This window comes from Euleptes europaea, chromosome 8, assembly GCF_029931775.1.
Source record: "Euleptes europaea isolate rEulEur1 chromosome 8, rEulEur1.hap1, whole genome shotgun sequence".
NCBI classification, from domain to species: Eukaryota; Metazoa; Chordata; class Lepidosauria; order Squamata; family Sphaerodactylidae; genus Euleptes; species Euleptes europaea.
In genome coordinates this window covers 10,478,250-10,705,075 of record NC_079319.1, presented here as the reverse complement: position 1 = coordinate 10,705,075, position 226,826 = coordinate 10,478,250, and the positions used below count along the sequence as shown (strand labels likewise).

The window sequence follows — 226,826 nt, the reverse complement described above, 5'->3', positions numbered from 1 at the left end:
GGTGGGGCAGGGAGGGAACGGCTCTGGTGGTTCAGCAGCCTCAACCAAGCCCATAGTTTCTGAGAGAGGCACATGGGAAGAGGCCATAGGTTTGCCAGTTGGGAAATTCCTGGAGATTTTGGGGGTGGAGGCATGGGAGTGCAGGGTTAAGAGAGGGGAAGGAGCTCAGTGCGGTAAAATGCATAGAGTCTGTCCTTAGAAGCATCCATTTTCCCCAGGGGAACTGATCCATGGAGAGTTCCACGTTCCACCTCTAGTGATGTCCAGGAGATCTCCAGGCCCCACCTCTAGTGATGTCCAGGAGATCTCCAGGCCCCACCTCCAGGCATCCCTAGAGGAGGGAGATGAGGCTTAACACCTCTTGACATTGTTTTACATGCAGGTGAGAATAAACAAAGCTGGCAGTAAGGCTGGCTGAGTTTGGAGCCAGGGTAGTTTGGCCAAAAACACTGATAGCCATTGTAGACTGCTTGTTAGCACCAATTTTCACTAATTCAGGGGTGTGTGTTTAATTTATGCAAATCAGATATTAATAAAGTAGTTAGCCTGCCTACTAGTATCTTGTGTCCTTATTTGGGGGTACTGGTACACTTGTGTTTCAAGGATTGTGTGTACCGAAGCTGTACATGCATGGTAAATATACATGTTGCTCCTGTTCACACAACATGGTGTCCACATATCAGGAGGACTGTGGGTACTGCATGCTCCTGTCTCATGTAGTTGGAGAGCCTCCGATACGCATGGCTGCAATCTCTGAACAGGTCTACTATCTTGTAATATGTAATAACTGTAACATTTTATCCCACTTGTTTACAAAGCAGCTAATGGGTAATTAAAACATATAACAACCTAGTAAAATAGATTAATAATACTATCTTTGTATTGCAAGCCAAAGTATACCTAACTGAATCTGTGAGATTTATCCCTGAGATTTCCTGATGTGTAGGACAGTGTCACACCTCCACCAAGACCAAATTATTCAACCTCTCTCAAATTCTGTTTCCCAATTCCCATTCTTACATTTGTACCTCCAATGCAAGACCCATTTCCTGCCAAGTAGGCAGCTTCCCACATTCCCCGCCTCGATGGAGGACTTAAATACGCACACAGGAAGAGCCTGAGAAAAGGCAGGAACCATGGCACAGGAGATATTGTTGCACTCACTAAAGAAAGTTGAATGCTGCCACCACCCCTGTCGCCTGTGAAAACTGAATGGGGAATGCTGAATACCGCCTGCACATGGCACAGATGGGAAGTGCTGAAAGAACACATCCGATCGTTGAAATGAGCTTTCTGGTCATATCCTAAGGCTTCAATCCTCCCAAAGATTGGCCGTACTCAATGGGGTGTACTTCTGAGTAAATATTCTTAGGAGCTCACGTTGCATGTACTTAGAGCAGCAGCCCAACACGGCAATCCCACACGTATGTGCAACGTGATCCCATGCATGCTTACTCAGAAGGAGGTCTCACTGCATTTGATGAGACTTACTCCTGGGTAAACAGGCTTAAGACTGAGGCCTCACCCCATTGTTTTCCCTGGTAATTGTTTCCACTATGCTGGAGATGAGGGAGCCAGCCAAATGTCTATCCTTCTCGATCTCTTCCCTTCCAACCTAAAACACAGGCAAGAGAACTTACCTTCAGGCATATACCTCGAAAGCAGAGGCAGAGGATGATAAAACAGGCTTTAAGACGGTTTGGGCTTTGTGATTTATACTCACTTGGCTGTCCTCCCCCTTCTTTGTCCATGTGATTTTTTTCCCCCTTCCTCAACCCCCATCTCAACTTTTCTCAATCAGCCCTTTCATTAAAATTTCAGCAGGGCACAGTGCCCCCTCCGTGGGGGTTTAACATTATAGATCATTTATATACCTGGAGCTATATTAAACAGGCCTTTTTCTCCTGGGGACTGGAAGTGAGCATAATAACATGGGCCCTGTTGTAATTAAACAAACAATTGTCCCTCTGTTACCCATCTCCTCTGCAGTCATGTGACTCATGCATTAAGAACTTAATCAGAGGCAATGTTCCGTGTTGAGAGATGTCTGGCAATCCAGACCACGGAACAGGGCCCGGCTCTGTCAGGCGTTGAAAAGATACCTGGTGCTGGAAAGCTTCAAAGGGTTGGGCAGCAGGACTTCGATTTAGAAGTCCTTGTGGCACGAGGGCGCTAATCATACAGCAACCCTGCTTGCAACTACAGAGAGCCCAGAATGCTGTACATTTGGATGCTCTGAAATTACACGACACACGGCCGAAAGTGGACATATGGAACGGCCTTTTTCTCATACAGAGAATCGTAGAATGGAATCATAGAATCATAGAATTGGAAGGGCCACGAGGATCATCTAGTAGTCCAACTTCCTGCACAATGCAGGAATTTCACAACTACCTCCCCCTAGGGTTGCCAGGTCCCTCCTGTAGTGCCTATAAACTTCATTTATGGGAAAATATATATTCTTTCACATGTATGAATACTCACATGTTTATAAGGTGCTATGCTCAGGTATAAGAGCATAGCATCAGGCACATATATATATATTCTGCACACATATGTAAAGGCACTGCCCTATGTAAAAGGGGTGAAAAATTAATCTTTGGTTCAGATTCACTAGTGTGTGATCACTGGGTTAGCATAAGCTGGCAGCCATTGCTAATCAGGTGCCAGTGAGATCATCCTTGCTCGGCTGGTACAGCTAGCCGCCTTAACAAGGCCCAGACCAGTCATTTAAGACACCAGGGGTGTCAGGTAGAAATGTTAAGTTTCGTTTCTTCATTAGAGATCATATAGCCACCTAAGTAAATGCCTCAAGACCACGCTAATAGGATATGCTAATGGTTGTATACACACACACACACACACACACACACACACGAATCTAATGTGCATTGGCTCTGATGTTATACGTAACTCTGATTACTGCCCTCCATCCTAAAGTCTATAAAGCACAATGTCTTTCTTTGTTCTGGGTGGGAATGCTTTGACGCTTTTAAGGGCATCTCCACACGCGCTTCTCTTTTATTGGTCCAATAAAAGAATCGTTTCATCCTGATAACCTCTCCTGAATTACTTTATTGGGCAATTAAAGGTAATTGAGGTATATCACTCTTCTCAACTGGTGGGAGGTTTTGGGGCGGAGCCTGACAAAGGCAGGGTTTGGGGAAGGGAGGGACTTCAATGCCATTGAGTTCAATTGCCAAAGTGGCCATTTTCTCCAGGGAAGCTAATCTCTATCGGCTGGAGATCAGTTGTAATAGCAGCAGATCTCCAGCTAGTACCAGGAGGTTGGCAACCCTACCTCCCCCCACACCCCCAGTGACCCCCTACTTCATGCCCAGAAGATGGCCAAGATGCCCTCCCTCATCATTCATATATTTATCCTCCTTTAGCTTCAAGGAGCTGAGGGCAGCATACACCGTTCTCTCCTCCTCCAGTTTCCCTTTGCAAGAGCACTGCCACACAGGCTATGCAAAGAGAAAGTGACTGGTCAAAGACCACACAGGAACCGTCATGGCGGAGTATGGATTGGAACACAGGACTCCCATTAAGTCTAATCCATTCACCTCTCGGTCCCGCTGGCTGTCCTTCTGGCCGTCTTTCAGCCAGACAACTATCTGCCTTAGCAACTGTTGCTCGTTGAATGTCAAGGACAGAACATGGGACCTTTCCAAGCAAACCCATAATCCTAGCAGTAAGAGTAAAAGATATTTTCCTAGCCTTTCCCAAGCTATGGAGTGTGCTGCTAGCCATATACATGGGGCAGAGTGGACAGTTTGTCAGACCAGAACTCCAAGGACTTGGGTTCAAATTACAGTTTCTAACCTTCAGTTGAGGTCTGGAGATCTCCCAGCATTAAAACTGATCTCCAGATGACAGAGATCAGATCCCCTGGAGAAAATGGCTGCTTTGGAGGGTGGTCCATAAGGCATTATACCCCTCTGACGTCCCTCCCCTCCCCAAACCCGACCCTCCCCAGGCTCCATGCCCTAGGGTTGCCAACCTCCAGGTACTAGCTGGAGATCTCCTGCTATTACAACTGATCTCCAGCCAATAGAGATCAGTTCATCTGGAGAAAATTTGGCAATTGGTCTCTATGGCATCGAAGTCCCTCCCCAAACCCCACCTTCCTCAGGCTCCACCCCAAAAACCTCCCACCCATGGCAAAAAGGGACCTGGCAACCCTAAGCCAGCTGGGTGACCCTGGGCTAGTCATAGCTCTCTTAGAGCTCTCTCAGCCTCACCTACCTCACAGGGTATCTATTATGGGGAGGGGAAGGGAAGGTGATTGTAAGCCAGTTTGATTCTTCCTTAGGTGGTAGAGAAAGTCGACATATAAAAACCAACTCCTACTCCTACTCCTCCTTCTCTCCAAACCCCATCCTCTTCAGGCTCCACCCCCCAAATCTCCTAGTATTCCCCAACCCAGAGCTGGCAACCCTATTAACTACTATGAAGTTCCTCAGCCCAATTTACCTCAGGGGGTTGTTGTGAGGACAAAACAAAAAATGGAGAGTTACCCACAAATCCCTGAACCCCCTGGAGAAAGGGCAAGATAAAAATATACCAGATAGAAACACATCTATACCAGATTTATATCTGCATAAAGTGACTAATGATGCATAAACAGCTTTGGAGAATGTGCACATTTTCTGGGGGAATTTTGTGTAACCAGAAAATGCTGAGGAACTAAATAATCACAGTTATGAGTTGCGCAAGGAAGAAGTAAACTCAAAATGGGGACTTTTGAATCGACACAACAGGTATGGGTAGTGAACAATATTCCCTACCCGTGAACTTTGAACGGGTAGGGTCCACACTGAAACTTTCTTCATTGTAGAATCAACAGAGACCTGGCCCCGAAGATGGAGGCAAATTTTATTCCCTTGATGATGACAGCAGGCCTCCCTGCCATCTAGTGACTCTTCGGCAAATGCAGCTAATATCATTACTAGGTCATTTCCATAGGGGTGTTTTGGTCCCACTTAGCTCTCAACGGCCATCAGGGAGTTTCCTGAGCTTCCACGTGATATCATGGTGTATTCATTCATCTTCTAAATTTCCCCCCTGGTTCCATAGCTATAAGAAAGATGATCTTAGATCTTCCTATTTGGTTAACCTCACGTCTCAGAACCTTAGGGTGGCTTTTACCTCCCTAAGATTTCAGACCATGCCTTCAGCCTTTCTGATAGGACGGTATAATAAAATCCAAAAGGAAGTGCGCACGTGTATCTGTGGATCTTTATCACCGGAGGGCATTTTTCATTATGTGTTATCATGTCCATTGTACAGTGAGCCTAGAGCCAAATTCTTGGATGGAATATTGAAGGGAGTAATTTTTTGTTCTGATATCGATAAATTGTTTTTTTTTTAACTCTCTGACTCTGATTTGCATGTTATCTTCAGAATGTCTCAATTTGCTATTGCGGCCAGGAAGATCAGAGCTCTTGAAGCTATTAAGAAAAATTCTGTACAGGAAAGCAAATGAGCGTGATCTTTGTTTTAATAGAGATTTTGTATGAAATTGTTTTTATCCAAGCAATATTTATTGATGCAACTTTATCCCTTTTAGATACCATTTTTGGCTTTTTGTACATATGTAAGGATATTTTGTAAAGGCCTATGGCTAAACAAATAAATGAATTCATTCATTCATCTTCCAGCTTTCTCCTGGCTTAGCTGCAATCCTTCCTAAACCGACTTTGCCATGTTGATTTTAGAAAGATTGCTGTCAAAGCAGGGTGGATGCCACACAGATGAGGGAGCATAGATCTTTCCCAGTCCTGACCACATTGGCCCCATTCTCCATACCCCACTCTACTGTAGCCGCAGCCCCATGTCACCTGGAGGCTTTTTTCAGGGATTTTTCTCCCCTTAATTGGTAATTGACGTATCTGAAATGATGGCATGGTATAGCCCGATCTCGTCAGGTCTCAGAAGCTAAGCAGGGTCGCTACTTGGATGGGAGACCATCAAGGATGGCTCTGCAGAGGAAGACAATGGCAAACCACCTCTTCTTCTCCATTGTCTTGAAAGGCCCTTGATGGGATCGCCATAAATCAGTTGTGACTTGATTTACATTATTGATGTAATTGACACATCATTGTAGCAACTAGGGCAGGGAACATCTGGAAAAACCTGTCATGCAGATGCTCCGCTCGTGAGAGCCTTGTCCCCCTGAGGAAGCTGCCCTTGCCCGACAGTGTCTTCAGCCTGCCTGTACTTCATCAATATCTGCAAGTCATCACTCGATTCTTCCACCATTGAGTGATTAAATATGTGTGTGTGAACAGTCTGGAGTAGGAAATCAACTGGAATATCTTTCGGATTAATCCAGTTACAGATATAACATGCATTTTAAACAAACAAAAAATCTAAGATGCTTTTGTAATATTATTTTGACACTTATTTTTATTCGGATCGATCCATTGCTGTTTTGAACACAATTGACAATCCACAGCTTGTATGCATTAACAATACTAATGTGAATACATCTCAGAAAGTACCATTTATATATAAAACTGAAATTATTTCATTACAGTTAATTGGCTTGTGGGATGTTCTATTATTACTCTGTTTAACCAGGGCTTGGGAAGCGAAAACATTCTACCCTACTCCAATAGACCTCTCCACCTTCCTTTCTTCTAACAAAGAGGCAGCGAGGATTTCTTGCGACAGATAACTGGATGATCTATCTTTTTACCAGTCTTCTTGCGAACGACGATTCGCCTTGGAGATTTAAATGGATTTGCAAATGCTTGTGAGGCATTTTTGCTTTAATGCTGGAAGAACAAGGGGGGAATTGTCTTAAGAATTTATCACTTAGATGGTTAATAAATATAAGTGATGGCTCATAGTCTTCCCCCAAATGGAAGTTTGCTGGTTTCCCCCATAAACACACACCTTTTAGCTGTAGCCATCCCTCTCTTCCACCCTATTCACCTCTGAGAGTAGGGTTGCCAACCTCCAGGTGGCTTCTGGAGATCTCCCATAATTACAGCTGACCTCCAGACTACAATGATCAGTTCTCCTGGAGACAATGGCAGTTTCAGAAAGCTGACACTGTGACATACCAGAGATTCCATATGAAACTTCTCCCCAAATCCCCCCTTCGGCAGGCACTTCCCCAAATCTCCAGGAATTTCCCAGGATGGAGTTGGCAACCCTACCTGAGGGTCTTTGAGCATATGCTGAATGCAGCATTTCTGACAGCCAGGGACAGCTAGCCAGAACCAATCACCTGCGAAAGTTGAGGAAGAGGCAAGTGGGCCCATTTACCCAGATCCTGGGGCCCATAAAGTTGGGAAGGAGAAGACAGGACATGGGGTGTTGTGATAGAACTTATAAAGTCAAGGTATTCCCTTACGTTAGTCTAGTGTGTTAATTTGAAGACCTTCCCTACGGTCACATGTTCACATAGCAGTTGAGTTAGATGAGAGTGCTTGCATGGACCTGTTTGTGGTTGCTCCTTAAAGTAAACCTGTTTGAACTACTCGTTCTTTTGGACTCTTATTTTGGAACCCAGAAACATTACATGGGGGGCTGGCTGGAGGAAGATGATCCCTTCGGGCTGGTGGCACTGGTCTCTCCTGCTCCTTGGGAAGGCAGTGGCATGGGAAAGAGAATGGATCATGGGGGGAGGGAGTAGGTAGGTAGAAGTTGTGGATGTCAGGTCTACAGCAATGATAGGGATGAAGGGGGAAATGCAGGGATCCACTTTCAGCTGGGTTACCAACTGGGCAACTGGGATGAACAACTGGGCTGTCGCTAGTGCATGCCTAGTACAGTCCTTCTCAGAAGCTAGGTCTGCTATGGAGGTCAACCAAGACACTTGGGGGGAGGGGAGGGAGGAAGATCTTTCTGGCGGCCTACCAGTGTGGGCAGCAGGTGAGTTCTATCTGGGCTAAGTCTGTCTTCCTCTTCTTGCAGGTACTTAAAGCCTGGACAGAGCCAGAGGCACAGGTGCTTGGGTGTGAGCCCAACGGGCTGTTGGCTTACAGTTTAGGGCATGTGTTAAGTAGCATCATCCAATAGGTCTAGCCTTGGATCTGTCTGCCTATTTTGTTTCCCTGTATTCTTTACATTTGTTTGTTTGCAGTTTGGGATCTCTCTGTGATCCACTTTGGGGCCCTTTGGGTAGCAAAACTCCACACAAATGCAATCAATCTACGGTTTGTTTCAGACACTCCACCCTTAACCCATTCTGGTCTGGTTTGCCCACTTATGTAGACAAGATGAGAATTTGTCCCGTTATATTGGCAGATAAAAGACTGAAAAGTACCAGCATCTACTTACTGCTTGAATAGTACATCCGTTTGACTTTTTCACAGACATATGCTGCATTTTTCAAGAACCAGGAATAGTTTTCAATGCAGTATCTAGAGATTTAATCAGAATCAGCAAATCAATAGATTTTATTTCCTTTTTTAAAAAGATATTGTATTAACATTTTCAATAAAAAAAGACACACAAATTACATATACACACATTCACACAGTTTGTACTCCTTCGGGGAGTCTATCTCTTCATTTGAAATACCCTATACATTATTCTTATAATCTACGTTTAAAAAAATAAATGCCTTCTATCCTATATAATAGGTTTTATAAACTAATCTTTATCTAAAAGATAGATTTTATTTCCATTCATCCATATTATAACTTACCAGCATCACATGCACAATGATGTCACTTCTGGGGAATACCTGGAAGCAACAGCGGTAGCTCTAGGAATCTCTAGAAACTCTATGGTAAAACTGTCGCTTTCAGTTATTCCTCAGAAGTGATGTCATTGTGCATTCAGCACCGGTTATTTTTTTAATTAATATTTTATTTACTTTCATTTTTAAGATGACAGCCCTACTGGTAGTCAAGGGATCCTTAGCTCTGGTCCTGCTCTTCATTCCCACTGATTTGGAATATCAAGAGCTCTCACCTTGTTGGGATTCAGCCCCTTGCATTATTGTGAAGTTTTCTGCTTTGATCAGAAATACTGTGGTATTTCCCTGCTCATACCCAGATAGTCTTCTTCTGGACTTGTCCTTCATGAAGCTCAAAACTTTCACTATACATTTAGCAGTGGGAACGGTTTTGGGAACACAAGAAGCTGCATTACACCAATTTAGACTCTAGCAGTACAATCCTCAGGAGAGTTACTCCAGTCTAAGCCCATTCATTTCAATGAGCTTAGAGTGGAGCAACTCTCTTTGGGATTGCACTGTTGGCCTATCAACATCCGTGTTGTCTTCTCTGACTGGCTGCTGCTCCCCAGATCTCAGGCTGAGGTCTTTCACATAACTTACTACCCTCATCCTTTTAACTGGAGATGCTGGGGATTGAACCAGAGAGCTTTTGCATGCTAAGCAGATGCTCTACCACTGAGCCACGCCCCCTCCCCTTGATTACTACTTGTAAATTACGAAGGGCTCTCAAAAGATGAGGTTTGCAGGGGATAAGCAGTGGATGAGAGGGGGATGACCCCTTACCGATCCCATCACCAGAACTAACAAGGGCCACCACAGGTCCCCAAGCAAAGGTTGACCACACTTTCATTCAAAGCAACCAAAGAGGATTCCTTGGAAGAAGAGATGGATCTTGTCAGAACAATGTGTATCTGAATTTTGCCAAGTGAACCCCAGAAATGTGTTTTAGCATCTACACCAGGGGTGTCAAACATAAGGCCTGTGGGCCGGATCCCACCCCTTAAGAGCTCTTATCTGGTCCGCAAGCCAGCTAAAGATATCACCCCCTCCTCTCGTTCTAGACTGGCGAGGCATGATCCGGCCCAGCCAAGTGTCATTTATATCATATCTTGCCCTCATAACAACTGAGTTTGACCCCCCTGATCTACACCCTGACTCCCCCCCTCATTATTCAGGTTCCTGAATGAAAACGAAGGTGGTTCTACCTGTTACCTCATGGATTCTTCCCTGGAGTATCTTCTTTGCCTCATGCAGAGGCACTGCTGAAAAAATTTGCACAGCTCCATGACGCAAGGGTTCATCTTAGGAGCCACAGCAGTAGCAGCAGGCAGGGGCATAGCGGTCTCTCTCTTGGGGGCCTTTGGACATCCTAGGGAAAAAAATATAATCCCAAACTAGTGTTTGGTAGTAGCCTATACGTTTGACATATCAAATCCACAAGAATGAGACACGCGCAGACACATTGAATGGTTTATTAATGAAGAAGAAACATATTCCGTTATAGGGAAGAAGGGTATCTCGTAGGTCCTTCAACATTGATAGTAGAATAGTACCAGTGGATTCTGGGAGCTTATTCCTTCAGCCTAACATTGCCACTTCTATAGATAACTGTGCAGAGCTTGGCTGAAAGGACTCGATCATGAATCCCTTTGGGCGACACCCGCTTTAGGTTTGTTGATGACCCCAAACTCGGTACTCTATGGGCAACAAAACAGATTAGTGTTGCAAGGCAAAACCAAAAAAAGTGGTAGAATTTTAAAAGGGCAAGGCTGTTCCAGAAACACTTTCACTGCGTTCCTTTCGTGTAGGTTTCCTGACTACCATCAAGCTATGGGACGGGCATAGAAATCGGCAAGTTTCAAATAAAAACTGGTTATGCACAGTGGTGATTGGCTAGCACTTGTACCGTCACCAACCCAGTCCTGGAGAGATTGATACTTCAAAGCACCACTGTTTTCGTTGAGAAGGTGATAAATGGAGAAACATCAGAATTTTCATATGGCATTGTTAAAAGGAAAAATGACAGCTGAATTGCAGCATGATGGGGTAGGGCGTCTGGTTAGGGTTGCCAGCTCCAGGTTGGAAAATACCTGGAGATTTTGGGAGTGGAGTCAGAGGAGGGTGGGGTTTGGGGAGGGGAGGGACTTCAATGCCATGGAATCCAATTGCCAAAGCTGCCATTTTCTCCAGGGGAACTGATCTCTGTCGCCTGGAGATCAGTTGTAATGGCGGGAGATCTCCAGACACCACCTAGAGGCTAGGCAACCCTACATCTGGTGGTTGAGCCAGCATTCATCTGGGGGATATGTACAGTTGTCCTTAAGTTGCAAATCTGGGAGGAAGCCTGGTTAACCCTGACAATAAGGGGCCTGCTGAGAGACCTTTTCTAATTATCAAAAAGGACTGCTTTCCCTGGTTACGATCACTTCCCTACTTGGGATCATTTTCAGACAACCAAAACAAGGCTTGCTGGCTTAAAAACCATCCCAGTTCCATGTCTTTGTCACAATAGGGTGCTCCTTCACAGGACGGGCCCTTGCAGTCGTTAGAGCCACACCAGCTATTAGGGTTGCCAGCTCCTGGGTAGGAAACACCTGGAGATTTTGGGGGAGGACCCTGAGGAGGGCAGACTTTGGGGAGGGGAGGGACTTCAATGCCACAGAATCCATTTGCCAAAGCAGCCATTTTCTCCAGGCGAACTGATCTCTATTGGCTGGAGATCAGTTGTAATAGCAGATCTCCAGCTAGTACCTGGAGGTTGGCAACCCAGCATGGTGTAGTGGTTAAGGTGGTTTGGGGTGGTGGACTCTGATCTGGAGAACCGGGTTTGATTCCCCACTTCCTCCACATGAAGCCAGCTGGGTGACTTTGGGCTAGTCACAGTTCTCTTAGAGCTCTCTCAGCCACACCTACCTCACAGGGCGTTGGTTGTGGGGAGGGGAAGGGAAGGTGATTGTAATCTGGTTTGAGTCTTCCTTAAGTGGTAGAGAAAGTCGGCATATAAAAACCAATTCTTCTTCTTCTTCTACCTGCTATGAATTTCAAACTAAGACTTGACTGTATGATTTGCAAGGTCTCTCTTCTCTAATCTCTTTGGATAAGGTAATTGGAGTGGGGGGAGGTGCGTGATTCACATTCTTTATGGATTTGGTTATGTTACATGATAGGAGAGGTCACGGAGGTGACACTTACAGTAATGAAGCGCTGTTGAAATACACTTGAGCTGTCAGAGGCTGACGTGAATTTAATATAAAAAGGCATCCACTGATGGCAGAGAAATAAAGATGCTGTCATCTTCAAAGGGGATGGGGACAAAGCTACTCCAAGAGACGGGAAAGGGAGGTCTTGCTACCCTCCAAGCCACACATTTTGCTGGCCAAATACAAAAGGCAGTGCGGTGGCTGCTGGTTTTGAACTGAGGAGATTCGAATTCAAATTGCTACTCAGCCATGAAGACCAATGGGTAACCTCAGACCGGTCAGGGTCTGTTAACCTAACCTACCTTGCAAGGTGGTGGCAAGGATAAAGCAACAAAAGGGAACCCACGTATGCTGCCCTAAACTCTTTTGAAGGAAAAAATTAAAAACAACTATGAGAATAAAGATAGAGAATAGCCACTAAGAAGAAGAGTTTGTTTTTACATGCCAACTTTCTCTACCACCTAAGGAAGAATCAAACTAGCTTACAATCACCTTCTCAGGACCATGGACCTATGCACAGGACCAGGTTTCAATTTGGGATCGAGGCAGACATTAAACTCAGGGTAAAACCGCATCCACAAAATGCGGGGAAACTGCGAGGGTACAGCGAGGCAACTTCTAAAGGTCAGAAAATACATGCATAATGGCAACAAAGCCCTGAAGTTCTTGGGGCCAGAACAAGCTGTGCATAAAAGGCCTCGGTCTAATCTGTTTCATCTACAAGTTGCACAAAATCTGGTACCTCTCCAAGCTCTTACCATGACCTTAATCAAAGGAAGGATTATTTGAAATAATGACAGGGTGGTTGATTTCATTCGTTTTAATATTAAAGGAACTAAACGCTATAAATACAATCTTATTACCTTCCCTTGTAAAACAAAAGCCTCTCTTGGGTTGAAGTCTTAGAAGATGGGGGTCATGTTCAGTCATAGCATCCAAGTGACTTGGGGAGCCTTGTCTTGGAACTGATTTCTCAGAACACTTAGGAGCGGTACCCAACTTACAATTTCATTGCTCAGGAAGCTGGATGCCTGGTGACTTCCCTGACTCAGCATTACACTCCTGTAGAGCAGCCAGTGATAAATTGGCCATTTCAAAAGCTGGAGGGGGAGTGGAATGATGTTCTCAGAGGACGAGAATGATAACATACACTTGTTTCTTCTCCCGAGGACAACAGCTTCATTCTTCTCAGATCCTCCATTTCTTGTTGCCTGAAATATACATTTGTGAGCATCGTATATGTATTTAAGCAAGGTCAAAAAAGCCAAGTGGAAGAAGAAAGAAGTAGGGCGGGAAAGAAACCTTACCTGCTACAGTTTTGAGGGAAAGATACATCTGAAATCCATGACTTTGTCTCTGGGGCGTTATACCCAGTCTTCTGGAGGTCAAAGTCTCGGAGGCAATGTCCATTTTAGTATTTCAAAAGTGTGAGGTGGGAACTCCCTCCGGCGTGCTTGTGTGTCGTTCATTATTTTCCCCGTCGTCCGCCATTTTGTTTTGTGCAGACGAAGGCTGGTTTCAATACCTCTTTCTTCAGATTTAAGATCTGAAGCTCATTTGGAAGCTCAAGCCATGTGTTGTAAAACGAATCGCCTGTCCTAACCACCTTTTTTGGCAAGGGTACCGCAAGCACCTCCTCACTCTGCATGGACCGGTGTGCCAACTGGACCCCTCGTAGCGATTTCTCCCCTCGGTTTCCCTTCTTCGTGTGGAGGATTCTGCCTATCTCCATTCCTAAGCTTGATTTTCCCCAGTCATTGCCTCTGTGTTGCGGAATGGATTACCAGAGACAATCTGGAAAGCTCCAACCTCGGTGGCCTTTCGTGAGGCCTGAAAAGACTGCTCCTTTTCAGCAGGCTCGCTTGAGCTGAAGCTCAAGTAAATTAATTCTTTCTGGCAAGCAACTGACCTGGTGCTGTTTCTCTGTGGGAGCTTTGTTAAACTTGTTCATATTGTAATTTTACACGGTGTCAACTGTGTTGTTTGGCCTGTGCTCGTGTTGGTCAGCTGCCTTTGGCTACATAGGAAAGGTGAGATATCAAGGAAAGGTGAGATATGCTAAAGTTCCTGAAGGTTGTACATGGTTCTGCCTCTAGTCCAGTGTACCTCAACCTTGTTATCCCCTGGTCCCTTTTGGAACTGTGAGAACAGCCAGAGGGGGACACCACAAAATGGCGGTCATGGGAGGGGGCAGTCAACTAAACTGGCTGCCAAGGGGGCTGGGGCCAATCACAAAACCATTGGAGGTTCCAAGCCTCATCATGGAGGTAGATGTTTCGGAGCAGTTGCTCTCTGAAGACACAAAAGGGATACCTACCGAGTTCTTCTGAAGCACCTTCTGCTCCAATGAGACGGAGGAAAGACAGGATTGGCTGTTTGCTTTGGGGAAGGGATTCTTTGTGGACAAAGCAAGTGGACGTCAGGAAAACATGGGTTCCATAATGAGAATCGCTGCTCTAGTCTATTCGGAAGAGCAGTGTGGGACAGGTAAGCGGGACTCCACAGTGTGACCCATCTGGTAGTGGTCCCTGCAGGCTTCTATTTGACGATGCTACTAACTTCAGCTTCCTATGCCAATCTTTACTTTAATGATTCTGCTCAAATGACCCATAGGTCTTAAGCAGGACCGCACTAAAGCACAATGGCCAAAATATTTAATATCTAATATATTCCCCTTATCCTTTAAAATAGACAGCCCATCTATCTATCTATCTATCTATCTATCTATCTATCTATCTATCTATCTATCTATCTATCTATCTATCTATCTTGAAATATTTACCATCTTTATTAAAAATCTTTATTAAAAAATTTCAGGAAAGGTGAGTACCTTCTTTCCATTATCACATGACTCAACCAGTCTCGGTCTATCAACCTCGAATAATGGGCAGTGAAAAAACAAATGACTTATTGTGCCTATACTGCCAGGTCCACAAGGGCAGATCCTATTAGAAAATGGAATTTTACTAAATCTGCCCTTCCACTCAGGTGAGGGCAGAGCATTAAATCAGGCCACCATATAGCTCTCCTACACCTGGGAAAGGTTAACAGATTTAAGCCCCCTGGCACTCTCCATGCTCTATTGTGCACACTATTGCCATCTAATAAAATCAAGCTTTTAAAAAATCTGAGTCACTGCCCTCCTTTCCCCAAATTGTTTTGTAGTATCTATCAAGAATCCTTGCTAATTAGCCTTTTTTATTTACCGTTTGTTTCCACGGTGACTTATAATTATCATTCCCAAGGAATTACACAAGAAGTTGGGGCTTGTATTTATCACCAACCTTACCCAACACTTAAAAGTTGAATTCCAGGCTCTCCTTTTGAGATAATTAATTGCCAACAGCTTGTATTGCTATATTGGAAACACATTTGGCTAAATCTGTGACCTGTCTAAAGAATTTTTACAGAAGAGTTTCAATAGAATCATTTATTCCATTAATCCAGACTGAGACCCCATATAGTAGCTGAGGGACCACCTTAGCCTCAAATATTTTTAATAGCTGCTGGTATGAACTGCCCTCCTCGTCCGAAATAAAACTTCACAATTGCATTAATTACCCCATAAACTTTACAGTTAGCCATTTTAATATGGTAGTTCCAGTAAACAAAATGCCCAAATAGACAAAGTTGTCCAGCTCTTCAATCCCTTGGCCCTTCACCTTCCAAGGCAGCTTCTGATATCTTTTCTTCTGGTGTAGTGGTTAAGAGCAGTGGTTTGGAGCGGTGGACCCTGATCTGCAGAACTGTGTTTGATTCCCCACTCCTCCACATGAGCAGCGGAGGCTAATCTGGTGAACTGGATTTGTTTCCCCACTCCTACACACGAAGCCAGCTAGGTGACCTTGGGATAGTCACAGCTCTGTTAGAGCTCTCTCAGCCCCACCTACCTCACAGGGTGTCTGTTGTGGGGAGGGGAAGGGAAGGTGATTGTAAGCCGGTTTGAGTCTCCCTTAAGTGGTAGAGAAAGTTAGCATATCAAAAACCAACTCTTTTTCTTCTACTACTACCGTAGTCTTCTGGGCATTTGTGATCAAATACTCATTTTCGCAGTATTCCTCTAAACTAGAGATTAATTTGTGCAACCCACTTGCTGACCGAGACAAAAGTGCCATTTCATAACTCTGGCTGTAGGTAGGGTTGCCAGGTCCCTCTTTGCCACCTGCGGGAGGTTTTTTGGGTGGAGCCTGAGGAGGGTGGGGTTTGGGGAGGGGGAACTTCATTGCCATAGAGTCCAACTGCCAAACTGGCCATTTTCTCCAAGTGAACTCATCTCTATCGGCTGGAGATCAGTTGTAATGGCAGGAGATCTACAGCTAGTACCAGGAGGTTGGCAACCCTAGCTGTAGGCCAGGGGTGGGGAACGTCAGGCCCGGGGGCCGTATAAGGCCCGCGAAAGCGTTTGGTCTGGCTCTTCGTGGATCCTGGCAGATCTCTAGCTCAGAAGGATCTAAGACTGGTGCTCTGCCCCCTCCCGCAGACAGGAATAGCCTCTATTCAAGGCGGATGTGTTTGTTTTGCTGAGAAAAGGAACCTTTTTTCTGCCTTGAAGAAGAGTAATTAGCTATGGAGCTGCTAGGACTGCCCAAGAGTATAGCAGGCTAATTTTAAGTTGATAATTTTGTATGGCCCGCAAATGATATTATAAATATCTAAATGGCCCTTGGCAGAAAAAAGGTTCCCCACCCCTGCTGTAGGCCATAAATACAGCTTAATTATCAGCCACAGTAGGTGACGTTCAATAGATGTTTAAGATAAAATTTTCCCAAAAACGCAGGCGGGAGACCATATTAAAAGCCCCTTGCAGATCGCTAAAGGTGACAAACTGCCATGATTTCCTGAAGCATATTTATATATTAAATGTGAGTGTATTAGGCACCAGTCAATAGTTGAATGGCCCTTAAGAAAACCAGCCTGAACCTATGCCAATCGTGGAAAGTTTTCCACAAAACCACCCATGACCTAAGAGCTGCAAATAATGGCTCATCTCCTGTCGCCTGTTTCCAATGCCAATGAACTACTTCCATCTTTGGAGGACTGGCAAATCCAGCTAATTTCACTTTCTCACTATACTTGGCCCCTATGCTATTAATGAGGATTCACTGACTGGGTATGTTTAGCCTGAAGAGGAGAAGACTGAGAGGGGACATGATAACCATCTTCAAGTACTTGAAGGGCTGTCATATAGAGGAGGGTGCCGAGTTGTTTTCTGTTGCCCCAGAAGGTCGGACCAGAACCAACGGGTTGAAATTAAATCAAAAGAGTTTCCATCTAGACATTAGGAAGAATTTTCTAACAGTAAGAGTGGTTCCTCAGTGGAACAGGCTTCCTCGGGAGGTGGTAAACTCTCCTTTCCTAGAGGTTTTTAAGCAGATGCTAGATGGCCATCTGTCAGCAATGCTGATTCTATGACCTTAGGCAGTTCATGAGAGGGAGGGCATCTTGGCCATCTTTTGGTCACTGGGGGTGTGAGGGGAAAGGTAGTTGTGAATTTCCTGTATTGTGCAGGGGGTTGGACTAGATGACCCTGGTGGTCCCTTCCAACTCTATGATTCTATGACCTTCAGCACCAACATGGGGTAGGGTCAACAGAGAGCCCAATTGCCAAAGCGGCCATTTCCCCCGGTTAACTGATCTCTGTTGGCTGGAGATCAGCTGTAATAGCAGGAGATCGCCAGTTAATACCTGGAGGTTGGCAACTTTACTTATTTAGCATCTGCTTCCTGTACACTTTCTCCTCCCTGGATGGATCCTAAATAGGGTTTCCAACCTCCAGGTGGGGGTTGGAGATCTCCCGCTATTACAACTGATCTCCAGCCAACAGAGATCAGTTCCCCTGGAAAAATGGCCGCTTTGGCAATTGGACTCCGTGGCATTGAAGTCCCTCCCTTTGCAAACCCCGCTCTCCTCAGGCTCCACTCCCAAAATCTCCAGATATTTCCCAACCCGGAGCTGGCAACCCTAATCCTAAAGTCAAGCATATCAGCCTACGAGGCTAACATAAATTTATCTGCAGTGCATTCCTGTTAGCCGTTTTGGACGTTGACGTGGTAAACACTGTCTGAAGGGCTTTATCTGTTGGAGAGGTCCCTCTGCCAACTGCTTAGTTAGCCTTTCTCACAGAAGGTTCCTTTTTCTGAGCCTTGAAATCCATACCTCCCTCTTTTGAGGAGAGGCTCACAGAGGCCTTTCTGTCTACCCTGTTGCGATATATGGTCATCTGGACAGCCTGCTCAGCTTCTCCTAAGAGGCAGCGTTTGCTTGAGCAGAGGGGAACAGGCTGGCAACATTTTAATTAATAACATTTTGGTCGATTAAAATGGTCTTCTAATCAGTAGAGGCAGCAATGTTTCGTGGGGGGATTCATTCCATCGGCTGCACAGCTGATGGAAATCTGCAGTGCTGACAAGAAGAGTCTGCCAGAAAACACTGTTGTACATCCAACCTTCACTGCAGAGGCCAGGAATGCGCAAGCTCTGTGCATGCTGTTTCCATGTATCACCCATGACCGATGGGCACAAATCCAACAGGTGCAACTTCCTCCTGCTGGAAGTGGTGTCACCTGATGGATTTCTGCTTCTCAAGCAGCTGTTAAAGATGAAAGAGCCCTGCCAGGTAAGGACAAGAAGACAACCGTAGTTAGAAGATCGAGTTAAAGTTCACCCAACCGCTTGGAAGAGGATCGGCCACATTACGGACTGGGGTTAACGAGCAATACTGGGTCTCTTTGTGCCTGAAAGATGGCAGGTAAGGGAAGATGTTACCAACCGACTGGCTTTACAGGGGACACCTTGTAGATCCATACCTAGTCAAATGAAAGGCCCGGCAATGCACGAAGGCAGTTGGCAAAATATCTGTTCAACGTTCTCCTCTGTAGCCCACCGAGTTAATTGTCATGAGAGTCTACCGCCCAGTTAGTCATGTTTTCACCCTTTCCTCCCAGCCTTCCTGGAATGATCTTGCTAGTGTGATTATGGTATTTCAACAGACTACGGGAAAGTATAGCCTAAAAATAGCTTTCGATTGTTCACCTACAGAGACAAAGCAATGCCATTCAAGTAGGGTTGATAGATACCAGGTAATAATTATTGGGCTGCTCGGCACTCCTCAGCTGGCCGGTTGGCAGACCTTGGCGAAAGAGAGGGTGATGCCCGAACAGCATGGTCTGCCAATTCAAACAGAATTGTCTGCTTGGAAACAGGATTAGAATCAGAGAGACTAAAAGAAACAGTCAAGATTCTCCTGTAAATAGCAACATAAAATAGCAACAAACTTCAGCATGGTATAGTGGTTAAGAGCGGTGGTTTGGAGCGGTGGACTCTGATCTGGAGAACCGAGTTTGATTCCCTATGCCTCCACATGAGCGGTGGACGCTAATATGGTGAACCGGGTTGGTTTGCCCACCCCTACACATGAAGCCAGCTGAGTGTCCTTGGGCTAGTCACAGCTCCCTCAGCCCCACCTACCTCACAGGGTGTCTGTTGTGGGGAGGGGAAGGGTAGGTGATTGTAAGCCAGTTTGATTCTGCCTTAACTGGTAGAGAAACTCAGCATATAAAAACCAACTCTTCTTCTTCTGTTGAAAGATGAAATCATGAAACCTTGTAACTAGGACTGTTGATTCGGTAAAAACCGAACCAGAAAAATACCGAATAAATGCAAATTCGGTAAAATTCGGGTTCAGGTTTAATGAGTCCGCAAAATCCGGGAGGTTGGCAAAGCCAGATTTGTGTGTGTGTGTGTGTTAAGTGCCATCAAGTCACTTCTGACTCATGGCGACCCTATGAATGAAAGTCCTCCAAAGCCAGATTTGCCATTCCTAGCTGCGAAAAGCCGCAAAAAGGGTTTAATGCATTTAAATGGCTGGATTTTTCAGGAATCCTGAATTTAAAGCCGAATTCCCACCTTTACCGGTATAGGGGAATTCAGCATTCGGGTTTCCCCCCCAAAAGAGGCCAATAAACCCAAACCCAAATCTTCCTGAATTATTTTTCCCAACAGCACTACTTGTAACGTAGAGTTTGCATTATTTGCACATGAGTATTGTGAATGTTATAAGTCTATATGTGGAATTATAAATCACCTTTTTGAAATTATATAATTTATCACATTCAGTTGCATAGTGGTATATTTTCTGTATACATGAGCCAGTAGGCAGAAGCAGGCTAGCTGAAGGAGGAGCCATTAATGTAATTCCCAGGGTAAACCTCTTCCCATGCCTCGCTGTCCAGACCGGGAGTAGGGGGCTGTTTCAGTTGGTGATCCCACAGCTGGCTCACCAGCCAAAATCAAGAGGGGGTGGCTGTCTCAGTTGGTAAACTGGCAGTGGGCTTGCCAGTCCAGATCAGGACTGGGGGGCGGGGGCTGCCTTGGCAGGCTTGCAGGCCAGATAAAAGTTCTCAAGGGGTCGAATTCGACCCCCAGGCTGTATGATTGACACCCGTGCTCTAGATCAAAGTTCCTTAAACTGTGGGTCACGACCCCATATGGGATCCATAACTGAATGTAGGGGTCACGAAAAATTTGGCAACAATATGCAAATTTGCTTTCATCTTTAATAAATAGTAAAATTATATGTATACCAAAGAATTTTTTTAAAAATAAATTTCTTTATGATTTATTATCAGAAAATATTTGTTTTGCATACCTATTTTATATACCTATATACCCGGGGTCATGTAAAAATTTCTCAGGCAAAAAGAAGTCACAAGTGGGAAAGGTTTAAGAAGCCCTGTTCTAGATTGCTTCCCCATGATCTTAAAACAGTCATCTGTAGAAAATAGAAATCAAACCCAAACTTAAGGAGTTGGCCAGTAGCCACCAAGCAAGAATCTCGTTAATGGTTATATCTGAAATTTGTGCATCGTCTACATATTTCATAATTATATCCATATAAATAAAGTTGCCTTCCTCTAGAACTCTGTTTTGATGCCCTGATTTTTTTTAACATACAGTTTGGAGCACGTTCAATGATAATGTTGTATATTTTGTGAGCCTGTTACAGGCTTTGACATATTAGAGCACATGAACTATGGAATTAGTGTTGTACATATGCAGAAATATTCAATATAAAACCAAACTATGCATATGAGCTACAAACTATACAGCAGAGGCTTAAATTTCCTTTGAAAAGGAAAGAAAGCCTGGATATTCCTTGCCAGAGGCTTATGTTTCTGAATTACTCTGTCAAAGATTTCAGTGTTAATGCAGATTTGCTTGCCGCACATTCTGCCTTTTTCTAGGACCTTTCCCAGCCTTCTCAATGGCTAGAGAGCAAAGCCTTTGCAGCACTCCTACATTTTTTTAGGCTACAGAACAGAGTGTTAGCTGCACTTCCTGCCTTCTCAGTGACTTCAAGTGCAGAAATGCTCCCTACCCACTATACACCAAGGGTATGCTGACTAATGATGTAATGTAAACAATATATTGTATTTTAAGATTTAAACATGAAGACATGATGCTAGAAATTAATGAATAGGTTCAATCTCAACGTATTTTTCTGGAGATGAGAATGATGGTAAAATTGAATATATAGAGAGAAACAAGACTCAAAACTGACTGTTTAAGGTTTAGCAAAATTGCCTGGAGGAAGGGGAAGTCCTTATTTGGTAGTATAAAGGAAAGCCACAGAGCATGTGCAGTATAACTGTATCCTGGTTGAGCTCAAGGTTCAAGCCCATTGAAGGTGACTGTATCCTGCTCGAGCTCAAGGTTCAAGCTCACTGAAGGTGACTTAAACAGTATAAATACAGGCAGAGAGAGGGCTAGAACTTCAGACCTCTAAGGGAGGCTCAGAAGATGGTATTGGTATGTATGGCTTTACAAATATATTATTCTAGAGTGTGAATTAGATACTTTGAACTAAATCAGACTTCTTTAACTGTTATATTTTAAGTGTTGGATTTTAAAACTGAATAGTATGTAGAACATGCTTGCTTTATAGTATACATTGTTACTGAGTTTTAAGACTTTATAATACTTACATATACATATATATATATACACACACACACACACACACACACACATATATATATATATATATATACACACACACACACACATAATATTGGAGCACATCAATAAAAAGACTTACTTTTTAAGTGATTAAAGTAGTTGAGTCCTGCTTAGTAGGTGACTAACTGAATAAAATAACATACCACTTCTCAGGAAGGGGTTGATTCTAAGAGCATAGTCACTCGAAAGGCACTGACCCGCTTCAAGCCGAGGTGGTTTGCCATCACCTGCTTCCACATGGGCTGAAAGAGTTTGGAGAGAACTGTGACTGGCCCAAGGTCACCCAGCAGGCTTCATGTGAAGGAGTGAGGAACTGAACCCAGTTCTCCAGGTTAGGGGCCGCCGCTCTTAACCGCTACACCAGGTTTTGCTCTAGTCACACTTGTCTGGCCGACAGTTTTATCAAATGCTTTCAATTATCTGTTATCATTGTCTTTTAAAGCTTATGTTTTTATTGTCTGATACCTGCCCAGCTGAGGCTTCATAAGCGTGGTATGAAGCTTCTAAAATCTACATTTCACTACTGCCAGCAAATCTATGAATAACCTGCTTGTAATATTGCCTGGCCCTGACCTGGACAGCCTAGGCTAGTCCAATCTCATAAGATCTCAGAAGCCAAGGAGGGTCAGCCCTGGTTAATACTTGGATGGAGACCCCCAAGGAAGTTCAGGGTTGCTATGCAGAGGCAGGCAATGGCAAAGCACCGATGTTCGTCTCTTGCCTTGAAAACCCTACTGGGATGCCATAAGTAGGCTATGACTTGATGGCACTTTACACACACACACACACACGCACGCACAATATTGCCCAGCCCTGACCTGAATTTGCCCCAGGCTAGCCCAATCTCATCAGATCTCAGAAGCCAAGCAGGGTCAGCGCTGATTAGTATTTGGATGGGAGACCACCAAGGAATACCAGGGTTGCTACTCAGAGGTAGGCTGGCTTGGCAGTGTGGATCATAACAAAGTGCTCCCCGCCACCTTCCCCACACCAAATTTTTTTGCATTTTTCTGGTTTGGGTTTATTGAACTTGAAATTTTTCAGAAAATCCGGGGTTTCTGGATTTTTTTCTAAAAAATTCAGGTTCAATAAATTTGAACCCAAAAAATGCCAGAAAAAGAAAATCAGTGCACACCCCTGGTCGGCAATGGCAAACCAACTCTGGATGTCTCTTGCCATGAAAACCCTACGGGGTTGCCCTAAGTTGGTTGCAACTTGATGGCAAGAAAAATAGTTTCCCAAAACACATTTAGAAAAACAATGTTGATTCTGATTGATTGTAAATAGATGTTCACAACCTACTTCCTTCTGAGGTCTGGTGCCCTAACAATGAGGCAAGTTTCCCCTCTCCTCTCTATGCAGTGGAGGTAGGGTTGCCAGGTCCCTCTTCACCACCAGCAGGAGTATTTTGGGGTGGAACCTGAGGAGGATGAGGTTTGGGCAGGGACTTCAATGCCAATTGCCAAAATTTTCTCCAGGTGAACTGATCTCTATCGGCTGGAGATCAGTTGTAATAGCAGGAGATCTCCTGCTTGTACCTGGAGGTGGGCAACCCTAAGTGGAGGGGGTTCTGTTGCAGCATGGAGGATCTGCCTGGTCTAATTTCTCTGTAAATCCACTGGGGAATGAAAGGTAGGCTGGAGTTCCATGGCAAAATGCTGTCATTTCTCTTCCACAGTCAGGAAGGGCCTTGGCACAGTGGCAGAACATCTTCTTGCCATACAGAAGGTCACAGGTTCAATCCCCAGCATCTCTAGTTATGTGCACCTGGATTCAGGTGATGTGAAAGGCCTCTACAAGAGACCCAGAAGAGCAGTTTCCAGTCAGAGTAGACAGTACTGACCTTGATGGACCAACAGTCTGATTCAGTATAAGGAAGCTTCTGGTGTATGTGTATGTATGTGTAAGACTTCATTTTAAACAAACATAATGTTGTACCCTAAGGCAATTTCATTGGCATACCTGAATGAGCCTCAGGGCTAAAAACTTACTGTTATTTAACTATTCCAATAGGGAATGCATACCTGAAAATGAAGCATTCAGAGTTTTAGATATACGTTGAGATGATGTGCAAACTATGTTGACTCTATGTTGCTTCATGAACGTGTAAAAAATGTTTCCTTTCCTACACATCCACAGAGCAGTGAACAAACAGGATTCAGCAGCAGCCCCCCCTAATACGGAGGGAAAATATAAAACGTGAGGCTATGTTGTGTAGCAACCTTTGCTGTTCAAGAGACAGGTACTTACTGGAATGCACCTTCGGTGATACGCCAGTCTTTTGTGGAGATGTCGACAGCGTGAGCAAAGCCGAATTCCCTGCCAACAAAAGAAGGAAAAGAGCGTAGCAGCATAAGTAAAACTGGGTTATCACTTATGCTAACTACACTTGAGAGCAGGGTACCTAAACCGGGCCCTGATCTGAATGGCCCAATCTCATCAGATTTCGGAAACTAAGCATGGAAAATAAGAGTTTAGCCAGAACTACATTAAGCTAAAGAATCACACAAACAGGCCTTCCAGCATGGTGTAGTGGTTAAGAGCTGCAGACTCTCATCTGATGAACTAGATTGGTTTCCCTGCTCCTACACATGAAGCCTGCTGGGTGATCTTGGGCCAGTCACAGATCTCTCAGAACTCTCTCAACCCCACCTACCTCACACCGTGTCTGTTGTGAGGGAAGGGAAGGTGATTGCAAGCCCCTTTTGAAACTCCTTAAAGTTAGGTCTTTTATGCATGGCTGTTTCACTCGCCGTTACCCCTCCAATGACTTCAGGTCTTTGTGTTGATTATGCATGCCGTCTCCGACCATCAGAGGTCGCCTCACTCCCCCCCTGACATTCCCTGCATTTTGCCCACGTTTTCAAATTCAAGATAAAACAGGCCTCTGAAAAGACGGGCAAACTGCGGGGAAATGCAGGGGGAGAGCGAGACGACCTCTGATGGTCAGAAACGGCATGCATAATCAACACAAAGACTCAAAGTCATCGGCGGGGTGACGACGCGTGAAACAGCCATGCATAAAAGACCGGAGAGAAAAGCGATGTATAAAAACCAATTCTTCTTCTTCTTCCATCAATAAGGGATTCACAGTCTTGACATAAGAATAGAATGCTACAGGAGTTTGTTTCAGTAGGAATGGAGCTCACCTGTCTGCATTGGTAGAGACGCTCTAGTTGTTTTTGGAGAAGTTGGCTGTGCCACAGTCACGGATGCTTCAGCTGTGGGAACAAAACCAGAAGCACATCAACATCCCTAGAAGAAGAAGAGTTGGTTTTTATATGCCAACTTTCTCTACCACTTAAGGGAGAATAAAACCGGCTTACAATCACCTTCCCCTCCCCACAACAGACACCCTGTGAGGTAGGTGGGGCTGAGAGAGCTCTAAGAGAGCTGGGGCTAGCCCAGGGTCACCCAGCTGGCTTCATGTGGAGGAGTGGGGAAACCAACCTTGTTCTCTGGGTCAGAGTCCACAGCTCCAAACCACCATTCTTAACCACTACACCACGCTGGTTATTATTTCTCAAATACTCTAGGAGGCAATCACAAATCCCCTCAGGCTGTCCCAATTCTGGGCTTGCAGGCCACTTCCTTAGTATAGAAAACATTAGCTTTTGACAGTCAGTCCCAGACTGAACTTAGCTCCTGCTTTCTGTCTTGCTTAAGAATTCAACCCTGCCTGCTTCAGATGACATTTCTCATCTTGGAAACTTGTACTTCAGAATTTTTTTGGTTTTGACATCGAGTTGCAGCCGACTTACGGCAACCCTTTAGGATTTTTCAAGGCAAGAGACAAACAGAGGTGGTTTGCCATTGTCTGCCTCTGCATAGCGACCATGGACTTCCTTTGTGGTGTCCCATCCAAGTAGTAACCAGGGCTATCCCTGCTTAGCTTCTGAGATCTGACGAGATCAGGCTAGCCTAAGCTATACAGGTGCATGGTGCACTTGATCAATGGTAACTTGGACCGTTGCCCTGATCTTCACCCTGCCTCTTGCCCAGCGCCTCGATTGGTACCCAAGATCCTAACACAATGGCAGATAACACAAATGCACAAAGGTGTCCACAAGACAGTTTCCATAAAGAGATAAACCATTTGATCCACATGGAAAGGAAAGGGAATATGGATGGCTTCTGTTAAAACATGAGCTTGGTACTGAGATGTGTGGGACACGCACTCTTAAAAGATGAGAAGATAGGGGTTCACCATTCCATGAGGGATAAGACTCCCTAACTCTGGATTGGGTAAGGAACTTCTAGCCAGCTAGGGTGGGAAGAGCCAGTGTGGTGTCATGGTTAAGAGTGGAAGACTCTAATATGGAGAACCCAGTTTGATTCCCTACTCCTCCATATGAAGCCTGCTGGGTGACCTTGGGCCAGTCACAGTTCTCTCAGAACTCTCTCCGCCCATATATGGAGGCAGGCAATGGGAAGCCATTGGCCAGACTAACACACGCACTCTCCTTCTGGAATCTTACCAGCAAATAATTTGGGTGTTATACCAAACAAGCAATCTATACTCACTTGTCTTCAATAAATCCTGCCCTTGTTCTGTAGAAGGAGAAACCAACGGCAAAGGAACTCCTGTTGCTGAAAAGATTGGGGAGGGGGAATTAAAAGTTTTTTAAAAAAACCAGCATTTAAACATTGCACAATTTGCATCCATGGGAACAAAAGGAGGACTAAATAGGATTTGGAGGTCTTAAACTGAAAAGTTCAAAAAGTATACAGAAATTAAATTCCCTCTCCCCTCCTGAAAAAAAGTAATACATATTCCAAATTTTCTTTACGTATACGTAAGTGGAATTCTATTGGTGAACAAATTATCAGCAGAAATTTGTTATTCTGCATTAGTTAACCAAGAATAAAAAGTAACAATCTTGTGTATGGGGTAGATGAAGACTTAAGAAGATTTCTTTCCTGAAGATCCACACTTAACCATTTTCATTGTATACCTATGACGTTCTTCCTGCCACAACCCTGCTTTTCACATAATGGGTCAGCTAGGTTTGCCAGCTCTGAGTTGGGAAATTCCTGGAGATTTTGTGGGTAGAACCTGGAGAAGGTGGGGTTTGGGGAGGGGAGGGACTTCAGCAGGATGTAATGTCATAGAGACCTACTTTCAAAGCAGCCATTTTCTCCAGGAGAACTGATCTCTGACATCTGGAGACCAGCTGTAATTCTTGGAGATCTCCAGCCAACACGTGGAGGATAAAGTTATCAAAAAAGAAAAACCTCATGCTAAATATGGGAAGATAGCAAAAAACCATAGCACTGTGGCTAACCATGTGGAGGATGGCAACCCTAGGGCCCACTCATACATGCTTATTTTGAATCATTGAATCACAGACTTGGAAGGGACCTGTGAGAGTTCCCACCTCTTGTGCTAACTGCTTTTATGAGTTCAAAGAGATAGGCAAAGAACAAAGAAGGGAAGGGGGAATCCAAGACACAAGACCCTCACAGGACCACCAGGGTCATCTAGCCCAACCCCCTGCACAATGCAGGAAATTCACAACTACCTCCCCCCTCCACACCCCTAGTGACCAGAAGATGGCCAAGATGCCCTCCCTCTCATCATCTGCCTAGGATCATAGAATCAGTATTGCTGACAGATGGCCATCTAGCCTCTTCTTAAAAACCTCCAGGGAAGGAGAGCTTACCACCTCCCGAGGTAGCCTGTTCCACTGAGGAACCGCTCTTACTGTTAGAAAATTCTTCTTAAATTGCTCAGTTTCTCATACCCCGGCGATCAGCCATGGCAGAATTTTTGAACTGACGCCACCAAAAATGCTAAGTTCTAGTTGTTGTATGGATAGGGCTGCCAGGTGGGTGGTTTCGGCGGGTAATTGCCCACCAATCCACTGGGCTGCTGGGGAGCGGGGATCACATGCGTGCACAGTGCTATCACGTCACTTCTGGGTTTACCCCTGGAAGAGCTGCTTCACTGCAGCCACTTTAGCACTCAACCCCCACAAACACTGGCATTTGGGGAGTTTGAGTGCTAAAGCAGCCGCGGTGATGCGGCTCTTCTGGGGGTAAACCCAGAAGTGATGTGACCATGTTGCATGCAGCCGCGCATGCATGTGATTGCCCCAACCATACCCCAAAAACCCTCCTGCAATGGAGAGGAGGGACCTGGCAATCCAAGGTATGGCTAAGTAGCAAATGTGTGAATGTACCATTTCTTGACTTGAATGTGGGAATGTACCACTTCTTGCTGCATTGGTTATTAGGTGAAGAAGTTATATGTGTGATCTGGGCCAAAAGCCCAACACATTCATGAAACCTTCCTCTGCCTTCCTCCACTCAAGATGAGCTGAAAAGGACTCACTCTTTTTAAGGAAGATTTTTGCACTGTTTTTAATGGTCTCTGTCCTGACCAGGATGGCCGAGGCTAGCCCGATCTTGCCAGATATTGGAAGCTATGCAGGGTAGGCTCTGGTAAGTACTTTAATGGGAGGCCACTAAGGAAGTCCAGGGTTGCTAAACAGAGGCAGGAAATAACAAACCACCTCAGTTCATCTCTGGCCTTAAAAACCCTACAAGGTCCCCATAAGTCAGCTGAGACCACCACCAGGGGAGGTCCTTCCTCACCACCGGTGGGAGGTTTCTGGGGCAGAGCCTGGGGAAGGTGGGGTTTGGGGAGGGGAGGAACTTCAATGCCATAGAGTCCAATGGCCAAAGCGGCCATTTTTCTCCAGATGAACTGATCTGTATCAGCTGGAGATCAGTTGTAATAGCAGGAGATTCATCTAGTACCTACACCCTACAGGAAAGCGAGGCGATAAGAAGTATTATCTCCACTGACCATTTATGCAGGGTCAATTACGATGCTCACTCAAACTCCTTTTTTAAATCTGACCTTTAAAATGACTATTCACGGTCCCAATGCAAGAGGAGAAAGTCAAACAAATTCCACCCGCACTCTCCTTCTCCTTCATTTGCATAGCCATTAGCAATCCTCATTTGCATAGCTAAGCCGCAGCTGTGATTCTTCATGCTTCCTTCAGTGAATGCTTCAAGGTGAGGGTGGAGCAAATACAAAAGGTCGCGTTAAAGGGGCTCTTAAGAAATGCGAAGCGGGTGTGACCCGGCTTCCCAGTGACTTCTGGAATGATGGTTCAGTGTGAAGAAATAAAAAAAATATTTCGGGGCACTTCAGCCTGGAACGCGCTGCTAATTACCAAGCATAAATGGCCCTCGATGGGGGTAGAAATCAGGCATTCAGTAGGTGGTTGGGACATAGGCAGCAGGCTGGCAATGGGTGGGATGGGAGGTTGCTCTCCCACCCCACAAACATCTGCCATCTTCCAGAGCAGTGGCTCCCTTTGACCTGAAGTAGCCAAAACCTGGTCTAAACTCCCACAAAAAGGACTGGCAATACAATAGCAGCATAAGGCTACATTTTTTTCCACATTATCAAAAAGCCTCTATTCTTGCTTTGGCTGTTCATGCCTGTGTACTCACTGGGAACTGGCTGTGTTCCAGGTGGAATATCATAGCTCGTCACAGGTGCAGGTGAAAGCACCTCTTTTGTTGATGAAACCTCCCATTCTTTTGAAGCACCTGCCTGCAGCCATGATGACACCTGGAAAGAGGATGGTTCTGAGCCCTTCGAGCCCATGGTCTTTCGCCATGTGGTGAATTTGGACGGGATGGTCTCATCACCTTTGGGGGCAATCGTCTGAGGATGGATGGACATCTTTGGAGCTGAAAAATCATATGAACATAAGAAAGACCATGCTGGATCAGACCAAGGGGAAGGCACATGCTGACATCATGCCAGAGTGCTGGGGTCGACGCTATAAGATCTGTAAAAACTCTATAGTTCTCCCCCCCCCAATGCTGGCAACCCCCAGGAACAATTAGGGGAGGGAACAATAATGTTTTTGCAAATCCTAAAGCATCCTGTTACCAAACAGGTCGCTTAACTCCCGGACTGGTCATGGCAACCCCAAGCAGCATACGTGTGCGCCCTGTTCCAGCCACGCGCCTGCCCTAAATGCTACAGGGAAGGCTCTCGCGTGCACCAGTGAAACTGACACGATCGCTCCTGTGTATCCCGAGCCACCGGCAGCTGAGCAACCGAGGCCAGGTCAACCTCTCCAGCGAGCCAGAGAGACTCCATGTTCCTGTGCATCTCTGTTCCAACAGAAGCCATGTCAGAGAAAGCGCAAAGACTCGTAGGCTGCATCTACACACACACCCTTGCAACATCGGACTGGTTAAGCAAAGCCATTCAGAGACATTAACATAACGATGATTCGTTCTTCCAGCTATGCGAAGCAACGATCCCCGGACGTTGGCAGAGATCGCGTCTATTGTTTCAGCCCATTAAACTCATCACCGAGAATCTCCCGGTTCCTCCCGGGTTGCACAAGCCACCGGAATCAGAACAGATTTCCAAATTCTCACAACCCCACCCCGGCAGCTGACCATTAATTCTTTTTATCACCTTTTGTCACCTGGGAACCAAGGAGGGGTAATCCAATCACCCCGCCCCTGGAAAAATAGTATATCTGGGGTCGCCCACACCCATAATGTTACCTTAGGTCTTTCTCTGGCATACTTGCCGTTACTCTGGTGGTTTGGGTTTGCGCAGCCTGGCCACGATCCCTCCCGCCTCGCTGGTCGAGTTCACGGGAACCCCTATTCCTCGCCCCTCTCTATATTTCTCTGTATCTTAGTCTATTGGAACTCAGGACAACTCCTCTACAGGAAAGGTATCGTATAACCCATCATCGAACTCCTGCCACGTTGGCGACTGTGGCTTTCCCTCCTCCCTTTTGAATTCCTAGATTCTCTGTATGTTTGTGTTGCATCATTGAACATCTGAAAACATAAACTCTCTTAATTTGGAATCCATTTGCCTCTGTCGTTATTCTAAGGTCACAGTTACAGGCTCTGGTATAGTTGGTTGCACCCCGCTTTATAAATATTATAGTTGTCGATTGCTCAGCTAATTTCCCCATTTAAAGGAGCATTTCAGGTAACAATCCCATGACATTACTTCTGGTTTTTACCAGAATTTGCATTGGTGTGCCGGCACATCAGTGGTGCACCAGTCCCCGCCCCCTAATTGTTCCCAGCGGTTACCGACTGTAGCTTTGCCACCCAAGTCTCAGTGAGAAAGGTGGATGATTAATCAAGCAAATAAATTTTAACATACATGAGAGAGAAACGGGGAAGCCTCTTTGATCCGCTCTTAGAGTGGTTCCTCAGTGGAACAGGCTTCCTTGGGAGGTGATAAGCTCTCCTTCCCTGGAGGTTTTTAAGCAGAGGCTAGATGGCCATCTGTCAGCAATGCTGATTCTATGACCTTACGCAGATGATGAGAGGGAGGGCATCTTGGCCATCTTCTGGGCATGGAGTAGGGGACACTGGGGGTGTGGGAGGGAAGGTAGTTGTGAATTTCCTGCATTGTGCAGGGGGTTGGACTAGATGACCCTGGTGGTCCCTTCCAACTCCATGATTCTATGATCCCACCCTGCAAGGGTCTCAGGGCAACAATCATAGTTCTTCCCCCCTCCTTCATGTTTACAACAATCCTGTGAGGTAGGTTAGGTTAGCAACGTAAGAACATAAGAAAAGCCATACTAGATCAGACCAAGGCCCATCAAGTCCAGCAGTCTGTTCACACAGTGGCCAACCAGGTGTCTCTAGGAAGCCCACAAACAAGACAACTGCAGCAGCATTATCCTGCCTGTGTTCCACAGCACCTAATATAATTTTTTTTAATTTGCATAGCAATTCAAATCTCAAATGGCCAATCACAACCCCCACTAGGTCTCACCCACTTTCTAAAGTTAGTTGGGGAGCACCAGGAAAGGTATTGGCAGGTGTAATGGTGCCCAGACCACCAGCAGTGGTTCTCCAGGATCTCAGGCAGAGGTCTTCCATTTCATCCACTATCTGATCCCTTTAACTGGAGATGCCGGGGATTGAACCTGGGACCTTGGGCATGCCAAGCAGATGCTCTACTGCTGAGCCACAGGCCTATCCGACATGGGATAAGCAATTCCCAGAGTGATCAAACATTGATTGGAATTCCGTCATATTCACAGCTGGCGTTCAAGCGTACCCTTTGAACCAGCAAGACTCACTTGGCACTACTGGTACTCCTGGTGAGACATCACGGCCTTCTACTGAGGTAGGGGGAGGAGGAGGCCCCACTGAAGCTGTTTTAGTTGATGAAACCTCAGGCCCCTTCCAGACATCAGACTGCAGCCACAAGGGAGCATGGACATACGGACCTTTTGAACTCACAGTCTTCAGCCTTGTGGGACGTTGTGTCAGAAGCAACTCTCCTCCTTTCGAGGATACGGTCTGGGACCTCATCGGCATCTTTGTAGCTGAAAAGAGGAACAGGAGAAAAGCAAACATCATCTACCATGTGCTTCAATTTGTGTCTCTGACACATTAAGGCTGAAAACTACCTGCCTGAGATCCTGGGACCTTAAGCATGAAAAGCATGTGCTCCATTGATGAGTTACAGCCCCCAACCTGATCCACAAGAGAGGGCAGTAGCATGATGCTGGGAAGCCCCAGCGCATAGACAGAGAAATAACAGAACAGTGAGTTAAGCATCCATACCACCTGTATGCAGTGGTGCAAAGTGCCCTCAAGTCATAGCCAACTTATGGTGACCCTGTAGGGGTTTCAAGACAAGAGATGGTTTCCCATTGCCTGCCTCTGGACTTCCTTGATGGTCTCCAAACCAAGTGCTTAAAGTGACCCCCATAGGGTTTTCAAGGCATGAGGCTAACAGGGGGTTTTCCACTGCCTTTGCATAGCGATCCTGGACAAATTCCTTGGTGGTCTCTAGAGGTGTACATTTGGCTAAAGCCGAACCGGGGAAAACAACTTGGAAAGATACCGTTGGCAGCAATAAAAAGGAGCCAAAAAGTGGATCCCCGAATAATGCCAAATACATTTTCCGGATTTTTCGAAAATGTTCAGGTTTAATAAACCCAAACACGAAAAATACTGGGGGGAAATCGGTGCACAGCCCTAGTGGTCTCCCATCCAAGGACTAACCAGGGTCACCCCTGCTCAGCTTACGAGATCTGATGAGATTTGGCTAGCCTGGCCCATCCAGGTCAGGGCAAGCCACTTTTATAAGAGGGTCTTAATTTTTCAACAACCTCCATTAAAAAGCTAGATTAATCAGCTGAAAAATCTCCCCTGATCAATTTCCCTGGTAAGAAGACAAAGCATTTATCGCTGAAGATAACTTCTTTACTTTTCAACGTCCACGCCCCTTGCGCCGTATAATTTAGGACCTTCTCAGCCTCTTCTCGCCAAGGAATCAGATTGGGGAGGATGGAGTCTAAATCTTTAGAGAGAGAGAAAACCAAAATGTCAGAAAATGCAGCTGCTTTCTATTATGTAAAACCAGAGCACTGATTACCTAGTGAGAACAGGGGAGCAAATTCCATAAGCTAACTGTACCTTATGGATGCCAGCCTCCAGGTGGGACCTGGCGATCCCCTGGAATTGCAGCTAATCTTCAGACTGCAGAATTCAGTTCCCCTGGAGAAAATGGATGCTTTGGGGGGTGGGCTCTATGACACTGTACCTCACTGAGGTCCCTGTCCTCCCCAGGCTCCATCCCCAAATCTCCAGGAGTTCCCCAACCTGGATCTGGCAACCCTTCCAACCTCCCCCCCCCCCACCGTGGCCAGAGGGGACCTGGCAGCCCTTCTGTAGCTTGTATCATGAAGTACATCATTTGGTTACTCCTGAACTTAATGCTAAACAGGTTTGTGGTGGGACAGTCCCCTGCCCATGTTTTTATTCTTATGAGAGAGGAAGAGGGGAATCTTCCTCTGCGGGTAATTTTAGCCAGAAGTGCCAACTGGCCCCAGAGTCTGCACTATGCCATTAAAAAAAATCAATAATCTCTTTTAATGTCTGCTTGGAAAACATTCCCACATATTCCTCTAGTATTTGTTATTGATGGCAACATCTCAACTTCAAGCCTGGCTTAAACAAGGTTTCCACCTTTTAAACTGCTCCCTCTGGCTGTCCCGTTACCATCTGCAAGGCCTATCAGGTGATGTTATTTAGCTCTAGGCCCCAAAGAACTTCATCTGCCCATACCCTCATATTAAACCTCCATTCAAGGAGCAGGAGTTATTTTCCCCCCTGGCCAATTGAGGTTTCAGGGGGTTTCACTGTCATCTCTGATGCTGTCCCAGGGCATTCCCACACAACCTGAAGATGCACCCCAGGGGATTCTGGATGACACTCTCCATTTGGTAGCCAAGTAGCTGGCAGCAGGAGGGGGGGGGGAAACAGATTTGTATGCTTACTGGAAGTTCTTACCAAAAGTGGCAAAGGGTATTTCTAGGAATTGCCACAAACTCTATGGTAAACCATAGAGTTTCTGGCAATTCCTAGAGCTACCCTTTATCACTTCTGGTAAGAACTTCCGTTAAGTACATAAGACTGCATTATTTTTTTAAAATTCTCCTGCGATACTGTCCCCCTCCGACCCTTCCACCAGTTGCCAGTCTCCCTGACACCCTAGCCAAACCCAACAATCTCCATGCTTGGGAAGCAGCAATCACCACCCTAATATGATTACAATCAGCTAAAGAGATTTCAGTTTATGCAACTCAGCTTTTGTTTTCACCACTCAATAGCTTGATCGCGCTCATTAATATATTCAGGATATACTCACCCAGTAAATCTGACATGTTCCCAGAAAATGTGTAATTAATAACAGGGGACTTCTCGACTGCTTCCCACAAATCTGATAGATTTCTGCCTAAAAGGAAAAAACCAAAATAAACATTCAGGAGGAACAGGTTTGCTAGCTTCCTAAAAACACTTGACGGGAACCAGGAAAGGTGTTGGTGGATTCCATGATGCCCATTTGCACCACTCTGGGGACCCTTGGGATATGTCATGACACAGTTTTGATTTTGGTGTTTGACTCCAAGCTACAGGTTTAGGAAAGGAGATGTTTCACGTTTACCTGTGCGGCCTGACATGACGCAGATATAGACGCAATCTGTGTCGTTACTCTGGCTCACTGCAAGAGAAACAGATGGTCGGTTAGCGTCATTCAAATTCATTCCGAGTGGAACAGAAACTAAAATGCAGAAATTGGTTTTATACTTCATACAGATCAGCAGGCTGATGTGTCAGCCTGGAAAAAGGAATTCACAAGTTGTAGATCCAATAACTGCTAGGATGGAATTTTGATAATGATCTGGGATAATGCCAAAGCCACAGAGACCGGTTTTGTGTTATTTTTTCAAGTGTGCCAGCTGTCTAAATCTAATGCCAAAGATATTTTCATAGCACCTAAATGGGAATGTGTTGTTGGAGAAGAGTTTTACAGATACCGTGGACTGCCAAAATGACAAATTAGTAGGTTCTAGATCAAATCAAGCCTGAACTCTCCAACTGAACTGAGGCTATCATACTTTGTTCACATTATGAGAAGACAATAGTCCCTGGAAAAGACAATCATGCTAGGAAAAGTTGAAGGCAGCAGGAAAAGAGGAAGACCCAACATGAGATGGATCGAGTCAAGCTTTTTTAAAAAGGAAAATGTTGATCTTCATTTGCATCCCGCCTTTTCCCCAAGAGACTCAGATCAGCATACCATGGCCCTCTTGTTTCGCCCTCACAGCAACTCTAAGGTTGCCAACCTCCAGGTACTAGCTGGAGATCTCCTGCTATTACAACTGATCTCCAGCCAATAGAGATCAGTTCGCCTGGAGAAAATGGCCACTTTGGCAATTGAACTCAATGGCATTGAAGTCCCTCCCTTTCCCAAACCCTGCCTTTGTCAGGCTCCGCCCCAAAACCTCCCACCAGTTGAGAAGAGGGACCTGGCAACCCTACACAACCCTGTGAGACAGATTAAGCTGAGAGTATGGTATATTTATTTGAGTCCACTAGCACCTTAGAGACTGTCAAGATAGCAAGTCATTGCATATCAGGAACTGTGAGGTTGGGAACACATTGCACTGTGGAAACTGGGTTCAGCTGGAGACAGCAGGTGTTGCTCATGAGCTGATGCAAGAAGGTGCAATGACTAAGCTAAATGAGTCAGCTGGGTGCTGATTGGTTCCTGTAGACCTGAAATGTATAAATGTACTGTGAAATGTACCAACAGCACGGGAGATAGTTGGTGGAGTGTCGAGAGTGTGTAAGTTGGATTTTATGCACTGTAAATAAACGATCACTGGCTTTTGTAGCTTGGCTGCATCTGGATTCTATTCTAAGGACTCTTTAACTAATCCGCCAAGCTCCTCAGGACAGAGACCAACAAGATTTGAGGGGGCATACGCTTTTGAGAATCAAAGCTCGTTTCGTCAGCTTTGACTCTTGAAAGCTTATACCCCCAAAATTGTGTTGGTCTCTAAGGTTCTCCTGGAGTTGAATCTAGCTCTTCTACTGCAGATCGACACATCTACCTTCTGAAATTGTCTTCATGGATGGTAGATCACGATATGTAGCCATGTTAGTCTGTCTGTAGTGGTAGAAAAGAGCAAGAGTCCGGTAGCACCTTAAAGACTAACAAACTTTCTCGCAAGGTACGAGAACTTGCAGGCCCAAAAGGTAGAAGGGAAAACCAAGGGAAGGTGAAAACAGGCAGGAAAAAAGGGGTAGGAAAGAAGAAGAGTAAAGTCAAGGACACTGCTGACAACAACCAACCTTACCTGAGAGAATGGAAGTAGACTTGAAAATTTCTGTTAGGGAGCTGGTGTAGTTTCCAATGATATCAACCAGCAAAGCTGTAAAATCTAGACATAGAAAAACAGGTGTTTTCCACACGGGGACAGGCTTGTGTGATTTTCCCATTGATGCTGCAACCCAGGGGCAATGGTTCTTCAACATGGTTGCCTTCCCCACATTTGCCCTGCCCCAGACCCCCATCAATGGCTGTTCTACCTACCACACCATGAGGGCTTTTCAGATATTTTTTTTTAACCTGGCAATTGAATATCATTTTAACAATCTATGACAGATTCTAAATATTCAACTTTCTTTCTTTTTTAAAGCAAATACTACATGTGAGTAAAGGTGGAACAGGCCCTATCCTTCATCTCTCACGACACCTGTCTCCCTGGCAACAGCTATCAAGTGTGTTTGTCCACTCACCTGTTAAATCATTTGTCCTGTTGTTTAAGCAATAGCAGTATCTGGTGGGGAATTTAGTGGGGTCGATATTTTTCAGGTTGGAAACTGTGAAGAAAGTAAGGGAAATGCCGCGTTAAGCTGGCTCCGAGAAACATGAACAGACTTTGCCCACTCCCAAGAAGTCAGAAGAACTACCCATTTATTTATTCTACTTTTTAAAACATATTATATATTTTTTTAAAATCATAACCCTGCTTTATTACAAAATTAAACAACCACAACACATAAAAAGTATTCTTAAACCCTAATTTGCTAATGTTTGGCATTCACCGTTCCAAGCATTGGGATCCCCTACAAAAATCCTGAAAGGTGGGGCAGACAGCAAATAAGAGTTGGGAGATTGAGGTCCATTTCATATGGGAACCTTATCCTGATTGTTATCCATTTCTGCCCCATCTGTTTTAATTGAGACGGGAATGTTTCCTTCCAGACCACAATGAAATCCATTTGCAAAACACCCTTAAAGCAATCTATCTGAGAAAAATTAATAGAATATGCAATTATGGCAAAAATGACCAACATGATAAATACAAGCAATGACATGAAACCAGCAGTTTCATGAAAAATGGAAATTATTCTACAAATATGTTGAGGCCCAATGTTAACAAAAACAAAATAAGAGTGTAGATATTTAATTCAATTTCATATTTAGGTAAGTATTTTGACTGCAGTGATATTAAATATGTTTGATAGACGTGATAAGGCAATCATTTTTTGACCATATTATATGATTAGCAACACTTAAATATTTATTTTACTACTTGGGTAGCTAGTTGATAGTACTATGGCACTGAATAGCATGGCAGTGCAATCTGTTTGACTTATTTCTATATCTTTGTCCTTTCAATTGCACTGTGGATACCCCTATTTTCCCCCCTTTTTCATTTTGTATCCCTCCTTTTATAAAATAAAAAAGCAATCTATCTGTAACACACAATAGAAAAGAGCAAGAATCCAGTAGCACCTTAAAGACTAACAACATTTCTGTCAGGATATGAACTTTCATGAGTCACAGCTCGCTTCTTCAGGCATCTGAAGAAGCGAGCTGTGACTCACGAAAGCTCACGCCGTGCCAGAAATGTTGTTAGTCTTTAAGGTGCTACTGGATTCTTGCTCTTTTCTACTGCTACAGTCAGACTAACACTGCTACCCATCGTGATGTAACACACAATGTAACACTCAGATCAAAACAGGTTTTGAAAAATATGGACTAAGGATCAATTTAACAGCAGGAGGATGGTGATTTAGTGTTCAGGTGTATGAACCCACACGAAAACACATCTGCCAGCTTCAGAAGCCAAAGCCAGTATGAAAGAGCCCTGAGAGAGAGATTGAGAGAGAGAGATGCCTAAGTAAGTCCACCAAGTAGCTTTGGGCAAAAATGCATGGTCACTTTAGCCTCCTTTATTCCTACTTCAGCCAGGATTCAGTTAGGATCAAACATGCATTCGATCCTGGCTGAAACAGGGAATAAAGGAAGCTGAAGCGACCATGCATTTTCGCCCTCTGTGTCAGAGTCATCCCAGGGTCATCCCAGGTCACAGTACATTCTCTTTGCCACTTACACTGCACCAGCTCACAATAAGAGTGACCCCCTACCAAAAAAAAAAAACCCACTACCCACTAAACTAGGAGCAGGAGTGGCAAATAAATGAGATATTAAAAGCACAAGGCAGGCCCTGCCTTTCAGTCACTGGCTACCTAGCTTCTGAAGGTCTCAAGACAGAAAGAAGGCCTCTGAAGATGATTTCTGCAAATGTGTAGCTTCACACTTACTGTTGTAGACAACGATGGAGACCTTGTGGAAGGCATATGAACTATAAGAGGTGATGCTCAACAACGAGAAGAGCTTTTTGGTACCTGTGGACATACAGGTATAAGTTATCAGCACTCTAGACAATACGTGGATTAATAAAAAGACAGATAGCTAGTTTCCTGCAGAGCACCAAATTCACATGCGGCTCTTCATCTGAAGAAGCTTTTCTCTAGTGCCTTCTAAATGAGAGATTGCAGGAACTGAAATGAGGATCCTTCTGCATATAAAACTAGGGTTGCCAGCTCTGGGTTGGGAAATACATGGTGATTTTGGGAGTGGAGCCTGAAGAGGATGGGGTTTGGGAGGTTGGCAACCCTAGGCTGAACCTGTGACCTTCTGCATGAAATACATGTGCTCGTCCACAGAGCTATGAGCCTGCTCAAACCTTCTAAACATTCAACGCTGCCTTAGACCAAATCTATTGGGATCGATATTTTTAGGAATGATTGACAGTGGCTTTTCATGATCTCCGGCAGAGGGACATCTTTCCCAATGCCTATCTCAGATACTTTAACTGGAGATGTTGGAGGTTAAACCAAGGACCTTCTGGATACAAAGCAGGTGCTCTACCACTGTTCCATTCCTGTCATGGTTGCAGTGCTGGTATATAGTTCCAGCTAAGCAAGTTTCAGCCAGGTGAGTGCCTGGATTGGAGACCCCTCGAGGTCCAACCGCATAAATTGCTCACGAAGTAGTTCAATAAAATGAAATGGCAGAAATAGCAGGAGGTGAAGCAATTACCTTTGAGAGCAGAATTTAACATTCCATTTACCAGCTCGGTCAGGTTAATGGCTGCCAGATCAACCAATTTTGCAGGCAGCTCTGGAAAAGAAGAAGATATTTCTGATTCAGTGTTATGGTGACACCGAAGTTGGTAACTAATGTCTCAGAAAGCAGACTTCATTGAGTAGTGATCTTCGGTTCAGGTATGGAAATGCAATCGTGCTTCTTGAAGCCCTGTCTTAAGAACATAAAAACATAAGAGAAGCCACGCTGGATCAGACGAAGGCCCATCAAGTCCAGCAGTCTGTTCACACAGTGGCCAGCCAGATGCCTCTAGGAAGCCCACAAGCAAGATGACTGCAGCAGCATTATCCTGCCTGCGTTCCAATACACCTGATATAATAGGCATGCTCCTCTGATCCTGGAGAGAATAGGCATGCATCATGACTAGTATCCATTTTGATTAGCAGCCATGGATAGCCCTCTCCTCCATGAACGTGTCCACTCCCCTCTTCAATCCTTCCAAGTTGGAAGCCATCACCACATCCTGGGGCAGGGAGTTCCACAATTTAACTGTCCATTTGGGACACTTCCCATGCTGCCAGTTTGGCACACTGATGCAGAACTTGCAAAACTGGAAAGAGGGAATCGTATTTGCATGCAAAATGCATTATTCAGAAGAATCCTCCATGTGGTTGAATCCATGCATACCCTACTGTACTCCTGATCTGGACAAGCAGGGTTTGGCAAATATGCAGTGTGGATGGCGGGAAACCGGCACAGTAATTGCATCAATGTGCTGTGTGCAGACTTAACCCAATACCATGGCGAGAAACAAAATTTCACCCCATCAACCACAACCAATACTCTGATCTATTCAGGGTAGTCTCTATGGGGCCAGTGATATTTGGAAAACCCTACAAGCTCCACACATTTTTGCACTCAACTCTCCATCTACCATTTTGTCAGGCCCCATTCATGGCAAGTCTAGGTATCATAGGTTAGAATCCATGAATAGATTCCCTGCTGTTACTTCAATGGTTAAAACTTAGGCAGGGTCACTCTAGGAAATTAATATGGCCCAGAAACAAGCAAAGCTCTTGAGCCTGCCACTCTAGTGAGCCAGCGTGGTGTAGTGGTAAAGAGCTGTGGACTCTAATCTGGAGAGCCGGGTTCGATTCCCCACTCCTCCACATGAGCAGCAGATTCTGATCTGGTGAACCAGGTTGGTTTCCCCATCTGCTACATGAAGCCTGATGGGTAGGGTTGCCAACATCCAGGTAGTAGCTGGAGAGCTCCTGCTTATTACAACTGATCTCCAGCGATCAGTTCACCTGGAGAAAATGGCTGCTGTGGCAATTGGACTCTACGGCATTGAAGTCCCTCCCCTCTCCAAACCCCACCCTCCTCAGGCTCCACCCCCAAAATCTCCAGATATTTCCCAACCTGGCAACCCTACTGATGGGTGACCTTGGCTAGTCACAGTTCTCTTCGAGCTCTCTCAGCCTCACCTACCTCACAAAGTATCTGTTGTGGGGAGAGGAAGGGAAGGAGATTGTAAGCCAGTTTGATTCTCCTTACAAGGCAGAGAAAATTGGCATATAAAAACCAACTCTTCTTCTTCTACTGCAAGAGTGGTTCCGCCTGACCAACAGTGGGGGGTGGGGGGTAGGGTTGCTAGATCCAGGTTAGGAAACTCCTGGAGATTTGGAGATAGAGCCTGGGGAAGGCAGGGACCTCAGAGGGGTACAATGCCATAAAGTCCTCCAAAACATCCATTTTCTCCAAGGGAACTAATCTCTGTGGTCTAGAAATAAGCTGCAATTCTGGGGGGAGATGCTCAGGTCCCACCTGGAGGTTGGCATCCCTACCTTCAGGTTATAATATGCACTGAGTCAAGGTTCAGACACCCCTCTGTGTCCACCCTCATGAAGAAAGGCCACTTCAAAATACCCTTCATTGCTCAACTATGGTTGTCACCATGACAAAGTCCTGATGTTTTAGTGCCCCCTAGTGGTGAGTGCACTTATACTAACATTTGTCACGAGGAAGAGCATTGAAGAATATTAAGAAGATGCAGCTAGTGCAGAATGCAGCAGCTAATACGCTGTTCAGGGCCAGCTACCAGGAGCATATGTCCCCAACACTATAGCAATCACAGTGGCTACCAATCCGCTCCCGGGCCCAATTCAAGGTATTGGTTTTATTCTTTAAAGCCCCACATGGCTGGGGAGCGGGGTATCTGGAGGATCGTCTTCTCCCATACATTTGTGCCTGGGAAATTAAGATCACAAGGAGGCCCTCCTGAGTGTCCCACCAATCAAAGAAGCTCATGTAGTGGGCACACGAGAAAGGGTCTTTTCAGTGGCAGCCCCATGATTATGGAACAATCTCCCCAGGGAGGTGTGCCTGGTCACCTTGCTGTTGATCTTCACATGAACTCATGAAGCTGCCTTCTACTGAATCAGACCCTGGGTCCATCAAAGTCAGTATTGTCTACTCAGACAGGCAGCAGCTCTCCAGGGTCTCAGGCAGAGGTCTTTCACATCACCTATTTGCCTAGTCCCTTTAACTGGAGATGCCGGGGATTGAACCTGGGACCTTCTGCATGACAAAGAGATGCTCTACCACGGAGCCACGGCCCCTCCCCAAAATATATGAACACATGAAGCTGCCTTATACTGAATCAGATTTTGGTCCATCAAAGTCAGTATTGTCTACTCAGACTGCCAGCGGCTCTCCAGGGTCTCAGGCAGAGGTCTTTCACATCCCCTACTTGCCGTGTCCCTTTAACTGGAGATGCCGGGGATGGAACCTGCGACCTTCTGCATACCAAGCAGATGCTCTATCACTGAGCCATGGCCAGTTTTCTTTAGGACAGCATTTGATTGATTTGTTTTTTATTTATTGGCTGTCATAATTGGAGTAGTGTTTTTTTTTATTGTGACCTTTTATGTGTTTTTATAATGGTTGTCTTATTCATATTGTTTTATCATGGTTTTATGATCATTTTATTTATATTGTAAGCCACTTTAAGTTCCACAAGGGAGAAAGATGGCTAATAAATGTTCTAAACAAACAAAGAAATAAATAAAGATGACATCCAGTTGTCACGTGGAAAAGAATTACAGTTAACAGTAGCATCAGAAGTAAGTAGCAAAAAGGTGCAGGATATGTTAACACAGGGCCTCAAATCCTACTGTGCATTTTTTAAAATTTTGTTTCTTGCTGGCCCATTTTGTCACCAGAAGTAAAAAAGAACACGAGTTCAGTAGCCCCTTAAAGACTAGCAACATTTCTGGCAGGGTATGAGCTTTCATGAAAGCAGGACATTGAAGAAAGCTGATAGGAAGAAAGTAGATTCCTTTGAAATGTGGTGTTGGAGGAGTGTTATGGATACCCTGGACTGCCAAAAAAACAAATCAGTGGGTTCTAGATCAAATCAAGCCTGAACTGACCCTAGAAACTAAAACGACTAAGCTGAGGCTGTCGTACCTTGGTCACATTATGAGAAGACAAGAGTCACTGGAAAAGACACATGAACACATGAAGCTGCCTTCTACTGAATCAGCCCCTTGGTCCATCAAAGTCAGTTTTGTCTACTCAGACCGGCAGCGGCTCTCAGGCAGGGGTCTTTCACATCACCTACTTGCCTAGTCCCTTTAACTGGAGATGCTGGGGATTGAACCTTGGACCCTTCTGCATGCCAAGCAGATGCTCTACCACTGAGCCACAGCCCCTCCCCTGCTAGGAAATGTTGAGGGCAGCAGGAAAAGAGGAAGGCCCAACAAGAGACGGATTGACTCTATAAAGGAAGCCATGGCCCCCAGTTTGCAAGACCTGAGCAAGGCTGCCAAAGATATGACGTTTTGGAGGACATTGACTCATAGGGTCGCCATGAGTCGGCAGCGACTTGACGGCACTTAACACACAAACACATGAGCTTTCATGAGTCACATTTCACTTCTTCAGAGAGCTCACACCCTACCAGAAGTATTGTTAGTCATTAAGGTGCTACTGGACTCTTGTTCTTTTCTACTGCTATAGACAGACTAACACGGCTATCCATCATGATTTGTCACCAGAAAATTGGGTTTCCAGTCCCCTGGGGAGATCTCGAGGGAGGGGACAATCTTCTCAGTGTTGCACTGGCTCTGTGTTTAAACCATAAAGTTTGTGGTGAATCCTAGACTGTCTCCCCAGTGCCATGACATCACTGCTGGGTTTTCTCTGGAATTGACATCACACACTGGTGTGACACCAAGAAGTCTTCTGAATTCTTCCCCCACGGGCCTGTTAAGTGGTGGTGGGGAACCAGGGAGGGGCAGTCAAGAGGTCTCCTGCTACAGTGGAACACCTGCCCCCCCCCACTAGAAAATCATGTTTCATTTCCCAAAAACAGAGGAATGGTGGAGGGAAATCTATTTTTTCAAGGCAATATGTGCCATTCTCACACATTCTCCTCTCTCTTCACCATTGTACCATTTCTAATTGCAATGAATTCAGGCAAACCATGGGAGGAGGAGGAAAAGGAGGAGGAGGAGGAGGAGGAGGAAGAGAAGGAGAAGGAGAAGGAGAAGGAGAAGGAGAAGGAGAAGAAGAGGAGGAGGAGGAGGAGGAAGAAGAAGAAGAAGAAGAGGAGGAGGAAGAAGAAGAGGAGGAGGAGGAAGAGGAAGAGGAAGAAGAAGAAGAAAGATCAAAGGAACAACCAGTCTTCTAAGAAGCCAGTGTAGAGTAGTGATCAGAGTGACAGACCAGGATTGGAGAAGAAGAAGAGTTGGTTTTTATACCCCACTTTTCTCTACCCTTAAAGAGTCTCAAAGCAGCTTACAATCACTTTTCCTTCCCCTCCCCACAACAGACACCTTGTGAGGTAGTTGGGGCTGAGAGAGCTCAAATAGAACTGTGACTAGCCCAAGGTCACCCAGCTGGCTTCATTTGTAGGAATGGGGAATCAAACCCGGTTTTCCAGATTAGAGTCCACTGCTCTTAACCACTACACCACAGTGGCTCTCTGGTAGCTGACTCTGAGTTCCCAACGCAGTGGTTCACCTGCTGTAGCCAGGACTGCCACCCGCTCGTCCTTCTTGATTTCCCCTTTCGTGCTTGCAGCTGAAAGAGACATGAGAAAAGGGCTTTCTTACATCTATGCACAAACTTTAAAAGAAAATTGAAAAAAGAACCTTGTTTTAAAACGAGCATGATAAAGGTGTTCTTGGGGATCAGCTTTGCATACTTTTTAGTCTGCGGCTCATAGTCAATGTAGCCAGATCTTAAAATGCCCCACAAGGGCTGTGCATGTCTGCTAAGTGTGCTTTCTCCTTTCTCTTGAGCATGTCTTCAACTGTGCGCACATATGTGAGCATCATAGTCCACCGAAACTCTACCCTTTCCAGGTGCCACCCCGAACTCTCTCAGCGCAGGGCTGGAAACCCCAATTGGTGATTCATAAGCTAACTTGCCAATTGCAAGCAGTTAGATCCCTGAATGTCAATACATTGACAGCTAAGATAATACAAATGGAAATTGATTTCTTTACTGCAAGATTAGCTGCTAAGGTCAGCTTTTTATATGAATAGAAGCGTGTTGCCGTGTCTTATATTGGACACCATCCAACAGGCTTTCCTACATTTCTGTCTAATTGTAAAGAGATCATTCATGTTAATTAAAATGGGTTTCTTTGTTTCACGCTGGGTTGCCAAGGGGATTTTCATCCTAATGTTTTGTGGTGTTTAGGGGTCTGCATTTTTTCAAACTTCATACAACTTCAACAAAAGAGAAGGGAGGGAGCCAGGGTGGCATAGTGATTACAATATCAGAGTAGGGTCTGAGAGAACCGAGCTTGAATCCCCATTATGGGTGACCATGGGCCAGTCACTATCTCAGCCTAGACTACCTTGCAGGCATGTCCCTGTGAGGATAAAATAGAGGAGGAAGAAGAGTTGGTTTTTATACCCTGATTTTCCCTACCTTTTAAGGAGACTCAAACCAGCTTACAATTATCTTCCCTTCCTTTGACTACAATTAGGGTGCCAACCTCCAGGTACTAGCTGGAGATCTCCTGCTATTACAACTGATCTCCAGCCGATAGAGATCAGGTCACCTGGAGAAAATGGCCGCTTTGGCAATTGGACTCTATGGCATTGAAGTACCTCCCCTCCCCAAACCCCTCCCTCCTCAGGCTCCACCCCAAAAACCTCCCACCGGTGCAAAGAGGGACCTGGCAACCCTACTCCCCTCCCAAACCTCACTGTGCTAAGCCTCCACCCCTAAATTCTCCGGGAATTTCCCAACTCAGAGTTAGCAACCCTACTAGGGTTGCCAGGTCCCTCTTCACCACTGATGGAAGGTTTTGGGGGCGGAGCCTGATGAGGGCAGGGTTTGGGGAGGGGAGGGACTTCAATGCCATAGAGTCCAATTACTATAGCGGCCATTTTTCTCCAGGTGAACTGATCGCTATCGGCTGGAGATCAGTTGTATTAGCAGGAGATCTCCAGCTAGTCCCTGGCAGTTTAGAAAACCTATGCTGTAACTAGTGAGAACTATATGAGAAGGCAGCACGTGGCTCAAAATTAAAAAATTACAACATAAACTACCAATGGAGAATTGTAAGCATATATTATAAAGTCAAACACTAACAAAACAACAACAAAACCAAATGTTCTAGAGGCCTCGCAGGGCTTAAGTCTAATTAGCTTACAATTACAACTCAAATGTAGCCAGCCAGCTTAAAGGTAACATATAATCACAACTCAAATGTAGCCAACCGTCTTGAAATGTTTCTGAGCCTCGCAGGGCTTAAGGCTGAGCTAATTAGCTTCTATTCAATTCAACTTATAGCCAACAGGCTTAATAATGATCACAAAGAGTAGCGAAATAGTAATAATGAGAGAGGTCCATAATAGGGTCTGTCGCAAAGATAGGGTCTGTTGCAAGGAATAATATCTGCTCTTAAGTATTCAGATAAGTTTACCGCATGGGCTTCACCACTGACGGGAGGTTTTGGGGGTGGAGCCTGATGAGGGCAGGGTTTGGGGAGGGGAGGTACTTCAATGCCATAGAGTCCAATTGCCAAAGCGGCCATTTTCTCCAGGTGACCTGATCTCTATTGGCTGGAGATCAGTTGTAATAGCAGGAGATCTCCAGCTAACCCTAAACTCTACGGACCTTTATGCTGTGGCTACTGAATCTCACTGCACCTACACTGGAGGGTGTGGAATGAAACTCCCTCATGCTTTTTGTAACCACACTATTTTTATTTTTAATCTATAATTCTGGTAAGCAAGCCAGATTTCTGAAGCTATGCCCCTTTTCTTGGAAAATTCCAGTCTTTGGTTTCTAAATCTGAATACCAGATTTCAATCTCGTCACTCATGTCTAGCACCCAAAGGCAAAAATGTGCGGCTTCTAACTTCCAACTGAAACAGGAGCTGAAAATTCACAAATCATCAAAAAACACTGAGTTCAAATTTGGTTGAATCAAAATAATTTTATAAATCCTCTTCAGCTCTGAAAATATTCAAACTAACAATTAAAAGACAGGGTTTAAAAAAATCACATTGATCTTAGAAATAGGGTTGCCATGTCCCTCTTCGCCACGGGTGGGAGGTTTTGGGGGTGGAGCCTGGGGAGGGCAAGGTTTGGGGAGAGGAGGGACTTCAATGCCATCGAGTCCACTAGCCTAAGCAGCCATTTTCTCCAGGTGGACTGATCTCTATCGGCTGGAAATCAGTTATAATAGCAGGAGATCTCCAGCTAGTGCCTGGAGGTTGGCAACCCTACTTAGAAACCATCCATTGAGGAAGTAAAGATTTACCTATGCTGTTACTTACCCAGGTTTGAAACAAAGAGGAGGCATAAAACCCCCAGAGATAAATTAACAGCTCCATGCAGAGGGAAGCATCGCATTTTGCAACCAGACTTCCTTTTAAAGAAACTGCCTGGAGAAAAAGATGAAAATATAAGAACTCCAGCACATTTCCTGGCAGCAGTATTATTGAGCAGGAGCTGCAAGGTGAAGCCAGTGCGATGTAGAGATGAAGAGTGTCGGACTAGTATCTGGGAGACCCAGGTTCGAATCCCCACTTGTGCTATGGAAGTTTGCTGGGTGACCTTGGGCGAGTCACACACTCTCAGCCTAACCTACCTCACAGGGTCGTTGTGAGGATAAAATGGAGGAGAGGCAAACGATGTAAGTTGCTTTGGGTCCCAGCCTGGAGCCGGCAGCACTACTGGGGATGGTAGTGGAGAGGTTCTCTCTTCACACCAGAACACTGAACGCTTTGGGCTTCTGTCCCTGAGCAATGATGGATTGGCATGGGCCGTGAATTAAATATGAGAAGTCAAACAGCATATTAGGGTTGCCTAGTCTGGCTTGGGAAATTCCTGGAGTTCTGGGGGCAGTGTTAGGGGACAGTGGAGTTTAGGGCGGGTGGGAGCTGAGCAGAGCTGTGATGTCAAAGAGTTCACCCTCCCTTTCTTCATCTCTACTCAGGAGATCAGTGTTAATCCCAGGAGAACTTCAGGCCCCACCGAAAAGCCTTATTCACTTTGGGCATTAAATTCTAAACTTTGCACCAGGAAGAAAACTGCTAGTGTGCCCACACAGGAGGCTGCCAGCTACATCTCGGCCTTTAATTAATATTTTGATTTCAATCGATTTTACTTCTATCATGCAGCTCAAGTTCCCAAAAGGTCCTCCATTCAGACACTGGCTAGACCCAGAAAACTACCCAGCTTCTTGTTATGCATGGCTAGGGTTGCCCTGGTGAATTAGCAACCTGAATATGGGTAATTTCATTTAAAGAGCTTTGTTATAAATGATTAACAAGTTATACTCCCAGACAGAAGGTACTACCGTACTTGACAGAGGTTTGTTTATTGGACATCTTAGTACCTTCATTCCCCTTTATGATTATTGGTACCTAGAGGTTAGCAACCTTAATCGGCACATTGCAGTTAGTAATCTTTTACCTCCTGGATTGGTTTGCCTTTTGTTTTTTTTGCCATCAAGTCCGTTTTCAAGGCAAGAGATATTCAGAGGTAGTTTGCTTTTGCCTGCCCCTGCGTCACAACTCTGGTATTCCTTGGAGGTCTCCCATCCAAATGCTAACCAGGGCTGACTCTGCTTAGCCCCTGAGATCTGATGAGATAAAGCTAGCCTGAGACTACAAAACTATTTATGAATGATTACAATGATGAAATGCTAGCACCATATCAAGAAGTGCGCAAATGCATCTTTACAGGGGGTTTGGCATATTTGTGGAGGATGCATCTGAGATGACTGAAAGGAAACTCCACGTCCAGAGGCAGTAAACCTCTGCATGTCAATGCTAGGAGGCAACATCCCAGGAAAATCTTGGCATCTGTGACCTGTTCATTGGCTTTCCAGGGCAACTGGTTGGCCACTGTGTGAAACAGCTAGATTCAGGTCCAGTAGCATGCTGGAGATCAACAAGATTTTCAGGGTATAAGCCTTCTAGTCAAGCAGATTAGAGCAAAGGAGAAATGCTACATCAGACAAACAATGCTGATTCTATGACCTTAGGCAGATCATGAAGGGAGGAGGAGGAGAAGAAAAAGAGTTGGTTTTTATATGCCGACTTTCTCTACCACTTAAGGGAGACTCAAACGGGCTTACAATCACCTTCCCCTCCCCTCCCCAAAACAGACACCCTGTGAGGTAGGTGGGGCTGAGAGAGCTCTAACCTGCCCTGACCTGGATGGCCCAGGCTAGCCTGATCTCGTCAGATCTCAGAAGCTAAGCAGGGTCAGCCCTGGTTAGTATTTGGATGGGAGACCACCAAGGAAGACCAGGGTTGCTGTGCAGAGGAAGGCACTGGCAAACCACCTCTGTTAGTCTCTTGCCATGAAAACCCCAAAGGGGTCACCATAAGTCGGCTGCGACTTGATGGCACTTCACACACGCACGCACACACACACACACACACACACACAAAACTTGCCCAAGGTCCCCCAGCTGGCTTCGTGTGTAGGAAATCCAGTTCACCAGATTAGCCTCTGCCGGTCATGGGGAGGAGTGGGGAATCAAACCCGGTTCTCCAGATCAGAGTCCACCACTCCAAACCACCACTTTTAACCATTACAACACGCTAGCTCTTGGCCATCTTCAGGGCATGGAGTAGGGGTCACTGGGTGTGTGTGTGGGAGGTAGTTGTGAATTTCCTGCATTGTGCAGGGGGTTGGACTAGATGACCCTGGTGACCCTTCCAACTCTATGATTCTAGGTCAGTCCCTATGCCAAAGAATAAATGGACATAAATCTGACTTGAATAAATAAATAATTAAAATATTTCAACAAATCTGGGGGGGGGGGAACATACCAGCCAATGGAATAACATGCCCTGTAAAATGCATTTATAAAAAGTTGTGACAAAATGACTTCTCTGTTGGTTTTTTATAAAGCTTTTAAAAACTTTTAAAAATAATAATTTGGAAAGACAAAAATTATTCTTTAAAACGTCAAGAATTTTTTTTTAATAATTGATCTCTATCAAGTAGACCCTGGGGGGTTATAAATCAGCTGACAGCATTGACATTAGATGCGACTTTTAAAGAGCTGATGTTTGTAATCCAAATATTTTACATATCGAGAAACATAGTTACTTTTGTGCTGGTCTTTGATCGTTATGAATAATTCAGTTCAATTCGATCCCAAATATTGGTGCCAGCCAATTTAGCAGGAACAGTATTGAAAGGGAAAAAGCAGCCCCCTGTGCAAGCCGAATAGATACTGGTTGATTTGATTTTTTTTTAAAAAAAGTTTTATTTAAATTACATTTTACAGTTGAATGGCAGTGGGAGGGTGTGTTTGCAATGATGATCTACAAGCAGCACCCTCCCTCTATCTTTTATCATTCAGTTTTAAAGCAGATTTATTAAAAATATACCTTAAGAACAGGAAAGATAGATAGATAGATAGATAGATAGATAGATAGATAGATAGATAGATAGATAGATAGATAGATAGATAGATAGATAGATAGATAGATAGATAGATAGATAGATAGGCTGGATTTCATGAATTTTTGACCCCAAATTTGAATCCAACAAAATGCATTAGATCAGGGCTAATGCATTTAAAGGTCAGGACATCAGTCCCATTCACTTCAGCAGGCACAAATCAGCTTCGATGCCTAATAGATAAACCGAGTTAACCTTTTGGATTACAGCAATGTGACTGTAACATTCGGTCAGGATTAAATTCCACCATGCTTTTGTAACTCAGCAGATACATTTGATTTTAAAAGGCATCAACCGGCTCGTGCCGCCGGATGCAACGAATAACTTAAAATATTCTCCCTCTGTCTGCATCAGCGCAGATAACAAGTGCCCCCCTTATCTTCACACCCGGATAAAGAGGGGTTCCTCTGAATTTGAAACATGCAGGGAGATCCCCTTGGATATTTACTTGCCTGTGTCAGTTCAGATTTAAACTGCAAAAGGCCACCGTCTCAGGTTTTCAGCATATTTATAAAAACTGGTTTGGAAGGAACAGGAAAGGGGAGAGGTTCTTTTCCAGACCCCAAGGATATATATTCGATGCCTGTTTTTGTTTTTTCCTGCCCAGGTATTCCTTGAATTTTCAACGACCCTATTTAAAAACCATACCCCTTTCCCACTTATAATTTAGTCTGGTCTCTTGGAAGGGGAGATAACTTGGGGGGACGTTTCCCCAAAAGAGTTGCCTTTTATTTTTGGAAGCCATGCCAGTTGCTGTCTCCCAATGCCCACTTATCTATGTATCTTTTAGTATCAGCTTACCTGGCTTTCGCGGATGGGGTTGATATACCCTTCAGCAAGCGTCCGTCGGCCAAGACGGTTATCACACGCTTTTTGGCGAGAGCTCGATAACCTCAGAGATGTTCGTTTAAGGGGGAGAAAAACCCTCAAAGCCGGTTGCAAAACCGAAAGCGTCAATCCCAAAGGGACGCAGGGTGAGCGCGAGGTATTTGTGCGAAAGCGAAACGCTTGTGGCACAACCTGGAGGGATCTCCTTTGTGGGATGACTGAGCAGGATGGGATGGGAAACGGCATTTGGCAGCAATGACTTTCCCCGAAAAAATAGAATTGTTTGGATTCTCCCCCCCGCCCAGAGCCTTTTAAAGAGACAGGTTCTGTCAGTGTCATTAGAGAAATGTCACTTCTGACAGTGGGAGCCGACCTTGGAAAATCTCTGTGCCACTGCTAATGTTTCGTTGTGCTCTGAGTCACCTACGGGGCCTCCCGCCAGCCACTTGTTACGGCTTGCCTGATACTTGATCCCTCAGGCCTGTAGAAAGCACCTTTGCAGTACCATTCTAAGCAGATTAACACCCTTCTAAATCCAGGGATATCAACTTTGGGGGCAGGCCGTGGTACAGCATCTGGCTGGTCTGCAGAAGGTACCAGGGGCAATCCCTGGCATCTCCATTGAAAAGGGTCAAGTAATGGGAAAGACCTCCACCTGAGTCCCCGGACAGCTGCTGCCTGTCTAAGTATACAATACCAACTTTGATAGACCAAGGGTCTGATTCAGTATACGGCAGTTTCATGTGTTCGCGTGAGGAGGGCGTAACACGGCTTAGAGTGGCCCCATTTTAAAAGCCTGACATGCATTGAGGGTTGTCATGTCCAACAAATATTGCAGACTTGCATTTGAGTTGGAAGGAAGGAGGATTCTTGAGGTCTACATTTATAACAAAGCTTCTTCGTGAGATGTGAGGGCTGTGTGTGTGTGTGTGTGTGTGTGTGTGTGTGTGTGTGTGCCGTCAAGTCACAGCTGACTTATGGCAACCCTGTTTGAAGGTGGTTTGCCATTGCCTGCCTCCACATCACGACCCTGGTATTCCTTGGAGGTAGCCCATCCAAATACTAACCAGGGCCAACCATGCTTAGCTTCTGAGGTCTGACCAGATCAGGCTAGCCTTGAGTTACCCAGGTCAGGGTGAGGGCCATAACCAGGTAAAAAATGGTTAGGATAATATTTGCATAGGCATCAAACAACATTCAAGGCCAACTGGAGGGAAATTCTACTCTAGTTGGTCTTGAATATTGTTTGATGCTTATACAAATATTATCCTATCCGCTTTGACCTGCTTATGTGCCTCACATCTCATATATAATAGTAGAACTTCAAAGAAGAATGTAGACTTTAGGAATTCTCCTTACTCCCAATATATTTAGGGTTACCAGCTTCCACTTGGAAAATTCCTGGTGATTTGGGGGGTATGCCTGTGAAGGGCAATAAAGTTGTCAGGTCCCTCTTTGCAACCACCAGGAGGTGGGGCAGAGCCTGAGGAGGGTGGGGTTTGGGGAGGGGAGAGACTTCAATGCCATTTTCTGCAGCGGCCATTTTCTGCAGGGGAGCTGATCTCTATCCTCTGGAGATCAGTTGTAATAGCAGGAGATCTCCAGCTTGTACCTGGAAGTTGGTCCCCCTGGAGGCTGGCATCCCTAACCCAGGGATTAGACAGTTTCATGGAGGAGTGGCTCATCAGTGGCTACTAGTCATGGTGACTAAAGAGAACCTCCACGTTCAGAGGCAGTCAACCTATGAATCCCAGGCCCAGGAGGCAGCGTCAGGAGAAGGCCTTGGCTTCTATGCCCTGTTGTTGGACCTCCAGAGGAACTGGTGGGCCACTGTGTGAGACAGGATGTTGGACTAGATGGACCACTGGTCTGATCCAGAAGGGCTCTTCTTATGTTCTTATGTAATGGGTAAATCTTTTGACAATGTACATATTCGGTATGTTTTTGTTCCTTTTCTGTATCTTTGGTGGTCTTAATTTGATAAAGTTTAATTTTTTTAGAAAGGCCATGAAGTCAGATCTAATGGGTTCTTTGTTGTGCCCAAATGGAAGCTCCATCGGTCATGAAGTCCATTTCCCCTGATTTACCTTCCTCCTTCCGGATGTCAGGTTCCATTCCTCATCTCCTTGACAATGAGAACTACTCAAATGACCTTTTCCACAGCCGGTTATCTGCCGGACAGGATGAAGAAGAAAAAAAGATTCTCTAATTCAGGCAGATTTTTATGAATTGTGCCTTTGGAGCAGCATCTTTTGCTGAGAGGTCTAATCGTACCCCCTTGGAGTTTTTTGTTCCCATCGGCCCTTGCTTAATATTTCATCAATGGGGCATCCAGGATAATGATCTATCACAAGCCTCTCCATCTGAGGAATAAAGGTGTTCCCCAGGATCCTGTCCAAACTGTTTGATGTCCAGATACGAAGGCAATTTGACTTTCAGCAGGACGTACATAACACATTTCAGGCTTGGCACTGCACCAAAGCGATTTTTCTGCTAAATTGTCAGATTGTTTGGCTCCAACTAGAATACGAGAAACTTTATAAGGGGCAATGCCTTTTTTTCCCAGTGGAAACAAGGCTCAGATGAATCCGGGGAGGCATTTTCTCAGGGGTATAGCCTTTTGGCTTTTCTGTGTCCTGGATCAGGAATGTTTCCCTCAGAATTGAACTGCCAGAGGGAAAATGAAGAACAGAGCAACATGGAACCTCCATGTTCAGGGTCTCACTATTCATTATTCAGGGCCTCATTATTCTCTCCAGGATCAGAGGAGCATGCCGAATATATTAGGTGCCATGGAACACAGGCAGGAGAATGCAGCTGCAGTTGTCTTGTTTGTGGGCTTCCTGGTTGGCCACTGTGTGAACAGACTGCTGGACTTGATGGACCTTGGTCTGATCCAGCAGGGCCTTTCTTATGATCTTATGTTCTTATTATTTGATTGGTGTACTGCTTCTCTTGTAGGGTTGCCCCTCTGGGCTGGGCAATACCTGGAGATTTTGGGGGCGGAGCCTGAGAAAGGTGGGGTTCGGGGAGGGGAGGGACTTAAATTCCATAGAGTCCAAGTGCCAAAGCGGCCATTTTCTCCAGGGGAACTGATCTCTATCGGCTGGAGATCAGTTGTAATAGCAGGATATCTCCAGCCACCACCTGGAGATTGGCAACCGTATTCTCTTGCAAAAAAATTGAGGGAAGTGTGAAGGATGCTAATAAAGCAAATGATTCAGGACTGAAGCCAAGTGTACACCCCTAATGCAGTGATACTCAGTGGCTCTTTGACCGGTCACCTGTGACTCTTCGGAGAACTGTTGCCCAGTGCGGCACCTGACCCATGTTTCAGAAAAGGGGGCAAGGCCCTTGCCCAATGGGGCTTTAGGTTGGCAGTTGACTTCCTCCTTGAAACAGACACTGCTGGAGGAATGCATAAGCTGTGAGCTTCCCTGAGGTGTAGGCCTCCTGCCAGGGATGAAAATAAATGTGGTTCATTTGGTTGGTGGTAATTGTGAATGTGGCTCTCTGTGAAGAAGAAGAAGAAGAAGAGTTGGTTTTTATATGCCAACTTTCTCTACCACTTAAGGAAGAATCAAACCGGCTTACAATCACCTTTTCTTCCCCTCCCCAAAACAGACACCCTTGGAGGTAGGTGGGGCTGAGAGAGCTCTAGGATAGCTGTGACTAGCCCAAGGTCACCCAGCTGGCTTCATGTGTAGGAGTGTGGAAACCAAAACGGTTCACCAGATTAGCGTCCGCTGCTCATGTGGAAGAGTGGGGCATCAAACCATCTTCTGGTCACTAGGGGTGTGGCGGGGAGGTAGTTGTGTATTTCCTGCATTGTGCAGGGGGTAGGACTTGATGACGCTGGTGGTCCCTTCCAACTCTATGATTCTATGAAATAGAGCCCGCCGCTCCAAACTACCGCTCTTAACCACCACACCATGCTAGCTCTCACTTTGAAATCACTTTGGGGAGGGGTTGTGGCTTAGTGGAGGAGCATCTGTTTTGCATCCAGACGGTCCAGGTTCCAGCATCACCTGTTGAAATAAGTACCAGTTCTGCTCATCTCTTGCCTTGAAAACCCTTTGTTCTCTCCATAAGTTAGTTGCAACATGATGACATTTACAGCACAATCCTGAAAGGGGGGTTGAATGGTGGTAAGAGACGGCGTGACCCTTGAGCTGGCTGCAAAGAAGATGAGAAAACATGTGCATTGCAAAACAGTAAAGTGCCAACATTTGCCACAAATAGGCTGCGTGAGAAAGTAGGCGTTGAACAGGAAAACAGCAGATTGATGATGTAATTTCAAACCACCGTTACAACTTCATGTACAAATGATGTTAAAATCACTCCTAGACGGTTTCTATATGTGCATCGAAGTGTCCCCAATGTTTCTTTCCAAGAGATGCGGAATTAGATGCTGCTTTGGAGAGTCCCCTTGGGGCATGAAGTACTAGTGTGAGAAATAGGGTTGCCAAACTCCAGGTACTAAGTAAAAAACAACACACAGCTCAATTGATGTCAAAATTTGTAATAGGTGTGTAGGAACAAAACAAGCACGTGCAAGCAAGTGCAACAACATCCCAACAGACAGGAAACAAGCAAATACATAGAGTAGGAAAAATAGGAACTCCAAAAAATCTCGTTCCAATAATATTAAACCAAGTCTAAATAGACCTCCGCAAAGTTGCTCATAGAAGGGGGACTTTGCAAACCCCAGAGTTCAAGCAATTGCGAGATGATGATAATGGGTTGTAAACAGAAATAATGAGATGGAAAACGCCTTGCGGAATTACAACGTTTTTCACAATAATTTTGCTTCTTCAGCCTAAAAAATGACAAATATGAGTCTATTGTCTCTCTATGCGCTCAAAATGCTGCATCTTCTCTCCAAAAAGTACATTGCTGTGTGCTGTTTTTTACTTGGCAATTTCCTTACAGTACAGGTGATTTTTGTGACTTTGTAATATGAAACTCCAGGTACTAGCTGGAGATCTCCTGCCATTACAACTGATCTCCAGCCTATAGACATCAGTTCCCCTGGAGAAAATGGCTGCTTTGGCAATTGGACTCTAAGGCATTGAAGTCCCTCCCCTTCCCAAACCTCGCCCTTCTCAGGCTCTGCCCCAAAAACCTCCTGCTGGTGGAAAAGAGGGACCTGGCAACCCTAGTGAGAAGAGCTTCCTAAAAACCCCTTATCAGAGTCTACCACTGTTATCTTTCCATATCATTGAGTTGACTGTGATAAGACTCATTTTAAAATGAAATTCACTACACTGGGCGTAATTGAAATTTCTATTTTATTTATTAATAAGTGGTGCAGGATTTTTTTTAAAGACAGAACTTAAAAAAACAGGTAAGAAGTATTATTTGCATAATATATATATATTGAAATAAACATATTAAAATTGTTCAAATGTTAGACAGTGCTGGAATATAAATTACACATACCGTTTAAAAATTACAATAAATAATATTAGAAAGAGCACTAAAGGCCACTTGTATAAAAATTGTGTTCCCTTGTCAGCCGGAATCTGAAAAGCATCTTGGTAGCATGGAGAATTTACTTGAGTGAGCAAGGCACGAACAAGTTATAAAGAACGATAGGCTGTAAGCTAGAAAACGAAACACCGTTGATCATCAGACGTGAAGACTTGGCTTGTTCAAAAGAAATGGGTTGCACTTAGCTGAAAGACGGTGGGGCTATCAACGATAACTTACTCTGGTAAAGTGATTCAATTTCAGCAGGGGTTATTATACTTTATATTTAGCAGGGGCTGAAGGGTTAACCATACTGGCTCTACCCACTGAATAACATCCACTGCCACAAAGGGGTCTTTAACCCCCTCCACCCCAGTGTGAACAGCAGTTGATTTAGAATGTAAGCTTGCTGGAAGGGCCCGCCATATGTTTAGTTTTTCTACTTTGCCATCACGGTTTTAGGTGCTTTTTAAATCAGCTATGTCAAAATATAATGTCATGATACCCAACTCTGACATAACTCAGTTGGATCCTGAGTATCATAAATTATCACAAGGGAAAGAAAGAAAGAAAGAAAGAAAGAAAGAAAGAAAGAAAGAAAGAAAGAAAGAAAGAAAGAAAGAAAGAAAGAAAGAAAGAAAGAAAGAAAGAAAGAAAGAAAGAAAGAAAGAAAGAAAGAAAGAGAGGAGGGAGGGAGGGAGGGAGGACTACATTATCAAATTTCAAATAATTGCTAATTTCACTAATGCTAATTAAATTACCATTAATTAGTTAATTAGTATTTAAAAACTTTGTCATCCCTGATATAAAGAATACATTAAAATAATAAATATCCCAGACAGGGGAGCTCAGCAAAAGTCACTGTTGATGTACACATTTGGGAGGAGGAAATAAAAGATCCCTTTATTTGGGACCCGGCTCTTGTAACGGTAAGCCCAGGAAGCGTTGGTTATATATTTATTTAGAGTACTTATTAGTTGCATTCTACAAAATGCTTTGTAACAGTTTAGGAAAATTAGTAATCCTTAAGATCTGTTCAGGGCTGGTTATAGCCCCCTGGGGTATCTGTAGCCTAAAACCTCATTCCTCAATACTTATTCTTGCAAGAACATGGAACTGATACTAATGGGGTGGATCCTGCCCCTATTCTACCACTTTGTTGAGTATTGCATGATGTTGTGATGGTACTTCAAGCTCCTTAACTGGAAGTGACTTCACCACATTTTTCCATAGAGTTGCAAGGAAATCCTAGAGCATCCCATGATACAGGGACATTACTTCTGGCTATGCAACCAGAAGTAATGTTGTGGCATAATCATTTTGGTAAGTCTCTGCCCTTTAGTTTCCTGGGCATTGCCAGCTGAGGGCTAGCAACCCTAGGGTACTTTAACACATCTTTTGCGACCACTGAATACTGGACGAACCCAATTTCAAAAGGAATGTGTAAGACCCTTGTACACAGAAAACTTGATGCCAGGTAGACCTAAATTTAGAACCTCTTTCCTGACATGCTTGTTTTCTACAAGTAGAGCTATTCTTGCAGTGAGAGAGAATGTATTCAAATATGGATTCATGCTTTTTCTGTTTATAGGCGGTTGAGTCTGTTTATGTCTTAGCTAGAAACAACTGCTTCCAATCTGTGAAACCACCTGTCTTAGTATGAATGGGGTTAACCTCAGCCATACGGTGGGGACTTTAGGGGCATGGACATGGAGAGTGGTGGTGTATGCACCATGACACCACTACCAGGGAAAACCCGGAAATGATGGCTGGTAGTTCTAGGAATTGCCAGAAACTCTATGATACAACCATAGAGTTACTGATGATTCCTAAAGTTACCCTTCATCACTTCTGGATTTTTCCCAGAACTGATGCTGCAGTGCACACAATGCCAATTTTTTAAAATTCTCCTGCTGCTTGGAGTGGCAGCGGACAACAAAGGCTACTAGCGGTGGGGGGCACCTACAATAGCGGAAGATCTGGCAACCGTACACAACAGGATGGCTCTGCTGAGTAGCAGGTAAGGCCGAATCCTTTAGCGTGTCAACATTAAAAAGTTAAACACCAGATATGATAATTAAAGGAAAGCATTCCATTAATGAAAAGAGAACGGGGCGCAAACCTGGTAGATTTTCCTAAGTGTAGAAAGCTCGGACTCAGAATCTTTAATCTTAAAATGCTTACTCTAAATAGTGGCAACTCTCCACTATTTTTTTCTTTTACTGTGGTTTGATTACTGTGGCCAGACACCTTACCGATAGAGCTGCGCTTCCTTTCCGACCACATATCCACCCCCTTACAAACGAGTCTTGCCCCCTTTCACAAAGGGATGTGGAAAAGTCATCACAAAGTGCACATTTTTTCAGAAGACACACAAAAAATGTTTATGAAGTGCATGCTTTCAGCTCTGCGCTAAGTCCACACATGAATATTTCAATCACAGCGAAACAGGAGATGGTCTGTCTGTGTGGCAAAATCCCCATCTAGCTCCCGGACAACAGAAAAGGAGGCTAATTTGCTCTTTTGCTGCTCGAAAGAATGCTTCCCTTTCACGTCACGATACGGAATTAATGTTGCTCTCGCAATTGTCCCTGGTTTCTAAAGTGGCAGTGCAGTTTAGCTGATGTGTTGCTGTATTTACAAAGCTTAGCCCAAGATTTATACTATTGAAAAGCCCAGTGGTGTTGGTTCGGGGCTCTTCGAGCAAAGCCGAACTTGGTGCCGAGAGCGTCACGGAAGCCATTTTGTCTCGATAACAGCATCTACAGACAGAGGTTTCAAGCAGACTCTGTGTGAAAGCCACACCCAGTAAGCTGGCTCCCAGTCAGTGTAATGAATAGTTTTATCGTGTGTTTTTGGTCATGGTCAGAAAACAGATTGAATCAGCCTATGATCGCTGCCTCAAAAAAGAAGAACCCCCTTAAGTGGGTTGGCACAGGGGAAATATAATTGTACCCACAATTACCCACAAATATAATTTGCGCTGCTGGAATCAAGTTTTGCATGTGCCACAACTGCAATTCAAATGTAAAACTAGCATGTCTTTTTAATCCGACAATGGTTCTTTTCTGCTTTCTGTCCCGCGCAAATAATACGCGCCACTGTCAACTCCTAGACAAAAAGGGATTTTGGTGTCACTCAGTTCCTTGACCACAGACCATGTACAGATATTATAAGTTTCAATCAACAGGGGAGATAACGAGGACATCTCTCCCTTTGTCATGGTCACAAAAATCCATTTTTTCCCATTTCTAGTTTTCTTCACAAGAATATCACATTAACTCTAGTCGCATAAGGTCATGTGCTTGCATTGCTACCACAGTGAGGCATGAGAAAGGGCGGTGTCCCGAAGGTAAAAGCCAAAACACATAACATTCTTCTCCAGCCAAAATGGAGATCGCTGGCCGGGGTCATGGATCATGATGCCTGCATCCATCCACAGGAAGAGAAACTTAGAGAAATTAAATTAGCCACATTTCTAGAAGGTTGGATCCTGCCAGCTTTTTCACTCAAATCTCACCTCATTCCCCTCCATTCTATGGTCCCTCTCCCACATGCTTTTGGTTGATGCAGATCTCCCATGATCCCCAGCAAAACCTTAATGGGTGGTCAAAGGGGAACCCTCCTCTTTTTTAACCAGTGGAAAAGCTCTTTGAATCCAACCCAGGGTTTAGATTTAATGTGGTTGTTTCTTGCATCATGTAGAAGAAGAGTTGATTTTTATACCCCACTTTTCACTGGCTCTCACAGCAATGTAACATAACAATCATAATCACAAGATCCAAGAATATCCCACCCGTGCTACAGGTACTTTCTTACCGTCTCTTGTGAACAGTGTCAATATGCAAAACCATTTGCGGACAGACATTGTGGTGCTGGTAGCATAATACCAGACGACAGCACATTACCAGGATTGTTAATACCCAGAATTCTTTGCATGGCTAAACCTCATGAACAGTTTTAAGCGGCTGTGGTAAGGGTTCTGGACCACAAGAGCCCTGACTTTGACCGTGACCACTGGTGGAACAGGAGCAACAGCATCACATACACAACCAACGAATCTGCTGTGATTCCCATGCCTGTCGACAGAGATATTCTTATGGATGTGTGCTCAACCCTCCTTGACTTAGGCCCAGTTCAAACCCTCATCAGGTTGGTAAGGCAATAAGATTTTCAATAGGACAAGCACGCACCTCCCCCTTCACAAATATAAGCCCTTTAAAGATGACATCTTGTGCACTGAGATCAATGCGAGGAGACGGGAGTGGGCAAAAGCATGCTCGCCCTGTCTCACACCTATGCACAATCACTCGCTTATAAGCATGGAATTTGCGCAAATACAACAAGCTGAATCCTACCAAACATTTCTCTTGATCAAGCTCAATTCCCTTCTTCGTTTCACCCTCCATGCTGCCTGGATTTTGTCTACGAGTCCCACAAACCCCCAGCTTAACCTTTTCGGTGGTCAAAAAGGGACTAATCCTACCTTTTTTACCAGCAGCAAATCTCGTAGGAGCCAACCTGCAGTATGTACATGCAGGGCTTCGTCTATGTGATCAGGAACACGGGATTGGATCCAACCAGCTTCACCACTGGTGAAAAGGGGGGGAGGAGGGACCCCCTTTGAACGGCTGTGGATACTGTGGATCATGGGACCTGCATGCATTAAGGAGGGGAATTGGGTAAGATGGAACAAAAAAAGTTGGTTGGATCCAACCCAACGCTTTTCAAACAATTCCTAGTCATTGCAAGGGAGTCTACGAAAGCTTTAGCTAGGCATCGACTCTCTGCTCTCAAGCCAGCGATCATGTGTACCTTCTCCCCTTCTAAGCACAATGATTTACACACTTGTAACAGTTGGGCCTTATTCCTCTGCAAGCATACACATGACCCCCAGGTAAAGAATGACCAAACAGCAGTGCCGTCCCCTCACAATGGTCAGGTAAGCAAGCCCCAAAAGGTATAGGCCATGAGTATAAAAGGTGAAAGGTGGAATGCCTTTCCCTCGAGGATTTCAAAGTGCTTCACAGTCACACACTCAAATTGAGCCTCGACGGAATCCCATACAGTGAGGTATAATCAGCCCCATTTTACAGATGGGAAAACTGAGGCACGGGGAAATTAAGCCATTAGTTTCTACACACCGTCCACAAGATGCTGTAAAAACGGAATCCCGGGAGGGTCCTGGGCTGTTATTTCTTTTGCGCAACACTCTGGTCGAAATCCTGGCACCACTGAAACCCGGAACAAAACTACTGCTGATAACAGATAGGCGAGGACGCCCCCCCCCAACTTGCCGTGTTCAAGTTAATGGCAGTTTGTTTTTGTTTTTTTGTAGCAACAGGAGTAGTCGAAAGGTATGGCTCGATTGCAGTTGGCTAATGTTTTCTAGCCGTGTCCTACGGGAATAACTTTGTAAGAACTGAAATGGGAGTCTATTCGGTCTACCCCTTAAAATTCCGAAATGAAGCTTTTCCAGGAGACATCACCGTAAAGAACGGCTAAAAAATATATTATGAATTGCAGGGCACATAAAAAAGGAGGAAAATGCTGTAGACTCGGACAGAATGCCCTCCAATACATGTGTAGTTGGGACAGCAAAGAATTGTTGTTAACCACAGATGATATGCGACAGACATGCCACTGACTCATCTGTGGCCCTTGCTTTCTGCTGCAGCTGACTGAGCCCCCTGAAATGTTGTTCCCGAGGGTCAGAAGACTCTCAGGAACAACATGAAGGACAACATGGGTTTTGCAGTGGGAGAGGGGAATCGGCGGAAACCACTACCCCCTTTTCCGAAGACATAAGTGCCCTTAAGTCTTTGAAATGGTGGTTGGATGCATGCCACCATGCGCATGAAAATCCCACTGCAATCAGTAGACCTTAAGAGAACAGTTAAGTTCTCAATATCATAGAATTCCATGAGATCTCTGGCCAGTTCACATTTGTGGAGGGAAGGCATTTCTCTCACTGGAACAGGTGTCCTTATAAGCCACATGGGAAGTGTGAAGCAGAGAAACGGGAGTCAAAACATGCTGTAGGCACACGACAGGTGGTCACGTAGCCAATGGCAGCTCACTTGTGTCTCACCATGGCATGTCCTCTAGCATTTGGAGATCCCCGTCTCCCCATCAAGCTTGACACATTTCCTCCATGCCTCAAATGTGCCTGTGCCCATAAAGTTTGCATTGTGACTGCAGCCACAGGTGACATAGGACCCTTACAATCCACAGAATGTTATGTGCATAAAAATACTATGTAAATCAATGGAACTTAAATGAGAAGAAAATGCTTCAGGCCCATTGAAGTCAGTGAGATCGAAGCTCATAGGTGACAGAAGCATTGGCACAATCCAGAGAGCATTAGGCACATATAAGCTCCACTGAAATACATAAAAGTGCTGAAGTCCTGTTGAATCCAATGGGACTTCAGTGCACCTACTCTCTATGGCTTTACATATACATGTAACTTCAGGTCTCAGAAGGGTGCAAGGAACATCCAAAATATTCAAACAAATGAACGTTTAGGTGAAGAGAATTAGCACACATGATTAGAACACCAAGGGCTGAATGGATAACCAATATTTGACATTGTGGGGAACATTCTGTAAACATACATATATATTCTGCAAAGGGCATTTGCTCTGGAAACAAGTTTTTTTGATTTTGCTCTGCCTACAAAAATGTAGCATGTACCACTCATATATCTTTGTCCGGCATGGACCCAAACCATCGGTTCTGCCGAAGAATATCATTTTTAGCTATTTTCAAACCACCGAAGAAATTACCTTTACCGTTTAATAGTGTAAAGTCATGCAAAACCGTGCTCAAAACTAAGCTGCTTAGTTTTGGGCAGCATGAACAAAACCGCATTTAATCAGCCGTATGAAATGGTGCGGAATTACTACCACTAATACCAGCATGCAGTGCAGCCATTGGTGTGTTTTTTTGTTTTTGTTTTTTGAGCTAGGAAGCTTTGGACGTATAGTGAGATATACAAAGTTTATGTTTACATGATGAGAAGAAGCCAGCCAGTGACTCCCCACCCCACCCCCACCTGGAGATTTTCAAACTGGCTTGTTTGAAGGGGTCCATACCGAATCAGAAATCCCATCCCCTGTCGAAGACAGAGGCATAGAGCCACTGGGTGTGAATGGGTCAGTATCGGTGTCCGTTTCGCCCTCTGCTAAATACCTCTTCTCTTTCATCCAGCTTGAGCCACCATTTGGCCCAAACGGGAAGTCTTCTTTGTCTTGGGAGATGCTGAATCCACTTGGTGAACGCTCGAGTTCCTCGTGGTTGACAGAGAGAAGGGACAATGGGGTATCGCTGTCTCTCGTCAGGCTGTGTTTCTGCCTTGAAGAGATTCTTTCTGCGTGGGGACTCCGGGGGTCTCCCAGAGGTGACTGGTAGGAAATGTGAGGGTCAATGAAGGTAAGTATAGGCAAAACTGTCGGCCTCTCGGGGTATGAAGTTGAGAAAGGCGTTGTTGGCAACCTACCAGAGTTTTGACTAGACCAGGGCAATGAAAGGGGTCCAGTACGGCGGTCCTGGGCAGAGAAGCCAAAAGGAGGAACCTTGTTCACCGGAACTTGGTGGAAGCTTGGAGGCAATTCATGAATGGAAGGCTCAGAGTATTTGTAAATGATGGATTTCAGTTCAGAATATCTGTTATCCTCAGCTAGATCTTTAGACGGGCACACCTCTGTGACCTGGACCTGCAGCTGCTCAGCATGTTGCATATGCATGTCGACTAAAAAATCCAGTTTCTTCCCCATATCATGAACCTGAAAGAGAACAAGCATCAGACTAAAGAACAAACATTCAGTTTTTTGGCAAACAATTCAAAAATCATTGGTTCTTGTAGGTTATCCGGGCTGCGTAACCGTGGTCTTGGTATTTTCTTTCCTGACGTTTCGCCAGCAGCTGTGGCAGGCATCTTCAGAGGAGTAACAGCGTCTCTCAGTGTCAAGTGTGTAGGAAGAGTAATATATAGTCAGAAAGGGGTTGGGTTGCGCTGAATCATTGTCCTGCAAAAAGTATCAAAGGTAATGTGCTAATCATTGTCCTGTAAGTATCAAGATAATGTGCTAATGAGGGTGTGGTATGTTAATATGGAACCATTGTATCCTGAAGTGATCTGTTAACATGTGAAATCCAAATACACACTTGACACTGAGAGACACTGTCCTTCAGTGTTACTCCTCTGAAGATGCCTGCCACAGCTGCTGGCGAAACGTCAGGAAAGAAAATACCAAGACCACGGTTACACAGCCCGGATAACCTACAAGAACCAATGAACTCTGACCGTGAAAGCCTTTGACAATTCAAAAATCAATTCTCTAGCAGAATGTGAAAGGGGTGGGTTTTTTTTTCATTTTCAAGTATACATCTTCAGAGGATATTCACAATACAGGTAGAGTATCCCTTATCTGGACATCCCTTATTCAGACTGATCTGAAAACCAGAGCCTTTGAGCAGGAGGTGGGAAACCAACCCGGTTCACCAGATTAGAGTCCGCCACTCATGTGGAGGAGTGGGGAATCAAACCCAGTCCTCCAGATTAGAATCCATCGCTCCTAACCACTACACTACTGGAAGAGAAGGTGGTTGTAAGCTGCTTTGAGACTCCTTAAAGGTAGAGAAAAGCAGAGTATAAAAACCAACTCTTCTTCTTTTGTAAACCTTATCTCTCCATGAACTGGTCAAATCTGTTTTGAAGCTATCAATCCAATTGGCTCTTAATTATCTGGTATAGTGGATCACCTATGATCCAGTATACATCTGGAAAGAAGCAAAGAGTGAGGGCTGAGGGCTAAGACTTCAGAGAGGAACAGAAATGGAACTTTACATAAGTTTGGATTCGACACCCAACAGGGTCACATCCTTCTAAGTCCACCGAAGTCAATGGACTTAGAAGGATGTAACTCTGTTTAGAATTGCACTGTAAGCAGTCGATCACAATTGAAGCAGATTATCAGTACAAAAATGATACAAAACTCCAAAGGGGAGAAGAAATTAACACCAGAAGCTGAGAATTCGTACCTGTCTTTCGACTCGGACGAATTTTCCCATCATACTTTGGTCTTCGGGATCTACTGTGGATGCTTTGGCTATGTACGGGTCATTCCTAAAAGTGAAGAATGGTCCAGTTTAGGGATATGCAACACCTTCCCTATTCTTTCCATGAATATTTCCACCTCACCGATAACTGACACCGCAGATTCGAGTCACCTGTTTGTGAAAGGAGATATGTAATGCTGGTATTCGCGTGTCAGTTTGGACCCCATGGTTATTGCACTTCCTAACCCACCCAATTCAATGGTGCAGACACCTGAGGCTACTGCACTTCATGTCCAACTGGACTGCAAATAGACCAGCTACTGTCATGGCTGCATCTATTGGGCCCAACTAATATTTACCCTCTTCCCCTCTGAAAACAGACTGGTCATTGAATCAGATTTGGGAGGGGCCATACAGGCCATCTAGTCCAACCCCCTGAACAATGCAGGGTCGGCCTAGAGCACCCCTGACAAGTGTTTGTCCAGCCTCTGCTTAAAGACTGCCAATGAAGGGGAGCTCACCACCACCCTAGGCAGCCGATTCCACTGTTGAACAACTCTTACTGTAATCCCCCCACAAATATCCAGCCAGAACTTTTCTACCTGTAATTTAAAACAATTATTTCACGTCCTCTTTTCTGCTGCCAACAGGAACAGCTCCCTGCCCTCCTCTAAGTGACAGCCCTTCAAATACGTAAAGAGAGTAATTGTGTTCCCCCTCAACCTCCTCTTATCCAAATTGAACATTCCCAACTCCTTTGGTCAGCGCACTAATACCCTCATTGTATGCTAGGGCATACTTGTGTGCAGCAAAAGACTTTCCAGCATCTGGAAGGAGAGACATACTTTAAAGAAACAAAAGAATGCTGCTAATTGAAGCGTTCAATCATGTAGTGCATAATGCATGATTCACTCTTCAGGCCTCATGTCTTTCCAACCAGCCTCCAGTGGGAGTGGTGGAAAGCGATGTCAAGTCGCAACCAACTTTCAGCGACCCCATAGGGTTTTCAAGGCAAGAGACGAACAGATGTAGTCTGCCATTGCCTGCCTCTGTGTAGGTACCCTGGACTTCCTTGGTGGTCTCTCTTCGAAACACCAGTCTTACCTGACCTATTGGAAAGGCAAAGGTTTCAGGTGAAAGTACCAAATCTACTTCCAATGCTAATTCACCAAAGAAGTGAATTAAAAAAGGAGCTCGGATAGCTCAGTTGGTAGAAGATCAGACTCTTAATCTGAGGGTCCAGGGTTCAAGTCCCTGCTCAGTAGTTTTTATGGGAAAGGGCTGTGGCTTAGTGGTAGAGCATCTGCTTGGCATGTAGACGGTCCTAGGTTCAATCCCTGGCATCTCCAGTTAAAGAGACTAGGCAAGGAGGAGATGTGAAAGACCTCAGCCTGAGATCCTGGAGAGCTGCTGCTGGTCTGAGTAGACAATACTGATTTTGATGAACCGAGGCTCTGAGTCAGTATAAGGCAGCATCATGTATTCAAGTCAGATTGAACTAGACAAAACCTGGGAGACAATGGACTAGTTATCTGGGTTCTTCTCCAATCTATCTGACCCTCATCAGAATTCCACATTTAAACCACAGTCTGGCTAGCTATTGTACATTCATGTACCATAACTACCATTAATCGTAGTGCTCCACTCAATTGCTGACTGATTGGTTATTACCCATGCTGCTGGGCTACGCCTTTTACAGACCAATGCACTTCCTTTATCTGGGGAGTTGTCAGCTTATACTTCCTTTGCTATGCAAGGGTTATTAAGTTTCCAGATTCGGCTCGGCAGTGGTGCATTTTGCCCCAGCTAAGAAGCAGCAGAATCCCATAGTCAGCACCTGTTGCCTTCCTCATGTTGACACTGACTGGATGACAGGAAAAGACAGAAACGTTGACATTGGTTAGCAATGTGCTACAAGCAGGATAACTTCACCTTGGAGACTGCTGCTGCGAAGGGTAAGAGAATGTCCCTCCCTTTTGAGATTTCTTATGTTTGGGAGTAGATGGTGGTCCAGGAGCAAAAATCATATCTATTCTGAAAGGAAAGAAATTGGACCAGATGAAAGAATCATCGTTCATTTGTTCGTTCATTTGTTTGTGCATTGATCTATTTACAGGCATACCTCAGAGATATTGCGGATTTGGTTCCAGACCACTGCAATTAAGCGAATATTGCAATAAAGCGAATCACACGAATTTTTTGTTTTCCCAGTTCATATAAAAGTAATGTTTGCACTATATTTTAGTCCAGAGTTTCCCAAACTTTTTAAGTCACGGAGCATATTTCAGGAGAAAAATTAGTCACGGAGCACTAATTTTCACCTAGCACCTATATACTAAACAGAATGACTGTATTTTTCTTTCAAATCATGGACCACTAGGAGATGTTTCGCGAAGCACCAAGTGCTCCTTGAAGCACAGTTTGGGAACCTCTGCTTTAGTCTATTAAGTGTGCAATGGAATTACGCCTAAAACATTGTACATACCTTAATTTTAAAAAGACTTAGTGCTAAAAATGTGACACAGAGACACAAAGTGAGCTCATATTGCTGGGAAAATGGCACCGAGAGACATGCTTGACGCAGGGTTGCCACATACCTTCAATTTGCGAAAAACGCAATATCTGCAAAGCACCATAAAGCGAAGTGCGGTAAAACAAGGTATGCCTGTATAGCTCGCCACCACCACAAAGAATAAATGGAAGGGGAGGAGGTTGCAAGCCACTTCAGGTTCCCACTGGGTCCACCACTGGTAAAATTCGACACAAACCAACTTCACACATTTGAAAACGGTGTGCAATTTTAGTCCATGATATACAGCAAGTCTTTTACCTTGCTTGAAGGTATTTGATTCTGGAAAGCATGTCTAGGTGCCCCGCTGAATATTGCTCTATCACATCCTTTACGTCATAAGGCCTCAAGGTCTCCTTGAATCTCTTCTTATAGAGGCGGAACTGAAGTATTCTGTCAAATGAACACAACATAAGAACTTAAGAAAGGCCATGCTGGATCAGACCAAGGCCCATCAAGTCCAGCAGTCTGTTCACACAGTGGCCAACCAGGTGCCTCCAGGAAGCCCACAAACAAGACGACGGCAGCAGCGTCATCCTGCCTGTGTTCCACAGCACCTAATATGATAGGCATGCTCTTCTGATACTGTAGATGATAGGTATGCATTATGACTAGTATCTATTTTGACTAGTAGGCACGGATAGCCCTCTCCTCCATGAACATGTCCACATGTTCCTGTGGTACTGGAGAGGAGACCCTATCAATACTGGATGATCTGCAACTCAATGTGTGAACCGTGTGTACTGAAAAGTATTGGGTTGTACCTTACCATGCCCCAGAAGTAAGCGAGGAACCTTTCTCTAGCAGATGGGGCCTTCCATTATTAGGGCTGCCAGGTCCCTCTTCGCAACCGGCAGGAGGTTTTGGGGGTGGAGCCTGAGGAGAGTGGGGTTTGGGGAGAGGAGGGACTTCAATGCCATAGAGTCCAATGTCCAAAGCGGCCATTTTCTCCAGGGGAACTGATTTCTATCAGCTGGAGATCAGTTGTAATAGTGGGAGATCTCCAGCTAGTACCTGTTGTTCAGTTCTGTTGTCTCTTTGCACAGTCTTGGTATGTAGTGTGTTGTCACTTGAATATATTTGATGTAGTTTGAACTTTATTGAGTCTTTTGTTGTATGTTATATTGAAGTACCTGGAGGTTGGCAACCCTATCCATTACACTTCAGGCTAGGCAAAATTTCTGTCTCTCACATTTTGTTAAAGATATTTTTTCCACACTGGAAAGACATCATTTGCAATCATCCAGTGAGGAGCGCCTTAATGTTGACAAGCCCTAACTTATATGTTGATGCTGTTTGAAGAACGCAACCCAAAAGGACAACATACACAAAATTTACCTGACAGCTCGGATGACCACCTTCAGCGTGGGGATCATATCTTCGATGAGGAGCTCATTGCTGTATCCTCTATCTTCTGCCAAAGGATCCCCAGTTCCAGCATCTAAAAAGTGGGACAATCACCCAGAAACACAAGACAACAGAACAATGTCAGTGTCTGCCAAATGCTCGTGACGTTCATTTCATGGGAGAGTACAGTGAGCATATGGGGGGAAATTACAGCTACAGGGCATGTAGCTTCTGTCTAGAAGTTCTGAAGAATTCAGAGGTCAGGGTGGGACCCATGGATGTGATCCTGAGCCCCTCTCTAGACTAGTGTTGTCAACCTCCAGGTACTAGCTGCTATTACAAGTGATCTCCTGTTATTAAAACTGATCTCCTGCTATTACAACTGATCTCCAGCCGATAGAAATCAGTTCCCCCAGAGAAAATGGCCGCTTTGGCAATTGGACTCTATGGCATTGAAGTCCCTCCCCTCCCCAAACCCCGCCCTCCTCAGGCTCTGCACCAAAAACCTCCCTTCGGTGGCAGAGGGACTTGGCAACCCTACTCTAGGCCTTTGTTGTACATCCCGTGATGCATGATCAGAACTTTAATCATGCCTAATGGGTAGGGTTGCCAGCTCCGGGTTGGGAAATACCTGGAAATTTTGGGGATGGAGCCTGAGGAGGGCATGGTTTGGAGAGGGGAGGGAATTCAATGCCATAGAGTCCCATTGCCAAAGTGGCCATTTTCTCCAGGGGAACTGATTTGTCACCAGGAGATCAATTGTAATAGCAGGAGATCTCCAACCACCACCTGGAGGTTGGCAACCCTACTAACTGGGACATTCTTCAGTCCTAGGGTTGTCCGAGGCAGAGCCTGGCAACCGGAGGGAGAGGGCACAGCCTTGTGTACTTACTAAAAGTTCTTACCAGCAGTGACAAAGGGTAACTCTAGAAACTGCCAGAAACAATAGAGTTCTTGGCAATTCCTAGAACTACCTTTTGTCACTTCTGGTAAGAACTTCCAGTAAGTACATGAAGTTGCATTAAAAAAAAATTCCCCACCACTGCTCCAAGCAGTGAGACCCAGGGGCAGGGAATCTTCTGCCCCCGCTGGAGGTTTGGTGGCCCTATTTGGTCCACAAAGGTAGAAGTCATCCGCCCCTTAACCACATATCCCATTAAATTGTGTTTTGCATTTTCCTTCCCCCTTTGAAAACAGTGGGTTGGATACTGTCAGTTTTTTGACTGGTGGAAAAGGAAGGAGAGAGTCCCTATTGGTCAACGGAAAGGCTATGCTGGGGATCACGGGTGATGCATGGCCAAAAGCCATGAGTGACAGGGAGGGAATCTGTAATAAGAAGGGTAACTGGGTGAGACTGAGCAAAAAAGTTGGCTGTATCTAACCCAGTGTTTGGGGGTCAAGCAGATATTCCAAGGTGGAACATAGAACCATGCCTGGTGCACGTGTCCCACATTTCATTCCAGTATTTCAAAACCGTATCTGCATTACAAACAAAAGGAATGCCAAACAAGGTGACACTTCAGCCAAAGACTTTAGAAGAAGAAGCAGAAGAGTTGGTTTTTATATCCCGACTTTCTCTACCACTTAAGGAAGACTCAAACCGGCTTACAATCACCTTCCCCTCCCCTCCCCACAACAGACACCCTGTGGGGAAGGTGGGGCTGAGAGAGCTCTAACAGAGCTGTGACCACCCAAGGTCACCTAGCTGGCTTCATGTGGAGGAGTGGGTAAACAATTCCAGTTCACTAGATTAGCATCCGCCGCTCATGTGGAAGGGTGGGGAAGGGTCCAGATCAGACTCCACCGCTCCAATCCACCCCTCTTAACCACTACACCACGTTGGCTCTCACTTCTTTACTTCTTTACTGTCCCTCAAAAAACAAAATGGAAATGTGAAAATCCTAACACTCAAAATGCCAAGTGAACATATGAGAACTTTTGCGAAATTTAAAAACCATGCAATGCTTCACTTCGACTCTAGTCTGTAGGGAAACTCAAGGAAAGGAAAAGAAAAGAAAAACAAATGGAAGAGCATTTACCTTCGGAGGTTTGCCAGAATGCGTACGCTTTCATTCGGAACGCAGTGCGAAAACGCTCCCTATTATTCAAGGCAACACTCTTAGGTTCTTTAGAAGGGCTTTCTTCAATTGCATCTACATTCAGAGGGGTAAATAGCTTTCCTTTAGTATTGGTACCACGAACCCGATCCAAGAGACCCAGCTTTTGGCTAAAAAAATAAGGAAAAGGGATCATTTTCCCCCCTCATTGAATGCAGACTAGCTGTATTTCACAGTTCCTAACACTATTTTACACAAGTACAAAATATACATCAAGGATGCTACTAAGGAGGACACAACTGTTGGCAGGGTTTCTGAAGCTTCAGGTGCGGAATCACTGATCAAGGATCATTTCAGATTGTTGGGGTCCCCAATAAGATACCAGCAGCAGGCCCAATAACACCAAACTCATCCACCGAACATCCCAGCAATAGCATCATGCAGAGAAAGGTCTTTCCCAAGCCAGCTACCTGGGATCCTTTCGCTGAAGATGTAGGACTGAATCTGGGACCTTCGGCATGAAAAAAGTATAGCCTACCATGGATGCATGGCTCTTCCCCAAGAGATTCCCTTTGTTGAGGGGCAGAGGGAATTTCAGAAGGGAATGAAAGCGTCACCCGATTTAATATGTCATTGAACAAATGTGTAGCATTGATACTTTCCAGGGTGGGTTGCAGTAAGCCACTGTGTCTGGAGTAAATTACCCAACAGGATTACCCCACAACATTCGCCGATCCACTGCTGCAGCTTTGTTTCTGTTCTTCACAATGTAATTCCAACCCCCCTGGATCAACAAGTTTGGTGGCCCAGCGCCCCCTCCTGGTGGTAAGGAGTTCCTCCCACTAGAATGCTAAATGCTTGTGAGAAATACAAGGAAAAGTGCATGCTGGAACAGAACTCCAAATTGCCACATGAAACGCATGAGCACGAGGGGTCCTCTTGAATGATATCCCTACTGGACATTGTACTAGAATGTGTGGTTCTTCTAGATGGGGTGGTCTTATTCCTCCCAAATGCAACCAAAGCCATACTGGATAGGGTTGCCAGGTCCCTCTTTGCCACCAGTGGGAGATTTTGGGGCGGAGCCTGAGGAGGGTGGGGTTTGGGGAGGGGAGGGACTTCAATGGCATAGAGTTCAATTGCCAAAGCAGCCATTTTATCCAGGTGAACTGATCTCTATTGGCTGGAGATCAGTTGTAATAGCAGGAGCTAGTACATGGAGCTTGGCAACCCTAACACTGTATCACAGAGACTCCAAACCAAATGTATGGGCTCAGGCATAATTAACCCCATGATATGCCTACAGCTAGAGAAGTGATGTCCCAGGAATAAAATCAACAACAACAAAATCCTCCCAAGGACTTTTACCAATTTTTCAAAGAAAAAAATGATTTTTTAATGAGCTTTTTAAGAAAATGGTTTTGTTCAGAAAGTGCAGCACAAACATTTTTACATAAAACTACAGCCTTCGATTATGATAATTCCTATATATACTGTAGATGTAGACTATATTTTCAAGGATATCGTTCAAATGTGACTAACTTTGCCTGCAGCCAGTTATGATTTGCATGAGGCTACACAATTGAATAGTTCAGTTTTTAAAATTTTCATTCAGTCTCCAAATGTGCTGCAAGTCCTGTATGAGATTGTTTCTATCCAAGTAACGTGCTTCCTTTTGTTGATTAGAAGACTTGTGTTTCTTGTTCTCAATATTATGCACCCTCTGAAGGCAAAAACTAAGATACATGTGCTAAGGTAGCACAGGTTGCAGCAGTTCGCAGCTCTCTCCCTTTCCTTAGTATTGGGTAATTTTGATTGTGAAAAACTAAGGCATTTATACTTTTAGAATTCATAATTATGCCAAACAGTATGGTTTGAATGCTGGCAATGAGATAAATGATGCATGTTTATGTTGATAATGCAGTAAAATAGATGGAGGCTTGATAGGAAATGAAATATTTCATATAGTTTAATTTCCCTCCAGGTTTCTGGGGTCCCCCCCTTCTGAAAAATGTGTTTTCCCATGCCTTCAAAATGCCTGACCAGTGATGTCAAACTAAATTGTTACAAGGGAAAAGGCTTAAATGCAAGAGAATAAGGCACGGAGAACATTTCTTTTGGTGGCAAATGACATCCCGTGAACAGTCCTTTATTATGGTCATCAAAAATCTGATTTCAAGAGATGGTCATGGTGCGGGGAAATGAAGCCTCTACTTGGGGCAACCTTCAGTTTCAGAGCAGGTTTTCAGGGGGATGGTGATATCAGAGCCAGCCGAAGTCATGATGACCAAGGCAGATCTTGTGAAGGAGCTTGCTCATCCGGGCGGGTTAGCAGTCTTCTTAAAAACCCCGTACGTAATTGTAGAAGCTGGCATTTTTTAGTTGGGGGGTATATCCCTCTGGACAGGACTGGGTGAGCCCCATCTTTTAAAGCGCAGATCAGTCCACCACCTGGTTGGTCAGACCACGTTGGCTCCAATTACATGACCCTGGCCTCAAAAGGGCCCCAACAATGGGGCCCTAACAAAACTAGTAAAAAAAATAGAAAAATGGGAGAAAGCACATGGCCATTCCTCTGAGCAAAGCCAAACAGCCGAGCCCAAAAAAGCCAAATAATTATTCAGCTTTTTCGGGAAGCGCCTATTTGGCTTTATCCCCAGGTTTTGGCGTTCGGTAAACCTAAAACCCGAACAAAGCCGAAACGGCTAATTTCGAGTGTATTTTTGGTTCAGGTTTATCAATATGCACAACCCTACCTAGGAGTGCGTAGCAAGGCCTCAGAGCTCTCCTCAAGCATCAAAGGTGATCAGAGTCCTCACCACGTTCTCTTGCTGTTACTAGATAGCATGAGGTTTCTGGGTTAGTCAAACCTAATGTTACCACTCGTACTTAAATACTGTGATGCGCGATACAGCAGAGTTCAGTGGGAAGTGAGAGATAGGGAAGATAATTTCCGTGGAGTCCCCTCAGCATTCCAAATGTCATCCCACGAGGGCCGTGAGTTCTCTGCTTGTGCAAACTCGTGCTCGACTCGTGGAAGAAAAGAAGAAGAGTTGGTTTTTATACCCCGCTTTTCTCTACCTTGAAGGAGTCTCAGAGCGGCTTACAATCGCTTTCCTTTCCTCTCCCCACAACAGACACCTTGTGAAGTAGGTGGGGCTGAGAGAGCTCTGAGAGAACTGTGACTAGCCCAAGGTCACCTAGCAGGCTGCATGTGGAGGAGTGGGGGGGAACTCAGTTCAGCAGATTAGAGCCCACTACTCTTAATCACTACACCACACTGGCTCCAAGCTTGCACAAGATTGTTTTGGGCAGTTCTTGCTGAGTGCCCTTCCAGCTGCAGCTGCTGGGATACATCCTGTATTATCCCTGAGTGTTCCTCAGCAGGAGTTTGGGAGATGGGGCTAGAAAGCTCCAGTGGGAAGTGGTTCAAAGGACCTGAGCCTAGGAATCATTTCTTCTGCCTTTTCTCATTCAACAAAGCAGGGTTTTTTCCCTCTTCCTTCACTTTCAACTCTATGTTCAGTCCTCCCTTGTGGACCCCACAACAGGAAACACGGAGTCTAAATTGGAAAGTGCAACTGAAACTCCACCACCGCAGCTACCATGGCTTCAGCATGCCAGATCACGCCAACTTCTTGTTACGCTCCACAGGCTATATCAAGTCACCAATTCTCGGCACTGCAACACATATGATTTGTCTAACTGGATTCTGGAACATACGCAGAAGATTCAGTGGAATTGGTCCAGTTCAGTGGAAGGCCTGAGAATTCCTATCCATTTCCAGAGAGAAACCATGTTTGTTTGTTTTCTGCACAGATATTCCAAAGTAAGCCCATTCAATTTGTCATGCCAATGCTCATTCCATTTTAGGGTGGGCTTGCATAACTGTGACGGAGTGCTCATACAATGACAGCGAACTCATGAATTTGAGATATAAGTGAGATACAAACTAGTAACCCACGTTCTCCAAAGCATTAGGTGATTCTTAGGTATTTTAGGCATGGCTGTTTCCCTCACCATCAGCCCTGCGATGACTTCGGGTTTTTGTTTGGATTATGCATGCTGTTTCCAACCGTCAGAGATTGCCTCGCTCTCCCCCTGCGTTTCCCTGCATTTTGCCCGCGTTTTGAAATTTGAGATAAAACAGGTCCCTCAAAATGTGGGCAAAATGCTGGGAAACACAGGGGGAGAGCGAGGCAGCTTCTGACGGCCGGAAACAGCATGCATAACCCAAAGATCCGAAGTCATTGGAGGGGTGACAGCGAGGGAAGCAGCCATGCATAAAAGACCTCATTCTCTCTTTTGGTAGGATGCCACAAGTGTGATATAAATGAACTCCATATATAGCAGCTTCAAAAGCTGACCGATTCCTGAATTACCCAGTAACTTTCCCAATCAGGTGATCCCCTGCCCCCAGCGGGAACCTGGCAAGCCTAATCCCCATTGACCCATGGAAACTTGGTTCTAGAGTTGAGGGACCAATTCGCACAAAAAGCCAAGCTGGGGTAGGGGAGAGCTACATTGAGGAGTGAAAATCAAGCAAAATTGTGGGGCTCCATCAGTGACCCCCAGCAAAATCTTCCTGGGAGTGGGGTCAAAAGGGATTGCCGGGAGAAGGACAACATGGCGTTTGTGGACATTACCCATGGTCTACCTCAGGAGTCCCCAGTGTGGTGCGCACTGATAACTTTTCTGGTGCCCACTAAATGTTTTTAGGAAGTGGGTGGGGCCAGGTAGGCCTTTTTCCCAGCAAGGCTTCTGATTGACTATTGGAGATTTGATTGACTGTGCAGATTTTTTAAAAAATGTTGCTTTGACAGCAGCTGCCACCACAGCTGGGAGTCCAATTGCCAAAGCGGCTTTTTTCTTCAGTGGAACGGATCTCTATCGGCTGGAGATCAGTTGTAATAGCAGGAGATCTCTAGCTAGTACCTGGAGGTTGGCAACCCTACCAACCAGGGACTTCCCATCTCACATATTAGGAGCAAAAAACTGACAAGCGCAGGGATGCTGCTTAAAAAGGTGCCAACCCTCGCCAAGTTCTCATCCCTCCAGACGTAATAAAATTTAACTCATATCATCCTGCTTTTATATCTCTGCCCCCCACAGCCAATGATGTACAGAAGAAGAAGAAAAAGATATACACCACACAATGACATCAGAATATAGGTACATTTCACTACACATTACCGGAAGTGAGAGGACAAACTTAACATGGAGCTGCCATTTCCAGCAGCAACCCTGTGTTTAAGTATACCATCAATACTTAGCCATTACGTTACCCCACTTCTCACATTTCACAGCACATGGTTTTCAAGGGATATTTGTCCACGATGTATCTGAATATTATTGAGTTATCTCAGAGCAAAATACAGAGAAGGGCAGTGCAGAGACCTTCTCTTTGCCCCCAGATTGTTTGCCCAACTGAATTGGAAGAAGCTTTCTGAACTGTTCATGCAACAGCCAAATGCAATTCCATCTCAGCATGCAATCCAGACATTCTCCCCTTGGTGATCTAAGTCCAAAAACTCATAACCAAATAAGAGTTGGGTGTGGAGGAAGGGAAATGAAATAAAATGGCAGCAATAAAGCCAAATGGCAGAGCAAAGCATGCCTCCGCCCCTGATTTCTAGACCATCTTCTTTTCAGGGTGGAGGGTGTGTGTGTGGGGGAAGCGGGAACTTTTGAACAAAAAATATAGCGACCATATTCGCAGAATTCTGTTTTGCAGCCTTAAAACTGGAAACACAAGATGACCATGCTTGCTCTGATTTTTACTACATTAGCGAAATGGACATTTCAATATGGACAAGATCAGCTCCCAATGAGCTGTGCATTATTTTTAATGAGGTTGGAACGACCAAAATATATATGACGGACGAATCCAATACTCTGGGAGCCAGGACCACCTCTAAATAAATCCCAACTGGGAAACCCAGGTTCAAATCGCCATGGAAACTTTCTGGGTGACCTTGGGCCGGTCACACACTCTCAGCCCTGACTAGTATTTGGATGAGAAACCTCCAAGGAATACCAGGGGTGTGACGCGGAGGCAGGCAATGGCAAAGCACCTCCGAACTGTCTCTTGCCTTGAAAACCCTACGAGGTTGCCACAAGTCAGCTGTGACTTGATGGAAACAAGAAAGAAAGAAAGAAAGAAAGAAAGAAAGAAAGAAAGAAAGAAAGAAAGAAAGAAAGAAAGAAAGAAAGAAAGAAAGAAAGAAAGAAAGAAAGAAAGAAAGAAAGAAAGAAAGAAAGAAAGAAAGGTTTACAGTTTATACAGTCTAAACCCATTGATTTCAGCACAAGATGCATGAAAACATGAATCGCTCCTGCTTCCTCCGTTCGTGCTCACTCATGGCACATGAAGCCACTGGAACACTTACCAAAGGTCACCGACAGCTACTGCTGAACACCACAACCACTACACAGACCTCACATAAAGCAATGCCATTCGTGCACAAAACCAACATGACATCGGTACATGACCACACATGAAGCTGCCTTATACTGAATCAGACCTTGGGCCCATCAAAGTCAGTATTGTCTACTCAGACCAGCAATGGCTCCCCAGGGTCTCAGGCAGAGGTCTTTCACATCACCTACTTGCCTAGTCCCTTTAACTGGAGATGCCGGGGATTGAACCTGGGATAGAACCTCGGACCTTCTGAATGCAAAGCAGAGGCCCTTCCACTGATTCAAAGCCACATTTTCTGCAGAGGCCGGGGTCTCACACATCTTAGGTCCAGGGGGTGAATCAGCTTAGAAAGGTACCCAGTGCTTGTAAGGTGGTTGGGGAGAGATAATGTTTTGGGGGGAAATGATAGAAAAAACACTATGATTGGCAGGGTTGGGGTGGGGGAAACCCTCTATGGAGATAGGAGCCCTGACCTGGATGGTCCTGGCTAGACTGATCTTGTCAGATGTAAGAAGCTAAGCAGGGTCAGTCCTGGCTAGTACTTGGATGGGAGACCACCAAGGAATGCAGAGGTAGACAACGGCAAACCACCTCGGTTAGTTCCTTGACTTGAAAATCCTACTGGTTGACATAAGCCAGAATGGGATGGCATAGAGTCCATCCTCAGAAGCTGCCATTTCCTCCAGGGGAAGTGATCTCTGAAGTCTGGAGATCAGTCGTAATTCCGGGAGAACTTGACAGCACTTTACACACACACATGGAGATAGTAAACAAACACTTTCTCCAACGACGCGTTCGAGGCAGAACCCCTCACTTTGCCATTGGCAGAGCATTGGTCATCGGCTGACACTGGTGTTCTGGGGGAGGAAAAATACCTGCTCGCCAATCAGAATGAGGGCGATCTAACCCCGACTCCAATAAAATGGGTATAGTCAACAAAAAGAAACAGAGCTGAGCCATGCTACACTGGAGGTTCGGGGGGCATGATCCCTGTAGCCTGCCACAGTGGCCAGGCATTCCCAAAAAATGTAGGTTTCCTGCTTAGGTTGGGAAATTCCTGGAGATTTTGGGGGTGGAGCTGGAGTGTGCAGAGTTTGGGAGAAAGCTCGACAAGAATGGGATGGCATAGAGTCCATCCTGAGAAGCTGCCATTTCCTCCAGGGGAAGTGATCTCTGTAGTCTGGAGATGTCGTAATTCCGGGAGAACTCCGGCTCCTACCTGGAGGTTGGCAACCCAATATGGTGCCTCTAAATAGAGGTAATCTAAGAATACTACATTTCCTTTGGTAATTTGCTGCTTTTCTTTGCTGGCCTCAAACTAAGCCAGGAGAAGAATCCTTCTAGTCTAGTGCTAGCTGATGGTAGCCGTCTAAGGATTTGGGCTGAGAATTTTTCCACCTTATCTACCTAAGACCCTGGTCAGTGGAGGACAGGGGGGATTGAACCTGTTATACTCATACACACAAGTCAGCCATATACTGTGTCACACTAGGTGTGTGACCATCTCTCTCCCTAATTTTGTAGAACATAAACTGGAGATGTAGCGAGGCCCTGTGGGACTGTATTCAGTCGGGCCGGTCACCAGCCTGGTAAGCCTGTTCTTCATGAAAACAATTTTCTTCTACTACGTGAACCACCGCCCTCCGCGAAACCAAGGGGTGGCTGCATCTCTTTCTCAGCTCCCCACAGCGATCCCGAAATACAGGTAACGGACCTCAGTCTCCCAACATGGTACGTAGGCCATTCCAAGTGAATAAGAGGGAACTAGACATCGAATGTGGCATGAGTCTGAATGGACAGCTTTTTTACGTATCCCAAATTGATGGAATGACAAATTTGAGGCAGTCGTGGCAACACCAGTTTCTGCTCAGGAAGCAGAAGTGGCCATTAAAATCAGGTACAATCATGCTTACCAACCCCCCGCCGCCACTGGTGGCTCAGCTGGCCCATGTGGAAGAATGGTGAGAGACCAGGGGGGTGTCAGTGGCATCCTGGCTGGGGGAAGAAAGGGACGCTCTGATATCTGGGCATAACTCTATGGTTAATCACAGAGTTTTGCCCAAATGCCAGAGCACCCCCCGGCAAAGCGCTTACACCCTTCCAGGCGCACAAGGAATGACGTCACTGGTCTCCTGTCGGTTGCCAGGATGACCACATCAGGCCCTCTGTGATCTTATACTGTGGTACAGAAGATAAACCTGCCCTGGTTATGTGCTCAGCGCCTTCGAAATGGGCCCCTTCCCCAAACATGGTGTCCTACAGGTGGGGGGTGGGTCTAAAAGGCAGTCTAGTGGCTTGCAAAGACGTTTTGCTTGTAATTCTACCCTGTTGCACAGACTCAGGCAGATAGAGGAAAACACTGAGCTCTCCTTGTCCCTGATAGGTTACCATACATCACTGGCTCAATAGGTTCCAAGTTGCGTGGGCCTGACGTTGTAGCTGACATGTTAACATCCCCGTAGGGGAAGAAAAATTAAATTTCTAAGTCAACTGCCATATTTTGTGCAAGGCAATATTTTGCCTTCAGATTTTTGTTGCGGTGGTGAACTACTGTAGTAAAAATTACCAAAATGAAAAAAGGGATAGATTTGCAGGCAAAGGACAGCATGCAGCATAGAGGAGAGACTCAGCTGTTACTCAGATGCATGTACCTAAGTTTTCGGGTGACGCTTGATCCAAAGAATGCTTCCCTACTAAACATGACATTACTGTAAATTGAAAAAAAGATGTCAATGTGAGTGGTTAATGAACATTTGTGTGGAATAATCAACAGTATGGAAGCAGGACCGTTGGACAAATTCGCTCCACCTAGCTGTTCTCCAGAAACAAAATATACTAACATTTTTACAGCTATGTCATTATTTACGCTGCTATTAGTGATAAATATTAGCAACTACAACTAGTTAAACAAAATAACAACTCTAAGTAAGTCATACACATACAAAATATCTGGAAGCGATACCACATTAGAGCAGCAGATGCCAAATTGTTTTTATTAGGGCTTTTGGGAGCAACAAACTGAAATCGGAAATAAGCCTATATATTAAAGACAAACCATACAATCTCTCTATCCCTGCTCCCTTCGAAGCATCGTAACACAACAGGAAGAGGAAACTGTTCTCTGGGTCACATGACCATTGATTGAATGTCACTTGAGTTGCTCTCACTGTGTGGGGACCGGTCACATGACTATGTTGACTGGCCTTCCGGTCACAGCTCATCACGTTCCCGTTTGACCTATTTTGGGAACTCTTTCCACAATCTCGTTAGTTGCAAGTTAGAGATGGGAGGAGCAATCCCATTCAGGTCTACTTGGAGGTAAGCCCCATTTCATTCGGTGGGGCTTTTCCCCATGCTAGTGTGCACAAGACTGCAAATTATATGAATTGAGTAACAAGTATCTGAGCAAATATGAATCTGTGAAACAGAATTCCACCAATGCATTGGAGATGAACCCTACGACTAGCCCTTAGATGCCACTGAAAAAGACACTGGATGTGATACTATAATAAAATGAATAGGGACCCATGGGGACGATTCATATTATAGTTATCACATGGTAGGTGAACACAGGAATACATGAAGCTGAATCAGACCCTTGGGTCCATCAAAGTCAGTATTGTCTACTCAGACCAGCAGTGGCTCTCCAGGGTCTCAGGCAGAGGTCTTTCAGGTCACCTCCTTGCCTAGTCCCTTTAACTGGGGATGCCGGGGATTGAACCTGGGACCTTCTGCATGCCAAGCAGATGCTTTACCACTGAGCCACAGCCCTCCCCTAAGTAGTTGATGGAAATGTTTTCATCTAGCCATGGTACAAACAGAAGCAGTAACATATGGCATCCCCTTAGCATGAGGATGACTCTCACCGTTTTCACATTGGTGCCAGCCACCACCAGAAATGGGCGCAACTGGCATTGCATTTCCCCATGCCATGTGGGGTGACCCATGTGGTAAGCGCCGTCCTGTGTTACGCCTGCCACGTAAAGCCATTGTCGTATGGAAGCATTTGGTGTGGCTTCTTCTTGGAGGCCATAAACTAAGACTCAGCCTGCTGGGTTGCTCAGAAAAAGAACCTCAAGGGCAAACTCAACTGAAATGCAACTCATGCCACTTGGTCAATGTGGAACATCTAAGGTGTGGCTTGGACCTGCTCAACCAGTGACCCTCCACGATGAACTTGGGTCACCCACACACACTATATAGCCACCCAACAGGAGCTATCTAATGTTTGAGCCATTTGCTCTCCTGCCTGGGTCCAAAAAACCCTCTGAATTTGAAGTTGTCCCAAGCTGCACAGCCCTGGCCTAGATTTCCTCCAATGGCTATAAACTGTCTTGGCCGCAAATAACCATCACTTGATGCTTTACACTAGGGTTGCTAGGTCATGCCTGGCAATCAGCAGAAGCTTCAGGGGCGGAGACATGGGAGACACGGTGTCCTGTGCACCACAACATCACTTCTGGGGGAAATCCAGAAGTGACATCAGGTAGTTCTAGGAATTGCAGGAAACTCTATGGTTATCCCAAACTTTGGGGATATCAGGCAGGGATTTTTCTGTGCAAGAAGACCAACTAGACCTTTAAGAAGCTGGTTTTAGGTGGGCAGCCACGCGAGCCTGTAGTAGCCAGACAAAATCTGAGTCCAGTAACACTTTAAAGATGAACATTTCCCAGGATATGAGCTTTCATGAGCCAAAGCTCACTTTATCAGATACCGCCTGACATGAGATACTATCTGGTGAAATGAGTTTCAGCTCATGAAAACTTATACCCGGGAAAATGTTGTTGATCTTTAAGGTGTTGTTGGACTTGAATGTTGTCCTTCAAGAACCCGGTGTCAAAACACGCGGAAAAGGCTGTCTTTGACCCACAATTAGATTAGATATTTTTTTCTTTTCCTTCTTCAGTTTAGTTCTTTGTAGCAGTTCTTATGGTTTTATTGCAATGGCAGGACATACCCTCATTGCTTATAATATTGTCATAATGATTTCTGGGTCTCATCTCTGGATATATACTGTCCAAAGTCTACTGACTGTATAGTGACCTAATGACCTCAGTGGAGCAATCTTAAAGGGATTAGCTTAATCCACTCATTGCAAGGTGCTATACAGCCAGATGTTTGCTTTAAGGAGGATGACTCCAAGAGATAGACTATATCATTGTCTTCGCTATGCCTTGATCTTGTTAATCATTAATCGTGGTATGCCTTGCCTAAAATTCCATTGTCTAAAGTATTGATCAACCTTGCTATTCATTATGTGTCTTTCTTAATAAAAACCTGAGAGCTCCACTCAGATGGCAGAGCTGGTTCTCTCACCAATCAAGATACACTTGTGTGTGTTTTCCCTTCAGTTCTTGGAAGGCTCTAACCATTGGAGAACACAGATCAATACTGTTTCTTAAAGCAGCCAACAGGTACATTTCTGTAACGAAGCTATCCTGTTAGCAGAGCCGCTATCCTATTATGTTGAAAGAGGGCCGCATATTAACTTGTGCTGAATCCACATCTGGGCAAGAAGAGTGCTACGGACTAAAGTGCATTTAATCACCTGGAAAGACCACAAGAGGATGACCACACAATTTGCACACTGATGCTTTCTATTATCTAGACCGAATGCAAAAAATTGATGCTGACAGGTTGTCTTTGGGGTATGTTTAGCATTGTACGCATTTGAAGTTATAAAATTATTTACTCCTAGAATCTGTTCTTAATAGGATGGGATACATTTTATGATACGAACTCGTTTGCACTGGCGACTCCTCCATTTTGGTAACTGAAGGGCAAGCTACACTTTGCCAAAGGAAACAAAGGCTGAAGGGGAAAAGGTGATTTGTGAAATTGAAAGGTCAAACTAAGTCTATCAGTTCATGTCTAACATCAGGGTTGTGGTATAGACCTCCTTTAACAAAAACCCACTTGTCTTATCCCTTCGTGTCTAACGTCAGGGTTGTGGTATAGAGGCAGGCAATTGTAAACCCTATGGGATTACTCAGGCTAGCCCAATCTCATCAGAACTTGGAAGCTAAGCTGGGTTGGCCCTGGTTAGTACTTAGATGGAAGACCACCAAGGAAGTCCAGAGTTGCAATGCAGAGGCAGGCAATGGGAAACCGTAAGGGATGGCCCAGGTCAGCCCAATCTCATCAGATCTTGGAAGCTAAGCTGGGTTGGCCCTAGTTATCATTTGGATGGGAGACCACCAAGGAAGTCCAAGGTCACTATACAGAGGCAGGCAATGGCAAACCCTATGGGTTTTCAGCAGTGTGTGTGTGTGTGTGTGTGTGTGTGTGTGTGTATGTTAAAAATGAGTCCCGGGTCTGTAAAACTTAAAGGCCACTGATCTGGAATCCCTCAGACACAGGCAATTGTAAACCCTATGGGATGGCCCAATATCTTCAGATCTTGGAAGCTAAGCTGGGTTGGCCCTGGTTAGTACTTGGATGGGAGACCACCAAGGAAGTCCAGAGTTGCAACGCAGAGGCAGGCAATGGCAAACCCTATGGGATGGCCCAGGCTAACCCAATCTCATCAGATCTTGGAAACTAAGCTGGGTTGGCCCTAGTTATCATTTGGATGGGAGACCACCAAGGAAGTCCAAGGTCACTATACAGAGGCAAGCAATGGCAAACCCTTTGGGTTTTCAGCAGTGTGTGTGTGTGTGTGTGTGTGTGTGTGTTAAAGATGAGTCCTGGGTCTGTAAAACTTAAAGGCCACTGATCTGGAATCCCTCAGACTTCCCAGGAATAACAATAGTGATACAATGATCATTTAGGCTATTTAGTTTCTCTCTGTAAACAATGCCAAAATCAATTAGACCTTTTTTCTTTTTTTTTAGGGTAGATCCATTTAAATGTTATTAGCACCAGTTAATTCACTAAAGCCTGTGCAAAGAGTGAATTAAACCCTTTCCGATCTTGCAAAGCAGATGCATTGCTCTGTCTTTTGTGAGCCATACATCATTGGGATACTCCCAGCAACAAGCTAAATGCTAATCCGTGATTATCCCACTGAGAGAGTCTGTTTTCCCTCATCATTAGAAGAATAAACAAGACTGCAGTAGAAATGATTTGCCTCTATCTGCAAGCCATCATTTTCGGACTGTGTTTGCATGCCTCTGGTCTCACATGTAATGAATGGCATGGCATGAAGCGGTTGAGAGTGTTAATTACCTACCTGGAACCGTCCACCTGCTCTTTCCTTTTGGGAAATGGGAAGCGATAAGAGAGAAAAAAGCAAGGAGAAAGGGGGCATGTGTTAAATTCAGCCGGGTGAGGAAGCCAATTGCAGGGCAGCGTTCTAAGACTGTGTGCCACCTGGCTAAGAAAAAGCTTCCCGTTTGCTTCCCCAGAGCCCCTTACAGACCAAAATTAGAAGAGCTAGTTTTTATATGCCAACTTTCTCTATCTACCTTTTTAAGGAGACTCAAACTGGCTTACAATTGCCTTCCTTCTCCTACAACAGGCACTGTGTGAGGTAGGTGAGGCTGAGAGAGTTAGGAGAGAACTGTGGCTGGCCCAAGGTCACCCAGCAGGCTTCAGGTGGAGGAGCGGGAAATCGAACCCAGTTCTCCAGATCAGAGTCCGGCGCTCTTAACCCCTATGCCATGGTGGCTCTGGGGATAGTCTTCCCTATGTGCCATTTCCCCTATTGGAAATTCCCCATCTCCAATTCATTTTAGCCCTTGTCAGGCACAAATTCAGTACCCCATATCACACCTGGCTTTTCCCACCACCAGACTTAAATCAGCTGAGGGGGTTGACCTCCAGCCCTCCCAGCCTCTCCATCCTTCTTTGGCAAAGCTGACTCACCTCCCATCTCCTCTTTCTCACGTTCTACTTGGATAAGAGGGAGTGATTGAGCTATATGAAGCGGGGGACTTCTCCGGGCAGGAGACTTGCCTGAAATATGGGAATGATACGATTGATTCATAAAACCTCCAAGTGGCAACGAGGTCCAGCCTGTTAGGATTTGTAGCGTAGTACCTCCAGGCAGCCTAAGGGACAGAAGAGAAGTGACATGGATCAGTAGGGAAAGGGGAGGTTTGATTTTGCCAGACCTTCAAGCAAAAGCAGTGGGGTTCACTCTTATCTGTAGACTTCCATCCAAATTGCAAAAACAAAATAAAGGTGCTCAATGTGATTGGATCTAGATTGGGATGGACCAGGCTAGCCCGATCTCATCAGATCTCGGAAGCTAAGCAGGGCTGTCACTGGTTAGTAGTAGGGTTGCCAGCTCCGGGTTGGAATATACCTGGAGATTTTGGGGGTGGAGTCTGAGGAAGGCAGGTTTTGGGGAGGGGAGGGACTTCAGTGGGGTATAATGCCATAGAGTCCACCTTCCAAAGTGGCCATTTTCTCCAGGGGAACTGATCTCTGTCACCTGGAGATCAGTTGTCATCCCAGTGAGTACAGGGATGGGAGACCACCAGGGTTGCTACGTTGAGGAAGGCAATGGTGGAAACAACCCCTTTACATGAAATATCCAAGAGAAGGAATCTAGGCTAGAACTCTTCTCTCCCCCCCCCCTTTATTTACAATTTGTCCAACTGAATACAATCCAACAATAACACATTAGAATTGGCAGTAATAAAATCTGGAAAATGCAATACAATAACACATAAATAAAAGTTATAGCTTGTATGTTATTTACTGTAAAGCTCTTGGAGCAAATGAAATAGGTCAGATTTTTGCAAGAGACAAAATAAACAAATCAGCACAAAGAATATGAAAAGCACTGACTAGTGCACTGAAAAGAACTAAGACGTCTATTGTCTGGCATCTGAAGCCGTTGGCTTGCACTAACCACTGGCCTATTAATTCAGGATCAACTCCTAGATGAGCTATTTTTCCTAGAAACAGCCTGGCATTCAATATATTTATAACGTATTGATAAAACTACCATAATCACTGACAAAACAAAACATTATTATAGAGAGACAATTAACATCTGACCCCTCCCACCATACCTTACCTTGGCACGTCAGGCTCCTCTAGAACTGCTCTTTTTGACACGCCAGGGCCCTTCTTTCCATGTATTGCACTCATGATGTGATTTAGGCCCCCAGAGACAGGCCTAACCATCGAGCACTCTCTTCTTTTCCAGAGACAGAGCTGAACCGCTCTGCCGCACTACCAGGCACAGCTACCCTTCCCTCTGTCTGCCCTGTTTCCTGAGCCAAACCTGAGCTCTCCCTGCTCTTTCCCAGAGGCAGAACTCTGCTCCTCTCTCCTGCGTTCCCTCCAACATCTCATCCTCCTTCTCGAAGGGGACTGGATGCTGGAGCAGCACTCCCACAGGCCCATCTGAGTGAATGATTTCTCCTTCCGGGGCAGGACAGCCTCCTGTCCATCACAGGGCCCCAGACGCACGTCTGAATCATGGTCCTTACGGCAGACCCAGACAGGGGTATGTAATGCAGGGGTGTCGAACTCAATTGTTACGAGGGCCAGATATGACATTCGCGTCACTTGGTTGGGCCAGGCCACGCCTCGCCAGCCCAGATAGAGAGTGTGTGTGTGTGTGTGTGGGGTGGCTGCCTTATCTGGCTCGCGGGCCTTATGTTTGACACCACAGATATAATGTATTGTTAGGCATGAAGTGCTACATCAGGGATGTCAAACATAAGGCCCGTGGGCCACATCCGGCCCGTTGCGAGCTCTTATCCGGCCCGCGAGCCAGTCGAGGCAGACCACCCCCCTGCTCCCGATCTGGGCTGGCAAGCCTGCTGCAGGCTCTTCAGCTGGGGCAGCTCCCCCTCTCCCAAGGTGTCAATTATCAAAGACCGTTAAGCAAAAGAAAATACTGTAAGAGTGTTATTGTTTTAAGTGTGTTTGTATTTTAAATTAAAAAATAATATCGTTAATTGGCTTTGCCTGTGTATAAAGTTTGCATCTCCGGTACCTGGCATTAAATTTTATGGTACACATAGCCCAGCCCAACCAAAGGATGTTTATGTCATATCTGGCCCTCATAACAAATGAGTTCGACACCCCTGTCCTACATCTTGTAACCTGGCTCCACCATGAGCTATCCATGGTCCTGACCTCTTGCTGACAGCCAGGGACTCCTGTGTTTTTTCAGCATGCTCCTACAGGTTTTGACCTCTGACAGGAGACCTGTTTGCCACCAAAGAGGGAGCCATCAAAGACTGAGGGGCGGGGGGGAAAGGGTCTTTCCATTAGCAGGAAGCCTGCCTGCCCTGACCCCTCCTGTCATGTTAGAATTCAAATGCGTCCATTCATACACACAGCGCCAGGGTCGCCTTAACATGGAGGAAATTCACATGAAGGCGCCTTATACTGAATCAGACCATTGGCACATGGACAGTATTATCTACACTGACTGGCAGAAACTGTCCAGATGCTCAGGCTGGAGTCTTTCACATCACCTACTGCCTACTCATTTTAACCCGAGACACTGGGGATTGAACCTGGGACCTTCTGCATGCAAAGCTGAGGCTCTTCCACTGAGCCACGGCCCCTCCCCTAAATTCTCTGCCTCTGATCCTGGGAGTTCCATACAAAGGGAGAATGTCAGTGTCGGAAGGGCAATGGGCCCTGGCAGGTTTAAGGCCCTCGGTAAGTGCCTAGCCGTTCCCCCTCTGGAATTGATCCAGCATAAATCATTACTTCAACAGCAACAGTGTGGCTGATTAAGGTTGCCACCCCAAGCACTAAGTCTTTAGAAAGAAATGCCTTTCATTAAATTTTCTTTAAACGAGGAAGGGTTTGGGGTGTTCTGCTGAAGCATTTAATGAACGAACTCTCTTTGAACACAGAGACAGCTCCCCTAGGGTTGTTCCGCCAAGGAGTTGGTTCCGCCGAGGAGTTATCCTATGGATTTCAAAGGATCTTAGATCAAGAGTCCTTCCAAACATGCGAAGAAGCAGCAGGGAGCCCAAACCTGGATGAGTTCTGCAGCCGGCTTTCTTCTCTTCTCAAAGTGCTTCTGGCGATGCTGTTCCTGCACTTTCAAAGCCAGGCCCGAACCCAAAATGCCCTGCAAGCAAAAAGGAGCAATTGGGAATATCCAGACAAGGGCCAATGCAAGATGATTTGTAGATAGGCAGAGGGTTGCGGTTTGGATGAAAGGAAAAGCTCCTCCCATCCAGCAGGGGTCAGGCCTTGTGCTGGGTGAGGAAGAAGAAGAAGAGTTGGTTTTTATATGCCGACTTTCTGCCACTTAAGGGAGACTCAAACCGGCTTACGATCACCTTCCCTTCCCCTCCCCACAACAGACACCCTGTGAGGGAGGTGGGGCTGAGAGAGCTGTGACTAGCCCAAGGGCACCCAGCTGGCTTCATGTGCAGGAGTGGGGAAACCAATCCAATTCACCAGATTAGCCTCCATCGCTCATGTGGAGGAGTGAGGAATCAAACCCGGTTCTCCAGCTCAGATGCCACTGCTCCAAACCACTGCTCTCAACCACTACACTACTCTTAACCACTAACCAAGAAGACACATTAAGACTTGGCCCAATCATGGTGCCCTTCCGGCTTCTGGAAAGTCACAGCCCTGTGACTCCCACCAGTGAGGTAGACCTAGGTGAAGTTCATGGAGGTCTGCTATGATTTAATATTTGTACACTGTACCTTATAGTTTCTACCTTTCCTCTAGCTTCAGTCACAACTGGAATTTCCCTTTCCACAGACAAGCGTGTCTTCCATAATATTTTAACACAATCCAGAGGATTTGTTTGGCAACAGATTCATAAAAGACGGAGGGAGCTATTTTCTTCACACAACAAACACGTGAATCCACCTTCTACTAAAGGAGGGCCGTTGGTCAATCACAGTCTGTACTGTCTACTCTGACTGGCAGAGGCTCTCCAGGGTCTCAGGCTGAGGTCTTTCACATCACCTACTTCCCTGGTCCTTTTAACTGGAGATGTTAGGGATTGAACCTGGGACCTTCTGCATGCAAAGCAGATTCTCTACCACTGAGCCACAGCCCCACCCCATGCGCAGTTAACCATGCCATGTGACCCTTTTGTGTCAAACTTCACCGGGCTTTGTACCAAGAATTAGATAATGTTAATGGAGGACTGTTCTATCTATAGCTATGACAGAAGATGAAGAAGAGTTGGTTTTCATATGCCAACTTTCTCTACCACTTAAGGGAGACTCAGACTGGCTTACAATCCCCTTCCCTTCCCTACCCACAACAGACACCCTGTGAGGTAGGTGAGGCTGAGAGAGCTCTAAGAGAACTGTGGCTATCCCAAGGTTACCCAGCTGGCTTCACGTGTAGGAATGGGGAAACCAAGCCGGTTCACCAGATTAGCTCCACTGCTCATGTGGAGGAGTGGGGAATCAAACCCGGTTCTTCAGATTAGAGTCCACCGCTCCAAACCACTGCTCTTAACCACTACACCCCGCTGGCTCTCCATGTTAATGGGGCTTCCATGTTTAGTGGCAGTATACCTTTAAGTAAAAGACACCACAGTCACTTGTTGGTCATCATCTTGCCGTGCTTCCCGAGGCAACTGGCTGAACTCCGAAGGGCTCAGAGAGCAACACATGCAAGGTCATCACATTTTCATAACTCCTACCTGAGAGAGGAATCCTAAGCACGTCTACTCTAAATCTTACACAGGTCTATTCCAGGGGGCTTACTTCCACAAAAAGTGTTCTTAGGATTGCATGGTACAAAATACTAATTGCCCGACAGCCACTCTGTGAGCTTTATGGCTGAGCCGAGTCTTGGACATGGCATTCCCTACCCCGATGCCTCACATTCCAACCGCTCCACCCAACCAGCCCTCGTGAGGCTCCCCCACAGGACTTACGGCTGGAAGAGCGAAAAACGAGACTCCGATGAGAGAGAAGGTGGCTGCTATCAGGCGTCCTTCCCATGTTTTGGGGGTCTTGTCCCCATAGCCGATGGTTGCGAGTGTAATCTGGGGGAGAACGTTTGGAACAGTCTGTAAGAAAGGCAACCCCAACAGGCAACGAGAAGGACATCTTGTGCAGGCGCATTTCCACTCCCACGTCCCCGTCCTTTATTATATTTATGTAGTCAGATATAGGGTTACCGGCTCTGGGTTGGGAAATACCTGGAGATTTTGGGGGTGGGGTTTGGGGAGGGCTGGGTTTGGGGAGGGGAGGGACCTCAGCAGGGTACCATGCCATACAGTCCATCCTCCAAAGCATCCAGAGATCTGTCTGTAGCTCAGTAGTAGTTCCAGATTTCCAGCCCCACCTGGAGGATGGCAACCCCCGTGCAAGCCCCCCTGCCCCCTCTGTTCCAAGACAAATGGAGGGTGCTCTGGCACACCGAGCTCCTTACCCCTGCTCCCCCGTACCTCACTTAATGAAATCTGGGAATAGATACTGTTACAATTAATCATTATTAATGTCCTATCCTGATAGCGAGCTAGTTATCCGTGTGGTTGTTTTATTTAAGCCTTCCAGTGGAGGGGGGGAGACATGGGTCATTCATACATGGGAGTTTTGCCTGAGGTTCGTTGCTGGCCTGACTAGGGTTGCGAGGTCCCTCTTCGCCATCGGCGGGAGGTTTTGGGGGCAGAGCTGGGGGAGGGCAGGGTTTGGGGAGGGGAGGGACTTCAATGCCATAGAGTCCAATTGCCAAAGCAGCCATTTTCTCCAGGGGAGCTGATCTATATCGGCTGGAGATCAGTTGTACTAGAAGGCTCTCCAGCTACTACCTGGAGGTTGGCAATCCTAGGCTGGACCCACACTTTCCTGTTGGGAATCTCTGCACCAGCAGCCTCCAAGCTCAAATCAAGTCCCGTCCCCTTAAATGCTGTTTTGTAATTGCAATGCTCACTGTGAGAGAAGATTCTCCCCCCCTCAAAAAAAACCCAATTGCCACATAAAAAAGTATTTTAAGAACAATAAACAAAAAAAACGGAGCAATCTGAAAGAAGGGCGGGGGGAGAAACCCAAGCCTCCATTTTAAAACGCCTTTCTTTTGTTCAGAAAGAGCTCCGAATATCTTGTAACGGCAGCGAGAGTGGTATTGGCATCACTTTGGAAAACAGATAAGATCCCAAACATACAAACATGGATAGACAAATCTCTAGAATACATAACGATGGCACAATTAATGGAACATATGAAAGACAACACACAAGATAAAAATCAAGAGATATGGAAATCGTTTTATGAATATATAAAAATCACCAGATAAAATGATCTAAATAACTCAAGTCATTAGCTAGATAAGAACAGTCACATGTTAGATGGCAATAATATGGAACAATATACTACCCCTAATAGAGGGGTAGATATTCTTAAATGTTAACAAATGATATATAATCAATATTACTTTCCCATTCCCTTTTTCTTTTCCTGTATACCCAATTAATAATGGAAAAATAAAAATAAAAATTGGGGGGGGGAAAAGAGCTCCGAGGAAGCAGGAAGTATTTGAATCCCCGCCTCTTTACCAGCTGCTTTATGATTGGCTGTGAGAGAAGCCAATCTTTTTGCGGGACGGTTTTGCCATCTGCACGGAGATTCCAGCTGGGCTGAGCTCAGGTTAGAGGGAAAAGGCGGATTAACAGAGGAACGGGAAGACCTGGACATTGCGAGGGCTGGCAGCGAAGTCATTTCGAATGGACGGAGAGCTCGTGCAGAGCCCCAAGGAACAACCGAGTCAGACCGGGAGCCGAACGTGAGTCCAAGTGCCCGTGCATAAATGACCATGGTGGCCACAGAAGGTTGAGGCAAGGGACGTGCAGGGAAACTTCTGTGTGGCTGCGTCGTCGCTACTGCAAAAGGCCTCTGCCTTCAGAGCAGCGATGAGAGCTATTCAGAGAAGCATCCCCGCGAGGAAGTGTCCCGGTCTGGGCTAAAGGGGCTGCGGATACTGACCAGTCCCCACCACAGAGCGTCGGCGTAGGTTTCAAACTCCTTCGTCTCCTTCCCCTCTGCGTTTTTCTCCAGCACGTCCTTCTCCACCAGGTACACCAGGAACGAGGAGAGGATGAGAGTCAGGAACCCAATGTACCAGGCCGTGATGAGTTCCTAAGAATGAAAGAGGTCGCCGTTAACAGAAGCAAAGCACCCGGATCCGTCTTTAGTCAGGTCCTCCAAAACATCACCAGAGGGGCAGAAAGCGAAGAGCCAAACTACATGTTACAGGTTGGACCTGTGGCCGCCGATGCTATTTTAGAGATGTTTTTGGTGATTTAAAAACATGCTTCAAGGGTAGGGTTGCCTGGTCACCCCTGGCCACCAGCAGGGGTTGGGGTGGTAGGGTGGCCAGATCCAGGTTGGGAAATTCCTGGTCTTACAAAACCCTGTGCTCTCCTGTGCACACAGAAGGTGATGAGATCGCATCACAGACCAGCCCGAAACAGCCTCAGCAACGCGGTTCCAAGTTCAAGGTTCGAAGACCATCACAATCAGAACAGCAACACTGTTTTCAGTGTTTACTTATGTCTAGCTTGGCAGCGTGTCATTTTGTGACCCCCAAAGCCCTTTGCGGCGGCATTTTTCCGACCTCTGTGCTCTCCCCTGGCCTCCCCACCCTCACATACTTTGCTGTGCGCGCAGATGGCCGAGCCCAAGAGCTTCCAGGTGCCGCCTCTCCTGTCCATGCGAAGCATCCGGAGGATCTGAAGGAAACGGAGGCTCCTGAGGGACGTCGCCAGGACATTGCCTTGGTTCCCGACGGCCACCACCGGCACGGAGGCGATCAGCACAAAGATATCTGTGAAGCACAGAGAAGATCTCAAAGGTCCTCTGAAACCTGAATGGTAGTTAAGTACAGGAGGGGGAAGAGCTTATATTCTTTTGTTCTGAGCATGTTCTGATTCTCATTACCCTATTTTGTTTCATGGTTTATTAAAGAATGCTGATTATGCTTGGTAATTAGCAGCGAATTCCAGGCTGAAGAGCCCTGCATATTTTTTTATTTCTTCATGTGAGCTGTCATTCCAGACGTCACTCCAGACATCACTGCGAAGCCCACACATACCTGCTTCGCATTTCTTAAGAGCCCCTTTAACGCGACCTTTTGTATTTGCTCCGCCCCTGCATCGAAGCATTCACTGAAGGAAGCATGCAGAATCCCAGCCATGGCTTAGCTATGCAAACGACCATTGCTAATGGCTATGCAAACAAAGGAGTAGGCAAGAGGGGGGTGGAATTTGTTCGACTTCCTCCTCTTGCATCAGGACTGTGAATAGTCATTTTAAAGGTCAGATTTAAAAAATCAGCATTGAGCAAGGAGCAGAATCGACCCTGCATAAATGGCTCAAGAGTTGGTTTTTATACCCCACTTTTTCTGATATTTGCTTGCTTCTCCTCCCAAACACCTTTCTCCAAAGCAAAGAGCCCGTCCTCGTTTTCTTCGACCACACTGCAGCAACAGGTGCATTAGATGACTCCAGATTACCATGGGGTCTTCAGAGAGTGACCTTTTAGAAATAGCTGCCTCTGGCATAACAGGATGTTTGGCATGGAACTTCTGGGCATTTCATAGAATCATAGAGTTGGAAGGGACCAACAGGGTCATCTAGTCCAACCCTCTGCCCAATGCAGGAAATTAACAACTACCTCCCCCCACATCCCCAGTGACCCCAACCCTCCCCCCGCCATGCAAGATCCCACAATCAAAGCATTCCCGACAGATGGCCATCTAGCCTCTGCTTAAAGACCTCCAAAGACGGGGACTCCACCACCCTCCGAGGCAGTGCATTCCACCGTCGAACAGCCCTCACCGTCAGAAAGTTCTTCCTAATGTTTAGGTGGAATCGCTTTTCTATTAGTTTAAATCCATTACTCTGTGTCCTAGTCTCTGGAGCAACAGAGAACAAGCTAGTTCCCTCATTTAAACATGGCTATCATGTCTCCCCTCAACCTTCTCTTCTCCAAACTAAACAAACCCAACTCCCTAAGTCTCTCCTCGCCTGAAACTCTATGTTAATGTTTTGTAATTGGCTCCCCTGTAGCCATTTTGTGATTGGTCCCACCTTCCAATAGCAGCCATTTTGTGGTGGCACTCGCTACCCTTTCTCTAAATTCCTTAAGTTCCCACTTGCTTAACAAGATTGGGGACCTCAACTGAACATGTACTATAAGCCATAAAGTAGTATTTGAATTCAGGACAATCATGCCCAGAGTCAAACTAAACGATCCCCAAATGTGTCGTGTTCATATCGGGGCTTCCTGCTATGGTGGCAGGGTTCCCCCTAGCAGCAGTGGGAATTTTTTTTAAAGGCAGCCTTATATGTGCTGTGATGTTACTTCTGGGGGAAACCTAGAAGTGATGTCGGGAAGCTCTAGGAATCACCAAAAAAACCTCTATGGTTAACATACAGTTTCAGGCGATTCCTAGAGCTACCCAACATTATTTCCAGGTTTCCCCCAGAAGTGACATTATGACCCACATGACATCCCGCCCCTCCATGTCCCTGCCCCAGTCAAGGCATGGCAACCCTTTGCTCATTATCACCCACATTTCAAACATTTGCGCTTACCCAACATACACAAAGGTTTCCGGGCAAACTTCAGCCTCCCTCTCCATCCTTTGTACCGACAGCAGCATCCAGCAGCCCAGATCCTCAAGGCAAATTCCGCGCCAAAGACGAAAATGGCAAAGGTTTCCTACGCAGGATGGGGAAACAATCCAAGGGGGTTGTGTTAACCAGACTGCAATTATTCTAAGGTTCTGAAAGGGATTCTTGAAACAAGCAGCCGGCTGTGTACTGACCACAGCAATATCCTAAATCTCCATCAGGGATCAGGCACTGGCAGAATAGGGGTCATAGAATCATAGAGTTGGAAGGGACCACCAGGATCATCTAGTCCAACCCCCTGCACATGGCAGGAAATTCACAGAAGATGGCCAAGATGCCCTCCCTCTCATGATCTGCCTAAGGTCATAGAATCAGCATGGCTGACAGATGGCCATCTAGCCTCTGCTTAAAAACCTCCAGGGAAGGAGAGCTCACCACCTCCCGAAGAAGCCTGTTCCACCGAGGAACCACTCTAACTGTTAGAAAAGTCTTCCTAATGCCTAGACAGAAACTCTTTTGATTTCATTTAAACCCACTGGTTCTGGTCCAGCCTTCTAGGGTCACAGAAAACAACTCGGCACCCTCCTCTATACGACAGCCCTTCAAGTACTCGAAGATGGTTATCATATCCCCTCTCAGTCTACTCCTCTTCAGGCTAAACATACCCAGCTCCTTCAAGCCCGACCTGCAGGGACTTCCTGTCTGGTCCCCGACAAGACCCTGGTTACCAACAATCCACTTCCCCCCAGTCACACCTTATCCATCTCAGCAGTTTTCCCTTGAACCTACACACTAGTGAGGCATTAGGGGGGGAAATTAACTAAAAGCTCCCATGACCTCAATGTACCAATTCATAGAGAAGGCTGCCCATTACATCTAGGGCTGTTGATTCGGTTCGCCCCGAACCGAAAAACCGCCAAATTTCCCCCGATTCAGCGGTTTTTCATTTGGGAGGAACCGAACTAAAAAAAAGGCGGGAAACGGGGGAGCCGAATTCGCCGACTTCGGGGGTTCGGCTAATAAATTCGGCAAATTCGGGGTCCCCCCCGCGCGCCTTCAGGGAAACCCCCTGAAGGCGCGGGGGTGGGGGGAACAGATCTCCGCCTAACAGCTGTTAGGCGCAGATCTGTTTAAAGGGCCATCCACGCGCCTTCACGGGGCTTCCCTGAAGACATGCGGGGGGCCCTTTAAACAGATCTATACCTCCCAGCCGGGAGGCAGAGATCTGTTCCAAATGGGAGTCCCGGGAAGGTGGTCGGGGGGTCTGGAAATCCCTCCGCGCAGCCAAAGCTGGCTGGGCAGAGGGGTTTCCTGACCCCCACCCCTCCCGCCGGGACTCTGGGGAAGGGGGTGGGGTGGTTGTCAAGTCCCTCTGCCCAGCCAAAGCTGCCTGGGCAGAGGGGTTTCCAGACCCCCGCCCCTCCTGCCGGGACTCTGGGGAAGGGGGTGGGGTGGTTGTCAAGCCCCTCTGCCCAGCCAGATCTTTGGAATAAATATTTAACCTATATTTTGGTTATGTCCTTTGGCTTTTGGGGGTTTCAAGTCTAAATCTGAGTGCCTTATTGTTTTGTGGGTCCACCTACTAAAACCCCAAACTTTTCCTCTGTGTAAGTTCTCCCCCTGCAGAGCCTCCTACCTTGCAGGGTGGGCAGAGGGGTTTCCAGACCCCCGCCCCTCCTGCCGGGACTCTGGGGAAGGGGGTAGGGAGGTTGTCAAGCCCCTCTTCCCAGCCAGATCTTTGGAATAAATATTTAACCTATATTTTGGTTATGTCCTTTGGCTTTTGGGGGTTTCAAGTCTAAATCTGAGTGCCTTATTGTTTTGTGGGTCCACCTACTAAAACCCCAAACTTTTCCTCTGTGTAAGTTCTCCCCCTGCAGAGCCTCCTACCTTGCAGGGTGAGTGTTACGCACCAATTTGGTATCAGCAGGCAGAGGTTGCCCTTATCCTCTGCCTGGGGCTAAACTGATTGAATAAGGGCTGGTGGCAGCTTGCCCGCTGAGTGCAGGAGCTTCCTGTGCTCAGTGTTTTGGTTAGAAGTAACTTTGGGACCACCTTTAAAGAGGACTGCCCAGCGGAGGCAGGGCGGCCTTCCTCTACAAGGTCTCTGTTACTCTCTAAAAGGAAATCTTTCCAGATGTCAGAACAAAAGTTGCCTCTAATTTTAATTCAGAACAAAGGTGCCTCTGGTTTCAGGGATTCAGGGATACAATGGCAGAGATACAAGCCAAGTGCTCTCAGACGCTATGGGGAGGGGCTGTGGCTCAGTGGTAGAGCATCTGTTTGGCATGCACAAGGTGTCACGTTCAATCCCCAGCACGTCCAGTTAAAGGGACCGGGCAGTACATAATGCAAAAGACCTCTAGACCTCTACCTCAGACCTTAACAAGTTGCTGCCGGTCTTAGTAGACAATGCTGATATTGATGGACCTAAAAAAGTCTGATTCAGTATAAGGCAGCTTCACGTATTCCATAATATGAAGACCAAATCCTACTGTACTTACCAAGAGTAACAACCAATTTCCAGATACCGTTTCATAGTCCTTGAAAGTTGTCAGGACAGCTAAAATCAAGCATCCCAGGACAATCAGAAACCTGGAATGAGATAAGGAGGAAAATGGAATCTCAGTAGACGTTCCTTCCACGGTCAAGATCCTCAAGATTGTTTATCAGGCAGAATAGTAGGATGGGTTTCCCAGGGTGCATCTGGCAATGAATGAATTACTATATATTTATTTATTAAAACATTTATACCCTGCCTTTCCTCATGGTTAGGGTTACCAACCACTAGGTACTGGCTGGAGATCTATATGACAACTGATCTCCAGCCAATAGAGATCAGTTCACCTGGAGAAAATGGCCGCTTTGGCAATTGAACTCTAGGGCATGAGCCCTTCCCCAAACCCCGCCCTCCTCATGCACCACCTCAAAACCTCCCACCAGTGGCAAAGAGGGACCTGGAAACCCTACTTCCCACCCATTGCTGGAACTAGGGTTGCCAACTTCCAGGTACTGGTCAAATACAATAAGCACCTGTACTGTATAGTAAGTAATGCTAAAGAAAAGACAGCACGTAGCTCTGTTTGCAAATGTATCAAAACAGTGTATTACAATAAAGTGAAGACAATAGTGAAGTGCAAACAGAAACTTAACCACAACTAAACATTAATTCTATATACACACAATATTGGTAACTCTTCTTAGTGAGTCCAAACAAAGACTTTTAAAACATTATTAACATAAACAAAGACTTTTAAAGGTTACACTATATAGAAGGTCTTAAAAAATGTCTGAAAAGACTGAGTTGCGTCTTGGCGCTTTCAAAAGGAAAAAAATCCCGTTGTTTTTTTTTATAAGATGTTTGATGTTATAGATGAGATGGAAACGTCTTCCGGAGTTTGTAAACGTTTTTCGCGGGGTTCCGCTTCTTCAGCCTGTAATAATGACGTTCATAGGCGCCGCAAGTTGGGCTGCTTCTTTTCCTTCCAAGGTTTTCTTAGTGACTTCCAGGTACTAGCTGGAGATCCCCTGCTATTGCAACTAATCTCCAGACAGCAGAGATCAGTTCGCCTGGAGAAAATGGCCGCTTTGGCCATTGGAACCTGTAGCAATGAAGTCCCTCCCCTCCCCAAACCACACCCTCCTCAGGCTCTGCCTCCAAAACCTCCCGCCGGTGGCAAAGAGGGACCTGGCAACCTTATTGATAGAATTTGGAATTTCTGATCTGCCAAATTTGGAAGCTAGCCTGCTGTATTGTGCCAATAGGGGACAGCAGCTGAATTTCTTCCTCATCCCACCACCTGATCTGGGTCTTGTTGGCTGGTAGGAATTTTGCACAGCCTTGAGATGCCCACACCCGAGGGAAATCGGCAGCATGCCGGCAAAGGTTAGGAAATCCTGGGACACCTCCTCATCTATACCCTAGACAAGTTAGAGGAAGTAGTCTGATCTGACCACAGGGAGGCAGCACATCTCCAGCTAAGGAAGAGAGGAGGCACTTTGGGGGCTCTGTGCAGGAGGAAGAAAGAAACACAGAAGTACCAAGAATAGCAGAAATCTAGTAAAAGTGCAAAGACAGTTCTCAGCTCCCATCCCACTGGGATGTAGAAATATTAGGTGTGATGCATTATGAAATGCCTCTGAGAGAGCAGGTTTGCAGCTCAACCGACCTCCTCTGGATTCATTTATTTTCATTTTTAAACAAGAACGGTGATAACTCTTAACATAAGATCATACGAACATAAAAAAGGCCATGCTGGATCAGAACAAGGTCCATCAAGTCCAGCAGTCCGTTCACACAGTGGCCAACCAGGGGCCTCTAGGAAGCCCACAAACAAGATGACTGCAGCAGCACCGTCCTGCCTGTGCTCCACAGCACCTAATATATTCGGCATGCTCTTTTGATCCTGGAGAAAATAGGTATGCATCATGACTAGCATCCATTTTTACTAGTAGCCATGAATACTCCTCTCTTCCATGAACATGTCCACTCCCCTCTTAAAGTCTTCCAAGTTGGCAACCATCACCACATCCTGGGGCAGGGAGTCCCACAATTTAACTATGTGTAGTGTGAAGAAATACTTCCTTTTTATCTTTTATCTGTTTTGAATCTGTCACCCTCCAGCTTCAGCAGACGACCCCCACGTTCTAGTATTATGAGAGAGGGAGAAAAGCTTCTCCCTGTCCACTCTCTCCAAACCATGCATAATTTCATAGGCCTCCATCATGTCTCCCCTTAACTGCCTTCTTTCCTCAATGGGCTATAATGCCATAGAGTTCACTCTCCAAAAAGCCAACATGGCCTGTCCTTCTCTGGCTAAATTCCACAAAACAACCTCTTCAGTCTGTCTCTCTCAATCTGGAACCTGTTTTCAGTCCCTTAGTTACCAACTTCACTTATCACTGGGCTGGTTCAGACATGCATGAAGTGAAGACCTGCATGTGTGAAGGGCACACCTGTCAACCACTCCCAACAGAGATATACTGGATTGGGTCCACCCAGCTTTTTCATTCAATCTCACCCATACTCGATTCGTAATATTTATTTAACATTTTTTTGAGTGATAGGGTGCTTTCACACATCCTAAATAATGCACTTTCAGTTTACTTTCAATGCACTTTAATGACCGTCTGCAACTGGATTTTGCTGTTTGACACAGGCTGATAATGCACGGCTGTTTTGTCTTGCGATTATCCCTGGAATGTAGTGAATCTCCCTTGTCCAAACGCACAGATGTCTCCCTCTCGCAGGACCAACCCACTCCCTTGCGAGACTCTCCCGGGTTTTCCCATCCCACTGTTTTTCCAATTTAAACTGAAGTAGCGCTGCAACTCTGAGTGCTTGCGCATGCGTTTCAGCACGAGTCGACCGTACTTTCTTGCGCAGCCCTTCTTAACCCCCCGCACCCAGGCTCTTTCCTCCCCGCTGCCTTCGCCGCACAATTCCAGCCACCGTCATCCACTTCCAGAGAGAGCTGGGGGGGGGGGTATTAAGCTGCCTGCCTCTCTCGCACGCAAGAGCAGCAGCACCACCCAAAATGGAGGTGTAAATGGAGTGAATGGAGGCAGACAGCCAACAACTCTCCCTTCGCCCATTTTCCAACTCAAACCAGTCCTCTTGCTGAGAAGCCTCCGTCGCCCTGGCCCCACAACCGCCTTACACCTCCAGTGTGAGAACCGGGTTTGATTCCCCACTCCTTCACATGAGCAGCAGACTCTAATCTGGTGGTTGGTTTCCCTACTCCACACAAAGCCAGCTGGGTGACCTTGGGCTAGTCACAGCTCTCTCAGCCTCACCTACCTCACAGGGTGTCTGTTGTGGGGCTGGGGGTAGGAGGTAGATGGAGGAGCGCGTTTTTTATATGCCAACTTTCTCTACCACTTAAGGAAGAATCAGACCAGCTTACAATCACCTTCCCTTCCCCTCCCCACAACAGACACCCAGGAAGGTAGGTGGGGTTGAGAGAGCTCTAAAAGACCTGTGACTAGCCCAAGGTCGCCCAGCTGGCTTCATGCATAGGAGTGGGGAAACCAACCCACTTCACCAGATTAGCGTCCGCCGCTCACGTGGAGGAGTGGGGAATCAAACCCGGTTCCCCAGATTAAAGTCCACTGCTCCAAACCACCACTCTTAACCACTACACCACGCTGGCAGTCAAAGCAGACAAATCATGCCCTTCTCCAAGGTGAACTTTGGTTTTGGAAGGCACTGCTCCTTCACGCCATCGAAACTCTGATTTAAAACTCGAGCATCAACTGCACAGTGTCTTGTACCCGTTTTTGTTTTTAAAGCCATTTCCATTTTATTTGCCGCAAGCAATTAATCAGCATCAGTAAAAAGTCAGGGCACCCACCCGTAAACAAGCAATATTTTACAGGAAGTTGGAAGCGGAAATCTTTGTAGGAGGCTATCGGTCTTCTCCAGAGCTGCTTTGATTATATTCCCGAACGATTTCGCCAACAATGGTTTCCGACATGACAAACGACGCTTCCATTCAACTCAAATGGCATGTTAATATCTCAAACTGTGTTGTCCCTGTTTAAACTTGACATTTCCAAATGCAGGGAGCTTTATCAGACTTCCAGCAGAGAGTATGATTAAAGCATGGCAGGCTGCTTTATTGCGGTCCTACCCAGAGTTGCACCCTTCTAAACCCAATGACTTCAACGGACATAGAAAGATGTTAACTCTGCTAAGGATGGCACTACTTGTTTGACGGTCTTAAATTTCCACTACATCAAGTCTGCCAGCTTCGACGGAAAGTGGAGATGGGAATGCTGAGAAACACGGAAGGAATAAAGATAACTGCTTAATATAATAGACTGGAAACTGTCAAAGAGGTTATCCAAAATGGTCCAATTTTGTACTATTGAAAGATCGCCCCTAATTTGTTCAGCCCTATTTTACCTTTTTATTTAAATACAAATGTGAAAACATAGCAGCACTCACTTCGTTCTCAAGCGCCAACGTCCAGGGTTTCACTTTTATTTTAACATCACCTTGCAACGGGATCACCAGGAGGTTTTGGGAGGTCACAGAAGGCTAACAATTGAATTTTCAATAGCAGGGGAAGAAGAAGAGGAGTTGGTTTTTATATGCCGACTTTCTCTACTGCTTAAGGGAGACTCAAACCAGCTTACAATAATCTTCCCTTCCCCTCCCCACAACAGACACCCTGTGAGGTAGGTGAGGCTGAGAGAGCTGTGACTAGCCCAAGGTCACCCAGCAGGCTTCGTGTGGAGGAGTGGGGAAACCAACCACCAGATTAGAGTCCGCTGCTCATGTGAAGGAGTGGGGAATCAAACCTGGTTCTCCAGATCAGAGTCCACCGCTCCAAACCACCGCTCTTAACCTCTACACCACGCTGGCTCCCACTCACCAACAAATCCCCCACTGAAAAAAGCCAACACCAATTGTAAAGCATTCTCATTGGCTATATATAATTAATAGTACTACCCCCCCCAAATTAATATATGTAAAGTCACCAAGGTCGTCAACACTGGGAAAGCCATTAATAATCTTTAGCCCATTTCTTAACCCTAATAGTAGAAGCCTCTTCCCCACAGAATTTGCCATCTTACCCACAGATGAATTAACACAGCATCAATTGTTGGCTCCATTCAGACGTAATATGAAAACAGTGGTGGAGGGGCTGTGGCTCAGTGGTACAGCATCTGCTTGGCATGCAGAAGCTCCCAGGTTCAATCCCCGGCATCTCCAGTTAAAGGGACTAGGCAATACGTGATGTGAAAGACCTCAGCCTGAGACCCTGTAGAGCAGCTGCTGGTCTGAGTAGACAGTACTGACCTCGATGGGTCAAGGGTCTGATTCAGTAGAAGGCAGCTTCATGTGTTCATGTGATCAATGGTTTAACCAAAACAAATATGAAAGCTAGATTGGAGTCCAGCAGTACCTTAGAGATCAACAAAAAAAATTGTCAGGTATCTGATTAAGGGAGCTTTGACACGCAAAAGAGCAAACCCCGAACATCTGGTTGGTTTCTAAGGTGTTAGTTAACTGGACTCAAATCAAGCTGTTCAGCTGCAGATCGACACAGCTACCCTCTGAATTGAAATTAAGTGTATCCACTGAGTTTTACAGAACTTGCATGGGATGGTGGAGTGAATACAGGAAAATAAGAAGAGCCCTGCTGAATCAGAGAAGTGGTCCATCTAGTCCAGCATCCGGTCTCACACAGTGGCCAACCAGTTCCTCTGGTGGTTCAACAACAGGGCATAGAAGCTAAGGCCTTCCCCTGATGCTTCCTCCTGGCACTGGTATCCAGAGGTTTACTGCCTCTGATGTGGAGGTTCCATTTAGTGACCATAGCTAGTAGTAGTACTAGAGTTGCCAACCTCCAGGTACTAGCTGGAGATCCCCTGCTAACAACTGATCTTCAGCTGTTAGAGATCAGTCCCCCGGGGGGAAATGGCCACTTTGACCATTGGATTCTATGGCACTGAAGTCCTCCTCTCCCCAAACCCCGCCCTCCTCAAGCCCCGCCCCAAAAACCTCCCACAAAGAGGGACCTGGCAAAGAGGGACCTGGCAACCCTAAGTAGTATTCTCCTCCATGAATCTATCCAGTCCCCTTATTTCGGTGTATGGTGATGTGTGGGGTTGCCACACCGCTCAGGGTTTAAATAGTAAGATGGTTGGGAATCTTTGCATTTCTCAGCCCTTGGTTTTTTTCAAAGGTCGCATTGGAAGAAGGTCGGAGGGATACCGAATCACACAACTCGGAACATCGAGTTGAGCAATGCATTCTGAATCATCTGCCATCAGGAGGAAACAGCTCATTCTCTGTCCCCTTGCCACGTTGTAGAGGGAATGACAATTGCCATATGGGGTTTGGATCACCAGAAAGAAAAAGAAAAAAGATAAAGGGGCCCGACTACCATCAAGTCACAAAGCACAGAATGATGTCCTCCACTCCAAAATACTATATATTTTATACATCCCAGAGATGTCCTTATTGCTGCTATTTTTGTTGGGGAAATCCCCACGAGAATGCCAGTCCTCATGAGAATGGAGAAAAGTGGGGAAACATTCTCAGATTTTATTACAGGCTTGGACGGGGAAGATGCTCTGGGTGGAATTTCACAATGTGTGTGTGTGTGTGGGAGGGGGGGAGGGATTTCCCAGTCAGAACAATCCCTGCAGTCCAATTACACACACAAAAAAAACCCTACAAACAGCACAAGCCATCAAAACTGAAATCAGGATATAAGAAGAAGAGTTGGTTATTATACCCTGCCTTTCTCTACATTTAAGGAGTCTCAAAGCGGCTTACAATCGCCTTCCCTTCCCCTCCCCACAACAGGCACCTTGTAAGGTAGGTGGGTACAGTTCCCAGGTTGGAGATTTTTGGGGTGGAGCCTGAGGAAGGCGGGCTTTGGAGAGGGGAGGGACTTCAATGCCATAGAGTCCAGTTGCCGAAGCGGCCATTTTCCCCACTCCTCCACATGAAGCCTGCTGGATGACCTTGGGCTAGTCACAGTTCTCTCAGAACTCTCTCAGCCCCACCTACCTCACAAGGTGATTGTTGTGGGGAGAGGAAGAGAAGGAGATTGTAAGCCAGTTTGAGACTCCTTAAAGGTAGAGAAAATCAGGGTATAAAAACCAACTCTATTTCTTCTTCTTTTTCTGTTGAATCAAACCATTGGTCAGTCCAGGTCTGCCTTGACCACTGTGACCACTGTGACTGACCAAAGTCTCAGGCCGAGGTCTTTCACATCATCTACTATCTGATCCTTTTAACTGGAGATGCTGGAGATTGAACCTATATGAAACAGATGTTGGACAACTTATTTCCCCCCACACAAAAAGTGCCTTAGTATATGGCAATATGTCACACCATTAGCCTATCAAGGTCAGTACATATGAAACTGCCTCATACTTTGGTCCATCAAGGTCAGTAAAGTCTACTCAGACTGGCAGTGGTTCTCCAGCATCTCAGGAAGAGAAAGGTCTTTCACATTACCTAAAAACTGATCCTTTTAACAGGAGGTGGTGAGGACTGAACCCAGGAACATCTGTATGCCAAAGCAGATGCTCTACCACTGAGCAACGACCCTTCTCCAGAGTATTTACTCTGATTGGGAGAAGGTGTCCAAGAGGTCTCAGGTGGACTCCTTTCAACACCACATCCTACCTGACCCTTTTAACTGCAGATGACAGGGACTGAATCTAGGATCTTTGGTGTGCAAGAGTTGGGTTGTTTTTTTTTTAAGAAGAGTTGTTTTTTTATATAGTGACTTTCTCTACCACTTAAGGGAGACTCAAACTGGCTTACATTCATCTTCCCTTCCCCTCCCCACAACAGACACCCTGTGAGGTAGGTGAGGCTGAGAGAGTGTGACTTGCCCAAGGTTACCTGGCTGGCTTCATGTGGGGGAGTGGGGAAACCAACCCAGTTCACCCGATTAGAGTTTGCCGCTCATGTGGAGGAGTGGGGGAATCAAACCCGGTTCTCCAGATCAGAGTCCACCGCTCCGAGCCACTGCTCTTAACCACTACACCATGCTGGCTCTCTGTGGATGCTCTACCACTGAGGCACGCCCCCTCCTCAAACCATGCCCCCTTCCTCTTCTAAGTTAAGTATGAAGTTAAGTATGAATAAAATGATTTAAAGCAATACTATGATGAAAATATTATAATACTAAAATACTCTAAAACTCTAGAGTCTGATATCCTAATACCATTTCCATTTATTTACTAGCTCCTTTGACCAAACCCGGTTCTCCAGATCAGAGTCCACCGCTCCGAGCCACTGCTCTCAACCACTACACCATGCTGGCTCTCTGTGGATGCTCTACCACTGAGTCACGCCCCCTCCTCAAACCATGCCCCCTTCCTCTTCAGCTTTGCCTTTGCAGAATACATCTAAAGCAAGACCCACATAAGAACCTGAAGACCACAGTTTTTCATGATCTAACTGCCCTACTGCTAACATGTTGGGCTTCCACGGCAGATGAGTTTCTGTTAAAATGGTGTCTGGAAGTACGGACCGCCAGATTAGGTTTTGTGTCGGTGAAATGATGCTATTAAGTATGATACCGGATACCATTTTTACTCATAGAACCTTTTTGATTTATGCCACCACGGCTGCATGATTGATATATGCAGCTAAATGGAAGACAGTCGAGATACCAGACAAAAAAGTCTGGATAAAAAAGATGCTTGAATTGACCGAGATGGCGAAGCTTACAGCTTTGATAAATCAGAATGATAATGTAAAATTTTGGGGGGAATGGGAGGCTTGGAGAACTTACTGTGAAAATTATTTCTTAACGGGACCATTTAAAGGATACTCTTTGATTTAATCCCTTATTTATACTTCTATTAACTTTTATATTAGGTATTGAATTAATAATGTTGGACAGGATAAGAACAGGTTAATTAAAATTTGGGATTAGCTTCGTTAGCAACAGTTTATACAATTCATTTTTAGACGGAAGAGGGAGAGGGGGAAGTCATTTTATTGTTAAATTAGAGATATCCCTTGTTTGGTTTTTATCATTACTATTATATTGTTTTTGTTGATATATTAAATGAAGAAAATAAAAAAAATATTTTTTTAAAAAAAGGTTTTGTGTTGGAATCAGCTCTCGGCAAAAACATAAGCTGGTAATTACGAAAGCCCTTCAACTGTCTTCCCCTGCCCTCGAGATAATCGCCGCGCAGGGAAGCCGCGATGGATGCAACAGCCCTTCGGCATCCCAGCAACCCGCAACGCCAACTGAGTTCACGGGGGAGTTGAAGGGTTTGGATGGCCTCGGCACGTTGGTGAGCGAGCTCTTCGGAAGATAGCTGTCAGATCTTAAGGAAGGAACAAGATGTACCGCAGCTGAGACACAACAGTGGGTGTTTCTCGGTGGCTCAGTTTTAGCCCAATCTGTCAGGGTTTTTTTGTTACCATCATTCCTTCCACAGAGAACTCGCTCCTCGGAAGAAGGGAAGAGAAACGTCTCCTTTTAAAGGCGACGAACCGATATTTCTCTCCATCTCTCCAGCACATGTTTATCCTCTGAGATCATGGCTGTGCACATGGTTCTTTTCCACACGACACTAGTGTGGTGTAGAGGTAAAGCGTGTCAGACTAGTATCTGGAAGACCCAGGTTCGAATCCCCACTCATGCCATGGAAGCTCACTGGGTAACCTTGGGCCAGTCATACTCTCTCAGACTGACCTGCCTCACAGGGTTGTTGTGAGGAGAAAATGGAGGAAAGGCGAATGATGTGAGCCCTTTTGGGTCCCCACTGGGGAAAAAGCTGGGGTGTAAAAGAATTAATGAAATAAACAGATAAAAATCAACCTTGTTTTCTTAGCAACCCTGTGGGGTTGTTCAGCTGAGAGACTCACTGGCCTAAGATGACCAAGCGAGCTTCAAGGCAGAGTGGGTATCTGGGGACTGACATATCCAATTCGTGGATCTTTTTTTACGAGCTACTCGTGCGTTCTGCGGTTCAGACAATGGCTCAGTTCAGACGCCATGCAAAATTAGAGGTTAATTAAACTAACCACGGTAGCCCTGAGCTAGATGGCCCAGGCTAGCCTGATCTCATCAGATCTCAGAAGCTAAGCAGGGTCAGCCCTGGTTAGTACTTGTAGGGGAAACCACCAAGGAATACCAGGGTCGCTATGCACAGGCAGGCAATAGCAAACCACCTCTGTTAGTTTCTTGCCTTGAAAACCCTACGGGGTTGCCATAAGTCAGCTGGGACTTGCCAGCACTTTACACACACACACACATACACACAAGTCCACAATTAGTCCAATTGTCTGAATGTGGCCCCCTAGAGACTAGGGTTGCCAGGTCCCTCTTCGCAACTGGCAGGAGATTTTGGTGGCAAAGCCTGAGGAGGGTGGGGTTTGGGGAGGGGAGGGACTTCAGTACCATAGACTCCAATCGCCAAAGTGGCCAATTTCTCCAGGTGAACTGATCTCTATCAGCTGGAGATCAGTTGTAATAGCAGGAGATCTTCAGCTAGTACCTGGAGGTTAGAAATTCCAGAACAGCACATAGGCTCCAAATTCATTCAATATATAACAATTTAGTTTATTAAATTCATAAACCATGTATAGGAAATCTTACTCTAATTCTAATCTAATCTATTCTATATACAATTCATTCAAGTGTACATTCACCATGTACATAACAGGAAGCACAGATCCTGCTGAGTGCAACACAGACAACGTAATTAAACAATAATGAAAATATGCAAGAAGAGAGTCCCAAAAGAATATGCGCCCTCTAGATCCTGACTGCGTTTCGTAGAAGCCTTCTTCAGCTCATTAATATTTGTTGCTTAGTAGTCCAAGCATTTGCATGCTTAGTAGTCCAAGAATTTGTATTAGAACTTATATCCCGATAGGTGTCTTGATATTTTTTGATATTTAAGGCAAATTGCCAAAATCACCACATGCTATAAAAAAGGCATAAATTGTTAATGTATAAGCATTCTTAACATAAAGTATATATTATTTTAAAATAAATTATCTATTTTTATATCTATGTATCATATACATACTGTTTCTCCACAATTCAAACATTCCTTCCGACCTCAGAGGGTTCCAAAATGTAAGTCAATCAGTGGGTGTGGAATTCAGTTACCACGAGGTTTAAATAATAATGCTGGCAGTATAAGAAAATCCCTTACATTCAGTCTTAAAGTCAGAGTCATATTACAGAATCATATTACAGAAAACATGAGAGGTCAAATTCCGTGTTCAAGCCTCCCGGAGTCAGTGTTTTAAATAAAAAGATACATTTCATTTCGTATTGTAGCAAAATCTTTTGTATATTGAGATGTTCATTTGGGAACATCGCAATATACAAAAGATTTTGCTACAATACAAAATGAAATTTATCTTTTTATTTAAAACACTGACTCCGGGAGGCTTGAACACAGAATTTGACCTCTCATTTTTTCTGTAATATGATTCTGTAATATGACTCTGTGACTTTAAGACTGAATGTAAGGGATTTTCTTATACTGCCAGCATTGTTATTTAAACCTCATGGTAACTGAATTGTTAAGTTCTTTTTATTCATATTTAGAACAGAAAAAGGAATGGGGTAAACATACACAATACATACAGTAGTTGATAACATAGGGGAAGGGAAGGTCCAATCTGTCATTCATATAGTCTTGGTATTTAAACAATACAAATTCAAGATATTCATGCCTAAATAAAATCTTGTTTAATTCTATCCCTGATCTTTTGCCAGCTTGTGCTTATTTTTATTTAGTCCTTTCCATAAATTCCTCTAATTCCCTGGAGGTTTTTAAGCAGAGGCTAGATGGCCATCTGTCAGCAATGCTGATTCTATGACCTTAGGCAGATCATGAGAGGGAGGGCATCTTGGCCATCTTCTGGGCATGGAGTAGGGTCACTGGGAGTGTGGTGGGGGAGGTAGTTGTGAATTTCCTGCATTGTGCAGGGGGTTGGACTAGATGACCCTGGTGGTCCCTTCCAACTCTATGATTCTATGATCCAAGCCAATGCAAGTCTATGTGTCTGTTATGCTCAGGGGAAGTGTACATCCGCGGGAAAGCTTTTACTTCAGTATATCTTAAGGAATCGGCCCTGGGAGTACATCAAGTGAAGTGCACGAAGAAGTCGTTACGGGATGAACAACACAACATCTTCTATCTTTTTCCGTGATATCTCCAGCCACTGATCGTAAAAACGACTTCACTTTCTCTCCCCCCAGAGCCAGGGCAAGACACAAAATCTCAGCCTATGATTCATACCGATTACTCATCCTCCTTTCTCCAGGCCGTGGGCCGTGCTGTGATGTCACCCTTTCGAGGGCAGGGAAAATTAAATCAGCTTTTTCTCGGCATGACGTGATGGATGGCAATCTCGTAAGCGCCCGCTGAGGCAAGAAAATCTGATTTGTATTTCACGGGCTCCTGCACCATTTGCAGAGTTCTGGTCGTCTACAATTTTAAGTTCGGTAAACAAGTGCATGCCCCGACCTGAACAGCCCCAGGCTAGCCTGATCTCATCAGATCTCAGAAGCTAAACACGGTCGGCCCTGGCTTGTACTTGGATAGGAGACCACCAAGGAAGACCAGAGTCGTGACGCAGAGGCAGGCAATGGCAAACCATCTCTGAACGTCTCCTGCCTTGAAAACCTTACAGGGTCATTATAAGTCATCTGTGACTTAATGACAAACCCCCCCACACACAGTTCATAACTTTTTTTTTTATCAACCTCCAAGGCTTTCCCCTACAATTTGGCTGTTTGAGAAGGCGTTACCGAAAGAAATCATAGGACTTCGGACGCTGGCGGCCTTTTATTTCACTGTTACAGCCAGGTAGTAATTGCTTTTTTAGGAAACGGGAAAAATATATCATTCGCTTTGGGAAGGAGAGAATTAGATTCTGTCTGAATTCTCCCATTTGGTCTAAACACCGTCATCGCCTCTCTGGGGAAAAGCACTCTAGGAACATTTTGCCACCATCTGCAGATGGAGCAACTATAAATTACATAGCTCCGAGAACGCAATACCCTCACCCTGCGTAGGAGAGGTGGCTCAGAAAGCACAGGGTTGCCGATATTTTTGGCTGTGCAGAATTCACAGAGCCAAAAAGGTGGTTGACAGTGATACTACGGACTTGCGGCGTGTTTAAGCTTGGGTCGTTTATGCCTGGGAGTTTTGCCTGAGGTTCGTTGCTCGCTGGACCCTCACTTTCCTGATGGGAATCTAAGCACCAGCAGTCGCCAAGCTCAAATCAAGTCCCCGCCCCTTGAAACACTGTGTTGTAATTGACTTACTTGTAGTGCTCACTGTGAGAAAATGTCCCCCAAACCCAATTGCCACATAAAAAAGCATTTTAAGAACAATAAGAACAACAAAAAGGAGCGATCTGAAAGGGGGGGGACAAATCCAAGCCTTGGTTTTAAAAATATTTTTCTCTGCTCAGAAAGAGCTCCAAGGGAGCAGGAAGTATTTGATTCCCCGCCTCTGGACATGCTGCTTTGTAATTGGCTGTGAACGAAAGCAAGCTTGAGCATGGGGATTTCACCCGGGCTTTGCTCAGGGAAGATGGAAGAGCCGGGTGAACAGAGATATAGGAAGACCCAGACTTTGCGAGGGCTGGCACGAGGTCATCTCTAATGGGAAAACGCATGCATAATGCCAAGGAACAACCGATTCAGACCGGGGGCGAATGTGAGTGAATGTACCCTTGCGTAAATGACCTTGGTTACAGCTCTAAGAGGTTTCAATGTATAGGAACTCTGCAAAGGAACTCTGCAAAAGAGATGAATTGTGAATTGATCCTGTGGTATAGGGTTTCCAGCCTCCAGGCGGGGTCTGGAGATCTCCCAGAATTACAGCTGATCTCCAGACTACAGAAATCAGTTCTCAGAGAGAAAATGGCTGCTTTGGAGGGTAGACTCTATGGCATTATACCCTGCTGAGATCCCTCTCGTCGCTCCCAGGAACTTCCCAACCTGAAGTTGGCAACCCTAGAATCAGGCAATGGATTCCATATTTTATTTTCCTCTTTTGGTACTTCTGATTTCATACTAGATGAATTGTGCGTTGACCCTGTGGTGCAGGGTTGCCAACCTCAAGATGGTAGCTGGTGATCTCCAGCTATTAAAACTGATCTCCAGGCGACAGAGATCAGTTCACTTGGAGAAAATGGCCACTTCGGCCATTGGACTCTCTGCCATTGAAGTCCCTCCCCTCCCCAAACCCTGCCCTCCTCAGGCTCCACCCCCAAAATCTCCAGGTATTTCCCATCCCAGAGCTGCCAATCCTATTTCATACAGCACTGTGTTTTTTTAACTGTTAGCACCAATTAGCCTTTTCAATTTAGTTTCAATTTTGTCTATGATGCAAATGGAGAGCTAGAGGATATGTTTATGGTTTTGTGTATGGTAGAAATAGCGTGAGAGACTCAGACAGAGCTCTCTATGCCATCTGTTACAAGGCAAAACCGTTCCTGGACTGTACTACTCTAGACCGCAGATGGGGGCCCAAATGCTTCCTGCTTAGTAAACTTGCAACACATAGAAAACTACTTGTCAAGAAAGAAGCATCTGGTATCATGATCCTGATATGCTAGTTTTCAATGTGACCAAATCACTTTTTCCCCATGTGTGTGTTAAGTACCATCAAGTTTCTTCCGACTCATGGCAACTCTATGAATCAATATCCTCCGAAATGTGCTATCTTTGACAGCCTTGCTCAGATCTTGCAAATTGAGGGCTGTGGCCTCCTTTATTGAGTCAATCCATCTCTTGTTGGGTTTTCCTCTTTTCCTGCTGCCCTCAACTTTTCCTAGCATGACTGTCTTTTCCACTGACTCTTTTCTTCTCATAATGTGACCAAAATACGATAGACTCAGTGTAGTCATTTTAGCTTCTAGGGTCAGTTCAGGCTTGATTTGATCTATAACCCACTGATTTGTTTTTTTTTTGGCCATCCAGGGTATCCACAACACTCTCCTCCAACACCACATTTCAAAGGAATCTACTTTCTTCCTATCAGCTTTCTTCAATGCCCAGCTTTTTCCCCATAGAGTACTCTTAATCCTACCTTGACCTGGATGGCCCAGAGCATAAACATAGTGCAACACATGTTTTATACATAATACGGTGTTATCTGTATTGTGTTGTTTTCAATATTAAGATATATTTTAATATTGCACTTTGTTTATGCTCTGGAGTTGTCCAATGCATAATTTCCTCACAAGTTTTTTTAAAAAAATACTGGTTTAAACTCTGTATTATATTTATTTATCTATGTTAATATTTTGTGCTAATTTTTATTTATTAAATCCCCCTGAAGAAGCTCGTGCCTGAGAATGGAAGGTTGCCAACGCGCTCCTCCGAGAAACTCTTAAGGAATCATTTAGATACCACAATTCGTGACACTATCTTTGACTGGAAGCAACACTGTCAGCTCAGCCTTCGTTTTGAAATCATGACATGACGATCCTCATCATATATTAAACGCGATTGAAGAAGCTGGTTTTCGAAATAGGCAAATTGGATCCTTCCCTATCTTGCCATTTCAAAATTTATTTATTTGGTGTCCGGATCGCATGAACTGTAAGCAACAACCAGAGCTTACATAATTGGGAACAAGGCCCCCTCAAATCTTGGAAGAAGCAGCGGCAAGGCATCGCACGTTACAATCTTCCCTATGGGACTATAACCTAAATAAGTATTTAATGGTATCTAATGTATGTGATACCATTAAATACTTGTTCTAATGTATGTGATACCCTGACGTGGATGGCTCAGGCTAGCCTGATCTCGTCAGATCTCAGAAGCTAAGCAGGGTCAGCCCTGGTTACTATTTGGATGGGAGACCACCAAGGAAGACCAGGGTTGCTGTGCAGAGGAAGGCACTGGCAAACCACCCCTGTTTGTCTCTTGCCTTGAAAACCCCAAAAAAGGGGTCGCCATAAGTCGGCTGCGACTTGACGGCACTTTACACACACACAATGTATGGGATAAAAAGCGTTTCTATTTTTGGTGCTCCAGTTATAGTACATGTTGGTTTGAAATTGTACACTGGAAGTGTATCTTTTCTACGCATTGTAAATATTGTATCTGTGGTATATGTGTAGCTAGATAGAGAGGGCTTTCACGTTGATGTAACTTTCACAAGTAAATGTTTAGCATCCAGTACCTTGATTCTTTTTTATATTTGATAGATGTATTTTTCTAGTTAAGGCCATTTTTTTTTTTTTTTTGCATTTTTCAGGGGCAGTCCCATGGTAGGTTTTTGTTTTGTAACATCTATTTCCTTCTTGAATCTCTGCAAGAAGTTGGGAAAAGACTCTAAATAAAGCAGCGCTCTCTTACAATGTGATAGCTAAATTGCTAAAGGGACAGAAACAAACAACAGAATGGAAAAAAAAAGAGCCTACCTCATGTGCACGTATCAGGAAGGATGCTAAAAAGCTGCAACAAACCCCTCCGTTTACTTTTTCAAACACGGCTGTCTACCTGTTCTGTTCCTTAGATGCAGACACGGTCACTTCATATCTCCCTTAATATCATTTAATATCTCCTTCTCCCAATTGTCTTGCAGTCTGCAGTTACAGGTCAGTCTTTTCAGTCTTAGGGCCATCAGCTTTGGAAGCAACCGTGTCAAAAATATGACACATATAGCATATAAGAAGAAAGGCCATGCTGGATCAGACCAAGGTCCATCAAGTCCAGCAGCCTGTTCACACAGTGGCCAACCAGGTGCCTCTAGGAAGCCCACAAACAAGATGACGGCAGCAGCACCATCCTGCCTGTGTTCCAAAGGGACCTAATATAATAGGCGTGCTCCTCTGATCCTGGACAGAATAGGCATGCATCATGACTAGTATCCATTTTGATTAGCAGCCATGGATACCCCTCTCCTCCATGAACATGCCCACTCCCCTCTTAAAGCCTTCCAAGTTGGCAGCCATCACCACATCCTGGGGCAGGGAGTTCCGCAATTTAACTATGTGTTGCATGAAGAAAGACTTCCTTTTATCTGTTTTGAATCTCTCACCCTCCAGCTTCAGCAGATGACCCCGCGTTCTAGTATTATGAGAGAGGGAGAAAAGCTTCTCCCTGTCCAATCTCTCCATATGAAGCTGCCTTATACTGACTCAGTCGTTTGGTCCACCAAGGTCAGTCCTGGCTACTCAGACTGGCAGTTGTTCTCCAGGGTCTCAGGTAGAGGTATTTTACATCACCTACTATGTGATCTTTTAAACTGGAGATGCTGGGGATTGAACCTGGGACCTTCTGTATGCCAAGCAGACACACTACCGCTGAGCCACAGCCCCTCTCTGAAGTGAAATCAAGCCGTAAAACTGCTTTCTGTTGAATCACACCTGCTACCTGAGAATTTTTGAATGGAGATGCCAGAGACAGAACTGGGAATTCAGTGCAATAACCCCTGAATTATGGCTCCTTCCCACCAAAGCGGCACTAACAATTTATGTCAGTTCCATTTTGGACTTTTTAAAATAACAAATGGAATGAATGTGAATAAGATCATTTTTAAAATTTGAAACCCAGACACTCTTTCAAAAAGACAAGTTTTATCTTTTATTTTATTAGAACCAACCAAAATACCACAAAGCCGCATGAATCACAAAACGCCGCATGCAAGATATTGTACTCTTGAGAACTGTTCATCTGCTGGATGTTCTGTACCAAAGAAGGGACAAGGATAAAAACATTTTTTTTTCATGGCCTGCCCTGATGGCAAAATCCAAAGTCTACAGACTATTGTGTGGTATTTGGGTTGGTCCCAATCAAAGTTATGACAAGGCTTATCACTGAAAGAGGATTTCTTCACCAGTCTTAGATCCTCCACAGCGCACCCAAAGAGGGAAAATGAAGACCGCCTCCAGCACGGCTTGACTAACAGCCCATGGAAGTTCTAGGCTGGTGGCTAGGGTTGCCAACCTCCAGGTATTGCAAACAAACAAACAGCACGCCGGCTCAACTTAACAACAATGTATTGACTACTCAATGCTAACATACAATTCCACTCTGGGTTCTAAAGCCTAAACTAACTTATATTCCTAATTACTACACCTATTCTATTCCTATATGCTATTCAATAATCCCACCACACAAAATGCAGTGCATTCAATAATATTCATTTCATTTCATTAACCTTTATTGGCATACCAAAAGACAGAGATAAAAAACAACAACAATATACCTCCAAAGGGCAATACATATAAGTTACAAGTCAGGTTAATAAAACTTTTCTTGCTCTTTAAGAACTCCTGTAAGAAATTCAGCCACGGTAGCCGTAATTTTAGGATCATGATCACTTAAAAGAAATTTGCATTTCACTTCATTACTCCTGTAACTCTTGTACTGGAGCAAAGTAAACAGCAGTTTATCCCGCAAAGTCACATAGAAGGGGCAATCTAAAAGGATGTGGTCAATTGTATCCAACAAATTTAAACCGCACGTGCATAGGCGTTCGTGTCTAGGGATCTGAAGGTATCGGCCTAAGAGCATCCTAGATGGGAATGCGTTAACCCTAGCTAATAGAAAAGCGCAGCGATGAGAAGGTATCTCTAGGTTATCTAGATACCTAGCCATTTTACCCGATCCATTATTAAGGCCTAGGGCCGCCGGAGAACAGATGGGGGGAAGAGCTGGATTAAAATTCTGCAATTCTACATCAAGGAGACGTTGCTTGATTCTTTTAAAGATGTAAGATTCATTGGCCAGAGCAAGATTATCTAAATCAATTCCAATTTGGCAGAGCCTACATCTAATCAATATGTCCCATGAGAAATAATGAAGTTCACTTTTCAAAATATATAAAAGGGAACCAGGCTCAGTTTGAAAGTATAATTTGAGCCAATATCTTATTGTTTGAAACCAGGCTTTGGTGGCAATCAAGTTTTGCCCGGTTTCAAGACAAATTGTAAAATATGAAACACATTTAGGTATCCCCAATATTTGTCTAAGGAATATGGCTTGGATGTTCTCCACTTCTTGATTAAGGGTTCCAAGCCATAAGGGAACACCAAACAGAAGTTGGGGGAATATTTTCAAATTCGTTCAATAATATATAACAATTTTGACATGAAAAACATACACTAAACCACACACACACTGGATAAACAAAGACAGAGTCTCTCAAGTTGGAGTAGCAATGTTCGTGGGGGAAAGAGCACCACTCACTGTGGCAAAAACCAGAACTGGAGAAGGATGGTTCAAATTTCAAGTTCCAGGTTGAATATCGCAGCTCATCAAGTCCCCCAGTGAGAGAAGATGGAAGAGTCAAACCACACGGACGGAGCCCAACACGGACGCCACCTCCAGACTGGTGTGCGTTTCGCAAGCTTCGTCAGCTAGTTGGTCTCCTCTATATGAATATTATTTTTCTGGCTGACTGCCCATATTTAATGCAAATTTCCAAGGGTGAGACCACCTCACAAAATCAAAGAGCATCGGACCTCCGGGGGTTCCTTTCCCTTATTCAAGAGGTACTAGCTGGAGATCTCCTGCTATTACAACTGATCTCCAGCCGATAAGAGATCAGTCTACCTGGAGAAAACAGCCGCTTGGGCAATTGGACTCTACGGCATTGAAGTCCCTCCCCTCCCCCAAACCCCGCCCTCCTCAGGCTACGCTCCAAAAACCTCCCGCTGGTGCCAAAGAGGGACCTGGCCACCCTTTTCAATTGTGACATAACTTAACACAACAACCCTCCCCCTTTGCAAAGTCCGCTCAACACCGATCTACTGTGATCTATACAAAAGAAATACGCCATTTTAGGTTCTATGATATGAAGCTTCTCTTTCTTCCCTGACCTTCGATGGGTCTTTTTCCATCTCATGCAAGTCTTGTCTGAGAATTTTCCCCCCCTCCGAAGTGTACTGAATGCTAAAGAGATTTCCAAGCCCCTAAACGGTCCTTTCTCTCTCAAATCATTTATTTCAGCTATTTTTCAAGCTGCGCCTTCAGACAAAGGCTGGGCGCATGTAGGCCAAAGCTCCAATCTGGTTCACCTCGCGCTCCAAAGTAGGTCAGATCCATTTGGATTCTCAGAGAGTGGTGCATATTTTAGAACAATCTTGGGAGACTGTGAGAGTCGGACCCGAGACGTTCCAGCCATTTTTGCCTTTCCTTTTGCATCGATTCCTGGCCAGCTCAGAAAAGCCTGCCTTGCTGAGCCTGAATAGTCCGTTTCCAGTTAAAACCCGAAAGGCTGCCTTGATCAAGACCTGAGGCTTGGATTAATAACGGCCATCAGTCGCGATTCAGGACTTCAACTCCTTTCGGGAGCACTTTCTCCCCTCTGTTTGGAGCGGTGGGCTCTGATCTGGAGAACCGGGTTTGATTCCCCCACTCCTCCACATGAGCGGCGGACTCTAATCTGGTGAACCAGGCTGACCCACTCCTACACACGAAGCCAACTGGGTGACCTTCGGCTACTCACAGCTCTGTTAGAGCTCCCTCAGCCTCACCTATCTCACAGGGTCCCTGATGTGGAGAGGGGAAGGGAAGGTGATTGTAAGCCGGTTTGATTCTTCCTTTAGTGGTAGAGAAAGTCTGCATATAAAAACCAACTCTTCTTCTTCTTCTTCCTCTTCCAAGGTTTATCTTATAAATTTGGTTTAACTGTTTTCTTCTTGAATCTGATTTGATTGTGTCTGTCTGTGTGTTAAGTGCCGTCAAGTTGCTTCCGACTCATGGCGACCCTATGAATGAAAGTCCTCCAAAATGTCCTATCTTTGACAGCCTTGTTCAGATCTTGCAAATGCAGGGCTGTGGCTTCCTTTATTGAGTCAATCCATCTCTTGTTGGGTCTTCCTCTTTTCCTGCTGCCCTCCACTTTTCCTAGCATTATTATCTTTTCCAGTGACCACTGTCGTCTCATGACATGACCAAAATATGACAGCCTCAGTTTAGTTTGTGTCTACTAGATTGTAATGGCCTTTGGCTATATACAATAAATCTGTACCTACCTACCTACCTACCTATAAATTTGGTTTTCACTATTTCTGACAAGTTGGACCTGGGAGACTGGGTGGGACACAGATGTGGGGAGGGGGTAGCCATCAGTGATGGTGCGATGTCAGTTACAGGGAAACCAGAAGTGCCATCACACACCCCTAGGAATCACCAGAAACTCTATGGTAAACCATAGAGTTTTTGGCGATTCCTAGGCAGGACTGTTGACAATTCTGGGTTTTCCCACAAGTGACAACATGCCATCACAGACAACGGTTACTTGTGGAATGCTGATAGGTAAGGCCTGCTGGGGATAGGAGATCTCCCATCCCCAGCAGTCGGGTTGCCAACCTCCAGGTACTAGCTGGAGATCTTCTGCTATTACAACTGATCTCCAGCTCATAGAGATCTCCAGCCACCACCTGGAGATTCTCTTGTATCCTCAGCATTTGTTCGTAATATCAGAATGCTGGTCTGTTGATAAATTATTTAAATAGAACTATAAATTAACATTCTAAGCATTGTAATATTAATTATTTTACACATGTATAATATAATTACAATTATACTTACAATCATAAATGAATTTTCATACACAGTGACTTGTGTGGTGTCAACCCGACAAGAATCCTTTCTTGTTTCCAGTCAATTAATTCCATACAGGCAGTATACTTAAATGTAAGGGACGTTCTGAGAGAGGATCCAGACGTCATAAATATATGTCCTTCAGGGTAGCTGAAGAAATATTGAAACAGGCAAAGATACCGGAATCCTGTTCTACCCAACTGGACTCAAGGATATTTATGGACAATACATGCATAATTCATGAAAGAAAGACACCACCACTAATTTCTGTTGAATTTGATTTTTTATGAATTTTGCCTTGTTGTATATATAAAACTGTACATTTAATTTTGTTGATTGAAAAGGCGCTATGAAGCAATAGTGCAATCTGAGGAAATTATATTTATAAATATTGATATAAGTGAATCATTAGCCTACATCTGTGATTTTTGAATACTACCAATTTACAGTTGAATTTACATTTTTTTTTTTGAATACCACCTGGAGATTGGCAATTCTACTGAGGTCCCTCCACTCCTAAGGCTCCACCCCGCAAAAAAAACCTCCAGGAATTTCACAACCCAGAGCTGGCAACCCTACAGGGGCCATTAAATTCTTTACTATTTCTCCGATCAGAAATAATGTAAGCACAAGTAAAGAGGGTCCCAGATATTTTTTTCCCCTGACTGAGGTTACAAATAGGGTTGCCAACCTCCAGGTCATAGTGACCATTTTCTCCAGGTGATCTGATCTCTATCGGCTGGAGATCAGTTGTAATAGCAGGAGATCTCCAGCCGATAGAGATCAGATCACCTGGAGAAAATGGTCACTTTGGCCATTGGTCTCTATGGCATTGAAGTCCCTCCCTTCCCCAAACCCCACCCTCCTCAGACTCCACCCAAAAAACCTCCCGCTGGAGGTGAAGAGGGACCTGGCAACCCTAGTTACAAACAACAGGGGAGTATGGCTCCCAACATCTGGAATTACAACTGATGTCCAACTACAGAGATTGAATCTCCTGGAGGAAATGGCAGCTTCAGAGGGCAGACACTGTGAAATACTACAGAGTCAGGAGAAAATGGAACTCCTGGAGTGACATCATATCCCCTCTGAGCTCCCGCCTTCTCCAAACTCCGCCCTCCCTCAGCACTTCCCCTAAATCACAAGGGATTTCCCCAGCTGTAGTTGGTAGCCCTAGCGGTAGGTTTGCTGACTGCAGCTCAGGAAATACCAGAAGATTTGGGGGTAGAGTCTGGGGAGGGCACAGTCTGGGGATGGGAAGGAGGTCAGCGAGGATGTGATGCCACAAAGTCTACCCTCTGAAGCTGCCATTTCCTCCAAGGAAACTGATCGCTGTAGTATAGACATCACTCTGGGAGAACTCCACCCCCCACCTGGAGGTTGGCAACCCTACCGACAGGGGAAGGGCTTTTTTTTTTTTTTGGATCAGGGAAATGGTATGGAGGGAGAAACTTAAATCCTTCCTTAGCACCATGACTAGGGTTGCCAGGTCCCTCTTCGCCACTGGAGGGAGGTTTTTGGGGCGGAGCCTGAAAAGAGTGAGGTTGGGGGGAGTTCAAAGGCCAAAGTGGCCATTTTCTCCAGGTGAATGGATCTGTATCACCTGGAGATCAGTTGTAATAGCAGGAGATCTCCAGCTAGTACCTGGAAGTTAGCAAACAAAGGTTAGCCTGCTATATGATAGTTATGCAATAGAATCAGCAGTAATTGCCAAAAAAAAAAAAATTCTACTGTAACAATTTTGTAAAAGGAAATATTAGTGATATTATATTTTCATATCACACACACACACACACACACATATATATGCAACTTATAGTACATAGAGAACTTATAAGAACAGCAGATCCACAGCTAGAGATCAGTTGCAATAGCTGGCGTTGGTCCCTGAAGAAGACTTATTAGTCGAAACAGAGTGACAACCGGATCTCTGTAAAGAAGAATCATACTTCACTACAATAAGTGAAGACTGGAACCACACAATTATATACGCTGAGTAGCAGTAATATAGCTGTTTTTGCATCATTGTAATACTGCACTCATACGCATAAAACGTTGTCCGTCCGTGGATCTGCTGTTCTTGTAAGTTGTCTATGTACTATACGTTGCGCATATATATATGTGTGATATGAAAATATAATATCACTAATATTTCCTTTAACAAAATTGTTACAGTAGAATTTTTTTTGGCAATTACTGCTGATTCTATTGCATAAGTACCTGGAAGTTGGCAACCCTAAAAATGACCCTGATCAATATCAGATTCCCCCCCACCCCGGAGATGGCTGTTCAAGGCCAGCTCACCTGGAGGTCCAATTACAAAACTCTGCAAAATTTAGCCCCCTAGAAATACTAATCAGAAGTCTCTAACAGACCAGACCAAGATCACAGAAAATGCAAATTGCAGGCTTCAGTGTACCCTAGCGCCAAGTCTGGAAGAGGTTTGACCCTTCAGCCACCTTTGCTAATCAAAATTGACTCCCCGATCAGTGGTTAGTATTTTAAAAGAAAAGAGACATGCCTTTTAAAAAAGACATCTTTTCCTCCCATTAAAAGGCCAATAAAGCAGAGAGCTCTGCATTTTGCATTTCATAGAGGACAGGAGATGTGTGATCTTTAGCCAGCATCCAGAAAGCACAGAGGGGAGAGCGAGGCGACCTCTGAAGGTCGGAAAATGCATGCATCATCAAAACAAAATGCTGAAGTAGTGTGTGAGGTGGTGGCCACAAGGGAAACAGCCGTGCATAAAAGGCCTGACTTTAGTGGATTTGGAAGGGTGTGTCACTCTGCTCAGTATCAAAGAAGAGTTGAATTTTATATGCCGACTTTCTCTACCAGTTATGGGAGACTCAAACCGGCTTACAATCACCTTCCCTTCCCCTCCCCACAACAGACACCCTGTGAGGTAGGTGGGGCTGAGAGAGTGTGACTAGCCCAAGGTCACCCAGCTGGCTTTATGAGGAGGAGTGGGGAAACAAAGCCAGTTCACCAGATTAGCCTCCACCGCTCATGTGGAGGCGTGGGGAATCAAACCCGGTTCTCCAGATCAGAGTCCACTGCTCCAAACCACTGCTCTTAACCACTACACCACGCTGTAGTGGGTGTATGAGCTACCGTGGCACAGTGGGTGTATGAGCTACTGTGCAAATATGCACACTGTTAGCCTAGGGCCATATGCCAGCTGTGCATTTCTCTAAACTATCTCAGCCTTGGGCCGCTTTCATGTGTTTTGTCAAGCAGAATGATGGAGCACCAGTCCGGGCAGCTTCATACATCTGGGCACACCTGGGTACAATCGAGCAATATCTAAGCATCTGGTCTGGACATTAAGCTAATGGGCCGCTACAGTCATCACCTGCTGCAGTAGTTTTGGAGAAGGAAGCATAAATCAAGGGTAAAGCTCATGCTTTGCGTGCAGTGGCTAGGGTGGCCAAATCTGGGTTGGGACTAGGGTTGCCAGGCACCTCTTTGCCACCGGCGGGAGGTTTTTGTGTTGGAGCCTGAGGAGGGTGGGGTTTGGGGAGTGGAGGGACTTCAATGCCATAGAGTCCAATTGCCAAAGCGTCCATTTTCTCCAGGTGAACTGATCTCTATCGGCTGGAGGTCAGTTGTAATAGCAGGGGATCACCTGCTAGTATCTAGAGTTGGCAACCCTAGAAGGTCATGATATCTGTCTTTTGTTGGAAGATGCAGTGATTTCCCGCGTTAAAAAAGGCTGAAACGCTCGCCAGCTTGTCTGGGCAGAAAGAAACTTGGTTAATTAGCGGGTGGGAATTGCTCAGAGAGACTTAAGCCACAAGGTGTTAAAAGTGAATTATTAATATGCTGAAGAAACAGCTGCTGTTATGTCCCGTGTGGGGCACAGACGGCCCCAAGTCTGGGTTAATTGCCTCTGTTAATTACGGACAAAGTGTTTATGATGCTGGCTTGTTCTTCCGGCTTGGCCCTTGCAATATTGACAAACCATCCCTGTGATGCGGGACGGGAAGCGGAGACTTCCCCTCAGGGCCAGTCGCCTCCTAGCTGTCATTTCCAGCCGTCATTTCCAGTGCATCCCAGAAGTGAAACCACACTGCTGACGTGACACTGATACAATTGCTCTAGGATTTGGGCTAAACTGTACGAGTTTTGCCCAAATCCTAGAGCATCCTATCAAAGTCATGTGGATGATGTGACATCACTTCCAGGTACTTGCTGGAAGTAAGGTTGCCAACCTCCAGGTACTAGCTGGAGAGATCGTCTACATATACATTCAATTCCTGCAAGTCAAATTAGGAAAATTTGCTTGGGAATCCCTCTTTAATTCATAGCAGTTCCAAAATGTTTTCAACAAAACCTCTCAGTGCTACATCTCTGACCCAGGTAGTTCCAAAGCTTTCTTATAACAAGTTTATTTTAATGTACCTATCCAGTACCAAACGAGTTAGCTACCTAGTGATTTCCCCTGACTATCCTGATACATTATAGGAGGGAAGGTGGCAGAGCATCCGCTTCGCATGCAGAAGGTCCCAGGGTCAATCCCCGGCTTCTCCAGTTAAAAGGATATGGTGGCAGGTGATATGGAAAACCTCGCCTTGAGACCCTGGAGAGCTGCTGCCAGTCTGAGTAGACTATACAGAGCTTAAGAGAGCTATTGCCCGACTCCGTAGAAGGCAGTTTTGTGTTGGTTCATATCATGATATGGGAGCCCAATGTGGCTCATGGTGAGGTATAGTGTAGCTCATGGGCCAACACTCTTGGAGAGTAGGGATGTCAGGTCCCATTTTGCCACTGGTGGGAGGTTTTGGGGCGGAGCCTGAGGAGGGTGGGGTTTGGAGAGGCACTTCAATGCCATAGAGTCCAACTGCCAAAGCGGCCATTGTCTCCAGGTGAACTGATCTCTAACGGCTGGAGACCAGTTGAAGTAGCAGGAGATCTCCAGCTAGTACCTGGAGGTTGGCAACGCTACTGGAGAGCCAGCTTGGTGTCGTGGTTAAGAGCGGTGGTTTGGAGTGGTGGACTCTAATTTGGAGAACCGGGTTCGATTCCCCACCCCTCCACAGGAGCGCCAGATTCTAATCCGGTGAACCGGGCTGGGTTCCCCACTCCTACACACGAAGCCATCTGGGTGACCTTGGGCTAGTCACCGTTTTCTTAAGAGCTCTCTCAGCCCCACCTACCTCACAGGGTGTCTGCTGGGGGGGGGGGTGATGGTAAGCCTTAAGTGGTAGAAAAAGTCGGCATATAAAATCCAACTCTTTCTTCTTCTTCTTCTTCTTCTTCTTCTTCTTCTTCTTCTTCTTCTTCTTCTTCTTCTTCTTCTTCTTCTTCTTCGCTTCTATGATATTCGGTACCTTTTCTCTCTTTCCCTAGGATTGGTTATTTTCATCTGCTTAAACCAGTTGTTCCCAACCTTTTTTTTGACCAGGGACCACTAGGACTTTTTTGTTCGGTGCAGGGACCCCAAGGATCAAAATAAAAATTCTGAGAATTTGAAAATAAACTTTAATCATAACTATTAGTTAAACATTAAACTTAGAATAATATTTGAATATATATTTTTATAATAGAGAACTTTTAAATATTAATTTATTATGGATTTATTATGGATTTATAACTTTGTTTTGCGGACCTTAATTTAGTTCTCACGGACCCCTGGGGGTCCACGGACCCCTGGTTGGGAACCAGTGGCTTAAACACTACATTCCTCCCACACAAGCTTTGTGAGTTGAAGAGAACACTCCCTATACCCTCTTCTGCATGACAGAATCCGGTTTTGCTCTGGACGAACATTTTGCCTTACTGCGACGGGGCACCGTCTAATTAGCCAGGATGCAGTAAGTGCTATCTTAATATTACATAAGGTTAAGAGTTAGCAAAAATGAAGGGGTTGCGAGAGATTTGGGGCTCTCGAACTTTGGCAGGTTGTCATGTGGGGCTCCAAAGGTCAAGAAGCTAAATGACTGAGGACCAAATGAGGCATGACAAAAATCAGACAATTAAAACGTCCCTACGCACAGCAGTGATAGAAATCAGAGTTTCGCTAGAAGGCCAAATGGCTTTTGGTACTTAGAACTGGACTCAGGCAGCAGTTTTTAAAGGAGAGGAAAGCCATGGCTTTTGAGAGCCAGCGTGGTGTAGTGGTTAAGAGCGGTGGTTTGGAGTGGTGGACTCTGAGCTGGAGAACCGGGTTTGATTCCCCACTCCTCCTCATGCGTGGCGGACGCTAATCTGGTGAACTGGATTTGTTTCCCCACTCCTCCACATGAAGCCAGCTGAGTGACCTTGGGCTAGTCACAGTTCTCTCTGAACTCTCTCAGCCTCACCTCCCTCACAGAGCGTCTGCTGTGGGGAGGGGAAGGGAAGGTGATTGTAAGCCTTTTTGATTCTTCCTTAAATGGTAGAGAAAGTCGGCATATAGAAATCAACTCTTCCCAAATAAATATTTTTTCCTTTAAAACTGCTAATGGTGTAGCATGCCTGCTTGAAATTATTTATCCAGTACATTTATTTTTTAAAAAAATCCTTACCTCATTGGGGTCTAATGCCATAGTGTCCACCCTCCAAAACAGCCATTTGCTGATCTTTGTAGTCTGGAGATCAGCTATAATACCGGGAAACTCCAGTCTTCACCTGGAGGTTGGCAACTCAACTCCCATCCCTCTCTAATGCTCACACGAGCCTAGGGTTGCAAGCTAAGTGCTGGCAACCAATGGATTCTATGGCATTATACCCCAGTGAAGCCCCTCTCCTCCCCAAATCCCACTCTCCCCAGGCTCCACCTACAAATCTCCAGGAATTTCCCAAACCAGAGTTGGCAAGGCTAGGAACATCGCTACACATCTGTCAGGCCAGAAACATGACTCCCCTTACACCTTAGGCAGTCAGATCGCATTCATTAACTGCCCCAGTGGCTCGTGCACAATCGATTTGGAAATAAATAAGGGCTACCTGAAAAGACAGACACACACACACATAGTGTATTGAATGTTAGATCGACTATGTTCTTGCAGAGGTGTTTACCGGAAGACAACAATGAAGACTCCAATCCCCATTCATGAATGCAACCATGAATAAAACGACTGAATAGCAAATTAAATTCCCACTCCATCAGCAGGGTGCTGCTTGGCTGCCAATTAGCATTGCTCGTAATATTCCATGCAGTGATGATCAATAATCCAAGGCACGTCTCATCGCCCCCCCAATTTTTTTTAAACAAAGCTGTCACCGCTATTGCATTAAAAGACGGCAATACAAAATCATTGGCAACTCTTTTCTTTTTGTCAACACAGGTTGAGTATCCCTTATCCCGACTGCTAGGGACCAGAAGTGGTCCAGCGTGGTATAGTGGTTAAGAGCAGTGGTTTGGAGCCGTGGAGTCTGATCTAGAGAACCGGGTTTGATTCCCCACTCCTCCACATCAGTGGCAGAGGCTAATCTGGTGAACTAGGTTGGTTTCCCCACTCCTACACATGAAGTTGGCTGGGTGACCTTGGGCTAGTCACAGTTCTCTTAGAGCTCTCTCAGCCTCACCTACCTCACAGGGTGTGGGGAGGGGAAGGGAAGGTGATTGTAAGCAGGTTTGAGTCTCCCTTAAGTGGTAGAGAAAGTCAGCATATAAAAACCAACTCTTCTTCTAGTGGTTAAGATCTGTGGTTTGGAGCGGTGGAGTCTGATCTGGAGAACCGGGTTTGATTCCCCACTCCTCCACGTGAGCGCCGGAGGCTAATCTGGTGAACAGGATTTGTTTCCCCACTCCTCTACATGAAGCCAGCTGGGTGACCTTGGGCAAGTTACAGTTCTCTTAGAGCTTTCTCAGTCCCACCTATCTCACAGGGTGTCTGTTGTGGGGAGGGGAAGGGAAGGTGACTGTAAGCTGGTTTGAGTCTTCCTTAAGTGGTGGAGAAAGGAGTTCCCCTCCCCAAAGCCCACCCTTCACAGGCTCCACTCCCCAAATCTCCAGCAATTTCTCAACCCAAAGTTGGCAACCCTATGCTGGACTAGACGGTCCACTCGTCTGTGATCCAGCAGGGCTCTTTTTATTTTCTTTCTGCAGATGCAGGGTGGTGGCTGACAGAAAATGGCCACTTAGCAAGAGCTAGGTGTGCTTCATAGAATTGCAGATTCATAGAGCTGGGAGGGACCACCAGGGTCATCTAGTCCAACCCCCTGCACAATGCAGGAAATTCACAACTACCTCCCCCCACACCACCAGTGACCCCTACTCCACCCCCAGAAGATGGCCAAGATGCCATCCCTCCCATGATCTGCCTAAGGTCATAGAATCAATATTGCTGACAGATGGCCATCTAGCCTCTGTTTAAAAACTTCCAGGGAAGGAGAGCTCACCACCTCCCAAGGAAGCCTGTTCCACTGAGGAACTGCTATGACGGTTAGGAACTTCTTCCTAATGTTTAGATGGAAACTTTTTTTATTTAACTTCAACCCATTGGTTCTGGTCCGACCTTCTGGGGCAACCCGGCGCCCTCCTCTATATGACAGCCCTTCAAGTACTCGAAGATGGTTATCGTATCACTTCTCAGTCTCCTCAGTCTTGCTTGCAGCAAGGTTTGAATCAAGAGCTTCCCAACTTGAAATACTATCATCCAGAACACATCGCCAGCCACCTTGCTAAATGGTGTACCTTCTGCTGCTAGTTTTTCGTCAATGGTAAATAAATAACCCAACCCACCCACAAGGCTTCAGTGTAGATAACCGTGTTTGCAGCCGACGTCTGCATTTTATTTCAGAAGGACATCTTGCTGTATTTGGCAGGCCTGCAGCCTTCGGCTTATCTTCATTAAAACATTGGTTAAAGAAAACACACAGATCTAGGAAAACAGAGACCTATCTTTAAACATTGGTTTGCACTTGACCTGAAGGAATTTAGAGTTGATATTTTTTTTCTCGTAGACTATCCAGTTGAGGGAGGGGGGAAATCATTTAGGCAGTTAGTTCGATCTAATTTGCGGGTCACCACTAATTTGTGAGTCGGGGAAGAAAAATGAATTAGGCTTTGTTAATAGGGTCGCCAATCTCCAGGTAGTAGCTGGAGATCACCTTGGTCTGGAGACCAAGTCCTGTGAGGAAAGGTTGAAGGAGCTGGGTATGTTTAGCCTGAAAAGGAGAAGACTGAGAGGGGATATGATGACCATCTTCAAGTACTTGAAGGACTGTCACATAGAGGATGGGGCCGAGTTGTTTTCTGTTGTCCCAGAAGGTCGGACCAGAACCAACGGGTCGAAATTAAATCAAAAGAATTTCCGTCTTGACCACAGGAAGCGTTTTCTAACAGTTAGAGTGGTTCCTCAGTGGAACAGGCTTCCTCGGGAAGTGGTGAGCTCTCCTTCCCTGGAGGTTTTTAAGAAGAGGTTAGATGGCCATCTGTCAGCAATGCTGATTCTATGAACTTGGGTAGATGATGAGAGGGAGGACACCTTGGCCATCTTCTGGGCACTGGGGGGGCGTGTGTGGGAGGTAGTTGTGAGTTTCCTGCCTTGTGCAGGGGGTTGGACAAGATGACCCTGGTGGTCCCTTCCAACTCTATGATTCCATGCTATTACAACTGATCCAGAGCCGATAGAGATCAGTTCACTTGGAGAAAATGGCCGTTTTGGCAATTGGGGTCTATGGCATTGAAGTCCCACCCCTCCCCAAACCCTGCCCTCCTCAGGCTCCGCCCCAAAAACCTCCCACTGGTGGCGAAGAGGGACTGGGCAACCCTATTTGTTAAGAGGGTCGAGTTTGGGACAGAAAAATAAAGCCCTTCCATGAAGCCTTTTCTACCCTCTCTCTCTCTCTCTTTCTTCCCACCCCCCCTTTTCCAGATTATATTTCCTTTCATATTAATCGTGTTTAGACAAGATAATGATCGGCTTCAGACGTCTGTTGATTACAACAAATTCTATTTGCCTCATAATAGTAACCACAGCAACAGCGGAGATGTTAGGAACTAACTTGCTCTAACAACAGGCAATATGATGTAGCAGATGGATTACTGGGCTCAGCTTGGTGAGACCTAGGGTTGCCAACCTCCAGGTACCAGCTGGAGATCTCCTGCTATTACCACTGATCTCCAGCTGATAGAGATCAGTTCACCTGGAGAAAATGGCCTCTTTGGCAATTGGACTCTATGGCATTGAAGTCCCTCCCCTCCCCAAACCACGCCCTCCTCAGGCTCCACCCCAAAAACCTCCCGCTAGTGGCAAAGAGGGACCTAGCAACCCTAGTGAGACCTCGGTTAATATCTCTCCAGTCATAAAGACCATAAGATGACTTTTGGCAAGTTGCTCATGAGCTTGCCTACCCTAAAGTGTTGTTGTGAGAGTAGCCCCTAAGCATACTGTCCTTAGGCTTCCCAACTGCCCAAGCCCAGCAGGGAATTCCCTGTCCCCAGCCTTAACCTTCCTGCCCTCGAGAAATTGAGGAGCTGGTGGAAAATATGGCCTCTATAGTGACACTCTAGGAATTTCCCGTAGTCTCTATGGCAGGGGTATCAAACTCAATTGTTACTAGGGCTTAGGGTTATCAGGTCCCTCTTCATCATCAGCAGGAGGTTTTTGGAGTGGAGCCTGTGGAGAGTGGGGTTTGGGAAGGGGAGGGACTTCTATGCCATAGAGGCCAATTCCCAAAGAGGCCATTGTCTCCAGGTGAACTGATCTCAATCGGCTGGAGATCAGTTGAAATAGTAGATCTCCAGCTAGGACCTGGAGGTCACAAACTTATAAACACAGCAGCATAAGACAACAAAACACATAAATCATACTATGCAAAGAGTGCTATATTCTATGTGCAGTAGTCAAATACAGTGAATAAATATATACAGTGATGTTAGCTAAACAAATAGAACTATATACAAAAGTTAAATGTTCTTTTTTAGAACCAGTGTCTTTGGAGTCATTGTCCACCAGTAATCCTGTCAAGGTTGCCATATTTGGGTGCCTTGTTGTTGAAGTGCATCACGGAGTTGTATCCTGTTGATTGCACTGACAATATAAAGTTGGGGTCATACAAATTTCACAGTCCAAGGTGTATTACAGGGGTCCGGATTAACGCCCAGTTTCGAACCTAGGTCTTCATCAGAAAATATGTTCAAGGCAGTTAATATGTCTGCTCTAGCTAACATCACTGTATATATTTATTCATTGTATTTGACTACTGCACATAGAATATAGAACTCTTTGCATAGTATGATTTATGTGTTTTGTTGTCTTATGCTGCTGTGTTTATAAGTTTGTAACCTACATTACAGCAGGCTGATTACTTATTTGCCATAACTTAGGACCTGGAGGTCGGCAACCCTACAAGGGCTGGAAATGACATAAATGTCACTTGGTTGGGCTGGGCTAGTGAAGAAGTAGAAGAGTTGGTTTTTACATGCCGACCTTCTCTACCACTTAAGGAAGAATCAAACTGGCTGACAATCACCTTCCCTTCCCCTCCCCACAACAGACACCCTGTGAGGGAGGTGAGGTGTGAGGGCTGAGAGAGTGTGACTAGCCCAAGGTCACCCAGCTTGCTTCATGTGTAGGAGTGGGGAAACCAAGCCAGTCCACCAAATTAGAGTCTGTCGCTCATGCGGAGGAGTGGGGAATCAAACCCGGTTCTCCAGATCAGAGTCCACCGCTCCAAACCACTACTCTTAACCACTACACCATGCTGGCTCTCCTAGGGATGCTCTAGTTTTGGATCTTCTGCATTGAGCAGCGGGTTAGACTAGTTGGCTTACATGGCTTCTTCTAACTCTGTCATTCTCCTTTCTTGGTATTTTTTTTCCCTTTGTGCTGCTTATAAGAGGTGGGGGAGACGTTTTACAAATTGCAACATGTCGAATTCCGTCTGGCTCCAAAAATCTGCAGAGGAATTTGGCTAAGTAATGCTAGGCTAGTGTACAGTTTGCGACTATCATTATTCCATTTCAGCCACATTTATAAATTGGCATTCTTTCGTTCCTAGGGCTCTGAGACACAGCATTTCCGGAAGATATAAACAGATCAGCTGTGTGCGAAACTTAAGGGAGATATGCAGCGTCAGACACACAGAAACCAATTATTATCATCTAGCATGAAAACATCTGCTGTCCCTCTTGCAAAGAATAAAAAAAATAAAACAGTTGATGAGATTTAAGGATAGCTTGCCACCAGCTATGCTAACCACAGTTGTTCAAGAAGTAACTCACAAGTAGCCTCAATGGTTTCAGTAGGGAGTAAGAAGGTAGGGTTCAGGAAAAAAATACCTTTGCAGGGTCTTTCACTCAAATAACTAATCCAAATTCAGCAATGTTTTACAGGTTTGCACACCTGAAGACATTTACCTACTTGTTTACTTTGTTTATGTGTGATGAGTGTCGTCAAGTCGCTTCCAACTCATGGCAACCCTATGAGTCAATGCCCTCCAAAACGTCCCGTCTTTAACAGCCTTGCTGAGGTCTTGCAAATTGAGGGCCGAGGCTTCCTTTATAGAGTCGATCCATCTCTTGGTGGGTCTTCCTCTTTTCCTGCTGCCCTCAACTTTTCCTAGCATGACTGTCTTTTCTAGTGACTCTTGTCTTCTCATAATGTGACCAAAATACGACAGCCTGTTTAGTCATTTTAGCTTCTAGGGTCAGTTCAGGCTTGATTTACCCACTGATTTGTTTTTTTGGCCATCCAGGGTATCCATAACACTCCTCCAACACCACATTTCAAAGGAATCTACTTTCTTCCTATCAGCTTTCTTCATTGTCCATTTTGTTTATACCCCTTTGTTCATACCCTGTGGTATTACTTTCTCACCAATGGGGATGCAGTGTGGCTTGCATAGCTCTCATTTCCTTTTTTATCCTCACAACTAGGGTTGCCAACCCCCAGGTGGGGCCTGGAGATCTCCCAAAATTATAACTGATCTCCAGACTACAGAGTTCAGTTCCCCTGGAGAAAATGGCTGCTTTGGCGGATGAAATCGATGGCGTTATTCCCCGATGAGGCTCCTCCGCTCCCCAAACCCCAACCTCCCCAGACTCCACCCTCAGATCTACAGAAATTTCCCAAGCTGGAGTTGGCAATCCTCACAACAGCCCTGTGGTAGGTTAGGCCAAAAGTGTGTGACTTGCCCAAGGTCACCCACCAGGCTTCCAGGTCAGTGTGGGGATTCAAACCTGGGCCAGCCAGATCCCACTCTAACCACTACACCACACTGTCATGACCCTCCACATATGTTTACTCAGGCTTGATTTAACACACAAATAGGACCTCATCATCTGCCTAAGGTCACAGAATCAGCATTGCTGACAGATGGCCATCAAACCTCTTCTTAAAAACCTCCAAGGAAGGAGCACTTACCACCTCCCGAGGGAGACTGTTGCACTGAGGAACCACTTTAACTGTTAGAAAATTCTTCCTAATGTCTAGACGGGAACTTTTTTGATTTAATTTCAACCCATTGGTTCTGGTGCGACCTTCTGGGGCAACAGAAAACAACTCGGCAAACCTCCTCTATATGACAGCCCTTCGAGTACTTGAAGATGGTTATCATATCCCCTCTCAGTCTTCTCCTCTTCAGGCTAAGCAGCTGCAATGAGTTGTTTTGCCTTTTGTGGCCAGTGTAGTGCTTAAACCAAGCCTCATTCATTTCAGTGGAGAAGGAAGCTTCACCCTCAAGGGAGTAGCATATCAGGCTGCTCACCCCATTGAAGTGTATGAGGAGACCATCATGCGTGGAGAGCTCCATGTGATAAAATTGACAGCATCAGTTTTCTCTCCCAGATCTCACACATTACATCTCTCTGAATGTGTGCTGCATTTTTTCCCTCCACATTCTGAAGATCTGTCCCTTCTCCAACTGTAGCTTAGAACAAACCAATCAATACAATAAAAGCAAAAATAAAAATCCAATAAAAGTTTTTGCTCCCCCCACCCGTTGGGAATAGACATGTTGATGGAGGAGAGAGATATTCATGGTTCCTAGGAAAAATGGATGCTAGTTATGATGCATACTTATTCTCTCCAGGATCAGAGGAGCATGCCTATTATATTAGGTGCTGTGGAACACAGGCAGGATAATGCAGCTGCAGTCGTCTTGTTTGTGGGCTTCCCAGACGCCCCTGGTTGGCCACTGTGTGAACAGATTCTGGACTTGGTGGACCTTGGTCTGATCCAGCATGATCTTTCTTATGTCCCTATGTCCTGTTTGTGGGCTTCCTAGAAGTACCTGGTTGGCCACTGTGTGAACAGACGGCTGGACTTAATGGACCTTAGTCTGATCCAGCATAACCTTTCTTATGTTCTTAATCAAGGAAGTTTCTGGGTAGGGGGCAGAAAGAGAGTGGAAATTTACTGGAGAAACGTATGCATCGACCTAAGGAAGCACTTGGTCCCAAAGGAGAGGGTGATGGATGCTGTGTAAAACAAAAAAGTGATCCGTGTGGAACACGAAGATCAGCCAGCCAGCAGCGGCAATAGCTGAGAAAAGAATCCGCTTTGGAAAAATGAAACCTTCCCTACCAGCAGGGGATTTTATGACTTGCTATGGCACATTAAGTGTTGCCTTGACTCCCTTCCAATTTGGAAAGGATCCTCGAGAACAATTGGGCGGGGAAAGGAGGTGAGGGAACAGGAGCCATTAGAGGATGCTCGGGTTTTTTTTTGGGGGGGGGGTTGCTTCGTAAAAGGCAAATATGATTCCAGGGCCCAGAATTCTTCAAACGGGCTCTTGGGACTTGGACAGAGTTGTGAAGGATCTTAGGATGTTTCTGGGTTCCTCCCTGTGGTATGGCGTCCGGGGATCTGGATGGGTCTTTTCCTACTGAAGATAAAGTGGCCGAGCTGAAACCAAGTCATGGTGACCCGATGAAGATTCAGTTTTCAAGGCAGAAGAGGAGCAGAGCTGGTTTGCCAATGCCTTCCTCTGTGTAGCAGCCCTGATCTTCCTTAGTGGTCTTCCATCCATGTGCCAACCCTGTTTAGCCTCTGAGCTCTGTCGAGATCAGTCTAATCTGGGCTATTAGGGCCACTACCTCTCCCCACGACCCACCTTGATGTACCTTATCATGTTCCTACCCCCGAAGCTCCTGCTCCCTAGACAGGAGTCCGCTTGGTGTTCAGCACTGAGCTCCTTGGAGAAAGGGTAGGATAAAAATATGAGAAGTAGACGCTGTTTTAAAGCTTTGCTCGTGTGTACCTTGTGCCAGTTGTTAGCTTTTACTCAGGGCTGGTTTATACGACTTCCTTTCTTTGGGCTTGTTTACTATAGACTCATGCTAGGAAAAGGTGAAGGCAGCAGGAAAAGATGAAGACCCAACGAGAGATGGATTGACTCAATAAAGGAAGCCACAGGCCTCAATTTGCAAGATCTGAGCAAGGCTGTTAAGGATAGGGCACTTTGGAGGACACTGATTCATAGGGTCGCCATGAGTCAGAAATGACTTGCTGGCACTTAACACACACACACACACTATAGACTTGGTGGACGGGTACTGGCTGTGTGAATCAATTCCACTGGAAAGCACTGTGCAGACGGTAATATGAAAATCCCCCCTGTGGTGGTCTGTTCAGACAACAGTCATCACTTGATAAGCGTGTATATGTGAATTGCCTTCAGACTAGGGTTGCCAACCTTCAAGTACTAGCTGGAGATCTCCTGCTATTACAACTGATCTCCAGCCGATAGAGATCAGTTCGAAAATCATAGAATCATGGTGCTGCTGCACTCGTCTTGTTTGTGGGCTTCCTAGAGGCCCCTGGTTGGCCACTGTGTGAACAGACTGCTGGACTTGATGGGCCTTGGTCTGATCCAGCAGGGCCTTTCTTATGTTCTTAGTTGGAAGGGACCACCAGGGTCATCTAGTCCAACCCCCTGCTGCTTTGGCAACTAGACTCTATGGCATTGAAGCCCCTCCCCAAGCCCCACCCTCCTCAAGCTCCGCCCCAAAAACCTCCCACTGGTGGCGAAGAGGGACCTGGCAACCCTACTTCAAACCCCATCCACCTACTCCTAACAACAACAACAAAAAGAGGATAAATTATCCTATTTCTTGAGCACTGTACCAAGAACCAAGACAACAGTCTTCCTTTCCTTTACTGTCCTGATGCAAATACAGCTTCAGATAATTTTCTTGGCTCTGACTGCTGGGGATAACAGCAGGAGCTTGAAAATAATGAGTACAGTCATAAGGCAAGGTGAAGATGCTAGTTAATCTTTGAGAGATTTTTTTCCCCCTTTCGATTTAACAAAGTCTGTCTCCGTACAAGAATTCTATTAACCCCCTACTGACAGCCCCAGAAGAGACGCGAGACAAAGATCTGAAATGCAAAAAAATGGAAGATATCGTTTTACCTGCACTGTATCTTTTCTCGGGTTAGGAGTAGGCAAGCTTTGGAACAACGCAGGAGTCTGCGGCCCGTTGAAGAACTCTGTGCAACTCAGAAGTCTGCCTGCCTGCCCCAATGGCAGAAATCCTTTCTGCTGAAGTTGCAGCTGCCATCCTTTGGAACGTCAGTGGCAGCCACATTCTCCCGAGCAGCCAAGTGAAAGTTGAGCGGCACAGTTTACTGTACCGTCAGCAGTCTCCTAACGATCGGTTAATGGCCCATGCAACACAACGCCAGGACATTTTAGCAGGTTTCCCTCCACCCCCCAGATCTCAAGAGAGTGAAGTATGAAAAGCAGAACACAGTCTTCCCTTTCCAGCCCCAGCACTGATACAAATTCTAGCAGGGCACCAATGACAAAAGGCATCTCATGCTGTGAAAAAGACAGATTTATAGAAAACATAACCTTTCGTGGGATAGAGCCGCTTCATTGGGGAGGGGCCGTGGCTCGGAGGTAGAGCATCTGCTTGGCATGCAGAAGGTCCCAGGTTCAATCCCCGGCATCTCCAGTTAAAGGGACCAGGCACGTAGGTGATGTGAAAGACCTCTGCCTGAGACCCTGGAGAGCCACTGCTGTTCTGTGTAGACAATACTGACTTTGATGGACCAAGGGTCTGATTCAGTATAAGGCAGCTTCATGTGTTCATGAGATGCCATAAATCTGTCTGTGTCAATACAGATCCTCCAACATGATGCAAAGACAGTTTTTTTTCTGGACTTGGAAATGTTCCATGTTTGAATGCTCCTTCACCAGGGTGCGGGGGGGAGAGTGGACTCCCTCAAAAAATCCCTAACATTATGTAACCAGTACATTTTTGCCCTAACTTTCCTAGAGAGCCAGCGAGGAGGAGGAGGAGGAGGAGGAGGAAGAGGAGAAGAAGAAGAAAAAGAAGAAGAAGAGTTGGTTTTTATATGCTGACTTTCTCTAACACTTAAGGGAGATTCAAACCAGCTTACAATCACCTTCCCTTTCCCTCCCCTCAATAGACACCCTGTGAGGTAGGTGGGGCTGAGAGAGCTCTAACAGAGAAGTAACTTGGCCAGGATCACCCAGCTGGCTTCATGTGTAGGAGTGGGGAAACTAATCCGGTGCACCAGATTAGCGTATGCTGCTCATGTGGAGGAGTGGGGAATCAAACTCGGTTCTCCAGATCAGAGTCCACTGCTCCAAACCACTACACCACGCTGGTGGTGGACTCTAATCTGGTGACCCGGGTTGGTTTCCCCACTCCTCCACATGAAGCCAGTTGGGTGACCTTGGGCTAGTCACAGTTCTCTTAGAGCTCTCTCAGCCCCAACTACCTCTCAAAGTGTCTGATGTGGGGAGGGGGAGGGAAGGCAACCGGGTAAGTGTGTGCGCATGCCGTGCCACATCACTTCTGGTTTATACCCGGAAGCGCCGCATCACAACGGGCCTTTTACCACTCAAACTGGGAGTTTGAGGGGAGGGGGGAGACTGGGAGTTTGAGTGGTAAAAGGCCCCTTGCAATGTGTTTACACCCGGCTTACACCCTTGCAATGCGTTTACCACTCCCAGATTGAGTGGTAAAAGGCCCCTTGCAATACGGCACAATACGGTTTACACCTGGAAGTGATGTGATCGTGTCGGCGAGCCACGCTCGCTCTATCTTTGCCTCTTCTCCACCCCAAAAACCTCCCGCCGGAGGAGAGGGGGGACCTGGCAACCCTAGGTGGGACACAAGAGGGCATAGAGACCGAGGCCTCCCTTGATGTTTCCTCCTGGCACTGGGAATCAGAGTTTGTCTGCCTTTAGTCACTACGGCGAGTAGCCACTGATATACCTGTCCTCCATTAATCTGTCTAATCCCCTTTTGAAGCTATCTATACTTGTGGTCATCAATACATCCTCTGGCAGCAAATTCCACATTTCAATCACTCTCTGCGTAAAGAAGTTTTTTTTTGTCTATCCTGAATTTACTGCCCTTCAGCTTCATTGGATGCCCTCCAGTTCTAGTATTTTGGGAGAGGGATAAAATGTTCTCTTTGTCAACTCTCTCCACCTAGGGATGCCAACCTCCAGGGAATAGCTGCAGATCTCCTGCTATTGCAACTGATCTCCAGCCGATAGAGATCAGTTCCCCTGGAGAAAATGGCTGCTTTGGCAATTGGACTCTATGGCATTGAAGTCTCTCCCCTCCCTTAACCCCGCCTTCCTCAGGCTCCACCCCCCAAATCTCCAGGTATTTCCCAACCTGGAATTGGCAACCCTATCTCCGCCCCACGCATAATTTTAGAAACCTCTATCATGTCCCCCTTTACTCGCCTCTTTTCTAAACTGAAATGTCCCAGACTCTTCAGCCTTTCCTCAGAGGGAACGTGCTCCAATCCCCTCATCATCTTGCGTGCCCCTCTTCTGTACTTTTTCTAGCCCTGCAAAGTCCTTTTTGAGGTACGGTGACCAGAACTGTACATAGTTTTCAAAATGAGGCCACACCATAGATATATTCAGGGGCATTATACTATCAGCCATTTTATACTCAATTCCTTTCCTAATAATCCCTTCCTCCTTCCTCTAGAACATGGGTTCTCAACAAGGGGGGAATTCCCCCTGTGGGGAATTTTAGGGTTCCAGGGGGGGAATTGGGACCACTATTCAGCAAAGTGTGACGTCCTGTAGATTATGTACAATCTGTAAAATTATAGTTTGTTTTTAATTTAATCTGCGACATTCAATAACGTTTATGACTATCTTGGGAAGGGGGAATTATATTCTGAACAGTGGTGAAAGGGGGGAATGGAGCAAAAAAGGTTGAGAACCACAGCTCCAGAAGATGCCCTGGTTTGTTTAAAATCATTTGCTATAAAATGAAAACGTCAGGAACTTAAAAAAACACATAACCAGGATAAAAATGTATCTTAGTGAAGGTTGAGCAGGTGGGGGAAAGTTCTGCCGGCGGCCCCTCGGGAATGGAGTCCTGCTGAGTCCTCTTTCGAAAGATCAGTAATGCAAAGCCAAAGGAGGCAGATGTTGTGCATTGGGGAATGTATCCACCAGTGGCATAACTTGGTCCTGAAAAGAGCCGCAAAGCTACACAAGCAGAGGGCCGGCACCAGCTACCTGATGGGCACTCCGCCAGCCAAACTGTAGGAGATTTAATGAGGTGGAAATGCCAATAATAATTTAGCTATAGCATCTGGCTTTCCAGAATAATTTAGGCTAGGGGGGTCATCCTCTAAGAACATCAGGGACTTGCTAGAAGATATTGCGAATATCCGTTCATTTCTGCTGGCGGAGGCCATGGACAAGGGGTGGGCGAGCTGCCGATTTCCTGTGCTGATCCTGTGGGTCCATCCCACTAACTGCGGCACTGTCTCCTGGCACAAGGAAACTTCCCCTCTTGCGATGGGGAAACTGCCACCGTTAGGGTACCCATTTGCAAAAGTGCTGATGGAGCAAGTCCCAAACTATTTACTTTATCCCCTATAGCAATGATCCATCTTGACCCAAAGGAGTCACTCTGTACCCATGGCAAAAGACTGCTAGGACTGAGATTCATCCTAAGCCATATGTAGAGAGAGGATAAGCAGACCTTTGTCTCTACCCTCATCATACCGGTTTCCAATCGGATCAGGGAATTTGACACGCATCTCGGGAGTTGAAGGGCAGCTCTAAGAAATTTGGATCGCACCAGTTCAAGAGGTGTAAAGCAAGAAGATATAGAGCCAAGGTGCGTTCCATAGAGCATCTGAGCTAATGTTTTTGCCTGGAAGAGTTGAAGGGCAGCTGGGACATAGTGAGCCCCTTTTGTCCACAAGAACTTAATTGCCAGCTGTTCTCATGCCTAGATTGGCGGCATAGGTATTATGGGCCATCTTAGATCCAGAAGCCTGAATAATCATACCTAGGTATTTAAAACAAGACACCTGTTCCAACCTTTGTCCATTGACATTCCAACGCACTGAAATTCAGGGCTGGATCTAGGGGTGAGGGTAGGGTTGTCAGGTCTCTCTTCACCACCGGTGGGAGGTTTTTGAGGTAGAGCCTGAGGAAGGTGAGGTTTGGGGAGGGGAGGGACTTCAATGTCATAGAGTCCAATTGCCAAAGCGGCTTTTTTCTCCAGGGGAACTGATCTCTATTGGCTGGACTTGCTTTTGATTTGACATGTGATGGGTTTAGGGGGATGGCCATGGTGCAGTGATAGAGTATCTGCTTTGCACACAGAAGGTCTGAATACAACCTCAGTGTCTGTGAGATTCAAGCCAACATCTGTGAAGTCTTGGACTCCCCGTGCCCTGATCCTCCTGTTCCCTCCATTCAGCTCAAAACAGAGCAGCCCATTCTGGGTACCTCATCTTTCAGAGTTCAGCACCTTGCCTCCAAATAGGGTTGCCAGGTCCCTCTTCCCCACAGTCAGGAGGTTTTTGGGGCAGAGCCTGAGGAGGGCAGGGTATGGGGAGGGACTTCAATGCCATAGAGTCCAATTGCCAAAGCGGCCATTTTCTCCAGGTGAACTGATCTCTATTGGCTAAAGATCAGGTGTAATAGCAGGAGATCTCCAGCTAGAACTTGGAGGTTGGCAGCCCTACCTCCGAATCACAGCTCGAATAGAGGACAAAATCCTTTATTTTGAAATAACCAGGGTTGCCTTTGACTTGCACCCAGCACAAACATGCGTGCCGAGGCCCCGGAGAAAGGAGGCCGTCAAATCCCTTCTGCAGAGAAGAGCAGTCAACGAAAAGTACATCACCGGCTGGTGCAGCCAGCCCACACCGCCGTGACCAGAAGAAATTAAGGAAATTGCAGGACGTGCCGTCAGGACGATGTCTTAACGGAGCGACGGGAATGGGCGGCGGAAGGTCTTTATCATTTAGGAAGGTTTGGAAATTAAGTTAGGGCAAGTCCTCTTGAAGGAGGGGCAGGAAGAAAACATCAAGTAGATATGAGAAGTGGTAATTAGGAGTGGATACTTTCTGAAGAGCGGCTGTTTCTCTCTCCCCAATTGCTATGGCAACACTGTCCCTCTCCTGAAACCTTCCCGCTTCCCTTTTTTCACATCGTCTCAATTGATTACCCTCTTTTGTCTCCCTGTCCATTTATTTTCCACCTTTATGCTCCGCTCAAGCTAATGCGAGAATTAGGGGTGCCGTGGATTCGGCCGCAAATCTGTTCGACGGTTGAATTTATCACATTCGACTATGATGATCAGATGTGAGCGAGTCCTCTAATCTGTCCAGTTTAGGGTTGCCAGCCTCCAGGTAATAGCTGGAGATCTCTTGCTATTACAACTGATCTCCAGCCGATAAGAGATCAGTTCCCCTGGAGAAAATGGCCGCTTTGGCCATTGGACTCTATGGCGTTGAAGTCCCTCCCCTCCCCAAACCCCGCCCTCCTCAGGCTCCGCCCCAAAACCTCCTGCCAGTGGCAAAGAGGGACCTGGCAACCCTATCACCCAGTGAGCTTCTATGGCAGAGTGCAGATTCAAACCCAGCTGTCCTCCTAGTCTGTGACTTCAACCACTATACCACACCGGCTTTTGTGCAGTGGTTGCTCTTGAAGAAGAAAACAGCCAGTCCTGGGTAAGTCATGAAAGTCATGGGGTAGCAAAGTTGCTTGGTGGTTGCTGCTGGGCCTAGCCCCAATGAATCTTCCCTCGAAGGTCAAAACAGCCTTGGAAAGGGCCCTGCCCCTCCCCCTGCCTTTTACTGACAAAAACCAAAGCTTGAGTGCCGGCAATACCATTGTGGTTGCCTACCAACCTCCACAAGATCTACAGCAGAGGGCATTTGTTTCTTAAAGCTACAGGCTTTGCTTCTACTATTTTGAGGGGTTTTAATCCACTGCAGTACTGCCTATCCATAACCCCAGCCTTGACAATAGGGCACACTGTTCATATGTGGTATGGCTGATCTTATTATCAACCATACACCCAAGATTGCCCTGTGGCTGTGCACTTCAGAGACGGATTTGCAACAGTAAGCAAACCACTCACTGCAGAAGCATGCCTATTATTACCGGAAAATCCCCACTGAACTTCTAAAGGATTTCTCAGAAGATGGTTTCTTTCAAAGAAGGGTTGCCAGCTTTGGATTGGGAAATACCTGGAGACTTTGGGGGTGGACCCTGGGGATGGCAGGATTTGGGGACGGAGGGACCTCAGCAAGGTATATTGCCACAGAGTCCACCCTCCAAAGCAGTCTTTTCATCTGTACTCTGAAGATCATCTGTAATTCTGGGAGATCTCCAGGCACCACCTGGAGGTTGGTAAACCTAGGTGCCAACCTCCAGGTGGGCCCTGAAGATCTCCTGAAATTCAACTGATCCCCACACAATAGAGATCACTTCAGCTGGAGAAACTGGCTGCTTTGAAGGATGGACTCTACGGCATTATATCCTACTGAGGACCCTCCCCAAACTCCACCTCCACCAAGCTCCAGGATACTCCCGACCCAGAGCTGGCAACCTTATTTCAATGCGGCAATCATCTCACATTTGGCACCTCTGATTGATTGCATACAAGGGCGATCTTGTACCTGACAGCTTGTGAGATGCCATATTTGAAACTGACCCAAAATCAAAACGATCCGAAGATGCCAGTTCTGAATTTTTTCACTCACACACACATTTAGATCTGAAATAAAAACCTGAATGACCAGCTAGGAAAATTTGGCAAACTTGAAATATCATTAGCGAATATTCATTTTGGTTCTTCTATGAGTACATGTTCATGAACAAGACAAACATCGAGGCATCTCCTTGTTAGCGTCCAAGATAATCTTACAACAGAACGATGAGAGAATCTACTCCTTTGGGGGAAAATGTTTTAAAAAACCCAAAAAAGCATCCTGATTTATACCTCGAAAAATCCAGCAATGGCACAACACTAGGCTATCGTGTGCTTGGCTGGCAGGCTCCCAGGAGAAGATTAGGTAATCGGCCTGCTCAATATTTCATTAGCTGTAAATTTCTAGCATTCCCCTTTGGTGTATTGAAATGTGCTGGGAATTGCAGTTTCGGGTATTTAAAAAAATATGTTGACCTGTTAAATAAGCCATTTAGAGTGTTTTATTACAAATCTCATAAAATGGGTTGGCGGGGGGGGGGAATGTCAGAGGAAGAAAGACTCTCGGGGACTCTAAATCGCCGAAGTGGAGCCGTCTTAGCAAGATGTCCCCTTTGAGGGGCGAAGAGATAAAACAGGGTTTTTTTCATTGGCTTGATCCAATTAATATTCTCCATATTCATTTCTCTTCCCCCCACCCAACAATAATTTGAAGGAGAGGCAGAGAAACTGAGATGGGGCCCACATGAAGTGGATACGCTTCCCAAAGTCCTCTGTGACAATATCAGGAATCGGAGATCATGTGCGCCAAAACCTGCTGTACATCTCCTTCCCCTTCACTGACACATAGAAACATAGTACATCAGATCTGGAAGGGACCTCAAGGATCATTAAGGTTGCCAACCTCCAAGCACCATGCAAAATATCAATAGGGGAGTGATACCCAAAGTACATATATATAAAGAGGAATCAATCAAGTTTTATTTCGATACAATATCAGCTCTGAATAAAAATCAAAGTTGGGTTTAAAATAATAAAATAAAATAATAGTTGATTATTCTGGGAAGGATGATTTGAAGAAGAAGAGGAAAGATCTTCTATGAGGAAAGGTTGTCAGTCAGCCACTTACGAATCCCACTAGATGGGAGGCAAAATTTGGCTACTTGAATGGTTATCTCCCGAGAGGAGTCGGCTAAGAGAAGGGAAACTTTAGCTTTTTCCGATCTCCCAGGAAAGGATGACAATATGGGGAGAATGTACTGCAATCTTATATAAAGAGGGGCGGGGGAATACCACTATACACTATATATTTTGGAGGACACTGATTCATAGGGTTGCCATGAGTCAGAAGCGACTTGACGGCACTTAACACACACATACACCTGAATGTAATGAATGATATAATTTTCCAAAAAGGCAATTTATAATTTTAAGTATCAACTTATAATTTCCAAAACACTTCTGTCCACATAAAACAAACTATGCAAGATTTCACGATTTATCCTGTTGCTCCATATCTTGCCATTACAGGAGAATCTTGACTGATCAAGACATATCACACTTCTGATGAAGCTGCTATGCGAAACAAGAATAAAACTTGTATAGTTTGTTTTGTGTTGACAGAATTGTTTTGGAAATTATAAGTAGATATTTAAAATTATACATCACCTTTTTGGAAATTTATATAATTTATTACATTCAGGTGTATAGTGGTATTTTTTCTCTTTATATATATGAACCTCCAAATACTAACTGGCAATCTTCTGCTATTAAAACTGATCTCCAGTCGATCATCAAGTCCAGCAGTCTGTTCACACAGTGGCCAACCAGGTGCCTCTAGGAAGCCCACAAACAAGAAAAGTGCAGCAGCACCATCCTGCCTGTGTTTCATAGCACCTAAGATAATAGGCATGCTCCTCTGATCCTGGAGAGAGTAGGTATTCATCATGACTAGTATCCATTTTACCTAGAAGCCATGAATAGCCCTCTCCTCCATGAACATGTCCACTCCCCTCTTAAAGCCTTCCAAATTGGCAGCCATCACCACATCCTGGGGCAGGGAGTTCCACAATTTAACGATGAGTTCTGTGAAGAAAGACTTCCTTTTATCTGTTTTGAATCTCTCACCCTCCAGCTTCAGCATCAGTACCACCATCTTCTTGGTGTCATTTACCCCTTGTGGTTCTCACTCACAGATCCCTGAGAAGTCTCTCTTCTTCGCCCAAATAAATGTCCACTGCAGGAGTCACTAAAAATCTCTCCCCTAGACACTCGCCTCTTGTTCCTGAGCCAAAACACTCTGCCTCTGACACAGCGTCTAGCGCCTGGGACGGCCTGTTTGTGCTGCTGAATGCATTAGCAGTCCGATTGGGAAAGATCCTTGTGAGCATAAACCAGGCTGCCAAAACATCCTTCAGCCAATGCACAGGTGAGAAATAAAACCTCCCATTTGACCAAGCATATGCCATCGTATTCCCTATTACTATGTGGGTGTGAAAGATGGACGTTGAAGAAAGGTGATAGGAAGAAAGTAAATTCCTTTGAAATGTGGTGTTGGAGGAGAGGGTTACGGATACCCTGCCTGCCAAAAAAACAAAAATAAATCTGTGGGTTCTAGATCAAATCAAGCCTGAACTGACCCCAGAAGCTAAAATGACTAAACTGAGGCTGTCATATTTTGGTCATGTCATGAGACGACAAGAGTCACTGGAAAAGACAGTCACGCTAGGAAAAGTTGAGGGCAGCAGGAAAAGAGGAAGACCCAACGTGAGATTGATTGACTCTGTAAAGGAAGCTATGGCCCCCAGTTTGCAAGGCCTGAGCAAGGCTGCCAAAGATGGGACCTTTTGGAGGACATTGATCCATAGGGTCGCCATGAGTCGGAAGCGACTTGACGGCACTTACCACCCACACATGCCATACTAACAGGATCACTGTGGCACCACTGATTGTATTTTTAATTTGCCTGATTCTCCCAAGGTCTGAGCAGTCTGTGATAACACTCTGCAAGGGCAAACCTGGATATCTTGGTAATCTCAGCTTTCTCTTTCAGAAAAGCAAGGCAAAAGAACTGGATCCTGCCAATCATTTCTACATTTACAAGGGGAAGCATTTTCGCCAGTGAGAGCCAGCATGGTGTAGTGGTTAAGAGCGGTTGGCTCTAATCTGGTGAACCGGGTTGGTTTCCCCACTCCTCCACATGAAGCCAGCTGGGTGACCTTGGGCTAGTCACAGTTCTCTCTGAACTCTCTCAGCCCCACCTACCACACAAGGTGCCTGTTGTGGGGAGAGGAAGAGAAGGCGATTGTAAGCCAGTTTGATTCTCCTGAAAAGGTAGAGAAAATCGGAATATAAAAACCAACTCTTCTACTTCTTCTTTTACCCCCTCTTGCAGCTGGGGTTGCCAAACTCTAGGCGGAAGATGGAGTTCTCCTAGCAATACGAATTGTCTCCAGACTATAGCAATCCGTTCCCCAGAAGAAAATGTCAGCTTTAGAGGACTGACTCTGTGGCATCACTTCCCTACTGAGGGCCCTCCCCTCCTCAAACTCTGCCCTCTCCAGGCTCCACCCCCAAATTGCCAAGGATTTTCCAACTTGCAGTTGCAACCTGAGATCCAAGCCTAGGTTTCTAGCCATCATGGAGGTGATCAGCTTGAAAATCAGTGCCCAGTGCCCGGGCAATTTTCATGACCTATCAAAAGACTGGTCAATGACCGTTCCTTCCATGCTCTACAACTCTCCAGGTTAGATTCGAGTCCAGTAGCACCTTTGAGATCAACAAGAATTTTGCGGTATAAGCCCTAACCCACCAGACATAGCATTTTTATGGCATCAACTCATTCACTACGGCTGTTTGGAATCATTGATCTTTATTTATTTACTTTGTTTATACCCCTCTTTTCTCCCCATGGGGACCCAAAGGGGCTTACAACATGTCCCTTTATCCTCACAGCAACCCTGATAGGTAGGTTAGGCTGAGAGAGTCTGACTGGCCCAATATGACCCATCAAGCTTTCCATGGCAATCAACAGCAGCCAGAATAATGGTTGTGGCAAACAATGTCAGAAGAGGTAAGTATTTATCCAAGCTAAAGGTTTTTTTTTTTGGTGGGGGTTATTTCTATTCGAACAACATCACTAGTTTAAACTTAAACTGTAGAGCTAGTGAATATTCCGCCCATCCATATCAATTTATCTGGTTTTGAACGGCAAAGGAGCCTCCAGTGATATGAGAGTTGGGGAGTGAATTAACGTAGTTCAGCGAAGCAATTAAACACGAGACACATTTAATCAACTTGCCGGGGGCTTAGCCAGTTTTTCCTGTGTCTACTTATGTACAGAGAGCATGATCAGAATACTAAGTAAATCCTATGCATAAAGTTGGAGTTATAAAGACAACCGTTGTCCAATTCTGACATGCTGGAACCCAAAGGGAGGGCAGGAGGGACTGATTCCAGTAGAGATTTGGGCTGTTAACAGGAGAGAGCCTAGTTGAAGCTGGAGTTGTAGCCCGTCATGACCCCAGTCCACTAGTTCAGTGGTTCTCCACCTTTGGTGTCTTATGTCCCCCCTAACACTCTGGCAAAGAACCTAGGTCCCACCACAATAGAAACAAAAAGTCCCCTTTTCTCAAGAAGGACATTTATATGTTTTAGAAGTTAAAGGTAGTCCCCTTTGCAAGGAGCAGGTCATACCTGACCCATGGGGTGACATCAAATCCCAGCATTTACTAGGCAGACTACATTTACAGGGGTGGTTTGCCATTGCCTTCCCCAGTCATCTACACCAGGGGTGTCAATTGGCAATTGCAAATCAATTGGCAATCCTGGCTCCCATAATTTCCAGTGGGCCTCCCAGCCTTTCCCATTGTTTCCAGTAGGCAATCCTGTCATTCCTTTTAGTACATCCCTTTGCAGACTACAGCCAAATACAAAGCAGCATTTTCAAGGGGCAGGGACTCAGACGTTCCGGATTTGTGCTGGTGATTCCACAGCACAAAAACGTACTCCTGATACTCCAGGGCTTTCTTCAGGGCAAACATCCATCATGCATAGGATTTTGAGAATTCAGATCAGAAAAGCGTGGGTCAAGGGAGCGTCGAACCCAAGGTAAAATTCCCACGCATAAAAGACCAAAGCTTCTTCAAATCTTCTTGTGAGCCAACAGAAGCATCCGACAAGAAGAGCATCCATTCTGGGAGAGAATATTCACAGCCCTGTCATGACTTGGTGCTTTCTGCCTCTCAGATTTATTCAGAAGACAGATCTAAAACGTTAGCCGTGTCCTCATAAAATCTTTATTTCCAACAAGGTTCTCCACTTCAGCGTCGAGCTATAGGTTTGCAGGTTCCTTGATTGTGCCTTTGCAAATGGAGACACGTTCAAATCCTTCGAGTCATTTACTAGTGTCCTTTTGAATATGGCTTCTGAAACCTGTCGATTCTAACCAATAAAACTGCTTTCGTGGATTTGCCGTCTGCTGAAATCTGTTTATGGGTTTGCCGCAGGGCTAGAGCTGACAATGGAAAGATTGCTAGCCCGCCCGGGACAAATGTTGACTTTGAACGACTTTTAGAAAAGGGTTTCCTAGGTTGGGACAGAGGTTAACAGCCGCGCACAGGAGGTTCTGTTTCCAACAGCTCAGCAAAATGCATCATGACGGCCAAATCTGACCTATTTCAGTCGATAATCCATTAATGTACAGAAGAAACCACAACGAACGTATAGCTCTATGCGACTTTTTTCTCTCCCCCCCCCCACCCCGCTCACTGGGATGGGATTATTATGTTTCTTGGGAAGTCAAACAAAACCAATCGAGGAAAGTGGTTACCACCAGCCAGGACTTCCCTAAGGTCATAAATATCTGAATGGAATGTAGCTAGGTTTCATTAAATTTTGTTTAAGGTCCAAAAAAATGACCAAGCTAATGATACATCGGCACAGTTTTTCTTCTGAACATAGTCTTATCAGTCCCCTGGTCCCCTAATTGTGTTGCCCACAAATTTTTTTTTTTAAGAAGAAGAATTGGTTTCTATATGCCGACTTTCTCCACCACTTCAGGAAGAAGAAGAAGAAGAGTTGGTTTTTATATGCCGACTTTCTCTGCCACTTAAGGAAGCATCAAACCGTCTTATGATCCCCTTCCCTTCCCCTCCCCACAACAGACACCCTGTGAGGTAGGTGGGGCTGAGAGAGCTCTAAGAGAGCTGTGACTAGCCCAAGGTCACCCAGCTGGCTTCATGTGTAGGAGTGCTCTAGGAATCGTCTGAAAAACAAAGTCACCTGTTATCCAGTTACATTGGATAAAAATGACATAAGCGGTGATCCATTCTCATGTACCTACCTGTGACATATCAAAATGAATTTTTTCATGCTATGGCTGTTTGGAAAGGCAAAAGAAGATGCTACAATTGTCTAATATACGTCTGGTGATTATCTGGATTAGGCAAAGCACTGTATGCCATAAACTTTATAAAAATGTGGAAAAAATTGACTTTTTATTTAATTTATGCCTTCTATCACAAAACCGGTAATGCAGAGAGGTGTTGCCGGTATTAGTTATTTGTAGGGGAATTTATTAGCTGTCCAGCAGCGCGTTAAAATTTAAATTGATCACTTGGTTCGCAAGTTATAATTAAAATTAGGAAAGGTGGAAAAAATTGGCTTCGACTACCTTGACAACACCATAAAAAAAACTGGAATGGGTTATCACATCAACACATAATTAACAGACATACTAGGATTGTGGGCCACAGACCAAGAGAGCCAGGGACAGGAAATACAACCAGGAATTGTACTGCAGAGAAGAACAAGGCAAAGGTCAGAACCATAGATGATGAATCCTCTCCATCACCCATTGACCTTGCCTCGCTATATTTGGCTGTCAATGGCCATTTTTGCATAGTCAATTTTGATGCTCGCTCAAAGCTCTTTTTTAAAATGCGACTTTAAAAATGCCTTTTCACGGTCCCGATGCAAAAGGAGAAGTTCCGCCCCCCCACTCGACTGCTCCTTTGTTCCTGTTTGCATAGTCATTAGAATATGCATCGCTAACGTGCCTCTGTTGCTTTGCATTGTTCCTTGAGGGGGATTCTTCGAGGCAAACACCAAAGGTCGCGTTGTATGGGCTCTTTTGTAATGCGAAGCAGGTATGCGCCGGCTTCGCAGTCACTTCCTGAATGACGGTTTAGTGTGCAAAATTCAAAAAAAATATGCGGGGCACTTCAGCCTGGAACGCATTGCTAATTACCATGCAAAAATGGCCAATGTGTACACAAAGAAATGCCATAGAATCCAGCTTTCAAAGAGGCCATTTTCTCCAGGTTAACTGATCTCTGTCACCTAGAGATCAGTTGTAATAGCAGATCTCCAGCCACCACCTGGAGGTTGGTGACCTTAGATGAAGGCCCCTGCTCTAGAGCTCTTTTCAACAGGCATAGAATTTTACTAACCCGAGGCATCATCTGCGATCTTGGCTCCCTCGCCCATTTACACACGACTCCAGATTATTTATGAACCAAGCCACCCTGGTTCTGCCAAAATAATTACAGGACTTAACCGCCAGACGGTGTGAGAAGTTCAACTATTCATGATTGTTAACGCTGCGTGACGCGAATCACGTGGCTCCCCGTTTCACACCAAGCGAAAATAAGTACAGCCTGCCTGGCAGCAACTGTTTTGGTAGAATATTACTCTACAACCAGACTGTCCATCTGTCACTCCTCTGTTCATTCAGACCTTCAGATGCTCAGGCATGGACCAAGTACTTTATCTCTATAGAAACAAACTTGGGAGTTCTTTGCAAATGCTCAAGCCCGGTGTGGAATTCCCCCCTCATCCCAGTCTCCGGGCCTTGAGAAATTGAGGATTGGGGGGGGGGGGAATCCTCTGTAGGATTGTGAGAAAAAATTCCCTCCATACGATTGTGAGAACAAAAAAATCCCTCCATCGCGACACTTTGGACAGGGTCCCCAACGTGATGCTCGCCAAGTGTTTTTAGACAGTGGGCGGGACCAGGTGAGGATTTTGCCCAGCAAGGCTTCTGACTAGCCACTGGAGAATTGATTGGCCGTGCACAAGTTTAAAACCATTGCTTTGGCAGCAGCTACCCCCTCAGCCCTATAGCAGGATCGTCACCATATCTCGCAGCAGTTCTTGAGGGTCTCCATTAAAGATCTTTCATATCACTTCCTGCCCAATCTTTTTTTTTTACAGAAGATACTGAGTATTGAACTTGAGACCTTCTGTGTGGAAGAGAGATGCTCCACCCCTGAGTTGCACCCCGCCCTTCAACTGCATATGAAACCATTCATTTTGTACAGCTCCTCTCCTTGATCAAAAGGTTGCTGCAAGTTTTGGAAGCACAAAGCAAACACACTCACACACCAGGAAAAGACAATTGCGGGGTAACAATGCACCCCACAAACGGCAGAGCCTCTATCGCCTTAGACTCGGTAGAAAAACAGAACTCTTATTGTCTGTCTCCAACCTCTGAACCCTAGCCAAGAACAGGGAAGGTCCTTTCGAACATAAATAAAATGCAGACTACATCTGTTCTTACAGTGAAAGGGCAGAACACATTAAAATGAAGAATGGATGCGCGCCCGGAAGGTACCAAGGCAAAGCGTCTCTTGATAGTACACTGTCAAACAACACTTTATTTATTCCGTGAAACTATCATGCATTATAATGTGTTTTGCTTTTTTTAACGAGGTGCTTGGAATTTTTAATTTATCTTTAGCTGTTCCGATACTGATTACTAGACGTGGGTCATGGAATGGGCAGAATCCAAGAATGGGTCTTCGTTGAGTAAAGCTCACAACCACCCAATCGGAGAGCAAATCACGTTGCTGAATCGTTAAGAGAACCACTTGAAAGCATTTGTCTAATCTACTTCATAGAAACTAGTCAAACAATCATGTTCCAGGCATGCAAAATGAGCTGGAGATGAGAGATAATTGGTGGAGCTGGTACTGAGGTCACAATGACAAGAGATGTGGAAAAGCCAAGTTTGGGTGGAGAATCCCACCCTTCCCCACACTGGCATTACAAGGATGGGCCGCCAGCCACAAAAGTACAGGGAGGCCGCTACAGGAAGATGCCATATGAGGAGAGAAAATGTTCCTGTGGTCCTGGATACATAGAAACCTTTGAACATGTTCTTCGCCACTGCCAATATTATACCGCTATCAGAGAAAGGTTCATCTCACCATTAATTCATACATTTTCCAGCCATATGGGACAATTACATATTTCATCTCTGCTACAAGATGTAAACTCTGATACAATGTATTCAGTTGCTAGATTCTGTGCCGCTGCAATTGATTTATGACGGAGGAGGGTCTGTGCTACTCAGCAGTCTTGAAAATGAAGGGATACAGTTTAATTATATGTGCTCCCCTTTCTCGCCAAGTGGTTTATCTATATTAACAAATGAACCAGCATGTTTCATTCAGATATGTATTTTAGACATATGTAAATTGGTATCTTACCTGTTTTACCTGTGCTGGTCATTGACCGTAATAAAGTATTTGTTTGTTTGTTTAGGGTTTTTTGTTGTTGTTTCCGTTTTCTTGTAGAGTCAAATTATTATTGTGCTTTGCATGAACGTTATGAACAGTTTGGTGTTTATGCTTCCCATTCAGAAACAAAAACATCTGTACGAATGTGAATACTTATCATCACAGATGATAATACCTAGAGTATTGTGTTCAGTTTTGGGAACCACAAATTTGAGAAAAATGCAGACAAGCTGGAACGTGTCCAGAGGAGGGCAACAAAGATGGTGAGGGGCCTGGAGACCAAGTCCTATGAGGAAAGGTTGAAGGAGCTGGGTATGTTTAGCCTGAAGAGGAGAAGACTGAGAGGGGATATGATAACCATCTTCAAGTACTTGAAGGAGTATCATATAGAGGATGGTGCCAGGTTGTTTTCTGTTGCTCCAGAAAATCAGACCAGAACCAAGGTCGAAATTAAATCAAAAGAGTTTCCGTCTAGACATTAGGAAGAACTTTCTAACAGAGCGGTTCCTCAGTGGAACAGGCTTCCTCGGGAGGTGGTGGGCTCTCCTTCCCTGGAGGTTCTTAAGCAGAGGCTAGATGGCCTTCTGTCAGCAATGTTGATTCTATCACCTTAGGCAGATCATGAGAGGGAGGGCATACTGGCCATCTTCTTGGCATGGAGTAGGGGATCACTGGGGGTGTGGGGGGAAGGTAGCTGTGAATTTCCTGCATTGTACAGGGGGTTGGACAAGACGACCCTGATGGTCTTTTCCAACTCTATGATTCTATGAGACATGAGGACTTTGTAACACGTGAATTGGCCATAGGTGGTGGAAAGTGCCATCAAGTTGCAGCCAAACTATGATGACCTATGATGAGTTTTCAAGGGGCAAGAGATGTTCAGAGGTGGTTTGCCATCGTCCACCTCTGCACAGCGACCCTGGACTTCCTCCCATTCAAGTCCTAACTAGAGCCGACCTTGCTTAGCTTCCAAGGGCTGGTAAGACTGGGCTAGCCTGAGCCATCCAGGTCACGTAAATGTCAGGGGGAAAATAGAATCATTGAATCATGGAGTTGGAAGGGACCTCTAGGGTCATCTAGTCCAATCCCCGGCACCATGCAGGGAATTCACAACTACCTCCCCACCACATCCCCAGTGACCTGTACTCCATGCCCAGAAGATGGCAACAAAAACCCTCCAGGATCTCTGGCAAATCTGGCTTGGAGGACAATTGCTTCCTGACCCCAAACTGCCAATCGGCATTACCCTGGGCATGTGAGAAGGGGCCACGAGAGCCAACAACTGACACAACCCTTCCTGCCCTCCCTCATGATCTTCCTAAGTTCACAGAATCAGCATTGCTGCCAGATGGCCATCTCGCCTCCACTTCAAAACCTCTAAAGAGCCCACCAAATAAAATGGCTGTGAACGTCTTGAGGTTCTCTGGCTTCAAGAAGATTATCCTGGGCAGTTTGGAAGGTCAGTTAGCCAGGGCACTTTCACACATGCTGAATAATGCACTTTCAATTCAAATGTAATTTGAAGCTGGATTTCACTGTGTGAAATGGCAAAATCCACTTGCAAACGAATATTAAAGTGCATTAAAAGTGGATTGAAAGGGCATTATCCAGCATGTGCGAAAGCGCCCTAAGAGTGGCTACCCCTGAAATGGATGAACTGCCAAATCTGAATGCCTCGTTTGTCTCCAATGCCGAGTTCCATATTAGAGGTGGAAGAGACTTCAACCCAATTGTTACCTGGCAAAAGGGGAGGAATGCGTCTGGGTTTTTTTTTTAAATCCAATTCACGCAGCTGCATTCCGTCCCTGCTGCTTGTGTTTTGATTTCTCGCACGTTTCAGAACCCCAACATCCAGGGGACTTCGTTTGCACAACACAAACCCCTGTGCAGCTTGACAACGGGGCGCTTCTGCAAGGTCGATCTCTCACACTGAATCGTTCTCGCCTTTTTAATCACAAGACGCCAGTGCCTCTCGTGAAGTCGGCTCCAGCTCGTGCCTCGGTGCGTTTGTCAAGGGTTGGATCCAAAGATCGGCTCCCACTGGTGAAAGGAGGGGGGGCACTGTCCTCCAGTTCCCCCGCCCACTACAGCCCTCCACATGGGGAAGACCGTTACTCTTCTTCTCTCTGTGTGTGTGTTAAGTGCCGTCAAGTCGCTTCCGACTCATGGCGACCCTATGAATCAATGTCCTCCAAAATGTCCTATCTTTGACAGCCTTGCTCAGATCTTGCAAATTGAGGGCTGTGGCTTCCTTTATTGAGTCAATCCATCTCTTGTTGGGTCTTCCTCTTTTCCTGCTGCCCTCCACTTTTCCCTGGTTAGCGCTGCACAGAAGGCAGCACTGGTAAACCAATTCTGACCAACCTTTACCTTGAGAACCCTATGATGAGACAATCCTTCTTCTGTAGATCAATGTAAAAAACATGTGGCCAAATTGAACTGTGCTAGAGATCAGCGTTACACTCATTTTGATGCTTGGAGGACATGTTCTCCGCTTGCCCTGGGCCTGTCATTTAAGGGTAATCCTCCCTCCTATCTGGATTCTCTGGTTAGTCCAAAGTTATGTACAATTTTTATGCATTCAGGATTTGTTTTTTTTTTTCCAATGGTTTTGCTGGATCGTATACGAAGGATCCCTTTTGCAGACCGGCTGTGTCCCTGCCCTCTTCAGTCAGTGGACTCCTTGGTACATATCCTTTTGCATTGTCCTTATGAGCACTAACTTAGGCTAAAATGGATCATACTATGTTTTAATAAATGGTCCACGTCTTCTCGAGCAACTTTGGAGCAAAAGGTTCAGTTCCCCTTAGAGCAGTGGTTCTCAACCTGGGGCCATATGGCCCCCCAGGGGGGGCCAGGATATTCCAAGGGGGCCCCAGGTGAAAACTGCGTAAATGGGGGGCCACAGCACGAGACTAGGGGGCCACAGAGGGAACTGAGATGTGAAGAAAACAGAAACACATCAAAACCTAACACATTACTTTCGTCATTGCACTTCTATGCATCGTTTGCAACTGTGGATTTTTGTGTCACTGTAATCTTATGCAATAAGAGACCCATGGCGCAGAGTGGTAAGCTGCAGTACTGCAGTCCAAGCTCTGCTCACGACCTGAGTTTGATCCCAACGGAAGTCGGTTTCAAGTAGCCGGCTCAAGGTTGATTCAGCTTTCCATCCTTCCGAGGTCGGTCAAATGAGTACCCAGCTTTCTGGGGGTAAAGGGAAGATGACTGGGGAAGGCACTGGCAAACCACCCCGTAAACAAAGTCTGCCTAGAAAATGTCGGGATGTGACATCACCCCATGGGTCAGGAATGACCCGGTGCTTGCACAGGGGACCTTTACCTTTTACCTTTTAATCTTGTGCAATGGTGGTAGAGGCTTTGTTCTCCCTTGTATGTGAACATTGTTGTTTATTAGTGTGTTGTATTCCCTTTTTGTTTGGTATTTTTTGTAAATTTCAGTTTGAGAGAGAGAGAGAGGAGAGAGAGGGGGGAGAGGGGAGGGAGGGGGAGGGGGAAGCGGAAAAGTCCTATTCCATTTCACTAGCGGCCCTTGGGATCCAAGCTCTGGGCTCAGTTCAGACCTCAGACAAAATTGAAGCATAACAGTAATGCGATTGTCTGAACTAGGGCTGCCAAGTCTGGTGTGAATGGAGGATTCCCCCACAGCCAGGTTCCACTGCCTGCTGCTGCTCTGAATCGTGCAGACAGAAAAATTAAGGGATAAAAGCACCCTTGTGTACTACCAGAAGTGCATACAGGAAAGGAGAAGTGGTAGCTCTAAAAACTGCTGGAAATTCTAGTTTTACCATAGAGTTTCTGGAAATCCCTAGAGCTATGCTTTGTTACTTCCTATAAGTATATGAGACTATATATATTTTTTAATTCTCCCTTGATGCTACGCCCCCATGCACTGCTTGGAAACCCTTGGAATGCAAACCACTTCACTAACCATGGTTAGTTAGAATCTGTCAAACCCAGGTCTGAAGTTGGTATATTAACCACTGCTCGTTTTTACCATTATTTCGCATAACAGATGACCACAGACATCCTGGCTTGTTCCCTAGCGATGCTCTCCCAGATACATGGAAAAGGCAATTAAACCTGCATTTGCCAAGGGAAGCAAGGATTGGCACACTCCCTCAGCGTAATTTACCTCGCAGGGCTGCTATTGTGAGGATAAAATGGAGAACGACGTGGTAAGCCGCTCTGGGTCCCCACTAAGTAGGAAAGCGGAGCTTAAATATCGAAATGAAATAAATGTCCCCAAGGGTCTTCATAGTTATGGAGGACACACGCTCGGCGGTCTAGGAAAGATTATTGTATAACTGAATGCAGGGGCGGGGGGGAGAATCATGGAGGAGAAGGCTATCCATGGCTCCTAGGAAAAATGGATGCTAGTCATCATGATGCATACCTATTCTCTCCAGGAACAGAGGAGCAGGCCTATTATATTAGGTGCTTTGGAACAGAGGCAGGACAATGCTGCTGCAGTCGTCTTGTTTGTGGGCTTCCTAGAGGCACCTGGTTGGCCACTGTGTGAACAGACTGCTGGACTTGAGGGGCCTTGGTCTGATCCAGCAGGGCCTTTCTTATGTTCTTAATCTATTTGGTCTGATTTCATGGAGGAGAAGCCTATCCACAGCTCCTAGCAAAAATGGATGCTAGACATGATGCATACCTATTCACTCCAGGATCAGAGGCGCACGCCTATTATATTAGGTGCTGGTTGGCCGCTGTGTGAACAGACTGCTGGACTTCAGGGGCCTTGGTCTGATCCAGCAGGGCCTTTCTTATGTTCTTAATCTATTCGGTCTGACTTCATGGAGCTAGCAATAAATTTCCCATCTACGTCTGTCCAGCTGGCTCACTGACTAAAAAATTAGTATTTTCAAATGTTGGTTCTAGTCATTAACAGCAGAGAAATAGATTTTGACATTGTACTCGGAGCTGATACTGCTATGGAACGGCACGTGGCCTTTGGGGAATCCGGCCCGGCATTCTTAATGCTTCCAGATTAAAGCCACATGCTGTTTGCTGATACAACCTAATATTGACTTTGGCTCTTATAATAATAAAAAGCTGGGATATCTTGCCGTTTCCTAGGGAAATAGTCAAAATGACATAATTCGTGTGGGCACTGAAAAGTATTAAGTTGCATAATAGCATTACCCACGGAGTATTATATTTCTATTTGATAGCTATGAATATATTTTCGGAGCTTATTCTGATCAGTGGTTTTCAAAGTTTCCACTGTTAAGGAATGCTTTCCACTGCACCACCTCTGCCAACAGAGGAGCATGCCTATTATATTAGGTGCTTTGGAACACAGACAGGCGAATGCTGCTGCAGTCGTCTTGTTTGTGGGCTTCCTAGAGGTACCTGGTTGGTCACTTGTGAACAGACTGCTGGACTTGATGGGCCTTGGTCTGATCCAGCATGACCTTTCTTATGTTCTTATGAGCCCCTCTGTGGTACACATGATTCTAGGGACGTTCTAGGTACACACCAGACCAGGGTATCGAACTCAATTGTTACAAGGGCTGGATATGACATGTCACTTGGTTGGGCTGGGCCATGTCATGCCAGCCCAAATTGAGAGTTGGGGGGGGGCTGCCTTGGCTGACTCACGGGCCAGATAAGAGTTCTCAAGGGGCCAGCATCATCTTGGTGCAAAAGATATGAAAATGCCCAGTCTGTTCCACTCTTTGGCACGGCAGTTATAAGGACACCAAGCAACAGAGACCGAATCTGTGAATCCAACTCTAGCAGACCTCCATCTTCTGAATCAATAGCTTGGATTATGACAAAACCACCTGGGGAAAGCCCTTGGTGGCCTCTTAAATACAGACTGACTTGGGAGAGACATAATCCAATGATGGCAGGAGATGACAAACACCAGGGTTGCCAGGTCCCTCTTTGCCATAGGCAGGAGGTTTTTGAGGCGGAGCCTGAAGAGGGCGAGGTTTGGGGAGGGGAGGGACTTCAATGCCCTAGAGTCCAATTGCCAAAGTGGCCATTTTCTCCAGGGCAACTGATCTCTATCGGCTGAAGATCAGTTGTAATAGCAGGAGATCTCCAGCTAGTCCCTGGAGGTTGGCAACCCTAACAAACACCAAACACCGTTTGGCACTGCACACTTCACCGGCTCCTACCGGCATTACTTTTTTAACTTGGAAACCGGACTTAACTCACTTGGTAACGTAGCAGCTGGGAACGCAAATCCCAGAGCACACATTGACAGATGCCGCAGTCTGAAGTAGTGCGGTCCAGATGTGGAGTTGCCACCTCATCTGTTGTTTGTGAGAAGCTGAGCCTAAGAAGGATATGCTTTATATAACAGCCCAAGAAGCCTCGTCTTGTTCACCAAATTAACTCATGGTTCTCCCCGCTCCCACTTAATGCCCTCTCCCAGTGCGGTTTTTGTAATTAAACGTGTCCAGTCAGCAGAGGTCCTTGGGAAACAAGAAAATGTCTGCCGCCCCACTCCTCGGTAGGGTTGCCAGGTCCTCTTCGCCACCGGCGGGAGGTTTTTGGGGGGAGTCTGAGGAGGGAGGGTTTGGGGAGGGGAGGGACTTCAATGCCATAGAGTTCGATTGCCAAAGTGGTCATTTTCTCCAGGGGAACTGATCTCTACTGGCTGGAGATCAGTCGTAATAGCAGGAGATCATCAGCTAGTACCTGGAGGTTGGCAACCCTCCTCCTCGGTGAGCAGGTTTCAAGAGAACAGGCCAAAAACCCTTCTCGTAAGGAAGAGTTTCCCCATCTAAGTGTAACTATGGTTGAGGGCAGCGACAGTATCCATCTTGAAGCTGGCCTCCAAGAATTTCCTAACCCAGAGCTGGCTTCCCCTTCTCTAAGAATTTCCTAACCCAGAGCTGGCAACCTTAGGACGGACCTCAGTAGGATATAATGCCATATAATCTACCCAGCCTAGAGGTCAGTTGAAATTCCAGGAGATCTCTAGGCTCCATCTCTCTGTGTGTGTTAAGTGCCATCAAGTTGCTTCCTACTCATGGTGACCCTATGAATCAATGTCCTCCAAAATGTCCCATCTTTAACAGCCTTGCTCAGATCTTGCAAACTGAGGGCCGTGGCTTCCTTTATTGAGCCAACCCATCTCTTGTTGGGTCTTCCTCTTTTCCTGCTGCCCTCCACTTTTCCTAGCATGATTGTCTTTTCCAGTGACTCTTGTGTTCTCATAATGTGACCAAAATACGATAGCCTCAGTTTAGTCATTTTAGCTTCTAGGGTCAGTTCAGGCTTGATTTGATCTATAACCCACTGATTTGTTTTTTGTTTGTTTTTTGGCAACCATCTGGAGATATATTAACAATATTAAGTGACATCTAATAAATAATGTACTGAGACTAGGTTTTTTTTAAAAAAACTGAATAACAGCAAATTAGGCAGGCTACAGAGCGCAGATATAATGAAGACAAGTGGCATTACATAGCTAGAAAACAATGAAGCGAAGTGATGACATCCCCCCTACGCAGTGGTACCGTCTACAGCCTCGTTCCCTTTATAAAGTGCCTCTCTGAACGATTTTTGTATAGAATAGCCCTATTACCAACAATGCTTTCTTCATCCTTGGAAAAACCACCTAGCAACTGGGTTCTCTTCTGCAAGTCAGCAGATACTCAGCGGCACCTTAATTGCGCTTCTGCTCTTTTCACACTGGTCTAAAAATAGCCTTCTTTACTGCCAGATGTCAAAGATTAATTGCATTTGCAGAAATGGAGAAACCTAGAAAGGATTTCAAAGGCTGACGGAGGAAAACACACTTCAGAGATTCCCTCCTGTACATGTCATCCGTCAAGCAAGTCATTTGCAATTCCCTAAAGTAAGGCCAATTAAAGGGATAAAAAATACCTTTACAAATGTGATAGATTTGGCAGTACACTCAAAGAAAATCCCTCTTCAGAGAGGTTGTAATTTGGGTGCGGTGCTAAAAAAAGAAAAAAGAAAGGAAGCGTAATGCACAGAAAAAAAGGAAGGAAAGTCTATTGGTATTTATATTCTTCAAAAAATTGTACTCTGCCCCCAAAAGTAGGGTTGCCAATTCTGGGTTGGGAAATCCTTGGAGATTCCTGGGAAATTCCTGGAGATTCCTGGGGAGTTTGGGGTTTGGGGAGGGGAGTGACGCCAGTGGCTATAATTCATAGAATCACAGCGGTGGAAGGGACCACCAGAGTTATCTAGTCCAACTCCCTGCTCAATGCAGGAAATTCACAACTGCTTCCCCCGCCCCACAACCCCAGTGACCCCTACTCCATGCTCAGAAGATGGCCCAAAAAAAATCCTCCAGGATCTCTGGCCAATCTGGTCTGGAGGAAAATTCCCTACAGCCCATGCACCATAGAAGCCATTTTCTCCAGGGGAATGGATCTCTGTCATATGGAGATCAGCTGGAATTCCAAGCAATGTCCAGGCCTCACCTGGAGGTTGTCAAGCCTATCAAAGGCAAATTGCTACTGCATCCTTCTTCCAAGGAACCCAAGGCAGGAAATGTGGCTTTCCTCCTTTTTCCTTACAACTCTTACCAGGTACATTAGTAGGTTTGCCAACCTCCAGGTACTAGGTGGAGATCTCCTGCTATTTCAACTGATCTCCAGCCGATAGAGATCCGTTCACCTGGAAAAAAAATGGCCATTTTGACAATTGGATTCTATGTAGGGTTGCCAGCTCCAGGTTTGGGGAGGGGAGGTGCTTCAATGCCATACAGTCCAATGGCCAAAGTGGCTGTTTTTTCCAGGTGAACTGATCTGTATGACTGGAGATCAGTCGTAATAGCAGGAGATCTCCACCTAGTACCTGGAGGTTGGCAATCCCGTACTTTAGGCACTTTATGCAAAAATCCCTCAGCCAGCGAGGAGTTCACAATCTTCTGTCATACTCCACGTGACAGAGAGATGGATGTCAAAATGTGAAATAAGAGCAGGGGTGGTTTGAATGGGCGCTGAATTCCCATTAGGCATCGCAGTCGTGTAGCATCTGAGAATGACTCCAGAGAGCGATCGAGAAGGTGGGTGTTGCCCTGCGGCTGATTTATATCGCTGGCCAGACCCTTCATTCTGAGGTTTTGTTCTGTTTACTGTGCTCACCACTGCAGACGTGAGCTATATATAGTTCCTTATGGCCAGGGAGACCCCGGCTATTATGGCTGGATTTACGACTATCCCATGAAAGGTTAATTCATCTTCAGCTTTGCTTCGAGAGCTCAGGAAGGCAACCTCTGAATAATTCATCGGGATACACGCATCTCGGTGTTTCAGAGGGCCGGAGGACCCGGGAAAAGCATCACACCACTAACAGCAGGAGGGCTGGCTGGAAACGTAAGGCCATTTCAAGGTTACAAGAGGCGAGCTCCTTCTCTACAGCTTCCAGAACTGCTCGCCTGGCTGCCTTGGAGAACTGAACGGAAATGCTCCAGAGAGCGAGCCCTCAAGCTGGTGCCTAGGGCTGCCAACTTCCAGGTGGGGCCTGGAGATCCCCCAGTCTTACTGATCTTCACACGATGGATCTGAACACATGAACACACGAAGCTGCCTCATACTGAATCAGACCCTTGGTCCATCAAAGTCAGTACTGTCTACTCAGACTGGAAGCAGCTGTACAGGGTCTCAGACAAAGGTCTTGCACATCACCTACATGCCTAGTCCCTTTAACTGGAGATGCCAGGGGTTGAACCTGGGGCCTTCTGCGTGTCAGGCAGATGCTCTACCACTGAGCCACAGCCCCTCCCCATCACATCCCCTTGTGAAAATGGCTGCTTTGGAGGGGGACTCTAGGTTAGGGTTGCCCAGTCCCTCTTCGCCACCAGCAGGAGGTTTTGGGGGCGGAGCCTGAGGAGAGCAGGGTTTGGGGAGGGGAGGGACTTCAATGCCATAGAGTCCAATTGCCAAAGCGCCCATTTTCTCCAGGTGAACAGATCTCTGTCGGATGGAGATCAGTTGTATCAGCAGGAGATCTCCAGCTAGTACATGGGGGTTGGCAACCCTATTGGGGACTCACAAACTTCTTGTTCTGAGCTTAGAGACTGCTGGTGCATAGCTTTGCGAAAAGTGTGGGTCCAGCGAGCACCGAACCTCCAGTAAAGGTAAAAGTCCCATGCATAAGTGACCCGAGAGACACGAAGGGAGCATATGCTGTTGGGGAAACGGCACTGACAGACTTGCTCGAAAATGCAATATGTGCAAAGAGCAATAAAAGCAAAGCGCAATAAAAACGAGGAGTGTCTGTACATTGCGTAAGCCGTGTTGAGCCAGGTCTTGGTTGGGTTACGCCGCTTGCATTTTCACTATTTCATTGTGGCTTTGTTATTCGGACCGATGGGGGCAGGGGGGGAGAGGGAAATCCCAGCACATTCAATCCATTGGAATCAATATTCTGCTTGGCAGACAGTCATGCATCAGAGAACCCAAGCTGGGGCGGGAGAGGCAGAAAAGAGAGTATGAGATATTGAGCTTGTTAGCAGGTTGCCATCCTCCAGGTGAGTATATGCTAAACAATTGATACGTATGCTGAATAACCACAGTTAAACCAATCAACAGCACCAGCTCATACAAATATGCCAAACAAACTATTATGCTCTCTATTTAAATCATGCTTTCCAAATGAAAATGTATAGAACGCTCTGATACAGAAACACGTTAGCCACAAAAAATTATATAGAGGTTACATCACAATATATTTCAGTTCAAACTCAAAAGGGTAAAATCACCCTGGTGCGTTTGTTCTCCTTTATGTTAAGTTGATTATAGTTGGAATTTGGATAAGAGTTTGTAAGTAGTTATAGTGTTAGTCTTAGTAGTACGTAGAAATAAATCATGCTTGGCTGCTTTGGAGAGTAGAACCTATGACATTAAACCCTACTGAGGTCCTTCCCCTCCCCAAATCCCGCCCTTCCCAACCTCTACCCCTCTTTCTCTGTCAGCAATGCTGATTCTATGACCTTAGGCAGTTCATGAGGGGGAGGGCACCTTGGCCATCTTCTCAGCACTAAGTAGGGTTCACTGAGGGTGTGTGGGGGATGACCCCGATGGTCCCTTCCAACTCTATGATTCTATGACACTCCCACCCCAACCAGCCAGCAATGAATCAATGAGTGGATGAATCAATGAATGAGTGGATCAGTAAATGAATGGATGGCTGTCTGCTCCAGGCGCTTGCCAACCTTCGGAGTCAAATGCCTGAACGCCGAACCTCCAAGTCCACAAGAAGCACCGAAATACTGTCCCTCTTTCCAGCCACACTAGACAGGGTTAATCCCCAAAAGTACTGAAATCACCCTGAGTCGTTCCACGAACCGCATGTCGCTCTGACGGGTGTGATTTATGGGCCTGGGGAATCTTGCTAGTCACTCAATTTTGCTGAGCATGGGAACGTTTCGTAACATTATTGAGTGCATGGAATACGCAGCGAAGATGCTATTACTGCCATAATTGAGTTACCGGGCTTGCTGTTTTGCTTTTGCGCATCGCCGCTCGCGTGGGTTCCGGCATGGCCGTTGGAGCAATCTTTCATTTGTCCCTTGGCTCTGAAGGACAGTCGGTAAGGCATCATGGAATTCAACTAAGACCAGTGTGTGTGTGGTAGAAAGTAAATATAGTCCATCATAGTAACATACTTTCTTCTAGTTAGATACTGGCATTGTAAAGCTGCGTCTGCTTTGCAAGGAAGATACTAGGTTCTTAGTTTCCGTGAATGGCCAATCCTTGACTGTGCCATCTCAAATATCCTCTGTGTCTTTTCAAGCAAATCAATGTGAAATCTCTTATATGCACATGGGTGCAGATACATAATTGTGGATCTATTGCTTCACCAGCATGATGAAGAGTTCCTCTCATTTTGGAACGTGTGCGAACTTTCTATGCTGATCAGCCAGTGTGGTGTAGTGGTTAAGAGCGGTGGTTTGGAGTGGTGGAGTCTGATCTGGAGAACCGGGTTTGATTCCCCACTCCTACGCATGAGCGGCGGACGCTAATCTGGTGAACTGGGTTTGTTTCCCCACTCCTACACATGAAACCAGCTGGGTGACCTTGGGCAAGTCACATTCTCTCAGCCCCACCTACCTCACAAGGTGTCTGTTGTGGGGAGGGGAAGGGAAGGTAAGCCAGTTTGAGTCTCCCTTAAGTGGTAGAGAAAGTCGGTGTATAAAAAACAACTTTTCTTCTTCTTCTTCTTCCCTTGTTGAATATCCATCTGAAGCATAATTTAGCATTTTTGCAATTATTTTAACTTAAATTTTCATTATATTGTATTGTATTATATATACTATTAAATATACTAAAATAACTAGTTGGAAACTGCCCTGAGTCCAACTTGCTTGGGAAAGGGTGGGGTATAAACTGAATAAAATAAAAATAAAAATAAGAGTTGTGGACTCTAATCTGGAGAACCGAGTTGGTTTCCCCACCCCTACGCACAAAGCCTGCTGGGTGACCTTGGGCTAGCCACAGTTCTCTCTGAACTCTCCCAGCCCCACCTACCTCACAAGGTGTCTGTTGTGGGAAGGGGAAGGGAAGAAGATTGTAAACCCGTCTGAGACTCCTTAAAGGGAGAGAACATGGTATAAAAACCAACTCTTCTTCATTCAGTCACGCCCAGACAAGCAATACTATTGTTTAAAAAGACCTCATCTGTGTAGCTTCCTGCAACTTGATGGATCCTCAAGTTTTGCTAGTAACCAAATGGGCTGTGGGAGGAGGCATACCTAGGGTTGCCAACCTCCAGATGAGGGCAGGGGGCTAAGTTCTCCCAGAATTAATACTGATCTCCAGATGACAGAGATCAGTTCCCCTGGAGCAAATGGATGCCTCATTCTTCCCTAAGAATCTAAAGATACCGCATGATGCGACCTCACGTTGCGAATTTCCCCACCCGCAGCAATTATGTGGGAAGGGGCACAGAAGTTTGTAGCGTGGGGACCACATTGTCAGAAAGAGCAGAGGATGAGCATGTGTGCAGAGAAGAAGAGTTGGTTTTTATATGCCGATTTTCTCTACCTTTTTAAAAAGGAGAATCAAACCGGTTTACAATCTCCTTCCCTTCCTCCCCCCACAACAAACACCTTGTAAGGTAAGTGGGGCTGAGAGAGTTCAGAGAGAACTGTGACTAGCCCAAGGTCACCCAGCTGGCTTCATGTGGAGTGGGGAAACCAACCCGGTTCTCCAGATCAGAGTCCACCACTCCTGTGGAGAAGTGGGGAAACCAACCCGGTTCTCCAGATCAGAGTCCACCATTCCTGTGGAGGAGTGGGGAAACCAACCCGGTTCACCAGATCAGAGTCCACCACTCATGTGGAGGAGTGGGGAAACCAACCCAGCTCTCCAGATTAGAGACCGCCACTCGTGTGGAGGAGTGGGGAAACCAACCTGGTTTACCAGATCAGAGTCCACCACTCCTGCGGAGGAATGGAAAAACCAACCCAGTTCACCAGATCAGAGTCCACCACTCATGCGGAGGACTGGGGAATCAAACCCGGTTCACTAATTAGAGTCCACTGTTCTTAACCACTACACCACTCCTGGCTCTCGGTGCAAGGATATCCTTTTCAGGTCTGTATCTTCCGGCCTGCTTTAAAGATAAGAGACTCGAGCGACACATGAAGGAAAGTGACTGAAACATTTGCTTGCTGAGTTCCCCAGATAACTGTCCGGTGAGATGACAGCAAAGAGATGAGATAAGGTGACTTGTGATTCATTAGTCTTTTGGCTTGAAACTGGGGGCAAATTTACTGGACGGGAGAAGATCGGTGCCTAACAGATGCCAAGGCTATTCTGGTATCCACAGTGGCGGTGGATTCCAGCTGATGTTTATCTCTCCCATTAAAATCAAGCCTCACTTTATGCTCTAATGAATTGTATACTGAAGGGAGAAGCTATTCTACTGATCTAGGACTGCGGGAGACAAGAAATGCACACTTTCCTCCTCTTCGTTGGCCTTCTTTTTCTCTACCAAGAGCGGACAAAAAAAACTGGTTTCCATTTCCCTGATAGCACGAGAGTTGCCAACCTCCAGGTAGTAGCTGCAGCTCTCCTGCTATTATGACTGATCTCCAGCTGATAGAGATCAGTTCGCCTGGAGAAAAATGGCCACTTTGGCAATTGGGCTCCATGGCATTGAAGTCCCTCCCCAAATCACGCCCGCCTCAGGCTCCGTCCTAAAACCCTCCTGCCGGTGGTAAAGAGGGACCTGGCAACCCTAGATAGCACCTGCCACTGGCACAACAGGTGCGACCGGCTTGTGGATACATAAGAACACAAGAAGAGCCTTGCTGGATCAGGGCATCTAGTGAAGGGTTGCCAGCTCTGGGCTGGGAAATATCTGTAGATTTTGAGGGTGGGGTATGGGGACGGGAGGGATTTCAATAGGGCATAATACCATAGAAATCCATCTTCTGAAGGGCCATTTTCTCCAGGTGAACTGATTTTTGTCACCTGGAGATCAGTTGTAATAGCAAGAGATCTCCAGCCAACACCTCCAGCCAACTGGACGTTGGCAACCCTACTCTCATCCCAGGATCTTATCACTCTATAATCACAGCACTGGGCTCTTTATCATGTCTTTCCTCCAAGGAAATCGGGTTGGCATACGCGGTTCTCATCTGCATTTTCTCCTTACGACAACCTTGTGAGGTAGGTTAGGCTGAGACTGAATGACAGGCCTGGGGCCATCTAGTAAGCTTCACAGCCAGAAGCTATTTTTATCTGCATCTCCCTGGCCTCGAGCCCACCGTCTAACCACTATATAGGGTTGCCAGCTCCGAGTTGGGAAATACTAGGAGATTTTTTGGGAGGAGCCTGAGGAGAGTGGGGCTCGGAAAGGAGGGACCAATGCCACAGAGTCAAATTGCCAAACCGGCCATTTTCTCCAGGTGAACTGATCTCTGTTGGCAGGAGTTCAATTGTAATAGACGGAGATCTGCAGCTAGTACCTGGAGGTTGGCAACCCTATCACTATACCAGGCTGATGTATGAATGGAACAAGTTACTCTTCTTGCTAAGCAGTTGCATAGCATGCCACCTTAGGGTTGCCAGGCTCCACTTTGCCACCGGTGGGAGGTTTCTGGAACGGTGCTTGAGGCGGGCAGGTTTGGAGAGGGGAAGGACTTCAATGCCATAGAGTCCAATGGCCAAAGCGTCCATCTTCTCCTGGGGAATTGATCTCTGTCGGCTGGAGATCAGTTGTAATAGCAGATCTTCAGCTAGTTCCTGGAGGCTGGCAACCCTAGGCCACCTGTACATTTTGCCTTGTTTTATGAACACATGAAGCTGCCTTATACTGAATCGGACCCTTGGTCCATCCAAGTCAGTATTGTCTACTCAGACTGGCAGCGGCTCTCCAGGGTCTCAGGCAGGGGTCTTTCACATCACCTACCTGCCTAGTCCCTTTAACTGGAGATGCCAGGGATTGAACCTGGGACCTTCTGCATGCCAAGCAGATGCTCTACCACTGAGCTATGGCTGTTTGTTTCTTTTTCAGAGCGCATTCGACCATCCCAATCAAAGTCTTTGTTGGCTCGGCACTTCGAGTTGATTTCTGCCGAGAAAACCTCCATTGATTTATGTTTCGACGACGACCCATGTGGGGAAAGATGGCAGCTGCCAAATCGGTCTCTAAATCAAGGTTTACCTGAGCCGAAGTTAATCACGCACGGTGTAATTGAGTCTCCCCAAGCTGTCAGCCGGCGGTCCCCGTTCTCGTTTCCGAGGACCTGCAGGTGGCTATAATTTACGGTGGAGCCGGCACTTGAGGAAACGGGGTGGGGAACAGTGCGTTCCACATCGGAGCGCTCAGGTAATTGGAAGAGGAGCGCTGGAAGGTGGCACCACCCGAGGGGGCTGCCCAGGGGCAGAGGCGGAGAAAAATTGCCCGGGGCCTCGAGTGAGTGGCACGCGGAGCCTGGATTTAGACAGCTGGAAAAACTGACAGTTAGATTAGAACCTGGGGCCAGGAGAGATGGATGGTGTTCTCGGCGTGAAGGATGCCATGAAGGGCGGTGGGATTCCAGGTTTGCAGAGACTGGTGCAATGTGGTGGCACTTCCTAATTCAGAAAAGTTATGGCGTTAGCCTGGTTGAGTAGCTGTGCAAAAAAATTGACGGGCTGATTTAGATTTAGAATCATAAGAGTTGAGAGGTGCCATACGGGCCAACCCCCTGCTTAATGCAGGATCAGCCTAGAGCATCCCTGACAAGCGTTTGACCAGCCTCTGCTTAAAGACCTCCAGGTAGTAGCTGGAGATCTCTTGCTATTTCAGATGATCTCCATCCGACAGAGATCAGTTCACCTGGAGAAAATGGCCACTTTGGCAATTGGACTCTATGGCATTAGTTCCTCCCCTCCCAAAACCTTGCCCTCCTCAGGCTCTGCCCCCAAAACCTCCTGCCAGTGGCGAAGAGGGACCTGGCAACCCTACCTAGATAACTGATTCCACTCTTGCACAACTGTTACTGTAAAAAAAGTTTTCCCTAATATCCAGCTGATGCCGTTCCGCAATTTAAACCCATTATTGCGAAGTCCTATCCTCTGCTGCCAACAGGAACAGCTCCCTGCCCTCCTCTAAGTGACAACCTTTCAAATACTTCTAGAGAGCAGTCATGTCCCCCCTCAACCTCCTCTTCCCCAGACTGAGCATTCCCACCTCCCTCAGCCTTTCCTCGTAGGGCTCGGTCTCCAGGCCCCTGATCATCCTCGTCGCTCCCCTCTGCACCCGCTCCATTGTGCCCACATCCTTTTCGAAGTGAGGTCTCCAGAACTGCACACAATACTCCAAATGCGGCCTGACCAATGCAGCTGTGTGTCGATGATTTGCAAACCCACTCTAGCCCCATTCCAGGGTTGCTTCCGCCCACTGGCAACCTGCTTTCCCCGCCGCTTCCTGGAGAAAAATAATCAACACAGTCGCCACCGGGCCAATGGCACAGTGTCACTTACGTGGAACACCCAGAATTGGCATCATACCTCTCCAGGAATCACCAGTCCATGGTTATACCATAGAGTTTCCAGTGGCTCCTAGAAAAACACATCCCTTCCAGGTTTTCCCCATAAGTTACATCATTCCGTGACTGATGGTGCTCCCACATGGACCCACCTACTTTCTAAAAATGCTTGATGGAAACCAGGAAAGTTGTCAGCGGGTGCCGTGGCACCCATGGGCACCTGGGTGGGAATCCCTGTTGTACAGCTTTAGAATGAGCAAAGAAGAACCTTGAGAAAACCAGTGGTCGGTGTGCTCATACCAAAGCCATGTGAACACACACAATATGCAAGTTATCACAACATGCTATCACAATATGCTCACACAACATGCCAATCACATGTAGGGCTATCCAGTGGGTGGATTTCCAGAATGTATGGGTGTACTATCTGAAAAGGCTTTGCCCTTACCCAGAAAATCACTTAAAGAATAATCCAAAAAGCTTCCTACTGCTTTAGGAAATATGGAGCAGGAAAAAACATTATGGGAATTGATTAAAACCCAGACAACCTTCAAATTATTTCATCCAAGCTTTCTAGAAATTGCATCGCCAAGAATCCACTGTGACTGAGAGGGAAGTCAGGCAGGCATGCTAGAATAGAGCGGCTCTCAATTAGCCTTATCACCATTCATACGCGTAGCCCTACAGGGGATTGTTGATGGCCCTATCTCATTGCCCATTTACCTTCTGGCAAAGGCCAGCGGTCCCAACTGCCACATTGGAGAACCAGGCAATCGCTCAATGTACGTCGCCACATCTGCTCAGCGTGACAGTCCGAGACTCGATTTAATCTCTTGCCAACTGACTTGCGATGTGTGTCGCTTAAAGCACCGTGGACTGGAATGGGAAGGATGCGGCGGAGCGCAAGAAACACAGCAAGATTGTAACAATGGTGAAGAGAAAGAGCCCTTCTCAAAAGTTACAGTGAACGCATGCGCAGACCGCCTACAGTGTACACTTGGCGGCCCCGATGAGGGCAGAAAGATGTGTAGATTTTGTAAATAAATAAACGAACCCTGGCAAGTTTCTACGGGATTTTACACCACAGCATCTTCTTACTGAGGTAGTAACCTTGGTCGTTTATGCATGAGAGTTTTACCTGAGGTTTGTTGCTCGCTGGACCCACACTTTCCTGTTGGGAATCTATGCACCAGCAGTCTCCAAACTCAAATCAAGTCCCCGCCCCATTAAATGCTGCTTTGTAATTGGCTTACTTGTAGTGCTTACTGTGAGAGAAACCCCCCCCCCCAAACCCAATTGCCGCATAAAAAAGCATTTTAAGAACAACAATATAAAAAACGGGGCAATCTGAAAGGAGGGGGGGGAGAAATCCAAGCTTTGGTTTTAAAAAGCTTTTCTTCTGCTCAGAAAGAGCTCCAAGGAAGGAGGAAGATTTTGAATCCCCGCCTGTGGACATGCTGCTTTGTAATTGACTGTGAGCGAAACCAAGCTTGTGTGTCCAGCACTTTGCCTTATGCGCGGGGATTTCACCCGGGCTTTGCTCACGGAAGATGGAAGAGTCGGGTTAACAGAGGAAAGGGAAGACCCAGACATCGCGAGGGCAGGGCACGAGGTCATCTCTAATGGATGGAAAACGCATGCATAACTCCAAGGAACAACTGATGCAGACTGGAGGAGAGCATGAGTGAAAGTACCCATGCATAAACGACTATAGTCAGAAATTTATCAGAAATCTTGACAATGTTCAGAAATCCCGACAATGTTCAATTTATCAGAAATCTTGACAAGGCTCAATCGATCATGATTATAGCTTCCTGTCACGCGACTGTAGTTAAATTAGCAAGTCTGAAAAACTTGTTGCTATATATAAACAATACATAAAAGTACCTTTCTGCCCAGAATTTAAACCCATTATTGCGAGTCCTATCCTCTATTGCCAACAGGAACAGCTCCCTGCCCTCCTCAAAGTGACAGCCGTCAAATACTTCAAGAGAGCAATCATGTCCCCTCTCAACCTCCTCTTCTTCAGATTAAACATTCCCAACTCCCTCAGCCTTTCCTCGTAGGGCTCAGTCTCCCGGCCCTGATCATCCTCGTCGGTCTCCTCTGCACCTGCTCCATTCTGCCCACATCCTTTTCGAAGTGAGGCCTCCAGAACTGCACACAATACTCCAGGTGTGGCCTGACCAGTGCAGCTGCATGCCAATGATTCTACGGGCTTTTACATCACAGTGTCTTCTTGCTGAGGCCGTAACCTTGTCCTCATCCTCCAGTGGCATTTATGCAGTCCCCTGGGGAAAATGCTGTTCTGCCACCCATGTATACAGGAGGAAAAAGCCAGTCTCTAGGCAAAAGAACACAAATCTGATATTAAAAATGGCAACATTCCTAAACAAGTGAGAGAACACTTCTGTCTACCATGACCATAGAATCAGTTGGAAGGGACCACCAGGGTCATCTAGCCCGACCCCCGGCACAATGCAGGAAATTCACAACTACCTCCCCCCCACACCCCCAGTGATCCCTACTCCATGCCCAGAAGATGGCCAAGATGCCCTCCCTCTCATGAACTGCCTAAGGTCATAGAATCAGCATTGCTGACAGATGGCCATCTAGCCTCTGCTTAAAAACCTCCAGGGAAGGAGAGCTTACCACCTCCCGAGGAAGCCTGTTCCACTGAGGAACCGCTCTAACTGTTAGAAAATTCTTCCTAATGTCTAGACGGAAACTCTTTTGATTTAATTTCAACCCGTTGGTTCTGGTCCGACCTTGAGCAACAGAAAACAACTCGGCACCCTCCTCTATATGACAGCCCTTCAAGTACTTAAACATGGTTATCATATCCCCTCTCAGTCTTCTCCTCTTCAGGCTAAACATGCCTAGCTCCTTCAACCTTTTCTCATAGGACTTGGTCTCCAGACCCCTCACCATCTTTGTTGCCCTCCTCTGGACACGTTCCAGCTTGTCTACATCTTTCTTAAATTGTGATGCCCAAAACTGAACACAGTCCTCTAGGTGCGGTCTAACCAGAGCAGAGTAAAGCGATACCAGCACTTCGCATATCTGCGCACTATACTTGCTGACCTGAAAAGCACCATTCTCCATCAAAGGAAAGTTAAGTTTATATTCTTTATTTCATTGATTCCCCAACTTTTCTCCCCAGTGGGATCTGAAGCGGCTCACAACATTCTCCCTGCCACCATTTCATCTTCACAATGACCCTGCGAGGTAGGTTCGGTGTAGAGCGCAGGACCGGCCCAAGGTCACCCGGCAACCTTTCTGGCGGAGCAGAGATTTGAACCTGGGTCTCCCTAGACCCTAGCCCGACACTCTTGAAAATGCTGGATTGGAATTTATCAGAAATCTTGACAATTTTCAAAAAAGGGCTCCACTGGTCACAATTATGGCTCCTACATCATCAAATGCATGAAGGGTCACCTTCAGTTGACAGATTATATTTGTTACACATGCACGGGTACCGAATATATATAAAGATAGGGCTAAAAGAGCATAAAATATACCTGTTTCGCCACATTACCGGTAGAATGAAAAGATATAGAAGAACGGTGACCTGTTAACAGCAGCAGTAACAGAGGACAATACAGCCTCATTAGCCCTGCTCAGCGAATTGAACCTCTCAAGCAAGCAAGAAGCCCGTGGTTACAATTAAGTCCAAACAGAATCAAATTGCTGATAAGTTCTATTTCAGCAGTTTCACGCTGGAGCTTCCCTTTGAAGTCCTTTTTCATCCAAGTACAGAGACTTGGAGGTCAGCAGCCGCAGCAGCTGGGAGATTAAAACATTCTCCCAGCGGCATTGGAGCACCACCAGTTTGGATGCCACAATCAATCCATTAGTCTTTAAGGCGCCACGAGACTTTCAGTTGTTGTTGGTGATGCGATTGCGGCAACTCGGCTGGAACAGGTCCTTGTGGTGTGTGTGTTAAGTGCCGTCAAGTTGCTTCCAACTCATGGCCACCCTATGAATCAATGTCCTCCAAAGCATCCTATCCTTAGCAGCCTTGCTCAGGTCTTGCAAACTGAGGGCTGTGGCTTCCTTTATAGCCTGGTTCCCAACCAGGGGTCCATGGTCCCCCAGGGGTCCGCGAGAACTAAATTAAGGTCCGCGAAACAAAGTTATAAACCCATAATAAATTAATATTTTCAATTAAAAGTTCTCTATTATAATATATATATATATATTCAAATATAATTCTAAGTTTAATGTTTAACTAACAGTTATGATTAAAGTTTATTTTCAAATTCCCGGAATTTTTATTTTGAACCTTGGGGTCCCTGCACCAAACAAAAAAGTCCCAGTGGTCCCTGGTCAAAAAAAGGTTGGGAACCACTGCTTTATAGAGTCAATCCGTCTCTTGTTGGGCCTTCCTCTTTTCCTGCTGCCCTCAACCTTTCCTAGCAGGGGATGGGCTGTGGCTCAGTGGTGTTGTTAAGTGTTAAACCTGAAACAATATTAACCCAAAGATCATTCTCGATATATGCCACTACTGCTGCAAGACTGGTTTATGCAGCAAAATGGAAGCTTTCGGAGATACCGAACAAGACGGACTGGATAAACAAAATGCTGGAACTAGCAGAAACGGCTAAACTTACAGCATTAGTAAATTTAAAGGAGAACAAAGAATTTGTGGGAGAATGGGAGGCATGGACAATATATTGTGAAAATGAATTAAAGCTGGGAAGGCTTAAAGGTTATATTTTGATCTAATTCAAACGAGAGAAGTAGAAATATTATTAAGGATATTGATTTAGATTAAAAGAATTGTAATTAGATTGAATTATACTGAATTAGAATTTAAATGCAAAGGGGACAATTAAGTTATCAAATAGATAGAGGAGGGGAGAGGGGAAGTCAATGAAATACTAGCATTAATGAGTTATTTGGTTATGAAAATTAATGTTTACATATAACAATGTTATTGAATGATGCAAATTATTGTGATATAAAAAAATAAAAATAATAAAAAAAAGATTTATTTATTGTCCAGCTTTCACACCCATACATAGTCATAGGGAATACGATGGCATGACTTAACCTGATCTTGGTGGCCAGTGACACATCCTTACACTTCAAAATCTTTTCCAGCTCCTTCATGGCTGCCCTTCCCAGTCTCAATCTCCTTCTGAACAGGTTCTTACGGAGAGGAAAATAAATTATGGGGAAGAAGAAGAAGAAGCACAATCCGATTTGATTTATTGGCCACAGGTACAGTGAAGCTGTATGACAACTGCATAAATCAACTTCTCTTGGTGCGGAATTTGGACTGCCTCTGCTTACTTTATTTCTATCCTGACTTTCTCACCAATTCCTATTTAGAAGAACTTTTTACTTGGATTCTTGGCTCTGATTATAATGAAACGGTGAAAATCACCAGAGCTTTTAGGGTTAACCTACGGGAGAACTGAAATAGGCAAATATGCAGGGATGTTGTTGTGATGTTTGACTCTGCCTCACTAAAGTAAAGCCACAGTGTTAGTGTTGATTCCTACAGAGGCGAAACGTCAACTTCGGGGTTTCCCAGGAAATGATGTCAAACCATCACTGACAGTGATTTTTTTAAACAAAATCTTTCTCCTGCTGGATGCTGGAGCTCTAGCAGGCAAGGCCTGGTGGGGGCGGGAGATCTACTGCTCCCAGAGGGCATATGGCAACCCTAAGCTTGCCCCACATCTGCAAAACCAAGCTACTACCTGGAGGTTGGCAACCCTAGGAATGGGACAGTGGGGGAAAGATCCACTCCATTTGCAAGAGTTTGGAACCAACCCAGATCCTTCAATGCTCTGAGCAACTGCGGCCATATGAACTGATAAGTGTTTTTCCGCCTCAAAGGAAACTGATCTTCTTTTGACCTAACATGAAAAGTGGTTTTTAAGAACTCTATCCTCAAATGAAGTGAACAATGGAATATATATACAGATATATATATATATATATCTGTGATACAATTTGCTTCTATTAGCAAAATCTCTGTTATTCCATTTCTTCTCTTGGCAAGCCAAAATTACCACTTAAAACATCCGCAAAGGGTGAAATTTAGTAAAGTGTCTCCTTATATTTTTAAAAAGTAAAGAAGAAGGGGGGGAAAAAAACACAGCCCAATCTGTTTTCAGTTAAAAGCTCTTCAGCTGCTGCAAACATTCTATTAAAATCCCCTGCAGGCCTTTTATGGGCAATTCTTTCCCACGACTACGAGGCAGGAAAAGATGTACCCTTTGCACATAAGGACTATGAAATGGAGGCTTATGGGAATTCCATAAGCACATTTAAGGTTTGTGGGAAACATAGAAATATAGAGCTGGAAGGGACCTCAAGGGTCATCTAGTCCAACCCCCTGCACAATGCAGGAAATTCACAACTACCACTCCCCAGTGACCCCTGCTGTTTGCCCAGAGGAAGGCAAAAAACCTCCAGGATCCCTGGAGGTCCTTCAACCTTTCCTCATAGGACTTGGTCTCCAGACCCCTCACCATCTTTGTTGCCCTCCTCTGGACATGTTCCAGCTTGTCTACATCTTTCTTAATTTGTGGTGCCCAAAACTGAACTCAGTAAGTACTCCAGGTGAGGTCTATTATTTTGTCTAAAAGCCTGTGTGTGACTTCCTTGAATAAATGAATGATACAAATCTTATGAAGGAACTTAGGCTGAGAGGAAGTGACTGTGGAATCTGAACCCAAGACTTCCCATTCCTAGTGTCAAAGCCTAACCACAAAGTACATTGGCTCCAATGGGTGTGAATCAACGGGTTGAAATTAAATCAAAGGAGTTTCTGTCTAGACAGTAGGAAGAATTTTCTAGCAGTTGGAGCGGTTCCTCAGTGGTACAGGCTTCCTCGGGAGGTGGTGAGCTGTCCTTCACTGGAGATTTTTAGGCAGAGGCTAGAAGGCCATCTGTCAGCAATGCTGATTCTATGACCTTAGGCAGTTCATGAGAGGGAGGGCAGGAAGGGTTGCGTCAGTGTTTGGCTCTTGCGGCCCTTTCTTACATGCCCAGGGAAATGCCGATCACCACTTTGGGGTCAGGAAGGAACTTTCCTCCAGGCCAAATTGGCCAGGGATCCTGGAGGGTATTTGTTGCCATCAACAGGGAGTAGGGGTCACTGGGTGTGTGTGTGGGGGGGGGGAGGCACTTGTGAATTTCCTGCACTGTTCAGGGGGTTGGACTAGATGACCCTGGTGGTCCCTTCCAACTCCATGATTCTATGATTCCAGGGATGTAGATCAAAGATCTGTGAGTGAAACAGGCCTCGTGGTTTTAAGAGGCATCGATCTGCCGCTTTGTGTTTTTGCAGCACACAAAAGCAACGTTTTGCAGATGCCTCTGTAACACAATGCCGCTCCCTCGTCACTGTTTACCCAGGTGTTGAGTGGTGTCTGCCCGCTGGGCTATCTCGGCTTTCAATCTGTTCCAAATCACCAGCCTTGTTAGGCGCAAACCTTCTTCTCCCTGTCGGCTGTTAATTGGCCCAGCTATTGAAAAGTGATAGGAGAGGTCATGAAAGGAGACAGGATTCAAGTGTTCCAACCAAAAACAGATGACTGCTGGCCTTCCAATAGAGAGGCAGGGCTTAGGGTGGTGAAACAAATAGCTACCCATTGTATGAACAGTTAAAGTGGGACAGAATCATAGAATCCTAGAGTTGGAAGGGACCACCAGGGTCATCTAGTCCAACCCCCTGCACAATGCAGGAAATTCACAACTACCTCCCCCCACATACCTCCAGTGACACCTACTCCATGCCCAGAAGATGGCCAAGATGCCCTCCCTCTCATCATCTGCTTAAGGTCATAGAATCAGCATTGCTGACGGATGGCCATCTAACCTCTGCTTCAAAACCTCCAGGGAAGGAGAGCTCACCACCTCCCAAGGAAGCCTGTTCCACCGAGGAACCACTCTAACTGTTAGAAAATTCTTCCTAATGTCTAGACAGAAACTCTTTTGATTTAATTTCAACCCACTGGTTTTGGTCGGACCTTCTGGAGCACAGAAAACAACTCGGCACCATCCTCAGTATGACAGCCCTTCAAGTACTTGAAGATGGATAGTAAATGCGAAAAGCAAGCAGCTCACACCATTCTCCTCTGCTCCGTTTTATCCCGCCAACAACCCTGTGAGGTAGGCCAGGCTGAGAGTGTGTGACTGGCCCTAGGTCACCCAGCCAGCTTCAATGGCAGAGTGGGGATTCGAACCTGGGTTTCCCAGATCTTAGTCCAACACTGCAATTGCTACACCACACTGTGTCTCTCCTAGAGTTGCCAGTTTACAAACTGGCCCCTCTACCTGTCCCTACAGAGATCCCTGTGGTGCAGAGTGGTAAACTGCGCAGTTCAAAGCTCTGCTCACGGCCTGAGTTCGATCCCGACGGAAGTCGGTGTCGGGTAGCCGGCTCAAGGCTGACCAAGCCTCACATCCTTCTGAGGTTGGTAAAATGAGTACCCGGCTTGCTGGGGGTAAAGTGTAGATGACTGGGGAAGACAATGGCAAACCACCCCGTAAACATAGTCTGCCTAGGAAACGTCGGGATGTGACGTCATCCCATGGGTCAGGAATGACCTGATGCTTGCACGACTACCTTTAACCTGTTCCTTTAGTATTGATCTGACATGCAGCAGTTCTCAGGTATGTCATTTATCTCCATGCCCTGAAAAAAAAGGTTCAGCTGCCCATTTCTGCATATTAAACCACTATTCAAGCAACAGGACATGTTTTTCCTTCCACCTTGGAGATCAAGTGTACCTTTCTACGTTGGACTTCTGCACCGCTTCACAGAGTTTGCAGTCCTTCCAGTCATTTTTAGCTCAGGTATTTTTTTTTCTCCCCCCCCCCTTCTGAGAAAGAGTCATCGATGTAAACAGACCCATAAACTACAACATTCTTGAGTCAGGTCTGACTTCGAACCGTTCCCCTTGTGATGAAGGCAAGCGCTTTCCGGTACACATTACTGGCCTGGATTTATCGCTCCCCCCGTGCTCAGCTGGAGGCTTTGCCCCCACGTCTGCATCGTGCAGGTGTATCTATTGCACTGACAGATTGCTATCACAAGGTGGGGGGGAGCAGCTGATAGGGTTGCCAACCTCCAGGTACTTAGGAAAAATAGACACTTCTGTACAATAAGACGCTAAACCCAAAAGCACACAGAAAACCATATAGGTATATCTTACTCAATCTCTAATGCACCAATTATCATAGAAACATACAAATACAATGTCAATTAAATATAGATATTATATACACAAGTAGCATCATTCCAGAGTACATAATAAGGTAAGTCAGGAAAGTACAACCATAGCAATAAATCTAACAATGTCTTTTCTATTCACAGCTTTGGACTAAAAGGTTTGAAGTCCTAAGTAAGGCACGAGGTTGATATTGTATTTGTATGTTTCTATGATAATTGGTGCATTAGAGATTGATTAAGGTATACTTATCTGGTTTTCTGTGTGCTTTTGGGTTTAACCTCCAGGTACTAGCTGGAAATCTCCTGCTATTACAACTGATCTCCAGCCGACAGAGATCCGTTCACCTGAAGAAAATGGCCACTTTGGCAATTGGACTCTATGTAGAGTCGCCAGGTCCCTCTTCGCCACTGCCGGGAGATTTTTGAAGCAGAGCCTGAGGAGGGTGGGGTTCGGGGAGGGACTTCAATGCCACAGAGTCCAATTGCCAAAGTGGCCATTTTCTCCAGGGGAACTGATCTCTATCGGCTGGAGATCAGTTGTCATAGCAGGAGATATCCAGCTGGTACCTGGAGGTTGGCAACCCTAATTACAGTTGATCTCCAGACTACATAGAGAGCTTATTTATTTATTACTTTTATTTGTTTAAAACATTTGTTCCACTTCAACTGGAGAAAACGGCTGCTTTGGATGGTGGACAGGATGGCGTTATACCCTACTGAGGTCCTTCCCCTCCCTGAAGCCCACCCTCCCAAACTCCACCCTCAAACCAGGTATTTCCAACCCCAAAGCTGGCGACCCTAGTATCTGGATGGGAAACCACCAAGGAATACCAGGGTTGCCAAGCAGGGGCAGTCGATGGCAAACCACCTCTGAACGTCTCTTGCCTTGAAAGCCCCATGCGGTCGCCATGAGTCAGCTTCGACTTGATGGCAAGACAAAACAAAACGTTTTCATCCTGACCCTTCTTCCAAGGAGCTCAGGACAGTATTCTTCCTCCTCATCCCCTCCATTTTATCCTCACAACCCCCCTGCGAGGTACGTTAGGCTGAGAGAGTATGAGCGGCCCAGGGTCACCCAGGAAGAAGAAGAGTTGGTTTTTGAGTTGGAGAGCCAGTGTGCTGTAGTGGTTAAGAGCAGTGGTTTGGAGCGGTGGACTCTGATCTGGAGAACCGGGTTTGATCCCCCACGCCTCCATATGAGCGGCGGAGGCTAATCTGGTGAATTGGATTTGTTTCCCCACTCCTACACACGAAGCCAGCTGGGTGACCTTGGGCTAGTCACAGCTCTCTTAGAGCTCTCTCAGCCCCACCTACCTCCCAGGGTGTCTGTTGTGGGGAGGGGAAGGGAAGGCGATTGTAAGCCAGTTTGATTCTGCCTTAAGTGGTAGAGAAAGTCAGCATATAAAAACCAACTCTTCTTCTTCTTCTTCTATATGCTGACTTTCTCTATCACTTAAGGGAGAATCAAACTGGCTTATAAAAGGGACCCATGTAAGAGCAGAGATGTGAATCTCGTAACTCGGGAGGTTCTTCCCAATTCTCCTTATCCCTTCCATTTTATCCTCACAACCCCCCTGCGATGTAGGTTAGGTTGAGAGAGTATGAGCGGCCCAGGGTCACCCAGTAAGAAGAGGAGGAGGAGTTGGTTTTTATATACCAACTTTCTCTACCACTTATGGGAGTCTCAAACCGGCTTGCAGTCCCCTTCCCCTCCCCACAACAGAAACCCTGTGAGGTAGGTGGGGCTGAGAGAGCTGTGAAGAGCCCCAGGTCACCCAGATGGCTTCACATGTCAGAGTGGGGAAACAAAGCCAGTCCACCAGATTAGCCTCCGCCGCTCAGGTGGAGGAGTGGGGGATCAAACCTGGTTCTCCAGATCAGAGTCCACCGCTCCAAACCACTATACCACGCTGGCTCTCCAAGACACAGTGGTACTTTTGGAGCCAAGTCTCCCAGTTCCTCGTGTGACATGCCGGCCCCCTGCACTGTATGTCTAGCACAGCCTCCCTCCTCACATTAAAGATGGCTACCCATGCGCCAAGCATACGCACACCATAATGTCTCACTAAAGACCTCTTCTTGGCTTGCAGAGTTCATCGACAGGTGTCTGAAGCTGCGGCACTCCGAGCCCGGGTTGAACAGAATCGTTGCGTTTGGAGAAGCGGGAGAGGAAATTCTTCAAATAAATAAAATGACGCACGTCGCCAAGCCGTTTCCTTTTCCAAAGAGGGTTTAATAGACTGTTTAAATCTCACAGCGGTTCTGGTGGTAATTACCATAGAAGGGCTCCGGTTCAAGCACATTCAGCAATAATGGCGACCCGGAGAGGCAGTTATGACGGCAGGAGAGGAGTGGGAAGATAAAAGCTAGTACCCCCTCCAAAGGCCAAAAGGGTGGCTGGGGGGAGTCTTACTGCTTGATCCAGCATTAACCATGGATGCTCAAATGGGTTTCTTGGCTAGGGTTGCCAGCACCAGCTTGGGAAATACCTGGAGATTTTGGGGGTGGAGCCTGAGGAGGGCAGGGTTTGGAGAGGGGAGAGACTTCAATGCCATAGAGTCCAATTGCCAAAGCGGCCACTTTCTCCAGAGGAACTGATCTCTGTCGCCTGGAGATCAGTTGTATTAGCGGGAGATCTCCAGCTACCACCTGGAGGTTGGCAAGCCTACCCCTGGCACACCTGCCAATTTTATTTGGCATACCATCTGTACCTTTTCCTGGAGATAAATGTATTTGTTTCATTTGAACCCCTTCCCCCCCCCCAATGGAGTGCCTCACAGCATTCTCTCTGCCTGTGTTTCATCCTCACAACAACCCTGCAGAGTAGGCTACACTGAGAGTGAGTGGCTGATCCGACGTCACCCAGCAAACTGCCATGGCAGAACGGGGGATTCGAACCTGGGTCTCCCAGAGCCTAGTCAAACACTCTAACCACTATACAACACTCGGCTCTCAAAGGATTGCACCAGTCTTGCACACCCTGGTCACCTCTAGACTGCATAGGGTTGTCAACCTCCAGGTAATAGCTGGAGATCTCCTGCTATTATAACTGATCTCCAGCCGATGGAAATCAGTTCATTGGACTCTATGGCATTGAAGTCCCTCGCCTCCCCAAACCCCGCCCTCCTCAGGGTCCGCCCCAAAAACCTCCCGCTGGTGGCAAAGAGGGACCTGGCTACCCTAAGACTGCATTACTGTCAGACTCTGTTCATGGGGCTGCCCTTGAAGACTTCATAGAAACTCTGACTGGTGCAAAGGGTCGCATCTATAGTACTGGCAGGTATTCTTTGCCATGCAGCTGTTGCATCCATCTACAGAAACCTCTGTTCATCTCTTTGAACGATTCAAGTTGCTGGTTTTAACCATCAAAGCTTTAAACCAGGGGCGTCAAATGTCCGGCCCGCGGGACCGATCTGGTCCTTTGAGAGCTCTTGTCCAGCCTGCGAGGCAGCCAGACCTCCACTCCCGATCTGGGCATAAAATTTTATGGTACACATGGCCGGGCCCAACCAAGTGACATTTATGTCATATCCGGCCCTCATAACAAATGAGTTCGACACCCCTGCTTTAGACGGCTTTGGAACTAGGATACATGAAAGACTGCCTCCTCCCATGGAGACTTGCCCACGCCTTGATCTAGTCACCTGAGGCCATGCTCACCTGTTCTTACCTGCAGAATGGAGGCAGGTGGCCAGTAAGTCTCCACTAGGGTTCCCTCTTTGCCCCCGGTGGGAGGTTTTTGGGGCGGAGCGTGAGGAGGGCAGAGTTTGGGGAGGGGAAGGACTTCAATGCATAGGGTCCAATTGCCAAAGAGGCCATTTTTTCTCCAGGCGAACTGATCTCTAGGGGCTGGAGATCTCCAGCTAGTACCTGGAGGTTGGCAACCCGAGCCCCCACTCCACCACCCCCTGCCAGTTGCCAGGGGGTACCTGGCAACCCTAATCACACGGTGGTGGAAACCAGGAGGGCATTATCCGATCCCAGGAAAGCTGCAGTTGTCTGTCTGCATCATCCTATTACCAATAGAATATTGAGCTTGGATAGGATAGGATGCTGCCTATTGATCTTTCTCCTGGAATTATTAAGAGGAGTAATTTGTCATCGCTCTAAATTAACTGTAACACTAAGCAACTTTTTTTTTTGTTTATTTGCTTTTTTCTGGAAGAGGCAGAGACTAATCACCAAAGGTCTGGTGGGAAAATGCCAAAAGTATCAATAATTTTAAAAATCCATCTCCCCGGTGAAGGCAGGCAGTTTTATTCTGGGGACTAGATGGTAATTACTTTTGAAGTAATTTAGAATTATGGACTCGAGTTTGGCAGGTGGAGGGAAATGTGTCTTAGCCACCCAAACATCTGATATAGGGAGGCCAAATGGCTCTCAAGACTAAAAAAAAGTAGGGTTGCCAAACTCCAGGCACTAGCTGGAGATCTCCTTCTATTGCAACTGATCTCCAGCCGATTAGAGATCCGTTCCCCTGGAGAAAAAGGCAGCTTTGGCCATTGGACTCTATGGCCTTGAAGTCGGCATTGAAGTCCCTCCCCTCCCCAAGCCCCACCCTCCTCAGTCTCCGCCCCAAAAACCTTCCGCCGGTGGCGAAGAGGGACCTGGCAACCCTACCAAAAGGTTTTTAAGCGTCTTCGTTTTTCATTCGAAGATTTGTTCGGAAAGGCCCTGCAATGGGAGAAGGTCGTCTGAATATGGTTCATCTTTAGGTTTAGATCTGGAGTTCGCCTGCAATTACAACCAGATACGGTTGCCAACCTCCAGGTGGGGCCTGGAGACCTCCCAAAATTACAAGCGGTCTTCTTGTCTACAGTGGTCAGTTACCTGGGAGAAAAATGGCCGCTTCGGATGGTAGACTTGATGGCATTGTACCCCACTGAAGTCACCCCTTCTCCAAACCCTGCCCTCTCCATGCTCCACCCCCAAATCTCCAGGAATTTCCCAAATTGAACTTGTAATGAATCCTTTTGAATAGGAATGTCAAGAAAAATGTAAAGGGGCAAGTTGCTGAAGCAGAGGAGGTCACTGCTGAGAGAGTGTGACTAGCCCAAGGTCACCCAGCTGGCTTCATGTGGAGGATGGGGAATCAAACCTGGCTCTCCAGATCAGACTCCACCGCTCCAAATTACCACTCTTAACCACTACACCACGCTGCAGTGGTATTGAGGAGGAAGAGGAGGAGGAAGAAGAAGAGGAATTGGTTTTTATAAGCTAATTTTCTCAACCCTTCCTCTCTCCACAACAGACACCTTGTGAGGTAGGTGGGGCTGAGAGAGCTCAGAGAGAACTGTGACTCACCCAAGGTCACCCAGAAGACTTCATGTGTAGGAGTGGGGAAACCAACTTGGTTCACCAGATTAGGGTCTCCCACTCATGTGGAGGAGTGGGGAATCAGACTCGGTTCTCCAGATTAGAGTCCACCGCTTTCAACCACTACACCACACTGGCTCTCAAGAAGGGAAGGGGCCAGAAGGAAGGAACCTTTGGGCGGTAATAGACAGACGTCAAGGACAGTAGCTGATGGATCAAAGTAATGCACAGGTGTCAGTGTAGTGTGGTGGTTTCCATGTGGGGATGTGGATTCAAATTCCTATTTAGCCACAAAGCCCACTGGGTATCCTTGGGCCAGTCACGTAAAGATAAACTGTGCGTGCGCGCATGTTTTAAGTGCCGTCGTTTCCATCTTACAGCAACCCTTTGAATTAATGTCCTCCAAAACGTCCTATCATTAACTGCCATGCTCAGGTCTTGCAAATTGAGGGCCGTGGCTTCCTTTATAGAGGCAATCCATCTCTTGTTGGGTCTTCCTCTTTTCCTGCTGCCTTCTACTTTTCCTAGCATTATTGTCCTTTCCAGTGACTCCTGTCTTCTCATAATGCAAAAAACAGGAAGAAAAGGGGGAAGAAACCCAACCTTTAAAAACCACAAGCTGGGTTCCCAAGGTTGGGTGGAAGAGATAAAATAATAATAAATATATTGTATTTTATGGTGCTGTATCAGGATTAAAAACATTTAAAATGATCAAACATGGCACGATGGCATATTATAAGGTTGATAGGCCTTGACCAGATGCGTGTAGGCCCTCAGGCCTTCATCAGTGGTTAAATAAATCCCATATAAGGCATTTGCAAGTATTTACAAATATCTCAACATATGCAGACAATTATATACCAGCCCAGGCATGCATGCCATGTTTCATCGTTTTTAATCCTGATATAGCGCCTAAAAATAAAATATATTTCTCTATTATTATTTTATCTTTTCCACCCAACCTTGGGTACCCAGCTTCTCATAATGCAACCAATGTACAATAGCCTCAGTTTAGTCATTTTAGCTTGCAAGGAGAGTTCAGGCTTGACTTGATCTAGAACCCACTGATTTGTCTTTTTTGGCGGCCCACGATGTCCGTAACACTCTCATCCAACACCACATTTTAAATAATTCTACTTTCTTCCTGTCAGCTTTCTTCATTGTCCAGCTTTCACACCCATACATAGTAAAGGGACATACTATGGTATGCTAGAGGAGAGTAAATCCAGGAATGCCATCCTTGGGTAGGATTAAAAATATGATAGACAAATGAACATGAATTATTTTGTTCTATCTGCCTGAGCTGTTTCAGAAACTGGTGATGTAATAGAATAAGCATTATCTGTTTCCATGGGAATTGGGAATAAAGCCTAATACCGATCAAGTTTATAAATGTTTAATTCCAAGGCTCAAATGTCTCTTGGAGAAGACAGAGAGATTTCAAGTCTAGTGGTAGTGCTGGTGGGGGGGGGACCTTTATTTTGTTGACGGCTAATTTTGAATTAAGAAGGTACATCTTTAACAACATGTTGTTTAATGCACAAGGTCAATCAATATTGCTGTTCAGATTAATTCCATCTGATGTACTACACAATGGAAAGAATGCATTATAAAGGAAGCGCAAGAAGGGAACGGATTTCATGCCACACAGAACAAGTTCCTTGCTTATCGGAATCATTTCTACTTAGGGTTGCCAACTCTGGTTTGGGAAATTCCTGGAGATTTGCAGGTGGAGCCTGGAGAGGACAGAGCTTGGAGAGGAGAGGGAGCCCAGAAGGATGTGACGCCATTGAGTTCACCCTCCAAATCTGCCCTTTTCTGCACGGAAAGTGATCTCTATAGTCTGGAGGTAAGTTGTAATGCTGAGAGATCTCCAGGCCCGACCTGGAGGTTGGCAATCCTAGTTGTGTGGGTGTGTAAAGTGCCGTCAAGTCGCAGCCAACTTATGGCAACGCTAGCAAAGGGCTTTCAAGGCAACTGAGAAGCAGAGGTGGTTTGCCAATACCTTCCTCTGCAGACCGCCTTGCTTGGTGGTCTCCCTTCCAAGTACCAACCCATCTTAGCTTCCAACTTATGGTAACCTCAGCCAGGGGCTTTCAAGGCAAGTGAGAAGAAGGGTGGTTTGCCACTGCCTTCCTCTGCAGACCACCTTCCTTGGTGGTCATCCTTCCAAGTACCAACCCATCTTAGCTTCCAACTTATGGTGACTTCAGCAAGGGGCTTTCAAGGCAAGTGAGAAGCAGGGGTGGTTTGCCGCTGCCTTCCTCTGCAGAGCCTTCCTTGGTGGTCTCCCATCCAAATACTGACCCTGCTAAGCTTCCAACCTATGGTGGCCCCAGCAAGGGGGTTTCAAGGAAAGTGAGAAGCTGGGGTGATTTGCCACCACCTGGAGGTTTAACTAAGTTAACAATACCTATGCCGTGAATAAGCTACGTTCAAACAATAACAGCACGTGGGCTCAATTTTACTACTATAGTTTTATTTTTCTAAAAATTCACTCTTATTTCAAACAATCAAAATCATCATTAAATTAGATAAAATTATTACAGTCTATTTAAGACCTTGGTTGCTTCACCAGAATTATTGCAGTCTTTAACTTAGGACCTTGGTTGCTTCACCAGAGGAATTCCCACGTGCTGTTATTGTTGTTTGAACCACCTGGAGGTTGGCAACCCTACTCCCCAGGCTCTTACCCCCCCCCAAATTTCCAAGAATTTCCCAACCAGGAGTTGGCAACCCTAAGTTATGGCAAGCTAGCCCCGGTTGCAAGCGAGGTGTACTAGATCCAGCCACAGAGGGTGCGTTGTCACTGGAGAGAGGCGGGGAGGGGGGGAGTTCTACGCAGGAGAGCGCGACCTTGAAAACTGCAGCATTAGGGGGAAAAACACATATGCTCAAAAGTCACAAATGTCAGTATTCAGCGAATCCTGCAGGAGAGCATAGTGTAATGTGACAGCAAAATATAGTCGGAGAAGCGGGGAATTAATAAGCAAAGGTGTTATATTACACCGCGGCATTCTGGAAGAGCAGGACCCTACATTGTTTTGGCGGTCTCCCTCGCAAGAGCAGAAGGGATGTGGCTCCCAGGGAAGCCGGAAAAAAGGCCTTGGATGCCGTTCATGTTGTTCAAAGGAAAAAAAAAGAAAACAGTTGCTGCTGCTCTCGGTACCCGTGGGCACCGTGGCTCCCACCGACATGTTTCTTAGTGCCCGCTTACTCTCTCTCCAAAGCTTCTCATGAAAAGCAGAGTCCATCCCGTCTTTCTTCCACCTCAGCATGGTGTAGTGGTTAAGGGCGGGGGAATCTAATCTGGAGAACCGGGTTTGATTCCCCGCTCCCCCACATGGGCGGCGGACTCTAATCTGGAGAACCGGGTTGGTTTCCTCCACATGAGCGGCTGACTCTAATCTTGGGGACCGGGTTGGTTCCCCCCTCTTCTACATGAGCAGCGGACCCTAATCAGGAGAACCGGGTTGGATTCCCCTTCCTCCACATGAGCGGCTGACTCTAATCTTGGGAACCGGGTTGGTTCCCCCCTCTTCTACATGAGCGGCGGACCCTAATCAGGAGAACCGGGTTGGATTCCCCTTCCTCCACATGAGCGGCTGACTCTAATCTTGGGAACCGGGTTGGTTCCCCCCTCTTCTACATGAGCAGCGGACTCTAATCTGGAGAACCGGGTTGGTTTCCCCTTCCTCCACATGAGCGGCTGACTCTAATCTTGGGAACTGGGTTGGTTCTCCCCTCTTCTACATGAGTGGTGGACTCTAATCTGGAGAACTGGGTTGGTTCCCTGCTCCTCCACATGGGCGGCGGACTCAAATCTGGAGAACCGGGTTGGTTTCCTCCACATGAGCAGCTGACTCTAATCTTGGGGACCGGGTTGGTTCCCCCCTCTTCTACATGAGCGGCGGACCCTAATCAGGAGAACCGGGTTGGATTCCCCTTCCTCCACATGAGCGGCTGACTCTAATCTTGAGAACCGGGTTGGATTCCCCTTCCTCCACATGAGCGGCTGACTCTAATCTTGAGAACCGGGTTGGTTCCCCCCTCTTTTACATGAGCAGCGGACTCTAATCTTGAGAACCGGGTTGGTTTCCCCTTCCTCCACATGAGCGGCTGACTCTAATCTTGGGAACTGGGTTGGTTCTCCCCTCTTCTACATGAGTGGCGGACTCTAATCTGGAGAACTGGGTTGGTTCCCCCCTCTTCTACATGAGCGGCGGACTCTAATCTGGAGAACCGGGTTGGTTTCCCCACTCCTCCACATGAAGCCTGCTGGGTGACCTTGGGCCCGTCACATTTCTCTTCAAACTCTCTCAGCCCCACCTGCCTCACAAGGTGCCTGTTGTAGGGAGAGGAAGGGAAGGTGCTTGTAAGTCAGTTTGATTCTTCCTCAAGTGGTAGAGAAAAGTGGGATACAAAAATCAACTCTTCTTCTCACTAGAGCTTCAGAACATGCTCCAGAAGAGAACGGGAAGCATCACCTTTGTGTCTTCACAGAGCACCCATTCAGAAACAGCCGACTGCAGGAAAGGAAGATGCTTGGTTTGGAACCTCCTAACGTTTTGTGGAACCTCTCAGCATTGTTGAGACTGGACACCGCCCTCAGAGCAGCCATTCCAGCACTGGCCCCACCCATCATGGGGCAACCCTTTTGCTGTGGTGCCCAGTACCCACTACCTGTTCTTGAAATTTTAGATGGTTCAGCAAGGTGTCCTAGATGCTTCTGGCATTGAAGAAGAAGAAACAGGAGGAGGAAGAAGAAGCAGCAGCAGGAGGAGGAGGAGGAAGAAGGAGAAGAAGAGTTGGTTTTTATATGCTGACTTTCTCTACCACTTAAGGGAGAATCAAATTGGCTTACAAAAGGGACCCATCTAAGAGCAGGGATGTGAATCTGGTAACTCGGGTGGTTCTTCCCAATCCTACTTTAAAAAAAATATCGATTGAGCATCGCTGCACCGTTGGGAAACTAGCTAAGCAGATGGAACAGCCTACACGGATCTTCTTCCTACCAGCCACTGAGTGAGGGCTGGGTTTGTTTCCACAAGTTGTGGCCTGCAAGAACCCAGCAGGCTGCTAGAAGACAATTTCTCCCCACAGCTAGTACAGTGCGGACATCCCTTCAAGCTCCTTGGAAATCCTCCCTTCCAAAGCACAAGCTGATCCCTCTTGCACAGATGGCTTCCAAAGGAGAGAAGAGGCCGCACACATTTAATGGCTCTTCGCACATGTTCTATTTAAAGTGATTAATACTTTAGGATCTCCTTTTTAATATTCTTCCTTGCCAGAAGGAATCTGGAGGCGTAATTTCTCTGTGTCTTTCTTTGCCACGTACAATGTGAAGCACGGGAATGTAAGACTCGTCTTGCCAGGTGGAAGCGATGGTCCATTTTGTTCCTAGTGCTGATCAACTTGCAAGCAGTTGGTGAGTAGGGTCACCAACTGGCTAGTTTTCCACTTGTCACCAACTGGCTAGTTTTCCACTGGTCACCAACTGGCTAGTTTTCCAACGGCAGAGCCATTTCTTTCTTATGAAGGATGGAATAGGAAGGAGGCTGGTCTTTAACTGTTTAGCGTCTTTGAAGCCAAAGGAAGGTGGGATGCAATTTTTCCTGTGCAGCATAAATAGGGTTGCCAACCTCCAGGTACTGGCTGGAGAGATCCCACTATTACAACTGACCTCTAGCTGATAGAGGAGAAAAGAGTCTGGAGAAAATGGCCACTTAGGCAATTGGACTCTATGGCATTGAAGTCCCTCCCCTCTCCAAGCCCCGCCCTCCTCAGGCTCCGTCCCAAAAACCGCCCACCGGTGGTGAAGAGGGACCTGGCAACCCTAAGCATAAAGGCTTGCAACAAATTTTAACTTTTATTTTCAGACCAGGAATTCTGTACCTCAAAAGAAGTTTCTCTAAATACTGTGGCTGTCTTGGGCTGCCTTTTCTGCATCCTTTTCTCTCTATATATCTCTTCAGCCAGAATGGTGGGGGGGGGGGAGAGACAGCACTCTGGATCTTAGATAAATTAGTGTTTTCGGTCAGTCCTGACCTTTATCCCCTTTGTTCCACTCTTTGACTCTAACTCTGTTCCTGGGCACATGGGCGTCTCTGACCATTGACCTGCTGAGCTCCTCCTCTTTGCCCCACTGACCTCACCCCTTGGGTGGGTAGGCCCTGGGCTCTGTCCCTAGGTTGGACCCACCCTGCTAGATTTGCCATATATGTCCCCAGTACATAAGAACATAAGAAAGGCCCTGCTGGGTCAGACCAAGGCCCCTCAAGTCCAGCAGTCTGTTCACACAGTGGCCAACCAGGTGCCTCTAGGAAGCCCACAAACAAGAGAACTGCTGCAGCATTATCTTACCTGTGTTCCACATAACAGGCATGCTCCTCTGATCCTGGAGAGAATAGGTATGCATCATGGCTAGTAGCCATTTTGACTAGTAGCCACGAATAGCCCTCTCCTCCATGACCATGTCCACTCCCCTCTTCGAGGCTTCCAAGTTGACAGCCATCACCACATCCTGGGGCAGGGAGTTCCCCAATTATGCCAACTATACTCCTCAGGCGGCCACCTACTGGTCGTTCCCTCCCTTAAGGTAGCCCACCTGGCATGAAACAGATCCCATTCCATTTATATTGTATCTAAAGATAGCTTTCTGTTTAAGATCCATTATACTCCAGAGGGTTATTCATCATGAAATAAGGATTAGTCTTTAATTATGTAGCATGAAGCTGTATATTCATGCAATGTTTAAATTATTTTGTAAATTAATTCCATTAACCCATTCACAATGTCATGCTCTTCTAGAGGTTTCTGTAAGACTATTTTGGGCAGTTTTTGTATCTAGAAGATATTGTCACAGATGCTGGGTTTTGCAGTTCTCAAAACTGTGAATATGTGTCTTCAGAAATAACATGCCTCTTCTCTACAGCAAAAATGTTATAAAACAAACATACAGAGTTGAGAAAAAGGCCTTAATTCCATTGCTCCTTTGCAAATCTATTTACACAGAATCATCCCCTTGCCCCCTCAGTTTCAAGAAGTTCAAGGAATAGAAGATAGTTTGGAGTGGAATAGATCTGCACAAGGAGCTAAGTGTGAAAAGGGACGGGCAAGCAGTAAAAATGAAAGTTAAACCTTTTGAGCAGAACACTTCACAAGTCTTACAATCTTTGAGTGTATAGCATGAGGTTAGCAGGACATAAAAAAGTATAGAAAACCATGCTTTAAATCTAGTCTTACTAACTAGTGATTTAAATGGGTAGGAGACAGGTCAGACTAGGGTAGCCAGGTCCCTCTTTGCCACCGGTGGGTGGTTTTGGGGGCGGAGACTGAGGAGGGCGGGGTTTGGGGAGGGGAGGGACTTCAATGCCATAAAGTCCAAAATTGCCAAAGCAGCCACTTTCTCCAGGGAAACTGATCTCTTATCGGCTGGAGATCAGATGTAATAGCAGGAGATCTCCAGCTATTACCTGGAGGTTGGAAACCCTAGGTCAGACCCATGTATATCACTAGGGTTGCCAGCTCCGGGCTGGGAAATTCCTGGAGATTTTGGGGGTGGAGACTGAGGAGGGTGGGGTTTGGAGAGGGAAGGAACTTCACTACCATAGAGTCCAATTGCCAAAGCAGCCACTTTCTCTAGGGGAATTGATTTCTATTGCCTGGAGATATCTATCTATCAGTTGTAATAGCGGGAGATCTCCAGTCACCACCTGGAGATTGGCAACCCTATATGTCACCCTAAGCAACTTCAAGGAAGACCAGAATATGAATCTGATTAGCACAATAGATATTTGGTGAGTCACAGCTATATTACATTAGAGGAACAATATGAGTGGCAGACCCCAAAAAATTAAAACTAAAGCAACCGTTAATTGTATTTCTTTGAGCACACTTGCAGGGACAAGGCTTGGAACATAACATCATAAACTTATCTTGAAACCTGGAATCTCGGGAACAAAGGGGAGGGGTAACTCATAGCCAGCCTGCTAAGTGGACCATTTGGGGTGGACGAAGACAGCCAGATAAGACACCAGACATGTCCTTGGCTCTGTATTGTTTATATTGGTCCGTGGGTCAGAATTAAGTTTGCAAAAATGAGGGTGGGGGGGGAATCACAAGGCAGACGGAGCCAGACAGTTTGTTTAAGCGATAAGAATGACTGCGGAGAACGACAAAATGCACTTAAGGAGCTTCGCCAGCAGCCGTGGCCGGCATCTTCAGAGGAGTAACACTGAAGGACAGTGTCTCTCGGTGTCAAGTGTGTAGGAAGAGTAATATATAGTCAGAAAGGGGTTGGGTTTGAGCTGAATCATTGTCCTGCAAAAAGTATCAAAGATAATGAGCTAACCATTGTCCTGTAAGTATCAAGATAATGTGCTAATGAGGGTGTGGTATGTGAATATGGAACCATTGTATCCGGAAGGGATCTGTTAATGTGTGAAATACAAAGCTAATCTGCATGGCTATTGTTGAATGTTGTCTTTGTTAGTCTGGAGGTTTTCAGGACAGGAAGCCAAGCCTTATTCATTCTTAAACTCTCTTCGTTTCTGTTAAAGTTGTGCTGATGTTTATGAATGTCAATGGCTTCTCTGTGCAATCTGACAAAATAGTTGGTAGAATTGTCCGGTCTTTCAGTGTCTTGGAATAAGACCCTGTGTCCTGTTTGGGTCAGTCCATGTTCAGCCACTGCTGATTTCTCAGGTTGGCCAAGTCTGCAGTATCTTTCACGTTCTTTTATCCTTGTTTGTATGTTGCGTTTTGTGGTCCCGATGTAAACTTGTCCACAGCTGCAAGGTTCCTACACACTTGACACTGAGAGACACTGTCCTTCAGTGGTACTCCTCTGAAGATGCCTGCCACAGCGAAACGTCAGGAAAGAAAATACCAAGACCACGGTTACACAGCCCAGATAACCTACAAGAACCAATGAACTCTGACCATGAAAGCCTTCGACAATATTAAGCACTTAAGGAGGATCACAGACCACAGAAGACCTCCACGTGCTGCATTCAGGATCTTGCCTTTGTTCAACCCCGATTCCTTTAGAACAGTCACTGGATACTCTGAAACTCACATTATAGGTTAGACAAAGATCTCTCTCTCTACCCAAGACCTCGGAGAAGTTGTTAGCAGTCAGAGGAGACAATAATGAAACAGGAGGAATTTGGGTTCCAACCTCCAGGTGGGGCCTGGAGATGACAGCTGAGCTTCAGGCTACAGAGATCACTTTCCTTGAAAACAGGGTTGCCAACCCCAGGAATTTCCTGGATATTTGGGGGTAGAGTAGGGTTGCCAACCTCCAGGGGCTACTGGAAAATCCCAGGCACTTATGGCAAAAAGCAACACAATGGTGCAATTATCCACCATTATAATTGCACCATTGTGTTGCTTTTTGCCATAAGTGCCTGTGATTTTCCAGTAGCTACATTTTGGGCGCTCGTCTTCATTTTGATTGCCAAACCTCCAGGGGCTAGCTGGAGATCTCCTGCTATTACAACTGATCTCCAGCCGATAGAGATCAGTTCCCCTGGAGAAAATGGCCGCTCGGGGCATTGGATTCTATGGCGTTGAAGTCTAAAGAATCATACCCTCCCCCATATCTGCCTTCCCCAGGCGCCACTCCCAATCTCCACAAAATTCCCAACCTGGAGTAGTAGCTACTGGACCAACTGAGCTGGACGGTACTCATGGCATGTCATTTGCACGACGGGGGCTGGATCCTGAGGATATGTTCCCCTAGCAGAGGCACTTACTACAGGCTAAAGGCGTCTTTGCGAGGAACGCACCTCCGCTAGCAGAACAGATCTGCAGGATCCAACCCAGTCGGTAATAGGTTCTTCCAAACACTATCTTTGAGGTTTTTTCTCTGATCAGGGTCAGTTTCTGACAGTTCAGTGGCAAATCTCGAGGAATTTCCCAACCCAGAGCTGGCAGCGCTAAGGAGGATCGGTGGTCTGACTTGGTAGGTGGCAACAACGCTTTCTTTCAAGATGAGACCGAATTTCTCAGGCCTCCTGATATCGATATCCCTTTCCTCAATTCCACTTCTGTCTTCTGAGAGATTGACCCTTCTGATTTATCCCTAGGGCTGCCACACCTCCAGATACTAGCTGGAGATCTCCTGCTATTACAACTGATCTCCAGCCGATAGAGATCAGTTCCCCTGGAGAAAATGGCCGCTTTGGCAATTGGACTCTATGGCATTGAAGTCCCTCCCCTCCCCAAACCCTCCCCTTCTCAGGCTCAGTCTCCAAAATCTCCAGGTGTTTCCCAACCCTATTTATCCAAACCCTATTTATCCCAGCTTCTATTTCTTCATGCCAAACTATTTCCATATACACTTTTGTCAAAATCTGAGTTCGGGAGCACCTTAAAGACTAACAACAAATTTTCCAGGATATAATCTTTGGTGAGTCAAAGCTCATTTTGTGAGCAAGTGAGGTTTGACAATTGAAAGCTTATACCCTAGAAAAATTTGTCAGTCTCTAATAGGGTTGCTAGGTCCCTCTTCACCACGGGTGGGAGGTTACTGGGGCGGAGCCTGAGGAGGGCGGGGTTTGGGGTGGGGAGGGACTTCAATGCCATAGAGTCCAATTACCAAAGCGGCCTCTTTCTCCAGGGGAACTGATCTCTATCGGCTGGAGATCATTTGTAACAGCAGGCGATCTCCAGCTATTACCTGGAGGTTGGCAACCCCTGTCTCTAAGGTGCTCCTGAAAATTTTTTGTTCTACCATAAGGCTACGCACCCAAAACATTTTTCAATATTATTTTTGCATCCGTGGCATAGCGAAAAAAAGGTGCGACGGAAACAAGAGAATTGTTGACAGCGTGAAAACGAGATGAACCGAAACCGCCGGCGGTGACGACATAAAAACGGAAAGAAACGAAAGCGGCCGTGGCGACTCATCCCTCGTCATCTTATGAACGTGTGCCCGGACCTGCGTACCCGCACAAGCGGGACGGTGAAGGTCAGCTGTACTGTCATTTAGATTATCAGACCTGACAGGAAAGCACCACGGTGTGCTTTTTCGCTCATTAGTCCCCCTAACGGCACATGCTCCAGCTATGCGCCGTATCAAGGGCACATCTGGACTGGCATCTGTTCCCGATATTCCTGCAAAGAATACCTGCGCAATCTGCACCGCATCCTGCGACCTGACACAATTCGAGCGCCAGTCGTTCCTGGTTTCCTCGTGCAAAATTTTGCATTTCAAGAATGAGGAACCAGGGTGGATTTTTTTTTAATTTTGCACAAATGGACTGAACTTTCGCATTTTCTTCTTGGTCATCGTTCTATTTGTCCTTCTTCACTATAGAAGTTTCTTTCTCCTTTGCTCTCTCTTTTCTTCTTCTCACCCTCCTCCTTTTCTTTGTCCTGCCCTTGCTTCCTTGCTTCCTCCCTGCTTTTCTTTCTTTCTTCCCCCTGCTTTTCTCTCTTTCTTTTCTTCCCCCCTTTTCTCGTTGTTTTTTTCCTTTTTCTTTCTTCTTCCCCCCTCCCTCCTTTCTTTCCTTCTCCCTCCCTCTTTTTCTTTTTTCTTAAATGTGTGCGGTTACATTAGCATTAATTTCACCTGACTGCACAATTGACAACTCAGCTACTTGTAAATCTCAGTTATTTCAGAACACCAGAACTTGCATACTCCACAATACCACACACATACACACACTGAGAGAGAGAGAGAGAGCTTTGTGGCACACTGGGTCCCATTTATTGTGAGTGGGCCTGATGCATAATCCTCCAGAGTCTGTAATTCCAAGAGGAAACAGCCATACGGAGGAAACATACAAAGAAATTGCTGGGACAGCAATTCAGAGGGACTTTCTTCGGGGTCAATAAACATGATTAGGATTAGGCAATAACGGTGACAAGGGGCAATGGTGCCAACACACACACACACAAGCACAACTGTGGACCTCCTTTTCCTTGTCCACTCACCAATGCTTGATCCTAGGCATTTTCAGGAAGACACTCTAAGATCTGCTTTTGTTAAGTTGGCTTTTGATAGAGGGGGATTCAGAAGGGAGGAAAATGATAAGGCATGTAGTGCTGTGTGTGAAATACACAGACAGGTATTCTGAGAGAGCCCAGTTAATGTGCAGTTTTAGACCTTTTCCACACATACATCTCTTGGCCAGGTGTCCCCGGAGCAAGACCATAAGACGCTGGCCATTTATGCAGGGGAAGTTTGTGTTTGGTTTGCTGCACGGTTTTCTGATCCGAATTCTCCAACATCATATGCATGAGGGCTCCCCCCCCCGAAGAAATCCCAGGAGTACCTTGTGATTAATTATGCAGCCTCAGTGAGTCACGAAACTTCTGAGTCCCCCCCTCCCAAAACGCAGCCTTGTTGCAGTTTACTTGGAGGGGGCATGTGCTTTTGCTGGGTATCCATCCCCTCCTTTCTTCAACAGCCCCCTGCCAGGAGCTGCCTTCCAGCCTCTCTCCGGTTGGTGTCGTCCTGCACGTTTCTTAAAGGTTTCACTCCCTCTTTTGTGCTTCACTTTGAGGGAAGAGTTTGGATGGGAGGGACAGACATGTGAGAGGGAGAAGCCAGAATGGGAGTGGGGAGAGAAACCCCAAAGTTAGGACTATGCATGGAAATGGCGGGGATTTGTCTCGATCTTGCCTCGAAGCAGAATTTAAATTCGTTGTAAAACAGCATCCTAGAACTGCAGGGAAAGAACGAGGTAGGAGCGAAGTGACTTCTAAAGGTTGGTAAAATCATGAATAATGCAAAGGAAGCCTCGAAGCGGTCCAGCAGGGATCGCGAGCTAAACACCCCTGCAAAAATGACCCATGCGTGGAGGGCCTAGCAAACCGTGAAGATTTAAAGGGCCAGATTCGCAGGAAACACCTACAGAATCACAGAATCATAGAGTTGGAAGGGACCACCAGGGTCATCTAGTCCAACCCCCTGCACAATGTAGGAAACCCACAACTACCTTCCCCACACACACCCAGTGCCCAGAAGATGGCCAAGATGCCCTTCCTCTCATGAACTGCCTAAGTTCATAGAATCAGCATTGCTGACAGATGGCCATCTAACCTCTTCTTAAAAACCTCCAGGGAAGGAGAGCTTACCACCTCCTGAGGAAGCCTGTTCCACCGAGGAACCGCTCTGACTATTAGAAAATTCTTCCTAATGTCTGATTCAGTTGGAGGGATTTTCTAACTGTTCAAAGGTGATACCCTTCTCAGCAAAAAGACGGATCTAAACACGTGCCGTACAGAACTTAAGGAATTTTTACAGAGAAACGAAACCCCAGGTATGAGCTCAACCACGATTTGGGAATATTCAAAGGCCTATATGAGGGGTATTTTCATATCTATATCTATAAACTAAAAAACTAAAAAAAAAAAAAGAACCCTACAGGCATTGCCTGGCAGCGGTACCTGTGGGGGCTTAATAGGCTGCCAGAATGGGGAAAATAAGTTAGAAAAGATAAATGCCATCTTTCTTTGTCATTTTCTCTTTCCCTCCCAGTTAGAAACAGGTCTGGGGGGGGTGTGTGAGTGTTTGGCCAGGACAGCGCAAGTGTCCTGCTTCTGGCGCATGGGGGTGGTGGTGATAGGGCTTAAGCACCACGTCGCAGCCCTAATGTCACATGGCCCCCGCGTCTCACTGCCGTTGCCCCCGCGCAAGGGATGCCACATTAGCCGAGGCCCTTCTGGCTCTTTGCGCATCTGGCTCATTTTTAATTATTGGTGCTAATACCTCGCGATGCACTAATAAATATTCGGCAGTCTACTTTTGTAAAAAATAATGAAGTCCCGGCAATTTGAGACCTCGTCACACGCTTTCTGCTATTAAAATCTCTGCGGCAAGCTGGGGCTGCCGCCAGAGAAATGCCGCCGCCGTGTGTGCTTGGATCAGAGCAGACGTCCTGAAAACGTCTGCTGGTGATGTTCTATAGCGAGCCCCAGGGAGCACATGGTCTGGAGCTAGAGTTGCCAACCTCCAGGTAGTAGCTGAGACACACACACACCCCTGGATTATAACTGATCTCCAGACTACAGAGATCCATTTGCATGGAGAAAATGACCACTTTGGAAGGTGGACTCTTTGCCGTTGTATCCCATTGAAGTCCCTCCCCTCCTCAAACCCTGCTCTCCACAGGCTCCACCCCCCAAAATCTCCAGGTTACAACCCCAAAATCTCTGGAAATTTCCCAAACCAGAGTTGGTAAACTTAAAAATTGGGTGGCGTTGGCTAGTGGTTAGAAGGCTAGAGCTAGCGTGGTGTGGCGGTTAGAATGACAGACTAAGATCTGGGAGTCCCCGGTTCAACTCCTTACTCTGCCATGAATGCCTGTGGGGGGACCTTGGGCCAGTCACACACTTGCAGGGTGGTTGTGAGGATAAAATGTAGGAGAGGACGACGTTGGAAGCCACTCTGGGCCCCCATCGGGGAGAAAGGTGGGGTATAAAAAGAAGTCAATACATAAATGACAAAGCCCCTTCTTGGTATGCACTTTATCTGCAGAAGGTAATAAACCATAAGAAACCCACCCCGTCGGCACAGGAGTACAGCACGGGCTCCAGATAGGGTTGCCAACTCCAGGTTGGGAAATACCTGGAGAAAGGCAGGCTATAAAGGAAGTTAAATGAATAAACACATAATGCAACTTTCATGCCTCATGAAAGATTACTCCTGAAACACGCCTGAATTAAAGCAAATTAGCATATTTTGCATAACGTGTTTTTCTGCCAGCCGTGGGCTGAGATCAATATGGACCACCATGTGCTGCAAATCCCTTGCATCCCTCTCTTGGGGAGGGGCTGTGGCTCAGTGGTAGAGCATCTGCTTGGCATGCAGAAGGTCCCAGGTTCAGTCCCTGGCATCTCCAGTTAAAGGGACTAGATGAATAGGTGATGTGAAAGACCCCTGCCTGAGACCCTGGAGAGCCGCTGCCGGTCTGAGTAGACAATACTGACTTTGATGGACCAACGGTCCCAATTCAGTATATTATTTTGAATTGCCATGCACTGGCCACAGACTTTGAAACTAGGGCTGCCAGCCTCCAGGTCGGACCTGGAAATCAACTGGGGTCACAACTGATCTCCAGAGTACATAAATCTGTTCCCCTGCAGGGAATGGCAGCTTTGGTGGGTGGACTCTATGGCATTATACCCTGCTGATGTTATGCCCCGAACTCTGCCCTCCCCAGGCTCCACCCATAAATCTCCAGGGATTTCCCAACCCAGAGTTGGCAACCCTGTTTGAAAGGAATCCTGTTTCTGCTGTCTTAAAAGCTACTGACTTGCACATTTAAAAAATAAATGGCAACCAGGCAATTTCAGAATCCTGAATTTGGCACCCAACGCCGCACTTGCACAGTGGGATTGCTGGGGAGGGGCTGTGTCTCAGTGGTAGAGCATCTGCTTGGCGTGCAGAAGGTCCCAGGTTGCAATCCCCGGCATCTCCAGTTAAAAGGGACTAGGCAGGTAGGTGATGTGAAAGAACCCTGCCTGAGACCCTGGAGAGCCGCTGCCAGTCTTAGACAATACTGACTTTGATGGACCAAGAGTCTGATTCAGTACAAGGCAGCTTCATGTGTTCATCTGTTAGGGGAGGAGCCATGGCTCAGTGGTAGAGCATCTGCTTGGCATGCAGAAGGTCCCAGGTTCAACCCCTGGCATCTCCAGTTAAAGGGACAAGGTAGGTAGGTGATGTGAAAGACCCCTGCCTGAGACCCTGGAGAGCCGCCGCCGGTCTGAGTAGACAATACTGACTTTGATGAACCAAGGCTGTATAAGGCAGCTTCATGTGCTCATGCGTGTTCAGAATAGACAACGACACGGAGGCCTGCCTGACTCTTTGCTTTTCCGAAGGCAGAGAGAGAGGGGGGGGAAAAACCCTTCCCTCTATTGTCTGTTCCACGGATGAGTCACCTTTGCTGTTCACAACCATTTCTCATTTTTATTCATCCTGCTCTCAACTTCCCATCCCTGTTTTCTTTTTCTTCCCCCGTCAGTTGCAAAAACAGAGCTCTTTATGGTGTCTGATGCTTTAGCCGAGAGCAGGTGCTCCTACCTGCTTTTCAAAGTCTGCTGAGAAAGACGGGCGTGGTGGGAAACACATTTTGAATACCAATCAATACATACTCGGTTACACGGCTACTAGTAATATGCCTTTGATTATCCTACCACTGGTTTGTCATGTCAGCCTGGCCCTTAGGGGAGGGGCTGTGGCTCAGTGGTATAGCCTCTGCTTGGCATGCAGAAGGTCCCAGGTTCAATCCCCGGCATCTCCAGTTAAAGGGACTAGGCAGGTAGGTGATGGGAAAGACCTCCACCTGAGACCCTGGAGAGCCGGTGCTGGTCTGAGTAGACAATACTGGCTTTGATGGACCAAGGGTCTGATTCAGTATAAGGCAGCTTCATGTGTTCATGGTGCCATGATTAGGAGCCAGGTTGGAGTCTGAGCGGGAAATTTGGAAAGGACTTTCCTAGTCATCATCCAATGCTCTACCCGCTACACTACACTGCCTGCTTTGTGTTTGATCAAAGAGCTTTTGCTGTTTGTCTCTTGCCTTGAAAATCCTACACTGTCACCATAAGTTGGCTGCAACTTAGCAACACTTGACATACTGCACGTCAGGGGACTGCAGTGAGATGAAGGTGTTCAAGAGGTCTGAGATGTTACTGCACATCTGGCTCAGTGTCAGACAGTTCTGCCGGCAGCCAGCTGGGAAGGGGGAAAGCTAGAGGACAGGGTAAAACGATGGCGGGGATCCATTCTGCGTCTGACAGAGGCCATCACATTGAACTCTCTGTGCACTTGAGAAGGATTTTACAATATCCCCAGGACAACAGAATCATCTGAACAGTGTGAACACATGAAACTGCCTAATACTGAATAGGACCTTTGGTCCATCAAAGTCAGTATTGTCTGCTCAGACCGGCAGCGGCTCTGCAGGGTCTCAGGCTGAGGTCTTTCACATCACCTACTTGCCCAGTCCCTTTAACTGGAGATGCCGGGGATTGAACCTGGGACCTTCTGCATGCCAAGCAGATGCTCTGCCACTGAGCTCACAGCCCCTCCAGTCAATCAGCCACCATGGTACAGTGGTTAAGAGCGGTGGACTCTAATCTGGTGAACTGGGGTTTGATTCCCCACTCCTCCACATGAAGCCTGCTGGGTGACCTTGGGCTAGTCACAGTTCTCTCCAAACTCTCTCAGCCCCACCTACCTCTCAAGGTGCCTGTTGTGGGAAGGGGAAGGGAAGGGGATTGTAAGCCGCTTTGAGACTAGGGTTGCCAGCTCCAAGTTGGGAAATATCTGGAGGTTTTTGGGGCTGAGCCTGAGGAGGGTGGGGTGGTTTGTCATTGCTACCTGTACAGCACTTACAGTATACTTTGGTAATCAGAGCATCATCATTGTTGTGGGTTTTTTAGGGATTTACTGTTGATTTTATTGGTGTTGTATGTATTATTGAATGTTATACTAGGTTTTTAAATGATGTCACCCGCTCTGAGCTGACTTGCCAGGGAGGGTGGACTGTGTGTGTGTGTTAAGTGCAGTCAAGTTGCTTCCAACTCATGGCGACCCTACGAATCAATGTCCTCCAAAATGTCCTATCTTTGACAGCCTTGCTCAGATCTTGCAAACTGAGGGCTGTGGCTTCCTTTTTTGAGTCCATCCATCTCTTGTTGGGTCTTCCTCTTTTCCTGCTGCCCTCAATTTTTCCTAGCATGACTGTCTTTTCCAGTGACTCTTATCTTCTCTAAATGTGACCAAAATACAACAGCCTCAGTTTAGTCATTTTAGCTTCTAGGGTCAGTTCAGGCTTGATTTGATCTATAACCCACTGGTTTGTTTTTCTGGCAGTCCACGGTATCCGTAACACTCTCCTCCAACACCACATTTCAAAGGAATCTACTTTCAAGAGAAGAAATTGGTTTTTATATGCCAACTTTCTCTACCACTTAAGGAAGAATCAAACCAGCTTACAATCACCGTCCCTTCCCCTCCGCACAACAGACACCTTGTGAGGTAGGTGAGGCTGAGAGAGTTCTAAGAGAGCTGTGACTAGCCCAAGGTCACCCAGCTGGCTTCACATGTAGGAGTGGGGAAACAAATCCAGTTCACCAGATTAGCCTCCGCCACTCATGTGGAGGAGTGGGGAATCGAACCCAGTTCTCCAGCTCAGAATCCACTGCTCCAAACCATTGTTCTTAACCACTACACCACACTGCTCTCAATGAATGAGCATTCCCTGGTTCAGCACAGCACAGAAAAAGCCCATAGACAGGGGCAGAGACTAGTTTATTTAACAAAGAAGCCAATGCCTTCTGAGCCAGAAAGACCGCTCGATGTTCACTGCTGATACGATTAGCCATTTTATGGGCTATAAAAACCCCTGGCACGAATGCACTCAGATGGCTTCGTCAAGACCCCCTGACCTTATTAATTTTTTAATTAGTGCCCTGTTATCCAACTCAAAAATCCTTAAATAAGCCACATTCATGTTACTTTAGGGAATACCGGCTCCCCTAATTCTCCCCCCCTTTTGATGTAATTTCCTCTCTCCGTATGTTAACAGTAGCACCCCTACGCTGCCGAAATAATGCAAGAACTGGACTCAAGCCAGGGCTGATTACTTCCAAAAGTTCCCTTTGCAGAAACCACAATTAAATTGCCTCAACCCGGGAACACGGTTCAGCAATATCCCTATCGACTTGGGAGATGGAGGTTACGGATGAGTCCGCGCATCCTTGCGGCCGTGCACCAAAACATGCGTACACACGTGCTCCAGAGAGGGAGCCTTTCTCAACATCGAGGCTGTTATTGTCTCCCCCAATGATTCAGCAAAGTGCACCAAAAGCGCCTGGCTTGCCGACAGCCCCAAATCACGCAAACGGAACAGCAAGCGCCAATCAATCGAGGAAGTGAGCAACAGAAAGAAAGAAAGAAAGAAAGAAAGAAAGAAAGAAAGAAAGAAAGAAAGAAAGAAAGAAAGAAAGAAAGAAAGAAAGAAAGAAAGAAAGAAAGAAAGAAAGAAAGAAAGAAAGAAAGAAAGAAAGAGAGAGAGAAGGAAGGAAGGAAGGAAGGAAGGAAGGAAGGAAGGAAGGAAGGAAGGAAGGAAGGAAGGAAGGAAGGAAGGAAGGAAGGAAGGAAGGAAGGAAGGAAGTTAAACAAATTACTCTGTGATTGTCTGGTTGCAGGCAGCGCACTGGAAAGCACTAGCCATTTCTAGCAACCCGCTTTTTCCAAGCATGAATTGGGCAAAAGCAAAAATCTGCTGGAAGGCAGCTTGAGATGCCCTCACCGGTATGGAGCTACTCCCCTTGATAACACATTGCCCCTTGTAAATCATGGAAAGGTTTCAGAAGCAAGCTAGAGAAGAGGAAGGCCGTGATTGCATGGGGCAGTTTAGGGTATGAAGAAGAAGAGTTGGATTTTATATGCTGACTTTCTCTACCACTTTAGGCAGAATCAAACCGGCTGACAATCACTTTCCCTTCCCCTCCCCACAACAGACACCCTGTGAGGTAGGTGGGGCTGAGAGAGCTCTAAGAGAGCTGTGACTAGCCCGAGGTGACCCAGCTGCCTTCATGTGACCCAGCTGGCTTCATGGAACCTCCATGATCAGAGGCAGGGTACCCCTGCACACCAGTTGCTGTGATCAAAGAGTAAAAGAGGACTGCTGCCTTCATAACCTGCCTGTAACCATCCCCTGAAATGTCTTCCCAGCAGCTGATAGAGACGTTTTGCGGACTGCATGGATCTTCAGTCTGCTCTAGTAGAGCATCTCTAACATTTTAATGCATTCATTTAACTGTTTGGTTTAGTCCTCTCTCTCTCCTCCCCCTTTGCTTGCACACATGCCCTGGGCCCTAAGGGATTGGACTAATGCCACTCAAAACCAGAAGCTATTGGAATGTGAAAATATTGTTTATAAAATAATCAGCAGGTTTTGGAATAATAAAGCAAAGGCCCCTTAAAGACTCTTCAAGGACATTCCACTAAAGTAAAACTTGCGTATCGTGAGCCTTGAAATGCTCTCCCAAACAGGATCGGCTCATGTAGCCACCGGAAGATATTTGCGCAAAGCAGATTCATTTCAGCAACAGCCGGGCTCCACGTTTAATCCAGTTTCAACCCTATTTTAATTGTCCGGATCCCAACCGAGGGCCTTTTGGGGGAGCTGTGCAGTGTGATCTTCAGCATGGTTCCTCTGAAGCAAGCCTTACTATGTTCAAGGAGGCTTTCTCGTAGGAAAGAGCACCTCGGAAGGCAGCCTGACTTTTGTGCACGGAACAGAGCGATCAAAGTACTTGAAGAGCTGTCATATAGAGGAGGGTGCCGAGTTGTTTTCTGTTGCCCCAGAAGGTCGGGCCAGAACCAACGGGTTGAAATTAGATCACAAGAGTTTCCGTCTAGACATTAGGAAGAATTTTCCAGCGGTTAGAGCAGTTCCTCAGTGGAACAGGCTTCCTTGAGAGGTGGTGGGTGCTCCTTCTCTGGAGGTTTTTAAGCAGAGGCTAGATGGCCATCTGTCAGCAATGCTGATCCTGTGACCTTAGGGAGGGCACCTTAGCCATCTTCTGGGCATGGAGTAGGGGTCACAGGGGGTGTTTGGGGGAGGTAGTTGTGAATTTCCTGCATTGTGCAGGGGGTTGGACTAGATGACCCTGGTGGTCCCTTCCAACTCTACGATTCTATGATTCTAATGTACGTGCAGATGCTAAGATCCCTAGAGCCATTTGGGTGGGAAAATGCAGCAGACAAACTGAATTGGATTCACAACACGGTTATTCCCAAATTGTGCAGGGGGGCAATCACTGTGAACGCTTATCTCTCTTTTTGTTTCTTCTGCTGTGTACCTTCAAAGTGGATCTACACACGCAGCAAGCAGTCACATCCTGAGAAAGTATTGTGTCAGAGAGTACATGAGCGGGGGGGGGGGGATATAATTTTTAAACACTCCTATTTTCTGTTGTCCCACAAGGTCAGACCAGAGCCAACAGGTTGAAATTAAATCAAAAGCGTTTTCGGCAAAACGTTAGGAAGAACTTCCTGGCAGTTAGAGCGGTTCCTCAGTGGAACGGGCTTCCTCGGGATCAGGCAACTTTCCCTCTCTTCCTGGTCTCTAGTAAAGCTCAAAAAGTTACGCGGATAGCTTGGTCAATTTTATGGGCACCGTTCCTTCTTGCAAAAGGGCATACGGATATAATAAGCCTGAGTAACCCTTGATAAAACTAGCAAGACCTATCCCAACACGGTGTAGCGGTTAAAGCAGGGGTGTCAAACGTAAGGCCCCCAGGCCCGATCCGGTCCCTTGAGAGCGCTTATCGGCTTGCGAGCCAGCCGAGGCAACCACCCCCTCCAGTCCAGATCTGGGCTGGCGAAGCATGGCCGGCCCCGACCAATCGACATTTATGTAATATCCGGTCCTCGTCACAAATGAGTTTGAAACGCCTGGGTTAGACTCTCGGGCTAGGATCTGGGAGACCCAGGTTCAAATCCCCGCTCTGCCAGGGAGGCTTGCAGCGTGATCTTGGGCCAGCCACGAGCTCTCAGCCCAGCCTACCTCGCAGAGTTGTCGTTGTGAGGATAAAACAAGGAAGGGGACAATGGTGTAAGCTACTTTGGATACCCACTTGGGAGAAAATGAAGTAAGCAAACCAGTGGGTTCTAGATCAAATCAAGCCTGAATTGACCCTAGAAGCTAAAATGACTAAACTGAGGCTGTCGTACTTTGGTCACATCATGAGACGACAAGAGTCACTTTTGGATTGACTCTATAAAAGAAGCCACAGCCCTCAATTTGCAAGACCTGAGCAAGGCTGCCAAAGATAGGACATTTTGGAGGACTTTCATTCATAGGGTCGCCATGAGTAGAAAGCGACTTGAAGGCACTTCACACCCACAAATGAAGTCACTAAATAAATAAATCGGGGCAGTTCCACCCGAGACCTCAGAGGGGGCACTGTAGGAAATTTTTCAGGGCTTCTTCAATTTCAGTTGAGACCAAAAGGGAGGGATAATGAATAAAATGTCATGTAGGTGTACGGATATTGCAGAGAGGGGGTGGTTCTGTGCTGTCAGAGTGCCCCAACCAGGTCATAACTGGACTATAGCCATTTAGTTGCATGGCATTGAGGATAAGTATCTGGAGCAGACCAATGGGGGAGGGGCCGGGGCTCAGTGGTAAAGCATCTGCTTGGCATGCAGAAGGTCCCAGGTTCAATCCCCGGCGTCTCCAGTTAAGGGGACTAGGCAAGTAGGTGATGTGAATGACCTCTACCTGAGACCCTGGAGAGCAGCTGCCATAATCCTGACTTTGATGGACCAAGGGTCTGATTCTGTATAAGGCAGCTTCATGTGTTGCGACTGGTAGTGGCTTTCCAGGGTCTCAGGCAAACGTCTTTCACGTCACCTACCGTCAGGTTCTTTTAGCTGGAGATGCCAGGAATTGATTTGGGACCTACTACATGTCAAGTAGATGCTCTACAAACTGAGCCACAGCCCCATCCCCAGCGGACTCTAATCTGGAGAACTGGCTTTGATTCCCCACTGCTCCACATGAAGCCTGCTGGGTAACCTTGGGCCAGTCACAGTTCTCCCAGAACACTCTCAGCCCCACCTACCTCACAAGGTGTCTATTGTGGGGAGAGGAAGGGAAGGAGATTGTAAGCCCATTTGATTCTCCTTTAAAAGGTAGAGAAAGTTGGCATAAAAAAGAAGAAGAGTTGGTTTCTATATACCGACTTTCTCTACCACTTAAGGAAGAATCAAACCGGCTTACAATCACCTTCCCCTCCCCACAACAGACACCCTGTGAGATAGGTGGGACTGAGAGAGCGGTGACTAGCCCAAGGTCACCAAGCTGGCTTCATGTGTAGGAGTGGGGGAACAAATCCAGTTCACCAGGTTAGCCTCCGCCGCTCATGTGAAGGAGTGGGGAGTCAAACCCATTTCTCCAGATCAGACTCTACCTCTCCAAGCCACCGCTCCTAACCACTACACCACACTGACCCTTCTTCTTCTTCTTCCAGCAACAAAACTCCTCCGGAAACCTTTAAGGCCACTGTTTACATTGAAGACGTCACTTAGACGTCACCTTTACTGCAACACTTTCTTCAAGCAACCCACAACTAATCTAAGGAGCTTCCAGTACTGGCACTGAAGTGTGTGAGGGCACAATTCTTGAGCTACTGTGCAGCTCCTGTTCATTCCAGCAGGCTGAGTGCAGGATATTTGTGCCCCTTGAGGCTGTGAAACAGCCAACCGTCTTCTGCTTGTTCTTTCGGCTATTCTACAGAGAGCAATCTTAAGTCAGAAGGAAATTACATTTCATTCCGTCACGCTTACTCCCAGGAAAGTGGTTTGTAGGATTGCAACCTCTGTTTCACATGAACACACGAAGCTGCCTTCTACTGAATCAGACCCTTGGTCCATCAAAGTCAGTACTGTCTAAGACCGGCAGCGGCTTTCCAGGGTCTCAGGCAGGGGTCTTTCACATCACCTACCTGCCTAGTCCCTTTAACTGAAGATGCCGGGGACTGAACCTGGGACCTTCTGCACGCCAAGCAGATGCTCTACCACTGAGCCACAGCCCCTCCCCAATTTGTTTCCTTCTTGTGCAAAAGCTCTCCCCTTCATAAACCACTCAGTCTCATGAACACATGGAGCTGCCTTAGACTGAATCAGACCCTTGGTCCATCAAAGTCAGTATTGTCTACTCAGACCGGCAGCGGCTCTCCAGGGTCTCAGGCAAAGGTCTTTCACACCTACTTGCCTGGCCCATTCCACTGGAAATAACAGGGATTGAACCTGGGACCTTCTGCAAACCAAGCAGATGCTCTACCACTGAGCCACGGTCCCTCCCACAGTCCCAAAGGAACCCTAATGCCTTAGAGGCTATGGACAATTATGACCATTCCTTTTCTGCAAAATCTATTCTGTTTCAACCAATGCTTATTGAAATTCTCAAGGCATGAATGCTACAATATCTAAGATAAGCACGGCACAGGAATTCTTGGCTCTTTTGAGACCAGCGTTGTTGCTTTTGAGGGAAGCTGCACAGAGGCAAAACCATAATTATCCCTCAGCAATGATAACATTTGCAGAACCTCCATGGACAGAGGCAGTATACCTCTGAATATGAGGTTCATTCTTTCATGGTGAACTTCCTGGAGACTTCTATCTGGCCCTGCTGAAAACTATGCTGGACAGACGCTGCTCTAATCGGCCAAAGCAGATTCTCCCATTTTCTCACCCGTTGGCCTTTTCCGAACATTTATTTCCCTGCACATTTAAATGCAGACCTCCATTTCAGCGGCTAGCTCCACTCCATGCGCCTTTAAAAATAAACCTTTCACAATGCGCTGGGGCTGCATCTCTGAAGCCAGGATGAGATCGCGTTTGCTATGCACGTGCCTCTTATAAAGACCCCAAAAAGAGCGAAGGAAAAGAAAAACGAGATGTGTTTCATTTAAAAAGAATCAAGAAAATGCTGTTTTTTATTCTGGCGTGTGTCACTCCCCAGAGAAATCCCCAGCGCGTTTCTCTTCCGCTGTCAACAACTTTGCGAGAGGCTTCTGCCTAGACCAGAATGATAACGCCGCTCTCCGCCAGACCGTCAACCGCCACCGTTTCTATGGCAAAATCCCCACAACACCTTCAGCTCTTCCGACTTTCAGGAAAACATGTTTGCTTCCATGTGACCACCGAGATAACATGACGTTATCGCATTCCCCCCATCTTCTGCCTGCAAATTTTCTCCAGGGCTCAGCTTACGGGAAGAAAACCCGAGCCCTTCTTTTACCATGGCAAAGGGCACCCACCCATCACCTGGGCAGGAAGAAATAAGAGGCGGGGAACCCAGGTCGGCAACCACCGCCACCAGGTATCTCCTGGCTTGTTATGGCAGGCCACCCCAGAAAGCAAATCCTTCCGGGCTTCCCCCTAATTTAGCAGACGCCTTTCCACAATCCCAGTTTCAGCCTGGCAAGGATTCAGCTCTCTGTGTGTTTCTGCGGCTGGCAGCCACAACAAGCCCTTTCGGCCATCCCGAGGCTCTTTCGGAGAGAGCGCACGCCTCAGGCGAATCTAGCAACACCTTTCCACTGATTCACACATGACGTTTTCAGGTGTCGCACCTGTTCCGAGGACAACATGAAGATGTGCAGACCAGCGTTATCACACAGGCGCGCTCAAAGAGCCGGGATGGGGATGCCATGTAATGTGCTGACCCCCCCAAACCATCCACGCCCTCTGTCCCGCTATACCCAGCCAAGAGGCTTTCTGCCAGTCGGACAGCGGCACCCGTGCCCGCCTGGCGACAAAACATCCACCTCGCCCGCCTCTTCCGGCAGCAGGGTCCCATCTTTGTCGGCCCCGGCCCCCCATCGCCAAGATGCCCTGCTCCAGATCCCCTGCCTTCTCCTCCTCCAGATGCCCACCGCCGATGCCACCGTTTTTTTATAACATTTTTTATATTACAGTAATTTCCATCATTCATTAAGATGATTATATGATATAAACAGTATTTCTCTATTCTATATAACTTATTAATTCATATATTTACGTTGACTTCCCCTCTCTCCTCCTCTATCTTTTTGATAACTTTACTGTCACCTTTGCATTTAATTTCTAATTCAATACAATACTTCATATATGAATCGGAACAATTCTTAAAACCTAAATCATTTATCTTAATAGTATTTCTACCCTAATCAATTGAATTAGAACAAAGCATAACCTTCAATTCTTCCCAATTTAAAGCCACTGCCGGTGCCACCTTCACCAGACCCTGGAAACGGCGGCCCCCCTTGGCTGGCACGACCCTCTCTGCCCACCATCCCCCTTGCAGAGGTTCGTCCCCTGTCGGCCAGGGGGAAGCAAGGAAGGAAGCAAGCAAGGGACGGGGATGCCAAGGGAGCCAGCAAGGGACGGGGATGCCAAGGAAGCCAAGGAAGCCAGCAAGGGATGGGGATGTCAAGGAAGCAAGCAAGGGATGGGGATGTCAAGGAAGCAAGCAAGGGACAGGGATGCCAAGGAAGCCAGCAAGGGATGGGGATGTCAAGGAAGCAAGTAAGGGACGGGGATGGCAAGGAAGCAAGCAAGGGACGGGGGATGCCAAGGAAGCAAGCAAGGGACGGGGATGGCAATGAAGCCAAGGAAGCAAGCAAGGGATGGGGATGTCAAGGAAGCAAGCAAGGGACAGGGATGCCAAGGAAGCCAATGAAGCCAGCAAGGGATGGGGATGTCAAGGAAGCAAGCAAAGGACAGGGATGCCAAGGAAGCCAGCAAGGGATGGGGATGCCAAGGAAGCAAGCAAGGGACGGGGATGGCAAGGAAGCAAGCAAGGGACGGGGATGCCAAGGAAGCAAGCAAGGGACGGGGATGCCAAGGAAGCCAAGGAAGCAAGCAAGGGACGGGGATGCCAAGGAAGTAAGCAAGGGACAGGGATACCAAGGAAGCCAAGGAAGCCAGCAAGGGACGGGGGTGCCAAGGAAGCAAGCAAGGGATGGGGATGTCAAGGAAGCAAGCAAGGGACGGGGATGGCAATGAAGCCAAGGAAGCAAGCAAGGGATGGGGATGTCAAGGAAGCAAGTAAGGGACGGGGATGGCAAGGAAGCAAGCAAGGGACGGGGATGCCAAGGAAGCAAGCAAGGGACGGGGATGGCAAGGAAGCCAAGGAAGCAAGCAAGGGACGGGGATGTCAAGGAAGCAAGCAAGGGACAGGGATGGCAATGAAGCCAAGGAAGCAAGCAAGGGACGGGGATGGCAAGGAAGCAAGCAAGGGACGGGGATGGCAAGGAAGCAAGCAAGGGACGGGGATGGCAAGGAAGCCAAGGAAGCAAGCAAGGGACGGGGATGTCAAGGAAGCAAGCAAGGGACGGGGATGCCAAGGAAGCAAGCAAGGGACGGGGATGCCAAGGAAGCCAGCAAGGGACGGGGATGGCAAGGAAGCCAAGGAAGCAAGCAAGGGACGGGGATGTCAAGGAAGCAAGCAAGGGACGGGGATGGCAAGGAAGCAAGCAAGGGACGGGGATACCAAGGAAGCCAAGGAAGCCAGCAAGGGACGGGGGTGCCAAGGAAGCCAGCAAGGGACGGGGATGTCAAGGAAGCCAGCAAGGGACGGGGATACCAAGGAAGCCAAGGAAGCAAGCAAGGGACGGGGATGGCAAGGAAGCCAGCAAGGGACGGGAGTGCCAAGGAAGCCAGCAAGGGACGGGGATGTCAAGGAAGCCAGCAAGGGACGGGGATACCAAGGAAGCCAAGGAAGCAAGCAAGGGACGGGGGTGCCAAGGAAGCCAGCAAGGGACGGGGATGGCAAGGAAGCCAAGGAAGCAAGCAAGGGACGGGGGTGCCAAGGAAGCCAGCAAGGGCCGGGGGTGCCCAGCTGGCCCCCACGCCGGGGACTCACACGAAGGCGTGGTAGAGGAGCGCCCATCCCCGCGGCCTCTCCAGGGCGTCGTAGACGAGCGTCTGGGCCCGCCGGTACCTGGCGTGGTTCCGCTGGACGGGGCGGCTGAGGGGGGTCTTGGCCAGCAGGCCGATGCCCCCCTGCATGTTGCGCCGGGCGCCGTCCGCCTTGCCCGCCCCGGCCAGCAGCAGGGTCCCATCGCGGTCGGCGCCGGCCCCCAGCGCCAGGGAGGAGCCCGGCTCCGGGTCCCCGGCCCCCGCCTTCCTCTCCTCCTCCTCCTCCTCCTCCTCCAGGCGCCCCCCGCCGATGCCACCGGTGCCACCTTCACCCGCGCCCGGGGAGGAGGAGGAGGATGCCGCCGCCGCCGCCCTCCTGGATTTGAGCCCCATCTTCCGCTACCCTGGACCTGGGGGGCGAAGGAGGGGTGGGCAGGAGGAGGGCCGGGGTCCGGGCAGAGCCCAATGCCATGGTCCGTGCCCACCCTCCACTTTTGCAAGATCCGATTGCCCCCACCACCACCACCACCACCTGGTAGGGAAGAGCAAGGTGGGGGGACCGAGGAGGAGGAGGAGGAGGGAGAGAGGAAGGGATGCGAATCACATCCTCGGTCAGGCCGTCCTCCTCGCGAGGAGACGGCGCCGCACCCCAGAGGCGGGCGAGGGGGGGCGGCCCCGGGCCCCTCCGGGCGGCGCCGGCATGGCAGGACCCCCTCCTTGCCCCCTCCCCTCCCCTCCCCCGGGCCGGGGGCAAAGCGGCGCTCGCACCTCCGCCGCCGATGCCAAGCGGGCATCCGCGCCTCCCAAGGACCCCCCCTCCTCGGCCCCGCCCTGCCCCCCCCAGAAGGCCAATGGCAGCGGCGCCTGGGTCCGGTGGTCCCTCCTCCTCCTCCTCCTCCTCCTGGCTGCAGGGGAGGGAAGGAGGCTGGGGGGGGGGAGCTTTTGCTCATCGCCGGTTGCGAGAGAGGGCATCGCGTTTGCCCATCGGGGCTATTGCGAATCGCCGGTTGCAAGATCATTGCCATGCATTTGTCCATCGGCGTTTCCTCCCCCCCCCCATTGTAGGTTGCAAGAAATTGCAATTGTCAATCGGGGCTTTTTCTAATCGCCGATTGCAAAAAAAATTGCAAGTCCATCGGTGCTTTTTTTTTTCTAATCGCGGGTCGCGAGAAATGGCATTGCAATTGTCCGTCGGGGCTTTTTCCTAAATGCAGGTTGCAAGAAATGGCATTGCAATTGTCAATCGGGGCTTTTTCTAATCGCCGATTGCAAGACACTGCAATGCATTTGTCCATCGGTGTGTGTGTGTGTGTGTGTGTTTTCTAATTGCAGGTTGGAAGAAGTTGCATTGCATTTGTCCGTGGGTTCTTTTTCTAATCCCCCATTGCAAGGATTTAAATTGCCATCGTCCATGGGTGCTTTTTCTAGTTGCAGGTTGCAAGAAATTGCATTGCAGTTGTCAGTCAGTGGGGGGAGGGGAGAGGCAGGGATTTCCCCGGCAACCAAGCGGGGGTCGCCTTCCTCTCTGTCTGCCCGGCCCAGGGATTTCCCGAGCTTCTCTCGCCTTTCCGGGTTGGCCCAGGGAAGGACGCGGGTCCCGGGCTGGGGAGGATCCGGAGCTGCTGCGAGGCTCCTGGTTGCTTTTGAACACGTGAAGCGGCCTTGTACTGAATCAGACCCTGGGTCCATCAAAGTCAGTATTGTCTACTCAGACCAGCAGGTGCTGTCCAGGGTCTCAGGCAGGGGTCTTCCACATCCCCTACTTGCCTGGTCCCTTTAACTGGAGATGCCGGGGATTGAACCTGGGACTTCCTGCATGCCAAGCAGAAGCTCTGCCACTGAGCCAAGTCCCCTTTTATGCTGGGGGAGAGGGGGTAGCGTGTGAAATTGCGACTGAAAGCAGTCGGGGGGGGGGAAATAAAGCTGGGGGTGGGGTGTCTGTTGCTGCTGCTTGTCTCCTTTTCGTCACCCCACCCCACCCCACCCCCAAGGGGAGTCCTTCCCAACCAGATCCAAAACTGGATCTGCAAGATGAGGACTGTGATCAGCCTTCCTCGCTAGGCGGGCTGCAACATTTAGGGTGGGGGGAGGCTACAGGGTCTCCCGGATATTTTTTTTAAAGGGGGCTCACGTTGTAGGGGAGTCCGGTCCGCAGCAGCTCGGCGGAGGAGGAGGGCGCGGGCGAAAGAAGGGGATCGTGGTCGCTTTGTGTATCAGGCCGGACGGAGGAGCTGCAGGGAGAGATTTTGCAAAATCTCTGTTACAAAATCTTTCCATCCAACCCAGAAGATTTCTGGCCAACTCAAGGCTGAAGGGGCATCCAGTTCGCCATGCGCAAATGACATACATGAGAACCGTCTTGCGCCCCCCCGCACACACACAAGCCATACAATCTGGTTTTCCAAGGCCTGTTGCTCGTTTTAATTCCAACGCTAATTTCTCCATTCACTCCAAGTCCCAGATTTCGGCTACGCCGAGCGATCTGTAGCAAATTGGCAGGCTTCCATTTGCTTTGCTGTTTCCATTTGTGCCGCAGCGAGCGGAGTGACAATTAAGTCTTTATCATGCACATTTCTTCGCATCGTCTGTAAACAAACCCAACAAAGCCAGTTTCGGATCGGGAGATATTTTTATCCTAACAATCACGTTTATTTGTTCCAGTGCTCGCTCCCAGAAGGCAGAACCACCACACATGGCAGACAGTTCCTTTCAAGGCAACAGTTGGGATGGATATTCCAAGATTACACCTCTACACTTAACCACCTTGTTCAAAATCATATAACTTTATTCCGTGGTGGTGGTGGGAAGTGCTGTCAAGTCACAGTCAGCGTGGTGTAGTGGTTAAGAGCGGCAGACCCTACTCTGGAGAACCGGGTTTGATTCCCCACTCCTCCACATGAGCGCCAGACTCTAATCTGGAGAACCAGGTTGGTTTCCCCACTCCTGCACATGAGCATTGAACTCCAATCTGGTGAACCGGGTTTGTTTTCCCACTCTTCCACATGAAGCCAGCTGGATGACCTTGGGCCAGTCACAGTTCTCTCAGAACTCTCTCAGCCCCACCTACCTCACAAGGTGTATGTTATGGGGAGAGAAAGGGAAGGCAATTGTAAGCCAGTTTGAGTCTCCTTAAAAGGTAGAGAAAATTTGGGTATAAAAACCAGCTCTTCTTCTTCTCTAGGATTTTCAAGGCAAGAGATGTTCAGAGGTGGTTAGCCATTGTCTGACTTTGCGTCATGATCCTGGACTTCCTTGGTATCTGCCTTCCAAGTACTAACCAGGGCCAACCCTGCTTAGCATCCAAGATCTGACAAGATCAGTCGAACCTGGGCTAACCAGGGCAGGAGACTTTATTCCGCATCGACACATCAACACATTTTAATACCTCCTGGTACTTGCCACAAGGGGAGGTGGCAGCAGATATTGGTCTGTGCACCTTGTCTGGTTTGAGTAGTAGAGATGAAAAATGGGTATCTTTGAAGCGTTTCTTGGCATCTGCTCCCTAAGATGTTTGAACAGGGGATGGCAGGAATTAGAACATATGAAAAGCCATGCTGGATCAGACCAAGGCCCATCAGGTCCAGCAGTCTGTTCACACAGTGGCCAACCAGGGGCCTCTAGGAAGCTCACAAACAAGATGACTGCAGCAGCATTGTCCTACCTGTGTTCCACAGCACCTAATATAATAGGCATGCTCCTCTGATCCTGGAGAGAATAGGTATGCATCATGACTGGTATCCATTTTGATGAGTAACCATGGATATAGCCCCATCCTCCATAAGAACATAAGGAAAGCCCTGCTGGATCAGACCAAAGCCCATCGAGTCCAGCAGTCTGTTCACACAGTGGCCAACCAGGTGCCTCCAGGAAGCCCACAAACAAGACAACTGCAGGAGCACCATCCTGCCTGTGTTCCACAGCACCCAATATAATAGGCATGCTCCTCTGATCCTGGAGCGAATAGGTACGTATCATGACTAGTATCCACTTTTACTAGTAGCCATGAATAACCCTCTCCTCTATGAGCATGTCCACTCCCCTCTTAAAGGCTTCCAAGTTGGCAGCCCTCACCACATCCTGGGGCAGGGAGTTCAACAATTTCACTATGACTGGTTTAACTAATTGAGACTGGAAGCTCACATTTAAGTTTCACCACTTAGCTGTAGTAGCCCCTCTGCTTTGGGGCCGTTGATCAGGTGTGGGGTTGTCTATTACTACTGTTGACAGTTCTCCACATTCCCAAGCAGAGAAAGGCCTATCTCAACAACGGATGCCTGACATATTCTTTTGGGTTTGCAGGGACTGAAAGGAATGTTCAAAGCATGACCCCCTCCGGTAGCATGCTATCCGAGTCTGATCCCATTCGGTTGGGACGTCCTCTTCACATCTCTGCATTCTCAGGATTGCCATCTGGTGGCTGTCCGTGGCCCATGAAGATCTTTGGGAGAGGTCCTTCCCAGTCCTGAAGTTTGTTTGTTTTTCAGAGTTCGAGTCTGCGATCATATCCAACCCAAGTCATGAGTATCATAGTCATGAAACCACTGTTCTTAAGAGAAATCCTCTTATTTCCTCTTTACCTAATTTCTCCCTGAAATCCAACAATAATAATAATAATAATAATTTCTGGCTTCAATGTGGAAGCAGGAAGAGATTCCTGAGATTGATAGGTGGAAAGAGAAAATGGCAGAGTGTGCAGTGATGGCAAAATTGACGCATTTGGTGAGCAGAAGACCTGAGGAGGAGTTTCAGAGAAAATGGAAAGCGTTATTATGACTATGTGTAACCGCATAATGGCTATTGGGTGTTTGATAATCAAAATGTTAATATCAGTAGTTTATAGAGAATGCAAGGGTAAGAGGGATAGTATAAAGCAGAAGTCTGTAAGCAGTAATTTTAAATTGAGTTTATACATTGATAAAATAATAACCAACGTTATATAGGCAGTAATGATAATGGGCAGTAAGAATATGGATCTTTTATTTGAAGCATTCTTAATGGCTCTAAATATATGCTCCCATTGGAAGGTATGATGTTTTGCATGTATGGGTTTGTATGTGCTTTATTCTTTTATTTCAATAAAAAACTTTTGGGGGAAAAAACAATTTATTGGGAAGAAGTCTGTTTGAACTAAGATGACATATGAATTTAGAAACAGGAGTCTTGTGGTTCCTTAAAGAGTAACATGAATTTATTCTAGGACAAGCCTCACAGACTTCATCAGATGCCCAGTCCTTTGACAATGCTATATAATTTTTTCCCCTTCATAACTGTGTGTGTGTGTGTGTATGTGTCATCCAGCTGGCTTTGTGTGTAGGAGTGGGGAAAACAACCCGGTTCACCAGATTAGAGTCCGCAGCTCATGTGGGGGATCAAACCCAGTTCTCCAGATCAGAGTCCACCGCTCACAACCACTACACCGAGCAGGATTTCCCAAAGGGTGCTACCCCTGAGCCATGACCCTCCCCAAACTGCATCATTTTTGACAAACATTCATAGAAACTGATCAGATTGCCAGGTAATAAACCAAGCTGGCTTGGGCTGCAGTTCTGCATTCTTGTATAACGCCCGTGTCTAAACGCCCGTGTCTAATAAATGCCTTTAATGGTAAAAAGGATGGATTCCAAACGAGAAAAAGAAAACGACCGAGAACTGTTGATCTGAAATAGATGGATGGTCTATACAGTGCCAGCTACATCTTCTGGCTGCCAGATGGCAAATCTTGTCGTGGGCTTTCTGGGTACAGTCAGCTAGTCATTAATTTGCCTTATCCGTTTTTTTCCCCCCTGTATCAAAATAACAAATGGCAAAAAAAGATGATCTTACCACTGGTCTGATGATAAAAGGGCACAGGGATGCTTTTATTAAATCAGACAGGAGGTTAATCAGTGTGACGGGTGAGTCGGCATCCAAATACTTTTCAAGCCTTCATTATATACCATCAAAGAGTTGAGAGGGACCACACACACACCTATCTACTTCAGCTAGGGTTACCAACCTCCAGGCGGGGCCTGGAGTTCTGGAATTAGGGCTGCCAGCTCTGAGTTGTGATATACCAAGAGGTTTTTTTTGGGGGGGGAGGCTGAGGAGGGCAGGGTTTGGGCATTTCTTCTAGGTGAATTGATCTCTGTCGCCTGCAGATCAGCTATAATAGCGGGACGTCTCCAACCACCACCTGGATGGAGGTGGACAACCCTACCTGGAATGACAACTGATCTCCAGACTTCAGAGATCAGCTCCCCTGGAGGAAATGGCAGCTTGGAAGGGCGGAGTCTATGGCATCACATCCTTGCTGATGTCCCCCCCCTCACCATAGTCTACCCCTCCCCATAGAATTCCCCTGTGGCTGCTCCTAGACCATGACGAACTGGCCCCGTGACATATTTTATTTAAACATTTCTGTGCCGCCATTTCCACCCAACCAAGGGTCCCCAAGGCAGTGGACATTTCAAATGTTCAAACAGTGTTTAAAAGAATTTCAATTCAATATGTTCAATTAAAAAAAAACCCTAATGCAACACATAGACACACAAACAGGGAGGAGGGCCCTTTCTAAAAGTACTTGGAGGGTGCCAGGAAAGGTGCCAGAGGCACCCATGGGTGCTACACTGGGGACCCCTGCACTAAACCATGGTTTCTACCCTGTGATCAAACGCCAGTTAGTTCTGAAGAAAAACGGTGCAACAAACCAGGGTTTGTTGCTGCCACCAAACCAGATTTCACACTACAGTTTGCAGTGGCTTTGTTTACTCCGTCTTCCACCAATTGTGGTTTGTTCGCTAACCACATTTTGTTGAGTGGCACCATCCCTTGCCTAGGAACCGAAATAATCTAGGGAACATGTCGTCCCTGCAGGAAGGCAAGAGAAAGGCAAGAAGCAGACAAGCCATGCTTGACGGACAATTCACTTTTATTTACTGCCTTGTTATTTTCTGCTGTGTTCTTTTAGCTGGTTGTAATTCTACTCATTACTCAGGAGTTTGCTTTCATTGAAATGTCTTGTTGCAGTTTTTATTGACAGGAAGTTTGGAAAGTCATCCAGAAAAACTAGTTTGCCGTGTGCAAGGAACTCAATATATTCCATATATAAATCTATCAGTTTCTGAATGAGTCACTGCTGTGATGAGCCTTCTTCTCAGGATGTGTAGAACAGTGACTCATACATAGGGTTGCCAGGTCCCTCTTTGCCACCGGCAAGAGGTTTGGGGGCGGAGCCTGAGGAGGGAGGGCCTGGGGAGGGGAGGAACTTCGATGCTGTAGAGTCCAATTGCCAAAGCTGCCATTTTCTCCAAGGGAACTGATCTCTATCGGCTGGAGATCAGATGTAATAGCAGGAGATCTCCAGCCACTACCTGGAGTTTGGCAACCCTACTCATGCAGAAGCACAAGAACGTTTGCCGGTGGCAAAGAGGGACCTGGCAACCCTAGAGATCACCCAGGAAGTCCAGGGTCGCTAGGCAGAGTCAGGCAATGGCAAACCACCTCTGAATGTCTCTTGCCTTGAAAGTAGGGTTGCCAACCTCCAGGTACTAGCTGGAGATCTCCAGGTATTACAACTGATCTCCAGCCAAAGGAGATCAGTTCCCCTGGAGAAAATGGCAGCTTTGGCAATTGGGCTCTGTGGCATTGAAGTCGCTCCCCTCCCCAAACCCTGCCCTCCTCAGGCTCTGCCCCAAAATCCTCCACTGATGGCAAAAAGGGACCTGGCAATCCTACTTGAAAACCCTACGGGGTCGTCATATGTCAGCTGTGACTTGCCAGCATTTTCCACAGCTGCCATCTACTGGGTCAGACCCTTGGCCTATTAATTATTTATTTTTTTACTTACTTACTTCATTTGTACCCCCACTTTTCTCCCCAATGGGAACCCCCAGAGTGGCTTGCAACATTCTTCTTTCCTCCATTTTATCCTCACAGCGACCCTGTGGGGTAGGTGTCGAGAAAGAAATCACCTCTGAGGAATTTCCCAGTTGGTTCCAGCTAAGTTCCCTGATTCTCTACATGTGTTAGCCACACACATACACCACTGGCGGTTACTGGTCAAGACCATCCTTGTGCAAAGGAGATTATTAATTCATCAGAAGATGAAGGGAGGCGTAGGGGAAGTCAACAATTCTTTATTATATATAATTTTTTTAACAATGTTACCTATTTGTTTTTATTTTTTACTGTTTATGACATTGTTACTCTATGCGATTAATAATTTTGGAAAAATAATAAAAAAATTATTTTAAAAAAAGGCCATCGACTCAGGCCTGTTAATTAGCTCACCCAGTTCAGCTGTGAATCTGGTACGGGCGGGGGAACGCACGCTCACCCCAGAAAGTTGCACGGACACTGCTCAGTAATGGGTTGAGGAGGTCAGGAGGTTCTAGCCAGCGTTTTTCCATAAGTACAGTTTGAAGGAAGAGTTCTTACCCCCAGCGTGGTGTAGGGGTTAAGAGCAGCAGACTCCAGTCTGGAGGACCGGGTTCGATTCCTTACTCCTCCACATGAGCGGCGGACTCTAATCTGGCAAACCGGGTTGGTTTCCCCGCTCCTCCACTTGAAGCCTGCTGGGCGACCTTGGGCCGGTCACAGGTCTCTCCAAACTCTCTCAGCCCCACCTACCTCTCAAAGTGTCTGTTGTGGGGAGGAGAAGGGAAGGCGATTATAAGCCGCTTTGAGACTCTTTAAAGGTAGAGAAAAGTGGGGTATAAAAAACCAATTCTTCTTCTTTTACCCTTTTTTCCCTATCCCTCCTCGATGCCAAGAAGATATTTGTGTTATGCTCTGGAACCAACTGCACTGTGTTAGGACTCCAGCTAAGTAAGATAACTACCGGTAGCCCGTTTGGTTGTTTTTGTGCATTCCACGGCCACTGAACCAGATGACTTCTTTTTAATATTGTTTCTTGGATTTCTTCAATCAAGCCTTCATTTGCTTTATGGTGTGTGTTGCTCGGGGAGTTACTGAGACCAAACCCAGATAAAGGTTGGACATGTTACTGCAGGGTCAGTAGGTTCGGCTGAGAGAGTGTGACTGGCCCAAGGTCACCCGGTGAGCTTCCATGGCAGAGGGGGGATTTGAACCTGCGCCTCCCGGATCCTAGTCCAACACTCTAGCCATTACACCACACCATCGCTCTATTTAGCACAGTTCCTGGCTTCTGTTTGGTCACGGCTCCTCAGGTTTAAGCTTTGAGGTTCTCCTTCCAGGACATAAAATCATAGAATCATAGAGTAGTATGGGACCACCAGGGTCATCTAGTCCAACCCCCTGCACAATGCAGGAAATTCACAACGACCTCCTCCCCATAACCCCAGTGACCCCTACTCGATGGCCATACGTGCTCTGCTACTTAACTACAGGCTGTCTCCTTGATATTTAGTAAAGGGGGGTATGTGTTGCAGCCAGAAAGGAGCTACTGAGTTAAGGATATCATCACCAGTCAAGTGGGAGGGATGACCAAATTATTGGAAGCGAGGTGCGATGATATTCAGTGGGGGCAAAAATATATTAGACATTGCCGAGTGGGATCTGGCGAGGAGGGAGGCACCCACATCTGTCCGTTTCTTCTTCTCCAGATGGCCCCGTTGTGGCAGCTGAATGTTGTTTCCATCCTTGTTTTCAGCAACTGCTTTTAAATGCACACTCCCCACCATGAAGGCAGACACCCCACGGGTGTCTCTGTGTGGCTACATGTCCTGAGTTGAAGCAAGTCGAGTGACACCATTGGATCTCTGCTCCAGGCGGTGGGCACACCCACCAAACAGCTGCCGCAGGAGGTGGAGCCAACCACAAAATGTCAGGGAGCGAACTTATGTGCAATTCTCACATTATGGGAAGATAAGGGTCACTGGAAAAGACAGTCATCCTAGGAAAAGTGGAAGACAGCAGGAAAAGAGGAAGACCCAACGAGAGATGGATTGACTCTATAAAGGAAGCCACAGCCCTCAATTTGCAATATCTGAGCAAGGCTGTCAAAGACAGGACATTTTGGAGGATATCGATTCATAAGGTCGCCATGAGTCGGAAGTGACTTGACGGCACTTAACACACACGTCTGTCTGTCTGACTGTCTGTGTCTGTCTGTCTATCTATCTATCTTCATTTCCAGTCAAGGCAGGTGTGATAAAAATAAACTAGATAGATAGGGAGGCAAGGCTGAGCCAAGAAAAGGAATTGGAAGCAAAGGGGGAGGGGAGGAGGATATTGATAGTGACCGCAACTGGGAGGTGTTTAAGCAACAGAGAGAACTGGAAAGGTGGAGGAAATAGACCTTAAAGTATAAATGTGCATGTAGGGAGAAAGCCTGAACTGTCCCTTGAAGCTAAAATGACTGAACTGAGGCTATCGGACTTTGTTCACATTATGAGAAGACAGGAGTCCCTGGAAAAGACAGTCATGCTAGGAAAAGCTGAAGGCAGCAGGAAAAGAGGAAGACCCAACAAGAGATGGATTGACTCAATAAAGGAAGCCACGGCCCTCAATTTGCAAAATCTGAGCAAGGCTGTCAACGATAGGACATTTTGGAGGACATTGATTCATAGGGTCGCCATGAGTCGGAAGCAACTTGACGGCACTTCACACACACATTTAGGGTGTGAAAGGGCTACTCTGGTGTCGGCCCCAATCCTCTTGTCCAACCTCCAAGCTTATTGTCTAGGAAGATTTGCAGCACTCATACAAGGAGAGGATGCAACCATGACTTAAAACTATTCAGATCTCGAAGCAACAAGTCCCCCCCCCCCAACATCTAGATGTATGAGTCCTTCCAATGTACCTGCTCTCAATAATTTCTTGTTTGGGCAAGTATTGATCCTTCACAGCTCTTTTATATATCAACAAATGTATTAGTTTCATTTCTTGCTCGTAGCTCATAGCAGTAAGGCAAGGCATGGAGTACATTTTCTCTCTTCAATGGCTCATTATTCTTCTGGCCTCTTAAAGATGACCAGGAAAAGGAAACAATCTTTTTCATGGGTTATAAAAGGGAGATTATCTTTACCTTCAAATTCAAGCGAAGCTTGGGGGAATTGATAGCTTCTTGCCAACGTCTAACTGTTCATTACTTTAGGAATCACCAAATGTCATGGTTTATTGATCCAATGTTTGGAACTTCTAGACTGGATTACTACAAGACCAAATCCTATGAGGAATGGTTGAAAGAGTTGGGTATGTTTAGGCTAGAAAGGAGGCAACTGAGAGGTGATATGATAGCCATCTTCAAGTACTTGAAGGGCTGTCATATAGAGGAGGGTGCCGAGTTGCCTTCTGTTGCCTCATGTCGGACCAGAACCAACAGGTTGAAATTAAGCCAAAAGAGTTTTTGGCTAAACGTTAGGAAGAACTTCCTGACAGAGTAGCTCCTCTGTAGAATGGGCTTAGAATCATAGAGTTGGAAGGGACCACCAGGATCATCTAGTCCAACCCCCTGCATAATGCAGGAAATTCACAACTACCTCCCCTACACACCTTAGTGACCCCTACTCCAAGCCCAGAAGATGGCCAAGATGCCCTCCCTCTCATGATCTGCCTAAGTTCATAGAATCAGCATTGCTGACAGATGGCCATCTAGCCTCTACTTAAAAACCTCCAGGGAAGGAATGCTCACCACCTCCCAAGGAGGCCTGTTCCACTGAGGAACTACTCTAACTGTTAGACAATTCTTCCTAATTATTGTCGAAGGCTTTCACAGTCAGAGTTCATTGGTTCTTGTAAGTTATCTGGGCTGTGTAACCGTAGTCTTGCTATTTTCTTTCCTGACATTTCGCCAGCAGCTGTGGCAGGCATCTTCAGAGGAGTAACACTGAAGGACAGTGTCTCTGTCCTTCTTTTATATATCAGAGATACTGTCCTTCAGTGTTACTCCTCTGAAGATGCCTGCCACAGCTGCTGGCGAAACGTCAGGAAAGAAAATACCAAGACCACGGTTACACAGCCCGGATAACCTACAAGAACCAATTCTTCCTAATGTTTAGATGGAAACTCTTTTGATTTAATTTCAGCCCTTTGTTTCTAGTCCGATCTTCTGGGGCGACAGAAAACAACTTGGCACCATCCTCTATATGACAGCCCTTCAAGTACTTGAAGATGGTTATCATATCCTCTCTCAGTCTTCTCCTCTTCAGGCTAAACATACCCAACCCTTTCAACCTTTCCTCATAGGACTTGGTCTCCAGACCCCTCACCATCTTTGTTGCCCTCCTCTGGACACGTTCCAGCTTGTCTGCATCCTTCTTAAAGCTTCCTCGGGAGGTAGTGGGCTCTCCTTCAGAGATTTTAAGCAGAGGCTAGACGACTATCTGACAGCAATGCTGATTCTGTGAACTTAGGCAGTTCATGAGGGAGGGCAGAAAGGGTTGTGTAAGTGCTTGGCTCTCGTGGCCCTTTCTTACATGCCCAGGGTAATGCCATTCACCACGTTGGGGTGTAGGGTTGCCAGGTCCCCCCTACCACTGGCAAGGGATGGGGGTGTAGGGTTGCCAGAACCAAGTTAGGAAACTCTTGGAAATTTGGGAAAGAAACAAGACCTATGCAAAGGCAGAGATTGGCTGGGTCCGGCAGTTACCAGAGCATACGACTATTAAGAGACCCACAGATCAAAATCCAACATAATAATAATAATTGTGTGCTGTCAAGTTGCAACCAACTCAGGATGACCCGAGGACCATGGAGTTTTCAAGGCAGCAGATGAGCAGAGGTGGTTTGCCCCTGGCTGCCTCTGCCCTGGACTTCCTTGGCGATATCCCATCCAAGTACTAACCGTGACCAACCCTGCTTAGCTTCCAAGCTTAGATGAGCTAAGCTGAGCTATTCAAGCTGCTAAAAGCCAGCATTTCAATACAGCACATGCTGCCTCCCACATGGCTAAGTGCAGCACCAACTAAAAGCATGTCCAGAATTCTCTGTCATCGTGCAGCTGAGTCTAAAGACTTTTCAATGTGCAATCTCCGTCAATCTCCAGCTTCTCCACCTGTCCTGACCCACCAACTCAGGGGTCCTCCCAGCTTTGTTGCCCAAGAAACCTAAAAAAACCTGAATCTGGGTCTATCCATACATCCTCTCAAGTACTAAAGTGTCTATTTTCAGAAAGTAGGACAGCTAGAACACAGTGTGCAACACAGGGATTTACACTGCCTTCAGGATTCTTCCTATCTCCTCATCTAGTGCCATTTCCTGTCTTGTCTTGTGGGATCAGAGTAGGTTTCAGCTCATATACCTGTCCTTGTCCTCACACCAGACAGCAGCAGCAGCAGCAGCAGCAGAAGAAGAAGAAGAAGAAGAGTTGGTTTTTATTTGCCGACTTTCTCTACTACTTAAGGGAGAATTCACCTTCCCTTCCCCTTGTGAGGTACGTCATGCTGAGAGAGCTCTAAGAGAGCTGTGACTAGCCCAAGGTCAACCAGCTGGCTGTAAGTGTAGGATTGGGGAAACCAACCCAGTTCACCAGATTAGCATCCGCCGCTCATGTGAAAGAGTGAGGAATCAAACCTGGTTCTCCAGATCTGAGACCACTGCTCCAAACCACCACTCTTAACCACTATAACATGCTGAGGCAGGTTAGGAGGAATCATAGACCGTGGCTTGTTCATACAATCAACCAGTAACCCATAAACTATTGATTCATGGTAGAATTACCAGCAAAACGAGCCACATTCAAGAAAAGTTATCTCCAAAGATTAAGAGAGGCGAGTGATACCACATAGCCACCATTTTTCTTCCTTGGAATGCAGATCAAAAGCTAATTGAATCAACACAGAGACATCCATTGACCTCAGAGGGAGTAGGATTTGGCTGTCCGACCTCTTAATGATTATATATGGCAGACCTCCTGAGAATTGTGTTTAAAATTCCAAATAATATCTGCTGTGACATTCACAGTGCCGGGAGATAGATCAAAACAGAGTGTGATTTACAACTGCTTGAGTATTCCCCCACGGTCATTCATACCGCCGTAAATTTGTTCAGATAGACATTTTGTTGACACATGACCCTTTCTGAAAATAATTGTTCTCTTCCATACTGGGTAACCACATTATTGTTGAGCATCTGAGCACACATACAGGCATGTATATATTCCAGATTTCGATCAGCTTTAGGATTTCAGGTAGGTTTAGGGTTGCCAGCTTTGAGTTGGGAAATAGCTGGAGAGTTGGGGGGGGGGTGGAGAAGAAGAAGAAGAGTTGGTTTTTATATGCCGACTTTCTCTACCACTTAAGGACCGGCTTACAATCACCTTCCCTTCCCCTCCCCACAACAGACATCCTGTGAGGTAGGTGGGGCTGAGAGAGCTCTAAGGGAGCTGTAACTAGCCCAAGGTCACCCAGTTGGCTTTGGGTGTAGGAGTGGGGAAAAAAATCCAGTTCACCAGATTAGCCTCCGCCGCTCATGTGGAAGAGTAGGGAATCAAACCCGGTGTCAAGTTGTTTTCTGTTGCTCCAGAAGGTCGGACCAGAAATGGGTTGAAATTAAATCAAAAGAGTTTTCGTCTAGACATTAGGAAGAATTTTCTAACAGAGCAATTCCTCAGTGGAACAGGCTTCCTCGGGAGGTGGTAAGTGCTCCTTCCCTGGAGGTTTTTAAGCAGAGGTTAGATGGCCATCTGTCAGCAATTCTGATTTTATGACCTTAGGTAGATCATGAGAGGGAGGGTATCTTGGCTATCTTCTGGACATGGAGTATGGGTCACTGGGAGTGTGTGTGTGTGTGGGGGGGGGTAGTTGTGAATTTCCTGCATTGTGCAGGGGGTCGGACTAGATGACCATGGTGGACACTTCCAACTCTATGAGTCTATGATTCTATACTTAGTTGGAGTTAAGCCTTGGGTGAGCAGGTCTCTATCTATCTATTATAAACTCTGCTGTGCTCTTTTTTGAGTCTCTCTAAGGATGGCTTTCCCTTGCGTGTAGTGAAACAGTGAAGAGAACATGGAGAAGGATGGTTTTATGCTGTTGACTAGTGACGGCTAGAACTGCCGGGGGGAGGGACACATATGTAAATGAGTTGATCTCTGCCCCCCAGTGCAGAATTTAGATGGCGATTTAAATGGAGTTTAGATGGAGGTTGAAGTTGAGGCCTTTTGCATATGCATCCCACTCTGCAAAACAGGTTCATTATCTTTGCAGTGATGTTCTACATCTCTGCATCTCTGAGCAAGATTACCTGCCCACTTCCTCCTTTGGAAATGATGCAGACAGAAGAGGTACTGTCAGAAAGCTAAGAGGGTCAGCAGGGTGACAGATTGCATTTGGTGGTGGAGGGAAGTGTTGTCAAGTCACAGCTGAGTTAAAGTGACCCTGCAGGGTTTTCAAGGAAAGAAATGTTCAGAGGCGGTTGGCCATTGCCTGCCTCTGTGTAGCACCCCTGGACTTCCTTGGCAGTCTCCCATCCAAGTGCTAACAAGATCTGACCCTGCTTAGCTTCTGAAATCTGATAAGAGCAGGCTAGCCTGGGCCATCCAGGTCAGGACTGATTGCAAATGAGGAGGAGAAGGAGAAGGAGAAGAGGTGGTGGTTGTTATATGCCAACTTTCTCTACCACTTAAGGCAGAATCAAACCGGCTTACAATCACCTTCCCTTCCCCCCACCAACAGACACCCTGTGAGGTAGGTGGGGCTAAGAGAGCTCTTAAGAGAACGGTGACTAGCCCAAGGTCACCCAGCTGGCTTCATGTGGAGGAGTGGGGAAACCAACCTGGTTCCTCAGATTAGCCTCCGAGGCTCGTGTGGAGGAGAGGGGAATCC

At 46.3% G+C, this 226,826-nt stretch overlaps 2 protein-coding genes and 1 non-coding gene across 3 annotated transcripts; all 3 read right to left on the bottom strand.

The window, feature by feature from the left end:
• Positions 1 to 6,702: 6,702 nt before the first annotated feature.
• HHLA1 (HHLA1 neighbor of OC90) lies at positions 6,703 to 53,547 on the bottom strand. The gene is made up of 17 exons (XM_056854659.1): positions 53,520 to 53,547; positions 44,674 to 44,733; positions 39,640 to 39,720; positions 38,859 to 38,942; positions 37,044 to 37,127; positions 36,602 to 36,685; positions 34,903 to 34,959; positions 34,606 to 34,692; positions 33,163 to 33,255; positions 32,024 to 32,272; positions 29,388 to 29,630; positions 26,442 to 26,507; positions 25,067 to 25,138; positions 24,168 to 24,236; positions 9,914 to 10,070; positions 8,296 to 8,378; positions 6,703 to 6,782 (listed from the first exon to the last, which is right to left on the bottom strand). The coding sequence occupies exons 1-17, from the start codon at positions 53,545 to 53,547 to the stop codon at positions 6,739 to 6,741; spliced, it is 1,641 nt and encodes a 546-aa protein (XP_056710637.1). The 3' UTR covers positions 6,703 to 6,738.
• Positions 53,548 to 63,970: 10,423 nt separating this feature from the next.
• KCNQ3 (potassium voltage-gated channel subfamily Q member 3) lies at positions 63,971 to 211,494 on the bottom strand. The gene is made up of 16 exons (XM_056854658.1): positions 211,106 to 211,494; positions 98,351 to 98,441; positions 95,808 to 95,934; positions 93,864 to 94,036; positions 93,196 to 93,348; positions 91,146 to 91,256; positions 89,262 to 89,357; positions 86,258 to 86,352; positions 85,533 to 85,556; positions 81,013 to 81,069; positions 71,923 to 72,110; positions 69,875 to 69,977; positions 68,798 to 68,929; positions 67,900 to 68,001; positions 65,950 to 66,034; positions 63,971 to 64,691 (listed from the first exon to the last, which is right to left on the bottom strand). The coding sequence occupies exons 1-16, from the start codon at positions 211,492 to 211,494 to the stop codon at positions 63,972 to 63,974; spliced, it is 2,646 nt and encodes an 881-aa protein (XP_056710636.1). The 3' UTR covers position 63,971.
• TRNAV-GAC (transfer RNA valine (anticodon GAC)) lies at positions 161,926 to 161,997 on the bottom strand. Its single transcript has one exon. It is a non-coding gene; the product is annotated as a tRNA-Val (tRNA).
• Positions 211,495 to 226,826: the final 15,332 nt, after the last annotated feature.

Excerpts from the sequence above, each read along its gene's own strand:
- HHLA1 (XM_056854659.1), bottom strand. The coding sequence starts at position 53,547 with ATGGAACCTGACATCCGGAAGGAGGAAG. Across the intron at positions 34,960-36,601 it reads GTCTACTTCCATTCTCTCAG|TGAGCCAGAGTAACGACACA; the intron begins GTAAGGTTGGTT and ends TTTCTCTTGCAG. Across the intron at positions 25,139-26,441 it reads GCAGGATTTATTGAAGACAA|CTGAAGCATCCGTGACTGTG; the intron begins GTGAGTATAGAT and ends TTGTTCCCACAG.
- KCNQ3 (XM_056854658.1), bottom strand. The coding sequence starts at position 211,494 with ATGGGGCTCAAATCCAGGAGGGCGGCGGCGGCGGCATCCTCCTCCTCC. Across the intron at positions 94,037-95,807 it reads GAAACCTTTGTGTATGTTGG|ATATCTTTGTGCTGATCGCC; the intron begins GTAAGCGCAAAT and ends TGTGCTTCACAG. Across the intron at positions 72,111-81,012 it reads AGCGTCACCCGAAAACTTAG|CCAAAAGCTGGGTCTCTTGG; the intron begins GTACATGCATCT and ends TTATTTTTTTAG.